Source organism: Patagioenas fasciata, chromosome 7 (assembly GCF_037038585.1).
Source record: "Patagioenas fasciata isolate bPatFas1 chromosome 7, bPatFas1.hap1, whole genome shotgun sequence".
Taxonomy (NCBI): Eukaryota; Metazoa; Chordata; class Aves; order Columbiformes; family Columbidae; genus Patagioenas; species Patagioenas fasciata.
The window spans coordinates 328,900-532,061 of NC_092526.1; the positions used below are offsets into that span (position 1 = coordinate 328,900).

Consider the following 203,162-nt stretch of genomic DNA (forward strand, 5'->3'; position numbering starts at 1 on the left):
ACACTCAAAAGCGATCCTAACAGCTGTCAGCTCAAGAACTTGTTTGACCCCTGGTCTCCTTTTTCTACCTTGTGTTTGCAACACTGGGTATCTGAGTTTAGCCATGTAATTACAACTTTACGTTAGCAACCAGAGGCATCGGTAAATTCAGTCTTGTCGTTGCTGACAGCAGCACTTGCCATACAACGGTAAATTACCAATTTCAGCCCACAGTTTATGTTGAGGGTAATAAACTGATATGTTCCCTGCGTATGTTGCCAATGCAATCTGGAAATTCACATCTTCAGTTAATTACCATTGTAACTTCACCTTTGTTCTAGGAACAAATACACCTTCAGGTCTATCCAATACATAGCATATAAACATTCCCTGCCTTTAATTATTGGTTTTGAATATATTTCTTTTATTATCCAAACTGTTTCCATTAGCGCGTGAGCTAGAAAAACCCATACTGCCCCAATCACCTTTCTCCTTCCTTGAGCTCTCCTGACCTGTGGTTCCACCACCCGTGTCTTCTTTCTGGGTCCCTCTTGACTCACAGGTGCGCTCCAACCCTCCTTCTCGATCACTCTTCCTCACAGGTTCGCCTCCTTCCTTTTCCTTTGCACGCTGCTCCACCTGAAGAGAAACACAGGGAGGACTGAGCTACACCAGCCCAAGGGCACTACAGTCAGACGGGGGCTGACACCTCCCCACACCCCACAGCGAGCCCACCTTGCCTTGGCCCCGGCCCCTCGCACAGGCCTTAGAGATATCATAGCTCAGTACAAATCCCCACGGTCCTCGCCTGCTGTTTGGTGCTTGCGGAGGGTCACACTCCCTGTGCCCCAGGGCACTGGCCCTGCCCGGCCCTGCGGGAGTGTCTGGAGCTGCCGGCTGCTTTCGTGATCGCTCTTCTGTGTCAGTACACGGAAGACCGGGCACATGAGAAACTGCAAGAGTCAACAGCATGAGAACAAGCATTAGTGGAAAAATACAAGAACAAAGGACTGTATGCTACGTGATACATCAAGGACAGAGGAGTTGATACAGGATTGATGCATCAAGGACAGAGGGACAGCTTGTGATAGACAAAAAAGGTGTTTATGGCAGTGACTTTGGTGGGAACACAAAACACATCACTTATGTAATGACTAACTTAGCTAATCAACAAATGCTTGAGCAAGTATCATAGCGAGTATAAACACAAGCCTGAATTTGTAATAAACATCTCTCATTGCACCTTAAAAGAGAGTCCGTACCGCATTCGCTACAAATGGCGCCCTGGAACAGGGACTTTCAGCGTGCCTATAAAGGCAGTAGCCGCTCTGGTAGCGAAGCCCAATCGAACCAGGAAACAGGACCGGGAACCAGGACAGTGCGCGCCCACCACCAACGAAAGGTGAGCGATTGGGAACCATGGGAGGGAAGTTATCCCTTAAGCAAAGACAAACCCTGTGGATGTCCTTCAACATGCGCTACAAACGCAAAATCAGGATGTATCAGGGGTCTGATTGGTGAGTTTATTAGAATGGATTGCTAATCATGTGCTAGACTTTCCTACAACTGGTACATTTCAGTTGGAGACACGGCACAAAGATGAATGAGAATTATATGAACAGGTAACGACTGGAGATAAAGCTGCTTGCAAAATATTCATCTACTTGGGGAAAAATTATGACTACTAAGATACAGGATACAGGACTGATACATCAGGGACAGAGGGACAGCTTACTATAGAAAAAAATGCGTATATGGCAGTTACATCGCTCATGTAATGTCTAACTTAGCTAAAGAGCAAATGCTTGAGCAAGCATCATAGCGAGTATAAATGCAAACCTGAGTTTGTAATAAATGTCTCTCATGGCACCTTACCGTGAGTCCACGCCAGATTCGCTACACTCTTCCTCATAGGTTCACCACCTTCCTCTCCTTCCTTGCTTTTCCTTTGCACGCTGCTCCACCTGAAGAGAAACACACAGAGGACTGAGCTACACCAGCCCAAGGGCACTACAATCAGACAGGGGCTGAGTCCGGGGGCTGACACCTCCCCACACCCCACAACGAGCCCACCTTGCCTTGGCCCCGGCCCCTCGCACATGCCTTAGAGATATCATAGCTCAGTACAAATCCCCACAGTCCTCACCTGCTGTTTGGTGCTTGCGGAGGGTCACACTCCCTGTGCCCCAGGGCACTGGCCCTACACAGCCAAGCTCGGCAGCGGGACTGTCTGGAGCTGCCGCTGGCTGGTTCTCCAGCTTTAGGGTCACCCGCAGAAGCCCGCTCTCCTCAGCTCTGCACACCCATCCAGTTGCGCCGCCCAGGCAAAGTCAGCTTCACCCTCTGCTCTACACCTCACCTGCAAACAACCAACTCTTCAACTGACAACTGTCCAAAACCCACCGACAAACTCTCCACACCTCAGCCTTTCGTTTGCAACTGCTGCCTCTAGTGCATCTCACAGACAAGCCTTCAAAATCCCCTCATCCTGCAATAACACTCCAGCACTGATCACCTGCGGGAACAACTACCACAATACCAGGCAAACACCAACCAGTTCTGGCACGGAAATATCACTTTCTCCTCAAGATTCCACCCTACACCAACTGCTGACAAACACACGCTGTCCTCACCAAAGCCAAACGCTGCAACAACCAGCGACAACTCAAATTTGCGTGGGCGGTGCAAAATTGCAGGGGTGAGCTAACGCAGAGCTGGGCTTGAAAGCTGCAGAGTGTACACCCTGTTGTTTAACGTGGCGAGTCACTCCCATTCTGCCTTCTCCCTGGGAGAAGCGCATGAGCAGAGGTTGCTTCAAGGCACGATGAGAACGGTTCGGTTCTCCGGGTCTCGGAGGGCGAGAGTAATAAATGTGGTCTGTGTCGTGGCGCAGGAACTTCCCATCCACTTGCTTCTCCATTCAGTCTGGTGCTGCAAGAGAGGGAGAGAAAGAAAAAGTTAGGACCGAGTTAACAACCTCATCATCCCTGACCCCTAATCTGCAGGAATCCTAGGAGGCCTGATATAAGTTTTGCTCATCTCCCTGTCTTTGCTGGAATACTTTACTGTAGAAATTTCTGTCATCAACATTCTCTTAACCGATCTGATGTGTTCATAGTTCCTAGCCCAGCATCCTTTCCTCAAAGCACCTCAGCATTTCCCTTTGAAACCACACCTTAGTGCCATCCCGTCCCAGAGCTACCTCAGCATTTCCCACTGCAGCCTCTGCGATGCCATCTCCTCCCTGAGGTACCTCAGCCTTTACCACCAAAACCTCTCTCCCTTCCGTCCTCTCCTTTAAGTCCCTCACCCTTTCCCGCCAAAGCCTCCCCCGATGTCATCACCTCCCTGAGGTACCTCAGCCTTTCCCGTCAAAGCCTCCCCCAATATCATCCCCTCCCTGAGGTACCTCAGCCTTTCCCATCAAAGCCTCCCCCGATATCATCCCCTCCCTGAGGTACCTCAGCCTTTCCTGTCAAAGCCTCCCCCGATATCATCCCCTCCCTGAGGTACCTCAGCCTTTCCTGTCAAAGCCTCCCCCGATATCATCCCCTCCCCGAGGTACCTCAGCCTTTCCTGTCAAAGCCTCCCCCGATATCATCCCCTCCCCGAGGTACCTCAGCCTTTCCCGTCAAAGCCTCCCCCGATATCATCCCCTCCCCGAGGTACCTCAGCCTTTCCCGTCAAAGCCTCCCCCGATATCATCCCCTCCCCGAGGTACCTCAGCCTTTCCTGTCAAAGCCTCCCCCGATATCATCCCCTCCCCGAGGTACCTCAGCCTTTCCTGTCAAAGCCTCCCCCGATATCATCCCCTCCCCGAGGTACCTCAGCCTTTCCTGTCAAAGCCTCCCCCGATATCATCCCCTCCCCGAGGTACCTCAGCTTTTCCCGCCTAAGCTCCTCCCGCGCCGTCCCGCCCTCAGGTTCCTCCGCCGCTCCCTCCGTTCCCGGCCCCCCCCGCCCCTCGCGCCCCCCCTTGGCGCTCCCGACCCGCCGCTGCCCCCTCCCGCTCGCTTTCCTCCCTCTGTCCTGTGTCACTACGGGGGCTCCCCCTCCGCCCCACGGCCCCGCCCGAGCCCCGCGCAGCGCTCAGCGCGGGGCTCCCTTCCCTCACAGCCGCCCGCGTGTTTCCCCCTCGCCCCGGCCTGGGGCCGCGCTGTTGCGGCTGGCTGCCCCTCGCCTTCCTCCTTCCGAAACCAGCCCGTCTGTCACCCTCCAGCCTCGCCCCTCAGCCGGTCCCGGGCCGCCCCGTCCAGTCTCCCCGCTGTGCGCCCGCCCCTCGCTCACCGCCGGCCCCGCCGTTCCTCGCGCGCTGCTCCAGCCGCCGCACCGCCGTCACGCGCTCCGCGGCCCGCGCACTTACGCAGCGTGTCCCCGCCCATCCCGCGCAGGAGCCAATCCCGTCCGCGTCCGCCACCGGGCTGCGTCCCCCCCCCCCCGCCTCCGGCACTGGCCCCCCCGCCCCTCGCCTCCCGTCCCGGAGCCACCGGCGGCCGCAGAGCGGCGCTGTCCGCCCGCAGGGCGGGGCCGGGAGCTTTCAGGCTGCGTCTGCCCGGGACCGAGGGCTCCGCCGCCTGCCCGGGACAGCCCGGGACCGAGGGCTCCGCCGCTGCAGCCCGTTTCGTGCCGTTTGCGCCCCCCAGGTTACACGGCTGCAGCCTTCCTGCTGGTTTAGCTCACACACCTTTCTTCTTTCTAACTGCACAGCAGTTCACACTCACAAAAGTTCGTGCTGGTTGGCATAAGAGTATCTGCATAAGAATTTACAAACATTACAAAGATATACCACAGACCACAGCTTTCTAAGCTTTCAAGTTAAAGTTCCATGTTTAAATAAAACAGACAATACCAGTAGAGCTGTGTACCTCTGTCGTCTTTGTTCAGAAAGAAGTGACAACACCAGAAAACACATTGACAGCCAGTGCTTTGAACAGTGAAGGTGGGATCTACAAAAGTCTGATTAAACTAAACAGCCTCAGGTCTTTATCAAGCTGCAGATCTGCCAGGAATGCTGAAATGCAAGAGTTTACTCCTGCAATATTCCACGATGGAACAGCCACTTCATATCAAATATAATCTCAAAGTTCCAAACCAGTACATTAAAAAGCTACCAGTAAGTATTAGAAGACCACTGCAAGATCTTATTGCTTTTTGAGTTAAATAATAATTTTTCAATAAACCAAAACCCAAACAGGTTCTCAAATCTGTTGCTTATCATCCTGTTCATTCATTAGCACTGCAGCAATCAGTTTTTATACAATGTGTCAACAGAGGCGTCTAAAAAACCCCAAACAAAACTTATTCAAGTCCACGGACACCCCCGCCCTCCCTGCCCCCCCTCACCCTGAGCCCCACGATCACCACTTGGTGCGGGAGAGGAGCACAACTCGACAGACAGAACCAGAAATCCGACTGCGGTAAGAAGGAAACATCGAGGTAGTTACAGCTTCCTTAAACATTCAAAATCTGATGTCTTCCAAAACAAAGCACATCATCCTCATCATTTAAAAAGCAAAGTTGCTTTGTTCGTGTCTGATCCTCACACCAGCTGAGTGGTTCTCAAGTCGGCTGAGCTCCACTGTGCAGCCACCCCCACGTCTGTGTCGCCTTGTCTGGAGTCCCCAGTCGCGGGACAGTGAGTGGGGTTGGACTCCAGTGATAAAGAAAAACACAAAGACTCAAATTGGAAAAGTAATTAAAACAGAAGATCTGAAAGCCAGTTTAATTTTAATAACTTATTTGTACACTGCTATAAGCATATGAAGTATGGGGGTCACGAACTCTTGCTACCACATATGTGCCTTATTACAATAAGCACAGGAAACAAGGAAGTAGCATTCCTTCTATTTTTGATGTAATTATGAGCTAATACATCTCCTGAGATGGCTTCCAGACCTGATTTAGTATCTACACTGTGTTGTACTGCAGATAAATACCTCAGGTCAGCATTAATTGAAGACAATGTGCAGAATGAGCAATATGCAGGTAAGCACAAGATCCTGGATTCCTTACAAGAGTCTACTTCTAAAATTGTCTGAAAATGCTGCAGAAATTGTAGCAGATAAACAACAGTAGCCACATTTTGTCCTATGGCATTTACATAATGTTGATCCACCTGTATTAACTTGTGCCCTTTCGGAACAGAGCTGTAAACTCAGAGTGTCCAAAGACTTCTTTCTTTTGAATAGAATACGCTTAAACTGGCTGTCTTGAACAGACTGGCTGTGCAGACTTGCAGCAGTTGAATGGAGGATGTGATTCCAGTGAATGGAGACAGAAAGAAGATCAGCACAAAAGCAGCAATGACAGACCAGAGACACCCACCTAAAGCCTACGGAGACCAAAAAAAGTCGTCGCGTGGGCTTAGCAGTTGGGGAACCAGACCAAACAGCTATTCTCCACCAGGAGGGTCTTTATCTGGCCATGATCATGTCATCAATGGAGAAACTCACCATCATCAGACAGAGTGCAGGCATGGGCAATGAGAGCAGCAAATCCAGCACCGACACGGTGTCAGAGTTTGTACAGACAATGAACACGCTCACGGGTCTTGTTCAATACTTTACACACTATTCTGAAAAGAGACACTGATTTAACTGTTGCACAGCACATACTGTCACTTTACACAACTTGGAGAAACAAAGCAAGCTCATAAAGTTCATACTCCATACATCAGGATAGGAGGTTACTCATAAAATGCAATCATCTCTGCCAGATACAGGCAAATGCACATATTTATTTGAAGCAAATTCCAAGTTTATACCGTCATCTCAGGTCAAATTCTGCTATCAGACACAGGACACACAGCTCAAATGCCAACAGCTCATAAGAAAGCTTCACAAGAGAATGAACTAAACAGACAGCTATGGAATCAAGTGTGTTTTATCAATACATCAAATGCAACTCTAATTCCCCTAGGCCCTCACGTTAATAGAAACCCCACAGAGTTTCTAGAAAGAATGTCCATAAAATTGACATGCGACATTACCCTCAGTGAGTCTCCTGAACCAGACGGCAGAGCAACCGACCCGCAGCAAGGACAACACAGAACAGACAGTTCTGCTGGAAACGCAAGGAACGGACTAAAAGTAACCATTCTGCATTACAGAATTAATGCATTGTGTCACTTTGTGTAGATAATTCACCCATAAAAATCAGTAAATATGAAGGCCACCCTTACTGATAAATGCCTATATGTTTGTAGTCATGTTTAATAAAACACACTTTGTGAGGGTTTTTTGGCTCAAGAAGGACACTGGATCAGTGTGCTTTGGGTTATTTCTGTAAGGAGCCATAACTCAACAGAAAGATAGCTTTAAGAAAGCGTGCAATTAGCTATTAATTGGACAAAATAAGTGTAGTTAGCACATAATAAATAGTTTTAAATGGTCTCACAAGTAGTTCATGTGATACATTTCCCTCAGGGTCTCCTGATATCTCCCATTCATTTGTATTAAACCTGCTGAAATGAAGCTATGTGTGTTTCATTTCAGTGATCTACAGGGAATTCAAACCAACAATAACAACTTGCCGTATTATCAGAAACAGTTTCTAAAGAGCAAACACAACAATATAGGAGGGGGGAGTGGAAGAAACACCACCTGGATTCATTTTCCCATATCAATTCTTATGAAAATACCCACAATAGGATGCACTTATCAGCAAGGTATACAACTGCACATCTACACACAACATAACTGCATGTAATCGCACATTTTTGACCATATTAACTACAAATTGGGCAGCTATAAAATACGTCAGTTATACCTTCATTTACTTCCAGAAATCTCCACTGAAATTATTTTGTTGCTTAAATTACTGTATAATGTGCACTTTATTAATGTATTATACATTAAGTATACAAACATGTTATGAAAAAACAAATCTAGTCCCAATACCTTTGTGAGTTTTAAAGGACGCCGGTGGGTAACGGTGAACAATCAACAGTCATCCGGGTAAAACACCCATGGGCAGAGCTGAAACTTGTTTTCATTGGTAGGTTATGTTTTTCTGCAAGTTGTGTTATCATACCTACATACAGCAAATAAAGATTTGACCCAAATTACATACCTTTATGTGCATACACACACGCACATGTTTGTGTTGTACAAAGATGCACACTGTTACTGAGATGTATAGGCATCGAATGTGTCAGGTAAGTAACATGACAAGAGGCTTGAGAGGTGGGTCTGCAGGGAATTATGTAAGTAACATATTAATGCAACAAATCTGGTGGCATAAAGCTACGGGGGAAAAAAATCCAGCGGAGAATCAGATAAATTCACGTGTTCTTTAAAGACAGCTCATGCATTCAACCAACTCCCAGGTGGGCCTGGCTGTGGAAAGGAAAGTTTGCTTGAGCACTTAGCGCCAGTGTCTGATGAGCAGACAAAACACCAACTGCAGACCGGGGACCCCCAGTTCTCAACCAGTTCATGGCTCTGAGCATCTTCTTTCCACACACTGCGGGTAACGCTTTACATCTGCAATCCCCTCCCTAAACCCATCTTGTTCCTGGCTGAGAAGATACCAGATGTGGGAACTATTGCATGATAGAAGAATTTGTGCTGTTAAATCACAGGATTCTGAGCACTGCAGATGATCACAGTGCGGTGCTGTCCTGAGAAGAAAGGATGAGTGACTCTTGGTGTTCCCTGCTGCTCACTGCCCTGATCCTGCCCACCCTCATGTTCCAGCCACTCAGACCCCGGCCAGAATGACTGAGACAGGAGGGTCTCTTAAGGATGTTTTGTTTTGTCCAGATACCTTTAATTTGCTTATATACACAGATTTCATAAGACGAAGCACTTGATTTCACCGATGACACGATTTCTCCAGTAACGCATCTCACCAAGATTGCCAGTTGACAGTCCCCCTTAGGATGAGAGAACGTTCATGTTGAACAAACCATGAACACTTGTAGTGATTGAAACTGGGGGTTTTTCAGACAAGCACCATCTGCCTCCTGCGCCAGAGACTCAACAGAATTATGTCTCAGACATTATGGCAACAACAGCTCATCCCGCAGCGATGGGTCACTCAGAGCGAAAACAATCCCGTATGGACACCGTGTCCAGCAGCAGATGGGGCACTCAGGAGAAGGTGAATCGCGATTTACATCCCAACACCAGCCGAGGCCCGCAGACAGAGGCCGCGGGCTGACATGGGAGGGGACGGGCCTTTCGTTCTCCTTCTTTGCTTCTCTTTTCCTTTCCTACACCCTTATTTCATCTCCTCTCCCTCTATGAGCAGTATAACCTAAGGCTTAGAGCCACAAAACTCCTTTGTGTAAACCCTTTGGCTGTTAAACTGTTCACCAATTTGGCTTAAGTAGCGTAAATCTTCCTGCTAATTGGGCCAAGCTGCAAAATAAAAGGTGTTGGGGTTTTTTTGTTTATGGTCCTTGAGTACCCCATATACTCTTTTCTAACTAAGGGGACCTGAATCGGAGTCACCTCCCCACACACGGACAGCTGGGGACGTTCTGCAATGAAAACTTGTATGGAGAGGGGAACACACTGAATAGGTCAATCCAGCATTTAATAAAAGCAACGGAGTTAGCTCTTGAATTAACATTGATAACATGCTCTGCTATATTGTGGCCAGTTGCGATTGGAAACAGCGCAGTTACAAGTTCGGTGTGCATGGTCCTCTGTATACACGAAGACATCCAGCCAGCTTTAGTCACGCACCTGATCTTTCCTTCGTGTTACAGATCTCTGCAATGAAAGCTGGGAGCAACAAACATTCAGCTTTCTGATGTGTCATTAAAGAGATTTTTCTGCATTTACTACAACCTTGACCGAGCCTGTACCTGATTGCTTTAACTGGCATTAGATAAGTCATTGAGTAAGCAGTCAAGTCAGCCCGCGAGAAGACACGGAGAGGTGACAAAGTTGTAAGTCCCTAGGATGCTGGCACACCAGCACGAACACAGGCAAGCAGAAGCCTCCAACGCATTGGCAGAAATATCCTACTCAGGTACAGCAGGCAAATGCAACTTATAATGGAACGGTTACAATATGCTTGGTAGAAAAAAGCTGAGGTTCCGCTGCCTCAGGCGCACAGCGGTTACTGCTGTGTCTGGTCTAACCCAGATCCAGTAGTGAGCTACACGTGTTTATCTTGGTTTGATATTTGTAGTGCACGTGTTAACGTACAGATCAATATACAAGACAAGGTCTGATGAACAAAATCTCTCTCTGAAAGATCCTGAAGTGATCACTGGAGTGATTTTCAAGGCAAAGATTCTGTCTGTCTCCAGCTCCCAGAAGACTTCAGAGGTGAAATTCTCTATAAATCCTGAGGGGGAAAGAGGGGGCTGTAAGGAACATGAACCTGAAGAACATTCAGTAGCTCTCCCGGGCGCTCTGTGACGGAGCCTCCCCTGTTCACCAGCTCCTGAGGCTCCAGGGGCTGCAACACGGGGCACAACGCGCTCACAGACTGAACCTGCGCTGAGCAAGAAAATGCCTTCCTGATGAAGCTTTAACATCAACACACCAACTATTGCTTGTCCTTCAAGGAAACTATCTTGTTATAAGCATTTATAGCTCTATTGTCTATTTATGCTTTTAGCAATAAGCGCTTTTATCCACATTTCATTTTGGTGCACCTGGTAAGACATGTGATTGAAGGTGACAGATAAGAGCAGGGCACTCTTTTAATCCCTAAGACAGGACCCTGGGAAAACTTCACAGGAATCAGTTCTTCACTACATTGCTGCTCCTTGCATTCACAGCCCAGCAGAAAAGCACGGGCCGAGGTGAGAACCGCCCGCAGAAGGGGCTGCCAGACACTGTTCTGGCTGATGCTCTGCCAGGACGTGCTTCGTTTTCTGTCCGGTGCTGTGCGGGGGGAACACGGAACATCTGCACAAAAAACCTGCGCTTGGCTCGTGCAGCGTCTGTGTCACGGGAACCGACAGCCACGTCCCATCGCTGACCTCGCGTGTTCACACAGCTGACTCAGTGATCGATACAGGTTTATCTGCATTACAAGCACAGCCGAGCCAGGTCAAGAGTGCTTCTTAAGAACCATTTTCAAAATGATCTTTCTAGACAATAGAGACTGATTTATCTTAATTTGTCTTACCTAAAAGCTAAGAAAGTATTTAATTTCTAGTAAGAAAGATGCCTAATTTTCTTTTGGCTATTAAAAATTGTATTAACCTCCAAAAATAAGAGAGTAAATGTCTGTTAACACTTTTTCCTTTTATGCTGATGTGAAGAAAATTCCTCTCTCATCCTGGTACTGTCAAACAGGATGAACATTTACAGAGAATGAGAGTGGGGAGTGATGAAAAAGTCAACAGCTTTTGCAGTCAGTTTGTATAAATTAAGATAAACGTGATATTGAAGCAAACCCAAATGTTTCTAACGTTCTCCTATAGAATCTCCTGCTGCTGTACAATAAGATACACTCTCAGACTATGACAACATTAGTCCGTGTCTTTGTAAGGCGCAGTCTTTTTCCTACCATATCATGCATAGGTGCCACACTTCTATATAGCCCGGTAACTGCTCATCTAAGGTGCATTTTGAAACATACCTTATCCTGCTTTGGAACCTGTGCCGAAATGGAAAGCAGTTGCTCTGTATCCAGGAATTTTGAGATAACTGTAAAACAAAAGTAAACAGATCAGAAATTGAATGGAAATCATAACAAAATCTATTTTTTTTTTTTATGAACACAATTATTTAGTGAAACTTTTGTTAATCTTTTTCTTCCATTCTATCTTCACAAATTATTTACCAGGGAAAAAACAGGTTAAAAATTGCTGCTATCTAAATTATGTTGTCATAACTACACAGACTGTACCGAAGCATGTAGCGATTATTTTACAGGTGGACATATATCAATTTGGTAATATTCTTTTAGTGTGATTGAATCACACGTCTCTTGTGATAAAGATCAAGATGACACGATCCAGCTCCAGGTGCACTGACTCATACTCTGCTGTTGTGTTCTGTTTAGTTTGTCTGGACCACTATGAAGCAACAGGAAAAAACACCCATACACAACAACAGAACATCAGTGATGCCTTTATTTGTTTTTAATGTATACATTATGTACACCTGAATACTTCCAACTAGTCACAGAGGTAGAGACAAACTCACATTCTTTGAAAAAGGTATTGGCTGACTTCTACCCATTTAATCTGAGAAATTCGCTTTTCTTAGCAAAATACTTGAGAAAAACATCACTATCATAATAAAGATTATTTCCACTACGTGTCACCTGGCAAATAATTACAATTCAAACATATTGAGTCACGTTGCATACTTTCACAGATTAGAAAGAAAGTGTTTTAACATAAATTGAATATGATGCATTAAAAATAAACTACTACTTAGTTGAATACACTCAGAAAACCAAAGACGGTAAATGTCAAATGAGGGTTCCAGGTAAGAGTACCCTACAGATTTGAAGCGCGCTTTGGGGACACCCAGCGCCTCCTGTTCACTGTACATTATGTGAACTGCAGCAGCTGAGACCCTGGGATGTGTGACCTGCAAAAACCATGAACATTAAAGTAACATTTATAAATCACAAACATGTTATTTGGCTTCCTTATGGACTGAAAGTGACAGGAGTGAAGCATCTAAACGTGATCTGTCCCACATTCATTCTTCACCACCCTGCAGCGGTTCTAGCAGGAGCTTCACACGTTTTCCCCCATTTAAGAGTTTAGATGCCAAAATATCCCAATAAGAACCATAATGCTTGTTTACATCTAGAATTGTCTTAAATATACGTCCTCCTATGCATGTTACAGAACACTGTAACCCTGCTTTGTATATTAACATGTAAAACATGCCACTAAAACCGTATCAATTAACTGACTAGACAAAGTTTTCCTCTGGAATTTAACACGTGCATTAAAACTCCTCCAAACCGAAGCCCAGCTCTACTAGGCCGTCCCACAAGCGCAGGGCTTGAGCTCTGGTTTGAGCCCGATGCCGCACTCCCCGCGCCGGGCTGCAGTACCGCGCTGTGGCCACCGGGCGGCAGCACCAGCGACACCCGGCGGGCGGTGCACCGCGGGAGCACCGGGGCGCCACCGCGCATGCGCGGAACCGGGGCTGAACGTCCGCGTGCGTGCGGGGGTGACCTGCACCGGGGTGACCACCCGGGATCACCCACAGCAAACGAGTCACCCGGGACAACGCGGAACAGAGAATCCGCTCTAGAGAACCACCCCACCCAGAGAACCCTCCTCGGCGGAACCTCCCGGCGGCCCGTTCGAGCTCTCTAGTGCCCTATTTGCGTAGCCACGCCTCTGATTTGCATTTCTCCGCCCCATCCTCGCCCCGCCTGTCGTTCCCACGCGCCCCGCCCCTCCTCTTATCTCTCGCAATCTGATTTGCAGGCTTCGAATCTCAATTTGCATTCTCCCCGCCTACTCACCTCCCTGCCCAAGCCCCGAGGAGATTTGCATATCCGGCACGACGCTCTGCTCTGTTCTGTTTCTATTCGACCCCATCTATTTCTATTATTTCTACTTCTATTAATTCTCGTTCTATTTCTTTTCCTGTTTTCTGTTTCTTTCCCTGCGAAGTACAAACCACACCTGATCTCACAGATGTCCAGTGTAACCTGTAGCTGCTTTTGGTAAATATGAGCAGAACTTTACAGCACACGGTTTTCCCAGCAACATGAAGCAGAGAGCGTACTCAAACAAAAAAAAAAAAAACAAGCCACAAACACAAAGACGACACACAGCCTTGTAAGTCGGGTGATTAATTCTATTCAGTACGCTTTTACTTAAGTTAGATTACAAGAAAACTAAATTGGGCTCACCCAGTGCCCTGTGAGTAGTCAAAACCATCACCACACAGTCAGTCACTCAGCAGAGAGCTCGCAGCAGCTCCCCGGCTGCCGCAGTTATGGAACGAAGCGTCTGGCTCGCACACAGAGCCCCCCAGCCCCTGCTCCCACCGCTGACCAGGTGCGGGTGCCGTTCTGCTCCCTGGGGGCAGCTCAGGCCTTTCCCTCAAGTGCACCCGCCAGAGACATTTCCGGGTAAGGATGAGTTTTTTAATCCTTTCTATAAACAGAATTTCTTTGCATTTTAAAAACCTTGTACATCACTGACATTGACTCCTATGTCTCTTTTTACACATACGTATGTATTTAGGGAATATATTTGATTCATATATATCATCTATTTCCACTGTAATATATATCTACTTAGGCATCTACACACTTGCGTATGCATTTACATGTATATATCTGCTTAAACTTATACAGAATATCTGTTTATGCTTATATATATCACCACTTATTATCTAGAATATCCATTTATACTTACGCACCTGTTTAGCCTTCTCTTTGGACACAAATATCTTTCTAGACTTGCAGATGTTGGCATATTGTTACAATCATATTATTACATTTATGTATATTTAGACAGAGCTATCGATTCACACTTGGCGTGTGGCACGATGAGCAGTGACACGTGGCCAGCTGCACGGCTCAAGCACGAGGGACACCCCGACCTGCCAGGGAAAAGCGCCACTGAGAGCCAGACAGAAACAAAGTACGTCAGAGCACGCTGTCAGATATTGGGGAAACACTCATAGCATCCAGTTGCCTCTCTTTTTCAGTTTTTAGAACAAATACCCATCTGCTTAAGTACACCTAATAAATTATATGCTGCACCTACTCAACAATTACTCTTAACTATGGAAGTCAACATGTAAATTAGACCATTTTATTTGCTTTAAGTTTCATTGATAGGAAAATCAGTGAGATAGAAGACATGGGTTTACTTTAAAAAATAAATAAATATCCCCATTCCTGCAGTGCAGCATAAGGCTACGAAAAAGGAGCGTCAGACTCACGAACACTTTTGGCTGCACTGCAGCACACAGGGGAACACGTTTCTGTGACCGTGACAGCTCGACTGTCGCAACCGGGAACCCAAAGCCCAGCGGTGCCACCAACCTTTGCCAGGCCTGCTGTGCTGGGCTCTGCGGAAGGAAATGGACTTTGGTTGGTTGTTTCAAAGAAAATGAACAGTCCTGTTGTTGATGAGGCCACTGCCCACTACATCACCTGGGAAGATCCACTCGGAGGGCAGGTTCATAAAATGCAGCTTCTTGGAATGAGGAATGCTGCCGTTTTGGAAGATTTCTTACCAACTGAAGTCAGAACTACACACTGTAGGTTAAGAGAAAAAAGTCACTATTGAAACAATAACTCATCCAAACCACACATGGACTCACCGCCACCAGTTACGAGGCTGAAAGTGCTTCTTGGGATCACCTGGCAAACACGCAGAACAAAACCGATTTGCCCAGGTGCCTGTATCTCTGTCAGCTTTTTGAGTACTATTCTAAGATATTTTAAAAACCTATTGAGTGAAAAAGAACAAAGCATTTGTCATTGAATCAGGTTGTTTCTTCTGGACATCTGAACTCTTACAAACACCTCCTTTCCTCTTTTAGTACAAAATCATTTCCATAGTATCATTCAATAGTAAGCCCACAGAAACAGAAGATTACGCTTTCAGGAAGAGAAAATAACCAGAGGGAGGTGAGCTCTGCACAGGTGTACCGTGCTCCAGAACAGACCTTATTTTTAGTACTCCTGGTAAAATATTTCGTATTAAAAATATAGAAGGAGAGTCGGTGCATTCTTAATGTTAACTTTAAAGTCCACTCTACAAGTACCTCAGGAAAAGTGCAGACACGCGTCCTAGCCGTACCTTGTACGGGCAGACCGCTCTGGATTCCTTCTGTCTGTCTGGTACTTCTGTAGCAGAAGACGGGGCAACCGCGGTGAAACGGTGGCAGCAGACATCCAGCTGAAAGAGGAAAAGCCCTTCAGAACAAAGCTGGAGAGGAACCTGACACTTCCTTTTTTCTTGTGAAGGCTACAGTTGAGTGCAGAAAAAAGTATTTTGCACCATCTTCAGTACAGCTGTTGATACGGCCACTGGAGCGTTTGCGTTTTTTGGATAACCAGGCCATTTTTGACTCATTGGCAGTCTGAGTTCCCTAGAACACATTTTCCCAGATACACACAGAACACAGACACAGACATCACCCAAGTATAGCCAAGATTTCCTTCCTCGCCCTGGATGCTGTCATTGAAGAGCCCAGCAGCCCATCCGTCCTCGTGAACCGCCCCACTGGAAAAAAAAAAAAATTATCTTTTCCAGGCTGTTTCTTCAAAGGGTAAAGATATTTTAAATTGCAGTTATCTTTTCCAACAAAGTGATTTTGTGATTCCTTTGAAAAGGAGGGTAAGCTTGCCAGAGAAAGATAGGGACAGGGAGCAAGACAAGGTGACAGAGAGAGGGGCAAAAGGGCCAGGGAGCAGGGCAAAGGGAAGAAGAGGCCAAAATGAGAGACAAGGAGCAGGAGACAGAGACGGTGGGAAAAATCCTAGAATGGGCAGTGGGAGAGACAGACAAAGGAGAAGTGGGCGCCGGGCTGCGGGACAGAGACAGGAAGGAGGAAACGCAGTGACAGGGAGCAGGGCAGAGCGACAGAGAAACAAAAACAAAGAGGGAAGAGGACAGAGAAACCAGGAGTAAGACAAGGAGAAGGGCAGAGAAACAGGAACCGGGGTGGGTAGGGAGCAGGACCAAGAGATGGGGCGAGGATGGAGATGGAGGAAGAAACCTGGGATGGCCAACAGGACAGGGAAGAATATGACTGTGGGTAGGGAGCAGGACACAGGGATACAGCGAGAAACAATGGGACAGGGAGCAGCATTAAAGGTCAGAAAGAATAAGAGATGAACAGGAAGGAGGAATGGAACGCTGAGATGCTGAACAAAAAACGCCAGCAACAGTGAGCGAGACAAACGAATAGAGAGAGAAGGGCAAGGCAGGAAGAAGAGAGATAGGAAGGTGGGAGATAAGAGCTGCACGTACAGGTACTGAGAAGAAAAGAACAGCAGGGAACAGGCCAGAGAAACTGTGGGGAAAAAAAGAGACTGATGCAGATCAAGACAAAGATATGGAAAAGGGAAAAACAGCTATAGAAGATGGAGCAGGAGACAAAAATAGAGAGAAAAGGAGAGGTATAGGGAAGCAAAATTTTAAAATAATAATAATAAACCAAAACCACCACCAAGGAGGGGCAGGGAGGCACCAGGACACACAAGCCGGGGACGAGGCCCCGAGGGCCAGGGACTCACAGCGGCTCTCGCTTTCGGTGGCTGCCAGGAGGCTTCTAACAGCTCAGACGCTCCCGTCTCCTTCTCTCCTCCCTTCCTCTCCGGTAACTCGGGGCGCTCGGCCGTCCTCAGCCTAGGAGAACACGGTGGGGTGTCAGGGCTCCACGAGACGAGGCTTCGGGGACATGGAGCCTCGCTGGCTCGCTCGCCAGGCAGCCGTCCCGCTCCAGGATACGCGCACGGACCCTGCCGCGCACGTTGGCCCCCGGCCCGCCGCACGCCGCGCAGAGGGAGCCTTCGCCACCCGGAGAGAGGGGCTCGCTCTCTCGCCCGCCGCAGGAAGCGGACGTTGGGCCGACGGCCCCGCATTTCTTCCTCTTTACCTCTCCCCAACCTCTCTGGCTCCAGCAGCAGCAGCCCCCGTCCACGCACGGGACGTGCTTCCCTGTCCCTTCTCCCGCCACGCTGCCAGACGAGCCTCGCCAGCCCGAGGCGGGCGCAGCCAACGGCATCCCCCGGGATGGGAGCGAACGGCCACATCCTCAGCGCGGCCTCTGGGAGAGGGAGAGAAGAAGCAGCGGCCGTTAGCACCGTAGCTCACCCCTGCCCCAGCCTGCTCCTTCCGCAGGGGCCACCGGAGAGGTGCCGAGGGCCGGCTTGCCGCCTTCACGACGGGGCTTGGGAGCGGCCCAGGAACACGGGACGGGCTCGCAGGAGCTGCCGGAGCTGGGGGCGGCTGCACGGGGCGAGCGGGGCCGCGGGAGGAGGCTCGGCGGGAGCTCTGGTGAGCTGGGGACGCACCCGGCATCTGCCCCCGGCCGGCTGTCGCCTCCTGCTCCTCTGCCGCACGCTGGGGACGGAGGACGGCGCCGCGTCTCCCACCCGGGCGCTGCTCCCCAGGTTCCATTCCCCGCCTGGGCTGGCGGGTCTGCTGAGCATCGGGCGTTCACAGCTCCCCCTCAGAAACACAGAAATTCCAAATTAGAGTTCAGCCTCTGAAAAATATAGAGCAGGAGAAAGCAGAGGAATTAGTCAGAAGAAGGGACAGGAGAGCAGCTGAGCTAACGGAGGATTCGAGGGAAACGGGCCACCTCAACACACAAGGCATCCTCAAAAAATCAGAGCAACTGCAGCAACACCAGACAGCATTAAGACAAACTGACACCGTTTAGGACACGCTCAGCATAAAAGCAAACACATCCACCGGTGCAGGAAAGCATCTCGCCCCTTCCCCACAGCACCGCCACAGGACACAGCCCTGTGAGGCCACAGGACGGGCTCGTACTGAAACGGAGAAATAAGCTTGACAGCAGAGTCAATTACACCGTTAAGCAGGCAATGTTTCTTTCATCTGCACTGGGGAGCTCTGGGGGTCGTCCTCTGTAAGTGCTCCCACGACTGGATGCTCTTGCATTGCTTATAGTCACACAGCTGCTACACATCAATTACAATTGTTTTAAATTTTAAACATACAATATATCTAGCCTAAGAAATAATTGATGAGGTTAGTTATAAGTGTTTAGTTTCTCACTGACAACACATCTATTAGTTAAAAATAAACTAAGCTCTCAGCTTCTAAACAATGTGTTATTCAATCTTCTGTCTCCCTCTTGTCGTGCAGAAGGATCTAAAAGGTGAAAAACATCCCCTCATCGTGCAGGCGGTCAGAAAGCATTTACCCCACGTGAACCGGTTAATGAAGGGTACATCTTCTATAACTTCATCGCAGTATACGTTAACTTGGTAGCTTCTCTTGAATTCCCCCCTTTTCAATATACTTGCAAACTCTTTGGCAGTATAAATCTACGAAATATTATCATCTCGCGTTGTGGTACAGCACAATTATTTGTTACCCACTAGCGGTACCAAACAGAACACTGTAGCGTAATGTAAGTAAAAACGACTAGCATCAAAATCAGAGTCCTAAGATCAATGCTGACAGAACTGCGAAGCCGCAGCTCCTGCCGGTTCTGACGTTGGTTTCTGGCACTTCCGACCCCTTCGGGTCAAACGGCGCCTCTTCCCCCGGCCGTGCGCTGCAGTACCCGAGTTTCGCCACAGGGCGGCAGCACTGAGACCGCCGCGGCAGCCCCGGGCGAGCGGTCGTGCCGCGTTTCGCGGGAACTCCGCAAAATAAACCCCAGAAAACAAACGCGACAAAACAAAAAAGCACACAGAGAGCCGCGGAACGAAAGCCGCGCGTACAGGACACAGAACCCGCCGGGCCTCGTCCCGAGCTCCCGCCGAAGCGGCGCCCGACCCGCCACGCCACCGAGCCTGCCACCGCGCCTTAGCTCTTGTTTGAAACGTCTCCCCCCGACTAACGGGGGCTGCGCCGCTCCCGGAGGGACTGCTGTCCCGGAGGGACACACGGCTCCAGACCGCAAGCCTTCGGCGCACCTGCCCTCGGGGTCACACACCTCCCACCGGCTTCGCCAACTCGGCCGTAAGGGCAGGGGGGAAACTGAACCGAACGCCTCCTCACCGCGCCGGCCCCTCCCGCTCCTCCCGTTCCAACGGCACGGTCACCCTCGCCGCGGCCGCACTCACCTGCCGCCTCTTTCGCCGCTCCGTTCCCCTCGCACTCTCCCACCGTCCCGCCGGGCTCCGCGGGCACCGACACCCGCCGCGCCCCGGAGACCTCCGCGGCGGGAGGCCCCCGGCTGTCGCCTCCTTCCCCTCTGCCTTTCTGCCGCCTCCGGGGACCTCACGAAGGGCTGCCCTGAGCCGCCTACCTCCAGGTCCCCGGGCGCCGGTTGCAGCAACCGCTCCGCAACCGCCCCGACCCCCGTTCCCGTTAATTCCCGGTACCCACCCCGAGACACCACGGACCCGCTCGCCAGGACCCGCGCTGATTGGCTGCTTTCCACCCCACCACACTGTCCTCCTATTGGATGCTCCGTCCGGTGCCCAGGAGCCAGCAACGCCCGCCCCTCCGGCAAAATGATAGCCTGCCTAGGCACGTCAATCACCATTTTCTCCGCCTATCAGAGCTCGCAGTGAGGGCAGGCGCAGTAGGGAGAGAGCAGCACCCGCCCCTTTCCGCAACACGATTGGCTGCCGAAGACAAGTCAATCATCATTCTCTTGGCCCATCAGTACTCGCAGTTTGCGCATGCGCAGTACGGAGCGTCCGACACCCGCCCCTCCGGCAATCTGATTGGCGGACAGAATGGCAATTGACGTGCCTTGGTAGCCTATCAGCGATCCGCCCCCCCCCCCCAGCCTTCCCGCGCCATCTGATTGGCCCGCTCTGCACCCTCACCCGTCTGCTCTCCGCCCTGCCGGGACCCCCACGCCCTTTGCCCGCGCGGCTTCCAGCAGCCGCGTTTGAAAGGAAACAACAAACCGCGCTCCTTTGCTTGACGCTGACAAGCGGGGCGGGTGGTCACCTACCCTTAAATTCATTGTGAACAGAGAGAGCCCTAAGGAGCTCCGGCCGGCAGGTTTCTCTCCCCTGTGCCCGGGACCGAGGAGACGCCGCCGCCTCCTGCTGTCGCCTCGCCCGTTCCCCTCGCAGCGGGGCCGCCCCGGGAGAGCCGGGCGCCTCTTTTTTTCCCGGCGGCTCGTCCGACCGCTGCCCCCCCCTTTCTGACGGGCACGACCTCGGTCGCAGCGGCAGCGCCCCCCTCTTACCCGCGGCACGGGCACTGGGCGCCGCTCCCCAGCTGCAGTTCCGGGCTGTGGCCACCAGACGGCAGCACCGAGCGCGGTCACGCAGCGCCCCCGGGCCCCGCAGCGCGGGCGCTTTTTCTTGACCCGTGGGCAGCCTGAGCTCCCCGAACGCGCTTTCCCAGAGCCGCGCACATGGCAGACACACTGATAAAAGATAATAGCCCGACATTGCTAAAATGTGTTTTTTTCCTAAAGATGCCTTCTGTCCTAATAAAATACATTGCCTCTCCCTGTGCCCCGTGTCTTGTCTGCAGCAGTAACTCGGCTCGCCCGCAGCTGTGGCAGCTCTGCTGCTGCTACAGGGTCAGTTCCAGCCCTTACCCTCGGCTGAGCAGCAGCCGGGCAGGCGCTGCTGCTCTGGGCGCTGCGCATCCTTCAGGAACGGTTCTCAAACGATCCTGTGCAACGATGTCCAGAGCCAGGACCCCGCGGCGGGGGGACAGGAGCACACGGCCGGGCCCGTCCCGGCTCGGGGCTGTTTCCGCAGTCGCTGTGAGCTGATCCGTGAGCTGGAACCAACCTCCCCATGCCCCGGCCCGGCCCTTTGTCCCCGGCTTTCCCAGGGCAGCGCAGCGGGCTGGGTCACACCAACTGTTCTCTGCTGGCACCACCCAGCCGGGTCACCTGTGTCTGCGGTTGTGGGGACACCCCACGGGCTCCCTGGAAACGGACAGCACAGCACTGAGAGGGGGCGTTCAGGAGCCTCTGCGCTTTTGGGTTGGTTTGGATTTTTTTTTCCTTTTGTTGTTTTGATCGTTAGCTTCTTGTTGCTGGTTGGTTTGTTTTTAAGCTGTTACTCTATATAGCTCATCCATGGTGCTTATAGAGCATGGGTAAATCTACCCTGCTTCCTCACAGGAGACAACCATCTCGCTTTACAACAGGTGATTGAATCTGCTATAGAAAAGTTCAACCACCTCCTGTACAGCAAAGGATAAAAGAAAGTATGGATTTTTGTTGCATCTAATCCCCAATGCAAGTACCAATTAACAATACATTAGCAGTGGGTTCCTTCAAATATTCACAGTGAAGGTAGTTCCTGGCACGATTGTATTAGCGTTCTTACTATTTTACGGGAGAAACACAGGGCACAGCTGATTTTGCCCACGTGCAGCGCAGTGATCACACGGGTGCGGTGAACCGGGTGGAAGGCCCTAGAAAAGGAAAATCAGCCTCCGTGTGCAGGGCCAAAACAGAAATCCTTTTCAAACTGTGCCATTTTAAAAAGCTACCAGGGGTATAAAGCAGAAAAAAGAGCAGTGAATGTGTATAATGACACAATTAGATGGTTCTCCAGTTTCATGATGTGCTCTTTTACTAACAGTGTCTGCTGGAGTGGATACCCTGGACACCAACAAGCGGGTCCTGGTGCTGTGCCCATGGCGATTCATCCACTGTGGCCGTGGGTGTCAGGCCCTGATACAATAGACACAAAACCTTGGGAGGGAGGTGATCACAGTAGAACGCTTAAAGATAATGAGCTAGCAGACTTGATTTAATCTTTACTTAAAAATACACATGGCTGCTGTCTTTTCTACAGTTTAGGTAGGACAGGCTCCAATATCTCTATGAATTACAATACATGACAAAAATTAAAGGGGGAAAGCTTTATTTTTACAATGGTAAATACAGTCTAAATCAATTTGGGAAACAGGTAAAGGGGTGTAGCAAATGAGGCACAGACGATCCTGTTTTATCTCAGAAGGCTTTGGCGTATTTACAGCTTTAGGCACAGCGTGTCCAATCCCGTATAAAATGCACTGTCCATACCAATTCAGCCTGTCCCCCGATATAAGGACATCAGGATGCCACCCTGCATTCACCAAGGGACAATCCTGATCTAATGTTCTCTGTGTATTCTACACCAATATCTGTTCGTCAACAAACCTTTTACTGGTTTCAATTTCTTTCCCTGATTATTCTTTTTCAAATACAATGCGTATGTAACATTTTGTATTGTGTAATATGCATTATATAATAGACAATATATGATTTAAAACATATCTCATTATATATTACATGTAGTGCATTACTATACTACACATCTCGGGTATACCCACCCAGACCTGTGCAGCATATTAATATTATTTACAGTGGCCACCATTAATTACAATATTCCCTGGTTGCTGTTCCCCAGGGAGTCAAACGATCCTTTTCCACTGTCACAAAACACAGCCCGGGCGGGATTTCTTCCGAATCGCTCCTGTCCCTTGTCCACTACCTATTTCACAATCACAATAACAGACAATTGGTTAACCGTAAGTATTGGACTATAAAATCACCCGAGACACAAGTAACAACAGATCACTAAAGACACAAACAATTATACAATTGCTAAGGCACAAACAGCAAAATCACTAAAGGTACCTTTATCAAATTACTGTTCCCTTGTTTTTCTCTTTTATTTATTGTTTTCTCATTTTCCTCTTTAGTTTTTTATTTCTTTTTAATTTACCCAATTTACCAAAACGCGCAGACCCAACGCGCTGGTGTCGCCCACGTCTCGCGCAGGCAGCCTGCAAACAAACCAGACAATGAAAGTGCCTTATCTCATTGATGGGGTTTTACCCACGTCCCGAGCTGGCCCGAGGATCCGTGATCCCTTCCGGGAATTCCCCGGTGCCGGCACAAGGTCCCAGAGATCCCGGGGTCCACGGGAGGTCAGGCAGATTATCCCATCCTCGTCGCCAGAAAACGATACCGAAAAGTCGGCAAACAGACTCTTTAACATGGTTTTGAAAGTGTTAAAAAGCAGGCACTTTTATTACGGCGCGCTGGGCACTCGGGGGATCGCTCCTCTAATCCAGCGTGCGTTCCGCTTTCCTCTGGTTTTACATATCCTGGAACTCCTGAAACAGCAAAACACGCCAACCACTGTTTACAGACGTCCCGTGCTCTTTCACCAGTGCGTGCAGCCGCAACGAGAAATCTGGAATGAGCGTCTACAGAAACACGTACGTATTTACCCACTTCAGAACAACGCGTTACATCAGCTGGCCGTACTTGTCAGTAATCCCTCCTGGATTAACACCCTCTTTGGATGGCACGGGTGCCGACTGTTGGCAATCAGGGCAGGACATAAGAACGCTCCTGGCCTGATCCGTTGTAATTTGAAATTGTCGTTTTAACGACTTTGCATTCTGGTGAAAGAGTTTATGTGATAATTTAGCTTGCTCCAAGGCTTTAGGCACAGTAAGCGGCACAGCTCGTGCATCGGCCCTCCTATTGCCTTCCGCAAGAGGTCCTGGAAGGGCAGCGCGAGAGCGGATGTGCGCTGCATAAAAACCATGACGTCTATGATTTATTAGGAACCATAGCATTCTCAATTCAGCCATCAAAAGAGGATTATCCTCTTCCTTCAGAAAAGAAGCTTCCAGGCGGTTAAGTATGCCAGCTGCATAATATGAGTCAGTTACAACATTCAAAGGCTCATTACAGAACACTCAAAAGCGATCCTAACAGCTGTCAGCTCAAGAACTTGTTTGACCCCTGGTCTCCTTTTTCTACCTTGTGTTTGGAACACTGGGTATCTGAGTTTAGCCACGTAATTACAACTTTACGTGAGCGACCAAAGGCATCAGTAAATACAGTCTTGTCACTTACTGGTCGTTGCTGACAGCAGCACTTGCCCTACAACGGTAAATTACCAATTTCAGCCCACAGTTTATGTTGGGGGTAATAAACTGATATGTTCCCTGCATATGTTGCCAATGCAATCTGGAAATTCACATCTTCAGTTAATTACCATTGCAAATTCTCCTTTGTTGTAGGAATAAATATACATTCAAAGTCTGTCCCATACATAGCACATAAACATTCTCTGCCTTTAATTATTGGGTTTGCATACATTTCTTTTATTATCCAAACTGTTTTCATTGGTGTGTGAGCTAGAAAAACCCATTCCAACTCTTAAAGAATCACTTAATGACTTGTCCCATTGAAACGGTACTGCAAACGGTTGGACGGTATTGGCTATGAGTGCCAGCCAAACTGGCAGCTGCAAATTGCGTCCCCATCCCTATTTTTGTTCAACAGCATCGAATACTTTCTATATGGCCTGCTGAGCTTTGTCATCCAATACCTGAGTAGACAATAAATTCAGGTCTCCTTTCAAAAGTGTAAAAAGTAGACACAGTTCCTCTGTGGCAATGCCCCAAATAGGTCGGAGCCAATTTATGGCTCCTAGCAATTTTGTAAGTCATTTAAGGTCATGATATTATGGAATTTAAGAGTTACTGGCTAAGGAATGATTTCTTGTTCTGTTATTTGCCACCCCAAATATTTCCATGGAGCAGTTTTCTGAATTTTTTCTTGTGCAATTTGTAATCTAGCCTTTTGTATAGCGTTACATAGGACTTGCATTACTTGTTGTAGTTCCTGCTCTTATAACATGACAAGCAAGATATCATCCATATAACGACAGATACAAGCTGCGGGGTACAGCTTCCTCACAGGTTGTACAGCTGCTGCAACTACTGTCTTGCAAATGGTTGGACTATTTCTCATCCCTTGTGGTGATACCACCCAATGCTATCTCTTCATAGGCTCCTCTTGATTAAGTGAAGGAACACAAAATGCAAATCTGGGGGCATCCTCAGGATGTAGCAAGGTGGCACAGGTGTCCATGCCATAATTTTGATTTCACCTTGATAATCAGAGTCAATTACTCCAGGTAAAACAAACAAACCCAATTTGGTAGTAGATGATCAACCTATTAACAAAGCATGCACACTAGGCACTAAAGGCCCCCACACTCCTCTGGGAATAAGCAATACCACAGCAGTAATTAATTATCATCACTGACGGGCTGGCAGCCAAGTCCAGCCCTGCACTTCCAGCTGTTCCAGGGAAGAGATCTCAGGTCATGAGTTTAGACTTGAATTTATTTGATGGGGGCGGGGGAAGTCCTGTCCCCCACCTCCTGGGAAGGGTTAATTGGCTCCCCCTTTACATTAATCCTTGAATGATGTTCACTCACACAGTGCTTGCCCTTTCCCCATTTTGGACGACCTCTAGGAGGTACAGCCTTCGAAGTCTGGTGTGCATACTTTGTGTAATCTTTCTTTACACGACCCAGTGTCCCACAACAAAAACAATTCGATTTCAGTTCTGTTCCCAATACTTGTAACTGTGCTGCTAAAGCAGCAGCTAGAGAGCTGGTATAATGTTCAGTTGACTTATGTTTTGACACACTCTCATATCTGCTATAGTACACCTTTCCCTATTCCCCAAATCCTGCAACACACGCTGACAATCAGCATTAGCATTCTCAAAAGCCAATTATTTTAGTAACAACTCATGCGCTGTGTCATTATCAATTTGTCTCTCCAAAGCAGTTTGCAAGCGGTCTAAAAACAGCGCATAAGGTTCCTGTGATCCTTGCAAGATTTTTGAAAAGGACGTATTGGCATCTCTCCCAACCTCCAGTAACTTCCGAACCACTTTCATTGCTAGTTTTGCTATTACACCACATATATATCTCTCTGGGTTACGCAACTTGATTATCTGGCAAAGCGTGGGCACATTCCCCAGCTAAAGGACTGCAATCAATCCATCTCATCCGATATGCATTATCAACGGTCTCTATAGTACAGTTCTCCCAAAAATCAGATAACTACTAGTCAATATACTGTATGGTTAAGATCATTTTCAACAAAGAACGCCAGTCATGTGGAGTAAGTTCGTAAGAGGAGCTTAATGCTTCAAAAATGTATAACAAATGATAAAGTAACCCCATTTTCTTTAGCTAATGTTGGTAATTCCTTTACAACATCATATGGTAGCTGCTGAAAGCCTGGAGATTGCTGTTCACAACAGATCACCGGCCATGCCGTAACCACTTTTGAGTCTCCTGTTTTCAAAGCCTCTTCTCTACATTTATCCCACATGGTTTAATTAGTGTGCACTTTCGGTTGCAAAGTAACATCCGGGGGGAATAAATCAGGCTCTTACTCTGGGTCCGTCGGGCCAGGATCAAGGGGCTTGTCAGGCGACTCCCACAAACCATCATTTGCCAAAAGTGTTCACTGTAGTGTACATGCAGGGGCTTTGTTATCAGCCAATCCTTTATCCACTACTACATCTGTGGTCAGTGCATTTTTGCCTAATCTATCTACAGGATCCCCCTCCTTCCCTGGCCAGGGAGGAGCAGAAGGTTCACAATTAGTTGCAACCCCCGCAGCTACTTCCTTCTGAGTCGCTATTAAAGCAGACATAATTTTTGCCCAAGTAGATAAATATTCACAAGCAGCTTTATCTCCAGTTGCTGCCTGTTCATATAATTCTCGTTCAACTTTCTGCCATGCCTCCAACTAAAATGTACCAGTTGTAGGAAAGTCCAGCACATGATCAGCAAGCCTTTCTTATAAAGTCATTAATCGGACTACTGGTACATTGTGATTTTGCTTTCTTAATAAAAGTTGAAGGACATCTAGGGTTTGTTTGGTTCAAGGGATAACTTCCCTCCTATGGTTCCAAATTGCTCATCTTTTCTTGCTGATGGGCGCACGCTGTGGTTTCTGTTTCCTGGCTCTGTTTCCCTGTTCTTGTTCAATTGGGCTTTGCCACCAGAACGGCTGCTGCCTTTACAGCCGCACTCAAAGTCCCTGTTCGGGTGCCATTTGTAGTGAATGTGGCACCAACTCTCTTTTAAGGTGAGACAAGAGACATTTGTTACAAATTCAGGTTTGCATTTATACTCGCTATGATGCTTGCTCAAGCATTTGCTGATTTGGTAAGTTCGTCATAACATAAGTGATATATTGTTACTGCCATAAAAGCATCGTTGTCTATACCACAAGCTACCCCCGTCATCCCCCTTGATGTATCATTCCTGTACCAATCCCTCTGTCCTCGATGTATCACGTAGCATACAGTACTTGCTTCTTGTGTTATTCCACTAATGATTGTTCTCACGCTGTCAACTCTCACACTTTCTCATAGGCCCAATGTCAGAATACTGCCACAATGACCTTTCTCCTTCCTTGAGCTCTCCTGACCTGCGGTTCCACCACCGTTGTCTTCTTTCTTGATCCCTCTTGACTCACAGGTGCCCTCCAATCCTCTTTCTCGATCACTCTTCCTCACAGGTTCGCCTCCTTCCTTGCTTTTCCTTTGCACGCTGCTCCACCTGAAGAGAAACACACAGAGGACTGAGCTACATCAGCCCCAGGACACTACAGTCAGATGGGGGCTGAATCTGGGGGCTGACACCTCCCCACACCCCACAACGAGCCCACCTTGCCTTGGCCCCGGCCCCTCGCACATGCCTTAGAGATATCATAGCTCAGTACAAATCCCCACAGTCCTCACCTGCTGTTTGGTGCTTGCGGAGGGTCACGCTCGCTGTGCCCCAGGGCACTGGCCCTGCCCGGCCCTGCGGGAGTGTCTGGAGCTGCCGGCTGCTTCTCCAGCTTTAGGGTCACCCGCAGAAGCCCGCTCTCCTCAGCTCTGCACACCCATCCAGTTGCGCCGCCCAGGCAAAGTCAGCTTCACCCTCTGCTCTACACCTCACCTGCAAACAACAAACTTTCAACTGACAACTGTCCAAAACCCACCGACAAACTCTCCAAATCTCAGCCTTTCGCTTGCAACTGCTGCCTCTAGTGCATCTCACAGACAAGCCTTCAAAATCCCCTCATCCTGCAATAATACTCCAGCACTGATCACCTGCGGGAACAACTACCACAATACCATGCAAACACCAACCAGTTCTGGCACGGAAATATCACTTTCTCCTCAAGATTCCACCCTACACCAACTGCTGACAAACACACGCTGTCCTCACCAAAGCCAAACGCTGCAACAACCAGCGACAACTCAAATTTGCGTGGGCGGTGCAAAATTGCAGGGGTGAGCTAACGCAGAGCTGGGCTTGAAAGCTGCAGAGTGTGCACCCTGTGGTATAACGTGGCGAGCTACTGCCATTCTGCCTTCTCCCTGGGAGAAGCGCGTGAGCAGAGGCTGCTTCAAGGCACGATGGGAACGGTTTGGTTCTCCGGGTCTCTCAGGGCGAGAGCGATAAATGTGATCTGTGTCGTGGCGCAGGAACTTCCCGTACACTTGCTCCTCCATTCGGTCTCGGGTGCTGCAAGAGAGGGAGCGAGAGATTCAGGGCAAGATTGACAACCTCGGCGTCCCCGTCCCAGCCACGGGTCACCCAAACCTGCAGACATCCCGGGAGGCCCCCTAAGATTTACACTCCCCTATGCCCCACCCTTGAAGCCTGGACATCGCCAGAACCATAGAGCAAGTATTTCTTGAGGAGGCACCCAAAGGCTCCGTGTTCTCTTTCAGGCAGATGCTAGCGCAAGATTGCAAATCATCTCACAGCTACCAGGAAGGTAAAAAATAACGTCTTGAAAAGGGAAAGGAACAGGTATTGTTTCTCTTCATCACCTCCCTCATTGCCACGTTATCAAGGTCTCCCGCAATGTTCCACAGGAAACTTGAAGCTTGGAATTCCTGGTATTCTGAACCTGGGCAAGAAAGGAAGAAAAGCATGAGACTGATCATAAAGAGGGTGGCTGCTCGTAACATGGAAAGAGCAGTAACAAGGTAAAAAGATATCACTTTTCCTTAGAGAGCTCTCAAAGCTGCCTGTTAAGGACAAGAAAAACAAACTTGTGACGGACCATTACTTAAAATCCAAGGCCCAGGAAGCGATCTAATGTACATTGAAACGCGGGCCACGAGACAGTGGAAGTGCCACGAGCTGAGACTGAAGGGACAGAGGATGAATTTCCAAAGAAGTTTAGGTTTCGATGTCAAAACGGAAAATTCTACGTCATTAAAATATAATGCAAAAGTCAGTGTAAAATCAAGTAAGGCAACGACTCCAAATGAACTCCCAGGCGCTTCAGTCACTCAGCAGATCAAAAATGCGGATCATTTCTCACCTGCCCACCTCCCAAACCCCAGCCTATGTCCCCTGCTTCCAGCTTACCTGAGCCCAGATTAAAGGAGGATTTCAGAGGCCATGCCAAGTTCTGCTGCTCCTCGTTCGGGTTGCCAGTCTTCCTCCTCGCTCTGGAATTGCAGGTCAACCGCCTTCCTGTTCTTCTTTGATTGACGCTGAGCTGCCGCGTTACCCGCTGCCGTCTGAGCGGATCTCGGGGAGCCTCTGGAACCGCCAGAGCGCTCCCCCCACCAACATTCTCTTGCCTTGTTTTCGGGGTTCCTCTTCACCAGCTGAGGCGCCCTCCCACCCCCCGCCGCCCTCTTACCTTTTTCTAGAGGTCTCTTGAGCCACCAGCAAGCTCCCCCGCACCTTCCCTCAGCGATCTTGGCCCGCCAGAGGCCTGCCCCTCGTCAGCCTCCTCCCCTTTTCCTGGGTGCTGCTTGAACCACTGGTGGGCTCCCCTCCACCATCCTCTCGTCCTTTGTAGGGGAGTCTCGTGACTCACCAGAGCGCTCTCCGCCGTTGCCTTGCTGGGGTTATTGACACCGCTTGACTTGCCAGAGCGCTCCCCCTCGCAGTTCTCTTGTTGGATTTCTTGGGACCTTTTGAACCATTGGAACAACGGGAATGCTCCCCCCCACTGTGACCTTGCCTTTCTTCAGTGCGATCTTGACGTGCTGGAGCACTTCCCCGCGCCGTCCTCTTGCCTTTTACTGGGGAGTCTCTTGAATATCCACAGCACTCCCCCCTGCCATCCTTTACCAGATTTTTTGACACTTCTTGACATCTCCGAGTGCTCTCACTCACCCTTGTCTTGCCTATTTTCAGGGCGCTCCTGTCCCGCTGGATGCTCCTCCCTGCTGTCCTATTGCCAGATTGAGAATTCTCGACCTGTCCCAGCGCTACCCCACCGTCCTTCTGCCTTCTACCTGGGAAGTCACTTGAAGAACTGGAGCACTCCCCCCTGCTGTCCTCTTGCCTTTCTTCACTGAGATTTTGGCCTGCCAGAGCACTCCTCCCTGTTGTCCTCTCACTGGATTTCTTGGGACCTCTTGACCCACTGGGTTTCTCCTCCCGCTGTCCTTTTGCCTTTCTTTAGTACAATCTCAGCCTGCTGGAGCGCTCCCCCTCGCCGTCCTCCTGCTGGATTTCTTGGAACCTCTTGACCCATTAGGGCGTTCCCCCTGCCACCCTCTTGTGTTTTCTGGGGGAGTCTTGTGACCAACCAGAGTGCTCCCCCCCACCATCTTCTTCCCCTTTTCCTGGGTGCTTCTTGATCCACCAGAGTGCTCTCAAAGCTGCCTGTTACCATCCTCTAACCATTCTCTTGCCTTTTTTTGGGGGAATCTTGTGACTCACCGGAGCGTTTTCCACCATTGTCTTGCTGGATTTCTTGACACCGCTTGACCTGTTGGAGCGCTCTCCCTCACAGTTCTCTTGCTGGATATCTTGGGACCTCTTGAACCACTGGGGAGCTCCCACCTGCCACCTTCTTACCGCATTTATCGAGACTTCCTGATCTGCTGGATTGCTCTCCCCACCGGCCTTCCTCTTGCACTTTTTGGGGGAGTCTTCTTGACACGTCCGAGCGCTCTCCCTCACCCTTGTCTTGCCTCTAGTCAGGGCGCTCTTCTCCCGCTGGAACGCTCCTCCCCGCCATCCTATTGCCAGACTGAGAATTCTTGACCTGCCGCAGTCCTGCCCCGCCATGCTCCTGCCTTCTGCCTGGGAAGTCACTTGAAGAACTGGAGCGCTCTCCCCCGCTGTCCTCTTGCCTTTCCTCAGTGGGATTTTGGCCTGCTAAAGAGCTCCTCCCTGTCGTCCTCTTGCTGGATTTCTCGGTACCTCTTGACCCACTGGGTCTCTCCTCCTGCCGTCCTTTTGCCTTTCCTTAGTACATTCTTGGTCTGCTGGAGTGCTCCCCCCCACCATCCTCTTGCTGGATTTCTCGGGACCCCTTGTCCCATATAGGACATGCCCCCCCACCACCATCCTGTTGTGTTTTTTAGGAGAGTCTTGTGATCGACCAGAGCGCTCCCCCCTTGACATCCTCTTCCCCTTTTTCTGGGTGACTTTTGAACCACTGGTGAACTCTCCCCCATCATCCTCTTGCCACATATATTGAGACTTGTTGATCCGCCAGAGCGCTTCCCCCACTGTCCTCTTGCCAGATTTACTGATACCTCTTGTCCTGTCAGAGCGCTCCCTCTCGCAGTCCTCTTTGTTCAGTTTGTAGGGTAGGAGGGGGGATCTCTGATTACAGAAAGGTCCCTTTGTTCTAGGAGACATTCCCTTGCTCCATGCTTCAGGTTGCCCATCTTCCCTCTCATTTTCAATGTGCACGTCCATCACCTTCCTCCTCTTCTTTCTTGATCCCTCGACTCCCGGATGAACTCAAATCCTCTTTCTTGATCACTCTTTCTCGTAAGTTCACAACCTTACTTTCCTTTCTTGCTTTCGCCTTTGTGAGCTGCTCCACCCAAACCGAAATGCCCTGAAGACAGAAATAAATACACCCACCCCAGGCCCGTACAGTCACATAGGGGGTGAGTCCGGTCGCTGACGCATCCCCACATCCCACAGCAAGCCCACCTTGCCTTGGCCCCGGCCCCCCGCACAGGCCTTCCCACCAACCCAGCCCCTCCGTAGCAGCACAGTTTCCCAGCATGCACCCCACAAAGACTTTCTTTGCCAGTCACCCCTGGCACTTACAGCAACACACCACATCAGCATCAAGAGCCCTGGGAGTGGAGAGCTGGCCAGGCCCTCACCCCGGCAGGATCCTCTTCCCCCTCCTTTACCTGCTGGCAGACAGACACCTCCCAAGGGATGACCACCCTGCTCCCTTAACTGCTCCCAAGTCCAAGAGCCCAGCCCCTGCTCACCACCCCCACCTCCCAAAACACAGCCAACAGCCCCTGCTCCCATTTTACCACTTTACCCCCGAGCACGGTTTCTAGGGGTGGGAGGGGGACGCACTTATCACAGATCGTTCCCTGTGCTTAAGGATACATTCTCCTTCTCGCTGGCTCAGGCTGCCCATCTTCCTCCTCACTCTTGACTCGTAGCTCCATCACCTTTCTCCTCTTTTGTCCCCTCCTGACTCACAGGTCCACCACTGTCATCTTCTTTCTTGACTCTGCTTGACTCACAGGTGCGCTCCAATCCTCTTTCGTGATCGCTCTTCTGTGTCAGTACACGGAAGACCGGGCACGTGAGAAACTGCAAGAGTCAACAGCATGAGAACAAGCATTAGTGGAAAAATACAAGAACAAAGGACTGTATGCTATGTGATACATCAAGGACAGAGGAGTTGATACAGGATTGATGCATCAAGGACAGAGGGACAGCTTGTGATAGACAAAAAAGGTGTTTATGGCAGTGACTTTGGTGGGAACACAAAACACATCACTTATGTAATGACTAACTTAGCTAATCAACAAATGCTTGAGCAAGCATCATAGCGAGTATAAACGCAAGCCTGAATTTGTAATAAACATCTCTCATTGCACCTTAAAAGAGAGTCCGTACCGCATTCGCTACAAATGGCGCCCTGGAACAGGGACTTTCAGCGTGCCTATAAAGGCAGTAGCCGCTCTGGTAGCGAAGCCCAATCGAACCAGGAAACAGGACCGGGAACCAGGACAGTGCGCGCCCACCACCAACGAAAGGTGAGCGACTGGGAACCATGGGAGGGAAGTTATCCCTTAAGCAAAGACAAACCCTGGATGTCCTTCAACATGCGCTACAAATGCAAAATCAGGATGTATCAGGGGTCTGATTGGTGAGTTTATTACAATGGATTGCTAATCATGTGCTAGACTTTCCTACAACTGGTACATTTCAGTTGGAGACATGGCACAAAGATGAATGAGAATTATATGAACAGGTAACGGCTGGAGATAAAGCTGCTTGCAAATATTCATCTACTTGGGGAAAAATTATGACTACTAAGATACAGGATACAGGACTGATACATCAGGGGCAGAGGGACAGCTTACTATAGAAAAAAATGCGTATATGGCAGTTACATCGCTCATGTAATGTCTAACTTAGCTAAAGAGCAAATGCTTGAGCAAGCATCATAGCGAGTATAAATGCAAACCTGAGTTTGTAATAAATGTCTCTCATGGCACCTTACCGTGAGTCCACGCCAGATTCGCTACACTCTTCCTCATAGGTTCACCACCTTCCTCTCCTTCCTTGCTTTTCCTTTGCACGCTGCTCCACCTGAAGAGAAACACACAGAGGACTGAGCTACACCAGCCCAAGGGCACTACAATCAGACAGGGGCTGAGTCCGGGGGCTGACACCTCCCCACACCCCACAACGAGCCCACCTTGCCTTGGCCCCGGCCCCTCGCACATGCCTTAGAGATATCATAGCTCAGTACAAATCCCCACAGTCCTCACCTGCTGTTTGGTGCTTGCGGAGGGTCACACTCCCTGTGCCCCAGGGCACTGGCCCTACACGGCCAAGCTCGGCAGCGGGACTGTCTGGAGCTGCCGCTGGCTGGTTCTCCAGCTTTAGGGTCACCCGCAGAAGCCCGCTCTCCTCAGCTCTGCACACCCATCCAGTTGCGCCGCCCAGGCAAAGTCAGCTTCACCCTCTGCTCTACACCTCACCTGCAAACAACCAACTCTTCAACTGACAACTGTCCAAAACCCACCGACAAACTCTCCACACCTCAGCCTTTCGTTTGCAACTGCTGCCTCTAGTGCATCTCACAGACAAGCCTTCAAAATCCCCTCATCCTGCAATAACACTCCAGCACTGATCACCTGTGGGAACAACTACCACAATACCATGCAAACACCAACCAGTTCTGGCACGGAAATATCACTTTCTCCTCAAGATTCCACCCTACACCAACTGCTGACAAACACACGCTGTCCTCACCAAAGCCAAACGCTGCAACAACCAGCGACAACTCAAATTTGCGTGGGCGGTGCAAAATTGCAGGGGTGAGCTAACGCAGAGCTGGGCTTGAAAGCTGCAGAGTGTGCACCCTGTGGTATAACGTGGCGAGCTACTGCCATTCTGCCTTCTCCCTGGGAGAAGCGCGTGAGCAGAGGCTGCTTCAAGGCACGATGGGAACGGTTTGGTTCTCCGGGTCTCTCAGGGCGAGAGCGATAAATGTGATCTGTGTCGTGGCGCAGGAACTTCCCGTACACTTGCTCCTCCATTCGGTCTCGGGTGCTGCAAGAGAGGGAGCGAGAGATTCGGGGCAAGATTGACAACCTCGGCGTCCCCGTCCCAGCCACGGGTCACCCAAACCTGCAGACATCCCGGGAGGCCCCCTAAGATTTACACTCCCCTATGCCCCACCCTTGAAGCCTGGACATCGCCAGAACCATAGAGCAAGTATTTCTTGAGGAGGCACCCAAAGGGTCCGTGTTCTCTTTCAGGCAGATGCTAGCGCAAGATTGCAAATCATCTCACAGCTACCAGGAAGGTAAAAAATAACGTCTTGAAATGGGAAAGGAACAGGTATTGTTTCTCTTCATCACCTCCCTCATTGCCACGTTATCAAGGTCTCCCGCAATGTTCCACAGGAAACTTGAAGCTTGGAATTCCTGGTATTCTGAACCTGGGCAAGAAAGGAAGAAAAGCATGAGACTGATCATAAAGAGGGTGGCTGCTCGTAACATGGAAAGAGCAGTAACAAGGTAAAAAGATATCACTTTTCCTTAGAGAGCTCTCAAAGCTGCCTGTTAAGGACAAGAAAAACAAACTTGTGACGGACCATTACTTAAAATCCAAGGCCCAGGAAGCGATCTAATGTACATTGAAACGCGGGCCACGAGACAGTGGAAGTGCCACGAGCTGAGACTGAAGGGACAGAGGATGAATTTCCAAAGAAGTTTAGGTTTCGATGTCAAAACGGAAAATTCTACGTCATTAAAATATAATGCAAAAGTCAGTGTAAAATCAAGTAAGGCAACGACTCCAAATGAACTCCCAGGCGCTTCAGTCACTCAGCAGATCAAAAATGCGGATCATTTCTCACCTGCCCACCTCCCAAACCCCAGCCTATGTCCCCTGCTTCCAGCTTACCTGAGCCCAGATTAAAGGAGGATTTCAGAGGCCATGCCAAGTTCTGCTGCTCCTCGTTCGGGTTGCCAGTCTTCCTCCTCGCTCTGGAATTGCAGGTCAACCGCCTTCCTGTTCTTCTTTGATTGACGCTGAGCTGCCGCGTTACCCGCTGCCGTCTGAGCGGATCTCGGGGAGCCTCTGGAACCGCCAGAGCGCTCCCCCCACCAACATTCTCTTGCCTTGTTTTCGGGGTTCCTCTTCACCAGCTGAGGCGCCCTCCCACCCCCCGCCGCCCTCTTACCTTTTTCTAGAGGTCTCTTGAGCCACCAGCAAGCTCCCCCGCACCTTCCCTCAGCGATCTTGGCCCGCCAGAGGCCTGCCCCTCGTCAGCCTCCTCCCCTTTTCCTGGGTGCTGCTTGAACCACTGGTGGGCTCCCCTCCACCATCCTCTCGTCCTTTGTAGGGGAGTCTCGTGACTCACCAGAGCGCTCTCCGCCGTTGCCTTGCTGGGGTTATTGACACCGCTTGACTTGCCAGAGCGCTCCCCCTCGCAGTTCTCTTGTTGGATTTCTTGGGACCTTTTGAACCATTGGAACAACGGGAATGCTCCCCCCCACTGTGACCTTGCCTTTCTTCAGTGCGATCTTGACGTGCTGGAGCACTTCCCCGCGCCGTCCTCTTGCCTTTTACTGGGGAGTCTCTTGAATATCCACAGCACTCCCCCCTGCCATCCTTTACCAGATTTTTTGACACTTCTTGACATCTCCGAGTGCTCTCACTCACCCTTGTCTTGCCTATTTTCAGGGCGCTCCTGTCCCGCTGGATGCTCCTCCCTGCTGTCCTATTGCCAGATTGAGAATTCTCGACCTGTCCCAGCGCTACCCCACCGTCCTTCTGCCTTCTACCTGGGAAGTCACTTGAAGAACTGGAGCACTCCCCCCTGCTGTCCTCTTGCCTTTCTTCACTGAGATTTTGGCCTGCCAGAGCACTCCTCCCTGTTGTCCTCTCACTGGATTTCTTGGGACCTCTTGACCCACTGGGTTTCTCCTCCCGCTGTCCTTTTGCCTTTCTTTAGTACAATCTCAGCCTGCTGGAGCGCTCCCCCTCGCCGTCCTCCTGCTGGATTTCTTGGAACCTCTTGACCCATTAGGGCGTTCCCCCTGCCACCCTCTTGTGTTTTCTGGGGGAGTCTTGTGACCAACCAGAGTGCTCCCCCCCACCATCTTCTTCCCCTTTTCCTGGTTGCTTCTTGATCCACCAGAGTGCTCTCAAAGCTGCCTGTTACCATCCTCTAACCATTCTCTTGCCTTTTTTTGGGGGAATCTTGTGACTCACCGGAGCGTTTTCCACCATTGTCTTGCTGGATTTCTTGACACCGCTTGACCTGTTGGAGCGCTCTCCCTCACAGTTCTCTTGCTGGATATCTTGGGACCTCTTGAACCACTGGGGAGCTCCCACCTGCCACCTTCTTACCGCATTTATCGAGACTTCCTGATCTGCTGGATTGCTCTCCCCACCGGCCTTCCTCTTGCACTTTTTGGGGGAGTCTTCTTGACACGTCCGAGTGCTCTCCCTCACCCTTGTCTTGCCTCTAGTCAGGGCGCTCTTCTCCCGCTGGAACGCTCCTCCCCGCCATCCTATTGCCAGACTGAGAATTCTTGACCTGCCGCAGTCCTGCCCCGCCATGCTCCTGCCTTCTGCCTGGGAAGTCACTTGAAGAACTGGAGCGCTCTCCCCCGCTGTCCTCTTGCCTTTCCTCAGTGGGATTTTGGCCTGCTAAAGAGCTCCTCCCTGTCGTCCTCTTGCTGGATTTCTCGGTACCTCTTGACCCACTGGGTCTCTCCTCCTGCCGTCCTTTTGCCTTTCCTTAGTACATTCTTGGTCTGCTGGAGTGCTCCCCCCCACCATCCTCTTGCTGGATTTCTCGGGACCCCTTGTCCCATATAGGACATGCCCCCCCACCACCATCCTGTTGTGTTTTTTAGGAGAGTCTTGTGATCGACCAGAGCGCTCCCCCCTTGACATCCTCTTCCCCTTTTTCTGGGTGACTTTTGAACCACTGGTGAACTCTCCCCCATCATCCTCTTGCCACATATATTGAGACTTGTTGATCCGCCAGAGCGCTTCCCCCACTGTCCTCTTGCCAGATTTACTGATACCTCTTGTCCTGTCAGAGCGCTCCCTCTCGCAGTCCTCTTTGTTCAGTTTGTAGGGTAGGAGGGGGGATCTCTGATTACAGAAAGGTCCCTTTGTTCTAGGAGACATTCCCTTGCTCCATGCTTCAGGTTGCCCATCTTCCCTCTCATTTTCAATATGCACGTCCATCACCTTCCTCCTCTTCTTTCTTGATCCCTCGACTCCCGGATGAACTCAAATCCTCTTTCTTGATCACTCTTTCTCGTAAGTTCACAACCTTACTTTCCTTTCTTGCTTTCGCCTTTGTGAGCTGCTCCACCCAAACCGAAATGCCCTGAAGACAGAAATAAATACACCCACCCCAGGCCCGTACAGTCACATAGGGGGTGAGTCCGGTCGCTGACGCATCCCCACATCCCACAGCAAGCCCACCTTGCCTTGGCCCCGGCCCCCCGCACAGGCCTTCCCACCAACCCAGCCCCTCCGTAGCAGCACAGTTTCCCAGCATGCACCCCACAAAGACTTTCTTTGCCAGTCACCCCTGGCACTTACAGCAACACACCACATCAGCATCAAGAGCCCTGGGAGTGGAGAGCTGGCCAGGCCCTCACCCCGGCAGGATCCTCTTCCCCCTCCTTTACCTGCTGGCAGACAGACACCTCCCAAGGGATGACCACCCTGCTCCCTTAACTGCTCCCAAGTCCAAGAGCCCAGCCCCTGCTCACCACCCCCACCTCCCAAAACACAGCCAACAGCCCCTGCTCCCATTTTACCACTTTACCCCCGAGCACGGTTTCTAGGGGTGGGAGGGGGACGCACTTATCACAGATCGTTCCCTGTGCTTAAGGATACATTCTCCTTCTCGCTGGCTCAGGCTGCCCATCTTCCTCCTCACTCTTGACTCGTAGCTCCATCACCTTTCTCCTCTTTTGTCCCCTCCTGACTCACAGGTCCACCACTGTCATCTTCTTTCTTGACTCTGCTTGACTCACAGGTGCGCTCCAATCCTCTTTCGTGATCGCTCTTCTGTGTCAGTACACGGAAGACCGGGCACATGAGAAACTGCAAGAGTCAACAGCATGAGAACAAGCATTAGTGGAAAAATACAAGAACAAAGGACTGTATGCTATGTGATACATCAAGGACAGAGGAGTTGATACAGGATTGATGCATCAAGGACAGAGGGACAGCTTGTGATAGACAAAAAAGGTGTTTATGGCAGTGACTTTGGTGGGAACACAAAACACATCACTTATGTAATGACTAACTTAGCTAATCAACAAATGCTTGAGCAAGCATCATAGCGAGTATAAACGCAAGCCTGAATTTGTAATAAACATCTCTCATTGCACCTTAAAAGAGAGTCCGTACCGCATTCGCTACAAATGGCGCCCTGGAACAGGGACTTTCAGCGTGCCTATAAAGGCAGTAGCCGCTCTGGTAGCGAAGCCCAATCGAACCAGGAAACAGGACCGGGAACCAGGACAGTGCGCGCCCACCACCAACGAAAGGTGAGCGATTGGGAACCATGGGAGGGAAGTTATCCCTTAAGCAAAGACAAACCCTGGATGTCCTTCAACATGCGCTACAAATGCAAAATCAGGATGTATCAGGGGTCTGATTGGTGAGTTTATTACAATGGATTGCTAATCATGTGCTAGACTTTCCTACAACTGGTACATTTCAGTTGGAGACATGGCACAAAGATGAATGAGAATTATATGAACAGGTAACGGCTGGAGATAAAGCTGCTTGCAAATATTCATCTACTTGGGGAAAAATTATGACTACTAAGATACAGGATACAGGACTGATACATCAGGGGCAGAGGGACAGCTTACTGTAGAAAAAAATGCGTATATGGCAGTTACATCGCTCATGTAATGTCTAACTTAGCTAAAGAGCAAATGCTTGAGCAAGCATCATAGCGAGTATAAATGCAAACCTGAGTTTGTAATAAATGTCTCTCATGGCACCTTACCGTGAGTCCACGCCAGATTCGCTACACTCTTCCTCATAGGTTCACCACCTTCCTCTCCTTCCTTGCTTTTCCTTTGCACGCTGCTCCACCTGAAGAGAAACACACAGAGGACTGAGCTACACCAGCCCAAGGGCACTACAATCAGACAGGGGCTGAGTCCGGGGGCTGACACCTCCCCACACCCCACAACGAGCCCACCTTGCCTTGGCCCCGGCCCCTCGCACATGCCTTAGAGATATCATAGCTCAGTACAAATCCCCACAGTCCTCACCTGCTGTTTGGTGCTTGCGGAGGGTCACACTCCCTGTGCCCCAGGGCACTGGCCCTACACGGCCAAGCTCGGCAGCGGGACTGTCTGGAGCTGCCGCTGGCTGGTTCTCCAGCTTTAGGGTCACCCGCAGAAGCCCGCTCTCCTCAGCTCTGCACACCCATCCAGTTGCGCCGCCCAGGCAAAGTCAGCTTCACCCTCTGCTCTACACCTCACCTGCAAACAACCAACTCTTCAACTGACAACTGTCCAAAACCCACCGACAAACTCTCCACACCTCAGCCTTTCGTTTGCAACTGCTGCCTCTAGTGCATCTCACAGACAAGCCTTCAAAATCCCCTCATCCTGCAATAACACTCCAGCACTGATCACCTGCGGGAACAACTACCACAATACCATGCAAACACCAACCAGTTCTGGCACGGAAATATCACTTTCTCCTCAAGATTCCACCCTACACCAACTGCTGACAAACACACGCTGTCCTCACCAAAGCCAAACGCTGCAACAACCAGCGACAACTCAAATTTGCGTGGGCGGTGCAAAATTGCAGGGGTGAGCTAACGCAGAGCTGGGCTTGAAAGCTGCAGAGTGTGCACCCTGTGGTATAACGTGGCGAGCTACTGCCATTCTGCCTTCTCCCTGGGAGAAGCGCGTGAGCAGAGGCTGCTTCAAGGCACGATGGGAACGGTTTGGTTCTCCGGGTCTCTCAGGGCGAGAGCGATAAATGTGATCTGTGTCGTGGCGCAGGAACTTCCCGTACACTTGCTCCTCCATTCGGTCTCGGGTGCTGCAAGAGAGGGAGCGAGAGATTCGGGGCAAGATTGACAACCTCGGCGTCCCCGTCCCAGCCACGGGTCACCCAAACCTGCAGACATCCCGGGAGGCCCCCTAAGATTTACACTCCCCTATGCCCCACCCTTGAAGCCTGGACATCGCCAGAACCATAGAGCAAGTATTTCTTGAGGAGGCACCCAAAGGGTCCGTGTTCTCTTTCAGGCAGATGCTAGCGCAAGATTGCAAATCATCTCACAGCTACCAGGAAGGTAAAAAATAACGTCTTGAAATGGGAAAGGAACAGGTATTGTTTCTCTTCATCACCTCCCTCATTGCCACGTTATCAAGGTCTCCCGCAATGTTCCACAGGAAACTTGAAGCTTGGAATTCCTGGTATTCTGAACCTGGGCAAGAAAGGAAGAAAAGCATGAGACTGATCATAAAGAGGGTGGCTGCTCGTAACATGGAAAGAGCAGTAACAAGGTAAAAAGATATCACTTTTCCCTAGAGAGCTCTCAAAGCTGCCTGTTAAGGACAAGAAAAACAAACTTGTGACGGACCATTACTTAAAATCCAAGGCCCAGGAAGCGATCTAATGTACACTGAAACGCGGGCCACGAGACAGTGGAAGTGCCACGAGCTGAGACTGAAGGGACAGAGGATGAATTTCCAAAGAAGTTTAGGTTTCGATGTCAAAACGGAAAATTCTACGTCATTAAAATATAATGCAAAAGTCAGTGTAAAATCAAGTAAGGCAACGACTCCAAATGAACTCCCAGGCGCTTCAGTCACTCAGCAGATCAAAAATGCGGATCATTTCTCACCTGCCCACCTCCCAAACCCCAGCCTATGTCCCCTGCTTCCAGCTTACCTGAGCCCAGATTAAAGGAGGATTTCAGAGGCCATGCCAAGTTCTGCTGCTCCTCGTTCGGGTTGCCAGTCTTCCTCCTCGCTCTGGAATTGCAGGTCAACCGCCTTCCTGTTCTTCTTTGATTGACGCTGAGCTGCCGCGTTACCCGCTGCCGTCTGAGCGGATCTCGGGGAGCCTCTGGAACCGCCAGAGCGCTCCCCCCACCAACATTCTCTTGCCTTGTTTTCGGGGTTCCTCTTCACCAGCTGAGGCGCCCTCCCACCCCCCGCCGCCCTCTTACCTTTTTCTAGAGGTCTCTTGAGCCACCAGCAAGCTCCCCCGCACCTTCCCTCAGCGATCTTGGCCCGCCAGAGGCCTGCCCCTCGTCAGCCTCCTCCCCTTTTCCTGGGTGCTGCTTGAACCACTGGTGGGCTCCCCTCCACCATCCTCTCGTCCTTTGTAGGGGAGTCTCGTGACTCACCAGAGCGCTCTCCGCCGTTGCCTTGCTGGGGTTATTGACACCGCTTGACTTGCCAGAGCGCTCCCCCTCGCAGTTCTCTTGTTGGATTTCTTGGGACCTTTTGAACCATTGGAACAACGGGAATGCTCCCCCCCACTGTGACCTTGCCTTTCTTCAGTGCGATCTTGACGTGCTGGAGCACTTCCCCGCGCCGTCCTCTTGCCTTGTACTGGGGAGTCTCTTGAATATCCACAGCACTCCCCCCTGCCATCCTTTACCAGATTTTTTGACACTTCTTGACATCTCCGAGTGCTCTCACTCACCCTTGTCTTGCCTATTTTCAGGGCGCTCCTGTCCCGCTGGATGCTCCTCCCTGCTGTCCTATTGCCAGATAGAGAATTCTCGACCTGTCCCAGCGCTACCCCACCGTCCTTCTGCCTTCTACCTGGGAAGTCACTTGAAGAACTGGAGCACTCCCCCCTGCTGTCCTCTTGCCTTTCTTCACTGAGATTTTGGCCTGCCAGAGCACTCCTCCCTGTTGTCCTCTCACTGGATTTCTTGGGACCTCTTGACCCACTGGGTTTCTCCTCCCGCTGTCCTTTTGCCTTTCTTTAGTACAATCTCAGCCTGCTGGAGCGCTCCCCCTCGCCGTCCTCCTGCTGGATTTCTTGGAACCTCTTGACCCCTTAGGGCGTTCCCCCTGCCACCCTCTTGTGTTTTCTGGGGGAGTCTTGTGACCAACCAGAGTGCTCCCCCCCACCATCTTCTTCCCCTTTTCCTGGGTGCTTCTTGATCCACCAGAGTGCTCTCAAAGCTGCCTGTTACCATCCTCTAACCATTCTCTTGCCTTTTTTTGGGGGAATCTTGTGACTCACCAGAGCGTTTTCCACCATTGTCTTGCTGGATTTCTTGACACCGCTTGACCTGTTGGAGCGCTCTCCCTCACAGTTCTCTTGCTGGATTTCTTGGGACCTCTTGAACCACTGGGGAGCTCCCACCTGCCACCTTCTTACCGCATTTATTGAGACTTCCTGATCTGCTGGATTGCTCTCCCCACCGGCCTTCCTCTTGCACTTTTTGGGGGAGTCTTCTTGACACGTCCGAGCGCTCTCCCTCACCCTTGTCTTGCCTCTAGTCAGGGCGCTCTTCTCCCCCTGGAACGCTCCTCCCCGCCATCCTATTGCCAGACTGAGAATTCTTGACCTGCCGCAGTCCTGCCCCGCCATGCTCCTGCCTTCTGCCTGGGAAGTCACTTGAAGAACTGGAGCGCTCTCCCCCGCTGTCCTCTTGCCTTTCCTCAGTGGGATTTTGGCCTGCTAAAGAGCTCCTCCCTGTCGTCCTCTTGCTGGATTTCTCGGTACCTCTTGACCCACTGGGTCTCTCCTCCTGCCGTCCTTTTGCCTTTCCTTAGTACATTCTTGGTCTGCTGGAGTGCTCCCCCCCACCACCCTCTTGCTGGATTTCTCGGGACCCCTTGTCCCATATAGGACATGCCCCCCCACCACCATCCTGTTGTGTTTTTTAGGAGAGTCTTGTGATCGACCAGAGCGCTCCCCCCTTGACATCCTCTTCCCCTTTTTCTGGGTGACTTTTGAACCACTGGTGAACTCTCCCCCATCATCCTCTTGCCACATATATTGAGACTTGTTGATCCGCCAGAGCGCTTCCCCCACTGTCCTCTTGCCAGATTTACTGATACCTCTTGTCCTGTCAGAGCGCTCCCTCTCGCAGTCCTCTTTGTTCAGTTTGTAGGGTAGGAGGGGGGATCTCTGATTACAGAAAGGTCCCTTTGTTCTAGGAGACATTCCCTTGCTCCATGCTTCAGGTTGCCCATCTTCCCTCTCATTTTCAATATGCACGTCCATCACCTTCCTCCTCTTCTTTCTTGATCCCTCGACTCCCGGATGAACTCAAATCCTCTTTCTTGATCACTCTTTCTCGTAAGTTCACAACCTTACTTTCCTTTCTTGCTTTCGCCTTTGTGAGCTGCTCCACCCAAACCGAAATGCCCTGAAGACAGAAATAAATACACCCACCCCAGGCCCGTACAGTCACATAGGGGGTGAGTCCGGTCGCTGACGCATCCCCACATCCCACAGCAAGCCCACCTTGCCTTGGCCCCGGCCCCCCGCACAGGCCTTCCCACCAACCCAGCCCCTCCGTAGCAGCCCAGTTTCCCAGCATGCACCCCACAAAGACTTTCTTTGCCAGTCACCCCTGGCACTTACAGCAACACACCACATCAGCATCAAGAGCCCTGGGAGTGGAGAGCTGGCCAGGCCCTCACCCCGGCAGGATCCTCTTCCCCCTCCTTTACCTGCTGGCAGACAGACACCTCCCAAGGGATGACCACCCTGCTCCCTTAACTGCTCCCAAGTCCAAGAGCCCAGCCCCTGCTCACCACCCCCACCTCCCAAAACACAGCCAACAGCCCCTGCTCCCATTTTACCACTTTACCCCCGAGCACGGTTTCTAGGGGTGGGAGGGGGACGCACTTATCACAGATCGTTCCCTGTGCTTAAGGATACATTCTCCTTCTCGCTGGCTCAGGCTGCCCATCTTCCTCCTCACTCTTGACTCGTAGCTCCATCACCTTTCTCCTCTTTTGTCCCCTCCTGACTCACAGGTCCACCACTGTCATCTTCTTTCTTGACTCTGCTTGACTCACAGGTGCGCTCCAATCCTCTTTCGTGATCGCTCTTCTGTGTCAGTACACGGAAGACCGGGCACATGAGAAACTGCAAGAGTCAACAGCATGAGAACAAGCATTAGTGGAAAAATACAAGAACAAAGGACTGTATGCTATGTGATACATCAAGGACAGAGGAGTTGATACAGGATTGATGCATCAAGGACAGAGGGACAGCTTGTGATAGACAAAAAAGGTGTTTATGGCAGTGACTTTGGTGGGAACACAAAACACATCACTTATGTAATGACTAACTTAGCTAATCAACAAATGCTTGAGCAAGCATCATAGCGAGTATAAACGCAAGCCTGAATTTGTAATAAACATCTCTCATTGCACCTTAAAAGAGAGTCCGTACCGCATTCGCTACAAATGGCGCCCTGGAACAGGGACTTTCAGCGTGCCTATAAAGGCAGTAGCCGCTCTGGTAGCGAAGCCCAATCGAACCAGGAAACAGGACCGGGAACCAGGACAGTGCGCGCCCACCACCAACGAAAGGTGAGCGATTGGGAACCATGGGAGGGAAGTTATCCCTTAAGCAAAGACAAACCCTGGATGTCCTTCAACATGCGCTACAAATGCAAAATCAGGATGTATCAGGGGTCTGATTGGTGAGTTTATTACAATGGATTGCTAATCATGTGCTAGACTTTCCTACAACTGGTACATTTCAGTTGGAGACATGGCACAAAGATGAATGAGAATTATATGAACAGGTAACGGCTGGAGATAAAGCTGCTTGCAAATATTCATCTACTTGGGGAAAAATTATGACTACTAAGATACAGGATACAGGACTGATACATCAGGGGCAGAGGGACAGCTTACTATAGAAAAAAATGCGTATATGGCAGTTACATCGCTCATGTAATGTCTAACTTAGCTAAAGAGCAAATGCTTGAGCAAGCATCATAGCGAGTATAAATGCAAACCTGAGTTTGTAATAAATGTCTCTCATGGCACCTTACCGTGAGTCCACGCCAGATTCGCTACACTCTTCCTCATAGGTTCACCACCTTCCTCTCCTTCCTTGCTTTTCCTTTGCACGCTGCTCCACCTGAAGAGAAACACACAGAGGACTGAGCTACACCAGCCCAAGGGCACTACAATCAGACAGGGGCTGAGTCCGGGGGCTGACACCTCCCCACACCCCACAACGAGCCCACCTTGCCTTGGCCCCGGCCCCTCGCACATGCCTTAGAGATATCATAGCTCAGTACAAATCCCCACAGTCCTCACCTGCTGTTTGGTGCTTGCGGAGGGTCACACTCCCTGTGCCCCAGGGCACTGGCCCTACACGGCCAAGCTCGGCAGCGGGACTGTCTGGAGCTGCCGCTGGCTGGTTCTCCAGCTTTAGGGTCACCCGCAGAAGCCCGCTCTCCTCAGCTCTGCACACCCATCCAGTTGCGCCGCCCAGGCAAAGTCAGCTTCACCCTCTGCTCTACACCTCACCTGCAAACAACCAACTCTTCAACTGACAACTGTCCAAAACCCACCGACAAACTCTCCACACCTCAGCCTTTCGTTTGCAACTGCTGCCTCTAGTGCATCTCACAGACAAGCCTTCAAAATCCCCTCATCCTGCAATAACACTCCAGCACTGATCACCTGCGGGAACAACTACCACAATACCATGCAAACACCAACCAGTTCTGGCACGGAAATATCACTTTCTCCTCAAGATTCCACCCTACACCAACTGCTGACAAACACACGCTGTCCTCACCAAAGCCAAACGCTGCAACAACCAGCGACAATTCAAATTTGCGTGGGCGGTGCAAAATTGCAGGGGTGAGCTAACGCAGAGCTGGGCTTGAAAGCTGCAGAGTGTGCACCCTGTGGTATAACGTGGCGAGCTACTGCCATTCTGCCTTCTCCCTGGGAGAAGCGCGTGAGCAGAGGCTGCTTCAAGGCACGATGGGAACGGTTTGGTTCTCCGGGTCTCTCAGGGCGAGAGCGATAAATGTGATCTGTGTCGTGGCGCAGGAACTTCCCGTACACTTGCTCCTCCATTCGGTCTCGGGTGCTGCAAGAGAGGGAGCGAGAGATTCGGGGCAAGATTGACAACCTCGGCGTCCCCGTCCCAGCCACGGGTCACCCAAACCTGCAGACATCCCGGGAGGCCCCCTAAGATTTACACTCCCCTATGCCCCACCCTTGAAGCCTGGACATCGCCAGAACCATAGAGCAAGTATTTCTTGAGGAGGCACCCAAAGGGTCCGTGTTCTCTTTCAGGCAGATGCTAGCGCAAGATTGCAAATCATCTCACAGCTACCAGGAAGGTAAAAAATAACGTCTTGAAATGGGAAAGGAACAGGTATTGTTTCTCTTCATCACCTCCCTCATTGCCACGTTATCAAGGTCTCCCGCAATGTTCCACAGGAAACTTGAAGCTTGGAATTCCTGGTATTCTGAACCTGGGCAAGAAAGGAAGAAAAGCATGAGACTGATCATAAAGAGGGTGGCTGCTCGTAACATGGAAAGAGCAGTAACAAGGTAAAAAGATATCACTTTTCCCTAGAGAGCTCTCAAAGCTGCCTGTTAAGGACAAGAAAAACAAACTTGTGACGGACCATTACTTAAAATCCAAGGCCCAGGAAGCGATCTAATGTACACTGAAACGCGGGCCACGAGACAGTGGAAGTGCCACGAGCTGAGACTGAAGGGACAGAGGATGAATTTCCAAAGAAGTTTAGGTTTCGATGTCAAAACGGAAAATTCTACGTCATTAAAATATAATGCAAAAGTCAGTGTAAAATCAAGTAAGGCAACGACTCCAAATGAACTCCCAGGCGCTTCAGTCACTCAGCAGATCAAAAATGCGGATCATTTCTCACCTGCCCACCTCCCAAACCCCAGCCTATGTCCCCTGCTTCCAGCTTACCTGAGCCCAGATTAAAGGAGGATTTCAGAGGCCATGCCAAGTTCTGCTGCTCCTCGTTCGGGTTGCCAGTCTTCCTCCTCGCTCTGGAATTGCAGGTCAACCGCCTTCCTGTTCTTCTTTGATTGACGCTGAGCTGCCGCGTTACCCGCTGCCGTCTGAGCGGATCTCGGGGAGCCTCTGGAACCGCCAGAGCGCTCCCCCCACCAACATTCTCTTGCCTTGTTTTCGGGGTTCCTCTTCACCAGCTGAGGCGCCCTCCCACCCCCCGCCGCCCTCTTACCTTTTTCTAGAGGTCTCTTGAGCCACCAGCAAGCTCCCCCGCACCTTCCCTCAGCGATCTTGGCCCGCCAGAGGCCTGCCCCTCGTCAGCCTCCTCCCCTTTTCCTGGGTGCTGCTTGAACCACTGGTGGGCTCCCCTCCACCATCCTCTCGTCCTTTGTAGGGGAGTCTCGTGACTCACCAGAGCGCTCTCCGCCGTTGCCTTGCTGGGGTTATTGACACCGCTTGACTTGCCAGAGCGCTCCCCCTCGCAGTTCTCTTGTTGGATTTCTTGGGACCTTTTGAACCATTGGAACAACGGGAATGCTCCCCCCCACTGTGACCTTGCCTTTCTTCAGTGCGATCTTGACGTGCTGGAGCACTTCCCCGCGCCGTCCTCTTGCCTTGTACTGGGGAGTCTCTTGAATATCCACAGCACTCCCCCCTGCCATCCTTTACCAGATTTTTTGACACTTCTTGACATCTCCGAGTGCTCTCACTCACCCTTGTCTTGCCTATTTTCAGGGCGCTCCTGTCCCGCTGGATGCTCCTCCCTGCTGTCCTATTGCCAGATAGAGAATTCTCGACCTGTCCCAGCGCTACCCCACCGTCCTTCTGCCTTCTACCTGGGAAGTCACTTGAAGAACTGGAGCACTCCCCCCTGCTGTCCTCTTGCCTTTCTTCACTGAGATTTTGGCCTGCCAGAGCACTCCTCCCTGTTGTCCTCTCACTGGATTTCTTGGGACCTCTTGACCCACTGGGTTTCTCCTCCCGCTGTCCTTTTGCCTTTCTTTAGTACAATCTCAGCCTGCTGGAGCGCTCCCCCTCGCCGTCCTCCTGCTGGATTTCTTGGAACCTCTTGACCCCTTAGGGCGTTCCCCCTGCCACCCTCTTGTGTTTTCTGGGGGAGTCTTGTGACCAACCAGAGTGCTCCCCCCCACCATCTTCTTCCCCTTTTCCTGGGTGCTTCTTGATCCACCAGAGTGCTCTCAAAGCTGCCTGTTACCATCCTCTAACCATTCTCTTGCCTTTTTTTGGGGGAATCTTGTGACTCACCAGAGCGTTTTCCACCATTGTCTTGCTGGATTTCTTGACACCGCTTGACCTGTTGGAGCGCTCTCCCTCACAGTTCTCTTGCTGGATTTCTTGGGACCTCTTGAACCACTGGGGAGCTCCCACCTGCCACCTTCTTACCGCATTTATTGAGACTTCCTGATCTGCTGGATTGCTCTCCCCACCGGCCTTCCTCTTGCACTTTTTGGGGGAGTCTTCTTGACACGTCCGAGCGCTCTCCCTCACCCTTGTCTTGCCTCTAGTCAGGGCGCTCTTCTCCCCCTGGAACGCTCCTCCCCGCCATCCTATTGCCAGACTGAGAATTCTTGACCTGCCGCAGTCCTGCCCCGCCATGCTCCTGCCTTCTGCCTGGGAAGTCACTTGAAGAACTGGAGCGCTCTCCCCCGCTGTCCTCTTGCCTTTCCTCAGTGGGATTTTGGCCTGCTAAAGAGCTCCTCCCTGTCGTCCTCTTGCTGGATTTCTCGGTACCTCTTGACCCACTGGGTCTCTCCTCCTGCCGTCCTTTTGCCTTTCCTTAGTACATTCTTGGTCTGCTGGAGTGCTCCCCCCCACCACCCTCTTGCTGGATTTCTCGGGACCCCTTGTCCCATATAGGACATGCCCCCCCACCACCATCCTGTTGTGTTTTTTAGGAGAGTCTTGTGATCGACCAGAGCGCTCCCCCCTTGACATCCTCTTCCCCTTTTTCTGGGTGACTTTTGAACCACTGGTGAACTCTCCCCCATCATCCTCTTGCCACATATATTGAGACTTGTTGATCCGCCAGAGCGCTTCCCCCACTGTCCTCTTGCCAGATTTACTGATACCTCTTGTCCTGTCAGAGCGCTCCCTCTCGCAGTCCTCTTTGTTCAGTTTGTAGGGTAGGAGGGGGGATCTCTGATTACAGAAAGGTCCCTTTGTTCTAGGAGACATTCCCTTGCTCCATGCTTCAGGTTGCCCATCTTCCCTCTCATTTTCAATATGCACGTCCATCACCTTCCTCCTCTTCTTTCTTGATCCCTCGACTCCCGGATGAACTCAAATCCTCTTTCTTGATCACTCTTTCTCGTAAGTTCACAACCTTACTTTCCTTTCTTGCTTTCGCCTTTGTGAGCTGCTCCACCCAAACCGAAATGCCCTGAAGACAGAAATAAATACACCCACCCCAGGCCCGTACAGTCACATAGGGGGTGAGTCCGGTCGCTGACGCATCCCCACATCCCACAGCAAGCCCACCTTGCCTTGGCCCCGGCCCCCCGCACAGGCCTTCCCACCAACCCAGCCCCTCCGTAGCAGCCCAGTTTCCCAGCATGCACCCCACAAAGACTTTCTTTGCCAGTCACCCCTGGCACTTACAGCAACACACCACATCAGCATCAAGAGCCCTGGGAGTGGAGAGCTGGCCAGGCCCTCACCCCGGCAGGATCCTCTTCCCCCTCCTTTACCTGCTGGCAGACAGACACCTCCCAAGGGATGACCACCCTGCTCCCTTAACTGCTCCCAAGTCCAAGAGCCCAGCCCCTGCTCACCACCCCCACCTCCCAAAACACAGCCAACAGCCCCTGCTCCCATTTTACCACTTTACCCCCGAGCACGGTTTCTAGGGGTGGGAGGGGGACGCACTTATCACAGATCGTTCCCTGTGCTTAAGGATACATTCTCCTTCTCGCTGGCTCAGGCTGCCCATCTTCCTCCTCACTCTTGACTCGTAGCTCCATCACCTTTCTCCTCTTTTGTCCCCTCCTGACTCACAGGTCCACCACTGTCATCTTCTTTCTTGACTCTGCTTGACTCACAGGTGCGCTCCAATCCTCTTTCGTGATCGCTCTTCTGTGTCAGTACACGGAAGACCGGGCACATGAGAAACTGCAAGAGTCAACAGCATGAGAACAAGCATTAGTGGAAAAATACAAGAACAAAGGACTGTATGCTATGTGATACATCAAGGACAGAGGAGTTGATACAGGATTGATGCATCAAGGACAGAGGGACAGCTTGTGATAGACAAAAAAGGTGTTTATGGCAGTGACTTTGGTGGGAACACAAAACACATCACTTATGTAATGACTAACTTAGCTAATCAACAAATGCTTGAGCAAGCATCATAGCGAGTATAAACGCAAGCCTGAATTTGTAATAAACATCTCTCATTGCACCTTAAAAGAGAGTCCGTACCGCATTCGCTACAAATGGCGCCCTGGAACAGGGACTTTCAGCGTGCCTATAAAGGCAGTAGCCGCTCTGGTAGCGAAGCCCAATCGAACCAGGAAACAGGACCGGGAACCAGGACAGTGCGCGCCCACCACCAACGAAAGGTGAGCGATTGGGAACCATGGGAGGGAAGTTATCCCTTAAGCAAAGACAAACCCTGGATGTCCTTCAACATGCGCTACAAATGCAAAATCAGGATGTATCAGGGGTCTGATTGGTGAGTTTATTACAATGGATTGCTAATCATGTGCTAGACTTTCCTACAACTGGTACATTTCAGTTGGAGACATGGCACAAAGATGAATGAGAATTATATGAACAGGTAACGGCTGGAGATAAAGCTGCTTGCAAATATTCATCTACTTGGGGAAAAATTATGACTACTAAGATACAGGATACAGGACTGATACATCAGGGGCAGAGGGACAGCTTACTATAGAAAAAAATGCGTATATGGCAGTTACATCGCTCATGTAATGTCTAACTTAGCTAAAGAGCAAATGCTTGAGCAAGCATCATAGCGAGTATAAATGCAAACCTGAGTTTGTAATAAATGTCTCTCATGGCACCTTACCGTGAGTCCACGCCAGATTCGCTACACTCTTCCTCATAGGTTCACCACCTTCCTCTCCTTCCTTGCTTTTCCTTTGCACGCTGCTCCACCTGAAGAGAAACACACAGAGGACTGAGCTACACCAGCCCAAGGGCACTACAATCAGACAGGGGCTGAGTCCGGGGGCTGACACCTCCCCACACCCCACAACGAGCCCACCTTGCCTTGGCCCCGGCCCCTCGCACATGCCTTAGAGATATCATAGCTCAGTACAAATCCCCACAGTCCTCACCTGCTGTTTGGTGCTTGCGGAGGGTCACACTCCCTGTGCCCCAGGGCACTGGCCCTACACGGCCAAGCTCGGCAGCGGGACTGTCTGGAGCTGCCGCTGGCTGGTTCTCCAGCTTTAGGGTCACCCGCAGAAGCCCGCTCTCCTCAGCTCTGCACACCCATCCAGTTGCGCCGCCCAGGCAAAGTCAGCTTCACCCTCTGCTCTACACCTCACCTGCAAACAACCAACTCTTCAACTGACAACTGTCCAAAACCCACCGACAAACTCTCCACACCTCAGCCTTTCGTTTGCAACTGCTGCCTCTAGTGCATCTCACAGACAAGCCTTCAAAATCCCCTCATCCTGCAATAACACTCCAGCACTGATCACCTGCGGGAACAACTACCACAATACCATGCAAACACCAACCAGTTCTGGCACGGAAATATCACTTTCTCCTCAAGATTCCACCCTACACCAACTGCTGACAAACACACGCTGTCCTCACCAAAGCCAAACGCTGCAACAACCAGCGACAACTCAAATTTGCGTGGGCGGTGCAAAATTGCAGGGGTGAGCTAACGCAGAGCTGGGCTTGAAAGCTGCAGAGTGTGCACCCTGTGGTATAACGTGGCGAGCTACTGCCATTCTGCCTTCTCCCTGGGAGAAGCGCGTGAGCAGAGGCTGCTTCAAGGCACGATGGGAACGGTTTGGTTCTCCGGGTCTCTCAGGGCGAGAGCGATAAATGTGATCTGTGTCGTGGCGCAGGAACTTCCCGTACACTTGCTCCTCCATTCGGTCTCGGGTGCTGCAAGAGAGGGAGCGAGAGATTCGGGGCAAGATTGACAACCTCGGCGTCCCCGTCCCAGCCACGGGTCACCCAAACCTGCAGACATCCCGGGAGGCCCCCTAAGATTTACACTCCCCTATGCCCCACCCTTGAAGCCTGGACATCGCCAGAACCATAGAGCAAGTATTTCTTGAGGAGGCACCCAAAGGGTCCGTGTTCTCTTTCAGGCAGATGCTAGCGCAAGATTGCAAATCATCTCACAGCTACCAGGAAGGTAAAAAATAACGTCTTGAAATGGGAAAGGAACAGGTATTGTTTCTCTTCATCACCTCCCTCATTGCCACGTTATCAAGGTCTCCCGCAATGTTCCACAGGAAACTTGAAGCTTGGAATTCCTGGTATTCTGAACCTGGGCAAGAAAGGAAGAAAAGCATGAGACTGATCATAAAGAGGGTGGCTGCTCGTAACATGGAAAGAGCAGTAACAAGGTAAAAAGATATCACTTTTCCCTAGAGAGCTCTCAAAGCTGCCTGTTAAGGACAAGAAAAACAAACTTGTGACGGACCATTACTTAAAATCCAAGGCCCAGGAAGCGATCTAATGTACACTGAAACGCGGGCCACGAGACAGTGGAAGTGCCACGAGCTGAGACTGAAGGGACAGAGGATGAATTTCCAAAGAAGTTTAGGTTTCGATGTCAAAACGGAAAATTCTACGTCATTAAAATATAATGCAAAAGTCAGTGTAAAATCAAGTAAGGCAACGACTCCAAATGAACTCCCAGGCGCTTCAGTCGCTCAGGAGATCAAAAACGCGGATCATTTCTCACCTGCCCACCTCCCAAACCCCAGCCTATGTCCCCTGCTTCCAGCTTACCTGAGCCCAGATTAAAGGAGGATTTCAGAGGCCATGCCAAGTTCTGCTGCTCCTCGTTCGGGCTGCCAGTCTTCCTCCTCGCTCTGGAATTGCAGGTCAACCGCCTTCCTGTTCTTCTTTGATTGACGCTGAGCTGCCGCGTTACCCGCTGCCGTCTGAGCGGATCTCGGGGAGCCTCTGGAACCGCCAGAGCGCTCCCCCCACCAACATTCTCTTGCCTTGTTTTCGGGGTTCCTCTTCACCAGCTGAGGCGCCCTCCCACCCCCCGCCGCCCTCTTACCTTTTTCTAGAGGTCTCTTGAGCCACCAGCAAGCTCCCCCGCACCTTCCCTCAGCGATCTTGGCCCGCCAGAGGCCTGCCCCTCGTCAGCCTCCTCCCCTTTTCCTGGGTGCTGCTTGAACCACTGGTGGGCTCCCCTCCACCATCCTCTCGTCCTTTGTAGGGGAGTCTCGTGACTCACCAGAGCGCTCTCCGCCGTTGCCTTGCTGGGGTTATTGACACCGCTTGACTTGCCAGAGCGCTCCCCCTCGCAGTTCTCTTGTTGGATTTCTTGGGACCTTTTGAACCATTGGAACAACGGGAATGCTCCCCCCCACTGTGACCTTGCCTTTCTTCAGTGCGATCTTGACGTGCTGGAGCACTTCCCCGCGCCGTCCTCTTGCCTTTTACTGGGGAGTCTCTTGAATATCCACAGCACTCCCCCCTGCCATCCTTTACCAGATTTTTTGACACTTCTTGACATCTCGGAGTGCTCTCACTCACCCTTGTCTTGCCTATTTTCAGGGCGCTCCTGTCCCGCTGGATGCTCCTCCCTGCTGTCCTATTGCCAGATTGAGAATTCTCAACCTGTCCCAGCGCTACCCCACCGTCCTTCTGCCTTCTACCTGGGAAGTCACTTGAAGAACTGGAGCACTCCCCCCTGCTGTCCTCTTGCCTTTCTTCACTGAGATTTTGGCCTGCCAGAGCACTCCTCCCTGTTGTCCTCTCACTGGATTTCTTGGGACCTCTTGACCCACTGGGTTTCTCCTCCCGCTGTCCTTTTGCCTTTCTTTAGTACAATCTCAGCCTGCTGGAGCGCTCCCCCTCGCCGTCCTCCTGCTGGATTTCTTGGAACCTCTTGACCCATTAGGGCGTTCCCCCTGCCACCCTCTTGTGTTTTCTGGGGGAGTCTTGTGACCAACCAGAGTGCTCCCCCCCACCATCTTCTTCCCCTTTTCCTGGGTGCTTCTTGATCCACCAGAGTGCTCTCAAAGCTGCCTGTTACCATCCTCTAACCATTCTCTTGCCTTTTTTTGGGGGAATCTTGTGACTCACCAGAGCGTTTTCCACCATTGTCTTGCTGGATTTCTTGACACCGCTTGACCTGTTGGAGCGCTCTCCCTCACAGTTCTCTTGCTGGATTTCTTGGGACCTCTTGAACCACTGGGGAGCTCCCACCTGCCACCTTCTTACCGCATTTATCGAGACTTCCTGATCTGCTGGATTGCTCTCCCCACCGGCCTTCCTCTTGCACTTTTTGGGGGAGTCTTCTTGACACGTCCGAGCGCTCTCCCTCACCCTTGTCTTGCCTCTAGTCAGGGCGCTCTTCTCCCCCTGGAACGCTCCTCCCCGCCATCCTATTGCCAGACTGAGAATTCTTGACCTGCCGCAGTCCTGCCCCGCCATGCTCCTGCCTTCTGCCTGGGAAGTCACTTGAAGAACTGGAGCGCTCTCCCCCGCTGTCCTCTTGCCTTTCCTCAGTGGGATTTTGGCCTGCTAAAGAGCTCCTCCCTGTCGTCCTCTTGCTGGATTTCTCGGTACCTCTTGACCCACTGGGTCTCTCCTCCTGCCGTCCTTTTGCCTTTCCTTAGTACATTCTTGGTCTGCTGGAGTGCTCCCCCCCACCATCCTCTTGCTGGATTTCTCGGGACCCCTTGTCCCATATAGGACATGCCCCCCCACCACCATCCTGTTGTGTTTTTTAGGAGAGTCTTGTGATCGACCAGAGCGCTCCCCCCTTGACATCCTCTTCCCCTTTTTCTGGGTGACTTTTGAACCACTGGTGAACTCTCCCCCATCATCCTCTTGCCACATATATTGAGACTTGTTGATCCGCCAGAGCGCTTCCCCCACTGTCCTCTTGCCAGATTTACTGATACCTCTTGTCCTGTCAGAGCGCTCCCTCTCGCAGTCCTCTTTGTTCAGTTTGTAGGGTAGGAGGGGGGATCTCTGATTACAGAAAGGTCCCTTTGTTCTAGGAGACATTCCCTTGCTCCATGCTTCAGGTTGCCCATCTTCCCTCTCATTTTCAATATGCACGTCCATCACCTTCCTCCTCTTCTTTCTTGATCCCTCGACTCCCGGATGAACTCAAATCCTCTTTCTTGATCACTCTTTCTCGTAAGTTCACAACCTTACTTTCCTTTCTTGCTTTCGCCTTTGTGAGCTGCTCCACCCAAACCGAAATGCCCTGAAGACAGAAATAAATACACCCACCCCAGGCCCGTACAGTCACATAGGGGGTGAGTCCGGTCGCTGACGCATCCCCACATCCCACAGCAAGCCCACCTTGCCTTGGCCCCGGCCCCCCGCACAGGCCTTCCCACCAACCCAGCCCCTCCGTAGCAGCACAGTTTCCCAGCATGCACCCCACAAAGACTTTCTTTGCCAGTCACCCCTGGCACTTACAGCAACACACCACATCAGCATCAAGAGCCCTGGGAGTGGAGAGCTGGCCAGGCCCTCACCCCGGCAGGATCCTCTTCCCCCTCCTTTACCTGCTGGCAGACAGACACCTCCCAAGGGATGACCACCCTGCTCCCTTAACTGCTCCCAAGTCCAAGAGCCCAGCCCCTGCTCACCACCCCCACCTCCCAAAACACAGCCAACAGCCCCTGCTCCCATTTTACCACTTTACCCCCGAGCACGGTTTCTAGGGGTGGGAGGGGGACGCACTTATCACAGATCGTTCCCTGTGCTTAAGGATACATTCTCCTTCTCGCTGGCTCAGGCTGCCCATCTTCCTCCTCACTCTTGACTCGTAGCTCCATCACCTTTCTCCTCTTTTGTCCCCTCCTGACTCACAGGTCCACCACTGTCATCTTCTTTCTTGACTCTGCTTGACTCACAGGTGCGCTCCAATCCTCTTTCGTGATCGCTCTTCTGTGTCAGTACACGGAAGACCGGGCACATGAGAAACTGCAAGAGTCAACAGCATGAGAACAAGCATTAGTGGAAAAATACAAGAACAAAGGACTGTATGCTATGTGATACATCAAGGACAGAGGAGTTGATACAGGATTGATGCATCAAGGACAGAGGGACAGCTTGTGATAGACAAAAAAGGTGTTTATGGCAGTGACTTTGGTGGGAACACAAAACACATCACTTATGTAATGACTAACTTAGCTAATCAACAAATGCTTGAGCAAGCATCATAGCGAGTATAAACGCAAGCCTGAATTTGTAATAAACATCTCTCATTGCACCTTAAAAGAGAGTCCGTACCGCATTCGCTACAAATGGCGCCCTGGAACAGGGACTTTCAGCGTGCCTATAAAGGCAGTAGCCGCTCTGGTAGCGAAGCCCAATCGAACCAGGAAACAGGACCGGGAACCAGGACAGTGCGCGCCCACCACCAACGAAAGGTGAGCGACTGGGAACCATGGGAGGGAAGTTATCCCTTAAGCAAAGACAAACCCTGGATGTCCTTCAACATGCGCTACAAATGCAAAATCAGGATGTATCAGGGGTCTGATTGGTGAGTTTATTACAATGGATTGCTAATCATGTGCTAGACTTTCCTACAACTGGTACATTTCAGTTGGAGACATGGCACAAAGATGAATGAGAATTATATGAACAGGTAACGGCTGGAGATAAAGCTGCTTGCAAATATTCATCTACTTGGGGAAAAATTATGACTACTAAGATACAGGATACAGGACTGATACATCAGGGGCAGAGGGACAGCTTACTATAGAAAAAAATGCGTATATGGCAGTTACATCGCTCATGTAATGTCTAACTTAGCTAAAGAGCAAATGCTTGAGCAAGCATCATAGCGAGTATAAATGCAAACCTGAGTTTGTAATAAATGTCTCTCATGGCACCTTACCGTGAGTCCACGCCAGATTCGCTACACTCTTCCTCATAGGTTCACCACCTTCCTCTCCTTCCTTGCTTTTCCTTTGCACGCTGCTCCACCTGAAGAGAAACACACAGAGGACTGAGCTACACCAGCCCAAGGGCACTACAATCAGACAGGGGCTGAGTCCGGGGGCTGACACCTCCCCACACCCCACAACGAGCCCACCTTGCCTTGGCCCCGGCCCCTCGCACATGCCTTAGAGATATCATAGCTCAGTACAAATCCCCACAGTCCTCACCTGCTGTTTGGTGCTTGCGGAGGGTCACACTCCCTGTGCCCCAGGGCACTGGCCCTACACGGCCAAGCTCGGCAGCGGGACTGTCTGGAGCTGCCGCTGGCTGGTTCTCCAGCTTTAGGGTCACCCGCAGAAGCCCGCTCTCCTCAGCTCTGCACACCCATCCAGTTGCGCCGCCCAGGCAAAGTCAGCTTCACCCTCTGCTCTACACCTCACCTGCAAACAACCAACTCTTCAACTGACAACTGTCCAAAACCCACCGACAAACTCTCCACACCTCAGCCTTTCGTTTGCAACTGCTGCCTCTAGTGCATCTCACAGACAAGCCTTCAAAATCCCCTCATCCTGCAATAACACTCCAGCACTGATCACCTGCGGGAACAACTACCACAATACCATGCAAACACCAACCAGTTCTGGCACGGAAATATCACTTTCTCCTCAAGATTCCACCCTACACCAACTGCTGACAAACACACGCTGTCCTCACCAAAGCCAAACGCTGCAACAACCAGCGACAATTCAAATTTGCGTGGGCGGTGCAAAATTGCAGGGGTGAGCTAACGCAGAGCTGGGCTTGAAAGCTGCAGAGTGTGCACCCTGTGGTATAACGTGGCGAGCTACTGCCATTCTGCCTTCTCCCTGGGAGAAGCGCGTGAGCAGAGGCTGCTTCAAGGCACGATGGGAACGGTTTGGTTCTCCGGGTCTCTCAGGGCGAGAGCGATAAATGTGATCTGTGTCGTGGCGCAGGAACTTCCCGTACACTTGCTCCTCCATTCGGTCTCGGGTGCTGCAAGAGAGGGAGCGAGAGATTCGGGGCAAGATTGACAACCTCGGCGTCCCCGTCCCAGCCACGGGTCACCCAAACCTGCAGACATCCCGGGAGGCCCCCTAAGATTTACACTCCCCTATGCCCCACCCTTGAAGCCTGGACATCGCCAGAACCATAGAGCAAGTATTTCTTGAGGAGGCACCCAAAGGGTCCGTGTTCTCTTTCAGGCAGATGCTAGCGCAAGATTGCAAATCATCTCACAGCTACCAGGAAGGTAAAAAATAACGTCTTGAAATGGGAAAGGAACAGGTATTGTTTCTCTTCATCACCTCCCTCATTGCCACGTTATCAAGGTCTCCCGCAATGTTCCACAGGAAACTTGAAGCTTGGAATTCCTGGTATTCTGAACCTGGGCAAGAAAGGAAGAAAAGCATGAGACTGATCATAAAGAGGGTGGCTGCTCGTAACATGGAAAGAGCAGTAACAAGGTAAAAAGATATCACTTTTCCCTAGAGAGCTCTCAAAGCTGCCTGTTAAGGACAAGAAAAACAAACTTGTGACGGACCATTACTTAAAATCCAAGGCCCAGGAAGCGATCTAATGTACACTGAAACGCGGGCCACGAGACAGTGGAAGTGCCACGAGCTGAGACTGAAGGGACAGAGGATGAATTTCCAAAGAAGTTTAGGTTTCGATGTCAAAACGGAAAATTCTACGTCATTAAAATATAATGCAAAAGTCAGTGTAAAATCAAGTAAGGCAACGACTCCAAATGAACTCCCAGGCGCTTCAGTCACTCAGCAGATCAAAAATGCGGATCATTTCTCACCTGCCCACCTCCCAAACCCCAGCCTATGTCCCCTGCTTCCAGCTTACCTGAGCCCAGATTAAAGGAGGATTTCAGAGGCCATGCCAAGTTCTGCTGCTCCTCGTTCGGGTTGCCAGTCTTCCTCCTCGCTCTGGAATTGCAGGTCAACCGCCTTCCTGTTCTTCTTTGATTGACGCTGAGCTGCCGCGTTACCCGCTGCCGTCTGAGCGGATCTCGGGGAGCCTCTGGAACCGCCAGAGCGCTCCCCCCACCAACATTCTCTTGCCTTGTTTTCGGGGTTCCTCTTCACCAGCTGAGGCGCCCTCCCACCCCCCGCCGCCCTCTTACCTTTTTCTAGAGGTCTCTTGAGCCACCAGCAAGCTCCCCCGCACCTTCCCTCAGCGATCTTGGCCCGCCAGAGGCCTGCCCCTCGTCAGCCTCCTCCCCTTTTCCTGGGTGCTGCTTGAACCACTGGTGGGCTCCCCTCCACCATCCTCTCGTCCTTTGTAGGGGAGTCTCGTGACTCACCAGAGCGCTCTCCGCCGTTGCCTTGCTGGGGTTATTGACACCGCTTGACTTGCCAGAGCGCTCCCCCTCGCAGTTCTCTTGTTGGATTTCTTGGGACCTTTTGAACCATTGGAACAACGGGAATGCTCCCCCCCACTGTGACCTTGCCTTTCTTCAGTGCGATCTTGACGTGCTGGAGCACTTCCCCGCGCCGTCCTCTTGCCTTTTACTGGGGAGTCTCTTGAATATCCACAGCACTCCCCCCTGCCATCCTTTACCAGATTTTTTGACACTTCTTGACATCTCCGAGTGCTCTCACTCACCCTTGTCTTGCCTATTTTCAGGGCGCTCCTGTCCCGCTGGATGCTCCTCCCTGCTGTCCTATTGCCAGATTGAGAATTCTCGACCTGTCCCAGCGCTACCCCACCGTCCTTCTGCCTTCTACCTGGGAAGTCACTTGAAGAACTGGAGCACTCCCCCCTGCTGTCCTCTTGCCTTTCTTCACTGAGATTTTGGCCTGCCAGAGCACTCCTCCCTGTTGTCCTCTCACTGGATTTCTTGGGACCTCTTGACCCACTGGGTTTCTCCTCCCGCTGTCCTTTTGCCTTTCTTTAGTACAATCTCAGCCTGCTGGAGCGCTCCCCCTCGCCGTCCTCCTGCTGGATTTCTTGGAACCTCTTGACCCATTAGGGCGTTCCCCCTGCCACCCTCTTGTGTTTTCTGGGGGAGTCTTGTGACCAACCAGAGTGCTCCCCCCCACCATCTTCTTCCCCTTTTCCTGGGTGCTTCTTGATCCACCAGAGTGCTCTCAAAGCTGCCTGTTACCATCCTCTAACCATTCTCTTGCCTTTTTTTGGGGGAATCTTGTGACTCACCGGAGCGTTTTCCACCATTGTCTTGCTGGATTTCTTGACACCGCTTGACCTGTTGGAGCGCTCTCCCTCACAGTTCTCTTGCTGGATTTCTTGGGACCTCTTGAACCACTGGGGAGCTCCCACCTGCCACCTTCTTACCGCATTTATTGAGACTTCCTGATCTGCTGGATTGCTCTCCCCACCGGCCTTCCTCTTGCACTTTTTGGGGGAGTCTTCTTGACACGTCCGAGCGCTCTCCCTCACCCTTGTCTTGCCTCTAGTCAGGGCGCTCTTCTCCCCCTGGAACGCTCCTCCCCGCCATCCTATTGCCAGACTGAGAATTCTTGACCTGCCGCAGTCCTGCCCCGCCATGCTCCTGCCTTCTGCCTGGGAAGTCACTTGAAGAACTGGAGCGCTCTCCCCCGCTGTCCTCTTGCCTTTCCTCAGTGGGATTTTGGCCTGCTAAAGAGCTCCTCCCTGTCGTCCTCTTGCTGGATTTCTCGGTACCTCTTGACCCACTGGGTCTCTCCTCCTGCCGTCCTTTTGCCTTTCCTTAGTACATTCTTGGTCTGCTGGAGTGCTCCCCCCCACCATCCTCTTGCTGGATTTCTCGGGACCCCTTGTCCCATATAGGACATGCCCCCCCACCACCATCCTGTTGTGTTTTTTAGGAGAGTCTTGTGATCGACCAGAGCGCTCCCCCCTTGACATCCTCTTCCCCTTTTTCTGGGTGACTTTTGAACCACTGGTGAACTCTCCCCCATCATCCTCTTGCCACATATATTGAGACTTGTTGATCCGCCAGAGCGCTTCCCCCACTGTCCTCTTGCCAGATTTACTGATACCTCTTGTCCTGTCAGAGCGCTCCCTCTCGCAGTCCTCTTTGTTCAGTTTGTAGGGTAGGAGGGGGGATCTCTGATTACAGAAAGGTCCCTTTGTTCTAGGAGACATTCCCTTGCTCCATGCTTCAGGTTGCCCATCTTCCCTCTCATTTTCAATATGCACGTCCATCACCTTCCTCCTCTTCTTTCTTGATCCCTCGACTCCCGGATGAACTCAAATCCTCTTTCTTGATCACTCTTTCTCGTAAGTTCACAACCTTACTTTCCTTTCTTGCTTTCGCCTTTGTGAGCTGCTCCACCCAAACCGAAATGCCCTGAAGACAGAAATAAATACACCCACCCCAGGCCCGTACAGTCACATAGGGGGTGAGTCCGGTCGCTGACGCATCCCCACATCCCACAGCAAGCCCACCTTGCCTTGGCCCCGGCCCCCCGCACAGGCCTTCCCACCAACCCAGCCCCTCCGTAGCAGCACAGTTTCCCAGCATGCACCCCACAAAGACTTTCTTTGCCAGTCACCCCTGGCACTTACAGCAACACACCACATCAGCATCAAGAGCCCTGGGAGTGGAGAGCTGGCCAGGCCCTCACCCCGGCAGGATCCTCTTCCCCCTCCTTTACCTGCTGGCAGACAGACACCTCCCAAGGGATGACCACCCTGCTCCCTTAACTGCTCCCAAGTCCAAGAGCCCAGCCCCTGCTCACCACCCCCACCTCCCAAAACACAGCCAACAGCCCCTGCTCCCATTTTACCACTTTACCCCCGAGCACGGTTTCTAGGGGTGGGAGGGGGACGCACTTATCACAGATCGTTCCCTGTGCTTAAGGATACATTCTCCTTCTCGCTGGCTCAGGCTGCCCATCTTCCTCCTCACTCTTGACTCGTAGCTCCATCACCTTTCTCCTCTTTTGTCCCCTCCTGACTCACAGGTCCACCACTGTCATCTTCTTTCTTGACTCTGCTTGACTCACAGGTGCGCTCCAATCCTCTTTCGTGATCGCTCTTCTGTGTCAGTACACGGAAGACCGGGCACATGAGAAACTGCAAGAGTCAACAGCATGAGAACAAGCATTAGTGGAAAAATACAAGAACAAAGGACTGTATGCTATGTGATACATCAAGGACAGAGGAGTTGATACAGGATTGATGCATCAAGGACAGAGGGACAGCTTGTGATAGACAAAAAAGGTGTTTATGGCAGTGACTTTGGTGGGAACACAAAACACATCACTTATGTAATGACTAACTTAGCTAATCAACAAATGCTTGAGCAAGCATCATAGCGAGTATAAACGCAAGCCTGAATTTGTAATAAACATCTCTCATTGCACCTTAAAAGAGAGTCCGTACCGCATTCGCTACAAATGGCGCCCTGGAACAGGGACTTTCAGCGTGCCTATAAAGGCAGTAGCCGCTCTGGTAGCGAAGCCCAATCGAACCAGGAAACAGGACCGGGAACCAGGACAGTGCGCGCCCACCACCAACGAAAGGTGAGCGATTGGGAACCATGGGAGGGAAGTTATCCCTTAAGCAAAGACAAACCCTGGATGTCCTTCAACATGCGCTACAAATGCAAAATCAGGATGTATCAGGGGTCTGATTGGTGAGTTTATTACAATGGATTGCTAATCATGTGCTAGACTTTCCTACAACTGGTACATTTCAGTTGGAGACATGGCACAAAGATGAATGAGAATTATATGAACAGGTAACGGCTGGAGATAAAGCTGCTTGCAAATATTCATCTACTTGGGGAAAAATTATGACTACTAAGATACAGGATACAGGACTGATACATCAGGGGCAGAGGGACAGCTTACTATAGAAAAAAATGCGTATATGGCAGTTACATCGCTCATGTAATGTCTAACTTAGCTAAAGAGCAAATGCTTGAGCAAGCATCATAGCGAGTATAAATGCAAACCTGAGTTTGTAATAAATGTCTCTCATGGCACCTTACCGTGAGTCCACGCCAGATTCGCTACACTCTTCCTCATAGGTTCACCACCTTCCTCTCCTTCCTTGCTTTTCCTTTGCACGCTGCTCCACCTGAAGAGAAACACACAGAGGACTGAGCTACACCAGCCCAAGGGCACTACAATCAGACAGGGGCTGAGTCCGGGGGCTGACACCTCCCCACACCCCACAACGAGCCCACCTTGCCTTGGCCCCGGCCCCTCGCACATGCCTTAGAGATATCATAGCTCAGTACAAATCCCCACAGTCCTCACCTGCTGTTTGGTGCTTGCGGAGGGTCACACTCCCTGTGCCCCAGGGCACTGGCCCTACACGGCCAAGCTCGGCAGCGGGACTGTCTGGAGCTGCCGCTGGCTGGTTCTCCAGCTTTAGGGTCACCCGCAGAAGCCCGCTCTCCTCAGCTCTGCACACCCATCCAGTTGCGCCGCCCAGGCAAAGTCAGCTTCACCCTCTGCTCTACACCTCACCTGCAAACAACCAACTCTTCAACTGACAACTGTCCAAAACCCACCGACAAACTCTCCACACCTCAGCCTTTCGTTTGCAACTGCTGCCTCTAGTGCATCTCACAGACAAGCCTTCAAAATCCCCTCATCCTGCAATAACACTCCAGCACTGATCACCTGTGGGAACAACTACCACAATACCATGCAAACACCAACCAGTTCTGGCACGGAAATATCACTTTCTCCTCAAGATTCCACCCTACACCAACTGCTGACAAACACACGCTGTCCTCACCAAAGCCAAACGCTGCAACAACCAGCGACAACTCAAATTTGCGTGGGCGGTGCAAAATTGCAGGGGTGAGCTAACGCAGAGCTGGGCTTGAAAGCTGCAGAGTGTGCACCCTGTGGTATAACGTGGCGAGCTACTGCCATTCTGCCTTCTCCCTGGGAGAAGCGCGTGAGCAGAGGCTGCTTCAAGGCACGATGGGAACGGTTTGGTTCTCCGGGTCTCTCAGGGCGAGAGCGATAAATGTGATCTGTGTCGTGGCGCAGGAACTTCCCGTACACTTGCTCCTCCATTCGGTCTCGGGTGCTGCAAGAGAGGGAGCGAGAGATTCGGGGCAAGATTGACAACCTCGGCGTCCCCGTCCCAGCCACGGGTCACCCAAACCTGCAGACATCCCGGGAGGCCCCCTAAGATTTACACTCCCCTATGCCCCACCCTTGAAGCCTGGACATCGCCAGAACCATAGAGCAAGTATTTCTTGAGGAGGCACCCAAAGGGTCCGTGTTCTCTTTCAGGCAGATGCTAGCGCAAGATTGCAAATCATCTCACAGCTACCAGGAAGGTAAAAAATAACGTCTTGAAATGGGAAAGGAACAGGTATTGTTTCTCTTCATCACCTCCCTCATTGCCACGTTATCAAGGTCTCCCGCAATGTTCCACAGGAAACTTGAAGCTTGGAATTCCTGGTATTCTGAACCTGGGCAAGAAAGGAAGAAAAGCATGAGACTGATCATAAAGAGGGTGGCTGCTCGTAACATGGAAAGAGCAGTAACAAGGTAAAAAGATATCACTTTTCCCTAGAGAGCTCTCAAAGCTGCCTGTTAAGGACAAGAAAAACAAACTTGTGACGGACCATTACTTAAAATCCAAGGCCCAGGAAGCGATCTAATGTACACTGAAACGCGGGCCACGAGACAGTGGAAGTGCCACGAGCTGAGACTGAAGGGACAGAGGATGAATTTCCAAAGAAGTTTAGGTTTCGATGTCAAAACGGAAAATTCTACGTCATTAAAATATAATGCAAAAGTCAGTGTAAAATCAAGTAAGGCAACGACTCCAAATGAACTCCCAGGCGCTTCAGTCACTCAGCAGATCAAAAATGCGGATCATTTCTCACCTGCCCACCTCCCAAACCCCAGCCTATGTCCCCTGCTTCCAGCTTACCTGAGCCCAGATTAAAGGAGGATTTCAGAGGCCATGCCAAGTTCTGCTGCTCCTCGTTCGGGTTGCCAGTCTTCCTCCTCGCTCTGGAATTGCAGGTCAACCGCCTTCCTGTTCTTCTTTGATTGACGCTGAGCTGCCGCGTTACCCGCTGCCGTCTGAGCGGATCTCGGGGAGCCTCTGGAACCGCCAGAGCGCTCCCCCCACCAACATTCTCTTGCCTTGTTTTCGGGGTTCCTCTTCACCAGCTGAGGCGCCCTCCCACCCCCCGCCGCCCTCTTACCTTTTTCTAGAGGTCTCTTGAGCCACCAGCAAGCTCCCCCGCACCTTCCCTCAGCGATCTTGGCCCGCCAGAGGCCTGCCCCTCGTCAGCCTCCTCCCCTTTTCCTGGGTGCTGCTTGAACCACTGGTGGGCTCCCCTCCACCATCCTCTCGTCCTTTGTAGGGGAGTCTCGTGACTCACCAGAGCGCTCTCCGCCGTTGCCTTGCTGGGGTTATTGACACCGCTTGACTTGCCAGAGCGCTCCCCCTCGCAGTTCTCTTGTTGGATTTCTTGGGACCTTTTGAACCATTGGAACAACGGGAATGCTCCCCCCCACTGTGACCTTGCCTTTCTTCAGTGCGATCTTGACGTGCTGGAGCACTTCCCCGCGCCGTCCTCTTGCCTTGTACTGGGGAGTCTCTTGAATATCCACAGCACTCCCCCCTGCCATCCTTTACCAGATTTTTTGACACTTCTTGACATCTCGGAGTGCTCTCACTCACCCTTGTCTTGCCTATTTTCAGGGCGCTCCTGTCCCGCTGGATGCTCCTCCCTGCTGTCCTATTGCCAGATAGAGAATTCTCGACCTGTCCCAGCGCTACCCCACCGTCCTTCTGCCTTCTACCTGGGAAGTCACTTGAAGAACTGGAGCACTCCCCCCTGCTGTCCTCTTGCCTTTCTTCACTGAGATTTTGGCCTGCCAGAGCACTCCTCCCTGTTGTCCTCTCACTGGATTTCTTGGGACCTCTTGACCCACTGGGTTTCTCCTCCCGCTGTCCTTTTGCCTTTCTTTAGTACAATCTCAGCCTGCTGGAGCGCTCCCCCTCGCCGTCCTCCTGCTGGATTTCTTGGAACCTCTTGACCCCTTAGGGCGTTCCCCCTGCCACCCTCTTGTGTTTTCTGGGGGAGTCTTGTGACCAACCAGAGTGCTCCCCCCCACCATCTTCTTCCCCTTTTCCTGGGTGCTTCTTGATCCACCAGAGTGCTCTCAAAGCTGCCTGTTACCATCCTCTAACCATTCTCTTGCCTTTTTTTGGGGGAATCTTGTGACTCACCAGAGCGTTTTCCACCATTGTCTTGCTGGATTTCTTGACACCGCTTGACCTGTTGGAGCGCTCTCCCTCACAGTTCTCTTGCTGGATTTCTTGGGACCTCTTGAACCACTGGGGAGCTCCCACCTGCCACCTTCTTACCGCATTTATTGAGACTTCCTGATCTGCTGGATTGCTCTCCCCACCGGCCTTCCTCTTGCACTTTTTGGGGGAGTCTTCTTGACACGTCCGAGCGCTCTCCCTCACCCTTGTCTTGCCTCTAGTCAGGGCGCTCTTCTCCCCCTGGAACGCTCCTCCCCGCCATCCTATTGCCAGACTGAGAATTCTTGACCTGCCGCAGTCCTGCCCCGCCATGCTCCTGCCTTCTGCCTGGGAAGTCACTTGAAGAACTGGAGCGCTCTCCCCCGCTGTCCTCTTGCCTTTCCTCAGTGGGATTTTGGCCTGCTAAAGAGCTCCTCCCTGTCGTCCTCTTGCTGGATTTCTCGGTACCTCTTGACCCACTGGGTCTCTCCTCCTGCCGTCCTTTTGCCTTTCCTTAGTACATTCTTGGTCTGCTGGAGTGCTCCCCCCCACCACCCTCTTGCTGGATTTCTCGGGACCCCTTGTCCCATATAGGACATGCCCCCCCACCACCATCCTGTTGTGTTTTTTAGGAGAGTCTTGTGATCGACCAGAGCGCTCCCCCCTTGACATCCTCTTCCCCTTTTTCTGGGTGACTTTTGAACCACTGGTGAACTCTCCCCCATCATCCTCTTGCCACATATATTGAGACTTGTTGATCCGCCAGAGCGCTTCCCCCACTGTCCTCTTGCCAGATTTACTGATACCTCTTGTCCTGTCAGAGCGCTCCCTCTCGCAGTCCTCTTTGTTCAGTTTGTAGGGTAGGAGGGGGGATCTCTGATTACAGAAAGGTCCCTTTGTTCTAGGAGACATTCCCTTGCTCCATGCTTCAGGTTGCCCATCTTCCCTCTCATTTTCAATATGCACGTCCATCACCTTCCTCCTCTTCTTTCTTGATCCCTCGACTCCCGGATGAACTCAAATCCTCTTTCTTGATCACTCTTTCTCGTAAGTTCACAACCTTACTTTCCTTTCTTGCTTTCGCCTTTGTGAGCTGCTCCACCCAAACCGAAATGCCCTGAAGACAGAAATAAATACACCCACCCCAGGCCCGTACAGTCACATAGGGGGTGAGTCCGGTCGCTGACGCATCCCCACATCCCACAGCAAGCCCACCTTGCCTTGGCCCCGGCCCCCAGCACAGGCCTTCCCACCAACCCAGCCCCTCCGTAGCAGCCCAGTTTCCCAGCATGCACCCCACAAAGACTTTCTTTGCCAGTCACCCCTGGCACTTACAGCAACACACCACATCAGCATCAAGAGCCCTGGGAGTGGAGAGCTGGCCAGGCCCTCACCCCGGCAGGATCCTCTTCCCCCTCCTTTACCTGCTGGCAGACAGACACCTCCCAAGGGATGACCACCCTGCTCCCTTAACTGCTCCCAAGTCCAAGAGCCCAGCCCCTGCTCACCACCCCCACCTCCCAAAACACAGCCAACAGCCCCTGCTCCCATTTTACCACTTTACCCCCGAGCACGGTTTCTAGGGGTGGGAGGGGGACGCACTTATCACAGATCGTTCCCTGTGCTTAAGGATACATTCTCCTTCTCGCTGGCTCAGGCTGCCCATCTTCCTCCTCACTCTTGACTCGTAGCTCCATCACCTTTCTCCTCTTTTGTCCCCTCCTGACTCACAGGTCCACCACTGTCATCTTCTTTCTTGACTCTGCTTGACTCACAGGTGCGCTCCAATCCTCTTTCGTGATCGCTCTTCTGTGTCAGTACACGGAAGACCGGGCACATGAGAAACTGCAAGAGTCAACAGCATGAGAACAAGCATTAGTGGAAAAATACAAGAACAAAGGACTGTATGCTATGTGATACATCAAGGACAGAGGAGTTGATACAGGATTGATGCATCAAGGACAGAGGGACAGCTTGTGATAGACAAAAAAGGTGTTTATGGCAGTGACTTTGGTGGGAACACAAAACACATCACTTATGTAATGACTAACTTAGCTAATCAACAAATGCTTGAGCAAGCATCATAGCGAGTATAAACGCAAGCCTGAATTTGTAATAAACATCTCTCATTGCACCTTAAAAGAGAGTCCGTACCGCATTCGCTACAAATGGCGCCCTGGAACAGGGACTTTCAGCGTGCCTATAAAGGCAGTAGCCGCTCTGGTAGCGAAGCCCAATCGAACCAGGAAACAGGACCGGGAACCAGGACAGTGCGCGCCCACCACCAACGAAAGGTGAGCGATTGGGAACCATGGGAGGGAAGTTATCCCTTAAGCAAAGACAAACCCTGGATGTCCTTCAACATGCGCTACAAATGCAAAATCAGGATGTATCAGGGGTCTGATTGGTGAGTTTATTACAATGGATTGCTAATCATGTGCTAGACTTTCCTACAACTGGTACATTTCAGTTGGAGACATGGCACAAAGATGAATGAGAATTATATGAACAGGTAACGGCTGGAGATAAAGCTGCTTGCAAATATTCATCTACTTGGGGAAAAATTATGACTACTAAGATACAGGATACAGGACTGATACATCAGGGGCAGAGGGACAGCTTACTATAGAAAAAAATGCGTATATGGCAGTTACATCGCTCATGTAATGTCTAACTTAGCTAAAGAGCAAATGCTTGAGCAAGCATCATAGCGAGTATAAATGCAAACCTGAGTTTGTAATAAATGTCTCTCATGGCACCTTACCGTGAGTCCACGCCAGATTCGCTACACTCTTCCTCATAGGTTCACCACCTTCCTCTCCTTCCTTGCTTTTCCTTTGCACGCTGCTCCACCTGAAGAGAAACACACAGAGGACTGAGCTACACCAGCCCAAGGGCACTACAATCAGACAGGGGCTGAGTCCGGGGGCTGACACCTCCCCACACCCCACAACGAGCCCACCTTGCCTTGGCCCCGGCCCCTCGCACATGCCTTAGAGATATCATAGCTCAGTACAAATCCCCACAGTCCTCACCTGCTGTTTGGTGCTTGCGGAGGGTCACACTCCCTGTGCCCCAGGGCACTGGCCCTACACGGCCAAGCTCGGCAGCGGGACTGTCTGGAGCTGCCGCTGGCTGGTTCTCCAGCTTTAGGGTCACCCGCAGAAGCCCGCTCTCCTCAGCTCTGCACACCCATCCAGTTGCGCCGCCCAGGCAAAGTCAGCTTCACCCTCTGCTCTACACCTCACCTGCAAACAACCAACTCTTCAACTGACAACTGTCCAAAACCCACCGACAAACTCTCCACACCTCAGCCTTTCGTTTGCAACTGCTGCCTCTAGTGCATCTCACAGACAAGCCTTCAAAATCCCCTCATCCTGCAATAACACTCCAGCACTGATCACCTGCGGGAACAACTACCACAATACCATGCAAACACCAACCAGTTCTGGCACGGAAATATCACTTTCTCCTCAAGATTCCACCCTACACCAACTGCTGACAAACACACGCTGTCCTCACCAAAGCCAAACGCTGCAACAACCAGCGACAACTCAAATTTGCGTGGGCGGTGCAAAATTGCAGGGGTGAGCTAACGCAGAGCTGGGCTTGAAAGCTGCAGAGTGTGCACCCTGTGGTATAACGTGGCGAGCTACTGCCATTCTGCCTTCTCCCTGGGAGAAGCGCGTGAGCAGAGGCTGCTTCAAGGCACGATGGGAACGGTTTGGTTCTCCGGGTCTCTCAGGGCGAGAGCGATAAATGTGATCTGTGTCGTGGCGCAGGAACTTCCCGTACACTTGCTCCTCCATTCGGTCTCGGGTGCTGCAAGAGAGGGAGCGAGAGATTCGGGGCAAGATTGACAACCTCGGCGTCCCCGTCCCAGCCACGGGTCACCCAAACCTGCAGACATCCCGGGAGGCCCCCTAAGATTTACACTCCCCTATGCCCCACCCTTGAAGCCTGGACATCGCCAGAACCATAGAGCAAGTATTTCTTGAGGAGGCACCCAAAGGGTCCGTGTTCTCTTTCAGGCAGATGCTAGCGCAAGATTGCAAATCATCTCACAGCTACCAGGAAGGTAAAAAATAACGTCTTGAAATGGGAAAGGAACAGGTATTGTTTCTCTTCATCACCTCCCTCATTGCCACGTTATCAAGGTCTCCCGCAATGTTCCACAGGAAACTTGAAGCTTGGAATTCCTGGTATTCTGAACCTGGGCAAGAAAGGAAGAAAAGCATGAGACTGATCATAAAGAGGGTGGCTGCTCGTAACATGGAAAGAGCAGTAACAAGGTAAAAAGATATCACTTTTCCCTAGAGAGCTCTCAAAGCTGCCTGTTAAGGACAAGAAAAACAAACTTGTGACGGACCATTACTTAAAATCCAAGGCCCAGGAAGCGATCTAATGTACATTGAAACGCGGGCCACGAGACAGTGGAAGTGCCACGAGCTGAGACTGAAGGGACAGAGGATGAATTTCCAAAGAAGTTTAGGTTTCGATGTCAAAACGGAAAATTCTACGTCATTAAAATATAATGCAAAAGTCAGTGTAAAATCAAGTAAGGCAACGACTCCAAATGAACTCCCAGGCGCTTCAGTCACTCAGGAGATCAAAAATGCGGATCATTTCTCACCTGCCCACCTCCCAAACCCCAGCCTATGTCCCCTGCTTCCAGCTTACCTGAGCCCAGATTAAAGGAGGATTTCAGAGGCCATGCCAAGTTCTGCTGCTCCTCGTTCGGGTTGCCAGTCTTCCTCCTCGCTCTGGAATTGCAGGTCAACCGCCTTCCTGTTCTTCTTTGATTGACGCTGAGCTGCCGCGTTACCCGCTACCGTCTGAGCAGATCTCGGGGAGCCTCTGGAACCGCCAGAGCGCTCCCCCCACCAACATTCTCTTGCCTTGTTTTCGGGGTTCCTCTTCACCAGCTGAGGCGCCCTCCCACCCCCCGCCGCCCTCTTACCTTTTTCTAGAGGTCTCTTGAGCCACCAGCAAGCTCCCCCGCACCTTCCCTCAGCGATCTTGGCCCGCCAGAGGCCTGCCCCTCGTCAGCCTCCTCCCCTTTTCCTGGGTGCTGCTTGAACCACTGGTGGGCTCCCCTCCACCATCCTCTCGTCCTTTGTAGGGGAGTCTCGTGACTCACCAGAGCGCTCTCCGCCGTTGCCTTGCTGGGGTTATTGACACCGCTTGACTTGCCAGAGCGCTCCCCCTTGCAGTTCTCTTGTTGGATTTCTTGGGACCTTTTGAACCATTGGAACAACGGGAATGCTCCCCCCCACTGTGACCTTGCCTTTCTTCAGTGCGATCTTGACGTGCTGGAGCACTTCCCCGCGCCGTCCTCTTGCCTTTTACTGGGGAGTCTCTTGAATATCCACAGCACTCCCCCCTGCCATCCTTTACCAGATTTTTTGACACTTCTTGACATCTCGGAGTGCTCTCACTCACCCTTGTCTTGCCTATTTTCAGGGCGCTCCTGTCCCGCTGGATGCTCCTCCCTGCTGTCCTATTGCCAGATAGAGAATTCTCGACCTGTCCCAGCGCTACCCCACCGTCCTTCTGCCTTCTACCTGGGAAGTCACTTGAAGAACTGGAGCACTCCCCCCTGCTGTCCTCTTGCCTTTCTTCACTGAGATTTTGGCCTGCCAGAGCACTCCTCCCTGTTGTCCTCTCACTGGATTTCTTGGGACCTCTTGACCCACTGGGTTTCTCCTCCCGCTGTCCTTTTGCCTTTCTTTAGTACAATCTCAGCCTGCTGGAGCGCTCCCCCTCGCCGTCCTCCTGCTGGATTTCTTGGAACCTCTTGACCCATTAGGGCGTTCCCCCTGCCACCCTCTTGTGTTTTCTGGGGGAGTCTTGTGACCAACCAGAGTGCTCCCCCCCACCATCTTCTTCCCCTTTTCCTGGGTGCTTCTTGATCCACCAGAGTGCTCTCAAAGCTGCCTGTTACCATCCTCTAACCATTCTCTTGCCTTTTTTTGGGGGAATCTTGTGACTCACCAGAGCGTTTTCCACCATTGTCTTGCTGGATTTCTTGACACCGCTTGACCTGTTGGAGCGCTCTCCCTCACAGTTCTCTTGCTGGATTTCTTGGGACCTCTTGAACCACTGGGGAGCTCCCACCTGCCACCTTCTTACCGCATTTATTGAGACTTCCTGATCTGCTGGATTGCTCTCCCCACCGGCCTTCCTCTTGCACTTTTTGGGGGAGTCTTCTTGACACGTCCGAGCGCTCTCCCTCACCCTTGTCTTGCCTCTAGTCAGGGCGCTCTTCTCCCCCTGGAACGCTCCTCCCCGCCATCCTATTGCCAGACTGAGAATTCTTGACCTGCCGCAGTCCTGCCCCGCCATGCTCCTGCCTTCTGCCTGGGAAGTCACTTGAAGAACTGGAGCGCTCTCCCCCGCTGTCCTCTTGCCTTTCCTCAGTGGGATTTTGGCCTGCTAAAGAGCTCCTCCCTGTCGTCCTCTTGCTGGATTTCTCGGTACCTCTTGACCCACTGGGTCTCTCCTCCTGCCGTCCTTTTGCCTTTCCTTAGTACATTCTTGGTCTGCTGGAGTGCTCCCCCCCACCATCCTCTTGCTGGATTTCTCGGGACCCCTTGTCCCATATAGGACATGCCCCCCCACCACCATCCTGTTGTGTTTTTTAGGAGAGTCTTGTGATCGACCAGAGCGCTCCCCCCTTGACATCCTCTTCCCCTTTTTCTGGGTGACTTTTGAACCACTGGTGAACTCTCCCCCATCATCCTCTTGCCACATATATTGAGACTTGTTGATCCGCCAGAGCGCTTCCCCCACTGTCCTCTTGCCAGATTTACTGATACCTCTTGTCCTGTCAGAGCGCTCCCTCTCGCAGTCCTCTTTGTTCAGTTTGTAGGGTAGGAGGGGGGATCTCTGATTACAGAAAGGTCCCTTTGTTCTAGGAGACATTCCCTTGCTCCATGCTTCAGGTTGCCCATCTTCCCTCTCATTTTCAATATGCACGTCCATCACCTTCCTCCTCTTCTTTCTTGATCCCTCGACTCCCGGATGAACTCAAATCCTCTTTCTTGATCACTCTTTCTCGTAAGTTCACAACCTTACTCTCCTTTCTTGCTTTCGCCTTTGTGAGCTGCTCCACCCAAACCGAAATGCCCTGAAGACAGAAATACACCCACCCCAGGCCCGTACAGTCACATAGGGGGTGAGTCCGGTCGCTGACGCATCCCCACATCCCACAGCAAGCCCACCTTGCCTTGGCCCCGGCCCCCCGCACAGGCCTTCCCACCAACCCAGCCCCTCCGTAGCAGCACAGTTTCCCAGCATGCACCCCACAAAGACTTTCTTTGCCAGTCACCCCTGGCACTTACAGCAACACACCACATCAGCATCAAGAGCCCTGGGAGTGGAGAGCTGGCCAGGCCCTCACCCCGGCAGGATCCTCTTCCCCCTCCTTTAGCTGATGGCAGACAGACAAGACACCTCCCAAGAGGTGTCCAGCCCTCTCTCTCAACCACTCATGAGTACAAAAGCCCAGCCTCTACTCACCCACCCCGCCTCCCAAAACCCCACCAGCACCCCCTCGTCCCAGCTGAACAGCAGCCAGTGCTGAAGATCTGGCTCGTGTTGTCGGACACAACCTTCCCATGGATGTCTGGGCCCCTGAGCAGTTTCCAGGGGTGGGAGGGCGCAGTCCTGATTACAGGGAGGTCCCTGTCCCAAGGGGGACATTTTCTTCCTCCTCACTCCTGACTCGCAGCTCCATCACCTTCCTCCTCTTCTTTCTTGATCCCTCCTGACTCGCAGGTCTACCACCGTCATCTTCTTTCTTGATCCCTGTTGACTTGCAGATGCACTCCAATCCTCTTTCTTGATCGCTCTTCCTCGTAGGTTCACCACCTTCCTCTTCTTTCTTGCTTTCGCCTTTGCGAGCTGCTCCACCCGAACAGAGATGCACAGAAAACAAAAATATACCCACCCCAGGCCCGTACAGTCACACGAGGGGGCGAGTCCGGTCGCTGACGCATCCCCACACCCCACCACAAGGCCACCTTGCCTTGGCCCCGGCCCCCCGCACAGGCCTTCCCACCAACCCAGCCCCTCTGTAGCAGCACAGTTTCCCAGCATGCACCCCACAAAGACTTTCTTTGCCAGTCACCCCTGGCACTTACAGCAACACACCACACCAGCATCAAGAGCCCTGGGAGTGGAGAGCTGGCCAGGCCCTCACCCCGGCAGGATCCTCTTCCCCCTCCTTTACCTGCTGGCAGACAGACACCTCCCAAGGGATGACCACCCTGCTCCCTTAACTGCTCCCAAGTCCAAGAGCCCAGCCCCTGCTCACCACCCCCACCTCCCAAAACACAGCCAACAGCCCCTGCTCCCATTTTACCACTTTACCCCCGAGCACGGTTTCTAGGGGTGGGAGGGGGACGCACTAATCACAGATCGTTCCCTGTGCTTAAGGATACATTCTCCTTCTCGCTGGCTCAGGCTGCCCATCTTCCTCCTCACTCTTGACTCGTAGCTCCATCACCTTCTCCTCTTTTGTCCCCTCCTGACTCACAGGTCCACCACTGTCATCTTCTTTCTTGACTCTGCTTGACTCACAGGTGCGCTCCAATCCTCTTTCGTGATCGCTCTTCTGTGTCAGTACACGGAAGACCGGGCACATGAGAAACTGCAAGAGTCAACAGCATGAGAACAAGCATTAGTGGAAAAATACAAGAACAAAGGACTGTATGCTATGTGATACATCAAGGACAGAGGAGTTGATACAGGATTGATGCATCAAGGACAGAGGGACAGCTTGTGATAGACAAAAAAGGTGTTGATGGCAGTGACTTTGGTGGGAACACAAAACACATCACTTACGTAATGACTAACTTAGCTAATCAACAAATGCTTGAGCAAGTATCATAGCGAGTATAAACACAAGCCTGAATTTGTAATAAACATCTCTCATTGCACCTTAAAAGAGAGTCCGTACCGCATTCGCTACAAATGGCGCCCTGGAACAGGGACTTTCAGCGTGCCTATAAAGGCAGTAGCCGCTCTGGTAGCGAAGCCCAAGCGAACCAGGAAACAGGACCGGGAACCAGGACAGTGCGCGCCCACCACCAACGAAAGGTGAGCGATTGGGAACCATGGGAGGGAAGTTATCCCTTAAGCAAAGACAAACCCTGGATGTCCTTCAACATGCGCTACAAACGCAAAATCAGGATGTATCAGGGGTCTGATTGGTGAGTTTATTACAATGGATTGCTAATCATGTGCTAGACTTTCCTACAACTGGTACATTTCAGTTGGAGACATGGCACAAAGATGAATGAGAATTATATGAACAGGTAATGACTGGAGATAAAGCTGCTTGCAAATATTCATCTACTTGGGGAAAAATTATGACTACTAAGATACAGGATACAGGACTGATACATCAGGGACAGAGGGACAGCTTACTATAGAAAAAAATGCGTATATGGCAGTTACATCGCTCATGTAATGTCTAACTTAGCTAAAGAGCAAATGCTTGAGCAAGCATCATAGCGAGTATAAATGCAAACCTGAGTTTGTAATAAATGTCTCTCATGGCACCTTACCGTGAGTCCACGCCAGATTCGCTACACTCTTCCTCATAGGTTCACCACCTTCCTCTCCTTCCTTGCTTTTCCTTTGCACGCTGCTCCACCTGAAGAGAAACACACAGAGGACTGAGCTACATCAGCCCCAGGGCACTACAGTCAGACGGGGGCTGAATCTGGGGGCTGACACTTCCCCACACCCCACAGCGTGCCCGCCTTGCCTTGGCCCCGGCCCCTCACACAGCCCTTCCCCTCAGCTCTGCCCCTCCACTGCAGCACAGCTTCCGCACATGCCCTGCTCAGGCTGGACCCCAGTTTCATGGGTTAGAGATATCATAGCTCAGTACAAATCCCCACGGTCCTCACCTGCTGTTTGGTGCTTGCGGAGGGTCACACTCCCTGTGCCCCAGGGCACTGGCCCTACACAGCCAAGCTCGGCAGCGGGACTGTCTGGAGCTGCCGCTGGCTGGTTCTCCAGCTTTAGGGTCACCCGCAGAAGCCCGCTCTCCTCAGCTCTGCACACCCATCCAGTTGCGCCGCCCAGGCAAAGTCAGCTTCACCCTCTGCTCTACACCTCACCTGCAAACAACCAACTCTTCAACTGACAACTGTCCAAAACCCACCGACAAACTCTCCACACCTCAGCCTTTCGTTTGCAACTGCTGCCTCTAGTGCATCTCACAGACAAGCCTTCAAAATCCCCTCATCCTGCAATAACACTCCAGCACTGATCACCTGCGGGAACAACTACCACAATACCATGCAAACACCAACCAGTTCTGGCACGGAAATATCACTTTCTCCTCAAGATTCCACCCTACACCAACTGCTGACAAACACACGCTGTCCTCACCAAAGCCAAACGCTGCAACAACCAGCGACAACTCAAATTTGCGTGGGCGGTGCAAAATTGCAGGGGTGAGCTAACGCAGAGCTGGGCTTGAAAGCTGCAGAGTGTGCACCCTGTGGTATAACGTGGCGAGCTACTGCCATTCTGCCTTCTCCCTGGGAGAAGCGCGTGAGCAGAGGCTGCTTCAAGGCACGATGGGAACGGTTTGGTTCTCCGGGTCTCTCAGGGCGAGAGCGATAAATGTGATCTGTGTCGTGGCGCAGGAACTTCCCGTACACTTGCTCCTCCATTCGGTCTCGGGTGCTGCAAGAGAGGGAGCGAGAGATTCGGGGCAAGATTGACAACCTCGGCGTCCCCGTCCCAGCCACGGGTCACCCAAACCTGCAGACATCCCGGGAGGCCCCCTAAGATTTACACTCCCCTATGCCCCACCCTTGAAGCCTGGACATCGCCAGAACCATAGAGCAAGTATTTCTTGAGGAGGCACCCAAAGGGTCCGTGTTCTCTTTCAGGCAGATGCTAGCGCAAGATTGCAAATCATCTCACAGCTACCAGGAAGGTAAAAAATAACGTCTTGAAATGGGAAAGGAACAGGTATTGTTTCTCTTCATCACCTCCCTCATTGCCACGTTATCAAGGTCTCCCGCAATGTTCCACAGGAAACTTGAGGCTTGGAATTCCTGGTATTCTGAACCTGGGCAAGAAAGGAAGAAAAGCAAGAGACTGATCATAAAGAGGGTGGCTGCTCGTAACATGGAAAGAGCAGTAACAAGGTAAAAAGATATCACTTTTCCTTAGAGAGCTCTCAAAGCTGCCTGTTAAGGACAAGAAAAACAAACTTGTGACGGACCATTACTTAAAATCCAAGGCCCAGGAAGCGATCTAATGTACATTGAAACGCGGGCCACGAGACAGTGGAAGTGCCACGAGCTGAGACTGAAGGGACAGAGGATGAATTTCCAAAGAAGTTTAGGTTTCGATGTCAAAACGGAAAATTCTACGTCATTAAAATATAATGCAAAAGTCAGTGTAAAATCAAGTAAGGCAACGACTCCAAATGAACTCCCAGGCGCTTCAGTCACTCAGCAGATCAAAAATGCGGACTGCCCACCTCCCAAACCCCAGCCTATGTCCCCTGCTTCCAGCTTACCTGAGCCCAGATTAAAGGAGGATTTCAGAGGCCATGCCAAGTTCTGCTGCTCCTCGTTCGGGTTGCCAGTCTTCCTCCTCGCTCTGGAATTGCAGGTCAACCGCCTTCCTGTTCTTCTTTGATCGACGCTGAGCTGCCGCGTTACCCGCTGCCGTCTGAGCGGATCTCGGGGAGCCTCTGGAACCGCCAGAGCGCTCCCCCCACCAACATTCTCTTGCCTTGTTTTCGGGGTTCCTCTTCACCAGCTGAGGCGCCCTCCCACCCCCCGCCGCCCTCTTACCTTTTTCTAGAGGTCTCTTGAGCCACCAGCAAGCTCCCCCGCACCTTCCCTCAGCGATCTTGGCCCGCCAGAGGCCTGCCCCTCGTCAGCCTCCTCCCCTTTTCCTGGGTGCTGCTTGAACCACTGGTGGGCTCCCCTCCACCATCCTCTCGTCCTTTGTAGGGGAGTCTCGTGACTCACCAGAGCGCTCTCCGCCGTTGCCTTGCTGGGGTTATTGACACCGCTTGACTTGCCAGAGCGCTCCCCCTCGCAGTTCTCTTGTTGGATTTCTTGGGACCTTTTGAACCATTGGAACAACGGGAATGCTCCCCCCCACTGTGACCTTGCCTTTCTTCAGTGCGATCTTGACGTGCTGGAGCACTTCCCCGCGCCGTCCTCTTGCCTTTTACTGGGGAGTCTCTTGAATATCCACAGCACTCCCCCCTGCCATCCTTTACCAGATTTTTTGACACTTCTTGACATCTCCGAGTGCTCTCACTCACCCTTGTCTTGCCTATTTTCAGGGCGCTCCTGTCCCGCTGGATGCTCCTCCCTGCTGTCCTATTGCCAGATTGAGAATTCTCGACCTGTCCCAGCGCTACCCCACCGTCCTTCTGCCTTCTACCTGGGAAGTCACTTGAAGAACTGGAGCACTCCCCCCTGCTGTCCTCTTGCCTTTCTTCACTGAGATTTTGGCCTGCCAGAGCACTCCTCCCTGTTGTCCTCTCACTGGATTTCTTGGGACCTCTTGACCCACTGGGTTTCTCCTCCCGCTGTCCTTTTGCCTTTCTTTAGTACAATCTCAGCCTGCTGGAGCGCTCCCCCTCGCCGTCCTCCTGCTGGATTTCTTGGAACCTCTTGACCCATTAGGGCGTTCCCCCTGCCACCCTCTTGTGTTTTCTGGGGGAGTCTTGTGACCAACCAGAGTGCTCCCCCCCACCATCTTCTTCCCCTTTTCCTGGGTGCTTCTTGATCCACCAGAGTGCTCTCAAAGCTGCCTGTTACCATCCTCTAACCATTCTCTTGCCTTTTTTTGGGGGAATCTTGTGACTCACCGGAGCGTTTTCCACCATTGTCTTGCTGGATTTCTTGACACCGCTTGACCTGTTGGAGCGCTCTCCCTCACAGTTCTCTTGCTGGATATCTTGGGACCTCTTGAACCACTGGGGAGCTCCCACCTGCCACCTTCTTACCGCATTTATCGAGACTTCCTGATCTGCTGGATTGCTCTCCCCACCGGCCTTCCTCTTGCACTTTTTGGGGGAGTCTTCTTGACACGTCCGAGTGCTCTCCCTCACCCTTGTCTTGCCTCTAGTCAGGGCGCTCTTCTCCCGCTGGAACGCTCCTCCCCGCCATCCTATTGCCAGACTGAGAATTCTTGACCTGCCGCAGTCCTGCCCCGCCATGCTCCTGCCTTCTGCCTGGGAAGTCACTTGAAGAACTGGAGCGCTCTCCCCCGCTGTCCTCTTGCCTTTCCTCAGTGGGATTTTGGCCTGCTAAAGAGCTCCTCCCTGTCGTCCTCTTGCTGGATTTCTCGGTACCTCTTGACCCACTGGGTCTCTCCTCCTGCCGTCCTTTTGCCTTTCCTTAGTACATTCTTGGTCTGCTGGAGTGCTCCCCCCCACCATCCTCTTGCTGGATTTCTCGGGACCCCTTGTCCCATATAGGACATGCCCCCCACCACCATCCTGTTGTGTTTTTTAGGAGAGTCTTGTGATCGACCAGAGCGCTCCCCCCTTGACATCCTCTTCCCCTTTTTCTGGGTGACTTTTGAACCACTGGTGAACTCTCCCCCATCATCCTCTTGCCACATATATTGAGACTTGTTGATCCGCCAGAGCGCTTCCCCCACTGTCCTCTTGCCAGATTTACTGATACCTCTTGTCCTGTCAGAGCGCTCCCTCTCGCAGTCCTCTTTGTTCAGTTTGTAGGGTAGGAGGGGGGATCTCTGATTACAGAAAGGTCCCTTTGTTCTAGGAGACATTCCCTTGCTCCATGCTTCAGGTTGCCCATCTTCCCTCTCATTTTCAATGTGCACGTCCATCACCTTCCTCCTCTTCTTTCTTGATCCCTCGACTCCCGGATGAACTCAAATCCTCTTTCTTGATCACTCTTTCTCGTAAGTTCACAACCTTACTTTCCTTTCTTGCTTTCGCCTTTGTGAGCTGCTCCACCCAAACCGAAATGCCCTGAAGACAGAAATACACCCACCCCAAGCCCGTACAGTCACATAGGGGGTGAGTCCGGTCGCTGACGCATCCCCACATCCCACAGCAAGCCCACCTTGCCTTGGCCCCGGCCCCCCGCACAGGCCTTCCCACCAACCCAGCCCCTCCGTAGCAGCACAGTTTCCCAGCATGCACCCCACAAAGACTTTCTTTGCCAGTCACCCCTGGCACTTACAGCAACACACCACACCAGCATCAAGAGCCCTGGGAGTGGAGAGCTGGCCAGGCCCTCACCCCGGCAGGATCCTCTTCCCCCTCCTTTACCTGCTGGCAGACAGACACCTCCCAAGGGATGACCACCCTGCTCCCTTAACTGCTCCCAAGTCCAAGAGCCCAGCCCCTGCTCACCACCCCCACCTCCCAAAACACAGCCAACAGCCCCTGCTCCCATTTTACCACTTTACCCCCGAGCACGGTTTCTAGGGGTGGGAGGGGGACGCACTTATCACAGATCGTTCCCTGTGCTTAAGGATACATTCTCCTTCTCGCTGGCTCAGGCTGCCCATCTTCCTCCTCACTCTTGACTCGTAGCTCCATCACCTTTCTCCTCTTTTGTCCCCTCCTGACTCACAGGTCCACCACTGTCATCTTCTTTCTTGACTCTGCTTGACTCACAGGTGCGCTCCAATCCTCTTTCGTGATCGCTCTTCTGTGTCAGTACACGGAAGACCGGGCACATGAGAAACTGCAAGAGTCAACAGCATGAGAACAAGCATTAGTGGAAAAATACAAGAACAAAGGACTGTATGCTATGTGATACATCAAGGACAGAGGAGTTGATACAGGATTGATGCATCAAGGACAGAGGGACAGCTTGTGATAGACAAAAAAGGTGTTTATGGCAGTGACTTTGGTGGGAACACAAAACACATCACTTATGTAATGACTAACTTAGCTAATCAACAAATGCTTGAGCAAGCATCATAGCGAGTATAAACGCAAGCCTGAATTTGTAATAAACATCTCTCATTGCACCTTAAAAGAGAGTCCGTACCGCATTCGCTACAAATGGCGCCCTGGAACAGGGACTTTCAGCGTGCCTATAAAGGCAGTAGCCGCTCTGGTAGCGAAGCCCAATCGAACCAGGAAACAGGACCGGGAACCAGGACAGTGCGCGCCCACCACCAACGAAAGGTGAGCGATTGGGAACCATGGGAGGGAAGTTATCCCTTAAGCAAAGACAAACCCTGGATGTCCTTCAACATGCGCTACAAATGCAAAATCAGGATGTATCAGGGGTCTGATTGGTGAGTTTATTACAATGGATTGCTAATCATGTGCTAGACTTTCCTACAACTGGTACATTTCAGTTGGAGACATGGCACAAAGATGAATGAGAATTATATGAACAGGTAACGACTGGAGATAAAGCTGCTTGCAAATATTCATCTACTTGGGGAAAAATTATGACTACTAAGATACAGGATACAGGACTGATACATCAGGGGCAGAGGGACAGCTTACTATAGAAAAAAATGCGTATATGGCAGTTACATCGCTCATGTAATGTCTAACTTAGCTAAAGAGCAAATGCTTGAGCAAGCATCATAGCGAGTATAAATGCAAACCTGAGTTTGTAATAAATGTCTCTCATGGCACCTTACCGTGAGTCCACGCCAGATTCGCTACACTCTTCCTCATAGGTTCACCACCTTCCTCTCCTTCCTTGTTTTTCCTTTGCACGCTGCTCCACCTGAAGAGAAACACACAGAGGACTGAGCTACACCAGCCCAAGGGCACTACAATCAGACAGGGGCTGAGTCCGGGGGCTGACACCTCCCCACACCCCACAACGAGCCCACCTTGCCTTGGCCCCGGCCCCTCGCACATGCCTTAGAGATATCATAGCTCAGTACAAATCCCCACAGTCCTCACCTGCTGTTTGGTGCTTGCGGAGGGTCACACTCCCTGTGCCCCAGGGCACTGGCCCTACACGGCCAAGCTCGGCAGCGGGACTGTCTGGAGCTGCCGCTGGCTGGTTCTCCAGCTTTAGGGTCACCCGCAGAAGCCCGCTCTCCTCAGCTCTGCACACCCATCCAGTTGCGCCGCCCAGGCAAAGTCCCTCTGCTCTACACCTCACCTGCAAACAACCAACTCTTCAACTGACAACTGTCCAAAACCCACCGACAAACTCTCCACACCTCAGCCTTTCGTTTGCAACTGCTGCCTCTAGTGCATCTCACAGACAAGCCTTCAAAATCCCCTCATCCTGCAATAACACTCCAGCACTGATCACCTGTGGGAACAACTACCACAATACCATGCAAACACCAACCAGTTCTGGCACGGAAATATCACTTTCTCCTCAAGATTCCACCCTACACCAACTGCTGACAAACACACGCTGTCCTCACCAAAGCCAAACGCTGCAACAACCAGCGACAACTCAAATTTGCGTGGGCGGTGCAAAATTGCAGGGGTGAGCTAACGCAGAGCTGGGCTTGAAAGCTGCAGAGTGTGCACCCTGTGGTATAACGTGGCGAGCTACTGCCATTCTGCCTTCTCCCTGGGAGAAGCGCGTGAGCAGAGGCTGCTTCAAGGCACGATGGGAACGGTTTGGTTCTCCGGGTCTCTCAGGGCGAGAGCGATAAATGTGATCTGTGTCGTGGCGCAGGAACTTCCCGTACACTTGCTCCTCCATTCGGTCTTGGGTGCTGCAAGAGAGGGAGCGAGAGATTCAGGGCAAGATTGACAACCTCGGCGTCCCCGTCCCAGCCACGGGTCACCCAAACCTGCAGACATCCCGGGAGGCCCCCTAAGATTTACACTCCCCTATGCCCCACCCTTGAAGCCTGGACATCGCCAGAACCATAGAGCAAGTATTTCTTGAGGAGGCACCCAAAGGCTCCGTGTTCTCTTTCAGGCAGATGCTAGCGCAAGATTGCAAATCATCTCACAGCTACCAGGAAGGTAAAAAATAACGTCTTGAAATGGGAAAGGAACAGGTATTGTTTCTCTTCATCACCTCCCTCATTGCCACGTTATCAAGGTCTCCCGCAATGTTCCACAGGAAACTTGAAGCTTGGAATTCCTGGTATTCTGAACCTGGGCAAGAAAGGAAGAAAAGCATGAGACTGATTCATAAAGAGGGTGGCTGCTCGTAACATGGAAAGAGCAGTAACAAGGTAAAAAGATATCACTTTTCCTTAGAGAGCTCTCAAAGCTGCCTGTTAAGGACAAGAAAAACAAACTTGTGACGGACCATTACTTAAAATCCAAGGCCCAGGAAGCGATCTAATGTACATTGAAACGCGGGCCACGAGACAGTGGAAGTGCCACGAGCTGAGACTGAAGGGACAGAGGATGAATTTCCAAAGAAGTTTAGGTTTCGATGTCAAAGCGGAAAATTCTACGTCATTAAAATATAATGCAAAAGTCAGTGTAAAATCAAGTAAGGCAACGACTCCAAATGAACTCCCAGGCGCTTCAGTCACTCAGGAGATCAAAAACGCGGATCATTTCTCACCTGCCCCCCTCCCAAACCCCAGCCTATGTCCCCTGCTTCCAGCTTACCTGAGCCCAGATTAAAGGAGGATTTCAGAGGCCATGCCAAGTTCTGCTGCTCCTCGTTCGGGTTGCCAGTCTTCCTCCTCGCTCTGGAATTGCAGGTCAACCGCCTTCCTGTTCTTCTTTGATGGACGCTGAGCTGCCGCGTTACCCGCTGCCGTCTGAGCGGATCTCGGGGAGCCTCTGGAACCGCCAGAGCGCTCCCCCCACCAACATTCTCTTGCCTTGTTTTCGGGGTTCCTCTTCACCAGCTGAGGCGCCCTCCCACCCCCCGCCGCCCTCTTACCTTTTTCTAGAGGTCTCTTGAGCCACCAGCAAGCTCCCCCGCACCTTCCCTCAGCGATCTTGGCCCGCCAGAGGCCTGCCCCTCGTCAGCCTCCTCCCCTTTTCCTGGGTGCTGCTTGAACCACTGGTGGGCTCCCCTCCACCATCCTCTCGTCCTTTGTAGGGGAGTCTCGTGACTCACCAGAGCGCTCTCCGCCGTTGCCTTGCTGGGGTTATTGACACCGCTTGACTTGCCAGAGCGCTCCCCCTCGCAGTTCTCTTGTTGGATTTCTTGGGACCTTTTGAACCATTGGAACAACGGGAATGCTCCCCCCCACTGTGACCTTGCCTTTCTTCAGTGCGATCTTGACGTGCTGGAGCACTTCCCCGCGCCGTCCTCTTGCCTTTTACTGGGGAGTCTCTTGAATATCCACAGCACTCCCCCCTGCCATCCTTTACCAGATTTTTTGACACTTCTTGACATCTCCGAGTGCTCTCACTCACCCTTGTCTTGCCTATTTTCAGGGCGCTCCTGTCCCGCTGGATGCTCCTCCCTGCTGTCCTATTGCCAGATGGAGAATTCTCGACCTGTCCCAGCGCTACCCCACCGTCCTTCTGCCTTCTACCTGGGAAGTCACTTGAAGAACTGGAGCACTCCCCCCTGCTGTCCTCTTGCCTTTCTTCACTGAGATTTTGGCCTGCCAGAGCACTCCTCCCTGTTGTCCTCTTACTGGATTTCTTGGGACCTCTTGACCCACTGGGTTTCTCCTCCTGCTGTCCTTTTGCCTTTCTTTAGTACAATCTCAGCCTGCTGGAGCGCTCCCCCTCGCCGTCCTCCTGCTGGATTTCTTGGAACCTCTTGACCCCTTAGGGCGTTCCCCCTGCCACCCTCTTGTGGTTTTTGGGGGAGTCTTGTGATCAACCAGGCCGTTTCCCCCCACCATCCTCTTCCCCTTTTTTTCCTGGGTGCTTCTTGATCCACCAGAGTGCTCTCAAAGCTGCCTGTTACCATCCTCTAACCATTCTCTTGCCTTTTTTGGTGGAGTCTTGTGACTCACCGGAGCGTTCTCCACCATTGTCTTGCTGGATTTGTTGACAACGCTTGACTTGCCGGAGCGCTCCCCCTCACAGTTCTCTTCCTGGATATCTTGGGACATTTTGAACCACTGGGGGGCTCCCACCCGCCATCCTCTTACCGCATTTATTGAGACGTCCTGATCTGCCAGAGCGTTCCCCCTCGCCGTCCTTTTGCTGGATTTCTTGGGATGCCTTAAACAACTGTGGGGCTCCCACCCACCATCCTCTAACCGCATTTATCGAGATTTCCTGATCTGCTGGAGCGCTCCCCCTTGCCGTCCTCTTGCTGGATTTCTTGGGATCTCTTGGACCACTGGGGGGGCTCCCACCCGCCATCCTCTTACCGCATTTATTGAGACTTCCTGATCTGCTGGATTGCTCTCCCCCTGGCCTTCCTCTTGCACTTTTTTGGGGGAGTCTTCTTCACACATCCGAGCGCTCTCCCTCACCCTTGTCTTGCCTCTAGTCAGGGCGCTCTTCTCCCGCTGGAACGCTCCTCCCCGACATCCTATTGCCAGACTGAGAATTCTTGACCTGCCGCAGTCCTGCCCCGCCATGCTCCTGCCTTCTGCCTGGGAAGTCACTTGAAGAACTGGAGCGCTCTCCCCCGCTGTCCTCTTGCCTTTCCTCAGTGGGATTTTGGCCTGCTAAAGAGCTCCTCCCTGTCGTCCTCTTGCTGGATTTCTTGGGACTTCTTGACCCATTAGGGCGTTCCCCCTGCCACCCTCTTGTGGTTTTTGGGGGAGTCTTGTGACCAACCAGGCCGTTTCCCCCCACCATCCTCTTCCCCTTTTCCTGGGTGCTTCTTGATCCACCAGAGTGCTCCCCTGCACCATTCTTTTGCCTTTTTTGGGAGAGTCTTGTGACTCGCCGGAGAGTTCTCCACCATTGTCTTGCTGGATTTCTTGACATCGCTTGACCTGCCGGAGCGCTCCCCCTCGCAGTTCTCTTGCTGGATTTCTTGGGACGTCTTAAACAACTGAGGGGCTCACACCCACCATCCTCTAACTGCATTTATCGAGATTTCCTGATCTGCCGGAGCGCTCGCCCCTGCTGTCCTCTTGCTGGGTTTCTTGGGACCTCTTGACCCACACGAGCTCTCCTCCCCACCGTCTTCTTGCCGGACTTATTGAGACTTCTTGACCCGCCAGAGTGTTCCCCCTCATCACCCTCCTGCCTTTTTCTGGGGATTCTCTTCAACAACTGAAGAGCTCCCCCGCACTGTCCTCTTCCCTTTTTTCTGGGTGATTCGTGAATCACCGGTGAGCTTCTCCTTACCACCCTCTTGGGCTTTTTTCAGAGCAACCTTGACCCATCAGAGCACCCCCTCACCGTCCTCTTGCCAGATGTACTGAGGGTTCTTCATCTGCCACAGCGCTCCCCCACGCCGTCCTCTTGCTGGATTTCCTGGAACCTTGTGAACCACTGGGGGGCTCCCACCCACCATCCTTTTACCGCATTTATGGAGACGTCCTGATCTGCCAGAGCGCTCCCCCTCGCCGTCCTCTTGCTGGATTTCTTGGGATCTCTTGGACCACTGGGGGGGCTCCCACCAGCCATCCTCTTACCGCATTTATCGAGACTTCCTGATCTGCTGGAGCGCTCCCCCTCGCCGTCCTCTTGCTGGATTTCTTGGGTCCTCTTGACCCATTAGGGCGTTCCCCCTGCCACCCTCTTGTGTTTTCTGGGGGAGTCTTGTGACCAACCAGAGTGCTCCCCCCCACCATCTTCTTCCCCTTTTCCTGGGTGCTTCTTGATCCACCAGAGTGCTCCCCTGCACCATTCTCTTGCCTTTTTTTGGGGGAATCTTGTGACTCACCGGAGCGTTTTCCACCATTGTCTTGCTGGATTTCTTGACACCGCTTGACCTGTTGGAGCGCTCTCCCTCACAGTTCTCTTGCTGGATATCTTGGGACCTCTTGAACCACTGGGGAGCTCCCACCTGCCACCTTCTTACCGCATTTATTGAGACTTCCTGATCTGCTGGATTGCTCTCCCCACCGGCCTTCCTCTTGCACTTTTTGGGGGAGTCTTCTTGACACGTCCGAGTGCTCTCCCTCACCCTCGTCTTGCCTCTAGTCAGGGCGCTCTTCTCCCGCTGGAACGCTCCTCCCCGACATCCTATTGCCAGACTGAGAATTCTTGACCTGCCGCAGTCCTGCCCCGCCATGCTCCTGCCTTCTGCCTGGGAAGTCACTTGAAGAACTGGAGCGCTCTCCCCCGCTGTCCTCTTGCCTTTCCTCAGTGGGATTTTGGCCTGCTAAAGAGCTCCTCCCTGTCGTCCTCTTGCTGGATTTCTCGGTACCTCTTGACCCACTGGGTCTCTCCTCCTGCCGTCCTTTTGCCTTTCCTTAGTACATTCTTGGTCTGCTGGAGTGCTCCCCCCCACCATCCTCTTGCTGGATTTCTCGGGACCCCTTGTCCCATATAGGACATGCCCCCCCACCACCATCCTGTTGTGTTTTTTAGGAGAGTCTTGTGATCGACCAGAGCGCTCCCCCCTTGACATCCTCTTCCCCTTTTTCTGGGTGACTTTTGAACCACTGGTGAACTCTCCCCCATCATCCTCTTGCCACATATATTGAGACTTGTTGATCCGCCAGAGCGCTTCCCCCACTGTCCTCTTGCCAGATTTACTGATACCTCTTGTCCTGTCAGAGCGCTCCCTCTCGCAGTCCTCTTTGTTCAGTTTGTAGGGTAGGAGGGGGGATCTCTGATTACAGAAAGGTCCCTTTGTTCTAGGAGACATTCCCTTACTCCATGCTTCAGGTTGCCCATCTTCCCTCTCATTTTCAATATGCAAGTCCATCACCGTCCTCCTCTTCTTTCTTGATCCCTCGATTCCCGGATGAACTCAAATCCTCTTTCTTGATCACTCTTTCTCGTAAGTTCACAACCTTACTTTCCTTTCTTGCTTTCGCCTTTGTGAGCTGCTCCACCCAAACCGAAATGCCCTGAAGACAGAAATAAATACACCCACCCCAAGCCCGTACAGTCACATAGGGGGTGAGTCCGGTCGCTGACGCATCCCCACATCCCACAGCAAGCCCACCTTGCCTTGGCCCCGGCCCCCCGCACAGGCCTTCCCACCAACCCAGCCCCTCCGTAGCAGCACAGTTTCCCAGCATGCACCCCACAAAGACTTTCTTTGCCAGTCACCCCTGGCACTTACAGCAACACACCACACCAGCATCAAGAGCCCTGGGAGTGGAGAGCTGGCCAGGCCCTCACCCCGGCAGGATCCTCTTCCCCCTCCTTTAGCTGATGGCAGACACACAAGACACCTCCCAAGAGGTGTCCAGCCCTCTCTCTCAACCACTCATGAGTACAAAAGCCCAGCCTCTACTCACCCACCCCGCCTCCCAAAACCCCACCAGCAGCCCCTGGTCCCAGCTGAACAGCAGCCAGTGCTGAAGACCTGGCTCGTGTTGTCGGACACAACCTTCCCATGGATGTCTGGGCCCCTGAGCAGTTTCCAGGGGTGGGAGGGCGCAGTCCTGATTACAGGGAGGTCCCTGTCCCAAGGGGGACATTTTCTTCCTCCTCACTCCTGACTCGCAGCTCCATCACCTTCCTCCTCTTCTTTCTTGATCCCTCCTGACTCGCAGGTCTACCACCGTCATCTTCTTTCTTGATCCCTGTTCACTTGCAGATGCACTCCAATCCTCTTTCTTGATCGCTCTTCCTCATAGGTTCACCACCTTCCTCTTCCTTCTTGCTTTCACCTTTGCGAGCTGCTCCACCCGAACAGAGATGCACAGAAAACAAAAATATACCCACCCCAGGCCCGTACAGTCACACGAGGGGGCGAGTCCGGTCGCTGACGCATCCCCACACCCCACCACAAGGCCACCTTGCCTTGGCACCGGCCCCCCGCACAGGCCTTCCCACCAACCCAGCCCCTCCGTAGCAGCACAGTTTCCCAGCATGCACCCCACAAAGACTTTCTTTGCCAGTCACCCCTGGCACTTACAGCAACACACCACATCAGCATCAAGAGCCCTGGGAGTGGAGAGCTGGCCAGGCCCTCACCCCGGCAGGATCCTCTTCCCCCTCCTTTACCTGCTGGCAGACAGACACCTCCCAAGGGATGACCACCCTGCTCCCTTAACTGCTCCCAAGTCCAAGAGCCCAGCCCCTGCTCACCACCCCCACCTCCCAAAACACAGCCAACAGCCCCTGCTCCCATTTTACCACTTTACCCCCGAGCACGGTTTCTAGGGGTGGGAGGGGGACGCACTAATCACAGATCGTTCCCTGTGCTTAAGGATACATTCTCCTTCTCGCTGGCTCAGGCTGCCCATCTTCCTCCTCACTCTTGACTCGTAGCTCCATCACCTGTCTCCTCTTTTGTCCCCTCCTGACTCACAGGTCCACCACTGTCATCTTCTTTCTTGACTCTGCTTGACTCACAGGTGCGCTCCAATCCTCTTTCGTGATCGCTCTTCTGTGTCAGTACACGGAAGACCGGGCACATGAGAAACTGCAAGAGTCAACAGCATGAGAACAAGCATTAGTGGAAAAATACAAGAACAAAGGACTGTATGCTATGTGATACATCAAGGACAGAGGAGTTGATACAGGATTGATGCATCAAGGACAGAGGGACAGCTTGTGATAGACAAAAAAGGTGTTTATGGCAGTGACTTTGGTGGGAACACAAAACACATCACTTATGTAATGACTAACTTAGCTAATCAACAAATGCTTGAGCAAGTATCATAGCGAGTATAAACACAAGCCTGAATTTGTAATAAACATCTCTCATTGCACCTTAAAAGAGAGTCCGTACCGCATTCGCTACAAATGGCGCCCTGGAACAGGGACTTTCAGCGTGCCTATAAAGGCAGTAGCCGCTCTGGTAGCGAAGCCCAACCGAACCAGGAAACAGGACCGGGAACCAGGACAGTGCGCGCCCACCACCAACGAAAGGTGAGCGATTGGGAACCATGGGAGGGAAGTTATCCCTTAAGCAAAGACAAACCCTGGATGTCCTTCAACATGCGCTACAAACGCAAAATCAGGATGTATCAGGGGTCTGATTGGTGAGTTTATTACAATGGATTGCTAATCATGTGCTAGACTTTCCTACAACTGGTACATTTCAGTTGGAGACATGGCACAAAGATGAATGAGAATTATATGAACAGGTAACGACTGGAGATAAAGCTGCTTGCAAATATTCATCTACTTGGGGAAAAATTATGACTACTAAGATACAGGATACAGGACTGATACATCAGGGGCAGAGGGACAGCTTACTATAGAAAAAAATGCGTATATGGCAGTTACATCGCTCATGTAATGTCTAACTTAGCTAAAGAGCAAATGCTTGAGCAAGCATCATAGCGAGTATAAATGCAAACCTGAGTTTGTAATAAATGTCTCTCATGGCACCTTACCGTGAGTCCACGCCAGATTCGCTACACTCTTCCTCATAGGTTCACCACCTTCCTCTCCTTCCTTGCTTTTCCTTTGCACGCTGCTCCACCTGAAGAGAAACACACAGAGGACTGAGCTACACCAGCCCAAGGGCACTACAATCAGACAGGGGCTGAGTCCGGGGGCTGACACCTCCCCACACCCCACAACGAGCCCACCTTGCCTTGGCCCCGGCCCCTCGCACATGCCTTAGAGATATCATAGCTCAGTACAAATCCCCACAGTCCTCACCTGCTGTTTGGTGCTTGCGGAGGGTCACACTCCCTGTGCCCCAGGGCACTGGCCCTACACGGCCAAGCTCGGCAGCGGGACTGTCTGGAGCTGCCGCTGGCTGGTTCTCCAGCTTTAGGGTCACCCGCAGAAGCCCGCTCTCCTCAGCTCTGCACACCCATCCAGTTGCGCCGCCCAGGCAAAGTCAGCTTCACCCTCTGCTCTACACCTCACCTGCAAACAACCAACTCTTCAACTGACAACTGTCCAAAACCCACCGACAAACTCTCCACACCTCAGCCTTTCGTTTGCAACTGCTGCCTCTAGTGCATCTCACAGACAAGCCTTCAAAATCCCCTCATCCTGCAATAACACTCCAGCACTGATCACCTGCGGGAACAACTACCACAATACCATGCAAACACCAACCAGTTCTGGCACGGAAATATCACTTTCTCCTCAAGATTCCACCCTACACCAACTGCTGACAAACACACGCTGTCCTCACCAAAGCCAAACGCTGCAACAACCAGCGACAACTCAAATTTGCGTGGGCGGTGCAAAATTGCAGGGGTGAGCTAACGCAGAGCTGGGCTTGAAAGCTGCAGAGTGTACACCCTGTTGTTTAACGTGGCGAGTCACTCCCATTCTGCCTTCTCCCTGGGAGAAGCGCATGAGCAGAGGTTGCTTCAAGGCACGATGAGAACGGTTCGGTTCTCCGGGTCTCGGAGGGCGAGAGTAATAAATGTGGTCTGTGTCGTGGCGCAGGAACTTCCCATCCACTTGCTTCTCCATTCAGTCTGGTGCTGCAAGAGAGGGAGAGAAAGAAAAAGTTAGGACCGAGTTAACAACCTCATCATCCCTGACCCCTAACCTGCAGGAATCCTAGGAGGCCTGATATAAGTTTTGCTCATCTCCCTGTCTTTGCTGGAATACTTTACTGTAGAAATTTCTGTCATCAACATTCTCTTAACCGATCTGATGTGTTCATAGTTCCTAGCCCAGCATCCTTTCCTCAAAGTACCTCAGCATTTCCCTTTGAAACCACACCTTAGTGCCATCCCGTCCCAGAGCTACCTCAGCATTTCCCACTGCAGCCTCTGTGATGCCATCTCCTCCCTGAGGTACCTCAGCCTTTACCACCAAAACCTCTCTCCCTTCCGTCCTCTCCTTTAAGTCCCTCACCCTTTCCCGCCAAAGCCTCCCCCGATGTCATCACCTCCCTGAGGTACCTCAGCCTTTCCCGTCAAAGCCTCCCCCAATATCATCCCCTCCCTGAGGTACCTCAGCCTTTCCCATCAAAGCCTCCCCCGATATCATCCCCTCCCCGAGGTACCTCAGCCTTTCCTGTCAAAGCCTCCCCCGATATCATCCCCTCCCCGAGGTACCTCAACCTTTCCCGTCAAAGCCTCCCCCGATATCATCCCCTCCCTGAGGTACCTCAGCCTTTCCTGTCAAAGCCTCCCCCGATGTCATCCCCTCCCCGAGGTACCTCAGCCTTTCCTGTCAAAGCCTCCCCCGATATCATCCCCTCCCCGAGGTACCTCAGCCTTTCCTGTCAAAGCCTCCCCCGATATCATCCCCTCCCTGAGGTACCTCAGCTTTTCCCGCCTAAGCTCCTCCCGCGCCGTCCCGCCCTCAGGTTTCTCCGCCGCTCCCTCCGTTCCCGGCCCCCCCCGCCCCTCGCGCCCCCCCTTGGCGCTCCCGACCCGCCGCTGCCCCCTCCCGCTCGCTTTCCTCCCTCTGTCCTGTGTCACTACGGGGGCTCCCCCTCCGCCCCACGGCCCCGCCCGAGCCCCGCGCAGCGCTCAGCGCGGGGCTCCCTTCCCTCACAGCGGCCCGCGTGTTTCCCCCTCGCCCCGGCCTGGGGCCGCGCTGTTGCGGCTGGCTGCCCCTCGCCTTCCTCCTTCCGAAACCAGCCCGTCTGTCACCCTCCAGCCTCCCCCTCAGCCGGTCCCGGGCCGCCCCGTCCAGTCTCCCCGCTGTCCGCCCGCCCCTCGCTCACCGCCGGCCCCGCCGTTCCTCGCGCGCTGCTCCAACCGCCGCACCGCCGGCACGCGCTCCGCGGCCCGCGCACTTACGCAGCGTGTCCCCGCCCATCCCGCGCAGGAGCCAATCCCGTCCGCGTCCGCCACCGGACTGCGCCCCCCCCCCCCCGCCTCCGGCACTGGCCCCCCCGCCCCTCGCCTCCCGTCCCGGAGCCACCGGCGGCCGCAGAGCGGCGCTGTCCGCCCGCAGGGCGGGGCCGGGAGCTTTCAGGCTGCGTCTGCCCGGGACCGAGGGCTCCGCCGCTGCAGCCCGTTTCGTGCCGTTTGCACCCCCCAGGTTACACGGCTGCAGCCTTCCTGCTGGTTTAGCTCACACACCTTTCTTCTTTCTAACTGCACAGCAGTTCACACTCACAGAAGTTCGTGCTGGTTGGCATAAGAGTATCTGCATAAGAATTTACAAACATTACAAAGATATACCACAGACCACAGCTTTCTAAGCTTTCAAGTTAAAGTTCCATGTTTAAATAAAACAGACAATACCAGTAGAGCTGTGTACCTCTGTCGTCTTTGTTCAGAAAGAAGTGACAACACCAGAAAACACATTGACAGCCAGTGCTTTGAACAGTGAAGGTGGGATCTACAAAAGTCTGATTAAACTAAACAGCCTCAGGTCTTTATCAAGCTGCAGATCTGCCAGGAATGCTGAAATGCAAGAGTTTACTCCTGCAATATTCCACGATGGAACAGCCACTTCATATCAAATATAATCTCAAAGTTCCAAACCAGTACATTAAAAAGCTACCAGTAAGTATTAGAAGACCACTGCAAGATCTTATTGCTTTTTGAGTTAAATAATAATTTTTCAATAAACCAAAACCCAAACAGGTTCTCAAATCTGTTGCTTATCCTCCTGTTCATTCATTAGCACTGCAGCAATCAGTTTTTATACAATGTGTCAACAGAGGCGTCTAAAAAACCCCAAACAAAACTTATTCAAGTCCACGGACACCCCCGCCCTCCTTGCCCCCCTCACCCTGAGCCCCACGATCACCACTTGGTGCGGGAGAGGAGCACAACTCGACAGACAGAACCAGAAATCCGACTGCGGTAAGAAGGAAACATCGAGGTAGTTACAGCTTCCTTAAACATTCAAAATCTGATGTCTTCCAAAACAAAGCACATCATCCTCATCATTTAAAAAGCAAAGTTGCTTTGTTCGTGTCTGATCCTCACACCAGCTGAGTGGTTCTCAAGTCGGCTGAGCTCCACTGTGCAGCCACCCCCACGTCTGTGTCCCCTTGTCTGGAGTCCCCAGTCGCGGGACAGTGAGTGGGGTTGGACTCCAGTGATAAAGAAAAACACAAAGAGTCAAATTGGAAAAGTAATTAAAACAGAAGATCTGAAAGCCAGTTTAATTTTAATAACTTATTTGTACACTGCTATAAGCATATGAAGTATGGGGGTCACGAACTCTTGCTACCACATATGTGCCTTATTACAATAAGCACAGGAAACAAGGAAGTAGCATTCCTTCTATTTTTGATGTAATTATGAGCTAATACATCTCCTGAGATGGCTTCCAGACCTGATTTAGTATCTACACTGTGTTGTACTGCAGATAAATACCTCAGGTCAGCATTAATTGAAGACAATGTGCAGAATGAGCAATATGCAGGTAAGCACAAGATCCTGGATTCCTTACAAGAGTCTACTTTTAAAATTGTCTGAAAATGCTGCAGAAATTGTAGCAGATAAACAACAGTAGCCACATTTTGTCCTATGGCATTTACATAATGTTGATCCACCTGTATTAACTTGTGCCCTTTCGGAACAGAGCTGTAAACTCAGAGTGTCCAAAGACTTCTTTCTTTTGAATAGAATACGCTTAAACTGGCTGTCTTGAACAGACTGGCTGTGCAGACTTGCAGCAGTTGAATGGAGGATGTGATTCCAGTGAATGGAGACAGAAAGAAGATCAGCACAAAAGCAGCAATGACAGACCAGAGACACCCACCTAAAGCCTACGGAGACCAAAAAAAGTCGTCGCGTGGGCTTAGCAGTTGGGGAACCAGACCAAACAGCCTGGTTATTCTCCACCAGGAGGGTCTTTATCTGGCCATGATCATGTCATCAATGGAGAAACTCACCATCATCAGACAGAGTGCAGGCGTGGGCAATGAGAGCAGCAAATCCAGCACCGACACGGTGTCAGAGTTTGTACAGACAATGAACACGCTCACGGGTCTTGTTCAATACTTTACACACTATTCTGAAAAGAGACACTGATTTAACTGTTGCACAGCACATACTGTCACTTTACACAACTTGGAGAAACAAAGCAAGCTCATAAAGTTCATACTCCATACATCAGGATAGGAGGTTACTCATAAAATGCAATCATCTCTGCCAGATACAGGCAAATGCACATATTTATTTGAAGCAAATTCCAAGTTTATACCGTCATCTCAGGTCAAATTCTGCTATCAGACACAGGACACACAGCTCAAATGCCAACAGCTCATAAGAAAGCTTCACAAGAGAATGAACTAAACATACAGCTATGGAATCAAGTGTGTTTTATCAATACATCAAATGCAACTCTAATTCCCCTAGGCCCTCACGTTAATAGAAACCCCACAGAGTTTCTAGAAAGAATGTCCATAAAATTGACATGCGACATTACCCTCAGTGAGTCTCCTGAACCAGACGGCAGAGCAACCGACCCGCAGCAAGGACAACACAGAACAGACAGTTCTGCTGGAAACGCAAGGAACGGACTAAAAGTAACCATTCTGCATTACAGAATTAATGCATTGTGTCACTTTGTGTAGATAATTCACCCATAAAAATCAGTAAATATGAAGGCCACCCTTACTGATAAATGCCTATATGTTTGTAGTCATGTTTAATAAAACACACTTTGTGAGGGTTTTTTGGCTCAAGAAGGACACTGGATCAGTGTGCTTTGGGTTATTTCTGTAAGGAGCCATAACTCAACAGAAAGATAGCTTTAAGAAAGCGTGCAATTAGCTATTAATTGGACAAAATAAGTGTAGTTAACACATAATAAATAGTTTTAAATGGTCTCACAAGTAGTTCATGTGATACATTTCCCTCAGGGTCTCCTGATATCTCCCATTCATTTCTATTAAACCTGCTGAAATGAAGCTGTGTGTGTTTCATTTCAGTGATCTACAGGGAATTCAAACCAACAATAACAACTTGCCGTATTATCAGAAACAGTTTCTAAAGAGCAAACACAACAATATAGGAGGGGGGAGTGGAAGAAACACCACCTGGATTCATTTTCCCATATCAATTCTTATGAAAATACCCACAATAGGATGCAGTTATCAGCAAGGTATACAACTGCACATCTACACACAACATAACTGCATGTAATCGCACATTTTTGACCATATTAACTACAAATTGGGCAGCTATAAAATACGTCAGTTATACCTTCATTTACTTCCAGAAATCTCCACTGAAATTATTTTGTTGCTTAAATTACTGTATAATGTGCACTTTATTAATGTATTATACATTAAGTATACAAACATGTTATGAAAAAACAAATCTAGTCCCAATACCTTTGTGAGTTTTAAAGGACGCCGGTGGGTAACGGTGAACAATCAACAGTCATCCGGGTAAAACACCCATGGGCAGAGCTGAAACTTGTTTTCATTGGTAGGTTGTGTTTTTCTGCAAGTTGTGTTATCATACCTACATACAGCAAATAAAGATTTGACCCAAATTACGTACCTTTATGTGCATACACACACGCACATGTTTGTGTTGTACAAAGATGCACACTGTTACTGAGATGTATAGGCATTGAATGTGTCAGGTAAGTAACATGACAAGAGGCTTGAGAGGTGGGTCTGCAGGGAATTCTCTAAGTAACATATTAATGCAACAAATCTGGTGGCATAAAGCTACGGGGGAAAAAAATCCAGCGGAGAATCAGATAAATTCACGTGTTCTTTAAAGACAGCTCATGCATTCAACCAACTCCCAGGTGGGCCTGGCTGTGGAAAGGAAAGTTCGCTTGAGCACTTAGCGCCAGTGTCTGATGAGCAGACAAAACACCAACTGCAGACCGGGGACCCCCAGTTCTCAACCAGTTCATGGCTCTGAGCATCTTCTTTCCACACACTGCGGGTAACGCTTTACATCTGCAATCCCCTCCCTAAACCCATCTTGTTCCTGGCTGAGAAGATACCAGATGTGGGAACTATTGCATGATAGAAGAATTTGTGCTGTTAAATCACAGGATTCTGAGCACTGCAGATGATCACAGTGCGGTGCTGCCCTGAGAAGAAAGGACGAGTGACTCTTGGTGTTCCCTGCTGCTCACTGCCCTGATCCTGCCCACCCTCATGTTCCAGCCACTCAGACCCCGGCCAGAATGACTGAGACAGGAGGGTCTCTTAAGGATGTTTTGTTTTGTCCAGATACCTTTAATTTGCTTATATACACAGATTTCATAAGAGGAAGCACTTGATTTCACCGATGACACGATTTCTCCAGTAACGCATCTCACCAAGATTGCCAATTGACAGTCCCCTTAGGATGAGAGAACGTTCATGTTGAACAAACCATGAACACTTGTAGTGATTGAAACTGGGGGTTTTTCAGACAAGCACCATCTGCCTCCTGCGCCAGAGACTCAACAGAATTATGTCTCAGACATTATGGCAACAACAGCTCATCCCGCAGCGATGGGTCACTCAGAGCGAAAACAATCCCGTATGGACACCGTGTCCAGCAGCAGATGGGGCACTCAGGAGAAGGTGAATCGCGATTTACATCCCAACACCAGCCGAGGCCCGCAGACAAAGGCCGCGGGCTGACAGGGGAGGGGACGGGCCTTTCGTTCTCCTTCTTTGCTTCTCTTTTCCTTTCCTACACCCTTATTTCATCTCCTCTCCCTCTATGAGCAGTATAACCTAAGGCTTAGAGCCACAAAACTCCTTTGTGTAAACCCTTTGGCTGTTAAACTGTTCACCAATTTGGCTTAAGTAGCATAAATCTTCCTGCTAATTGGGCCAAGCTGCAAAATAAAAGGTGTTGGGGTTTTTTTGTTTATGGTCCTTGAGTACCCCATATACTCTTTTCTAACTAAGGGGACCTGAATCGGAGTCACCTCCCCACACACGGACAGCTGGGGATGTTCTGCAATGAAAACTTGTATGGAGAGGGGAACACACTGAATAGGTCAATCCAGCATTTAATAAAAGCAATGGAGTTAGCTCTTGAATTAACATTGATAACATGCTCTGCTATATTGTGGCCAGTTGCGATTGGAAACAGCGCAGTTACAAGTTCGGTGTGCATGGTCCTCTGTATACACGAAGACATCCAGCCAGCTTTAGTCACGCACCTGATCTTTCCTTCGTGTTACAGATCTCTGCAATGAAAGCTGGGAGCAACAAACATTCAGCTTTCTGATGTGTCATTAAAGAGATTTTTCTGCATTTACTACAACCTTGACCGAGCCTGTACCTGATTGCTTTAACTGGCATTAGATAAGTCATTGAGGAAGCAGTCAAGTCAGCCCGCGAGAAGACACGGAGAGGTGACAAAGTTGTAAGTCCCTAGGATGCTGGCGCACCAGCACGAACACAGGCAAGCAGAAGCCTCCAACGCATTGGCAGAAATATCCTACTCAGGTACAGCAGGCAAATGCAACTTATAATGGAACGGTTACAATATGCTTGGTAGAAAAAAGCTGAGGTTCCGCTGCCTCAGGCGCACAGCGGTTACTGCTGTGTCTGGTCTAACCCAGATCCAGTAGTGAGCTACACGTGTTTATCTTGGTTTGATATTTGTAGTGCACGTGTTAACGTACAGATCAATATACAAGACAAGGTCTGATGAACAAAATCTCTCTCTGAAAGATCCTGAAGTGATCACTGGAGTGATTTTCAAGGCAAAGATTCTGTCTGTCTCCAGCTCCCAGAAGACTTCAGAGGTGAAATTCTCTATAAATCCTGAGGGGGAAAAAGGGGGTTGTAAGGAACATGAACCTGAAGAACATTCAGTAGCTCTCCCGGGCGCTCTGTGACGGAGCCTCCCCTGTTCACCAGCTCCTGAGGCTCCAGGGGCTGCAACACGGGGCACAACGCGCTCACAGACTGAACCTGCGCTGAGCAAGAAAATGCCTTCCTGATGAAGCTTTAACATCAACACAGCGACTATTGCTTGTCCTTCAAGGAAACTATCTTGTTATAAGCATTTATAGCTCTATTGTCTATTTATGCTTTTAGCAATAAGCGCTTTTATCCACATTTCATTTTGGTGGACCTGGTAAGACATGTGATTGAAGGTGACAGATAAGAGCAGGGCACTCTTTTAATCCCTAAGACAGGACCCTGGGAAAACTTCACAGGAATCAGTTCTTCACTACATTGCTGCTCCTTGCATTCACAGGCCAGCAGAAAAGCACGGGCCGAGGTGAGAACCGCCCGCAGAAGGGGCTGCCAGACACTGTTCTGGCTGATGCTCTGCCAGGACGTGCTTCGTTTTCTGTCCGGTGCTGTGCGGGGGGAACACGGAACATCTGCACGAAAAACCTGCGCTTGGCTCGTGCAGCGTCTGTGTCACGGGAACCGACAGCCACGTCCCATCGCTGACCTCGCGTGTTCACACAGCTGACTCAGTGATCGATACAGGTTTATCTGCATTACAAGCACAGCCGAGCCAGGTCAAGAGTGCTTCTTGAGAACCATTTTCAAAATGATCTTTCTAGACAATAAAGACTGATTTATCTTAATTTGTCTTACCTAAAAGCTAAGAAAGTATTTAATTTCTAGTAAGAAAGATGCCTAATTTTCTTTTGGCTATTAAAAATTGTATTAGCCTCCAAAAATAAGAGAGTAAATGTCTGTTAACACTTTTTCCTTTTATGCTGATGTGAAGAAAATTCGTCTCTCATCCTGGTACTGTCAAACAGGATGAACATTTACAGAGAATGAGAGTGGGGAGTGATGAAAAAGTCAACAGCTTTTGCAGTCAGTTTGTATAAATTAAGATAAACGTGATATTGAAGCAAACCCAAATGTTTCTAACGTTCTCCTATAGAATCTCCTGCTGCTGTACAATAAGATACACTCTCAGACTATGACAACATTAGTCCGTGTCTTTGTAAGGCGCAGTCTTTTTCCTACCATATCATGCATAGGTGCCACACTTCTATATAGCCCGGTAACTGCTCATCTAAGGTGCATTTTGAAACATACCTTATCCTGCTTTGGAACCTGTGCCGAAATGGAAAGCAGTTGCTCTGTATCCAGGAATTTTGAGATAACTGTAAAACAAAAGTAAACAGATCAGAAATTGAATGGAAATCATAACAAAATCTATTTTTTTTTTTTATGAACTTTTGTTAATCTTTTTCTTCCATTCTATCTTCACAAATTATTTACCAGGGAAAAAACAGGTTAAAAATTGCTGCTATCTAAATTATGTTGTCATAACTACACAGACTGTACCGAAGCATGTAGCGATTATTTTACAGGTGGACATATATCAATTTGGTAATATTCTTTTAGTGTGATTGAATCACACGTCTCTTGTGATAAAGATCAAGATGACACGATCCAGCTCCAGGTGCACTGACTCATACTCTGCTGTTGTGTTCTGTTTAGTTTGTCTGGACCACTATGAAGCAACAGGAAAAAACACCCATACACAACAACAGAACATCAGTGATGCCTTTATTTGTTTTTAATGTATACATTATGTACACCCGAATACTTCCAACTAGTCACAGAGGTAGAGACAAACTCACATTCTTTGAAAAAGGTATTGGCTGACTTCTACCCATTTAATCTGAGAAATTCGCTTTTCTTAGCAAAATCCTTGAGAAAAACATCACTATCATAATAAAGATTATTTCCACTACATGTCACCTGGCCAATAATTACAATTCAAACATATTGAGTCACGTTGCATACTTTCACAGATTAGAAAGAAAGTGTTTTAACATAAATTGAATATGATGCATTAAAAATAAACTACTACTTAGTTGAATACACTCAGAAAACCAAAGACGGTAAATGTCAAATGAGGGTTCCAGGTAAGAGTACCCTACAGATTTGAAGCGCGCTTTGGGGACACCCAGCGCCTCCTGTTCACTGTACATTATGTGAACTGCAGCAGCTGAGACCCTGGGATGTGTGACCTGCAAAAACCATGAACATTAAAGTAACGTTTATAAATCACAAACATGTTATTTGGCTTCTTTATGGACTGAAAGTGACAGGAGTGAAGCATCTAAACGTGATCTGTCCCACATTCATTCTTCACCACCCTGCAGCGGTTCTAGCAGGAGCTTCACACGTTTTCCCCCATTTAAGAGTTTAGATGCCAAAATATCCCAATAAGAACCATAATGCTTGTTTACATCTAGAATTGTCTTAAATATACGTCCTCCTATGCATGTTACAGAACACTGTAACCCTGCTTTGTATATTAACATGTAAAACATGCCACTAAAACCGTATCAATTAACTGACTAGACAAAGTTTTCCTCTGGAATTTAACACGTGCATTAAAACTCCTCCAAACCGAAGCCCAGCTCTACTAGGCCGTCCCACAAGCGCAGGGCTTGAGCTCTGGTTTGAGCCCGATGCCGCACTCCCCGCGCCGGGCTGCAGTACCGCGCTGTGGCCACCGGGCGGCAGCACCAGCGACACCCGGCGGGCGGTGCACCGCGGGAGCACCGGGGCGCCACCGCGCATGCGCGGAACCGGGGCTGCACGTGTGCGTGCGTGCGGGGGTGACCTGCACCGGGGTGATCACCCGGGATCACCCACAGCAAACGAGTCACCCGGGACAACGCGGAATAGAAAATCCGCTCTAGAGAACCACCCCACCCAGAGAACCCTCCTCGGCGGAACCTCCCGGCGGCCCGTTCGAGCTCTCTAGTGCCCTATTTGCGTAGCCACGCCTCTGATTTGCATTTCTCCGCCCCATCCTCGCCCCGCCTGTCCTTCCCACGCGCCCCGCCCCTCCTCTTATCTCTCGCAATCTGATTTGCAGGCTTCGAATCTCAATTTGCATTCTCCCCGCCTACTCACCTCCCTGCCCAAGCCCCGAGGAGATTTGCATATCCGGCACGACGCTCTGCTCTGTTCTGTTTCTATTCGACCCCATCTGTTTCTTTCCCTGCGAAGTACAAACCACACCTGATCTCACAGATGTCCAGTGTAACCTGCAGCTGCTTTTGGTAAATATGAGCAGAACTTTACAGCACACGGTTTTCCCAGCAACATGAAGCAGAGAGCGTATTCAAAAAAAAAAAAAAAAAACACACAAACACAAAGACGACACACAGCCTTGTAAGTCGGGTGATTAATTCTATTCAGTACGCTTTCACTTAAGTTAGATTACAAGAAAACTAAATTGGGCTCGCCCAGTGCCCTGTGAGCAGTAAAAACCATCACCACACAGTCAGTCACTCAGCAGAGAGCTCGCAGCAGCTCCCCGGCTGCCGCAGTTATGGAACGAAGCGTCTGGCTCGCACACAGAGCCCCCCAGCCCCTGCTCCCACCGCTGACCAGGTGCGGGTGCCGTTCTGCTCCCCGGGGGCAGCTCAGGCCTTTCCCTCAAGTGCACCCGCCAGAGACATTTCCGGGTAAGGATGAGTTTTTTAATCCTTTCTATAAACAGAATTTCTTTGCATTTTAAAAACCTTGTACATCACTGACATTGACTCCTATGTCTCTTTTTACACATACGTATGTATTTAGGGAATATATTTGATTCATATATATCATCTATTTCCACTGTAATGTATATCTACTTAGACATCTACACACTTGCGTATGCATTTACATGTATATATCTGCTTAAACTTATACAGAATATCTGTTTATGCTTATATATATCACCACTTATTATCTAGAATATCCATTTATACTTACGCACCTGTTTAGCCTTCTCTTTGGACACAAATATCTTTCTAGACTTGCAGATGTTGGCATATTGTTACAATCATATTATTACATTTATGTATATTTAGACAGAGCTATCGATTCACACTTGGCGTGTGGCACGATGAGCAGTGACACGTGGCCAGCTGCACGGCTCAAGCACGAGGGACACCCCGACCTGCCAGGGAAAAGCGCCACTGAGAGCCAGACAGAAACAAAGTACGTCAGAGCACGCTGTCAGATATTGGGGAAACACTCATAGCATCCAGTTGCCTCTCTTTTTCAGTTTTTAGAACAAATACCCATCTGCTTAAGTACACCTAATAAATTATATGCTGCACCTACCCAACAATTACTCTTAACTATGGAAGTCAACATGTAAATTAGACCATTTTATTTTTTTAAGTTTCATTGATAGGAAAATCAGTGAGACAGAAGATATGGGTTTACTTTAAAAAATAAATAAATATCCCCATTCCTGCAGTGCAGCATAAGGCTACGAAAAAGGAGCGTCAGACTCACGAACACTTTTGGCTGCACTGCAGCACACAGGGGAACACGTTTCTGTGACCGTGACAGCTCGACTGTCGCAACCGGGAACCCAAAGCCCAGCGGTGCCACCAACCTTTGCCAGGCCTGCTGTGCTGGGCTCTGCGGAAGGAAATGGACTTTGGTTGGTTGTTTCAAAGAAAATGAACAGTCCTGTTGTTGATGAGGCCACTGCCCACTACATCACCTGGGAAGATCCACTCGGAGGGCAGGTTCATAAAATGCAGCTTCTTGGAATGAGGAATGCTGCCGTTTTGGAAGATTTCTTACCAACTGAAGTCAGAACTACACACTGTAGGTTAAGAGAAAAAAGTCACTATTGAAACAATAACTCATCCAAACCACACATGGACTCACCGCCACCAGTTACGAGGCTGAAAGTGCTTCTTGGGAACACCTGGCAAACACGCAGAACAAAACCGATTTGCCCAGGTGCCTGTATCTCTGTCAGCTTTTTGAGTACTATTCTAAGATATTTTAAAAACCTATTGAGTGAAAAAGAACAAAGCATTTGTCATTGAATCAGGTTGTTTCTTCTGGACATCTGAACTCTTACAAACACCTCCTTTCCTCTTTTAGTACAAAATCATTTCCATAGTATCATTCAATAGTAAGCCCACAGAAACAGAAGATTACGCTTTCAGGAAGAGAAAATAACCAGAGGGAGGTGAGCTCTGCACAGGTGTACCGTGCTCCAGAACAGACCTTATTTTTAGTACTCCTGGTAAAATATTTCGTATTAAAAATATAGAAGGAGAGTCGGTGCATTCTTAATGTTAACTTTAAAGTCCACTCTACAAGTACCTCAGGAAAAGTGCAGACACGCGTCCTAGCCGTACCTTGTACGGGCAGACCGCTCGGGATTCCTTCTGTCTGTCTGGTACTTCTGTAGCAGAAGACGGGGCAACCGCGGTGAAACGGTGGCAGCAGACATCCAGCTGAAAGAGGAAAAGCCCTTCAGAACAAAGCTGGAGAGGAACCTGACACTTCCTTGTTTCTTGTGAAGGCTACAGTTGAGTGGAGAAAAAAGTATTTTGCACCATCTTCAGTACAGCTGTTGATACGGCCACTGGAGCGTTTGCGTTTTTTGGATAACCAGGCCATTTTTGACTCATTGGCAGTCTGAGTTCCCTAGAACACATTTTCCCAGATACACACAGAACACAGACACAGACATCACCCAAGTATAGCCAAGATTTCCTTCCTCGCCCTGGATGCTGTCATTGAAGAGCCCAGCAGCCCATCCGTCCTCGTGAACCGCCCCACTGGAAAAAAAAAAAAATTATCTTTTCCAGGCTGTTTCTTCAAAGGGTAAAGATATTTTAAATTGCAGTTATCTTTTCCAACAAAGTGATTTTGTGATTCCTTTGAAAAGGAGGGTAAGCTTGCCAGAGAAAGATAGCGACAGGGAGCAAGACAAGGTGACACAGAGAGAGGGGCAAAAGGGCCAGGGAGCAGGGCAAAGGGAAGAAGAGGCCAAAATGAGAGACAAGGAGCAGGAGACAGAGACGGTGGGAAAAATCCTAGAATGGGCAGTGGGAGAGACAGACAAAGGAGAAGTGGGCGCCGGGCTGCGGGACAGAGACAGGAAGGAGGAAACGCAGTGACAGGGAGCAGGGCAGAGCGACAGAGAAACAAAAACAAAGAGGGAAGAGGACAGAGAAACCAGGAGTAAGACAAGGAGAAGGGCAGAGAAACAGGAACCGGGGTGGGTAGGGAGCAGGACCAAGAGATGGGGCGAGGATGGAGATGGAGGAAGAAACCTGGGATGGCCAACAGGACAGGGAAGAATATGACTGTGGGTAGGGAGCAGGACACAGGGATACAGCGAGAAACAATGGGACAGGGAGCAGCATTAAAGGTCAGAAAGAATAAGAGATGAACAGGAAGGAGGAATGGAACGCTGAGATGCTGAACAAAATACGCCAGCAACAGTGAGCGAGACAAACAAATAGAGAGAGAAGGGCAACGCAGGAAGAAGAGAGATAGGAAGGTGGGAGATAAGACCTGCACGTACAGGTACTGAGAAGAAAAGAACAGCAGGGAACAGGCCAGAGAAACTGTGGGGAAAAAAAGAGACTGATGCAGATCAAGACAAAGATATGGAAAAGGGAAAAACAGCTATAGAAGATGGAGCAGGAGACAAAAATAGAGAGAAAAGGAGAGGTATAGGGAAGCAAAATTTTAAAATAATAATAATAAACCAAAACCACCACCAAGGAGGGGCAGGGAGGCACTAGGACGTGCAAGTGGGGGACGAGGCCCCGAGGGCCAGGGACTCACAGCGGCTCTCGCTTTCGGTGGCTGCCAGGAGGCTTCTAACAGCTCAGACGCTCCCGTCTCCTTCTCTCCTCCCTTCCTCTCCGGTAACTCGGGGCGCTCGGCCGTCCTCAGCCTAGGAGAACACGGTGGGGTGTCAGGGCTCCACGAGACGAGGCTTCGGGGACATGGAGCCTCGCTGGCTCGCTCGCCAGGCAGCCGTCCCGCTCCAGGATACGCGCACGGACCCTGCCGCGCACGTTGGCCCCCGGCCCGCCGCACGCCGCGCAGAGGGAGCCTTCGCCACCCGGAGAGAGGGGCTCGCTCTCTCGCCCGCCGCAGGAAGCGGACGTTGGGCCGACGGCCCCGCATTTCTTCCTCTTTACCTCTCCCCAACCTCTCTGGCTCCAGCAGCAGCAGCCCCCGTCCACGCACGGGACGTGCTCCCCTGTCCCTTCTCCCGCCACGCTGCCAGACGAGCCTCGCCAGCCCGAGGCGGGCGCAGCCAACGGCATCCCCCGGGCTGGGAGCGAACGGCCACATCCTCAGCGCGGCCTCTGGGAGAGGGAGAGAAGAAGCAGCGGCCGTTAGCACCGTAGCTCACCCCTGCCCCAGCCTGCTCCTTCCGCAGGGGCCACCGGAGAGGTGCCGAGGGCCGGCTTGCCGCCTTCACGACGGGGCTTGGGAGCGGCCCAGGAACACGGGACGGGCTCGCAGGAGCTGCCGGAGCTGGGGGCGGCTGCACGGGGCGAGCGGGGCCGCGGGAGGAGGCTCGGCGGGAGCTCTGGTGAGCTGGGGACGCACCCGGCATCTGCCCCCGGCCGGCTGTCGCCTCCTGCTCCTCTGCCGCACGCTGGGGACGGAGGACGGCGCCGCGTCTCCCACCCGGGCGCTGCTCCCCAGGTTCCATTCCCCGCCTGGGCTGGCGGGTCTGCTGAGCATCGGGCGTTCACAGCTCCCCCTCAGAAACGGGCCACCCCAAAACACAAGGCATCCTCAAAAAAACACAGCAACTGCAGCAACGCCAGACAGCATTAAGACAAACTGACACCGTTTAGGACACGCTCAGCATAAAAGCAAACACATCCACCGGTGCAGGAAAGCATCTCGCCCCTTCCCCACAGCACCGCCACAGGACACAGCCCTGTGAGGCCACAGGACGGGCTCGTACTGAAACGGAGAAATAAGCTTGACAGCAGAGTCAATTACACCGTTAAGCAGGCAATGTTTCTTTCATCTGCACTGGGGAGCTCTGGGGGTCGTCCTCTGTAAGTGCTCCCACGACTGGATGCTCTTGCATTGCTTATAATCACACAGTTGCTACATATTAATTACAATTGTTTTAAATTTTAAACATACAATATATCTAGCCTAAGAAATAATTGATGAAGTTAGTTATAAGTGTTTAGTTTCTCACTGACAACACATCTATTAGTTAAAAATAAACTAAGCTCTCAGCTTCTAAACAATGTGTTATTCAATCTTCTGTCTCCCTCTTGTCATGCAGAAGGATCTAAAAGGTGCAAAACATCCCCTCATCGTGCAGGCGGTCAGAAAGCATTTACCTCACGTGAACCGGTTAATGAAGGGTACATCTTCTATAACTTCATCGCAGTATACATTAACTTGGTAGCTTCTCTTGAATTCCCCCCTTTTCAATATACTTGCAAACTCTTTGGCAGTATAAATCTACGAAATATTATCATCTCGGGTTGTGGTACAGCACAATTATTTGTTACCCACTAGCGGTACCAAACAGAACACTGTAGCGTAATGTAAGTAAAAACGACTAGCATCAAAATCAGAGTCCTAAGATCAATGCTGACAGAACTGCGAAGCCGCAGCTCCTGCCGGTTCTGGCGTTGGTTTCTGGCACTCCTGACCGCTTCGGGTCAAACGGCGCCTCTTCCCCCGGCCGTGCGCTGCAGTACCCGAGTTTCGCCACAGGGCGGCAGCACTGAGACCGCCGCGGCAGCCCCGGGCGAGCGGTCGTGCCGCGTTTCGCGGGAACCCCGCAAAATAAACCCCAGAAAACAAACGCGACAAAACAAAAAAGCACACAGAGAGCCGCGGAACGAAAGCCGCACGTACAGGACACAGAACCCGCCGGGCCTCGCCCCGAGCTCCCGCCGAAGCGGCGCCCGACCCGCCACGCCACCGAGCCTGCCACCGCGCCTTAGCTCTGGTTTGAAACGTCTCCCCCCGACTAACGGGGGCTGCGCCGCTCCCGGAGGGACTGCTGTCCCGGAGGGACACACGGCTCCAGACCGCAAGCCTTCGGCGCACCTGCCCTCGGGGTCACACACCTCCCACCGGCTTCGCCAACTCGGCCGTAAGGGCAGGGGGGAAACCGAACCGAACGCCTCCTCACCGCGCCGGCCCATCCCGCTCCTCCCGTTCCAACGGCACGGTCACCCTCGCCGCGGCCGCACTCACCTGCCGCCTCTTTCGCCGCTCCGTTCCCCTCGCACTCTCCCACCGTCCCGCCGGGCTCCGCGGGCACCGACACCCGCCGCGCCCCGGAGACCTCCGCGGCGGGAGGCCCCCGGCTGTCGCCTCCTTCCCCTCTGCCTTTCTGCCGCCTCCGGGGACCTCACGAAGGGCTGCCCTGAGCCGCCTACCTCCAGGTCCCCGGGCGCCGGTTGCAGCAACCGCTCCGCAACCGCCCCGACCCCCGTTCCCGTTAATTCCCGGTACCCACCCCGAGACACCACGGACCCGCTCGCCAGGACCCGCGCTGATTGGCTGCTTTCCACCCCCCCACACTGTCCTCCTATTGGATGCTCCGTCCGGTGCCCAGGAGCCAGCAACGCCCGCCCCTCCGGCAAAATGATAGCCTGCCTAGGCACGTCAATCACCATTTTCTCCGCCTATCAGAGCTCGCAGTGAGGGCAGGCGCAGTAGGGAGAGAGCAGCACCCGCCCCTTTCCGCAACACGATTGGCTGCCGAAGACAAGTCAATCATCATTCTCTTGGCCCATCAGTACTCGCAGTTTGCGCATGCGCAGTACGGAGCGTCCGACACCCGCCCCTCCGGCAATCTGATTGGTGGACAGAATGGCAATTGACGTGCCTTGGTAGCCTATCAGCGATCCGCCCCCCCCCCCAGCCTTCCCGCGCCATCTGATTGGCCCGCTCTGCACCCTCACCCGTCTGCTCTCCGCCCTGCCGGGACCCCCACGCCCTTTGCCCGCGCGGCTTCCAGCAGCCGCGTTTGAAAGGAAACAACAAACCGCGCTCCTTTGCTTGACGCTGACAAGCGGGGCGGGTGGTCACCTACCCTTAAATTCATTGTGAACAGAGAGAGCCCTAAGGAGCTCCGGCCGGCAGGTTTCTCTCCCCTGTGCCCGGGACCGAGGAGACGCCGCCGCCTCCTGCTGCCGCCTCGCCCGTTCCTCTCGCAGCGGGGCCGCCCCGGGAGAGCCGGGCGCCTCTTTTTTTCCCGGCGGCTCGTCCGACCGCTGCCCCCCCCTTTCTGACGGGCACGACCTCGGTCGCAGCGGCAGCGCCCCCCTCTTACCCGCGGCACGGGCACTGGGCGCCGCTCCCCAGCTGCAGTTCCGGGCGGTGGCCACCAGACGGCAGCACCGAGCGCGGTCACGCAGCGCCCCCGGGCCCCGCAGCGCGGGCGCTTTTTCTTGACCCGTGGGCAGCCCGAGCTCCCCGAACGCGCTTTCCCAGAGCCGCGCACATGGCAGACACACTGATAAAAGATAATAGCCCGACATTGCTAAAATGTGTTTTTTTCCTAAAGATGCCTTCTGTCCTAATAAAATACATTGCCTCTCCCTGTGCCCCGTGTCTTGTCTGCAGCAGTAACTCGGCTCGCCCGCAGCTGTGGCAGCTCTGCTGCTGCTACAGGGTCAGTTCCAGCCCTTACCCTCGGCTGAGCAGCAGCCGGGCAGGCGCTGCTGCTCTGGGCGCTGCGCATCCTTCAGGAACGGTTCTCAAACGATCCTGTGCAACGATGTCCAGAGCCAGGACCCCGCGGCGGGGGACAGGAGCACACGGCCGGGCCCGTCCCGGCTCGGGGCTGTTTCCGCAGTCGCTGTGAGCTGATCCGTGAGCTGGAACCAACCTCCCCATGCCCCGGCCCGGCCCTTTGTCCCCGGCTTTCCCAGGGCAGCGCAGCGGGCTGGGTCACACCAACTGTTCTCTGCTGGCACCACCCAGCCGGGTCACCTGTGTCTGCGGTTGTGGGGACACCCCACGGGCTCCCTGGAAACGGACAGCACAGCACTGAGAGGGGGCGTTCAGGAGCCTCTGCGCTTTTGGGTTGGTTTGGATTTTTTTTTCCTTTTGTTGTTTTGATCGTTAGCTTCTTGTTGTCGGTTGGTTTGTTTTTAAGCTGTTACTCTATATAGCTCATCCATGGTGCTTATAGAGCATGGGTAAATCTACCCTGCTTCCTCACAGGAGACAACCATCTCACAACAGGTGATTGAATCTGCTATAGAAAAGTTCAACCACCTCCTGTACAGCAAAGGATAAAAGAAAGTATGGATTTTTGTTGCATCTAATCCACAATGCAAGTACCCATTAACAATACATTCAAATATTCACAGTGAAGGTAGTTCCTGGCACGATTGTATTAGCATTCTTACTATTTTACGGGAGAAACACAGGGCACAGCTGATTTTGCCCACGTGCAGCGCAGTGATCACACGGGTGCGGTGAACCGGGTGGAAGGCCCTAGAAAAGGAAAATCAGCCTCCGTGTGCAGGGCCAAAACAGAAATCCTTTTCAAACTGTGCCATTTTAAAAAGCTACCAGGGGTATAAAGCAGAAAAAAGAGCAGTGAATGTGTATAATGACACAATTAGATGGTTCTCCAGTTCCATGCTGTGCTCTTTTACTAACAGTGTCTGCTGGAGTGGATACCCTGGACACCAACAAGCGGGTCCTGGTGCTGTGCCCATGGTGATTCATCCACTGTGGCCGTGGGTGTCAGGCCCTGATACAATAGACACAAAACCTTGGGAGGGAGGTGATCACAGTAGAACGCTTAAAGATAATGAGCTAGCAGACTTGATTTAATCTTTACTTAAAAATACACATGGCTGCTGTCTTTTCTACAGTTTAGGTAGGACAGGCTCCAATATCTCTATGAATTACAATACATGACAAAAATTAAAGGGGGAAAGCTTTATTTTTACAATGGTAAATACAGTCTAAATCAATTTGGGAAACAGGTAAAGGGGTGTAGCAAATGAGGCACAGACGATCCTGTTTTATCTCAGAAGGCTTTGGCGTATTTACAGCTTTAGGCACAGCGTGTCCAATCCCGTATAAAATGCACTGTCCATACCAATTCAGCCTGTCCCCCGATATAAGGACATCAGGATGCCACCCTGCATTCACCAAGGGACAATCCTGATCTAATGTTCTCTGTGTATTCTACACCAATATCTGTTCGTCAACAAACCTTTTACTGGTTTCAATTTCTTTCCCTGATTATTCTTTTTCAAATACAATGCGTATGTAACATTTTGTATTGTGTAATATGCATTATATAATAGACAATATATGATTTAAAACATATCTCATTATATATTACATGTAGTGCATTACTATACTACACATCTCGGGTATACCCACCCAGACCTGTGCAGCATATTAATATTCTTTACAGTGGCCACCATTAATTACAATATTCCCTGGTTGCTGTTCCCCAGGGAGTCAAACGATCCTTTTCCACTGTCACAAAACACAGCCCGGGCGGGATTTCTTCCAAATCGCTCCTGTCCCTTGTCCACTACCTATTTCACAATCACAATAACAGACAATTGGTTAACCGTAAGTATTGGACTATAAAATCACCCGAGACACAAGTAACAACAGATCACTAAAGACACAAACAATTATACAATTGCTAAGGCACAAACAGCAAAATCACTAAAGGTACCTTTACCAAATTACTATTCCCTCGTTTTTCTCTTTTATTTATTGTTTTCTCATTTTCCTCTTTAGTTTTTTATTTCTTTTTAATTTACCCAATTTACCAAAACGCGCAGACCCAACGCGCTGGTGTCGCCCACGTCTCGCGCAGGCAGCCTGCAAACAAACCAGACTATGAAAGTGCCTTACCTCATTGATGGGGTTTTACCCACGTCCCGAGCTGGCCCGAGGATCCGTGATCCCTTCCGGGAATTCCCCGGTGCCGGCACAAGGTCCCAGAGATCCTGGGGTCCACGGGAGGTCAGGCAGATTATCCCATCCTCGTCGCCAGAAAACGATACCGAAAAGTCGGCAAACAGACTCTTTAACATGGTTTTGAAAGTGTTAAAAAGCAGGCACTTTTATTACGGCGCGCTGGGCACTCGGGGGATCGCTCCTCTAATCCAGCGTGCGTTCCGCTTTCCTCTGGTTTTACATATCCTGGAACTCCTGAAACAGCAAAACACGCCAACCACTGTTTACAGACGTCCCGTGCTCTTTCACCAGTGCGTGCAGCCGCAACGAGAAATCTGGAATGAGCGTCTACAGAAACACATACGTATTTACCCAATTCAGAACAACGCGTTACATCAGCTGGCCGTACTTGTCAGTAATCCCTCCTGGATTAACGACCTCTTTGGATGGCACGGGTGCCGACTGTTGGCAATCAGGGCAGGACATAAGAACGCTCCTGGCCTGATCCGTTGTAATTTGAAATTGTCGTTTTAACGACTTTGCATTCTGGTGAAAGAGTTTACGTGATAATTTACCTTGCTCCAAGGCTTTAGGCACAGTAAGCGGCACAGCTCGTGCATCGGCCCTCCTATTGCCTTCCGCAAGAGGTCCTGGAAGGGCAGCGCGAGAGCGGATGTGCGCTGCATAAAAACCATGACGTCTATGATTTATTAGGAACCATAGCATTCTCAATTCAGCCATCAAAAGAGGATTATCCTCTTCCTTCAGAAAAGAAGCTTCCAGGCAGATAAGTATGCCAGCTGCACAATATGAGTCAGTTACAACATTCAAAGCCTCATTACAGAACACTCAAAAGCGATCCTAACAGCTGTCAGCTCAAGAACTTGTTTGACCCCTGGTCTCCTTTTTCTACTTTGTGTTTGCAACACTGGGTATCTGAGTTTAGCCATGTAATTACAACTTTACGTGAGCAACCAGAGGCATCGGTAAATTCAGTCTTGTCGTTGCTGACAGCAGCACTTGCCATACATCGGTAAATTACCAATTTCAGCCCACAGTTTATGTTGAGGGTAATAAACTGGTATGTTCCCTGCGTATGTTGCCAATGCAATCTGGAAATTCACATCTTCAGTTAATTACCATTGTAACTTCACCTTTGTTGTAGGAACAAATACACCTTCAGGTCTATCCAATACATAGCATATAAACATTCCCTGCCTTTAATTATTGGTTGTGAATATATTTCTTTTATTATCCAAACTGTTTCCATTAGCACGTGAGCTAGAAAAACCCATACTGCCCCAATCACCTTTCTCCTTCCTTGAGCTCTCCTGACCTGTGGTTCCACCACCCGTGTCTTCTTCCTGGGTCCCTCTTGACTCACAGGTGCGCTCCAACCCTCCTTCTCGATCACTCTTCCTCACAGGTTCGCCTCCTTCCTTTTCCTTTGCACGCTGCTCCACCTGAAGAGAAACACAGGGAGGACTGAGCTACACCAGCCCAAGGGCACTACAGTCAGACGGGGGCTGACACCTCCCCACACCCCACAGCGAGCCCACCTTGCCCTGGCCCCGGCCCCTCGCACAGGCCTTAGAGATATCATAGCTCAGTACAAATCCCCACGGTCCTCACCTGCTGTTTGGTGCTTGCGGAGGGTCACACTCCCTGTGCCCCAGGGCACTGGCCCTACACGGCCAAGCTCGGCAGCGGGACTGTCTGGAGCTGCCGCTGGCTGGTTCTCCAGCTTTAGGGTCACCCGCAGAAGCCCGCTCTCCTCAGCTCTGCACACCCATCCAGTTGCGCCGCCCAGGCAAAGTCAGCTTCACCCTCTGCTCTACACCTCACCTGCAAACAACCAACTTTCAACTGACAACTGTCCAAAACCCACCGACAAACTCTCCAAATCTCAGCCTTTCGTTTGCAACTGCTGCCTCTAGTGCATCTCACAGACAAGCCTTCAAAATCCCCTCATCCTGCAATAACACTCCAGCACTGATCACCTGCGGGAACAACTACCACAATACCATGCAAACACCAACCAGTTCTGGCACGGAAATATCACTTTCTCCTCAAGATTCCACCCTACACCAACTGCTGACAAACACACGCTGTCCTCACCAAAGCCAAACGCTGCAACAACCAGCGACAACTCAAATTTGCGTGGGCGGTGCAAAATTGCAGGGGTGAGCTAACGCAGAGCTGGGCTTGAAAGCTGCAGAGTGTGCACCCTGTGGTATAACGTGGCGAGCTACTGCCATTCTGCCTTCTCCCTGGGAGAAGCGCGTGAGCAGAGGCTGCTTCAAGGCACGATGGGAACGGTTTGGTTCTCCGGGTCTCTCAGGGCGAGAGCGATAAATGTGATCTGTGTCGTGGCGCAGGAACTTCCCGTACACTTGCTCCTCCATTCGGTCTTGGGTGCTGCAAGAGAGGAAGCGAGAGATTCAGGGCAAGATTGACAACCTCGGCGTCCCCGTCCCAGCCACGGGTCACCCAAACCTGCAGACATCCCGGGAGGCCCCCTAAGATTTACACTCCCCTATGCCCCACCCTTGAAGCCTGGACATCGCCAGAACCATAGAGCAAGTATTTCTTGAGGAGGCACCCAAAGGCTCCGTGTTCTCTTTCAGGCAGATGCTAGCGCAAGATTGCAAATCATCTCACAGCTACCAGGAAGGTAAAAAATAACGTCTTGAAATGGGAAAGGAACAGGTATTGTTTCTCTTCATCACCTCCCTCATTGCCACGTTATCAAGGTCTCCCGCAATGTTCCACAGGAAACTTGAAGCTTGGAATTCCTGGTATTCTGAACCTGGGCAAGAAAGGAAGAAAAGCATGAGACTGATTCATAAAGAGGGTGGCTGCTCGTAACATGGAAAGAGCAGTAACAAGGTAAAAAGATATCACTTTTCCTTAGAGAGCTCTCAAAGCTGCCTGTTAAGGACAAGAAAAACAAACTTGTGACGGACCATTACTTAAAATCCAAGGCCCAGGAAGCGATCTAATGTACATTGAAACGCGGGCCACGAGACAGTGGAAGTGCCACGAGCTGAGACTGAAGGGACAGAGGATGAATTTCCAAAGAAGTTTAGGTTTCGATGTCAAAGCGGAAAATTCTACGTCATTAAAATATAATGCAAAAGTCAGTGTAAAATCAAGTAAGGCAACGACTCCAAATGAACTCCCAGGCGCTTCAGTCACTCAGGAGATCAAAAACGCGGATCATTTCTCACCTGCCCCCCTCCCAAACCCCAGCCTATGTCCCCTGCTTCCAGCTTACCTGAGCCCAGATTAAAGGAGGATTTCAGAGGCCATGCCAAGTTCTGCTGCTCCTCGTTCGGGTTGCCAGTCTTCCTCCTCGCTCTGGAATTGCAGGTCAACCGCCTTCCTGTTCTTCTTTGATGGACGCTGAGCTGCCGCGTTACCCGCTGCCGTCTGAGCGGATCTCGGGGAGCCTCTGGAACTGCCAGAGCGCTCCCCCCACCAACATTCTCTTGCCTTGTTTTCGGGGTTCCTCTTCACCAGCTGAGGCGCCCTCCCACCCCCCGCCGCCCTCTTACCTTTTTCTAGAGGTCTCTTGAGCCACCAGCAAGCTCCCCCGCACCTTCCCTCAGCGATCTTGGCCCGCCAGAGGCCTGCCCCTCGTCAGCCTCCTCCCCTTTTCCTGGGTGCTGCTTGAACCACTGGTGGGCTCCCCTCCACCATCCTCTCGTCCTTTGTAGGGGAGTCTCGTGACTCACCAGAGCGCTCTCCGCCGTTGCCTTGCTGGGGTTATTGACACCGCTTGACTTGCCAGAGCGCTCCCCCTCGCAGTTCTCTTGTTGGATTTCTTGGGACCTTTTGAACCATTGGAACAACGGGAATGCTCCCCCCCACTGTGACCTTGCCTTTCTTCAGTGCGATCTTGACGTGCTGGAGCACTTCCCCGCGCCGTCCTCTTGCCTTTTACTGGGGAGTCTCTTGAATATCCACAGCACTCCCCCCTGCCATCCTTTACCAGATTTTTTGACACTTCTTGACATCTCCGAGTGCTCTCACTCACCCTTGTCTTGCCTATTTTCAGGGCGCTCCTGTCCCGCTGGATGCTCCTCCCTGCTGTCCTATTGCCAGATGGAGAATTCTCGACCTGTCCCAGCGCTACCCCACCGTCCTTCTGCCTTCTACCTGGGAAGTCACTTGAAGAACTGGAGCACTCCCCCCTGCTGTCCTCTTGCCTTTCTTCACTGAGATTTTGGCCTGCCAGAGCACTCCTCCCTGTTGTCCTCTTACTGGATTTCTTGGGACCTCTTGACCCACTGGGTTTCTCCTCCTGCTGTCCTTTTGCCTTTCTTTAGTACAATCTCAGCCTGCTGGAGCGCTCCCCCTCGCCGTCCTCCTGCTGGATTTCTTGGAACCTCTTGACCCCTTAGGGCGTTCCCCCTGCCACCCTCTTGTGGTTTTTGGGGGAGTCTTGTGATCAACCAGGCCGTTTCCCCCCACCATCCTCTTCCCCTTTTTTTCCTGGGTGCTTCTTGATCCACCAGAGTGCTCTCAAAGCTGCCTGTTACCATCCTCTAACCATTCTCTTGCCTTTTTTGGTGGAGTCTTGTGACTCACCGGAGCGTTCTCCACCATTGTCTTGCTGGATTTGTTGACAACGCTTGACTTGCCGGAGCGCTCCCCCTCACAGTTCTCTTCCTGGATATCTTGGGACATTTTGAACCACTGGGGGGCTCCCACCCGCCATCCTCTTACCGCATTTATTGAGACGTCCTGATCTGCCAGAGCGTTCCCCCTCGCCGTCCTTTTGCTGGATTTCTTGGGATGCCTTAAACAACTGTGGGGCTCCCACCCACCATCCTCTAACCGCATTTATCGAGATTTCCTGATCTGCTGGAGCGCTCCCCCTTGCCGTCCTCTTGCTGGATTTCTTGGGATCTCTTGGACCACTGGGGGGGCTCCCACCCGCCATCCTCTTACCGCATTTATTGAGACTTCCTGATCTGCTGGATTGCTCTCCCCCTGGCCTTCCTCTTGCACTTTTTTGGGGGAGTCTTCTTCACACATCCGAGCGCTCTCCCTCACCCTTGTCTTGCCTCTAGTCAGGGCGCTCTTCTCCCGCTGGAACGCTCCTCCCCGCCATCCTATTGCCAGACTGAGAATTCTTGACCTGCCGCAGTCCTGCCCCGCCATGCTCCTGCCTTCTGCCTGGGAAGTCACTTGAAGAACTGGAGCGCTCTCCCCCGCTGTCCTCTTGCCTTTCCTCAGTGGGATTTTGGCCTGCTAAAGAGCTCCTCCCTGTCGTCCTCTTGCTGGATTTCTCGGTACCTCTTGACCCACTGGGTCTCTCCTCCTGCCGTCCTTTTGCCTTTCCTTAGTACATTCTTGGTCTGCTGGAGTGCTCCCCCCCACCATCCTCTTGCTGGATTTCTCGGGACCCCTTGTCCCATATAGGACATTCCCCCCCACCACCATCCTGTTGTGTTTTTTAGGAGAGTCTTGTGATCGACCAGAGCGCTCCCCCCTTGACATCCTCTTCCCCTTTTTCTGGGTGACTTTTGAACCACTGGTGAACTCTCCCCCATCATCCTCTTGCCACATATATTGAGACTTGTTGATCCGCCAGAGCGCTTCCCCCACTGTCCTCTTGCCAGATTTACTGATACCTCTTGTCCTGTCAGAGCGCTCCCTCTCGCAGTCCTCTTTGTTCAGTTTGTAGGGTAGGAGGGGGGGATCTCTGATTACAGAAAGGTCCCTTTGTTCTAGGAGACATTCCCTTGCTCCATGCTTCAGGTTGCCCATCTTCCCTCTCATTTTCAATATGCACGTCCATCACCTTCCTCCTCTTCTTTCTTGATCCCTCGACTCCCGGATGAACTCAAATCCTCTTTCTTGATCACTCTTTCTCGTAAGTTCACAACCTTACTTTCCTTTCTTGCTTTCGCCTTTGTGAGCTGCTCCACCCAAACCGAAATGCCCTGAAGACAGAAATAAATACACCCACCCCAAGCCCGTACAGTCACATAGGGGGTGAGTCCGGTCGCTGACGCATCCCCACATCCCACAGCAAGCCCACCTTGCCTTGGCCCCGGCCCCCCGCACAGGCCTTCCCACCAACCCAGCCCCTCCGTAGCAGCACAGTTTCCCAGCATGCACCCCACAAAGACTTTCTTTGCCAGTCACCCCTGGCACTTACAGCAACACACCACATCAGCATCAAGAGCCCTGGGAGTGGAGAGCTGGCCAGGCCCTCACCCCGGCAGGATCCTCTTCCCCCTCCTTTAGCTGATGGCAGACAGACAAGACACCTCCCAAGAGGTGTCCAGCCCTCTCTCTCAACCACTCATGAGTACAAAAGCCCAGCCTCTACTCACCCACCCCGCCTCCCAAAACCCCACCAGCAGCCCCTGGTCCAGCTGAACAGCAGCCAGTGCTGAAGACCTGGCTCGTGTTGTCGGACACAACCTTCCCATGGATGTCTGGGCCCCTGAGCAGTTTCCAGGGGTGGGAGGGCGCAGTCCTGATTACAGGGAGGTCCCTGTCCCAAGGGGGACATTTTCTTCCTCCTCACTCCTGACTCGCAGCTCCATCACCTTCCTCCTCTTCTTTCTTGATCCCTCCTGACTCGCAGGTCTACCACCGTCATCTTCTTTCTTGATCCCTGTTGACTTGCAGATGCACTCCAATCCTCTTTCTTGATCGCTCTTCCTCGTAGGTTCACCACCTTCCTCTTCCTTCTTGCTTTCACCTTTGCGAGCTGCTCCACCCGAACAGAGATGCACAGAAAACAAAAATATACCCACCCCAGGCCCGTACAGTCACACGAGGGGGCGAGTCCGGTCGCTGACGCATCCCCACACCCCACCACAAGGCCACCTTGCCTTGGCCCCGGCCCCCCGCACAGGCCTTCCCACCAACCCAGCCCCTCCGTAGCAGCACAGTTTCCCAGCATGCACCCCACAAAGACTTTCTTTGCCAGTCACCCCTGGCACTTACAGCAACACACCATACCAGCATCAAGAGCCCTGGGAGTGGAGAGCTGGCCAGGCCCTCACCCCGGCAGGATCCTCTTCCCCCTCCTTTACCTGCTGGCAGACAGACACCTCCCAAGGGATGACCACCCTGCTCCCTTAACTGCTCCCAAGTCCAAGAGCCCAGCCCCTGCTCACCACCCCCACCTCCCAAAACACAGCCAACAGCCCCTGCTCCCATTTTACCACTTTACCCCCGAGCACGGTTTCTAGGGGTGGGAGGGGGACGCACTTATCACAGATCGTTCCCTGTGCTTAAGGATACATTCTCCTTCTCGCTGGCTCAGGCTGCCCATCTTCCTCCTCACTCTTGACTCGTAGCTCCATCACCTGTCTCCTCTTTTGTCCCCTCCTGACTCACAGGTCCACCACTGTCATCTTCTTTCTTGACTCTGCTTGACTCACAGCTGCGCTCCAATCCTCTTTCGTGATCGCTCTTCTGTGTCAGTACACGGAAGACCGGGCACATGAGAAACTGCAAGAGTCAACAGCATGAGAACAAGCATTAGTGGAAAAATACAAGAACAAAGGACTGTATGCTATGTGATACATCAAGGACAGAGGAGTTGATACAGGATTGATGCATCAAGGACAGAGGGACAGCTTGTGATAGACAAAAAAGGTGTTGATGGCAGTGACTTTGGTGGGAACACAAAACACATCACTTATGTAATGACTAACTTAGCTAATCAACAAATGCTTGAGCAAGCATCATAGCGAGTATAAACGCAAGCCTGAATTTGTAATAAACATCTCTCATTGCACCTTAAAAGAGAGTCCGTACCGCATTCGCTACAAATGGCGCCCTGGAACAGGGACTTTCAGCATGCCTATAAAGGCAGCAGCCGCTCTGGTAGCGAAGCCCAATCGAACCAGGAAACAGGACCGGGAACCAGGACAGTGCGCGCCCACCACCAACGAAAGGTGAGCGATTGGGAACCGTGGGAGGGAAGTTATCCCTTAAGCAAAGACAAACCCTGGATGTCCTTCAACATGCGCTACAAACGCAAAATCAGGATGTATCAGGGGTCTGATTGGTGAGTTTATTACAATGGATTGCTAATCATGTGCTAGACTTTCCTACAACTGGTACATTTCAGTTGGAGACATGGCACAAAGATGAATGAGAATTATATGAACAGGTAACGACTGGAGATAAAGCTGCTTGCAAAATATTCATCTACTTGGGGAAAAATTATGACTACTAAGATACAGGATACAGGACTGATACATCAGGGGCAGAGGGACAGCTTACTATAGAAAAAAATGCGTATATGGCAGTTACATCGCTCATGTAATGTCTAACTTAGCTAAAGAGCAAATGCTTGAGCAAGCATCATAGCGAGTATAAATGCAAACCTGAGTTTGTAATAAATGTCTCTCATGGCACCTTACCGTGAGTCCACGCCAGATTCGCTACACTCTTCCTCATAGGTTCACCACCTTCCTCTCCTTCCTTGCTTTTCCTTTGCACGCTGCTCCACCTGAAGAGAAACACACAGAGGACTGAGCTACACCAGCCCAAGGGCACTACAATCAGACAGGGGCTGAGTCCGGGGGCCGACACCTCCCCACACCCCACAAAGAGCCCACCTTGCCTTGGCCCCGGCCCCTCGCACATGCCTTAGAGATATCATAGCTCAGTACAAATCCCCACAGTCCTCACCTGCTGTTTGGTGCTTGCGGAGGGTCACACTCCCTGTGCCCCAGGGCACTGGCCCTACACGGCCAAGCTCGGCAGCGGGACTGTCTGGAGCTGCCGCTGGCTGGTTCTCCAGCTTTAGGGTCACCCGCAGAAGCCCGCTCTCCTCAGCTCTGCACACCCATCCAGTTGCGCCGCCCAGGCAAAGTCAGCTTCACCCTCTGCTCTACACCTCACCTGCAAACAACCAACTCTTCAACTGACAACTGTCCAAAACCCACCGACAAACTCTCCACACCTCAGCCTTTCGTTTGCAACTGCTGCCTCTAGTGCATCTCACAGACAAGCCTTCAAAATCCCCTCATCCTGCAATAACACTCCAGCACTGATCACCTGTGGGAACAACTACCACAATACCATGCAAACACCAACCAGTTCTGGCACGGAAATATCACTTTCTCCTCAAGATTCCACCCTACACCAACTGCTGACAAACACACGCTGTCCTCACCAAAGCCAAACGCTGCAACAACCAGCGACAACTCAAATTTGCGTGGGCGGTGCAAAATTGCAGGGGTGAGCTAACGCAGAGCTGGGCTTGAAAGCTGCAGAGTGTACACCCTGTTGTTTAACGTGGCGAGTCACTCCCATTCTGCCTTCTCCCTGGGAGAAGCGCATGAGCAGAGGTTGCTTCAAGGCACGATGAGAACGGTTCGGTTCTCCGGGTCTCGGAGGGCGAGAGTAATAAATGTGGTCTGTGTCGTGGCGCAGGAACTTCCCATCCACTTGCTTCTCCATTCAGTCTGGTGCTGCAAGAGAGGGAGAGAAAGAAAAAGTTAGGACCGAGTTAACAACCTCATCATCCCTGACCCCTAATCTGCAGGAATCCTAGGAGGCCTGATATAATTTTGCTCATCTCCCTGTCTTTGCTGGAATACTTTACTGTAGAAATTTCTGTCATCAACATTCTCTTAACCGATCTGATGTGTTCATAGTTCCTAGCCCAGCATCCTTTCCTCAAAGTACCTCAGCATTTCCCTTTGAAACCACACCTTAGTGCCATCCCGTCCCAGAGCTACCTCAGCATTTCCCACTGCAGCCTCTGCGATGCCATCTCCTCCCTGAGGTACCTCAGCCTTTACCACCAAAACCTCTCTCCCTTCCGTCCTCTCCTTTAAGTCCCTCAGCCTTTCCCATCAAAGCCTCCCCCGATGTCATCCCCTCCCTGAGGTACCTCAGCCTTTCCCGTCAAAGCCTCCCCCGATATCATCCCCTTCCCGAGGTAGCTCAGCCTTTCTTGTCAAAGCCTCCCCCGATATCATCCCCTCCCCGAGGTACCTCAGCTTTTCCCGCCTAAGCTCCTCCCGCGCCGTCCCGCCCTCAGGTTTCTCCGCCGCTCCCTCCGTTCCCGGCCCCCCCCGCCCCTCGCGCCCCCCCTTGGCGCTCCCGACCCGCCGCTGCCCCCTCCCGCTCGCTTTCCTCCCTCTGTCCTGTGTCACTACGGGGGCTCCCCCTCCGCCCCACGGCCCCGCCCGAGCCCCGCGCAGCGCTCAGCGCGTGGCTCCCTTCCCTCACAGCCGCCCGCGTGCTTCCCCCTCGCCCCGGCCTGGGGCCGCGCTGTTGCGGCTGGCTGCCCCTCGCCTTCCTCCTTCCGAAACCAGCCCGTCTGTCACCCTCCAGCCTCGCCCCTCAGCCGGTCCCGGGCCGCCCCGTCCAGTCTCCCCGCTGTCCGCCCGCCCCTCGCTCACCGCCGGCCCCGCCGTTCCTCGCGCGCTGCTCCAGCCGCCGCCCCTCCGGCACGCGCTCCGCGGCCCGCGCACTTACGCAGCGTGTCCCCGCCCATCCCGCGCAGGAGCCAATCCCGTCCGCGTCCGCCACCGGGCTGCGCCCCCCCCCCCCCCCCCCGCCTCCGCGCCCGGCACTGGCCCCCCCTGCCCCTCGCCTCCCGTCCCGGAGCCACCGGCGGCCGCAGAGCGGCGCTGTCCGCCCGCAGCGCGGGGCCGGGAGCTTTCAGGCTGCGTCTGCCTGGGACCGAGGGCTCCGCCGCCTGCCCGGGACAGCCCGGGACCGAGGGCTCCGCCGCTGCAGCCCGTTTCGTGCCGTTTGCACCCCCCAGGTTACACGGCTGCAGCCTTCCTGCTGGTTTAGCTCACACACCTTTCTTCTTTCTAACTGCACAGCAGTTCACACTCACAAAAGTTCGTGCTGGTTGGCATAAGAGTATCTGCATAAGAATTTACAAACATTACAAAGATATACCACAGACCACAGCTTTCTAAGCTTTCAAGTTAAAGTTCCATGTTTAAATAAAACAGACAATACCAGTAGAGCTGTGTACCTCTGTCGTCTTTGTTCAGAAAGAAGTGACAACACCAGAAAACACATTGACAGCCAGTGCTTTGAACAGTGAAGGTGGGATCTACAAAAGTCTGATTAAACTAAACAGCCTCAGGTCTTTATCAAGCTGCAGATCTGCCAGGAATGCTGAAATGCAAGAGTTTACTCCTGCAATATTCCACGATGGAACAGCCACTTCATATCAAATATAATCTCAAAGTTCCAAACCAGTACATTAAAAAGCTACCAGTAAGTATTAGAAGACCACTGCAAGATCTTATTGCTTTTTGAGTTAAATAATAATTTTTCAATAAACCAAAACCCAAACAGGTTCTCAAATCTGTTGCTTATCCTCCTGTTCATTCATTAGCACTGCAGCAATCAGTTTTTATACAATGTGTCAACAGAGGCGTCTAAAAAACCCCAAACAAAACTTATTCAAGTCCACGGACACCCCCGCCCTCCTTGCCCCCCCTCACCCTGAGCCCCACGATCACCACTTGGTGCGGGAGAGGAGCACAACTCGACAGACAGAACCAGAAATCCGACTGCGGTAAGAAGGAAACATCGAGGTAGTTACAGCTTCCTTAAACATTCAAAATCTGATGTCTTCCAAAACAAAGCACATCATCCTCATCATTTAAAAAGCAAAGTTGCTTTGTACGTCTCTGATCCTCACACCAGCTGAGTGGTTCTCAAGTCCGCTGAGCTCCACTGTGCAGCCACCCCCACGTCTGTGTCGCCTTGTCTGGAGTCCCCAGTCGCGGGACAGTGAGTGGGGTTGGACTCCAGTGATAAAGAAAAACACAAAGAGTCAGATTGGAAAAGTAATTAAAACAGAAGATCTGAAAGCCAGTTTAATTTTAATAACTTATTTGTACACTGCTATAAGCATATGAAGTATGGGGGTCACGAACTCTTGCTACCACATATGTGCCTTATTACAATAAGCACAGGAAACAAGGAAGTAGCATTCCTTCTATTTTTGATGTAATTATGAGCTAATACATCTCCTGAGATGGCTTCCAGACCTGATTTAGTATCTACACTGTGTTGTACTGCAGATAAATACCTCAGGTCAGCATTAATTGAAGACAATGTGCAGAATGAGCAATATGCAGGTAAGCACAAGATCCTGGATTCCTTACAAGAGTCTACTTCTAAAATTGTCTGAAAATGCTGCAGAAATTGTAGCAGATAAACAACAGTAGCCACATTTTGTCCTATGGCATTTACATAATGTTGATCCACCTGTATTAACTTGTGCCCTTTCGGAACAGAGCTGTAAACTCAGTGTGTCCAAAGACTTCTTTCTTTTGAATAGAATACGCTTAAACTGGCTGTCTTGAACAGACTGGCTGTGCAGACTTGCAGCAGTTGAATGGAGGATGTGATTCCAGTGAATGGAGACAGAAAGAAGATCAGCACAAAAGCAGCAATGACAGACCAGAGACACCCACCTAAAGCCTACGGAGACCAAAAAGAGTCGTCGCGTGGGCTTAGCAGTTGGGGAACCAGACCAAACAGCCTGGTTATTCTCCACCAGGAGGGTCTTTATCTGGCCATGATCATGTCATCAATGGAGAAACTCACCATCATCAGACAGAGTGCAGGCGTGGGCAATGAGAGCAGCAAATCCAGCACCGACACGGTGTCAGAGTTTGTACAGACAATGAACACGCTCACGGGTCTTGTTCAATACTTTACACACTATTCTGAAAAGAGACACTGATTTAACTGTTGCACAGCACATACTGTCACTTTACACAACTTGGAGAAACAAAGCAAGCTCATAAAGTTCATACTCCATACATCAGGATAGGAGGTTACTCATAAAATGCAATCATCTCTGCCAGATACAGGCAAATGCACATATTTATTTGAAGCAAATTCCAAGTTTATACCGTCATCTCAGGTCAAATTCTGCTATCAGACACAGGACACACAGCTCAAATGCCAACAGCTCATAAGAAAGCTTCACAAGAGAATGAACTAAACATACAGCTATGGAATCAAGTGTGTTTTATCAATACATCAAATGCAACTCTAATTCCCCTAGGCCCTCACGTTAATAGAAACCCCACAGAGTTTCTAGAAAGAATGTCCATAAAATTGACATGCGACATTACCCTCAGTGAGTCTCCTGAACCAGACGGCAGAGCAACCGACCCGCAGCAAGGACAACACAGAACAGACAGTTCTGCTGGAAACGCAAGGAACGGACTAAAAGTAACCATTCTGCATTACAGAATTAATGCATTGTGTCACTTTGTGTAGATAATTCACCCATAAAAATCAGTAAATATGAAGGCCACCCTTACTGATAAATGCCTATATGTTTGTAGTCATGTTTAATAAAACACACTTTGTGAGGGTTTTTTGGCTCAAGAAGGACACTGGATCAGTGTGCTTTGGGTTATTTCTGTAAGGAGCCATAACTCAACAGAAAGATAGCTTTAAGAAAGCGTACAATTAGCTATTAATTGGACAAAATAAGTGTAGTTAGCACATAATAAATAGTTTTAAATGGTCTCACAAGTAGTTCATGTGATACTTTTCCCTCAGGGTCTCCTGATATCTCCCATTCATTTTTATTAAACCTGCTGAAATGAAGCTGTGTGTGTTTCATTTCAGTGATCTACAGGGAATTCAAACCAACAATAACAACTTGCCGTATTATCAGAAACAGTTTCTGAAGAGCAAACACAACAATATGGGAGGGGGGAGTGGAAGAAACACCACCTGGATTCATTTTCCCATATCAATTCTTATGAAAATACCCACAATAGGATGCACTTATCAGCAAGGTATACAACTGCACATCTACACACAACATAACTGCATGTAATCGCACATTTTTGACCATATTAACTACAAATTGGGCAGCTATAAAATACGTCAGTTATACCTTCATTTACTTCCAGAAATCTCCACTGAAATTATTTTGTTGCTTAAATTACTGTATAATGTGCACTTTATCGATGTGTTATACATTAAGTATACAAACATGTTATGAAAAAACAAATCTAGTCCCAATACCTTTGTGAGTTTTAAAGGACGCCGGTGGGTAACGGTGAACAATCAACAGTCATCCGGGTAAAACACCCATGGGCAGAGCTGAAACTTGTTTTCATTGGTAGGTTGTGTTTTTCTGCAAGTTGTGTTACCATACCTACATACAGCAAATAAAGATTTGACCCAAATTACATACCTTTATGTGCATACACACACGCACATGTTTGTGTTGCACAAAGATGCACACTGTTACTGAGATGTATAGGCATTGAATGTGTCAGGTAAGTAACATGACAAGAGGCTTGAGAGGTGGGTCTGCAGGGAATTCTCTAAGTAACATATTAATGCAACAAATCTGGTGGCATAAAGCTACGGGGGAAAAAAATCCAGCGGAGAATCAGATAAATTCACGTGTTCTTTAAAGACAGCTCATGCATTCAACCAACTCCCAGGTGGGCCTGGCTGTGGAAAGGAAAGTTTGCTTGAGCACTTAGCGCCAGTGTCTGATGAGCAGACAAAACACCAACTGCAGACCGGGGACCCCCAGTTCTCAACCAGTTCATGGCTCTGAGCATCTTCTTTCCACACACTGCGGGTAACGCTTTACATCTGCAATCCCCTCCCTAAACCCATCTTGTTCCTGGCTGAGAAGATACCAGATGTGGGAACTATTGCATGATAGAAGAATTTGTGCTGTTAAATCACAGGATTCTGAGCACTGCAGATGATCACAGTGCGGTGCTGCCCTGAGAAGAAAGGACGAGTGACTCTTGGTGTTCCCTGCTGCTCACTGCCCTGATCCTGCCCACCCTCATGTTCCAGCCACTCAGACCCCGGCCAGAATGACTGAGACAGGAGGGTCTCTTAAGGATGTTTTGTTTTGTCCAGATACCTTTAATTTGCTTATATACACAGATTTCATAAGAGGAAGCACTTGATTTCACCGATGACACGATTTCTCCAGTAAGGCATCTCACCAAGATTGCCAATTGACAGTCCCCCTTAGGATGAGAGAGCGTTCATGTTGAACAAACCATGAACACTTGTAGTGATTGAAACTGGGGGTTTTTCAGACAAGCACCATCTGCCTCCTGCACCAGAGACTCAACAGAATTATGTCTCAGACATTATGGCAACAACAGCTCATCCCGCAGCAATGGGTCACTCAGAGCGAAAACAATCCCATATGGACACCGTGTCCAGCAGCAGATGGGGCACTCAGGAGAAGGTGAATCGCGATTTACATCCCAACACCAGCCGAGGCCCGCAGACAGAGGCCGCGGGCTGACAGGGGAGGGGACGGGCCTTTCGTTCTCCTTCTTTGCTTCTCTTTTCCTTTCCTACACCCTTATTTCATCTCCTCTCCCTCTATGAGCAGTATAACCTAAGGCTTAGAGCCACAAAACTCCTTTGTGTAAACCCTTTGGCTGTTAAACTGTTCACCAATTTGGCTTAAGTAGCGTAAATCTTCCTGCTAATTGGGCCAAGCTGCAAAATAAAAGGTGTTGGGGTTTTTTTGTTTATGGTCCTTGAGTACCCCATATACTCTTTTCTAACTAAGGGGACCTGAATCGGAGTCACCTCCCCACACACGGACAGCTGGGGACGTTCTGCAACTTGTATGGAGAGTGGAACACACTGAATAGGTCAATCCAGCATTTAATAAAAGCAACGGAGTTAGCTCTTGAATTAACATTGATAACATGCTCTGCTATATTGTGGCCAGTTGCGATTGGAAACAGCGCAGTTACAAGTTCGGTGTGCATGGTCCTCTGTATACACGAAGACATCCAGCCAGCTTTAGTCACGCACCTGATCTTTCCTTCGTGTTACAGATCTCTGCAATGAAAGCTGGGAGCAACAAACATTCAGCTTTCTGATGTGCCATTAAAGAGATTTTTCTGCATTTACTACAATCCTGACCGAGCCTGTACCTGATTGCTTTAACTGGCATTAGATAAGTCATTGAGGAAGCAGTCAAGTCAGCCCGCGAGAAGACACGGAGAGGTGACAAAGTTGTAAGTCCCTAGGATGCTGGCGCACCAGCACGAACACAGGCAAGCAGAAGCCTCCAACGCATTGGCAGAAATATCCTACTCAGGTACAGCAGGCAAATGCAACTTATAATGGAACGGTTACAATATGCTTGGTAGAAAAAAGCTGAGGTTCCGCTGCCTCAGGCGCACAGCGGTTACTGCTGTGTCTGGTCTAACCCAGATCCAGTAGTGAGCTACACGTGTTTATCTTGGTTTGATATTTGTAGTGCACGTGTTAACGTACAGATCAATATACAAGACAAGGTCTGATGAACAAAATCTCTCTCTGAAAGATCCTGAAGTGATCACTGGAGTGATTTTCAAGGCAAAGATTCTGTCTGTCTCCAGCTCCCAGAAGACTTCAGAGGTGAAATTCTCTATAAATCCTGAGGGGGAAAGAGGGGGTTGTAAGGAACATGAACCTGAAGAACATTCAGTAGCTCTCCCGGGCGCTCTGTGACGGAGCCTCCCCTGTTCACCAGCTCCTGAGGCTCCAGGGGCTGCAACACGGGGCACAACGCGCTCACAGACTGAACCTGCGCTGAGCAAGAAAATGCCTTCCTGATGAAGCTTTAACATCAACACAGCGACTATTGCTTGTCCTTCAAGGAAACTATCTTGTTATAAGCATTTATAGCTCTATTGTCTATTTATGCTTTTAGCAATAAGCGCTTTTATCCACATTTCATTTTGGTGCACCTGGTAAGACATGTGATTGAAGGTGACAGATAAGAGCAGGGCACTCTTTTAATCCCTAAGACAGGACCCTGGGAAAACTTCACAGGAATCAGTTCTTCACTACATTGCTGCTCCTTGCATTCACAGGCCAGCAGAAAAGCACGGGCCGAGGTGAGAACCGCCCGCAGAAGGGGCTGCCAGACACTGTTCTGGCTGATGCTCTGCCAGGACGTGCTTCGTTTTCTGTCCGGTGCTGTGCGGGGGGAACACGGAACATCTGCACGAAAAACCTGTGCTTGGCTCGTGCAGCGTCTGTGTCACGGGAACCGACAGCCACGTCCCATCGCTGACCTCGCGTGTTCACACAGCTGACTCAGTGATCGATACAGGTTTATCTGCATTACAAGCACAGCCGAGCCAGGTCAAGAGTGCTTCTTGAGAACCATTTTCAAAATGATCTTTCTAGACAATAAAGACTGATTTATCTTAATTTGTCTTACCTAAAAGCTAAGAAAGTATTTAATTTCTAGTAAGAAAGATGCCTAATTTTCTTTTGGCTATTAAAAATTGTATTAACCTCCAAAAATAAGAGAGTAAATGTCTGTTAACACTTTTTCCTTTTATGCTGATGTGAAGAAAATTCCTCTCTCATCCTGGTACTGTCAAACAGGATGAACATTTACAGAGAATGAGAGTGGGGAGTGATGAAAAAGTCAACAGCTTTTGCAGTCAGTTTGTATAAATTAAGATAAACGTGATATTGAAGCAAACCCAAATGTTTCTAACGTTCTCCTATAGAATCTCCTGCTGCTGTACAATAAGATACACTCTCAGACTATGACAACATTAGTCCGTGTCTTTGTAAGGCGCAGTCTTTTTCCTACCATATCATGCATAGGTGCCACACTTCTATATAGCCAGGTAACTGCTCATCTAAGGTGCATTTTGAAACATACCTTATCCTGCTTTGGAACCTGTGCCGAAATGGAAAGCAGTTGCTCTGTATCCAGGAATTTTGAGATAACTGTAAAACAAAAGTAAACAGATCAGAAATTGAATGGAAATCATAACAAAATCTATTTTTTTTTTTTATGAACTTTTGTTAATCTTTTTCTTCCATTCTATCTTCACAAATTATTTACCAGGGAAAAAACAGGTTAAAAATTGCTGCTATCTAAATTATGTTGTCATAACTACACAGACTGTACCGAAGCATGTAGCGATTATTTTACAGGTGGACATATATCAATTTGGTAATATTCTTTTAGTGTGATTGAATCACACGTCTCTTGTGATAAAGATCAAGATGACACGATCCAGCTCCAGGTGCACTGACTCATACTCTGCTGTTGTGTTCTGTTTAGTTTGTCTGGACCACTATGAAGCAACAGGAAAAAACACCCATACACAACAACAGAACATCAGTGATGCCTTTATTTGTTTTTAATGTATACATTATGTACACCCGAATACTTCCAACTAGTCACAGAGGTAGAGACAAACTCACATTCTTTGAAAAAGGTATTGGCTGACTTCTACCCATTCAATCTGAGAAATTCGCTTTTCTTAGCAAAATCCTTGACAAAAACATCACTATCATAATAAAGATTATTTCCACTACGTGTCACCTGGCAAATAATTACAATTCAAACATATTGAGTCACGTTGCATACTTTCACAGATTAGAAAGAAAGTGTTTTAACATAAATTGAATATGATGCATTAAAAATAAACTACTACTTAGTTGAATACACTCAGAAAACCAAAGACGGTAAATGTCAAATGAGGGTTCCAGGTAAGAGTACCCTACAGATTTGAAGCGCGCTTTGGGGACACCCAGCGCCTCCTGTTCACTGTACATTATGTGAACTGCAGCAGCTGAGACCCTGGGATGTGTGACCTGCAAAAACCATGAACATTAAAGTAACGTTTATAAATCACAAACATGTTATTTGGCTTCTTTATGGACTGAAAGTGACAGGAGTGAAGCATCTAAACGTGATCTGTCCCACATTCATTCTTCACCACCCTGCAGCGGTTCTAGCAGGAGCTTCACACGTTTTCCCCCATTTAAGAGTTTAGATGCCAAAATATCCCAATAAGAACCATAATGCTTGTTTACATCTAGAATTGTCTTAAATATACGTCCTCCTATGCATGTTACAGAACACTGTAACCCTGCTTTGTATATTAACATGTAAAACATGCCACTAAAACCGTATCAATTAACTGACTAGACAAAGTTTTCCTCTGGAATTTAACACGTGCATTAAAACTCCTCCAAACCGAAGCCCAGCTCTACTAGGCCGTCCCACAAGCGCAGGGCTTGAGCTCTGGTTTGAGCCCGATGCCGCACTCCCCGCGCCGGGCTGCAGTACCGCGCTGTGGCCACCGGGCGGCAGCACCAGCGACACCCGGCGGGCGGTGCACGGCGGGAGCACCGGGGCGCCACCGCGCATGCGCGGAACCGGGGCTGAACGTCCGCGTGCGTGCGGGGGTGACCTGCACCGGGGTGACCTGCACCGGGGTGACCACCCGGGATCACCCACAGCAAACGAGTCACCCGGGACAACGCGGAACAGAGAATCCGCTCTAGAGAACCACCCCACCCAGAGAACCCTCCTCGGCGGAACCTCCCGGCGGCCCGTTCGAGCTCTCTAGTGCCCTATTTGCGTAGCCACGCCTCTGATTTGCATTTCTCCGCCCCATCCTCGCCCCGCCTGTCGTTCCCACGCGCCCCGCCCCTCCTCTTATCTCTCGCAATCTGATTTGCAGGCTTCGAATCTCAATTTGCATTCTCCCCGCCTACTCACCTCCCTGCCCAAGCCCCGAGGAGATTTGCATATCCGGCACGACGCTCTGCTCTGTTCTGTTTCTATTCGACCCCATCTATTTCTATTATTTCTACTTCTATTAATTCTCGTTCTATTTCTTTTCCTGTTTTCTGTTTCTTTCCCTGCGAAGTACAAACCACACCTGATCTCACAGATGTCCAGTGTAACCTGCAGCTGCTTTTGGTAAATATGAGCAGAACTTTACAGCACACGGTTTTCCCAGCAACATGAAGCAGAGAGCGTATTCAAAAAAAAAAAAAAAAACACACAAACACAAAGACGACACACAGCCTTGTAAGTCGGGTGATTAATTCTATTCAGTACGCTTTTACTTAAGTTAGATTACAAGAAAACTAAATTGGGCTCGCCCAGTGCCCTGTGAGTAGTCAAAACCATCACCACACAGTCAGTCATTCAGCAGAGAGCTCGCAGCAGCTCCCCGGCTGCCGCAGTTATGGAACGAAGCGTCTGGCTCGCACACAGAGCCCCCCAGCCCCTGCTCCCACCGCTGACCAGGTGCGGGTGCCGTTCTGCTCCCTGGGGGCAGCTCAGGCCTTTCCCTCAAGTGCACCCGCCAGAGACATTTCCGGGTAAGGATGAGTTTTTTAATCCTTTCTATAAACAGAATTTCTTTGCATTTTAAAAACCTTGTACATCACTGACATTGACTCCTATGTCTCTTTTTACACATACGTATGTATTTAGGGAATATATTTGATTCATATATATCATCTATTTCCACTGTAATATATATCTACTTAGGCATCTACACACTTGCGTATGCATTTACATGTATATATCTGCTTAAACTTATACAGAATATCTGTTTATGCTTATATATATCACCACTTATTATCTAGAATATCCATTTATACTTACGCACCTGTTTAGCCTTCTCTTTGGACACAAATATCTTTCTAGACTTGCAGATGTTGGCATATTGTTACAATCATATTATTACATTTATGTATATTTAGACAGAGCTATCGATTCACACTTGGCGTGTGGCACGATGAGCAGTGACACGTGGCCAGCTGCACGGCTCAAGCACGAGGGACACCCCGACCTGCCAGGGAAAAGCGCCACTGAGAGCCAGACAGAAACAAAGTACGTCAGAGCACGCTGTCAGATATTGGGGAAACACTCATAGCATCCAGTTGCCTCTCTTTTTCAGTTTTTAGAACAAATACCCATCTGCTTAAGTACACCTAATAAATTATATGCTGCACCTACTCAACAATTACTCTTAACTATGGAAGTCAACATGTAAATTAGACCATTTTATTTGCTTTAAGTTTCATTGATAGGAAAATCAGTGAGATAGAAGACATGGGTTTACTTTAAAAAATAAATAAATATCCCCATTCCTGCAGTGCAGCATAAGGCTACGAAAAAGGAGCGTCAGACTCACGAACACTTTTGGCTGCACTGCAGCACACAGGGGAACACGTTTCTGTGACCGTGACAGCTCGACTGTCGCAACCGGGAACCCAAAGCCCAGCGGTGCCACCAACCTTTGCCAGGCCTGCTGTGCTGGGCTCTGCGGAAGGAAATGGACTTTGGTTGGTTGTTTCAAAGAAAATGAACAGTCCTGTTGTTGATGAGGCCACTGCCCACTACATCACCTGGGAAGATCCACTCGGAGGGCAGGTTCATAAAATGCAGCTTCTTGGAATGAGGAATGCTGCCGTTTTGGAAGATTTCTTACCAACTGAAGTCAGAACTACACACTGTAGGTTAAGAGAAAAAAGTCACTATTGAAACAATAACTCATCCAAACCACACATGGACTCACCGCCACCAGTTACGAGGCTGAAAGTGCTTCTTGGGATCACCTGGCAAACACGCAGAACAAAACCGATTTGCCCAGGTGCCTGTATCTCTGTCAGCTTTTTGAGTACTATTCTAAGATATTTTAAAAACCTATTGAGTGAAAAAGAACAAAGCATTTGTCATTGAATCAGGTTGTTTCTTCTGGACATCTGAACTCTTACAAACACCTCCTTTCCTCTTTTAGTACAAAATCATTTCCATAGTATCATTCAATAGTAAGCCCACAGAAACAGAAGATTACGCTTTCAGGAAGAGAAAATAACCAGAGGGAGGTGAGCTCTGCACAGGTGTACCGTGCTCCAGAACAGACCTTATTTTTAGTACTCCTGGTAAAATATTTCGTATTAAAAATATAGAAGGAGAGTCGGTGCATTCTTAATGTTAACTTTAAAGTCCACTCTACAAGTACCTCAGGAAAAGTGCAGACACGCGTCCTAGCCGTACCTTGTACGGGCAGACCGCTCTGGATTCCTTCTGTCTGTCTGGTACTTCTGTAGCAGAAGACGGGGCAACCGCGGTGAAACGGTGGCAGCAGACATCCAGCTGAAAGAGGAAAAGCCCTTCAGAACAAAGCTGGAGAGGAACCTGACACTTCCTTTTTTCTTGTGAAGGCTACAGTTGAGTGGAGAAAAAAGTATTTTGCACCATCTTCAGTACAGCTGTTGATACGGCCACTGGAGCGTTTGCGTTTTTTGGATAACCAGGCCATTTTTGACTCATTGGCAGTCTGAGTTCCCTAGAACACATTTTCCCAGATACACACAGAACACAGACACAGACATCACCCAAGTATAGCCAAGATTTCCTTCCTCGCCCTGGATGCTGTCATTGAAGAGCCCAGCAGCCCATCCGTCCTCGTGAACCGCCCCACTGGAAAAAAAAAAAAATTATCTTTTCCAGGCTGTTTCTTCAAAGGGTAAAGATATTTTAAATTGCAGTTATCTTTTCCAACAAAGTGATTTTGTGATTCCTTTGAAAAGGAGGGTAAGCTTGCCAGAGAAAGATAGCGACAGGGAGCAAGACAAGGTGACACAGAGAGAGGGGCAAAAGGGCCAGGGAGCAGGGCAAAGGGAAGAAGAGGCCAAAATGAGAGACAAGGAGCAGGAGACAGAGACGGTGGGAAAAATCCTAGAATGGGCAGTGGGAGAGACAGACAAAGGAGAAGTGGGCGCCGGGCTGCGGGACAGAGACAGGAAGGAGGAAACGCAGTGACAGGGAGCAGGGCAGAGCGACAGAGAAACAAAAACAAAGAGGGAAGAGGACAGAGAAACCAGGAGTAAGACAAGGAGAAGGGCAGAGAAACAGGAACCGGGGTGGGTAGGGAGCAGGACCAAGAGATGGGGCGAGGATGGAGATGGCGGAAGAAACCTGGGATGGCCAACAGGACAGGGAAGAATATGACTGTGGGTAGGGAGCAGGACACAGGGATACAGCGAGAAACAATGGGACAGGGAGCAGCATTAAAGGTCAGAAAGAATAAGAGATGAACAGGAAGGAGGAATGGAACGCTGAGATGCTGAACAAAAAACGCCAGCAACAGTGAGCGAGACAAACGAATAGAGAGAGAAGGGCAACGCAGGAAGAAGAGAGATAGGAAGGTGGGAGATAAGAGCTGCACGTACAGGTACTGAGAAGAAAAGAACAGCAGGGAACAGGCCAGAGAAACTGTGGGGAAAAAAAGAGACTGATGCAGATCAAGACAAAGATATGGAAAAGGGAAAAACAGCTATAGAAGATGGAGCAGGACACAAAAATAGAGAGAAAAGGAGAGGTATAGGGAAGCAAAATTTTAAAATAATAATAATAAACCAAAACCACCACCAAGGAGGGGCAGGGAGGCACCAGGACACACAAGCCGGGGACGAGGCCCCGAGGGCCAGGGACTCACAGCGGCTCTCGCTTTCGGTGGCTGCCAGGAGGCTTCTAACAGCTCAGACGCTCCCGTCTCCTTCTCTCCTCCCTTCCTCTCCGGTAACTCGGGGCGCTCGGCCGTCCTCAGCCTAGGAGAACACGGTGGGGTGTCAGGGCTCCTACGAGACGAGGCTTCGGGGACATGGAGCCTCGCTGGCTCGCTCGCCAGGCAGCCGTCCCGCTCCAGGATACGCGCACGGACCCTGCCGCGCACGTTGGCCCCCGGCCCGCCGCACGCCGCGCAGAGGGAGCCTTCGCCACCCGGAGAGAGGGGCTCGCTCTCTCGCCCGCCGCAGGAAGCGGACGTCGGGCCCACAGCCCCGCATTGCTTCCTCTTTACCTCTCCCCAACCTCTCTGGCTCCAGCAGCAGCAGCCCCCGTCCACGCACGGGACGTGCTCCCCCGTCCCTTCTCCCGCCACGCTGCCAGACGAGCCTCGCCAGCCCGAGGCGGGCGCAGCCAACGGCATCCCCCGGGATGGGAGCGAACGGCCACATCCTCAGCGCGGCCTCTGGGAGAGGGAGAGAAGAAGCAGCGGCCGTTAGCACCGTAGCTCACCCCTGCCCCAGCCTGCTCCTTCCGCAGGGGCCACCGGAGAGGTGCCGAGGGCCGGCTTGCTGCCTTCACGACGGGGCTCGGGAGCGGCCCAGGAACACGGGACGGGTTCACAGGAGCTGCCGGAGCTGGGGGCGGCTGCACGGGGCGAGCGGGGCCACGGGAGGAGGCTCGGGGGGAGCTCTGGCGAGCTGGGGACGCACCCGGCATCTGCCCCCGGCCGGCTGTCGCCTCCTGCTCCTCTGCCGCACGCTGGGGACGGAGGACGGCGCCGCGTCTCCCACCTGGGCGCTGCTCCCCAGGTTCCATTCCCCGCCTGGGCTGGGGGGTCTGCTGAGCATCGGGCGTTCACAGCTCCCCCTCAGAAACACAGAAATTCCAAATTAGAGTTCAGCCTCTGAAAACAATAGAGCAGGAGAAAGCAGAGGAATTAGTCAGAAGAAGGGACAGGAGAGCAGCTGAGCTAACGGAGGATTCGAGGGAAACGGGCCACCTCAAAACACAAGGCATCCTCAAAAAACCAGAGCAACTGCAGCAACGCCAGACAGCATTAAGACAAACTGACACCGTTTAGGACACGCTCAGCATAAAAGCAAACACTGGATGCTCTTGCATTGCTTATAGTCACACAGCTGCTACATATTAATTACAATTGTTTTAAATTTTAAACATACAATATATCTAGCAGTGCTTGGAACGAGTCCCCTGCCCCACGCTCCTCCTCGCCCCTACCCCGGCTCACCGCAAACGCTCCTCCAAGCCCAAAGGGCCCAAAAGGAGCCTGCAAAACAAGAAGGAAACGCTGAACCGAGTCACCACGCAACACTGGGCTCCCCAGCTCCCACCGCCGCCTCACCTTCTCGGCTGCTGCTGGTCGGCGTGCGGCTTCGCTCCTCAGAGCTCGTCTGCGGCACCTGCAGAAACAAAGGCACCCGCTCGGACGCTGCCCGGAAGCACAGCCTGCCCGCGGACGGGCCCGCCTCCCCCTCCCTTACCTGGGCCGCTCGCCCGCCTGCCCGCCCTTGCTTTGGACTGCCACGCTGTTGGCCACAAAGAGGTTCAGCTACCGCCCGTAAAACACCACCAAAGGACGCTCATACCTGCACCGGCAACACGGGACCTGAAACGAGCTGCCACTTCGGCCCAGCGCTCATTGCTCACCTTGCCCGAGGAGCTGCGCTGCGGATACCCAGCTTTCCTCTTTACTTCACACCTATAAAATAGACAAACGACCAAACTTACATAGAGACACACGGCACGTCTTCCCTCTGACACCACGCACCGACCCACCTGCTTACGGCGCTCCGCTCGGCTCTTCCATCGCTCTTTCGTGCCAAGTTGTCGCTCTGCATCTGAAATCAAGTTATTCACCAAGTCACCCAGGAGCTCATCTACAGCTTGACCATTCCACAGGTCTGCTTTCTATTCAGGAATCGCATCGGAAGCTCTAATTGAGTCCCTAAACCAATGGGGAAGGGACTGTCCCGTCCCCTGCCCACGGCTACTCCATCCCAGATGACTGCACAGCCTTTGCCTACACAATTTAACACGTCCACAGATTAACCGTGGACTCCTAGACCTCAGTGCACCCACCCCAGACTCCAAACCTCCAGGCAGAGCAGCTCCGAGCCAAACGTGCACATGTGCAGACAGACGCTCCACAGAACGTAATAGACAACAGGACGCAAACGGCATCAAAAAATGCTCCACAACGACAAAGACGCCAAAAGCAGACATGGCACCGATCAAAAACCTACAGGGAGGCAGTGGTGAGGCCGGGAGCCTCTACTACAACCCCACAATAAAACAGAGCCGATCGTCTCGGCCCCTTATGAGATGGCGGCACTGGCGCAAACACACAGAGACAGCGCAAACCCGAGACGCTGCTGCAAGAACTAATAACTTCTTCCCAGTATCCTGAAGTGCCAGTCCCTGAGACTGGATGGGTAGAGAGCAGAGCTGCCGACGCAGCCCTCAGCGACACCATAAAACACAACTGACAAGAGACATCCAAGGCACAAGAGCCGTCCACACTTTTGGCTGCTGATACAAGAAAACCAGCACCCAATTGGTAAGGCAAGGAGCCTCTATCACAATCCCAGAAAAAAAAGGAGCCAAACGTCACGGCCCCTTATCAGACTGTCCCGCCCCCTACCCCATTCCAGATGGCCGCACAACCTTTGCCTACACAATTTAACACGTCCACAGATCAACCATGGACTCCTAGAGCTCAGTCCACCCAACGCAGACTCCAAATTTCCGGGCAGAGCAGCTCCAAGCCAAACGCGCACATGTGCGGAAAAAGGCTCCACAGAACGTCATAGACAACGCGACGGCAACAGCACCAAACAACTCCAAACCAGAGACTGCATCTATGAAAAGAACCTGCAGGGAGGCAGTGGTGAGGCGAGGAGCCTCTACTGCAACCCCAGGAAAAAAAGGAAGCCGAACTTCACAGACCCTTATGAGACAGCAGCACTGGTGAGAGAGTGGTACTGGCAAAACCAAACAGAGATGGTGGCACACACAAGAAACTGCTGCAAAACTTAAAAACTTCAAGATGCTGGGAAGAAGTGCCAGTCCCTGAGACTGGATGGGTAGAGAGCAGAGCTGCTGTTGCAGCCCAGAACTACACCATAAAACACAACTGACCAGAAGTGTCTAAAATACAAGGACTATCCACACGTTTGGCTGCCGATACAAAAAAAAAAGCACACAATTGGCGCTACGCCAATTGGCACCGGCATTCCAGACCTCGGGATGCCACTTGAAATGCCTTTTGTGCCCCTGGAGCACAGCGAGACCCCAGGATCATCTGGCAGGCGCAAGGCAGGCTTCCCGAACCAGATGACAACAGACACAGGCTGGAGCTGCCCTGCCCCACACAAGCTGGCATCAGTTCCCTGGACCCCTTACCCTCCCAAAGGGGTCTGTTCCTGGACTGTCCTTTTCCGTCTGAGAAGTTTAAACCCACCCTGCAGTTCCCAGCCCCTTCCCAGCCCTCGTGCCTCCACTTAACTTTTAGAGGGCCAAGGGACCGAATCCATCTTCAATAAAGGAAAACACCACGTGTGCTAACAGGGATCTTCCTGCAGTTGTCACTTTCTCCATCACCACCTACAGTAAGGAAACCAAGGACAGGCACACTATTGAGCATACAAATAATATTTATCGGTAGTAGCCTACGAGTAATCGCTCACCTTGGCTGAGTTCTGGGAGGTACATTTGAATGATCTACCAGGGGCCACTGCACACTGCAACGGTTCTGGAGACAAGACGCTCTTCCAGGAGAAGAGATTATATTAACAACTATTCATACAGCAATACAAACCAAAAAACAACACTCCATCTTCATCATAGTCAGGAATTTCGGGAAAATGCAAAGCACCTGGAGATGAATCAACAAATGAAACATAATGACAAACAACTTTTCTACTACAGCTATTGTCAAACCTTCTCTGTCCCTGAAGCTCTTAACTCAAACAGACACCTCCACTTGTCCAAAGACATCTGCCCGTGTAGCTTAAACAGCTCAAAAGCTGCTGACTGCTGAAGAAGCAGCAGAAAACCAGCACCAAAGCAGCCACAGAGCAGAATGAGCCCTCTGCCTGCCGACTGGGACTCAAATACCCAGAGCCCCACCAACCCCCTTCCCACAATCCCCTGGGAAAGGGGAGGGGGTCATTCACCCCAGGCCCCCCCCACGACCCTTATCAAATTACCTGGAATCTCACTGGAAATGACAGCACCTGCACTTTATTAATGCTATTGCACCTGTAATGGGACTGAGTATGGATTTCAACTTAGCTTTTCTAGGGAGCAGATAGAAAATGAAATAAAATAACCAACACTCCATTTTCATTACTATCAGGAATTTTGCAAAAATGCAAAGCACCTGGAATTGAATCAATTAATGAAATACAGTTACAAACATACTTTCCACCACAGCTGCTACTAAACCTTTGCTGCCCCTGAAGCTCTTAACTCCTCCACTTCTCCAAAGACATCTGCCCACGTAGCTGAGGACCTGCAGCCTCAGTTACATGTGTCCCCCACCTGCTCCCCCAAACAATGGTCCACAAAAAGGAGCATGCCCAGAAGCTTGACAAGGGTCCTGAGGTCACCCGATGGACCAGAGAAAGACCCCTGAATGCTGGACACGTAAGCATTGGCAAAAGAAAGCGTGAATCTCTCGAGCCTGCGCAGTACGAGCCTGGTCTGCGAAATCAAGTTGGAGACTGACCTAAAACAATGGGAGCAAGGGGGGTTGAAGAAACATAAAAGATGAGACCAGAATGGACACCGTTGAAGGTCTTACCGCCAGAGGATCCCGAACCACGGCGTAGGACCGGCAGGACTCTACAGGACTGGAGACCAGAGGAACGCTTCTGGAACTGGACTGGTGATAAATGCAACCTCATTTCTCATATTTTCCTTTACTTCTCCCTGTTTCTTCCCCCTTTCTTTTCTCACTCTCTCTCTCTATCACGCGCCGCTTTACAGGCAAATTAATAAAGTAACACTGCTTGATTGAATTATAACCCCTTGGCTTTTTGGTCGCCTTAATTTTCCACTCTGAGATGAAGGTTTAAAAAGCATCACGAGTCCATCACCGAACAGACCGTGACACCATGGACTCCTAGAGCTCAGTGCACCCAGCCCTGACTCCACACCTCCGGGCAGAGCAGCTCCGAGCCAAACGCGCACGCGCGCAGACACACGCTCCACAGAACGTTACGGACAACACGACGGCAATGGCGCCAAAAACGCTCCGCAACGAAAACGACTCCGAGACCAGAGAGGCATCGATCAAAATAATCTACAGGGAGACAGTGGTGAGGCGAGGAGCCTCTCCTACAACCCTAGAATACAAAGGAGCCGAAAACCTGCACCCTTTGCCCTCCCAAAGGGGACTGTTCCTGGACGGCCCTTTCCCCTATGAGAGCTTTAAACTCCCTCCCTGCAATTCCCAGCCCCTTCCCAGCCCTCGTGCCTCCACTTAGCTTTCAGAGGGCCAAGGGACTGAATTCATCCCCAACAGAGGAAAACACCACGTGAGCTCACAGGGATCTTCCTGCAGTTGCCACTTTCCCCTTCACCACCCGCAATAAGAAAACACACACACAATAATGAGCACTCAGATGATGTTTATCAGTACTAGTCCACGAGGCATTGCTCACCTTGGCTGAGTTCCTGGAGGTACATTTGAATGATCTACCAGGGGCCACCACACCGTGCAAAGGTTCTGCGGACAACACACTGTTCTGTGGGTGATCAGGGAGGCGATGAGCCACCCCATAGCCTGAAAGACACTCTGCCCTATGGCCCTGCTGCTTCCTTCAGAAATGGTAAAACTCCACCTGTAGATACAAGGTGCTCATCCTAACCCCTGCTAGATAACCTGAGCATCAGTCCTAGGAGGAAAGATTATATCAGCAACTATTAATACAGCAATACAAACCAAAAAAGAACGCTCCGTCTTCATAGCAGTCAAGAATTTTGGGAAAACGCAAAGCACCAGGCATTGATTCAATAAATGAAACATAGTTACAAACATACCTTCTACTGTAGCTGCTGCTGAACCTTTGCTGCTCCTGAAGATCTTACGTCAAACAGGCACCTCCACTTCGCCAAACACATCGGCCTATGTACCTTAAACAGCTCAACAGCTGCCGACTGTTGAAGGAGTAGCAAAAAACCAACACCCAAGCAGTCCTGGAGCAGAATGAGCTCCCCGCTCAGGGGCTGGGGCTCAACTACTCTGAGCCCCACCCACCCCCTTCCCACAATCCCCTGAGAAAGGGGAGGGCATCAATCACCCCAGGGCCCGTCCACCACCCTTATGAAATCACCTGGGCCCTCACTGGAAATGACAGCACCCGCACTCCTGTCAGGCTCTGTCAGACACTGTCGGTTTTTGTCAAGCCCTGGCGAGACCTCTTGGGGTCTGTCAGACTCTATCAGGCTTTGGCAGGCTCTGTAGGGCTCTGTCGAGAGCTGTTGGGCTCTGCTGAGCCCTGTCAAGATTTCTCAGGCTCTGTTGAGACCCCCAGGGCTCTGTCATACATATCAAGGTTCTATCAGGAACTGACAAGATTTGTCAGGCCCTGACGGGTCCTGTTGGCCTCTGTCAAGCTTTGTCAGGCTCTGTGAGGATCCGTCAAACTCTCTCGGGCTCTGTCAGGCTTTGTCAGGCAGTGTCGAGACCTGTCGGGCTCTGTTGGGCTTTCTGGAGCTTTGTCAGTCCCTGTCATGCCCTGTCAGGGAGCCCACCAATGGGGGTTGAAGTGTGAGTCAAGGGGGAGGAGCCCAGCAGGGAGGGCAGGGTGCTTAGAAAGGGGGTGGGGCCTGGTTGGGACACACCCCTCCAGGGAGGCACATTGGGGGGACCGAGCTTGGGGGAGGGTGGAGTTGGCAGTGGCCCCGCCCACATCTTCAGCCCCAGCCTTAACCCCAAACCCCACCCCCAAATCATTCACTGGAAACAGAACAAACCACATGCTTACCGTTTTTTTACATTGTTTAATTTTATTGGGTGACAATTGGCCCCAAAAGCAGGTTAAAAATCCCCCAACATGGCCCCGGGTGAGCCAAGTCAGGATGGCAGCAGCACAGTGCTGCCCTTTTCCAAGATGGCAACCATGGGTAAACAGAGTCATGAGTCCCACCACCCTCCTTGGGCCCCACCCCAAAATGGCCACACTACACAGGCTCCGCCCACCTCAGCCCCACCCTCCCAGCACAGGCTTGGCAGCCATGACAGCCATAGCCCCACCTACCAGCAGAGACTCAGCAGCCAAGGTGTCCACGCCCATCAGGGTTGCAATCTTGTTCCCATTGGCAGGGAGGGCACAGGGCAAGGCACGGTGCAGGGCCACAGGGGCAGCCAATGGGAGCAGCTGATACAGCCAGGAGCTGCCACCAGAGCACGGCCCAGAAAAACAGCCCCTGCGGCAGTGCCAGCATGGCCACCAGCCTCGCCCCCCAGCCATCTCGGATTCCAAGCAGGGTGGAGCCCAGCAGCCATGCTGTCCTCATTTTCTCCGTTGCGTGCAGGGCCCCACACAGCATCGCAACCCAGGACATCTGGTGGGGTGAGGGGACCCAGGAATGTGGATCTATGGGCAGAATGCAGAAACTGTGGGGTGCTAAATATTAATGTGGCAGAGTGCTGGAACTATATGGTGCTGCAGAGCAGTGCTGTGGATGTATAGGGTAGACCAGATGTGTGGGGTGCTGTGGGGCACTGCTGTGGGTCTATGCGGCAGGGTGCAGGAGCTCTGCTGTGGGGCAGCATTGCTGTCCTATAGGCGAGTGTGAAGCAGCTATGGTGTTTTCTGGGACAGTGCTGTTGATCTATAGGGCAGAGGAGCCATGGGGTGCTGTGGGGTTACACTGTGGGTCTATAGGGCAGAGTGAACAAGATATGGGGTGCTGTGGGACAGCACTGTGCATCTATGGGGCAGAGCAGAGACATATGGTGCTGTGGAGCAGTGTTGTCCATTTATGGGGCAGAGTAAAATCAGCTACAGGGTGGTGTGTCTGTATAGGGCAGATTAGAGCGGCTACAGGGTGCTGTGGATCTACAGGGCAGAGTAGAGGTGCTATGGGGTGCTGTGGGTCACGGTGTGGGTCACTCACCTGCAGGGGTTCAGCCTCTTCAGAGGTGTTTCACCCCACAACAGCCCCATTGACCCCATAGCCCCCCTGATCCCCACAGCCACCCCACAGACCCTTGTGACCCACCCATAGTAGGCAGTGCAGGCGTGGTCGGGGGGAAAGGGTGGTCAGGTGGACAGAGGTGTGGGGTGCTGTGGGGCAGCACTTTGCACCTATGGGGCAGAATGCAGCACCTAAAGGCTGCTATGGGGCAGCTCTCTGGGTCTAAGGGGCAGAGTAGAGTCCTATGGGGTCCTGTGAGGCAGCACTGTGGGTCTATGGGGCAGACTCAGTATGGGGTGCTGTGAGGCACTGCTGTGGATGTATGGGGCAGAGTACAGGAGCTATATGGTGCTGTGGGGCAGTACTGGGCATCTATGGGGCAGAGTGCAGGAGCAATGGAGTGTTGTGGGGCAGCACTGTGGGTCTATGGGGCAGAATGGAGCAGCTGTGGGGTGCTGGGCACTTCTGTGGATCTATGGGGCAGAGCAGAGGATGTCTGGGGTGCTGTGAGGCAGTGTTGTGGGTCTATGGGTCAGAGTGTAGGAGCTATGGGGCATTGTGGGGCAGTACTGTGGGTCTATAGGGCAGAGTACAGGAGCTATAGGGTTCTGTAGGGCAGCACTCTGCATCCATGGGACAGACTGAAGACAAATCAGGTACTCTGTGGCACTGCTGTAGATGTATGGGGCAGAGTGGAGAAGCTATGGGGTGCTGTGGGTCAGTGTGTGGGTCACTCACCTGCAGGGGGTTCAGCTTCTTCTGAGGTGTTTCACCCCACAACAGCCCCATTGCCCCCACAGCCCCCCTGACACCCACACCACCCCATAGACCCTTGTGATCCCCTCCGCCTCCCTGCCATGGTGTGCAGTGGAGGCGCGGTCAGCCGGGGGGGGGGGGGGGCGCGGTCAGACGGAGCGCGGGGCGGTGTCAGCCGGAGGGGGGGGCGTGGCCAGCCGGAGCGCGGGGGGGCGGAGCGGGGGTCGCGGTCAGCCGGAGCGGGGAGCGGCCAGGCTGCCTTCCCTGTTCTCTGAGCAGGAGCTGCAGGAGGAAAGGGAAGGAAAGGGCCGTTATTTGTGTCACAGTCCTGAACACACACAGAGCACAAAGGACGTTACTCTACCTGAGACACACACTGTCCTTAGCAGCTGCACAGCAACGTTGTCTCTGTGATTTGGAGTTCTGGTGGCAAATGATGGAGCTCCGTACGTCGCACCTTTCAAACCTGCACACAGAAAGACGCTTCACCCCACAGGTGACACCAGAAACTAGGAAGCCTCCAAAAAGAATTTACAACCCCACATCCAAACCAGTTACACTCACCCCCACAACCGATCCTGCTCTACACATATCTCCTTCTTCAGACACCCTTCAACAGCCAGATCCACAGTCATCTCCCAATGGGTCATTCACTGCACTAAACGCAGCAGGGCGGGGGAGAGGGGGGGGAACTAAAGGAAATTTAAAAAAAAACCCTCCCTGACTGTGTTTTTTTCAGTGGCATTTCTTGGCGTTATTTTTGTCGGGCGTTGGAGGTAAAGGTTTAGCTTCCGTTACCTGCTGGGCAGTCGTCACTGCATGCCCAGGTTCACGTACCCCTTGCTTTATGCAAAGCTGCTTCCATCAGCGACCCAGGAGTCTTCAGCATCCTCCAGCGGCTGGTCCTTTCAATCCGCTCCGCCGGAGCGAACAGCTTCTGCTGTTTCCAAGCAATCGTGGGCCACCGACTGCAAAACGGATCCACTGAGGAAAGAAGTCGGATCGACAATGTTAGTGGTAGCAAAATTTACATCTTTAAACGTTCTAAGGAGCCATCGAGGCAGGGATGTCGTTTTTACACAAATGGGGACGGACACTGACACACAGATACCTGGCTGCGAGCCCTGCGGGGCGAACAGCGCCTCTGCCCCCGGCCGTGCGCTGCAGTACCCGAGTTTCGCCACAGGGCGGCAGCACTGAGGCGCGCTGCGGCACGGCATTGGGGCGCCCGGGTGTGAACAAAGACAAGGGCAACGCTCGACCCTAAGGAGGGAAAGAGGCGGCTGTTCCTCTATGGCAGATCAAACTTCCTTCTTTTACCTGCAACACGTGGAACTGCCGCGGGACCCGTTCGCCAACGGGGTGTGCGTTCTTAACTAAAACTGGTCGCCAGCTTCTCCGCAGAGGCACTGAATTTGCCTCTTTTTTTTTTTTTTTCCCACGTGGGGAAAAAAAAAAAAAAACACCACAAAAAACACACACCAAAAAAAGACAAAGGAATGATCTCTTCCAGGCCGTTTCTCTAAACCGTCAAGTCATTATAAAATTGCACGTCTTCTCCAAGCAGAATGAGTCTGTGATTCCATACAAAAGGAGGGCAAGGAGCAGGTCAGCTTGTCAGAGAAAGATAGGGACAGGGAGCAAGACAAGGTGACACAGAGAGAGGGAGAGAGAGGCAAAAGGGACGGAGAGGCGGGGCAAGGGGAAGGAGAGGCCAAAATGAGCGCTCCGCAGCCTCCCCTCCCTCGCCTCGACCCCCGCTTCCCCGTTAACTCCCGGTGCCCGCCCCGAGACACCACGGACGCGTTTGCTAGAGGCAGCTGTTCAAACGGGATTGAGTCGGTGCGCTCTGATTGGCTGCTTTTCACCCCAGCGCGCCGTCCTCCTATTGGATGTTCCTCCCTGCGCTCCTCGCCCAGGTGCCCGCCTCAGGGTCGGACCTGACTGAGGACTGCGCAATTTGGGCATGCGCAGTACTGAGGCTCAACGCCCGCCCCTCTGGCAATCTGATTGGCTGCCTGCGCACATCAATTGCCATTCTCCCCGCCTATCAGCGCTCCGCCCCTCCAGCCCTCCCGAGCGATCTGATTGGCCCGCTCTGCATCCTCACTCGCCTTCTCGCCACCCTGCCGGGACCCCCACGCCCTTTGCCCGCGCGGCTTCCAACAGCCGCGTTTAAAAGGAAACAACAAACCGCGCTCCTTTGCTTTACACTGAGGAAAGAAGCCGGATCGACAATGTTAGTGGTAGCAATATTTACATCTTTAAACGTTCTAAGGAGCCATCGAGGCAGGGATGTCGTTTTTACACAAATGGGGACGGACACTGACACACAGATACCTGGCCGCGAGCCCTGCGGGGCGAACAGCGCCTCTGCCCCCGGCCGTGCGCTGCAGTACCCGAGTTTCGCCACAGGGCGGCAGCACTGAGGCGCGCTGCGGCACGGCATTGGGGCGCCCGGGTGCAGCACCGCGCTTTGCGCACAGGCTTTCCTTCCTTGTCCAATTTATACAATGGCCTCTGCTCACAAGATTTCATCAAGGTTGCTCTATTCACATTATCACCAGGTGGTTCCTCAATCTCTTTCCTGCGAGCTAAAATACACCCTAACGGGCTCTTTTTCAGAATACCGCTACTACGCCGTCCTCCCATTATGCGTCACACGGAACGACACGGCTCATCTTGTAACAAATACGAGCAAATAACTATTAACACCTACAGCAGTACTCCACAGATAATACTCAAACCTACCCACGACACACCGCCCTCACAAGTTGTACTCCAAGTTTATCCCACCGTCTCCAAAACAAAACAATTCCGGTACCCAGCTCAAATCTCTCTAACACTCAGCACCGCAATTAGGACACTCTGCAACACAGATGGCTCCACAACGCTCACACTCCTTGCAAGTTAAAGCCACAGCAGCTCCTGCTGTAGTTTTTGGTGTTCAAGTGCATAGTCAGAACCAAGGCACATCCAAGAATTAAACCCAACTACGGTACACTTCACGGCTACATACAGAGCCAGCTTTGCACCACAACGGAGCACGGGAACAACCAACACCAAAAGCTGGCCGCACAAACAACTCCACAGCAACTACTGTATACCTCTAAGGTGCTCGCAACCCCGTCCACGCTATCCTGCCGAAATTCCGTACCACGACTTACGGACAGTTCGCGAGCACGTGACCGGTCCCAAATTTCAGAGAAGAAAGACTTCTCACCAGAGGTCCTCGTCCGTCCCCGCGGCGATCCGACCGAGACGAGGAGTCTCTCCAGAGACATCCCCGGGGTGCGCCAAGAGAGTCCTCGGCTCCACGGGCCCTGCGGCCGGACAGAGCGGGTCCTCCGGCTGGCTCACCGCCTGAAACGGGGAAAGAAACGGGACGGCAGAGTCAGCAGCACTGCTAAGCCACGTTCTTTATTTCATTTGACGATGTTAGTTATAATTGTTTAGTTTCTCGCTGACAATACATCTGTTAATTATTAGTCAAATATAAACTAAGCTCTCAGCTTCTAAACAACGTGTTACTTAATCTTCCATCTCCCTCTTGTCGTGCAGAAGGATCTAAAAGGTGAAAAATATCCCCTCATCGTGCAGGCGGTCAGAAAGCATTTACCTCACGTCAACTGGTTAATGACGGGTACACCTTCTATAACTTCATCGCAGTATACGTTAACTTGGCAGCTTCTCTTCAAAAGCGAGAAGAGAGAAAAGGGACAGGGCTCTGAAAAAACAAGGCAGAGATCAAAGCAGCGGCGGGGACAGAGGAAAAGAGGCCGGAAGAGCACCAGGAACAGGGCACAGAAAGAAACAAATCGGCGCGGCGGCAGCGGCGCGGAGACGGAGGAAAAAAACCCGGCACGGTCAACGGGACAGAGAGGAACGCGACCACGGGCAGGGAGCGGGACACGGGGACACGGCGAGGAACCACGGGACGCGGAGAGATACCAAAAAGTCGGCAAAAAAGACTCTCTAACGCTGTTCTGAAAGTGTTAAACGGCGGGCAATTTCAATACAGCGCACCGCACGCTCAGAGGATGGCCCCTGTATTTGAGCGTACGTGTGATTCACGCTTCTTGGTATTCTTTACATACACCTATTGCATATTCATTTGCTTCTACCGCTTAGTTAGTGCATTAAACAGAAGTTCTTTCCATAACCCCACCCTTCGCTGGCAGTCCATCTCTGGTATGCCAGTGTCCATCAAGGGTCTCCAGCGGTCCCCGGTGCCCCTGCAGCCCGGTGCCCCCTGCCCCGGTGTCGGCTCCTCGACCTCATGTCTTGAGCACGCCCGCTGTCATTTTGTGCTGCTACTCAAGTAGCTCCTTCTCCATTTAGTGGAACGTCCCATTTTCCCAGCCTGCGAGCCAAGGACATCCCGCTTTGCCCCACCTCCAGTCCCTACAGAGCTAGTGTTTCTCTGTTAGGTTTCTGTTCCGTTAGGCCTGGTCTTGCTGCCTTATGCCAAGGGCTTTCTACAAGATTTTTGTTCCTCCTATCAACGGGAAGCAAGAGAGAGGGCAACAGGCAAAAACGATGGCAGAGCGAGAGACCGCGGGGAACACAGGGGCTTGGAGGAAGAAAGAGAGGAATGAGGAGCCCCACGGAGAGACGGAGGACAGGAAAAAAGAAAATAAAAAGAGAGAAAAAAACGGGGCGGGGGGCAGCACAAAGGCTCAGAACGCGAACGAGGACGGGAACAGCGCCGTACGGAATGAAGAAAGCCGGCAACGCCGAGCACGACAAAGGCACAGAGAGAGAGACGGCGAAGGGAGGGAGGAAGGAAAGAGACAGAGCAGCACATACAGACACAGAGAGGAAACTAATGGCAGGGAAAAGAACGGGCCAGAGAAAGCGTGGGGAAAAAGGAGACGGAGGGGCAGGGAGGCACCAGGACACACAAGCCGGGGACGAGGCCCCGAGGGCCAGGGACTCACAGCGGCTCTCGCTTTCGGTGGCTGCCAGGAGGCTTCTAACAGCTCAGACGCTCCCGTCTCCTCCTCTCCTCCCTTCCTCTCCGGTAACTCGGGGCGCTCGGCCGTCCTCAGCCTAGGAGAACACGGTGGGGTGTCAGGGCTCCTACGAGACGAGGCTTCGGGGACATGGAGCCTCGCTGGCTCGCTCGCCAGGCAGCCGTCCCGCTCCAGGATACGCGCACGGACCCTGCCGCGCACGTTGGCCCCCGGCCCGCCGCACGCCGCGCAGAGGGAGCCTTCGCCACCCGGAGAGAGGGGCTCGCTCTCTCGCCCGCCGCAGGAAGCAGACGTCGGGCCCACGGCCCCGCATTGCTTCAGGATCCTTCCAGATCTACAGATTTTGACATATTTACAATTACATAGGTTTAGACGGAGATATCTATTTGCACTTATTAAAAAAATACGTACACGGGTATGAGTGAATACATAGAGATGATATTTAATATCCGTTTAGATTATGTAACGCACAGTCATTACAGGTAGCTCTACCTACTCACACTTTTCTCTATTTTAAATTGCTTTCTATATAATTTTTTCTCATTTTCGAGTCCTTCATTTTTTAATTTACATATAGACAAGATATTGGTATTTTTAAAACCATCAACAGGAATTTTTTACATTCTAAAAATCCTTTATATAATAGAGTAGAAAAGGGCGTTGATATAAAAGCATTTGATATACACGTGAATGCCATCCTGCAATTTATAAATACCAAGGACAGATTTCTCTGTTTGCAATTCCCACACTCGTGTTTACAGGTCGAACACGTGTTCTCCTCCCCCGGGAATTTTCAGGCACGTTTGGACTGTGACCCCCTCTTTTCAGGGGGACTCCCTTTTGACCCCCGCGTCCCCCACCCGCATCGCCGGCCCCTGCTCACGCTGGGGCGCCACAAGTGACACCGTCACGCGACACGAGGGAAACGGCCCCGACAGGCAGCTCATTGTGTCATTTACTCTCATTGTGTCATTTACACGTGCACGTACCACAACCCCCAAAAAGCAGGGGGGGGCTCCCCTAGGAAAACAAAGCGGGGGCAGCGCCCCAAACAGCCGCAGCCCCCGGCCCACAGGCCGGCAGCCGCCCCCCGGCACGGGAATGCTCCTGGCCAACCTGAGAAGGGAGCTGCTGTGAGTGCCACCCAATAGCCATACCCCTCTTTTCTAGGCAGCTTGGAGAACCCTATTTGCCAGTGTTGTCCTGGGACATTTCCCTCGTCCAATTGTTCTCATTTATACCCTGTATACAGTATTAAGATGATGGTTTTCTAGACACATTTCACATTGCTGGGTCACTCCTTCGCAAACAGTTTATAAATTCACTCTTACCTTTTCACCTAATCGTAACAGAGCGCATCAGCTCCTTGCGCTGCGAGGTACCACTGCTCTCCCGTCACCAGTGACAGCTTCTTTGGACCCTAATTCTAATTCGGCTATAAATCTCCTATTAATTTCTTATCCTCTTTGTTGCGGTTTCCTGATGTTGGCTGGAGGAGACAGCCACCTGGGATCAGAGGTGCGGCTTTTGTATCGGTCTCTGTCCTTTCGGTGGCTGGTTTCACACTGGCATCTGCTAACTTATTTCCAGTTTCCTGATCAGTGTTTCCCTTCTGAGGCCCTTTGCAACGCACGATGGTAACTTTTCCAGCAACAGCACAGCTTCCAACAAGTGGAGTATCATGTTTCATCTGTTTAAAAAGCATGCAATTGAAGAAGTGAACGTATGCTTGCCTGTTTGAGTGAGCGTTCCTTAATCAGCTTCTCTACGTATGTCGCCGGATATCTTTGCTGCAGGTTTCGCTGCATCGTTCATCCGTTCGAGCAGAAGCTGACCGTTTCAACTGCAGTCATCATCATAGCCGTCACTTGGATTCTGGCCATCGCAATCACGCGTCCTTCTGCCGTCATGCTGCACGTACAAGAAGAGAAACATTTCAGGGTGATCCTCGGCTACGGCAACGAAACCCGCCCCGTATACTGGTGCCGAGAGGACTGGCCTGACCCAGGAATGAGAAAGATCTACACAACAGTTCTCTTTGCGAACATCTATCTGGCTCCCCTGTCGCTCACTGTTATCATGTACGCCAGGATAAGCATTGCTCTCTTCAACACTGCGATGCCCACGGTGGGAAAGCACAGCCAGGAGCGATGGCACAGCACGTCAAAGAAGAAACAAAGAGTAATCAAAATGCTCGTTATTGTGGTTTTGCTTTTCACCCTCTCCTGGCTTCCCTTGTGGACTCTGATGATGCTTTCTGACTATGTCAACCTTTCAGATGTCCAGTTGCACTTCTTTCACATTTATATCTATCCCTTTGCTCACCGGCTGGCCTTTTTCAATAGCAGCGTCAACCCCATCATCTCCGGTTTCTTTAACGAAAACTCTCACCGGGGCTTTCAGGCCGCCTTTCAACTTCAGCTCTGCTCCCGGGAGGTGGCTCACAGGGACACCTGTTCTCAGCAAGGCCACAGCAATGTCATTTTGTCAGCTGGCAACCCCCAGACACCCCAGGATCAAGCTTCTCAAAACGCTAAGGGAAAAGGGAAGACAGTTAAGAAAGGAAATTGGGTGAATAACCAGCAAGATTTGACAATGGAGGCTCTAGAAGAGACCTGCAATGACGGGATTAAGTGAAACATGCTATGCACTACCAAAACGATGTAAGCCTAGCAGAGTTGGTTTGTTGTGTTGTGAAACTCACGCTCTGTCAGCCCCTTGACAGTGTTTCTTTTTTGAAGGAGATACACAACTTGCCCAGTATCTGAATGTGTGATGTGAGCAGAAAGCCAAATTCATCCTCCTGTGTTAGCAGCTTGAAGAAGGTGCAACCGCCCTGCAGTCAGTGATGACCCACTCTGCTCCCGAACTGGGCTGGAGCAGAGACGTGGCTAAAACGGGCGAGCGTAGGGAGGAGACTCAGCCCAGCAGGTACCACACGGAACGTGAAACTCCGGGCAGCGCACCTTCGTTTCAAGGGAGGAACACGCACACAGAGCACAAAGGACGTTACTCTACCTGAGACACACACTGTCCTTAGCAGCTGCACAGCAACGTTGTCTCTGTGATTTGGAGTTCTGGTGGCAAATGATGGAGCTCCGTACGTCGCACCTTTCAAACCTGCACACAGAAAGACGCTTCACCCCACAGGTGACACCAGAAACTAGGAAGCCTCCAAAAAGAATTTACAACCCCACAGCCAAACCAGTTACACTCACCCCCACAACCAATCCTGCTCTACACACATCTCCTTCTCCTTCAGACACCCTTCAACAGCCAGATCCACAGTCATCTCCCAATGGGTCATTCACTGCACTAAACGCAGCAGGGCGGGGGAGAGGGGGGGGGAACTAAAGGAAATTTTAAAAAAACCCTCCCTGACTGTGTTTTTTTCAGTGGCATTTTTTGGCTTTATTTTTGTCGGGCGTTGGAGGTAAAGGTTTAGCTTCCATTACCTGCTGGGCAGTCGTCACTGCATGCCCAGGTTCACGTACCCCTTGCTTTATGCAAAGCTGCTTCCATCAGCGACCCAGGAGTCTTCAGCATCCTCCAGCGGCTGGTCCTTTCAATCCGCTCCGCCGGAGCGAACAGCTTCTGCTGTTTCCAAGCAATCGTGGGTCACCGACTGCAAAACGGATCCACTGAGGAAAGAAGTCGGATCGACAATGTTAGTGGTAGCAAAATTTACATCTTTAAACGTTCTAAGGAGCCATCGAGGCAGGGATGTCGTTTTTACACAAACGGGGACGGACACTGACACACAGATACCTGGCCGCGAGCCCTGCGGGGCGAACAGCGCCTCTGCCCCCGGCCGTGCGCTGCAGTACCCGAGTTTCGCCACAGGGCGGCAGCACTGAGGCGCGCTGCGGCACGGCATTGGGGCGCCCGGGTGCAGCACCGCGCTTTGCGCACAGGACGGCAGCACTGAGACCGCCGCGGCAGCCCGGGCCGAGCGGTTGTGCCGCGTTTCGCGGGAATCCGCAGAAAAATAAACAAAAAACAAACACAACCAAACAAAAACGCACACAGAGAGCCGCGGCACGAAAGCCACGCGTACAGGACACAGAACCCGCTGGGCCTCACCCCGAGCTCCCACCGAAGCGGCGCCCCACTCGCCACACCACCAAGCCTGCAACCGCACCTTAGCTCTGGTTTTATGCATCCCCCCCCCACAGCGGAAAAAGCCCTCCTATCTTGCATTGCTCTTTGGCATTACAATTGCACAGGTGTGAACTCATAAAAGTAAAGCAGCCATCTCACAGACACACACTGAGAACTCGACTCGGCTGGGGTTTTTGTTTGTGTTACACAAACGGACTCTCACTCCTCTAAGGAAACAAATTCATTCTTAAGCATAGCCTCTCCCTGGGGGAAAAAAATGCCCACTCCGAGCTCCCAAACACTAGGGAGCTGTGGGGAAACCAGTGAAAGCCAAAACCAACAGCAGCAACGTCAAGTGGAATTTGGCTTAAATTCTGATCATGCACTTAAAAGCCTCTCTCTGTCCTACCAATGGCTGGTCATTCTTTGGAAGGACAAACTTTCTTACCTGAACATCCTAAATTGAAGACTCCACGGAACAGAACGGAAATTGAGCCACAGGACAACGGTGCCATTGATTTACACTAATGGGGAAAAAAACACCCTAGAAGTCAAACCCAGATTTACTTATTACTTCCCATCACATTTCATCCCTTACATTTCAACTGGCACCAAGGTGTTCAAAAATTAACTATGCCCATGCCACTTACCACTTAGATTAAACTCTACATATAAATCTTAAAGGCTATTTCCAGCGTGCCCATAAATTCATGTGAACAAAGACAAGGGCAACGCTCGACCCTAAGGAGGGAAAGAGGCGGCTGTTCCTCTATGGCAGATCAAACTTCCTTCTTTTACCTGCAACACGTGGAACTGCCGCGGGACCCGTTCGCCAACGGGGTGTGCGTTCTTAACTAAAACTGGTCGCCAGCTTCTCCGCAGAGGCACTGAATTTGCCTCTTTTTTTTTTTTTTTCCCACGTGGGGAAAAAAAAAAAAAAACACCACAAAAAACACACACCAAAAAAAGACAAAGGAATGATCTCTTCCAGGCCGTTTCTCTAAACCGTCAAGTCATTAGAAAATTGCACATGTCTTCTCCAAGCAGAATGAGCCTGTGATTCCATACAAAAGGAGGGCAAGGAGCAGGTCAGCTTGTCAGAGAAAGATAGGGACAGGGAGCAAGACAAGGTGACACAGAGAGAGGGAGAGAGAGGCAAAAGGGACGGAGAGGCGGGGCAAGGGGAAGGAGAGGCCAAAATGAGCGCTCCGCAGCCTCCCCTCCCTCGCCTCGACCCCCGCTTCCCCGTTAACTCCCGGTGCCCGCCCCGAGACACCACGGACGCGTTTGCCAGAGGCAGCTGTTCAAACGGGATTGAGTCGGTGCGCTCTGATTGGCTGCTTTTCACCCCAGCGCGCCGTCCTCCTATTGGATGTTCCTCCCTGCGCTCCTCGCCCAGGTGCCCGCCTCAGGGTCGGACCTGACTGAGGACTGCGCAATTTGGGCATGCGCAGTACTGAGGCCTCAACGCCCGCCCCTCTGGCAATCTGATTGGCTGCCTGCGCACATCAATTGCCATTCTCCCCGCCTATCAGCGCTCCGCCCCTCCAGCCCTCCCGAGCGATCTGATTGGCCCGCTCTGCATCCTCACTCGCCTTCTCGCCACCCTGCCGGGACCCCCACGCCCTTTGCCCGCGCGGCTTCCAACAGCCGCGTTTAAAAGGAAACAACAAACCGCGCTCCTTTGCTTTACACTGAGGAAAGAAGCCGGATCGACAATGTTAGTGGTAGCAATATTTACATCTTTAAACGTTCTAAGGAGCCACCGAGGGAGGGATGTCGTTTTTACACAAATGGGGACGGACACTGACACACAGATACCTGGCCGCGAGCCCTGCGGGGCGGGTGCGGAACCGGGGTCTCCGGGGGTCCCGCAGCGGCGGCCGTGGGGCGGAATGGGGCGGCTGTGGCCGTACCTGTGGGCACTTAAGTGGCTGCTGTGGGGGCTCGTGAGAGGCACGTCTGGGGCTCTTAGGGGGCAGGTACAGGGCTGCTATAGCGGTACCTGTGGGGCAGCCATAGGGTTGCTGTGGGGTTATATAGGGGTCACGTATTGCGCGGCGGGGAGGGGGGGGGTGTGCAGCTGACAGTGGCCCCACCTACGGGGGTGGGGTCAGTGCTGAGGGGCGGGGACTGGGAGGACACGCCCACGGGGAGGCCGCCTGGGGAAAGGGGGCAGGGCGTGGAGCCTCCGTGTGTCACGCCCCCATTGGAGGAGCCTGTTGGGGTGGGGTCCGCCTGGGACACGCCCGAAGGGGGCGTGGCTTAGGAAAGGAGGGGTGGGCTCTGTACAGCACGTGCTCTGAGGGGGCGTGGTTTAGCGGGGATGAGGTTGGGGTGGAGCTGAGGGCGGGGCTTCGGTGCATCATGCTGCTGGGGGTGGGCGCGATAGAAGGGAAGGGGTCTGTAAGGGACACGCCCCTCGGGGAGGGCACAGTCTGGCAGAGGCGGAGCTTGGATGGGTGGAGTTGGGGTGTGGTTTTCTCAGACCACGCCCTTGGAGGGAGAAGCCAGACTGGACAGCACTCTGAAAAATTTAAATGAACTGTTGGTAATCAGATGGAGGTTGCTGTCTTTTTATTTTAACTCAAAGGTAATTAATACCCATCATGTTTTCACACAACCCCAAAAAAGCTGTGGTTAAATTTAGACAGTCATAACTCACTGTTTTCTAATTTTATTTTACATCTAAATATCTTTTAATGTTCTGTTGGGAATCATTACTGCCTGGGAACTTTTTAATACCTCCATGTATAAACAGCCACTATCTTATGGTTCTTTTTTACTTCTCTTTAAAAAAAAAAAAAAAGGTAACCTTTTGACTCTGTTTGGTTCTGAGCGTTGTTGCCTCCAATCTCATGGCTCTGTTGTAATTTAAATACTAAACACTCCCGATTACTTTACTGATGGTAAAACTGTTGCTAATGAACCAAATTGTTTGGGAATGGAGCTGGTATAGGAAGAGCTTGATAAACCATTTGTCCAAAATATAAATTTCCAGAATCTCTGAAGATAGTACCGTGTTGGTGTTTCCTCTTGATTTTGAGTTTAAGTTGCTAGCTTGTTGTAGATGTCACTGGCTTTCTAGTGAACAGTCCCTCAATGGGAGCATTTGAGGGAACAGAGAGTATAAGATGGATGATCTCCAAATCACATTAACTTCCACTATACGCTTTTTTAAAGTTAAGCCTGCAAGTTGTGTTCTGCAACACGGAAATGCATTGCAGCCTTCCACCCAATTCCATTGTCACCCCAGCAACCTCTCCCAGGTACACGACGTTACACACGTCCACAGAAACCAGCACCAGAGCTTGCACCATCTCCTTTTCCAGACGTCCCCATCCTTCAATATCACACCAGTTGCACCATGCAGCCATCAAGCATACATGGTGGCCCACAGGGATCATCCCATCATTTTCCAAACAAGAAACACCCAAGAATTCCACACACACAACCCACCTGACTCAAGAAGGGAGTTCAGTTGGAAGGGACCTGCAACAACGAGCTGGTGCAACTGCCTGGAACAGATAGCACTGGAGTGGGAAGAGCATAGGGCTTAATTGTCCTGTGGTATCTCATCACCTGCTGGGTGACCCACAACTCCAGGCTCTTCTGAGCTCTCTGATAGTGGTATTGAGCCTGAAGTCACTTCCTCATGATGGAAGAGTAGCAGAAGAGCCAGAACCATGGCCAGGTTTGGGACAACGCACACAACAACAGACATTCAAAACAACACAACCCAATGCAGTGTAAGCAACCTGGAACATGAGGCTGGCACACAACTAAAGAGTAGCACTCACACAGTAGCAAAATTCAGAATTGTGACATGGAAAAACATGCACTCCCTCTAACTGCTGACACAGGAGCAGCCGTAGAACCCCAGGATGGACACTTGAAGCATCTCCATCTGAGGGAGCTCCCACCCAAAGGACTCACAACAGTACTGAGCAACCCTCCTGGGCTATATCAACCTCGCAGCTCTTAACTTGCCCCAAGATGAGAAGAGGTGCTCAGCTCTGCAGCTGCTTCCCATCAGCCTGGTGCCATCTACACCTGGGTCAGTCGTTACTGACCCCACTGGGGAGATCTGGGCCCAGCACTGAGGGTCAGGTACACCTGAGAACAGCTGAAGCCAGCAACAAACTGTGGCCATTCCCCATGTCCCCAAAGCCAGAGAAAGAGGATGGTGCAGACACGAGACAGCACCAGCAGACAAGACAAACGCCTGCTTGGACAGACAGGTGCACGGACACAGACGCTGCCACGGACAGAGACCTCGCAGCACGGGTGTGCGCAAGACAGCAAATCCTGGCTGCTCTGGCCCTGCCCTTCGGCAGAGCTCTCCCGGGGGCAGCTTTCTGTCCAGTGCGTCAGACCCTCTGCTCTTGGCCCATCCCACCACAATATTCCCATGTCCCTCCTTCATTTGCACTAGAGCTCAACAAGGCTGCGAGATGAGGTGACAATTCACTTGAATCATATTTATACATGGAACTGCAGCTACTGACATTGCTCACTTCCACAGAACGCTTGTTACAAGGACAGGAAAGAAAGTTAAAAATACTCTAATAAATGGATGACTTGAAGGATATCAGAGCTCATGCTTGTAACTCCAAATGTGTTCAGCACATATAAAATACTGTCTGCTTCACTGTACAATGTTTTATTAAGCTATACCAACTAACCATGAGAGAATTAAACATTTAACTTCTATTATAAACCTGAATTAACTTTCTTCAGAAATTACTTAGAAACATTTTCATGAATGCCTGGACCTTCACTTTTCAAATTAATGTCTAAAAGAGAGCTGTATTTCAACTACTTGCTAGAATGATACTTTTGAGTGTGGGCGCTGCACATCCAGCCCTAAGGTTACCCGAATGAGCACAAAAATGTGCCATTGCCTTCAAATTCCATCTTCTTTCCAGCCTGAGGACAGGCCATCTCGTGTGACGCTAGCAAAGGTAACTCTTAACATCACAAGTTCATCTCGGCTGTTGAGGCATGAACTTTCTACCACATAAGTTAGTTCTACATAAAATAAACTGAACTCAAGATGTTTCAATATACCTCACTCTTTGCAGATACATTGTTACTGTAGTAATTTTTAAAAGCTAATATAAATATTTATAGCAAATACAATTCTAATACATGTATGACAATTTATTGTACCACCATTAATATAAAGCATTTTAATCCAAATTGATCAGAAACAACCTTAAATATCTGCATAAGAATTTACAAACATTAGTAAAGATATACCACAGACCATAGCTTTCTAAGCTTTCAAGTTGAAGTTCCTGTAGATATCCATGTTTAAATAAAACAGACAATACCAGCAGAGATGCTACCTCTGTCATCTTTATTTAGAAAGAAGTGACAACACTAGAAAACACATTGACAGCCAGTGCTTTGAACAGTGAAGGTGGGATCTACAAAAGTCTGATTAAACTAAACAGCCTCAGGTCTTTATCAAGTTGCAGATCTGCCAGGAATGCTGAAATGCAAGAGTTTACTCCTGCAATATCCCACAATGGAACAGCCACTTCATATCAAATATAATCTCAAGGTTCCAAACCAGTACATTAAAAAGCTATCACTAAGTATCAGAAGACCACTGCAAGATCTTATTGCTTTTTGAGTTAAACAAAAATCTTCCAATAAACCAAAACCCAAACAATCTCTACAGTCTCTTGCTCATCCTCCTGTTCATTCATTAACACTGCAGCAATCAGTTTTTATACAATGTGTCAACAGAGGCGTTTAAAAAACCCCAAACAAAACTTATTCAAGTCCACGGACACCCCCGCCCTCCCTGCCCCCCCCCACCCTGAGCCCCACGATCACCACTTGGTGCGGGAGAGGAGCACAGCTCGACAGACAGAACCAGAAAGCCAACTACAATAAGGAGGAAACATCAAGGTAGATACAGAGCTCCCTTAAATATTCGAAATCCGATGTCTTCCAAACAAAGCACATCATCCTCTTCATTTAAAAAGCCAAGTTGCTTTATACATCTTTAATCCTCACACAAGCTGAGTAGTTCTCAAGTCCGCTGAGTTCCGCTGTGCAGCAGTTGATTTTGAATTCAACAATGCTTCAGATACTACAGTAATATCAATGCACTTTTTACTAAGGAGAGGAAAAAAAAAAATGTATTTTGATGTTGTTCTTGCCAGTTCAGCATTTCTGCAGCAATTCCACTTGTCTCTTGCAGTATCAAAGTCCTGCCAGCATCAGTCTTCAGAATCATCCTCAGAAACTGTTGAACAACACAGTATAATCAGCAGCCTTGACAAAGGTCTGTGAAATTAGAGCACTTTAAGATCAGTAGAGGAAATAAAAGTAGTTTTATACTGTTAAATAGCACATTGTAATACTTGCCCAAACCCTGTGTCATTTTTAAATGCACCTTATGTCTGAAAAATAAGGCATTTTCAAATCAAAACTCAACATTACAAAATGCAGAGTCCTCCTGCTGTCCTTCCTCAACATAAAAGGAAGAAAACTTAATTACGCCAGAGATTCAACTTTTATATAGTGTTTACAGCAGCTAATTCCAACAGTAGTCAGAGGAGAGTATATTCAATCCATGACAGCAACACCCAGCACAGGGAAAGAAACGGCTCACCAAGTTAACAATTCGGATGCTAAAATATCTAGAAATGTTCAGCAGACTAAACTACAGAGAGACTCCTAAATTCTCATATATACGCTGCTTAATGCAGTAAAGCCAGGCCTACTTGGAAGCAGCTCCTCTCTCTACTCTCATTCTTTCAACATATGCAAAAGGAACATAAAGTCCACATATGCATAGGATTTTACTGTCACAAGGTGAACTAAAAGACAAATACACCCTTGTCAACTAAATAAGGTCAGTACAGACAACTAGAATAAGTTTGCAAAGCGTTAGCTTGTCTGTAACAGGAATTTAATCTGTCCTCTTAAGCAAACTCTGCAGTCAAGAAAGTATTTTCACTTGAGTAACTTGTTCCATCTCTGAACACAGAAAGCAGCAAGGTCTGTCTCCTCACTTCTCCGGTTCTTCAGAGAGAAATGTGAATAAAATAGTATCTACAATAAATCTAAAACTCGGTATTCCTCATCTGCAAGTCAGATAAAGTCTGAATCAAATACAGATTTAATTTTTTACTCTAAAAGGATGCACATAATTTAGGAATAAATTCTAAACTCAAGTCTACCTTTGGCTGCCATGAACGTAAAAATAATCATCTGCTCCTTGAACTAAAACTTACACACACACCCACACCATTCCTTATCGTACTCCAAATGCACCCTGTGCACTGAAAATTCATATACAAACTTTGAATGTTGACATTCACATGCACATTAGAGGGAAAGCCAAAAAAGGCAGATCAAGTACCCTTCTAGTGCCTCTTCATCTAGTGCCTGCGATCTGGGTACATGCACCACAGGTCAGCACTCAGTTTTTCATTCAAGCACACCGAAGAAGCCATTAGGTGAAGAGCAGGGTGGTCCTTTGCCACAGCTGGCAACTGTTCAGTTCCATGCCCAAAGTGCATGGTCTGATCAAGTGATGCACACAACTGAAAAGTGTATGGATAGGAAAAAAAAAAGCAGCGGGTGGTAGAAAAGATGGCAAAAAAACAACGGGGAGAAGAAGAAGCGGCAGGAGAAGTAGGATAATTGAAGTGCAATTCAACTTCAAATGTTTCTTTTCTGCTAGGACTCATGTAAAAGGCTACAAGCTGAAGGTCACCACCAATTCCATAACTTCATATTGCTAGAATTCAAATAACCAAGCTGTAACTAGTCATGAACCTCGTTATCACTTGCAGAAAACACTTCTGTGGTCTAAACAAATCTATGCTGTTGGGAAATTAATCATGGAGAATTAAAACCAGTTCCCTCTTGCAATAATGCTACTGATAATGGAAAAAGGACTGCTGGGTAAAGTCAAATTTTCAGTAATTAAGTTCAGTATTATGAATCCTGGCAAGGAGGTTCGTACTCATTTAACTTTGAGTTGCTCTAATTGGAGAGGAGGGGAAGAGGGGAAGCACCTACTTTCAATATCTTCCATATGTGCCTGAAGAGTTCTTGCAAGGTTAATAAACTAGAAACAAGGCAGAGAGAAAGTAGTTTAAAAGTTGCAAAGTTATCTGCAGAAATTTGCAACAAGTTAGCACAGTTTTCTTCACTTTTTACATCCCCAAAGCTTTGTCCCAGATGCCGATTATCCTAACCCATTTGCCCAGCTTAGAAAAATCAGTGCAAAATTTAATGCAAATGCCCACATATTAGACTTCAAATTGCTACTGCAGAGTTATTTCAGCTTCCACGCTACGTCAAATGTTTCTGGCAGCAGTTGGTGGCATCATCTCCACGTTCTACAGTCTGTAAAACACATCAGTTTTGAAGGCAGAACAAATAAGCAAGGGCCAGTTTTACGAAAACTGTTCCTAGCAACTGTAATGCAGAAAACCATAATCTGTACAGATGGCATTAGCTGGATCCTTTCAATTCACCATTAATATGTCAAAACACGGCCCTCTGAATTAGGATAATGAAAAATGCATACATACACTTAAGATTTTAGCTACAATAAACAAAAAGTTCGAGAGCAGGATTACTATTAGGCAATGGTGGCAGTTCAGTGTTAGAAGTCCGTGGTACCACAATCCCTTGGAATACAAGTTCCTCAAGCAACTTCCAAAGTCTCAACCAAGTGTTTCTTGTCAGTGACAATCTACACCCGTTTCAGTGCTAGTGCACATGTTGAGACACACAAATGAAATGGAACAAGATTACTACAGTTTCCACAGCTCAGCTGTATGCTTGGTATTGAACACACATCAGCGCCCTCAATGGTTCGAAACGCACTGGCACACAACTGCACAGTGCCACATCTGACAGAAAAACAGTAAAAACACCTTATTTCTGCAACACACCCAATATAATAACCTGTACTGAGGCTGGCTACTATTAGACTATATGTCTTTTTTGTCTCTACAATTGTAGCAGAGAAAACCAGACATGCCATTTGTGGATCATGGCATACAAGTTCTACATCATACGTCTACAGAAAAGAGAACCACTGTTCTAACACAGTGAGAGATTAAGAGTACAGTCCTGCCCCAGGGACCTCGTACCTGCTCTCAACCATTCTGGTAAGTGTTGGACAAACTTAATACGGTCCATTCTTTGTATGTAACAACGAAAACAAATTGGCTTGTAGGAGCTTAGCTGAGGAAGAGCACCACTTAATTATCTAGTATCAAATAAATGCATAGAATATAGGATTTCTGAATGAGCCACTATGCAGAAATAATTGTGTATGATGAGCTCTTACTGGTAAAATGTGTACTTATTGCATTTCTAAGCCAAGACATCTAAGTGACAAGAAGCTAGTCAAATACAACTAATAAGAGTTTTGACATCTAAGTGACAAGAAGCTAGTCAAATACAACTAATAAGAGTTTTGACTAATGCCAGAAAATCATATCATAGCCACTCAGCTTCAGCATGTAATATGAAGGTACGTATTTAGGCACAATCCACCTGACAAGCATTGCAAGGTCCAGACCTTTGCAATATTGACTGACATAATGAGAAAAGTTAATTGAATAAGACAGTCCAACATTCTCTAACTGCATGTCCTGTACAGAGGGAGGTTAATCTTCCATTTTCACGTAAATTCAGAATAATCACGACAACACACGTACAAAGCAATGTATTACCAACAACCTTGACAAAAAATTATTTTGCAACACAGTAACAGCAATAAAGCAGCACCTTCAGTTTCAATTCAAACATGGTGTTACTGCATTGACAAACCCAGACCATTTTAGAACTAAATCTGCTAAATAAGCACGCTTCCCGGATATCGAGCTCCTAGGTCACTCAAGGTAACATTCTAGTTCCAAGTTCTCTGTATGAGCAATTCCTGCCATAAAATCACTGTACTTACTCTGACACGTGTGCTGGCCTCACTGGCAGTTCCCAGCATATCAGAAAAGCGCTGCTCACATAAGTGTAATAACACTACAAGGTAGAGACCGGAGCTGATGAGTTCATAGTCTGCCTTAAAGGGGATCAAAACAAACATTCCAGATGTCAGTATTAAGTCTGCATATACAATTCAAGAAGTAGAATCATAATTAAATTTTACTGGAAACATGTATTTCATCTCCGGTTGTTCGAAGAAAATTAGGGAAATGTAACACTTAAAACAATTTTAAGTACTGAAAGTATTTATACCTTCGGTTCCTCCCACCCACACCACATGTAACATGTTATCCTTGAAGACAGAGTTCTGTAAATAAAATCTCACCATGGTTAGTTCACAGGAAGGAATCTGAAAGTCAGTATTTACCACTGGGGAAAAAAACCAAAAAACCACAACAAACCAACCAGCAAACGGTTTTGGTTTCTTTTCAGTGCTCCCAAAGCTTTACAGAAAGCCAAAATAAAAGGAAATGCTGTAAAAAATTTTATGATGCTATGAATATTTTTAGAAATTATTTTCCCTAATAAGATAAACTTTCAAAATGCTACTGCCAAACTGGTCATTTAGAGTCAATTCTTTAAGAAAAGGTTTTAAAGCTCTTATTTCTATCGAAGTATAATGACAGTAACCACCAATCCGTAGTGCTAGAACATAAGGTGAGGGCACTCTCTAGAAAGACTTTGCAGAGTCTGGCACAAGCGACAGGCACAACAGTACCAGGGCAAGAGCTTACTCTAAATAACAGGAAAATCAGACACTGATGCTTGCCCTCAAAACCGGTGTCACTCTGTATCTTCTTTCAACTTCTGCGGTAGGGAAATGTTTAGTCTTTCTATACTCACAAAATACAAGCCAGAAAAGGAGGAAAAAATCCTGAATTAAGTTAATTAAATCACCATATTTTTGTTATTAACTTTTAAATACTAAACAATCCAGTAGTTTCAAGATAATGTATTTATATAACAGTAGTCATACTAATGGTCTTTAGTTGTTCTAAATTAGGAAAGGACTTGAAGGAGCAGCAGGAAGCTGTTAAAAAACAGGTTAGTTTCTACCACTCTGATGAAACAAAAGTTTTTAAATGTTTAAAACAACTGCTTAAGTGCGCTAAAAAACAAACAGCTCAAAGCAAAGAAAATTAATGACAATGTCAAATTCAACCTAACCATACCAGTATTCCCACTGCACCTATGCAGCAGAGACACCGGACTGTGAAGCTTGATGACAGATCCACAAGTAAGAAACGGATAAGAGATACGAGACACTTACTGAAAGCTCAGCTATAGGAAGCACAGCAGGAAGATAGAATTTGTCTGCATATTGAGGAAAAAAAACATCTGTTGCATGTTGACATTACTTTAGGTGCATAACAGTCCTTCTGAAAAGGAGACGCATTTTCCTTCCCTAAAGAAGAGCGCCCTCCCAGCACAAAAGCAACACTTACCAAGCTACGCAAAATATACTAACTTGTTCATTAGCATGTGCCCTATAGAGCTCATGAATGTCAAAGTCTTCCAGATTCAGGTGCAGTTTCTCCTTGCACAGCTCACACGTTGTTACTGCTTCCAAAGAAGAACCTGGTGAGGAGGAGCAGAGGGACAGTCAGTGTGGAGTTGCAATAATCTCTAACAAATGACAGACAAGCATTACCGACTGTAACTAATTCTTGACTTCATTTTACAGAGCAATATTAGAAGAAAAGTAAGCCTCTAATATGAATGCAGTGACTATCTGCTACTGTCAGAATTTAAACACTATAGAATGTTTATTCTCTGCCTCATGTTCATTCTGGACGTGCATCTTATTGCAAGTCTGGCATAAAATCACTGCTTGGGCCAATTGAATTTTACAGTGTAACCCAAATATACACAAAAGTTACAATAAATATACTGCAATAGCTTAAAGTTATTGCTAGAGTAATACTTTGTCATTCAGTACAAGGTTTAAAACAAGCTGCTCGATAAGCAAAAAGTTAATAAAGTTTATGGTAGATCTATGTCTTATATGGTTAAATACCTCATATTAATTTCTCCTGCAGGCAGAGGCTTCTAATACATCCCTACACTGTTGTGAGTCCTCTGATACTGAGTAAAAAAGTAACCAAGATGCCAGCACCTTCCTTTGGTAAAAAGTATACCATGATGTTCATGTCTTCTACCAAGCCACCTATTTTTAAGTCTTAAAACCACTACAGATAACTTAATTATAAATTAGTCAATCTACTACAAAAACAACTGTACAGTGTGTGATTTCTAAAGTGTTTCTTAAAAAATAAAAATTCTATATGCCCTTTGAAGTAACTTTTTGAACAAGCAGTTTTAACAGCCTTGAACAGGTGTTAGTATCCTAAAAACAAACAAACAAAAAACACACAACAAGAAAAGAGTATATAAATTTAAATATAGTTACAACAGAAAAACATTTTTGGATTTTCAAATTCCTATCACTCTACTACAGGCAGCCTGGCTATAAAAGTCTAAAAAACTAGAAGCACAAGCATGAGGAACTGTGGGGAACAAGCTCACGCAAAGTGGTAGAGTAACTCTAAAGCCACACTTCTGCAGGGTTATATTTGGCCTAATATCTTAGTGGATGATCCCAAAAATATAATTATTTGAATGACAAGCACAGTTCTTGGAACTAACATGGGAAGCTGTGTAGTCACAATAAGCCTGGAAGTGCCACACTGTTGTTTGTCCCCAACTGCTTGTTTTTCAAACAAATATCTCCATGTTAGTAATCTTCTGCTAAGCCTCCCAGTGTACCTGGAAGCCTGCTTTACCTGAATTGATCTTTGACTGCAGCCACTTTTTCATGCACTCCTGGTGAACATACTGCAGACTTCCAGTGCATTTGCATGGCTCTATTAAAAGGTTGTCAGAACTTGCAGAGGACATCTGACAGATTCTGCATAAGTCACCTTCTTCATCTTCAGAATCTTCTAAAAGCAGGCTGAATAGGAAGGAATATCAACAAATGCTGTCACACATTTCATGTAAGACTGTTTACAATGACAATTCCATTCATCCAACTGTTCTCAAACCAATGAGGTTTAGAACAAGTTTCTCCAAAGACAAAAGTGAGAACACAGATGACAGAGAACTGACTTGCCACCTTCCCTGAAGGAAATTTTCCCTCTAACGTCATGGTTACAGAAAACCCTCTCATGGTAAATCAGGTACATTCTATTATCTCAAAAAAAAACATAGTAATTTACCTCTCTTTAATTTTCTGGAGTCTTTCTGGATCTCTTGAAGAAGGTACTTTAGACTTGCCACTTTCTTGTCCATCAGACTGATTCCAGCCAGAGGGAATAATATCTACAGTTATCATAAGATTGTCAGACAGACTGCTTCCTAACGCTGGAGGTACTGCAAAGCGAAAGAGAGAACCAGGCAGAATTCCAGAAGTACTTCTGCTGCGGGCCGAGTCCGGTGGGGAGGCAGTAGCTGTAGGAACACCAGATACTGCAGGCGTTGGTGATCTGCTAACAGAAGCCCGAGGAGAGCCATCTAATGCTTCAAGAGAGGTCTCCTCACCTGGCTCTCTTCTTCTGAAGAGATGTTGTGACCTAGCAGCTGCATCAGAGGTAGAGATCCTTGCAGATTCATCTCTTCCTTCTCTTCTTCTTCTGGAAAAGAGAGGTGTACATCTGTTCCTCAAAGATGATGACAACCAGGATCCTGTGCTCCTGCTTTCAGAGTCTGGTCTGTAACTTTCCCCATCTGAATCAGAGTTATGATTTTGTGAAACTCCTGATAAACCCCACCTTCGTCTAAGAAAACTAAATCCCTGAGAAGCTTCAGATGTCTGAAGTCCTGGAACATCTGGAGTCACAGCTCCACTACTACTTGATAAGGTAGAAGCCTGAACTCTTGGGACTACTGTTGACTCTTCAGAGCTTAATGATCTTGTGTGCAATGAGTCTTGGCTAGACCTTCGAGAGAAAAATGTGGATGACATAGTAGATGCTAAACGAGACAGCAGCTGTCTGGTTGTGCGCCTCCCTTCACTGTCGGCTGCAGGCTCGTTCAATGGCCTCCGAGAAGATAAAACCCTTTCAGAACCACTTGAGGAACGAGTTTCATCTCTAATGGCAGTAAGAGAAAATTCTGGCTGCATGGTTCTCTGGGGAGATTCCAATTCATTTCTCCTTTGTCTTGAAGAATAGCTGGATCTTGAAGAGCTCATGTTAGAGTCTCTGTTGAAAAAGGATGGCTGATGATCAGAAGGCAACTGGCGGTTCATCGATGCATTCAGCCTCAAAGTGCTTAATGAGCTCTCTTTTGGTCTTGCTCCCTCTGCATACGAAGAGGCAGGTCTGTCTTGAAGATCTGTTGCAGAAAAGCAGAGGAAATACTATTAAAAGACGTGCTCCAACTGTTACATTCCAGATGGATAATGCTACAGCTCTCTGATAATTACATTCCAGATGAATAACTCTAAAGTGTAAATGCAAAAGTTAGGGATTTCGTGATCCTTATTCAAAACTGCTTCAAACTTGGCAGGCAGATTCCAGAGCAGTATTAAGTTTAAATTTACTTACCAGAATTCTAAAGTTAAACTAAAACCTAGACTGGTTTCACTCTGGTAAATCTATTTGGAATCTAACACCCCTAAAGTCTTCAGATTATCAAGGTATGACTCACTTTCTCATACGTGACTATGAAGGTTTTGACCATCTTTCAGAAGTCACATAACAGCACCTGAATTAAAACCAGCAAATTATATACCATATTATTTATAACTTACAGGTCCATTCTGCCTGTAGACTGAGAAAGATGGATTAATCAAAGTTTCAGCAATGTAGCAGACACCAGAGCACCTGAAGCAAACGCATGGATAAAGTCACATATGTTCCTCATCTATTACAAGCTCCCCTTACTCTTCTCATCATAAGAACATCAAGAACCGCAGGTAAAAACGCTACTTAAAGGTAGCATAAAAATATTGACTTTGGATAACAGAAATGGAACAGTAGCTAAATCAGATGGCTATTCTTATTATGTCTGAAACCAAAACCTCAAAAATAAAAAGAATACCCAAGAAATACTAGAATTGAACTGCTCCAGCCCCAAAGGGTTATCTAGCTATTGCTACCAATGGAACAACTAAGCAAGTTCACGTGTTCAACTATGCAACTGGCTTAGCACAATCAGACTTAACCATTCTGTGTCAGTAATCTCGTCCGCTCTCCCGATTACCTTGATTACCTATAACCAATTAGATAACTGTCACCACATTGTGTCCTCTCCTGCTTTTAAAGCCTACAGTTGATCACCCAGTGTTTCCCAGTGGCCAGCAGGTGGAGGGAGGAGATTCTTCCCTTCTACTCCGCTCTGCTGAGACCCCCTTGCAGTGCTGCGTCCAGCTCTGGAGTCCCTGGTACAAGACAGACATGGACCTGCTGGAGCAGATCAAGAGAAGGCCACAACAGTGATCAGAGGCTCAAAGACCTCTCCTGTGAAGAAAGGCTGAGAGAGCTGGGGTGTTCAGCCTGGAGAAGAGAAAGCTCCAAGGAGACCTGATTAGGGCCCTTCAGTACTTATTAAAAGGGGTCGATAAGAAAGATGGGAACAGACAGCAGGGCCTGCTGTGATAGCACAAGGGGTGATGGTTTTAAACTAAAAGAGCAGAGATTCAGGCTGGACACAAGGAAGAAATTTTTTTTTTTTTTTTTACAATGAGGGTGGTGAGAGCCTGGCCCAGGTTCCCAGAGAGGTGGTGGATGAATCATCCCTGGAGACATCCCAGGTCAGGCTGGACGGGGCTCTGAGCACCCTGAGCTGGTGAAGATGTCCCTGTCATGGCAGGGGGCGCTGGGGTAGCTGGGAAGGTCTCTTCCAACTCAAGCCACTCTATGAGGTTTATCAGCATATTTTCTGTAAATACTGTTTAAGTACCTCAGCACACTAAGAAGAATTCTACTGTAGCTGAACTGTAGTTACCATTACTTGAAGCAGCTGGGGCAGCAAACATAAGCCAGCCTCCTTACTCAAATGGCTGGATTTGAGGGGCATGGAGGGGAAAGAAGGACACAGCTGAAGCCTGCTAACCTTGTAGGAAAGGAAACTCATTCAATATTTTAAATACTTAACAAGCACAAGTAGATTAAGGTAGGAGGTTGAAGCTTTCTCTACATATTCTGGAACTGAAACCTTCCACATTTGTAGGTTTGTTTTGGTTTGTTCTTTTGAACAGCTCCTGCAATGCAATCACCATTCAAGCTGAGGTTTATGCACGTGGTAGATTCTTACTAAAGAAACATCTGCACAGATGCCAAGAATCTGTCAAATGGCTTTGATTACACAGCAGGAAACAGTTGCGAGTTATTTTCGTAGCACTTAGCAGTGGCACTACTCCTAGAAACCCAGCACGGACAGCGAGGCTGTCCACCCATCCATTTCACCCTTTAGGGTCAATCAGGCAACCTCCAACTGTCCACTTACTAAAGAAATGCAGAGTATGATGATGTTAAACACACTCTTGTGAAAAGGCAAAACTGCAAGATGAAATGTGGAACTAGTTTTTGTCCTTTCTGCTTATCTTCTATAATTGTAAAAAATAATTTTTTTTTCTAAATTCCATATTATAAAATATCACCAATATATCTGCAAAAGGTGACAGACCACAATTGATGACGGGTTTCTCCCAAGACAGCTCTAAAAGGCCACACCACTCTGAACGGAAAGTGAAAATAGTGCAGAAGTCTGTACTACTCCTAGCAGTTACCCTGGAACAAACCTCTCACCTCATGTAAAGTATAAGTTTATTCATTTTTATTTTCAGTGGTCTAGCAGTTTTCCCTAATAACCACTCAAGAACCCAAAGGGAAATGGAGAATACATTATGGGAACCTACATGAAAACCCTTTCCTGAATTAAAGTTACTTCTTTCCCCATAGCTAAATACAAAGAGATCTTAAGATGAACAAGAAGAAAATAGGCTTGCTGACTATTCACACAGTTCCAGTGGCAAACACCAATATGGCATTTTCTTATGACTGAATGCATCTGCAAGCTAGACCATTCATGTATCCTTTGATGGTTTAGCCAGTGCATGGAAAGCAGCCAACCAACTTTATTTAAAAGGAAACCTTAAAATTAAATATGACTTTTGGCTTTGTGTTTTGAAGAAATTATTAAAAGAACATGTGAAGAAACCAACAGGTACACAACTTATGGGTTTACAAGCTTTCAGCTGTACAATACATACATGTTGAAGATGAAAAGTCACTGTTTCTGTAGCTGTGATCCACCAGGTTATTAACAGAGAGATCTGCTCTTCTTTCTAACTCTCTTCGCTCTCTCGCCAGCTCAGTTCCAAGGGAGCCAAGCATCACTGAAGAAGATCTAGGAATCCTACTGTACCTCCAAGAGGAATCTAGAAAGAAAAAGTAAATACATTCCCTGGTTTTGTCATCATTTAAAAATCCACTGAAGCTGGTACGCATGCATTCTGGTTATACCATATCAAGGAGAGTTTAACAATACTACTAAGCTGATCAAGTGCCAGCCACCAGCATAACGCTAAGATAAAGCAGCACTCTGCTGATGCTGGCACTTATTTAATCTTGCAGTGAGTTAGTTCTGAAACCTAAGCTGGCAAAAAAGTAATAATACTTCCGTGAAAAGTGAGACCCATTAACACTCATACGGGACAGGAGGAGGAAAAGAAATAGCATCTTGTTTTCTGATGCTAGCTAGTTACTAAAGAGGTTTCACAATACGGCAAAACAGCAGCTTGAGACTTAGTAAATGCTGCTGTTCTAATGATGCTCCTTAAATGCTCCTAAAACTAATTTTCCAGAAAGACAGCTGAAGCTTAAATGTCACTTAGACACGACTTTAAGAACAACGATTAATACTGTTCTTGCTCATACTGCAGAGTAAACCACTTCAGTTTAAAAAGGGATCTTGTGGGTGTTTTGTTTTTTTGTTTTTTTGGTTTTTTTGTTTGTTTGTTTGTTTGTTTGGTAACAGCTCCAACAACTACACAGGGAACTGTACATACTTCAGCTGTGAACCAAATGCTTGTTCCAAAACAGCATTTTTCAACAGTTCTGAAAAATCCACCTTGATTTCATTTTACTGCTAACTGATAAATCCAAATTTAAGCATTCATTGGTTGGCAGTGTGATGACCAACAATCGAGAAATAGAAAGACTGAGTCCCACAACATAATGAGAAATTTTAATGGTCACTTTAGCATCAACAGTACTGGGTTTTGAACAATAATTTATTCACTTTTATTTGGATGTCTGTGCGGTTCCACACATGGATGTAAAAGAACGCTGATCCATATTCACAAGGGTAATCTGAATGGATCTAACAGTCTGTTTCAAACTGTTCTAGAACTATTTTCAATGTAAGTTTTTGACACTTATTTCCTGACCTTTAGACTGCCATTAGCATATTGGTTAGCCTACATCTATCCAAGTATCACACACATAGTTACAGCTTCAATGAGAATCTGTTTTAAATAAACATTCTCAGTGTGGAATGTTTATTTTCGCTTGGCCTATAGAATGAGTATAAGCCCTGCTGCTAAAACAGAACTTTCTTCCAGCTCTAATAGGCCACAACACTGCACTTCTGGAAACACAGATCTAAGCGAGGCAGACATCACTTCGGCAGTCCCTGGCACGTGGAGGTTTACCAACACAATCTGACTCATAACAGCAGCTGTACGCATTTTCTCCTTGACATCTCAACCAATTAAGACATATTTGAGTCACAAAGTTCAGTTTTACTGCAAATGGAATAGGCACAGGTAATAGTTTTAAAATGACATGCATACAACTGGGTTTTCAAGAGACCATGTTAACAGCATTCTCAGTACTTCCAATGCTCCTACCAGTGCCAACATACTCTCCTGTTAGGTACAGACTTTCAATATTTAAAAGTAACAAAAGCATAACATTTCTAAGTAAGTTTTTAAAAACTTGATAAAACCTCATCTTACTACTTAGATAAATTTCACGTAACTCAAGCTCTAGTAATCAACTTCTCACCTGAAAAGGCAGTCAAGCCATTACTTCTCACAGAAGAGGTAGATGTACAAGACAGCTTCGGTCTCTTTGAATCGCTATCTTGCTGCTGGCTGTGCAGTCTTGAATATGCTCCCTGAGTTCTCTCAGACTCACCATAACACACAGATGTAAAATGAGAGGAAGACGACGTAGACTGAAACAACAACAACAAAAAAAATACAGACACAGTATTTGAGATGTGCTTACAGTGAACAAAAGCGTACATAATGCAAGACTCACAAAAATAGTAAAGAACAACTTTAAGATGCAAGCCTTATTATTTAAAAATAACATAGCATTTATGCTTGTGCTCTCAATCAGTATTACCAGGTTTACTCAAGACAGTCCTACTAACAACAGCTGGATTCTATTACAATCAGCATTATTTCTACCTTTATAGAGAGACATGGTTTACACTGGAAAAAGATATTCCTGACTTGTAAAATGCTATAAACATGATCAAATAAAGCTTTACAGATCTCCAAGGAAACCTAATTTTGCTGTCCAGAAATGGCCAAAACTGACCAGCTTCATTATGTTATTAAATAGTTTAATTAATCCATCCTTTCTTTTACTAATCTAAAATAGTATACTAAGGAATCAGCTCTAGCTTCTAGTAAAAATATATCTGGTCTAGATAGCTTAATATATTAAGTTCAAGTGCAACTGAAACAGTTCAGAGTGAAGAACGGGTACAAAACAATTTTTGCAGTATACAGCACTGAAATAAATCAGTTTTCAGAAGCAGTACTAAAATAAAATTAAAAACTAGAAATCGGGATAGCCTATAAAGCTGTTAGTCTGGTTACCTGCAGCCAAGGAATTTGTTTTCCATTTGAAATGTTTTCATTTTATTTTTTAATATAAAAACCCTTGAGCTCAATCAAAAAGCTCAGCTGAGCTCCCAAAGAGTACCTACAACCAGGATCCTTTAAGGATGAACCAAATTATAGTAGTCATTAGAGTTGTGTTTTATTCATATTTTATGTTTTTTACTGAAGTCATGTCACTACTTTTTACTCTTTAAAACTAAGAAGTATCTAAGTACTTCTCTTATCCCATCATAAAAGACAGATGGGGAGACACACAAATGTCACAAACCAAGTACAAGACCAGGTTGATTTCCCTCACAAATCACCTTTTCAACATGTAACTTGTCTTTTAATAATTTGCTATTCGATAAGTGGAAGCTTCAGGGTATCTTCTGCAGTGTTCACTGGCATTAGAACTTAACAGAAAAAATAACCTCAATGTGAAAAACTCCGTAATTTTGAAAACTCTACAGCACCAACTTAACTAGATAAGCAGGCCACTTAAAACCACAGACTCCATTTGCATTTCACCCATGTGCAGACACCTACCCTAACCTCCCCTGAAGTCAGCACCGCCACACTAGTTCCTGACTCCCCCTAATTAAAGGGTCTTCACCTGTGAGTCACAGTAAACCACCTAGATAAGGTGAGAGCACTCTCAGGTACAAAATATCTTTCAGTTTCAAAGCGAGCGGGATTTTCACTTGTTCACTACCTTCCCACCAAGCATCTTCACAGTTTTCTGCTTTTCCCATCCTGTTATTGCTACTGCAGTTGAAAGTGTTTTAGTGTGGCTGACAGTGCATGAACATGTCAAAGAAGCAAGCTATTTTCTTCTCGGAGTTATGAAAGCACATTCTAGAGCCCAGTTAAGCTGTAAGGGCCTGCGTCCTGGAGCTCAGTCAGGCGGCAGCTCGTTGTGTCTCAGGGTATCTGAGAGCAGCACACCAGTAGGCACAGTCAGGAACTGCTCCTCCACAGCAAGTTTACTACAGCAGGTGGCCAAAACCATGAACTTCACGTTAACCCACAAAGCTGATACCATCCAAAAACCACAACCCCTAGAAATTCATGATGGAACAAGCTGAGTACAAACAAGATTAATTCTGCCCTCCATAGGACTACAACATCAGATTCTAATCACCCTCATTTTTTCTTTTTAAATGGATACTCACAGAGCCACTCTCACTTCAAATCTATCTCTTAAATACTAGTAAAACTAATATACATTATTATTTTCATCCTCTGAATAATTTCTTAACATTGCTATCTTCTTGCTTTCCCTTCATCTTGACTTGACAAGATCTACTTACCTAGAAACATGACAGTGAGCCCCTGCTAGCAGCTTTTCAGATTGGCAAGGGTAAGGTAAACCTCCGATTTTTTATTTAAGTATTACACATTAGCAATCCTCACCAGTCTGCTTCTGCTTCCCAAAAATCTTCCAGCATGTGGATGATCAAGTGTCCCTGAGTAGCGAGTTGGAGAGGACGTTGTAAGCTTCCAAGGCGTTTCATGGGTGTCTCCTTCTCCAATTCCCCAGTCTCTACTGGAACTATTCAACACGCCGGACTCCTGAAGAACAACATGCTTATCATATGCCTCTTGTCTGATCTGAATATTTAAAATACAGAGACATGAAGGGACTAAGACATCTGGAAATCTTTCATAAGAAATCTCAAGCAATACCCAACAAAAAATGAGATAGGCTTGAGAGGGAATCACTAGCAAAAGGAAAGATTTTTTCTTTTTACATTACTTTCTAGCAATTATCAGCTCCTTTATCTGTCCTCATATCTGACTGCAGACAACAAAAACTTGAAATGTAAGGCTTCTGTGGCATTACCCCAACTTAGACACTCCAGCTTCAGGGCAGAATTAAGGACCTCACTTTAAAATGTTAAGTAAAGAAACCCCAATGTGCAGAAAAAGTGTCTATAACAGGAAAAGTGCCACAGCGAATGTGGCTTTTTGGCCACTAAAGCAAGCTGTCTGTCTTGTCCTGGTCATCAGTTCTAACGTGGGAAAGAGTGGCTGCAAAGAGGAAGGGGGAGGGGGGTAAATAAAAAATCCATTTCAGATCTATTAACAGATAATTATTTTTACATAAGCAGCGTGATCTGTCTTAGTGAAACACATGGTACAAGAAATCCAAAGCATGTCATCAAGTTGTTACTCCTTGAAAAGCATAACATAGTACTGCAGATGACACAGTATCTTCTCCCAGTCTTAAACACTTCCCTTTTACCACTGTTTAAGTTTTTTATTTTAGTAAAATTAATAGAAATAACAGAAATCCAACCGTTTTATTACAGTTAAGCAGAGTTCCTAGGTGACTATTCGTCCATCCTCTTCCTATTAACTACTAATACTACAACTACCATAGTCTCTATCACTATTTCTTAAAAGTTGTAGTATTAGGATGTAAAAAGCTGAAGGAATATTCATGCTCGTCATTGTCACAGGCAAAACTAAACCTGAAAATAAAGTATCAGCCAGTAACTTTTCCTGTATGTCTCAGTAGGATTCATCAGGTTTCCAAATTATTTCTTATATGGACGATCTACCCATGAGCATAAGGCTCCACAACTTCAAGAGAAAAGTAAAGCTCTCTTAAAACATTCTTAATAAGAGCCATGCCTGCAGATTTAATTGGTCTTGAAATACTTGCCTTTCCTTTTTCTCCAGCTGTTAAGATTCTCAAGATCTTCGAATTTTGTCTTATTTTAAGTGTCTGGATCACCACAGTAAAGACCTTAATCCATGAACAGCACACTCACAGAGCTCTAAAAGACAGTTCGTGGAATTACACTGTCTACCGTTCTAATGCCCACACAGCTTTTGGGAGCTGCAGCACCTCTGTACTGCGATCATTTCTTGCAAAGATGTCCCAAAGCCAAAACAGAAAGAAAAAAAGCAACATATTTGGCATCCAAAAAGAGGCTTTAAGGGAAAGTAATGATCAGGCATGACATGAGGAAAGCTCAACCTAATCACTATATCTGAAACTTAAAAAGGGTAGGACTATTAAACATTCCTCATCAGAACTTAATAATTGAAGCATTATAGAGGTATTCTATTTTTGGTGTCTATTTTCATTAGCATAAAAATGTCACGAGGAAAACATTCAAAATTTTATATATTACACTTGACACTATTACACCATTAAAAAGAAAAAGACAAAACCAAAACCCAACAAACTTCCACCTCATTTCTCACAAAATGGCTAACAATGTTGTATCATAAAGCACAGGAATTTTTTTCTTCGTGCCATTACACTAACTTGTTTTTTGCATTTTAAGTCACCTAGAAACAACGCTATGTCACATACATTAGATCATACAGTTTACATTTAACCCATTTGTTATGCCTCTTCAGATGAGCAGAGGCACTGATCTCAAAAGCGTATGACACACAAGAATTCACACCTATATGAAAAAAAAGGTAAGGGCAAGAAGAACAAACCCCCCCTGATAGAAACCTTTATTTTTTTGGCCCAAGTCAAAACCAAACACTTGAGGTTTCACTGCTCAGTCGCCAAATGTTTTTGAGCTAAGCTATAACCATGGTCTCTAGCTGTAGAAATGGCTATATTTGAAAAGCAAGGCTCCAAGTTCTCTTGCCTCTGAGGACCCAAAGCACTACTTACAGTTATACTACTACTTCTTCTAAATGACATATCTTTTACATGCTTTGGAACTGAAGCAGTTCTTAGTATTTTAAGGTAGGCTTCTAGTGGATTAACAAAGCAAAAAGGCCTGCCCATTTTGTTCCTATCTGACCAAACAATCTCATTTAGACTATTTGTTTCTTCTTGTCTCAGCCACTGATAATCTTAAACTGCAAGCAATAACTGATTTTGCTTCTACCAGCTCTGTAAGTACCAAAAGTTAGCCAAGAAAGGCAGCTTCCCTCTGCTTTTATCACTAAACACTAGCCTTGGGTAACAAGCTCTCAGTCTACCTTCTATGAATTTGAGTGAAAAGACAGGATACAACATGATCTTCTATATAATTATTTTCCCCTTCTGTTTTAACCTGAAAGTGCTATCAAGATCATTCCTCAGAAGCACTTTGCTCAACAGGAAATAGTCAAAAAATGATACACAGTGCAGTGAATACACTGCAGTTCATGTAATAAACGAAACACATAACTCTCTTGTGGTTTACCTTCAGAACAGCAGTAACACATCTAACTTCACAGCACCCGATAAGCTCATCTTGTCATCGACAGCTTTCGGTGTGATACATACATCAAAATTCAGATGAAATCCTCACTGCCCCTCAACAGAAAACCCCATTTACCCAGGGTTAAGACTGTAGTGCCTTGTGCCAAAACAGACCCATAGCATCAGGGTGACCTTCACTCACTGAACTGATGATTTTTAAAGGTACAGCTACAAACAAAAGCTAGTAAAGATGGCAAACCTAGAACTACCCACTCACACTGCAGAATACTGTAACTGGTCTGGTTATTACATTCCTGCACTTTAGAATTAATCTTGCTTTTCGTTCGCAAATGCAAGGCCATGGGTGGGGTTTTTCCTTATATTACCCTTTTTTGTCTGGGTTTTAGGGATTTTCTTGATAAAAACAAGACATTAAATTAACTTACACTTTACAGAAAGCAACAAAACATATTACCTGGTATCCAGATTCTAATCTTCGTGAAGATTCTCTTGCACTATATGCACCAGCTAAACTGTTTCCAGTCAATGCTCTAGATCCTAGTGGAGAGCTGGAGGCCTGAACAGATATCCTTCGAGGAATTCTTGAGGGTTTTGACTCCATTCTTTGCATTCTGCATAAGGACACGCTTATTTTTTCTTTAAGGAGCAGGGACCTACATGAAAAACACACACTAGTCATTCTGAGTGTATCACAAATATGACTCACACATACAAATATTTACACAGCACTGTGGTCTGACTGTGCATGAGTAAGATGGGGAAATGACTTCTTACCCTAGTTTTTGTAACCCCTTCTTTACATGTCCTCTCCATTCCATATTAGAAAACTAGAAACATAGCCCCTTTTGCTATTCTTAAGATTCTTGCTATTGTACTACAAGTAGAACTCCCTTAAGAACTCTGCAGCACTAGTATTAACAGAAAACGAGCCAGGAGCCAGGGAAAAGAGTCCTCGGATTTCCTAAATTCATACATTACTTTTCTGCTAGTGAACCACATCTCAACACTTGCAGGAACTACACTCAGACTTATCCTTCAGTCAGAACTATGAAGCTTCACTCTCCCATGAAAAAAATAAATTTCCTGTCTCGCTGCCTCAGACAAATATTTAGCTTCTCCAAAGACAACTCCCATGAAAATTAATGTACACAAAAGAGCACATGATCTCTCACATACACATATATAAATTTACCTTTGTCACTGAGTGTTTATTTGCTCTTTTGGTATTTCTAGGCATTTCAAAAGAAATGCTGATGCCTTTTCCACATGAGAAGTGATCCTGTAGTCATTCCTGTCCCTGAAACGATATTTTGACTTAATGTTGCTCAAAGGCTCCAGAGAGATACCTAACCCTTTTAGTAACATTCCCAGATTCTTCCTCCTCAGGATAGTACAGACAGAATCAGATCATAAAAGGTATCTCTTAAGAAACTTAAGAAAACTGGGGTACCCTCACTGGTGGGGTGCAGGAAGAGTAGCACAATAACTAACAACTCTAAAACAGACAGCCAAGAACTCCAGTGCTACAAGGTATTTTGCAGAAGTGGTAAAGTGGTACCACCTGTGTGATTTAACCACTTTTAATTCTGGCCTAACCTTCTGAGAACAACTTATATCAAGGAAAAAAATGAGCAAGGCACATTTTTTTCCACATATTAGCCATGCTCACCAGTAACAGCCTGCAAAAAGCTGTTGCATCCATCCAGACATACCTTATGTCTGGCTTGTATTACAGAGAAGCATACCAGCTTCTAGACCATGCTCCAGACATTAGCAACACATTTGCCTTTGCCAGAGACATCACCAGTTAAACAAGATCAGTTCAAGAATCCAAAACTCCCACTTGCCCAACTTTGGATTAGGAACCTGAAACCATGAATTTGCTACACTTCTCAGATTACATTTAAACCCCTAAGTAAATATGGAGCAACGGTATGCAACTGGCGAAGCTGTACTGGTAAGAATGCTCTAAGCAGTGTTCCAAAGTACAGAAGAACACAGTCAATCGTGGAACTTTAAAAGAAACTCAGTAAGGACAAACCTAATAACCTAAGCTACACACTTCAAGTGGATTGTTCATGCAATAAAATGTAACAATCATACTTCTTATTTGTAACATTAGATATGACACTGTAATGATGGCTAATTCAAGATTTAGAGTAATCTGCCATAAGGTGCACTGCAAATCTAGCACTTGTCCAAAGCTGCACTGAGTGTGAAAAAGTAACTATTAAAGTTGCAAACCATGAGGCTAAATGAATGTACTATACACTAGGGTATATGCTGGACAGGACAGTTGTATGTCTTGATGAGAAATGACATCCAAAACACTGCTAATCTACATTGTACCCTGATACAAAATATAAGAGACAGACACAGAATAATGAATCAGATTCTGTACCACTAAGTACTTGACAAAGAGCACCAGCGCTACCACCATCATTTTAGTTATGGATCATTCTGCCTCTGGATCACTTTGCTTCAGACAAGTGTGGAACCAGATGAATGAAAGACCACAGATAAAAGTCAGACACATACATATGTAGAACATGCAAAAGTTCTAGAAGAAGTGATGGAAGCTCCTATCAGTAGAAACTGATGTCTGGACGAAGAGAAGGAAGAGACGGAAGTGTAAGAATTTATAACAATGTCAAGACTAGAGATAATTTAATACTAATCACCAGCCACAGGACAAAATAATGAGCATTCTGATAGGAAAAGACAGGGCAGAACACCCTGTGGACACCAGAGCCAATTATCTCTAGAAGCTGAAATGGAGTCCAAGATTAGCAAATCACTTCTACAAACATACATAAAAAGGCACAAGACTCCTCCAGCGTTAATTCCAAGAGGACACTCTTATCAATCATCTTAATCTTGTAAATTAGCACCGGTTGTGATTTCAACCTGAATATGTCAGGATGATCCTATCTACATAGTATTTTCTTTCTCTAAGTGAAGAAATACTGCAGAAGCTATACACAAAAAATGCCCTAATAAACAAACTAAAGGCAGCATGTTAGAAAATACAAAATTTAGTGTCGGTTTACACATACAAATTATGATTAATTTCTGCAGTCATGGCCTCAGCCAGCAAACAAGAAGGATCTGCTATCATGATGAGTCAGAGTTGTATAAAAACAGGCATCTGACAAGACGAACACTGCCTTGTTCGATGCAGAGGCGGAAAGGTACCCAAAAAAGGCTTTACTGGCCTAGGCAAATAACTTCTGCTCAAGGAAACTGGATTTTATCTTTGCCTTTCGATAAAGATTCAGCGTCGTGAAGCATGTAATTCAGATTAATGATTAAAAAAAAAAAAAAAAAGCTACACAAGAGCTCTTCAACTTCTGGGCATCCATCATAAAAGCTACCTGCAATCCAACTACCAGAAATCATGAAAGCATGTACGTGCAACTGAAGCAAATGGAGCCATGACTTGAATATATTAAATAGATAAAACCAGATACTAGGTATCACAACTTTGGTAATCAACACTAGTAAGGATCTTCTGGTTTGTGTTTTGTTGGGTTCTTTTGTGTTCAGAGTTTTCTGAAAACCATTTTAAGCACTGCACCTCTGAAGCTTGAGAGCTGTCTTCATAGCTGGCTTGAACACACACAACAGACACATAAGGCTAATGCTGATCACAGCAACACAAGGAGGTGGCCAAGGTGAACACACTATCAGAGAAGGCAGGACAGAATGGGACAGTGGTCCCACAATTTAAAAAGAAGTCATATTATTAAAGCCACAACAATACTTTTCTGCAAGAGGAATATTGTGTTTTTATAGATATTTTGGAATGAGAATGGTTCCCTTTTACAGTATCAGCATCTTAAGGGTTTTTTTGAACGAGCACAAAGACACTTAAATTAAAACCTTGAACATCTTTTTTTACCCACACTGGAGTTCAACAAATCCCAAGTGGTAATTAACATGCTGTAATGAGTTCTACAATGACAAAGTAGTCACCTCAATTTTCACAGAAGGTAGTGAGGCCAAAAAAAACCCTGAAATTACTTCTCTGAGGAACAAATACAAAAAAAAAAAAAAAAAAAAAAAAAAAAATCACTCTTCTCAAAGCAATGTATTTCTTCAGCTCACGTCATGTTACACAACTTAGCAAACCTTCATGGCAAAATCCTGGAATAATCTACTGGAATAACGGATACCTGTCATACCTCTCGAGTTGGAAGAAACCAAGTTCTGAAATAAAACTTTAAATTCCAAGTTGTACCTGGGAAACAGATGACCAGCTTGTAAGGAGAGGTGGGGCTGAACAGCCTATTTTGAGTACACAGCTCAAGTGTCCTGCCCTTCTTGATCTGTCACCCCTCCAACTACATTATAAAAGACCAACTAGACCTAACATAGCCACGGGATAGAGACAACAGATACAAGAAATTTTTACGGGAAAGCAGTGTAATCTCAAAAGGTAAAAATAACACAAACAGCAAACACTGCAAATAAAAACCTCTCCTCCTCTCTTCTGCCCTGAACCAACTTCCACGCTTTCTGCAAACAGCTCAAGGTATCCTCAATCACAGAGAACCACATGCTTCGCTCCCAGCTCCTAAATTCACTTTTCTACCTTGGAACTACGTGGTGACACTCCTACTTAAGACTCGAGCTTTTATGACTGCAAGTTTTTGTACAGTTTGATATACATCTGTTCATTTCTCCCAAGAAACATGTGATCACGAATCTTCCTCAGTGTTTACTCACAAGCAATGTTTTTATGACAAACAAGATGGAGTTCAGGAACAATTATCTCAGTTTTCACAATTATTTGTTCAGGCTATTTTTTCAACCTTCAGCCAAGAAAGACTGACCAAAAACTCCGCAGCCTCTCGGGAGTCCCATGAGCGAGAACAGTATTTACCGACGTCGACCATTCGCTGCAGCAGCCGTTGCAGGACGCAGGGCTGCTGTTCGAGACGGGAGCTGCGGGCTCCGTGCAGCGGGTGTTCCGCGGGGCCGCTGAAAAGGGCACTACCACCGGCTGGCATGGAGAGGCCCGGCCCGCCGGGCCCCGGCCCGGAGGTCCCGGCCGCAGCCGCGCCCTGGCCAACGCCGACCCGGGGCTCGCGTCAGGCTGCGAGTCAGCGCCGAGCGCTCGGCCCGGCCCCGCGGGGCAGAGGACCCCCAGAGGGAGGACCGGAGCACGGGTGTCGCGCTGCTCCGCTGCGGGGAAGGCGAGTGGCCCTCGGGGGCCTGGCGGAGGAGCCGGGCGCCAGCCCAGACAAAATGGTTCCCCCGGCCCTGGCGCGGAGCCGCCGGCCCCGCACACAGGCGCCAGCTGGGCCGTATGGGGACACCTGCCCCTCCCCGGTACTCACTGCCGCGGCACAGCCCTCAGGACGCCGACACGCAGAAGCGGAGGATCCCCCGAAGGGCCCAGCCGGGCCGCCCCACCGGCTGACACGCCACGGCCACCGCCGCTCCCTGCAGCACAATGGCGACCGCGCGGAGACTGCGCGGCTGTCAATCACCGCCCGCACCCCGCCCACGCGCAGCTCTCGCGAGAGCTACGGCGGGAGCAGCCGGGGGGTGGGGCCGCGGGGCGGGGTGAGGGTGCGGGCGGGCCCGCGGGGGCGCGGCGGCGGCAGCGGGGCGCACGGGTGAGGTTCGGCGGCGCTGCCCTCGGCTGTTGGCAATTGAAAACACGCTCCGCAAACTGCAGGCTGTGTGGAAACCCTTCGTGTTAAAGACAGGATTTCTTTTTGTGGAGAAACATCCCAAAAGCCACAGTTTGAATCGGCTTGCATATTCAACGTTCAGCCTTAAAACTGCAAGCCGAGGATTTGAGTCTGCTCCTTATGCTACGTATTCCCGTTTCAATGTTGTTTATAAATGACTCGCTGCCTCTCGTGAGCCTGGGTTTGATTTCAGCTCCCTGGATGAGGAGGCTGGAGAAAGCCTCCCCAACTACAAAGTGACGGAAATGCCATGTGTTTTAATTGTGTTCAGACTTCAGCTTCATCCTCCTGAATTGGCTTTGGCAGACATTTGTACTTGAGGGGAACATTTTGCATGACTTTATGAAAGCAGGAGATGATCTTATCAAACACTGAGAATGCCAAGCCTTCACAAAACCTGTCAGTCCTGAGCAAGTCCTGGTTCCAGCGTCCCTGCCCACTACAGAAGATGGCACAGAGCTGACGCTGCTGTGTGTTCTGAACCAGGCTCTGAAGAAGACGTGTTGTTACTATGGAGTGTGGGCTTCTGGCACTGCAGTCACAAATCTCAGTATTTCACTGATTCAATATCCATCTGTCACCAGTCTACAGCAGGGCTTTCCCGAATCCCAATATTATGAGTGTCCTCAATTGCATTGTTGCAATTCAGATAAAGTGGTGTGCAGTAGTACCAGGCTGCTCATTCTTTAAGGGAAGCAAAAAACAAAAACAAAACCCAGAAAACATGACCAGACACCCTGGCACAGGGCTACAACACACAGAAATTCAATGCATGCGTGCCTAATAGCTCTGACAGATCCGGGACATGTGTAGGACCAGCCAGGCTGGTTAGAAACTGGCAAGGTGGCATCCCTAAATAATAGGGCAGTCCTATGTTTAGCAATATCCTTCGCTCTGCTTCTCATTTATGCTTTTAAATGTGTTTTTCCATATGTTTAGATTGTGACAGGGTTTGTTCACCAATTCTCGTTCATAGAGAAATGTTGGGCAAAGTATCAGCAAGTTGGAGACAAAGGACTGGGAACAGCTGTAAGTAGAGAGAGAAGCAATCAAACAAAAACTGATAGGAGAGAAAGGCTGCTGGGTTTTTTTGCTGATGGGCATGTTGCCTTTCACCAGAATGCCTGAAGCAATGCTTATTGGCCATGGAAAAATCTTGCCTCTAGCAGCCAGAAGCAGGCTGCTGCCCCTGCCAGGACCACTTATTTGGCATCTCTGTCTGTGGGGACGGAGGACAGCGGGGAGCTGACCTCATGAATCATTCCAGCAGTAGCAACTACCTTTTTTCCTGGTTAGCAAACAAGAACACTTCTAGAAAGAGTTAGATCTGTGTTAAATTCAACACTTAAAGGAGGCATTCTGTCTTATAGTCATGCACAGATCAGCTGTAATGCATAGATCAAGCGAACTCACTGTGAATGTAGCACGGAGCGTACAGCCTTTCTCAGCCACAGCAGATCGCGGCCACCACCAAGTCAGTCTGTTATGCTTTATTTTTAACAGCGAGTTAGAAGGTGAGTAGGGTAAGCTCTATCCAACACAAAACCTCAGAGCTCTTTGAGTCAGTATCACTGTCATCAGAAGAGGATTTACTGGGGTTGCTCAGAAAGTTGTGATACCATTCCATTCATTAGCCCTGTTCCATACAATGCGCCATCTGTATTACTTGAGGGCTGATGCAATATCCCTTTCATTAGCCATCTATGAGCCATTTGTTGGCCATACTCTTGTCACAACTTTGTTCCTCTTCTTAAAATATAAAAAACGATGCTATCACCTGAGCTCATAGGCTTGCATATTTTCTGTAATCTGCATAATGGATCGAAGATCTATCCTGTGATATTGCATAAGTAAATTAGTTCCATTACAAATATAGAAAATTAGGAAAGCTTAAGGTATAATGACCAATATCACCACATTGCACAAAGACTGCTCTGCATTGTGAATCATTGCTAAAACGACATAATCTAATGAGCCTGAAATAGAGTTTGGGATTTGCCTTAAGGAAAACGTCCAAATGTTGAGTGATAACAGCTGAAGTAACGAAAGCCTGTGTAATAACGTGCTTGTAAATGGCAGAGCAGCAGGTTTAGAGTACATCTGCTTCATCATGCCATAACCACAGCAAGAATATGGAAATAGATTCAAGTCAGAGTTACTATCCCTGACTCTTCGTTCTTACACCCTCTGACAGAAATTGTCCACAAATGACTGAAATTTTATAGAGTCTGTCCTTAGCTTCAGCAGATCGTTGTCTGAAATTTTAAGATAAACTGAAACTGACATTTAGTTGTCAAGTTTTAATCTACCCATGTTGGTAAGTCATACTTAAGTAAAATTAATTTCTAATACCCATCCGGAGATAGACACTTTCCAAAGAGTTTTCATAACATTTCTGACCAGACTTCAAGAATTTTATTAGAGAGCACCAGTTCGTGGTTTGGTTTGTTTTTTTAAAAGAAGTTTAGATTGCATCTGGAATATTAATTTGTATGAAGAACTTCAGGCAATATCATAACAATTTTTACCCTCTCCTTTCAGTGAGAAATGGCAGCAAGAAGGTCTATGGTAAACGCTACACAGAAAGGTTTCTGAGGGTGGACAGTGGAGCAGAAAGGTGCCCTCTGAGGACAAATCCAAATCACAGCCCACAGCTGAACAAACCTGGGAAGCGCAGTGGCTGCGAAAGGCTCATTCCAACCACCCAAACTGAAAGCACACAGTAGGAAAATGGAAAAAAAATAAACAAAAATGGTCATAGACACAAAATAATTTAGAACAGATAAAGCCTTAAAGAAACTACTGTAATAATACCAGCCAGAAACACTTCATAATTATTATAGAAAGAAATTATTTATCAAATATATATGTTCAGCCTTTACAATGCAGGCATCTTGAACATAGTAATTTTTTGAGGCAAGGTCAAAATCACTGCTCTTAAACTTTTTTGGTATAAGAAACTAGTTTAAATAAAAACTAATTTTTATACAGGAAGCTTTGAAATGGAAAGACTTTCAAACTTTACCTAAATCAAACAAATCTTCCATCTTCCTGCCCAGGATACTGTCTTGAGTTAGGGACAGTGCTTGCAGATTTGAGAAACCTGATCTCTGCGGGTTCAGTTAATTTATATCGATTAACCCTGCCCAGAGCAGTGGAAATTACTCCTTTGAAGATTAAAATGTCTTTGCTTATTGCCATTTAGGATGAAAATTTTGCTACTGACAACTTAGTAAAACTTGGATATCTTAAAGATATCTTTCTCTGTGCCTACGTTATAAGAATCAAACAATTGCACAAAGCCAACAGATATATTTTATACATATATATATATACATAAAATGGGGTTAAGAAGATTTTTAACAAGAAGAACAGCAATATAAATGTTATTGAAATTGATCTGAGCTCTCTTACTGGGGACAGTGTGTAGCTAGGGTGGGGAGTACAGTATGTTTTACCACTGCGTTGATGAGAATGGATTGGAATCCAAGAACAACATAATTATTGTTGTTGTGTTGTTGTGACTAATTTAATGTTAAAGCAGAGAAGGAAGTGGGAGGGGCAAAGCGTCAGGAATTGTTAGTGGCACGTACACACAACAAGGGGATCTTTGTCCTTTTCCAGTAACTGAAGCTGAGTTCTCTCTCTCTCCCTCTCAAAATAGCTACTTGAATTTATCTATCTATTTATTTATTTATTTTCCTTAAGGTAGAGTATGTCCATCATTTTTATGGGTAGTGAAAAGTGACTATGATTAAAACAGAAGACATTTCCAACCTATGGCTGAAAAGATCAATATCCCTTTCTTGAGGTTCAACCAAGAAAAAGTCAAAATGAACAACTGTGTTTTGCTGTGCACTTAATAAGACCAGAGTAAATATCTTCTTCTTGTGCCTAACACAAATGAGAAAATAAATATCAAGAGGACTTGACTAATAAATCAAATGTGGGATTAGGAACGTAATCCTAGCTTATACGGTTATCATAGAATCATAGAAGGAACCCCATCAGACCCCATCGACCTGTAGGGATGTAGCTGGATTGGCAGATCCCGCACAAGTTCTGGGTTGATGGGGAGTTCATTGTTCACACAGCCGCGGTTCTCTAGCCCAGGGCTGTGGGAGCCCCGAGTCCATCTTCGGTGTTGAAGATCGAGGTGAAGGAAGCATTAAACATCTCGGCTTTGTCTACGTCTCTGTTTATGAGGTGACAATGCTCACCAAGTAAAGGGCCAATGTTATTTCTGGTTTGCCTTTTGCCGTTAACATATTTTAAAAAACCCTTTTTATTGTCCCTCACGGTACTGGCCAGCTTCAACTCTAAGTGAGCTTTGGTCGCGTGTGTTGAGCAGGATCTTCGTAGTCCTCCCATGACAGCTGACCTTGCTTTCACTGGCCATGTAATTTATTTTTCCACCACAGTTCAAGATCCCTGCTCGGCCAAGCCAGCTTTCTGCCTCGCCTGCTTGGCTTTCAGCGTTTTGGAATTGCCTGGTCCTGTGCTTTTAGTAGGTGGTACTTAAAAAACAACCAACAGTGATGGACCCCAACACCTTCAAAAGCTTCTTTCCAGGGAACCTTACTGAGCAGTTCTCTGAGCAACCTGAGGTCTGTTCTCCTCATGTCTAGTGTTCAGGTCTTGCTGACAGTTTTCCTCCCATTAGCAAAGATTTTAAACCCGACTGTGTCGTGGTCACTGTGGAGACAAGGACAAGGGCAGGTTAGTTCCTTAAAGGCTTAGTTCCTTAAAGAATCACTCATCAGTGTTGTCATCCTGGTTGGGTGGCCTGCGGTAGACACGCACAATGACATGCGCTTCATTTGTCTGACCCTTAATCCTTGCCCAGAGGTTCTCAACTTTGCCATCGCCAGCTGCCATCTCCACTCACTACATGTACCTGAAGTGTATTTCACCTGTGGAAAAGCTGCTCAACTATTCCCTGGCTGCCTGACTTCTGCTCTACAGTTCAGATGTGGGAGATGAACTAATGTAATTGTTTAAAAACATACAATTATTGATTTAAAACAGAAGGGCATGTACATTAATAGAACAAAGGCCTAGTTTGAGTTTACCTGATAATGAGTGATTTGCACTAAAGAACCAAACCGTATTCTCTATTGTGTCCATTTTATACCAGCTTAAGAAATTGAAAGAGGAAACAAAAGGATTTTGTTTTGACCGAGGATGGGGAGCCACCAGCCAGCAGACGGGAAGGGGGAAGAGAGAAGATGAGGCCATGCTTCTGCTTTTGGTGTGAGGTATTCTTGGAGATTTCCATCAGGGAGGCCCCCATGGGCAGCACTTCTTCACCTTTGCCTCTCAGAGACAGCGTAGACGGTAGACATAGACATAGACAACATAGACAATGCTGGAGACAGATCGGGGAGTAAAGATGCTCCTTCACTCCACCTGAGGCGTTTCCGTTGCCTGTCCTTGAGTTTATTGCTGATGTGATGATAAACACTGCCAGTGTTGTATAGACTGTGAGACTGGACGCTCACAGTGTTTGTAGAAGAGACACCGAATACCAGACTCACAGCCCAGAGCTACACGTTGAAAACAGGCAGGAAAACACATCTTCAGTCTTCATTTCTATGACTGTTTATTTTATCCTCACAGACACAGACTGATGCTGCAACGGGCCTTTTCCTTCTCAGGTGCCATTAAGGGCCAAGGAATAACATAACCGGTTTTAATGTTTTGTGTCTTTTTTTCTACAGGCAAGTTACCTGAAGCAGAATTCTGTGCTCGTCTGATTTGAATGAGCTGGGGGGATCTCAGACAGCACAGGGTAGTTCCAGCCGTGCACTCCTGTGTGCAGGGTGCACCCCATGGGCAGGTCCGGCCTTTCTTTGTGTGCTGAATCACACCAAGTTGGTCTGACCTCCATAAAAAGAAATGTCAGTGAGAGGGAGCTGGGTGGAGTGTGTTTGTGTGGGGAATGGAGAGGACATTTATAAATAAGAGTCATGGGCGTTAATACTTAGTTGACTAATGAAGGGGAAATAGTAAGGGGCAGCATACCTGTGCAATTGCATTCCACATTGCCTACCATGACTGGTACAGGCCAGTATGCTTTGCATGTGAGCAGAGCTATGCTTTCGTCTGTGTCTGAAAAGGAGTATGTCATGGTTTAACCCCAGCCAGCAACCAGGACCACACAGTTGCTCATACAATACGCCCCCGAAGTGGTATGGGGGAGAGCACCAAAAGGGGAAAACAAACCACTCGTGTGTTAAGAACACTTTAATAGGGCAGCAAAGGAAGACATAATAATAATAGCAATAACAGCAACAGACTCTACAAAACAAGTGATAAACAACGCTCACCTACCGTGACACCAATAGCACACCCATTCCCAAGCCGTATTTGCCTCCAGGCAACTCTAGTTTATCTGCCGAGGATGATGTCTCGCGGTCAGGAATACCTGATGGCCAGCTTGGGTCAGCTGTCCTGGCTTTGCTCCTTCCCAGTTTCCTGTGCGCCTGGTGAAGTGTGGGAAGCTGAAAAGTCCTCGATTATCTAGCAACAACCAAAACATCAGTGTATTGTCAACATTCTTCTCATACTAAATCGAAAACACAGCACTATACCTGCTACTAGAAAGAAAATCAACTCTATCAGCAGAAAACAGGACAGATTACGACTTCAAAAAAATACAGCACGTGTCCTAGCCCTGGCACAACTGAGCATAGCATGCTGCAGGGCCGAGCCGATCGTTTTGAACAAAGCCAGCACCCAGCATATGTTCCGACATGCAGACTGTGATCAGGGACTTAGTACCAGTCTGACAGGGTCTGTTCTGCACAGGGTCCCAGGTAAGGATGTGGTCTTGCAAGGAGTGCTGCCAGCCTGTATGAGCATTATCTCTGGATCTTGTTCTATGTTCTATGTTCAGGGTTAACCCACCAGATAGAAACTGCTGGAAACAAGATACTGGCCTGGGTATGCTAATTTTCTGACCCTGTATAGGTGGACTTGTGTGTTTACTCACATTCTTTGAATGTCCTATAAGTGCAAAAGGTGTCAAACTAAATCTCTCTCAGTTACTGAGTTGATCCTTTCTTGCGGTGTGAGTTTGATAGCCCTACTGGCAAGATGACTCTACATCACTCTGAGGAGACATCTCTTAATTAGACCAGACAGTTGATTGACAGAAAGAGATTTAGAGGAAAATGACACGTAGCTGTCACACAGCAAATATCTTTACTATTTCCGCTGTGTCTGTGGTTATACGGTCATTGGAGATTTCGGTACAGCAGGCTGAAAACACCGAGCTGTGGAACAATCTCGTGATACGGTGAACTCAAAACTAATTTTGCTCGGGTTCATTTCTAGAAACATTTAGGTGCTGAAGTGGAATTTAATTTCGTAGTTCTGGGAGTAGGGCTCAGAAAAGCTAAAACAAAACAACAAAAGCAGTTAACCTCTTTTGTGTCTGCCTGTAGGTGACATGTTTTTTCCACTGGCATTTTGTGGGCACTTGCTATTTTGCCAACGTAAGTACCTAAAGACATTGCCATGGATGGACAAAGTCTTTTTGCATGCACAAAACAGGCATCTGTAGGACTTCTAATGACAGATTTGATAGCATGCCTAGAACACAGACAACACATTCAGCATAGAGCACACCAGCAGTCTGATTCAGCTGGAGGCAGAGGCTGCATCTCCACTGCTTTACAAAACAGCCACACGATTAGCTGACTTAATTACTGCTCCGCATGTGCCCCTAAATAAACCTGAATCTTCCTGCCTGGAAGGACCGAACCTGAAATCAGAATCTACAGTTAGTGATATATGGCTGTTTCATTTAAGGTCAGCTTACATGAAATTAGGCAAGTTTGAAACAAATTAATTGGATTATTTCCTTCCTGATGCCGTATCTAAAACCATTGGGTGTCTCACATGCAGCATCTTGCATAAAAAGGGATTAATTTTTGATCGTACTGCTTTGATCCAGAGAAGGTGAATTTATAGAATTTACATGTGTTAATTTCTGTTCAGTTATCGTAGTGCATGTAGCTCTTATCCACATGCACAAAGGAAGCTGTTAATGCCCTTTCCTTCCTTCTTTTCACGCGCAGTCTCGAAGTCCACGTGTTGTCCTCTCCCGCACGCCGAGCACAGGTGTGACCTGGCGGCTTCAGGAAGCTCTGCGCTGTGCCCGAGCGGCGTGGGCAGGGGACAGCAGGGACAGCAGGGACAGGAGGGACAGCAGGGACAGCAGGGACAGGAGGGACAGCAGGGACAGCAGGGACACTTGCGATGCGGCAGCGGGTGAGCAGCACTTTCCCGCCCGACAAAGCCATTGTCCCGGGGCTTTGGCCAAAGTCTCAGGAGAAGCCTGCAGCCCTTGCTGAACACAGGGCCCATTGCTCTCCTCGTGTTCCGCCGGGACACATGCCAGTGACTCGGAGGGCTGCGCTCTTCATCCTGGAAGTTAGGGCCGAATATTCAGGAATAATTAAATACAGGCTTCTCTTATTTCACACTCATCTGAACTTTATATTTATAACTTGCTTTTTTAGGAAAATAACAACGTCTTTGTTTCCCCTAGCTTTGAGTAATTTATTTCTGTTTCTTTCTTCCTCTTACATGTCAAATACAATATAAAAATCTTCCATTTAGGTGTTTTGTACATTTTTTGGTTTTGTAAATAATAAATTGGTTTTATCCAAACTCTGTGGCCTGAGTAACAAATATATAACATCACATTCATAAGATAGAATAAGAAAAATTAGATCTTACATTTTAAATCATATTCTCCATATTGTTATTTAGCACTTTTTAACCTTTTCATTATTGGAGCTTGAGATTACTAATACATCTGCTCTTTCCTAAAGTAGTCAAGGGAGGGTTTGGGCACCAGCTGTGAAAATGAGAAATGATCACCGCTGGAAGTATCTGCTTTCGTTGTAAATGTCTGCTGCGTGGATGGGAATCACTAAAGTGTTAGTGAAACAATCAGTTTTGAAACCACTGTTATATTATTCTTATTGTTAACATAAAACCCGTCAGTATTTTGACTGCTGGTTCAACTGTACTTGGCAGAAAGTCATAGAAAGAAATTGCATGTCAGACTATTAACATTTTCACTTCTCATTAACCATGTAAAGAAAAAAATCTAAAAATGCAACCAGTAAAATTTACTCCTAAAACAACGAAATGTGGGAGAAAAGGCTTTTGCAATGAGGACGGCTCTCACACGCTGAATAGCAGTTGGCAGAAGGCTATTTAGAAGGGTTTTGTGTGAATGCTATTTTGAACAAAACGTGGAATTTAAACCATTGTTAAATGCAGATAAAGGTCAGAGATCACGATCTCCAGAAATGATCGTTTGCAATATTTCTAACTTCCTTTATGTGCAAGACAAAAAAGTAGACAAATCACTGCAAAATAAGGTTTTCTAGGCAACCGGGAGGAATTTCCTGCTCCTCACGAAGCGCAGCACGCAGCCGGGTTCGCGGCTCAGGTGCTGCCGGGAGGGAGCTGCAGAGCGTCCGACCTGCGGCGCCGGCTCTGGGAACGGCACGGCCCGGCGCTTGCTCTAGAAGGGTCCCCTTTGTTGCTGAAGCTCCTTCTGGTGCGTCCATACTTAGGACTGGTAAACTCCGTTTTCAGCTATAACCATTTCCAGATGTAAGCGATGTTACAGAAAATGCAGTTAATACATTTACTTTTATTATAAAATGTGTGTAACACACTGTTGTAGGAATGGAATAACACTTACCATAGTATATTTACCATCTTATCTGTTAAACAATGAACATATATATTATGTTTTGCCTTTTTTTGTGGTTTATTTTTCATATATTCTCCGAGGAATCACAGGTATGTGTTTTGGGTTTGACCTGTGCAGATATTGAGACCTTATCATGCTCCTCACAGTCTAGTAAAAACTAGTAGTGCCTCTAGTATCTGCTAGTGGAGTGATTGCTGATATATCGGAATTGGTCCTACAGAATTCACTCAAATAAACAAGCTTTGTATATGCAACTGGTAAGTTAATATTAAGCTTATATTTACAGATATTACTGACACCCTCACTGTAACAGCCAGTGACATTTATACTTAGATCTCTGGCAGCTGCCCTTACCTGCTACCTGGGTTATGGAACTTCTCACAAACCATGGAAGTTTCCAAGTCATAAATGTTTGTAATGCCCGAGGTTAAGAGTAGCAAATTATACAATTCTATTGATACAGAGATAGCGGCTGTACCAGCAGTGTGTTCCTAAGTTTGCAATAGGAATGTGGGCTTGTACATTGTTGCCACATATTAAAAGTATGTTTTATAATCTATTGAAAGCATACTGATTGTCTCTGGAAACAATTTGGCTATATATTTCTGGTTTGGAAATGCAGTGTTGTTTTTACTCACTGATCACTTTGGCATCTTGCCACTCTTCCTGACTAACTACAGTCATGTTTTATCTTGCAAAGACTGAGAAGCCTATGGTCAGGTTGCTTGTATAATGTATAGTGCATTTCTCTTTTCCAGGGAGACCTGTGCAAAATTAGAAAGTGGTTTAATTTCCAAGTGTACATAGTCTAAATGTTTTTGTATAAATGCACCAAAGCTTAGTCCTAATTAATATCCACCTGATATATTTATGATCAACAAAAATATAACCCATGATTCCAAGCCATCTTAAATGTTTTCAAAGAGGCGTTTATCCAAAGAAAGTCAAACTGCATAGGATTAACTTACAATAGCGATGATAATTTAAATATGTTTTTAAACAGAAAAGTGTACCTAAGAAGAACTTAATGTATGGGCATGCCTGGAAACGCAAACATTTCTGCTTATATTGCTTGCCTGTAGAGCACCCGGTACATGTATTACTTAGTAATTAAGACCAATTGCATCTATTGGTAGCACCACTAACATGGCTTATTTTGGGTTTCAGTGAAGACAGAATTCCTCATGCAAGCAGTTTCAGAATACATATGGTTTAGTACAGGGCTATTATACCCTTTTTTCATCTCTGTTATAGCAAATTGGAATTCTATTTCACATTTCCTTCACATGAAGCTCCCTACGCCTGCAATGACATGAATCAAAATATGCAGAAGATGATTTTTTATTCCCCAGAAGTCCAGTTTTGTGCCAGTGGAGCTTTTCTGGTTTTAAGGCAGCTGTACAATAAGACAATTGCAGAATGCAAACTTGGTTTAGCCCCTCATGCCAAGAAAGGTCTAGAGGTGCTGGAGCGAGTGGAGAGAAGGGACCAGAGCTGGTGAGGGGCTGGAGCACAAGTGTGATGGGAGCGGCTGAGGGAGCTGGGGGGTTCAGCTGGAGAACAGGAGCTGAGGGGAGACCTTCTGATCTCTGAACTGCCTGAAAGGAGCTTGGAGCCAGGGGGGTCGGGCTCTGCTCCCCAGGAACAAGCGCCAGGAGCAGAGGAAACGGCCTCAAGTTGCACCAGGGGAGGTTGAGGTTGGATCTGGGAACAATTTCTTCCCCAAAGGGCTGTGGGGCATTGGAACAGGCTGCCCAGGGCAGTGCTGGAGTCACCATCCCTGGAGGGCTGGACAGACGGACATGAGGTTCTCAGGACATGGGGCAGTGCCAGGGGTGGGTTATGGACGGACTCGATGTTCTTGAGGGTCCCTTCCAACCAAAATGATTCTGTGAGTCTATGATTCTGTGCTAACATGTTTACCCTACAATAAATAGGATCAAATCAATAGTTCATGGCAACTGATGTTGATCTATCAGCTTCCGTTTTTACCTGACACGACACTCCAGCAATTCACAGAAGCTTTCTCATAGATATTAGATCTCATTACTGAGTCATATACTTTCTGGAATCTTTCAAACATTTGCCTACATCAAGATCCTTGCAACTTCTTTGACTGAAATATATTTTGGTACAGTGAGATTCAGTGAGTTCAGAACTGATATTCAAGCGGATAAGGTTTTTGTCCTGGATTTAACCTTGGCAAATGTTTTGGCAGCCCAAATTAGAATCCCATTAGTAATACACACTGAAAAGTGTTTCCTTGTATAAAAACTTGCAATCTGTTTCCTTTGGTCACGTCTCCATTCGGTGATCATTTGTGCGCATGGTTTTCGTGCTCTTCCCTCCGCTCTATGTGCATAACTCCTCGCCATCTGACGAGTTATATTTTGTTTAATTAGTGACAGAAGAGTTCAGCCTGCTGCAGCTCATCGTTTTGAGATTAAATATCAAAGTGATCTTGGATAGAGTGAGGATTATTTGCTCCTGAAGTTTGTTTCAGACCTAGATGTGAATTTACAAGGAGTTAATTTCGAGAGCCACCTTACTTCAGTAAATATTTATGTATTGAGTGGGAAGTGAAAAAGATTTAAATATAATATGGAGAACTAAGTATCATGGTAAACAGGTCATAGTTCGCATCCTTCTCAAACTCTCATTTCACTTATTACAATGTCTTTTTCTTCTGTAGCTTCTACTTTTCTTTCTAAATGAAGTTACATATTTCTCAAATCATATTATCTCTGCAAAAATAACACAACTCAGTGTTTCGTGTCCTCTGTATCCACCCAAGAAGGAATCTAAACTCCAATAAAAATGTTATTGTGAAATGTTGCTTAATTTGTCTCTTTCTCTGAAGGCTCGATTTCAAACCAGCAAAGCCACAAAACATTTCCTTGCCAACCTATTGACTACGAGCATCTCCCTTCCTCCGGCAGCCACAGCGCGCTGGGGTCCGCTCGGGTGCCCCTCGCCGCGGCGCAGCGGTCGATCTGCTGCCTTGTGAGTACCACGGAACGCTTGCCAAGCATGTGAATCTTCCTCTGCTCTTCACCTTGATCAAACACGGAATCCCCAAATACCTTTGGGAACAAATTCATACAAACTACTATTTGCTTAATGCAGTGTCAAAAGCTTGAAATGTGATGAAGCTGACACCATCTTGTAGCTATGGATGTGTAGAACTGCATTCACCAAATATGAATGCAGTTTTGTTTTACAGAAACCTTATGACCGAATATAAAAGTGGATTAGGTGCTATAGTGCGTATTTATTTTTTTTACATATAGATATGTGTATTTCTGCCGAGCTCTTGAAGTAACATATGCAAATGCAAGGTACAAGGTCCTATGCAGAATTGCAAAATAATTAACTGACGTATCAAAGCAGCTGAATCACTTTTAAATAAGAATTTCAATGACTTTCACCTTTTTGGAGCAAAGACTTAAAAGGAAGTAAAAAAGCAAAAGGGCTGCATAGGAGAAAATACTCTGAATGTGGTAAAGGCAGACACTTTAAAGTATATCTGAATCGAAAGAACAGACCGTTACCAGAATTATTATGATGAAACACTGATGGATTTGTAATAGTGGTGTAATATGTTGGTTATTACATGTAAGTGGGGGTATAGATATACAAAAGCAAGCACTGCAGGAGCTGGGAATAAGAGTGAGTTCTACAGCTACAAGAAATTCCAGCAACAGCCACCTGGATACCGCCAGCTCATGTTAAAGCTTCTCAAGACCACACGTGTGTTGTGGTCTGGGTGCTCGGAGCTGGACACGTGTGATGGATCAAGTCAGGACGTGTCCACAGGAACAAGTTCTTGCAGCTAAACAAGATCCTGCTTGTTTGCTGAGCCATGTGCACCCTGGCAGAGGGCCCAGTCTTGGACCACAGTACCTATTAGGTGACGTATCCTAATTCAAGCCTCTTCCCTTTCAGTGTAAGCCAAATTAACCTCAAGTTTGCTATGAGTAAGGAGCACTCACAGGTAGTTAGGATAGGTCACCTGATACGCAGTTAAATTCCAGTAATTGGAGCTTCCATCTCGTTCCAGGTCCACAGGCCTGTGCAGTCACCCGTGTTCATGCAACCTGCTGATGTTCTGCTTCAAGGACCAGACCTGGCCACAGCCTTTTACTGTTCACTGTGTTACTGTCCTTAGGAGGTTCCATGGGCAGCTGAGCTCACCCAGTGGCCCATGACTATTGGTTATGTCATCTCCTTGCCTTTTCCATCTGCCCATCCCCACCTGGCCCCTCTCTTGCTCCCCCTTAGGCCCTGGATATTCACAGATCATACCCTCCTTTATACCAATTTTCCTCTGTGATTCATACACGTTTGAATTTATAGCACTAAACTGCTGAAAACAATCTTTGTTTGCAGGGGGCTGGGATTGTTTTGTTTCACTTTAATTAAGTCAAAATAATGTCACGGTAAAAGTTAAGGGCAAGAGTAAATAGCTGGGAGTTGGGAGGAAGACGAGAGCTGAATGGTATCTCCCTTTTTTCTCTGTAGTTATCTATTAAATCATCTTATGTGTCTAATAGAAACACAGCCTTAAACTCATTTCTGCGTTTAAGGCAATAATTAAAAGGGATCAGTGATCAAGTAGTGTTGCACTTAATGACAAATGGGATAAAGTGTCAGCCAGGTTATAATAAACTGAATGGATAATTTAAAACAAAGATACTGTACAACTAACTCACGAAAAAGGTTTAGAATAGAACAGCCTGTTTCACTTGGAAGGGACCATCTAGTCCAACTGCCTGACCAGTTCAGGGCTGACCAAAAGTCAGACATGGCAAGAGTATTGTCCGGATGCCTCTTAAACACTGACAGGCTTGGGGCACCAAACACCTCTCTAGGAAGCCTGTTCAGTGTTTGACCACCCTCTTTGTTAAGAAATGCTTCCTAATGTCCAATCTAAATCTCCCCTGGCACAACTTTGACCATTCCCACACATCCTGTCCCTGGATCCCAGGGACAAGAGCTCAGCACCTCCATGTCCGCTCAGCTCCTCCCGACCTGCTGCCAACCATCGCTCCATCTGCGTGTGGCCCTCGTGGGCGGCTTTGGACGTATAACATTGCCGTTCATGCTGGAACACAAACGTAAGGAAAATAAACGCAAATCCTTACAGTCAGGAACTCAGGAAACTTGCTGTGGAAGCTGAACAAGGGAACTCCAGATCATTCCTACATAATGTGAAGTCATCAGAAACACAAACTACCACTTGGATCTGTAAGAGAATCGCCCCGCTTTGTGGTCAGCTGAACCCTTGCCCAGGAGAGCTAAAAGTCAGGTTCAGTCTCCTTCTGGAGATACTCACTCATATGTTCTATGAAATGTCCTCATGTTACACTAGGGCTAGGCTGTGCATGTGAAAAAGGGAGAAGGATGGGTCCTGTCATTGGAAGCTACTATGCAGAAAAATGTTTAAAATAACTCAATAGCCATGAAACCAGGAAATAAGATTGTAGCTTTTAAAACATTATTGCCCTTACCACTAATAAGCAGACATAATAACATCGGCAAAATTGTGTGGGTTTTGTTTCACAGAAACAAATTATTCTTCTGGATGAAAACACAACTTTTACATATAGATTGTCACATCCAGGGCGTTATTTTAAAGTTAAGGGTCTATTTGGAATGTTAAAAAGGGCAAATGCATTTATGAAGGCCTCATCCTAAATCCAATTAGAAAAACTGTTTATTGCAAAGGCATGTTTTTCTTTTCCCAAATTATTGTGTTTGCTTTCTTTTCTAAGAAATACAGTTTTGTAATGCATGTATTTCTCACTCCTTAGTGACACTTCATATGTGGTCCATGAGGCTTTAGCCAACACCCTTGTGACACTTCTGTATTATCTGCAGCACGAAGCACACGTAAGCTGTAGCAACATGTTGGATCTTTTTGAATAGCTGCTGTTCTAATACAGAAAGAAAGGAAAAGAACAAATAAACCCAAACAGATGGTCTTAACTCTGGTAGCATGTGAAATAAGTAGAAGGAAACGGGACACCGTACAGTCAGAGCATATTTCTCACTAGATGGACAGCGGTCTCAGCAAAAGGTCATTATATATTTAAAGACTGAATCCTAATCCCCGTGTGCAGCAGACTGATGTAAAGACGGTTAAGATGCAAGTGCTTAAAGATTTCTACATGCAAGATTGTCTCTCTCAGGTGATCTTGGGAAATAACTTGCTTATGCACATTGCCAGTTCAGCAGATGGCACCCTTTCCCCTGAGTAACCCAAGTCCCCGTGTCCCGCCGTGCAAGGGACAGCACTCTGCTACAGGTGACCGGCTCTTTGTTTCCCGGTTTGGATACAAGGTCAAAATCCTCAGCATCTGCGATTACGTATTCCAGGTCATTATTTGCAAGAGCTAAAATATTGGCACTTGCGTACTCCTTATATCCTCATTCAGGAAGTATGAGCCTCTATCTGACTCTTTGCAGTTTCAGATTTAACACTACTGCCCTTTGGTTTAAATGGTCTGTAATGTGGCCGTCTATCGTCAAACAGATGTTGAGTTCCACTCTGAGAAAGGGTGCAGTTGTCACTGAGTGACAGGACCCCTATACACAGTTTGCATCCTGGTTTGTTACGCTGTGGTCACAAAATATCTTGACTCTTCAGGATGGAAATTGCTAAATATCTGTAAAATAATTACTGCTGTGATAGCGATACTGCAAACCTTGGGTAAATAAAATGCATTTAGTTTTTAATTGAATTTTCAAGTATTAAAATAAGAAGAACATGGCAAGAAAAAAAGGAGGGAGTTCTAAACGTACAGGCTGCGAACTACATAAATCCATTGGAGATGCGTGAGGCCGCTAGGTGGGGTTGTGAACAATTGCGCTGGTGTCATTTGTTAGATTCCTTAGATTTCACCGGAACTACACATTGCCAAAATGTAATCTCCAGCAAATAAAGCAAGCAATAATAAACTGACAAAGCAGAAATAAGGCTTCCACCATAATTTATTAACCTTAAAATACCCAATCCCATCTGTAGGTAGAACAGGTTTCTAAAGCATACTCCGTTCTCAGTGACTCTATTGTGTGATCACACATCACGATGTGCTTTCTCTTCTCTTTTTCGTATCTCAGGATCCATTTTCTTCACGATGCAGCATGTCTTTTCCTCTGTATTACAGGAGTCTATCAGCACCGGTTGGCACAGGAACACTGACTGGTGACATCGGAAACCCCACGCTGCAGTAAAAACTGACTTTTATGCACTCTTCCCATTTCTTCTTCCTGTTGTGAGGAAAACCATTCAGATGGGTAGGCCTTGCCCTGGAAAGCCACACGCTGAAGCAATTTTGTAACTGAACTCTTATTGATCAATGTATCCTAGCGATGTACAAAGAGGGGCAAGACCACACAGCAAGACAAAATGTGCCACCCCAATCCTAATACTCTCAAACTGCTTTCAATACCTTCGAGAAATTGCTTTGTTGCCAAACATTATGCTGTTTTGTTGTGTAATTTATGCGTCCATTTTGAATGTAAAGGGAGAAGGACAAGGTCACTTATTACACCACTGAAAAGGCTGAGTGTATATGCTGGGGATAAGTAATCTTCTTTAATTTTTGAGCATAACCGTCGCATCTTTTAATAAATTTACTCCCTTTCTTTGTTTCCCTTGCAAATGAGACTTGCATCCATGTAACTGCATGCAAAACCACCAACCTTGTTTGTTTTTACGTCATTATCAATGTTGAAGATTCTTTTTATAATACGTCAGAGACTTTCTATTCAGTTACAATCATAAAGGCTGATGTTATTTTCTTCTTGCTTCTGGGTCTCCATCAATTGGGTGTTGGTCTGTTTTGAAGCCAGTCATGGACTTTGAGCTGTCTCCTGCTTCACCTTCAGGATCGTCTGTCTTCTTAGCTCAGGCCACCACAGTTCAGCGTATTGCTGAGCAAGCGAGATTGTCTGCACTTTGAATGATGGAGATACAGCAAGAAAAATAGTTGCATTTGAGGAAAAATGGATTGAATTATGGATTATTGCTTATCTGTGAAGTTAAAAACCCTGCATTTGAATCTAGCTCTGGAGAGCTAAGTAAGGGTCTGACAAAATGAAAGCTTATATCTTAATTTTTTTATAACATAACTCAGTCTTCTATTTACTGTGAAGAATTATAATATTCTTATGCTAATATATTTAGATTCCTGTGATAACACTTGACATAATTAAATTTAGAATGTGTTTTGTTTGGAAGGTGTCATTTAGCCTCTGCGTTATTGTCACTTCATAAGATAAAGAACAAACGCGGTAAGAAATACTCATGATTTCTCATAGTTCAAGGCACATTCTTGGAATTCGTTAAATCACTTAGTACCTCTTATTTGATACCAAAACCGCAAGTTCTTTTGTTTGGTCTAAAAAGCATAACTGGCAGTTTTTATTAAGAGATAGTGCAGGGGAAAAGAAAACACATGGTTTTAATTCCAGCACCAAGCTCTATGAGCCACAGGTGAGAGGTGAAAATAGATACAGTACTCTTTTAAAAGGATCAGTCTGCATTTACCGGGGTCAGCTCTGAAATAACTAGTTAAGGGTAGTGTTTACTTTACCATAATCCAAGCAATTATCCAAAACAAATATACGCAATTAACATTGACTATGGTCCTGAATCCAAATAGTTACTGACCTTAAAGAGCAAACAAACAAACAAAAAACCCACCACAACAAGCAAACACACAAAAGAAAAATGCATGACCAGAATAGGGCGTTCGCATATTACGCCTTCGCAGCAATTTTGTCAGAAATCATTTAGGCAATAGTTCTAGACATTTAAAAGCCCAGAGCCACCTGAAGTTTCACTGAGGATTTCTAGAAGTCTGGATAAAACTGATGTTCAAAGCCTTGGGCTCACAGGTGCCTGTTTGGTTGGCATGATATTAAGTGCTTTACATGAACCCAAATTGCTGTTTTCTGTCTAAGACTAAATTAAGGGTTATATTGTGGCCTTCCAAAGATTTGTTTACTAATAGGCTTGGTGCTTTTTGCAGTGTCTTTTCATTAGATGGGTGGCTGTCGCTGTGGCCTGAGATATTAGCGCCAATGAGCCCTGAAGCCATGAGAGGGGTCTCTGTGCCCCTCGCCGCCTGCCGTGAGGTGCTCAGACGTTGCAGTCCCGGCTGGTGCAGCGTTTGGACAGACGAGCTGCAGCCTGTGATGCCTGCTATCTGCCGGGGTCGCTTCCGAGCGATGGAGGAAAAGGTGACGTTTGACAGCGCTCTGGGAGCAGGACCCTGTGACCAAAGCGCCTCCAGCCACAGGGCTCGGCCTGCTGCTGGGCCCCCTCACAGGGGCAATGCCCATCAGACTACGCGGTCTTTCAGACACTCTTCATGTGCTTGTTGCTGCACTGACCAGGAATCAATTGCCCTGTTTGAAAGCAACAGAAGTCAAACTACAAAGCCAAATTATGTTGGTAATTGCTTGTGTGTACAAAATGAAGACAGCACCAAGCAGCTTCTACCTCTCATACTGTAACAATGCAGCCAGTAGAAAGGCACATGAGGAATATATCAATTCAGAGGCACGAAGCAGGCTGTGAGTAACGATTTTTTACAGGTGAAAGCTAGATTGGAGCAAGAGCAGACATGAATTTAAAGTAGATTCTTTACAATGTGGTGATTAGGCCATGCACAAGACCTTGTTCACGTGATAGTTTATTCTCAAGTAGTCCTCATTCAGCATACCAGTTTATATGTATTATGAACGATTTTCTCATTTGGGTGTGTGGCTTACTGGAATACATATCTGCTAACTT

General features: G+C 49.0%; 1 protein-coding gene and 14 long non-coding RNA genes across 24 annotated transcripts; all 15 read right to left on the minus strand.

Annotated features, from left to right (window-relative positions):
* Positions 1 to 13,837: 13,837 nt before the first annotated feature.
* On the minus strand, positions 13,838 to 17,241 carry LOC139828341 (uncharacterized). Its single transcript, XR_011739848.1, has 4 exons — positions 17,134 to 17,241; positions 15,692 to 16,117; positions 15,040 to 15,144; positions 13,838 to 14,954 (listed from the first exon to the last, which is right to left on the minus strand). It is a non-coding gene; the product is annotated as an uncharacterized lncRNA (long non-coding RNA).
* Positions 17,242 to 27,702: 10,461 nt separating this feature from the next.
* Positions 27,703 to 43,655, minus strand: LOC136102866 (uncharacterized). Its single transcript, XR_010651502.2, has 14 exons — positions 41,755 to 43,655; positions 41,208 to 41,287; positions 40,110 to 40,896; positions 39,839 to 39,927; positions 38,677 to 38,919; positions 35,743 to 38,191; positions 35,196 to 35,275; positions 34,098 to 34,884; positions 33,827 to 33,915; positions 32,665 to 32,907; positions 29,731 to 32,179; positions 29,184 to 29,263; positions 28,098 to 28,872; positions 27,703 to 27,915 (listed from the first exon to the last, which is right to left on the minus strand). It is a non-coding gene; the product is annotated as an uncharacterized lncRNA (long non-coding RNA).
* Positions 43,656 to 43,695: 40 nt separating this feature from the next.
* Positions 43,696 to 49,670, minus strand: LOC136103183 (uncharacterized). The gene is made up of 6 exons (XR_010651572.2): positions 47,767 to 49,670; positions 47,220 to 47,299; positions 46,122 to 46,908; positions 45,851 to 45,939; positions 44,689 to 44,931; positions 43,696 to 44,203 (listed from the first exon to the last, which is right to left on the minus strand). It is a non-coding gene; the product is annotated as an uncharacterized lncRNA (long non-coding RNA).
* Positions 49,671 to 49,707: 37 nt separating this feature from the next.
* Positions 49,708 to 53,841, minus strand: LOC136103184 (uncharacterized). Of its 2 annotated transcripts, XR_010651573.2 has the most exons (6): positions 53,779 to 53,841; positions 53,232 to 53,311; positions 52,134 to 52,920; positions 51,863 to 51,951; positions 50,701 to 50,943; positions 49,708 to 50,215 (listed from the first exon to the last, which is right to left on the minus strand). It is a non-coding gene; the product is annotated as an uncharacterized lncRNA (long non-coding RNA). The 2 variants fall into 2 exon arrangements; XR_011739900.1 differs by lacking the exon at positions 53,779 to 53,841 and having other exon boundaries at positions 53,232 to 53,766.
* Positions 53,837 to 67,703, minus strand: LOC136102871 (uncharacterized). Its single transcript, XR_010651505.2, has 11 exons — positions 65,803 to 67,703; positions 65,256 to 65,335; positions 64,158 to 64,944; positions 63,887 to 63,975; positions 62,725 to 62,967; positions 59,791 to 62,239; positions 59,244 to 59,323; positions 58,146 to 58,932; positions 57,875 to 57,963; positions 56,713 to 56,955; positions 53,837 to 56,227 (listed from the first exon to the last, which is right to left on the minus strand). It is a non-coding gene; the product is annotated as an uncharacterized lncRNA (long non-coding RNA).
* A 40-nt stretch (positions 67,704 to 67,743) lies between these two features.
* On the minus strand, positions 67,744 to 72,335 carry LOC136103306 (uncharacterized). Of its 2 annotated transcripts, XR_010651589.2 has the most exons (6): positions 71,815 to 72,335; positions 71,268 to 71,347; positions 70,170 to 70,956; positions 69,899 to 69,987; positions 68,737 to 68,979; positions 67,744 to 68,251 (listed from the first exon to the last, which is right to left on the minus strand). It is a non-coding gene; the product is annotated as an uncharacterized lncRNA (long non-coding RNA). The 2 variants fall into 2 exon arrangements; XR_011739899.1 differs by having other exon boundaries at positions 71,268 to 72,335.
* Positions 72,336 to 72,342: 7 nt separating this feature from the next.
* LOC136103384 (uncharacterized) lies at positions 72,343 to 83,223 on the minus strand. 2 transcript variants are annotated; one of them, XR_011739898.1, is made up of 9 exons: positions 83,051 to 83,223; positions 82,780 to 82,868; positions 81,618 to 81,860; positions 78,689 to 81,136; positions 78,153 to 78,232; positions 77,055 to 77,841; positions 76,707 to 76,795; positions 75,546 to 75,787; positions 72,343 to 74,263 (listed from the first exon to the last, which is right to left on the minus strand). It is a non-coding gene; the product is annotated as an uncharacterized lncRNA (long non-coding RNA). The 2 variants fall into 2 exon arrangements; XR_010651603.2 differs by lacking the exon at positions 72,343 to 74,263 and having other exon boundaries at positions 75,214 to 75,787.
* Positions 83,224 to 83,240: 17 nt separating this feature from the next.
* LOC139828381 (uncharacterized) lies at positions 83,241 to 89,280 on the minus strand. The gene is made up of 3 exons (XR_011739901.1): positions 84,689 to 89,280; positions 84,141 to 84,220; positions 83,241 to 83,829 (listed from the first exon to the last, which is right to left on the minus strand). It is a non-coding gene; the product is annotated as an uncharacterized lncRNA (long non-coding RNA).
* A 655-nt stretch (positions 89,281 to 89,935) lies between these two features.
* LOC136103338 (uncharacterized) lies at positions 89,936 to 92,480 on the minus strand. The gene is made up of 3 exons (XR_010651595.2): positions 91,697 to 92,480; positions 91,426 to 91,514; positions 89,936 to 90,506 (listed from the first exon to the last, which is right to left on the minus strand). It is a non-coding gene; the product is annotated as an uncharacterized lncRNA (long non-coding RNA).
* Positions 92,481 to 100,905: 8,425 nt separating this feature from the next.
* On the minus strand, positions 100,906 to 107,324 carry LOC136103308 (uncharacterized). 5 transcript variants are annotated; one of them, XR_011739851.1, is made up of 6 exons: positions 107,020 to 107,324; positions 106,440 to 106,551; positions 104,996 to 105,421; positions 104,344 to 104,448; positions 104,233 to 104,258; positions 100,906 to 100,978 (listed from the first exon to the last, which is right to left on the minus strand). It is a non-coding gene; the product is annotated as an uncharacterized lncRNA (long non-coding RNA). The 5 variants fall into 5 exon arrangements; XR_011739852.1 differs by lacking the exon at positions 100,906 to 100,978 and adding an exon at positions 102,762 to 102,840; XR_011739849.1 differs by having other exon boundaries at positions 104,233 to 104,448.
* A 5,022-nt stretch (positions 107,325 to 112,346) lies between these two features.
* LOC139828382 (uncharacterized) lies at positions 112,347 to 118,932 on the minus strand. Of its 2 annotated transcripts, none has more exons than XR_011739903.1 (5): positions 115,825 to 118,932; positions 115,277 to 115,356; positions 114,180 to 114,965; positions 113,884 to 114,010; positions 112,347 to 112,802 (listed from the first exon to the last, which is right to left on the minus strand). It is a non-coding gene; the product is annotated as an uncharacterized lncRNA (long non-coding RNA). The 2 variants fall into 2 exon arrangements; XR_011739902.1 differs by having other exon boundaries at positions 113,857 to 114,010.
* A 584-nt stretch (positions 118,933 to 119,516) lies between these two features.
* LOC136103301 (uncharacterized) lies at positions 119,517 to 122,987 on the minus strand. Of its 2 annotated transcripts, none has more exons than XR_010651587.2 (4): positions 122,945 to 122,987; positions 121,221 to 122,005; positions 120,950 to 121,038; positions 119,517 to 120,029 (listed from the first exon to the last, which is right to left on the minus strand). It is a non-coding gene; the product is annotated as an uncharacterized lncRNA (long non-coding RNA). The 2 variants fall into 2 exon arrangements; XR_011739853.1 differs by having other exon boundaries at positions 121,221 to 121,999; positions 122,945 to 122,981.
* A 9,528-nt stretch (positions 122,988 to 132,515) lies between these two features.
* On the minus strand, positions 132,516 to 136,020 carry LOC139828343 (uncharacterized). Its single transcript, XR_011739855.1, has 4 exons — positions 135,818 to 136,020; positions 134,374 to 134,472; positions 133,722 to 133,826; positions 132,516 to 133,636 (listed from the first exon to the last, which is right to left on the minus strand). It is a non-coding gene; the product is annotated as an uncharacterized lncRNA (long non-coding RNA).
* An 8,944-nt stretch (positions 136,021 to 144,964) lies between these two features.
* Positions 144,965 to 145,766, minus strand: LOC139828342 (uncharacterized). The gene is made up of 3 exons (XR_011739854.1): positions 145,651 to 145,766; positions 145,178 to 145,279; positions 144,965 to 145,095 (listed from the first exon to the last, which is right to left on the minus strand). It is a non-coding gene; the product is annotated as an uncharacterized lncRNA (long non-coding RNA).
* Positions 145,767 to 159,233: 13,467 nt separating this feature from the next.
* On the minus strand, positions 159,234 to 182,968 carry MARCHF7 (membrane associated ring-CH-type finger 7). The gene is given in 11 exon segments (XM_071810626.1): positions 159,234 to 160,041; positions 160,044 to 160,152; positions 163,843 to 163,956; positions 165,349 to 165,458; positions 166,664 to 166,833; positions 167,099 to 168,215; positions 171,097 to 171,264; positions 172,895 to 173,066; positions 175,141 to 175,338; positions 178,368 to 178,566; positions 182,749 to 182,968. Coding segments are annotated over 10 exon segments (2,439 nt in total). The 5' UTR covers positions 178,524 to 178,566; positions 182,749 to 182,968; the 3' UTR covers positions 159,234 to 159,916.
* Between the last annotated feature and the right edge of the window lie 20,194 nt (positions 182,969 to 203,162).